The sequence below is a fragment of the Scomber scombrus genome, chromosome 8, assembly GCF_963691925.1.
Source record: "Scomber scombrus chromosome 8, fScoSco1.1, whole genome shotgun sequence".
NCBI lineage: Eukaryota > Metazoa > Chordata > Actinopteri > Scombriformes > Scombridae > Scomber > Scomber scombrus.
The window spans coordinates 24,935,460-25,223,817 of NC_084977.1; the positions used below are offsets into that span (position 1 = coordinate 24,935,460).

Genomic DNA, 288,358 nt, shown 5'->3' on the forward strand with positions numbered 1-288,358 from the left:
AACATTTCTGCATACTGCTTTTTTCAGAAAAACACCCAACCACCATCTGACTGACACACATAGTGTCAGGTTTTTCAAAGCTCCAGGCAATCAACCTGAATACAGAAACAGAGTCCATAGAGAGGCTGTAACAACCTCTACTGGTTCTTGGACATGTGGCCTTGTTATTGTTAAAGGTCTGCCTGACTATGTTTGGCCTCTATGTTCAGGATGATTGGTCTGAGAGCTCTGATTTTAAACACTTGTCCATGTAACACATGCAATAATGTGCAATGAAGCAGTGTGCTAAAGTGTTAATCTCTAGAACTTGAAATAAAAGTGTTGCATCAGATCTATAAATTCACAGCTTCCCCCTGCTTTTTATGAGTTTTATTAAAACCACAGAGAATAGGTTAAGCACCAACTACTGTTTACTCTTTAGTAATGGCAATACATTTTTGTTCTTATTGAGTTAAATTACTTTGCATAATGCAGTAAATTATATACAGACATCTCTGCTAGTGCAGATTGAAGTGATACACATGCAATTCGCAGATATTTTTCCTTAAATATGATAAAACTGCTAATGAGAAATTAAATACAAATGAATGACTTTAGGACTAACATTTGTATGTTTTACTTTAAGACAGTTTAAGTGTTTTTAAAAACTAACAGAAACATAAAACTAACATATAAACCTCTGGCATTGGTGTAAGCCCTTTAAAATTGAAGATCATATTCAAACATTGTGAAGGCTTCTTTTTTACATTCTTTTATTGTAACTGGGAGAAAATCTGTAAGTGAAAACAATATAAATTTCTCTGTCAAGAAACTACAGTAGATTGCGACGCACTTTCTCTACAGAGCAGAGTGTATAACCCACAAACCATAACCCTTTGATCCACCACAAGTCCTTCAATTGTCGTGAATCTTCAGCGAAACCAGAGTTTCCACTTCTCTAATGCTCAGGGATATGACAGCGCAGTACACTGGCAGGGCTGAATCTTCAATGAAGAGCAACAGGAACCCTGGAACAATGGATAGGCCAAAGAGCGCCCATATCCTCAGCCAGCTCTGCCTGCCGGCTCATCTATCAAACCCCCAGTGAACTGTCACTCCTCCCAACTCTCCAAGGACTACACACATCCCCTGTCTCCTGTTACTTTTTCAGTCTACAGCATTTTACCCTCTTACTTCTTTTTCTCCTTCCTTTTACTGCAACTTGTCTTTTTCTCTGGAGAGTAGAGGAACATAGAAAGACATATAATAAATACAACAAGGAGGGTACTGGTGTCATCTTTATGTACTTTCAATGGAACACATCAAATGTTTGTTTGGCTGATGCCAAAATCACCTCTGTCTCTGGGACCTTATTCATCCCAGTGTTTCAGGCATACTTCCACTGTGTGAATTAGATGCTATGCTCAAGAAAAATAAAACTCGGATAGTAGTCCTGCAAAAACACATGAAAAAACATCTATGTTATGACAAGAGTTTACCACTCTAATGTTAATGCATGTCAGCAAACAGCCCATGAAGGCTTGTTCACAATCTTTGATTATAGTCTGAGTTGAATAGTGAACATTTCCAGTATACCTGGTGTGTTTTATGACCCTGGCACTTAATGAAATCTGTCAACCCAATACTCAGAAAGCTGTGTTCACTGGTACCTCCGTAGTGAGTGAAACTGCAGAATCATTCCCTATTCATTACTGTAATTTTCTACCTCATTTATTAGGTTATAAGTTATTCTCCCAAAAACTGCCACCTTACCTAGTTCTAAGATCCATCCCTGAAATAATGGCCCTTCTACAGCTTTCTACTTCCTAATTATTATCTGTTTACCAATAAGAGCTGTGGGTTGAAGATTTCCACAAGGACAGAACTCATAATATAACCCTGCGTTTTCTGTGATGTAGTCATGGACTCTAGTCCAAAAGGTCTGTACCCTTGAGCATGACCACAGGGTATGGACTAAGCTGCCAAAACCGATTTTTAGCTAAACTGAACTGCTCAAAAAGATCTTCAACTGATTTAAAGACCAGAAGAGAGACTTAAGTATGGGTTGATTTGGAACATACAAGACAGATTCCCTCCACACCCCCTCTAAGTGAGAGATGATAGGTCAGTTTGGGCATTTTGGCAGATAAATATACTAGTGGGGGAAAGGAGTCTTATACTGACTGTTGTATAACATGAATGAGCTCTTTCAGGAGCAAGTGCTCTGTGTGAGTGGTGCCTGAGGCTAAACGTGTAATACAAAAATTGCAGATTTGGGAGGCCCAAACCACTTTTTTAAAAAAAAATACTGGCTTTTGTAGTTTACCTACATGTAGTCTTGGCCTTTTGCCATTCCAGAAAAAAAAGACTAGTCTGTGTTGAATTGTGTAATTATCAGAATATCTCGAATAAAACAGTTTTAGGATGTTCACCTTATGTATTTCCAAAAATAAACCCTGGTTATGCCAGCTAACCATTCATTGTGTTTTATTTTGTTACATTTGCACTCCAATACTACTTTTTCATCTTTTCTCTTTTAATACTGATACTTACCAGATCATCTGGCACAGAGTGCACACAGTGATTTGTGGATTCTTTCCTAATTGAAGGTCTAAGGGTGTTGGATCCTGTGCAGACAAACTTGTAGTTTTGGGCTATATAAAACTTGACTTGCCCATATTAGACATAAGTCTAATGCATATTTTAGGTTGATGTGGAGAACTCTGACATTTTAAAAAGCTATATGATTTGCACATCATATTCAAATGGCAGAAACATCATCTATACATAGATTTAGCTTTACCTCATAAAAATAGATACATCTTTCCATCTTTTTAACTCTGTGGTTACCACAATGTGTATATGTTCTTACAGCAATGTTTTTATGTCGATTAGCCTGGTAATGATAATATTTTTACAGCTCATTGATCAAACCTACTAAAAGTAGGCAGTTAGCACTATGGCAAACGCTCCTCTAGCTTGCAGATTCAAAAACAAGTTGATTTACTGTAAGTAAGTCAAAAGTGTGTGAAAGGTGTAGGTAAGTGATGATAGTGACAAAATCAAAGCACCTGCAATTTGAAGGGACTGAAATTGGGATACTTTAGTGTAAATTTACAAATCTTTATGTTTTCCTCAAATGATAATGAAATACTTTAAAGATTTGTGTTTACTCGGTAAAAAAGAATGCAGCTTCCAGGTTTCTTAGATGCAACAGAGACGGAAACAAAATAAAGTATCAACACTAGGTTGGACAGTTTTTATAAATTTAATATATCAATATATAGAGATATTTATCAACAGCTTGATTTCATAGAAACGTGAGTGTGACCATTTTGGCATACAGTACAGATATTCCATGTAAGTACAGAAGATGCTAAGTTTTAACCCCCCCCTCCCTCAACAACCCACCAGTTCACCCCCCCGCCTTCCCGCAGACACATAACACAAAAAAGAGAAAGAAAGAGTAAAGTATACAGGAGCACAAAACAAGGCACCAATAAATTAAAATGATAACCCCTCTTCTTTTTTCTTTAAAAAAAACAAAACACACGATAACAAAACTATTCAACAGAATTAGATACAGTATGAACACTAAAAATCTGCAATGCTGTTAAAAAGCAAAAACACAAATGAATGGAAGAGACAGGAGAGAAAAGTAAAATAAAAACACTTTGGCAGATTATTAATTTTTAGTTACAATCAAGTAGTAAAGAAATCCAGTGCTCTTGTGTACAAATAAATTCATATATAGTCTACACTCCTTTTTACCCCAGAGGCTTATGTACATCTTTTTTACAGATACATTTAAAACATTATCAAAAAGTTTTTGCTGTATGAAAACGTATTTACAAGTCATGATTCAAAACCATTGGACTGTACCATTGGACCACCCCCCCCCCCCTTTTTTCTCCCCTCCTAAGAACATTATCTCTTTACACAGTGCAGAAGGCTTCTTGAAAAGTTTTGTGCAACAAACAGCGTAAAAAAATGCCTGTCGTATGGCTGTGGAATGGACAGAGCTCCGAATGGTTTTTGAGATTTCCTTGTAGACAATAACACATCAGCAGCATTTTGAGAAAATGCAGGTAGACAGTTTTGCAAACCAAACTGGAGCCATTAGTGTCAGTGATGATGTTTGCAATGTTTGCCCACCTCACTCTCCCTGTTGAAGTGAATATTGTTCAAACCTGCGACAGAACTGTTATTATCAAAATGTTGCCCCTGTATATCATCAACCCAACCCATAGAAAGATTTACATACACAGATTTCTTCTTCCCCCAAACCTTCATTTTACACTGACTGGTAGAAAAATGTAGGCGACTGAACACTGCCCTTCAAGTAATCAAACATCAAGTAGATCAAATATGAAACTGGGAATGGTTTGTCAAGGAGAAAAAGAGAGTGACAACTACAACTCACTTACAGACTCACAGTCCAAAAAACCACATGATAATAAGAGGAACCAGTTGGTGAAGGAAAGTCACTGGGTCAACAAGAGCTAAATGCCAGCCAAGTAGAGTCAATGAGGGTTCCTTTCACAGTCCAAAACTGTAGCCGGGGGGGCAGCTTCTCTTGGCTGAGCATGCCTGTTCGCCTGTTCGCTGGTTCACGGTCGGGAGAAGTTTTTTTTTTTCCAGCTCTGGGGTTTTTCTTATTTCTTATTTGTGGGGTTCCAGGTAATTTCCTCCAGCGTTCTTTTCTTTTTTCTTTTTCGTTTTTCCAGTGTGTGTCTGTCTACCCAAAGACTGAAAGCCCTTGCCAAAGGAAAGATGTTGATGGTTAAGATGAAGATGGGATGGCAAAAGAAACGAAAATGGACTGAGAAAGCAAAGCTGACTTTGCCCTTTAAACAAAAATTCAGTAGTATAATAAGCAAAGAAAGACTTCAAGCCTCATAAGTAGCGTTGCTTTTGTTACACTGCATAAGTAAAGCAGTGGAGAGATGTGAGCGATATTAGAGAGCCTTCAGTGCATCCTGTTTAAAGCAGTGTGGATCAGATTTTACGATTGGGAACACAAACTAGAAGAGTGCAGAGAGGAAGGAAAGTTGCAACAGCAACAGCATGAATCAGGAATTCTATAATTATGGCATACAATTATTTTGGATTATGGGTTATTACGGCTGTTAGGATTTGCTATGATCAGCTGACACCATAATATATTTCCCATTAAATACATCAAAAAGAGCTTTGTTATGGATGGAATTCAGTTTGACCTGTTGTCAAAGTAATGTACACATTACTGTACACATTTCAATTTGTTAGGAATATCCCAGTAGTTAGTGTTAGTAACTGTGTACAATATATAATGTTGCACATGTTCTCCAATGCACTAACTACTAGGTTAACACTGACAAGTCTTCAAGTAAAAACTAACAAAAAATCGAACTGGAGACACACATACCTATACAACATAGTACCTGTATTAAAATAAATGAATAATTAGACACCAACACTCATACAGTGCATTAATATTCATCTTCAGCATGGTGGCAGAGTTCTCAAAATTATACTTATTAAATTGTACTAGATATAATTGCAGCTTGTTGTTTATTGGGATTACCGATTCTGAAACTATGATGAAGCTGACCTCAAAGCATTGATTGGCTCCTGTGTGATCCCCGTAAATATGGAACAAAACTCAGTAGTTGTCCAGAAAAGCATTCGGTCACAGCATGTCCTTTACTACCACAACAATTACTACGTATGATGAATGACTTTCGGGACTTTCTCAGTGTCCTTCTGTGGAGACGGCTGTTCTCAAGGTGGCCACAAAGTGGACCAGCCAATCTGTCTTCATACCATCGCAATGATAACTTTTCTACAGTGCCACGCTCAGTCACCTCAATAAATAAGCAATTTATTCTCCTAACTGCAAACCGTCAGTATGGGACTCCACTACACCTGAAGCAAACATGGACATAAAGAACAGTGTATGGTGTAGAGCCGACGCGAACCAGGGCTAAATTCACAAAGATATCGGACCAAATGAAAATGTGAGCAATAATAATTCCCATGACCGACATACTTTCTAATGATATTAAAGCCATTTATATCCATTTAAACTGTTCCATACATGTGCATCCTAAATCCTGCCTAAAAACCACTGAAGAAACCAAGCAAACCAGTCCAGGATCATGCTGAGCTGAGTCACAGTCTCCCCTACCGTATAATACATTTCATTTTGATTCATCAGTGCAAGGTTAAGATGAAGGGAGATGGCATCCCCCTTGTGCTCAATCCTCATTCGTTAGGTAGACATAGGGGAGTGCAGTGCCGGGGAAAATGCTGGAGAGGACTACAATTTACCTGTCAAGCGTAATGCTTGTCAAATACAGTGTATACAAATCACCCACTGTGCATCATAAACTGGGAAGAGAAGGGTACTGTTCTTCTGAGGATGATGAGGGAAGGGAGTGTCAGAAAACAGCGAGACAACATCAGCAGAAATCTGGAAGAATAAATTACCCGGCATTCATCTTCTGAGTAGGGACCTGTTCGCATATGTTTTAGTCTCAATCCTGGCACACATATCCTGCCTACCATTGTCTTGGTCTGTTTTGTCTCTCTTCCTCCCCTGCGGTTACCTGAGCATTTAAACTGAGCCAACCTCTCCAAGACACAGTGAGAGGCAACAGTGATAACTATCAGTAATCAGCTGTGTTTTGATTGTGTAACAAATTGTCTGTATTGTTGTGTGAATACATTCGCTGAGTCAAATTGGAAGACTTTCATGTTTGCTTTATACTGTAAGCTTTTTTGCTTGCTATTCAGTCATATGTATGGTTTATGAAAAGAACGAAGCTGAAATGCGACCCTTCTCATATTTATCATTCTAAGAATGGAAGAATGGCATTGTATGTGTAATTCAGCCAAGCAAAAACAGCCCTATACCTTATATAATGCACCATGAGCTTATCCACTTTGAAGAGACTAAATGACACCCAGAATAGCAGAGTTGTTGTTTTGCCACTACAACTGGCAACAGCTATCATGTTAACTTGTCGTAACGACTTCTAGTAATTCACCATTACGACACATTCGAAGCAATTATTGCGATATTCACTGGGCATAAATTCCATCTGATTCAATGGGCTGGAAGCATGTCTGTGGCAAGCCAATGGAAGATCAGCTCTTTACGCTGGTTTACACATTTCCTCTATACCCAGCTTTCAAATCAAATCAGTGCTTGGCTCAGTCAGTGAAGGCTTAGCGTATTACTCATCTCTTCATACAAAATGGGGCTACTTACAACCACTCTGCAACAGTAGGAATCTCATCTAAAAAACTCACAGCTACACCGTTAAAAGGTGAAGTAAAGACCCACGCCTCTTTACTTCACCAAAAGCAGCGCTGTGCAAACACTGAGTTCGATATTTATGGGGTGCTTTAGATCGAACACTTATTTTTAGGTTTTGAAATTAGTTATGTCTAATCAAAGGAAAAGTGAAGGTTTCAGATCTAGTATTGTAGGTAGTGTTAAGGTTCTTATAGTTAAAAAAAATATAACACAGATAAGACCTCACACTTGGTAGGTGTGTATTACTATGAATCTTCTAATTTATTGATATTTGTTTCTTGTAATCAGGAATCGTTACAGCCTTACAAGCTGCTGGAACTGGCTCTTCATTTCAACATGTACTTCATTTTCTCATACTTCATTTCTACAGTTCAAGGTATGCAAATATACACTTAAATGTATACAGACTCAATGATTAAAGAACATCTCTGACCAGCCAAATAAGTCTTTTAGATTTCTGAAACAATGAAATCTACAAATAAAAACCTCTTCTTCTCTTATATTGGTATATTTTGCTTTTTAATGCTGAATGTGACCTCCACCATTTACAAATCTCATCTCAAGAAGGTGTTTTGGTAACTCTCTAACCTGTATGAAAATGGGGTTTTACCTCTACAATATTAATGGCAGATGGCACAAAACAAACAAAAACACCCTAAGTCCTAACACCCACCCAAAATGAGTGAACAATCCCAAGTTCATTATCGACTGTGCGCATACCTCTGATATCAGGAGAGAGGATTACCCATAATCCTTTGCCTTTTCTGCCCTGCTGCTTTTTGCCTTGAGGCACTACCCTCTGGTGGCACAAATCCTCCCATTCCCCCATTCCCCTCCACATAAAGCCCCCTCCCTTACTCTTTCAACCCGAAATCACCTCCACACATGCAGACAGCCCAATCACTTTTTTCTGTCTCCTTTCCCCTTGGCTATATTTAGCTTTGCCTGCCTATATACAGTATGTCAAGGGGAATCTGAGAGTCTGGGTGTGAAAAAGCATGACATCCCCCCTTTTAAAAAAACACCCGTCTTGTCAACTCAAGATATAAGGGGAACTATGAAGGAAAATGTAGTCCTTGCCAACTGTATCCTTGCAAACTCTGCCTTGATAACTGCACACTGAGAGATGCTGATTTCATATTTACAACAGCAATCGCATACAAATAAATAGTCATAATAGAAGGAATTAAAAACAATGCATGCTGGCTCTTTCACCTTGCACGGTGGCACATTTACAATGTGCACTGAGACAGCTGAATGGAGTTAGTTTGAACAAAATCATTGAGCAGCATTTTACACACCACTACTGCTAGCAGGAGGCAGAGAGAGAGGAGAGGAGTGGAGCAGAGGCTACTAGCACAAGCACTAAAAACTAGCACTAAAATAAGTAGTAGTGGCTAGTAGTGGTAGTAATGTTACTCCAGTGGAGAAAGTAGGAGAGAGAGAGGGGGATTTACAAGATGTACATGTCATCCCTGCTCCTTAAAAAGGGGAGGTAAAATGAGGACTCCTTCTCTTTCTCCTCGGTGCTGTACTGGCCTCATTGTAGTGGTGTGGAGGCTGTGGTGAGAGGAGGGGCCAGGATTGGATTGGGGTGGGTTGTGGAGAGGGGGCAGGCTGCATCCCCCCTCAGGGATAGCCATCATCCTCCAGACTGAGTGCCACGCGCTGCAAACAGCAGATAAAAAAGACTGTTACCACAGTAGGCTGGTAGAGAGACAGAGAGTGAGGGACAGAGAAAGAGAGAAAGAGAGAGAGACAGAGAGAGAGAGAGACAGAGAGAGAGAGAGAGAGATAGAAAACAAGAAAAAGAAACGCAGTGGCATGATAGACGGAGAACAAAGGAACAAAATCAAAAGAAAAGGAGATAGATTCCAGTCTACATGCCACCCAGACCAAAAATTCTTCTGCGCCTTTCTTATTCTCACAGTCTTCACTTCTTCCTGCTTTCCCTGACCTTCTTCCTCTTTTCCACCTCCTCTTTCCCATTTCCCTCTTTGTTCCTTCCCTCCATCTCTGGCTGTTCCTATGTGAGAAATGCAGGATGCTTGCCTACGGCTGCAAATATCTGGCCCACATAATGCCAACCTGATTTCTCTGGCTGTCTGAATTGCCATGCTGCCATAAGACAATGAGAGTAGGAGAGGAGAGAAAAGGAGAGGAGAGGAAAATAAGTTAAAAGATTGAAAGACAATATAAAACAATCAGTACAGAAGCTGATAATAAAACGGGGAGACCAGAGAGAATATCATCCCTCTCTGCAGCTCTTCACTGAGGGTGGTTGTTACTTCGACCTTGAATCTTAATATGACTCAGTCGTGCACCTGTTTCATGTGTGTGTGTGAGTGTGTGTCTCCAGCCTGTCATCATGCCAATGATACCCAGGATTCTTTGCCTCCTTTCTCTACGGAGGGACACAAAGAAATCTGTGTTACCATGCCAACCGATCAAAGCACTAGACTCCCCCCCCCCCCCCCCGCCCCACCCCCATAATCCTTTTTGGCTGCCCTTTCCTTCCTGGCTTGCTCCCCTGTACCTAAAACAACAAATATATTGAATAAATGGCAGAAGCAGCCTGATGACATCCTCTTTGCTGTTTCATTTAAGCACATTTGAGTGCAAATCACAGCTGGCATTGTCGCCCGATTTTTTTTTTTAGAAAACTGAGCTTCAAGCCAAACGGTGATTCTCAAAAATGCATGTACATCAATGGGAACTCTTCCAGTCTGCCACTCATGAAATGTGGAGATACATCATTGCTGCAACTGCACTCGAGTCAGAATATCAGTTAGTAACTCTATTTTGGACCGTCCTTGGCTCTGATTTGTGCTCCCCTTTTTATCTTTTGTGTCTTATTTAAGCTGTAACAGAAAATAAAATTTACAGAAGGGCAAGTCATGATGTTGCTATCCCCTCTAAAAATCCAATTTATTTGCAGAATGTTGTAATCCTGTGCCGTGCTGTCAGTCAGCCTCCTGAGGTGACTACAGAGCGACTGTTCCTCGTCCTCTCAGACATCTCAACACCAAAATCATCTCTGTTCTACAAATAAACAGACGCCACTGCTGAAGACCCCCCATAAAGCTTGCACATACTGCACTGCATAAAGACAGCACTAATTACATAAGCCTTAATGTCCCTCTAATATCTGGGTAACCCTTTTGGCAAAAAAAAAAAAAAAAAAAAAGAAGTCCTAGCTTGAATCCTAGCTTGTGTAAAATACTTGCTGATGTCTATCGACTCGTAAAAAATTTGAACTTTTGCATCAGCTGCTTCTGTAAACCAACAGATGGTATTTGTTTTGTCAGCAAATGGGGCTCTCATGAGAAAATTTGTCCTCCGGTAAGAAAACAAACACTTTCAACAACCAGAAAAACTCACACAATTTTCAAAAAAAAGGGATGGCAGGTTGGCGACAAAGATGCAGTGTGGATAAAATATATGTACTGTATGATTATGGTCAATGAAGGTGAATAAAGTGTGAAAACGAACATGGTGTACTGATGCAGGGCTTATACTGTATGAGTGTATAACTGGTGTTTTCAGTGATAACTGCAAAAATTATGTGGGAGTGTGCATGTGCGGGCCTGTTCTTTCTTTCCACCAGGCGTACATGTACAACAAACGGGCTTTTGCAAATCCCTACGCATCCTCCCATATCCCAAAGATTCTTCTTCCAAAGATTCCTTTCTCTCATTTGCCGCTGGAGAGCATAGGTGCCCCTGAGTACCAGTGAGAGTTGCTGTCTGTAATGCCGCCCCCCAGAGGTAGCGCTATGAATGGCTGACTGTGGCTGCCACTCACTGCTGGGTAGACGTGACCGATGGACTCGCTGTGTCGCCCGATGTGGATTTCGTCGTCGTCGTCCTCCGTGGTTTTGCGGTAAACAGGGTTATCGAAGTTCATGCTCTTGGTGTTCTTGCGCCGCCAGTTGCGCCAAACCAGGTATCCGCCGGTGCAGAGCAATCCGATGACCACTGTGGCAAGGATAGGGACTGCATGTGTTTAACACACACACAACAACAACACACGGCGGGAGCGTTAACACAGCCCAGGGGACACAGAGCGGCGCTTTAAGCACTCACACGCACAAACACAATTCGCACACTTTCTTTCATGTACTGAAGGCTCATAATTTTCTATTTTACTTTTCAAATATATATACCTATATAATCACCAGCACTCCAGTAAGGGAGGTTTGTAGGGTAAAGAAAAGGTGATGGACTCTCCAACTGTGTTAAAATTGTTTTTAAGGTAACCACATTTTGTTGGCATGAAATGATTGAAAGAAGATATATTAAAGTTGCAAAAAATTATTGTAAAGTAAAATTTGAAAATTCCTGTTAAAATTGAACTATATTATCGGTTCAAACTATTTTGTTTAAGATAACTTTAAGCTTTAAAAGCACTTAAACAGCTTGTCTGTGGCTTCTCTTCACATTCTAATACAAACAGAATATTCTGAACTGTGCCTCCCACAAGAAGACCTTGTTTACTTTACCTACATTGCTTTTATTGATGTCTTCTTGCATCAGAAAATGTGCAAATTCTGAATGTATGAGGACATAAAATGTAAACAAAACATGTGTTACCAGGGTTTTACAATGGAGGTGGACTTTCATAGCTAAGACCATCTCTGCTAACATTATGAAAATATTTTTATGAAAAGAAAAAACATCCGCCCTCAGGGAGAAGGAGCAGTGGCACTATACTTCTTTTTCATAGCAAATACCATTTATTTAATGGCTATTGTTTAGGCTGTCATCTAAAAAACTAAATCGATCACAAGATGAGATGAGTCAGGATAGGGGTGGCCACCTCAGTTGTCTAAGTCCCTTTGGGAAACTCTGAGAAACCATCTATTAAAAACCAAAAACAATGAGCCTTCGTACTGAATATGAACATTCATTTTCATTCCCTCTCAGTCTGAATCTTACAGAATGATCAAAAACACACACAAACATGAATGCACATGCACAATCTGCAACAATGAATGCCTGCATGCACTGTCATGCATACACACTATAAACTCCACCTCCAAGGTACATAAATACATGCATGCTCAGAGACTGATGCACATGGGTTTCATTTTTTTCATTCATTATTTTGAATAAAAACGCAACAATGTTTCTTAATGCTCGTCACTATAATATTCTTGTGGCACTTTTGGGCTATGACTTCTAATTTTGCACTAGCCTGGGCTGAAAAATGAAACCTTATCGGCAGACTGCCTGGCACTGGTGTTTTTTGGATGGGAAGGGGAATTGACAGGGGAACACGAAGAGGGAAAGAGATAGAGGGGGCTGAAGCATTTGAGATCTTGAGCCAGTATCCCCTAAGGAAGCCTCATCTAATTGCTCTTTTGTTGGATGGGCACTTGAGATCCCTGTTTGACTGGGCTGGAAACCCCAGATCCTCCTTTGTTCTTCTCTAAATGCTCACTGGTTTAAAAAAACATCAGCTTTCGTCTAATTTAGAAAATTTCACTCCAATTAGAGAGCAGCATAACAGCCCGACTTTGGCTAAATACTGATTATCATTGTTGGGCTGTTTCCCCTTGTGGAGATGTGGGTGGGCGTGGTGCATTAGTCAATGTGAGCAGAGAACTGGGGTGCAGAAATCCGGCCCTTGTAGACCTCCAACAATAATTAATGTTTCAAAGCTGCCAAAAAATGCAGAACGAAGGGATTTACTGCCTCAATGAATGGCAGTAGGACAGAATGAGGGATGGGGGAAGAAGGGTTAATAGTCTCTGGGGTTGTTTTAATGAGCTGATATCTCATTTGTTGAGAATGAAAAGAAAAAAAATTGCTTTACAATGTTTTAAAGCTCCCATCACTTATCGCACTATTCAATATTAGGGATGAAAAAGATCTCAATTAGTGACATATGTTGCTACTATAGGGTCATTTGCACATTCAGCAGATTTCTCAGGTTAGCCATGAAAATATGAAATATTTCCATAAAATGTGTAAAATATGTTTAAATTTTAATCAGAGTTAATAGAATAAGGGTCAATGACGTATAATGATTTAGAACAACTCAATTGTAGAATAATAAAAAACAAGCATATCTAATGCAGTAGTTCAAACATTCAGAAAGTTGTGTAACTGAAGATCCATATTATACATTTGAAATTAAGTGATTTTAGTGGGTTTTTCAAGATTAATTGGCACTGGCCTTAAAAAGAGTCATGTGGTGCGACCATGATTCATCTTGAAATAAATCAATTTACTTAACATGCTTCACATCTTTTTTTTTACAAGTTTTCAGTAATATAAAGTGTTTGGAAACAAAGTATTTGAATTTTTTTTTTAATTTTTGTAAATGATGATCTTTTATTTAGAAAAGATATTTCAAGATGAATCATGGTCGCACCAAATGACTTTTTTTTCAGGCCAGTGCCAATTAATCTTGAAAAACCCCCACTAAAATCACTTTCAAATTGTAATATGAATCTTCAGGTACACAACATTCTGAATGTTTGAACTACTGCATTAGATATGCTTGTTTTTTTATTCTAAAATTGAGTTGTTGAAAATCCTTATACGTCATTGACCCATAAATTAAATTTGGGCTTTGATTGTAAGAGCTTGTATTCTCATTAGGATATATGGTTGTGTGGCGGCCTAATATTAATGATATTTTATAATTATAATTTTTTTGTTTACTGTAAACCAACCATTATTTTATTTCCCAAGTCAGACACTTCTTCTGCTCTAAGCAAACCTAACCATTTTGCCTAACTAATTCCCACTACAGCTATTTAAGATATTTCCTTCTATTCAAAAAATGATTCCAGCAACTGTGTGTAACCCATTCACCCACTCAGTCCACTGGGTCACAGAAATAGGTCGGAGCACTGGATTGATTGCTGTGTGAGCATACTGTATGATCAGACTGGGAACATGAGCTTAATGTTATAACAGCTGGTCAATTTCTAAAGACAAAACATGAATTGAATTTCCCATTTGCTCAAATCTCATTAATAATGGAATAATGTGCACATTACAAAGGCCTGGCCACCGCTGACTGACGAGCTTATTGGATCACAATAGTCTTTTCTCGCCGTAGGCCACGAGGCTATTGTTGAATAATAGCACAGCTCAGTACATTTTATCAATGACTAAACTATTCATTATTTTCTGCTCAAACATCACTGCTGAGGCTTTTGTAAAACTGGAATGTTCAAAAGTCAGAAATAGTTATTATTACTGAATAAAAAATACACTAGTGTTAATCAGTCAGGTGGGAGTACAAACACTCTAAAGGCCAACCACACGCAAGCATGTACATGCACATAAAACCCACATACACACACACACACACACACACACACACAACATGCGGGACCTAAACGACAAGCAGAGACGGAGAAGCAAGGAGGGAAAAGCAGCAAAGACAACAAAGCGAGAAAGTCAAGAGTACTCACCGATAGGAATGACTATCCCCAGAACAGCTACTGTGATGTTGTTACCTATGAGGTAGTGATCACTTGCAGCTAAGATGAATAGAAAGAGAGACAAAAACATAAGTAAAATAAAAAACTAAGTAAAAGGTTCTGTTCCAAAAGACCTTCCCCAAAGATCTTGCTGGGGGAAAAACAGACGTTTTCTGCAGCAGAGAAGCATCAGCCTAGAAAAGCATATTTACATTATATAAGGGCAGAGAATCCATCTGATTTCTTTTTTTTTTTCTCAACTGCATGTGTAAATGAAATGCAGATAAATCATACCATATAAATGCAATGAGATGCTTTTTAATACAAGAGGAGGCAAATGGAATACCAGAAAACAATGCATCAAAATGTGTACTAATACCGTTCAAAATCTAATTTGGATTTAAGAAACAATATATCATCCACAGGAGGTTTAAAACATATTGGATGACCCTTAGGGTGAACTCACTATGGTGAGATGATTTTGCTTCAATTTGTTTTCAGGTCTTTCATATATATGGTGTGCTGTACAGAGTATTTTTTATCAGTCTCCTCTCTCCTTCAACTCTCACTCTCAACAGGTTGGTGAGGAGCTTTGACATTAATGCTGCTTCCCACCCTCCTATTAGCAGCAGGCTAACCATTAGCCAAAGTGTGATCAGATGGCTATAATGAAGTCTAGTGAGGAAGATTAGCAGAAGAGATCACAGTGCTGGCCCTGCATACTGTTCTGCAGGCTCGTAGTAAAAAGAGACTCTGTGTGGGCACGGTTGGGATGTGACGGATGGGACATACAATTAAGACATCAATCATTAAGGGAATAAATTCTCTTCAATAAATGCGCACGCAACAGCCACATAATGTAGAGGCAGAGACATCCATAAAGAGACACAGCAGGTGATCAACTTCAGACCAAGCAGTGAAGCGTCTGAGTCAGCAGAAATAAATCTGGCTTTTCTTAAAGTATGAATGACGTAAAATGGGTCCTAAGGCTCTAAAAAGCGGATTAATAGAATCTTATTAAAGCAGCAGTTATGAAAAGAGCAGTCCTGGAAAGTGAAGGCAGAGAGAGAGAGAGAAAATGAATAAAAAGACCTCTGAAAAAAGTCTCAATTTCATTAATGCTATTATTGCTAGAGGGATTTTAAGTTATGCCTAAATGAAAATGTCATTATTTTTATTTGGCTCCAATATATACCGTACGGCACAAAACGTCCGACAAAAGCAGTAAGTGTAGTATACTTTATACAGTAAATAAACATGGAAGTGGAGAACACGCTTATAAAATGTATGCGGTTTAAATATACATGTATTTTGTATATTAGTATAAGGATTGTCTGTTGTGCTGTCTTTGTAAAAACTACTTGCCATGGATCTATGTTATAAGGCTGCCACTGACGGTTAAGTTCATCATCAATTAACCTGCAGATTATTTTCTTGATCAATGGATTAGTTATTTGGTCTTTAAAATGTCAGGAAATGGTGATCGCTGTTATCCAAAGCCCAAGACGCAATATAAAATGTGTTGTTTTGTTGTGATCAACAGTCCACAACCAAAAGATATCTAGTTTGCTATCACAGAGGACAAAAAAAAAAATCAGAAATCAGAAGCTGGAACATGATAATTAACATTTTTTATCTTTCAAAATCACTTAAAACAATCAATAATTTATCAAAATAGTTGGCGATTAATTTCCTGTCGACCCACTAAACGAGTATTCAACTAATAATCTATGTCATTGCATCTCTAGTATAGTGTCAGTATTCACTGAAGATTTGCTTGGTCCTCTATGTACTAGAAGTTATTTCAAACAATTCTAATTTCCAATTGTTTTACTCTCCGAATGAATAGCCATCAATGCTAATCTCATAGCACTATTTACAGTATACAGTTAACAAACAGCATTTTTTAAAAAGTTCCTACAGTTTTGCTGAAAGATTGCTCAATTATTACTGGCATGAAGAAGAGAAAGTTCAAACTTGTAAGAGCATAGATGCATTTGAGCTTTGTCTACCAGCTGCTGTTTATCTTTTCTTCTTTTTTTCCATCCTCCCTCCACAGTGCCAGCCGCAGTGCAGCACATGTGTAACAGCTGATGCCGGCAAACTTGACAGTGTGCACTGAGTTGAAAATTATAACTCATGGCCTGTGGGTTTGGAAACACGTCTTGTTCATGCCCCATTTTATCATGCGTGTCTGCTCCACCTCTCATCTGGAGCACTTGTGGTGTGGTGAGGAGGCTGACAACTTCTGAGACGAGAGGAAACATGTTCTTGCTTCTTAGTAACTCTGAAAAATCCAAGTCCCCAAAAGTGATGAGACTAGCTGGAGCAGCCTTACGCTCTAATTCCAAGAAAATCACGTTCTCTCTTGCCTCTTTTCCATCCCGTCTTTTCTTATCCTGGTAAATGCTGTTTGTGCTCCCAACAGTGTGTCACTTTTTAACTCCCATCCTCCCTGTTCAAGTGCTTGACTGTCATGTTCCTTTTTGTGCTCTGTTCATTCTTGTTCCTCTGTAGCCTCTTTATCGTCTCTCTTACTCTGCCTCTCTTCTGTAGTTTTACGCCTTGCTCTTTTCCCTTATTCATTTCCCTGCCTTCCGTATGTTGCTAATTTTTCCATTCCCTCCGAGTCTCACACACACCCAACTCTAACTTTCATCATCGTTCCTGTGCATACATTAAGCAAAACGAACCACACATTCACTTTTCTAGAAACTGGGACACTTTCAAGAGTTAGAGGTGAAAAAGGCAACTTATATAGAGGACTTTTGTTATCTATATATCCCGATGAGGAAGAAAGGCACAGTTAAAGGCTAATGAAGATAAGTGTATTTTTAGATGACTCTTGAAGATCTCAATAGTGCGGGAAAATCGGATGGTGGGAGGAAGAGAATTAGTTTTAGGGCAGGGATAGCAAACAAAAATTAAAAGAGAAATCTGAAATCTCTGATTTCTGCAAGAATGCAGCTTATCAATTTTGCTTTGTGTCACTATCCAGGATTCTTCTCTGTTTCCTAATACAATTTCAGTCTTAGCATGGTTTTGTGTTCTGAAAACCATTGTTACTGCTGTTATATGCTACTGTCATTGTTTAGCTGGGCAACATTCTGTAAAGCAGTATTTTTCTGGCGTGTCAGTAAAGCCTGATTGGTGCGAGAGTGAAGAATGCTGCCAGTTTTAGAGAGCGCGAGTGAGCGAAAGAGAGGATGAGAGAGAGACGGAGGGAGAGACAGAGAGAAAAAGACAAAGAGAATGAGAGAGGCTGTCAGAAAGCGAGGATGAGTGATGAGAGGTGGACGGCGAAAATGGAGGGGACTGTCGTTTGTTAGTGCTGACAGCTCTGTTACACACTGCTCATGAGGGACCGACAGCAAGCAGACAGAGATACGCTTGTGAGTGTGTGAGTGTGTGTGACAGAGAATAGCAGAGAGAGAAAAAGGGTGTACAGTACATAAACAGATGGTCACACAGAGAGACGAAGGGGAAGAGATGCTGGATGGAAGAGGGGAATTGATTTAAGTAGAGGTTTTAAACCCCTTGCTGCTTTAATGACAGGTGGTGGCGGCAGTGATGACAGTGGGAAATTTCACACACAGAACAACACACATATTGTACGCTCACTTCACACAAATTCATGTTCATGTTTCTATGCATAAACCCCTTCCTCCTTCCTTACCTCTGTGGGAAAGGTTGGCATTGCTCTCTCTCTGAATGCTGTTGGGGGCTAGTGGGCCCAATAGAGGTGTGTGCGTGGATGTAGACGTCTGCCTGGTGCTGCTGAGGCTGGTCGTCTCTGTACTCGTGGCAGTAGGGATCCGAGGATGTTCGGTGGAGGTGCTCCTGGGGGTCTGAGGACGTTGCGGTGTCGTCAGACGCCTGACCGTGGGTCTGAGTGTGGTAGCAGCAGCAGCAGCAGTAGTAGTGGTGATGATTGTTGTGGGTGGGGTTGTGGTGGTGTCTACAGTTGTGCTAGTTGCTGTAGTGCTTGTTCTAGTGGTTGTGGTGGGGGTTGTCGTGGTGGGGGTGGTGGTGGTAGGGGTGGTGGTGGGAGCGGCCGTCGTCGTGGTTGTTCTGGGTCGAACTGCATAGGAGAAACAGAACAATAAAGAGTTTCTTAACTTCTTGTAGTATTTCTGCTGTGTGCATCAATATACAGCATGTTGTGGTACATTAATGAAAATGATGAAAGAAGTTTCATACAAATCTGGGTGATATGATTAAAATAATTACTGGGAAAAATCTTGATATAATATGGCTAATGAATGTAAAATCATATATATATTGTACTGTAACATAATTAAACTGATGTACAAAGAAATGAGCTGGGTTCCGCTGTTACACATTACATAGATCAAACTCTTCCACTTAATGTTGCTATGCCTGCAATCATTAATTTTCATAATATAATTTTTATCGCTAATAGATTTTCTATCATCATGACTCAATAGCAAACATGGCTAATAAACCTCTGCTTGGTCTCAGCAGGGAAATGTAGATAAACTATCACTTTGACAACAATTTAAAAAAAAGTTATCTTCTAGACAGCTTCAACTCTGCCAACACTGATGATCACTTATTTGTGCATCAATATTGTATAGAGCACAACATACATGCCGTCACTGTCATAACCTTTCTGAATGTCAAGCCTTACTCTAAAATACACAGTTACATAACGCAGACAGTTGGAGAAAAATAATGCAAGAAGTCATTTTTGTCAAACTATATAACTGCTCAGCAGAAATATTTGTCCTGCATTAGGTAGTGCACAAATTCAGTGCATGGGAGTGCACGCTCAACGACCATGTTCTCTCCCATCCTTTCTCAGGGGAATTTTCCAAATGCTGGCCTACATATATCATCATCATCATTTCCCCCCCCCCATTTCCTTGTGTCAGCTCCTTTTTCCTCACATGTGCAAAGATGAGTTGCAAAACAGAGCGGGTATGTTAAGGATAACAACTTAACAAATGTTGCGGCTGTAGAGAAGAGGATAGACATTGGTGAAATAAGGGCAGCAAATAATGGAGGTGTGCCTGGCACACAGGTAAGCCAGGAGAATCCCTGACCCACTTACAGTGTTACTGTAAGGGATAGTATCAAATTCTCTAAATTTGAGTGAGCTTTTGAATCAACCGTAAAATGATACAATAGCTTTTTAACATTTTGTGTTGCTGAAAGTTGAAGTTGAGTACAAATAGATTTTATTGGGATAAAAGCTGCAATAGTTTTATGTTGGTTTTTGAGGTGAATATGAGCATAATAGCTGATTGTGCATAGGAGCAGATTACAGAAAATTCCACTCTTGCAATAATGAAACTTCATATTGGTATTCAATATATACTTACAATTAATAAATAATAAAAGGAATCAGCACTTTTTCACCAAATATTAGACTTGCGGGGAGAGCAGTATGGGAAGATAAAACTCTTAAAACCATTAAAGAAATGAATTAGTCTTAGTGTAGCTGTGGTGAGGGAAGAATCTACATCATATTTGTAATGGGTGACACAAAGGCCAATATTTACATTATCACACCAAACCAAAATGGCAACTCTTCATATTTACTTCAGCCTTTAATGGCACTGGAAATGTTTTTCATAGTCATACATGTATAAGGCTGGAAACCCTCAATATACTGAATAGTTAAAAGCGGAACATTTAAATATAGATATGTATAAATACTTAATAATGAGGTGGAGTCCTTTTGGCAGTGTTGGGAGAGTGAAACTCCACACCAGTTTAATATCTTTGCGGCCTGGCACTCCATCATCAGCCTTTATTCTTTATTGTCATTTCTCAGTATTTACATACATTGAAAATAAATTCGTCCTCTGCACTTGACCCATTCTATACACTAGGAGGAGTGAGCAGCTATAGTGAACATCTGCGTAAGCAACTTAGGTTTCAGTGTCTTACTAAAGGACATGTCGACACATGGACAGGCGGAGCCATGAAATCACCAACCTTGTGGTTAGTGGACGACCCTCTGCCGTCCATGTCACTGTGTCTACAGCGACGTATACTACATGTGACATCCCTCAGCATAATCCCTTTAATTAGCCATCAGGACAGCCGCATTGCTCAGTCATTCTTAGCAGATAGAGTGATGAACTGTTCTGAAAGAGATATGCCATAACCTACTGCTCCAAGGTTTGCAGATGACCACTCATGTAAATAACACTTTGTCATATTAAATTTGAGCCTAGAGAAGGAAAATCCCCCTACAGTGTGCTCATGGACTGTGTGATTTACTGGTTCAGAGTGTGACTGACTTACCTATAGCGCAGCGCCTCATATCTGGTCCCAGCTCCATGCCGTCAGGGCAGGCACAGGTGTACTTGGGAGAGTGGTCTGTGATCTGAGGGGCCTTCAGACAGAGGTACTCACAGCCACCGTTAGGCAGACTTCCCATGTTACAGGTGTCTGGGGCTTGAGGGACACACAGAAATAAAAACGGAGTTGAAATAGTTTGGCGAAAATGTGATTTTCAAATAAAATAAATAATTCATTTGTTTTGCTCCAAATGTCAGGGTGATGAGCGTAGAGGTTTACAAGAAAAAAAGAATATTAAGTATTAAAGATAGAGCCCCAACTGGGGGTCCCGGACAGCATCAAAAGCATCACAGTGAGCTGGCACAGCATGTACATTTTTGTTGAGAAAAACAGCAAAGAATAATCTGAGGCTCTATACAACGGTATAGTACTGGGCTGACATGACATAGCATAACCTCTTAGTGAAGGTTTTGTTGCATTTAAAAAAAAATTGTATACGCTTCAGTGTGTTTTTGCTTATTGTACCTGGTTTTCAATGAGAAAACTCTGGACTAGCAAAATACTGCACCCTAAATTTAAAAACAATGGTCTTGAATATTTTCATGTCAGGGTCAAAACTGCTTGTACTTTTAAAATAGTGAACTGCAAAAACAGTCCTGTTGAGATACCTGTTTCTTCTATGACCTATTTTCAGGTCTAATGAAGAGATGTTTGGGTTAAAACAAGGGGTGTCTAAACTTTCTTTTTAAAAATCTCTACACTCAAATGAAACATTTACTGTACATATAGTTCTCTAATCCAAGACTCCAAAAATATTGCTACTCTTGTCATATGGGGAAGCACCAGAATTAGGTCAGATTGTGGTCGATTCTTCTTCCTCCTGTCTTGTGTGTAGTTTTAGATAGCGGTACATCAGAGGAATCATCTGTCGTCAGGGGGAAGAAGCAACATCACTCGCATACACACAGTAAGATTTTAATAAGCAAGGAATACATTTGTGCTTCATGTACATGATATCAGCATAACCAGTATGTAATATGAACAGCTGTATAATTAAATTTGCCGATGCATCTTCAATTCCTTGTTGTCTATATTAAGAAGTAATGAAACTCTGTGTTTAAACGCATGTTGCTGAAATGCCAAGACACACAGATACAATACATTTAAATCTATGCTGGAGGAAAAAAGGGCAGAAGGTTGAAAGAGGAAAAAGATAGGAGGACAGTGGAGAGGAAAGGAGAGAGAAGGAGGTGGATGGGGAGGCAATAGGAGAAGAAACAAGAGTAGATGAGGACAGTAGAGGAAAATAAATGAAATGATTGGAGAAGTGTGATTGCTCCAGCGCTCCTTCCTGTCCTTCTGTACTCCTTCCCTTTAGATCTAGAAGAAGAACTAAAACAGGGAACCTTGACTTCAAAGCGCAGCTGGATGGGAATAAATAGATATACATATAAATAATAAATAAAGCATAACAAAGAGAGGGTAGAAAGTGACTGTTTTGAGGAACTGTGCCAAAAAATGAAGGCACATTGAACACGGGGTAACAGAAGCAGCTGCATTTAAATGTGTGAATGTGTGTGTTGTGGTAACAGATCATTGAATGATGATCTTTCCATATCGAGTATATTGAGATAATCACTGACGATCAAAATGATATGAAAAGCAAGACTGAAAACAGTGAGTCAGTAGACCTTGCAAAGTGTGTGTATCAAGGTTACATTTTAACTCATATTGTAGTACCACTAATACCCTCACAGGGCAGATAGAGTTCATTCAGTATGTCTTAATTTAGCCTAGTTAGGGCTGGTTGTTTTACGTCTTGCTTTTGTTAGCATTTTAGAGAAAACATGCTTAATTCTGTGATATCTCTTTGAGCAGAACTCTTGACTTATTAATGAGAGAATGCAATTAGTTCCCTCCTGGCACTCAGGCAAGACCGCTTTGAACCCTGAGTGAGGAGAGAAAAAGCAGGAAAACACACTCACACAAGCACATTGCTACAGCTCATTGTCAAACACTAATGTACACACACACAGGTTTGCCTTTGCACACCTGGGACTGCTCCATCCTAGAAAAAAGTAAGAAACACAATATTTGACATGCGCAGCACGCCGATCAACCTAATCACACACATCAGGTTATTTGATTATTGTTTCAGGCAGTTTTAATGTGGCTCATTTGCTCTATACATGGATAAATCCACGGAGTAAAATGTTGAAAGGAATTTTTTTCTTCTGTTTCTGTTGTTTATGGTTCTGTAAATGGACTGAGACTAAGTAAGACTGAAACCAAGTAGATTATATCACATTACTATACATCACTTTACTATACAGTAGTATGAATGTACAGTATCTGTTTGTTTGGGACATAAACATGTGTAAACTGCAAAATAAAAACCCCTCATGGGACAATAAATACCATTTATGCACGGCTGCCGACTGACCAACACTGAGCAAAAGATCCTGCACACCCACACAAGTGTTTCCACTTATTCTGGCTGATTAAACCTCATATGAGATGGATGGTAGCGAAGTTAAGTATTCCCATGTTAATGACTTCTCAGGATTCACATCATCTGACAACTCATGAAGGTTGTATGATCACGGTTGGTGGTGTGAAGGTTTAAAATGCAGAATATTTTAAAATTACATTATATCCCCAAAACTGGGTTTAACCACCTTGGATTTTGGCTGATGTGATGTGCCCTTGGTTTTCTGGCACTTCCATATTATTAGGTGCCGGGTCGAACATATTGGAACTTTCAGAAAAGTCATAATTTTGATAACTCTAATATGTCATGTCTATATGAGGTTTCCAAACTCTGTGCACTCTGTGTAGGACTTTTTCACATCACAGAAGAAAAGCACAGGTGTCAATAATAAAGTTAATGGTGACTTTTCTACTTCAGTTTTAGGGTCCTGATATTGCCTATAATGACCCACTGTCACATAGTCATGGCTTGAGCAGAGCAATTGTTGATGGTTCTGATAACACCTGTGCTTTTCCTACTATGGCAAGTTGAAATGTCTGTTGTAAAAAGGCCTATAAAAATGATGGAGGTATAAGTTGTCTTGCCCTTACAGGTGAAAAAGAGCTAACAGAGAGAGCTGTAAATCAAACACAGCCTTTAAGCCATATAGTCCTGAGAGGATGTCTAATCAGACAAAATAGCACGTGCCTTGGTGAATCAAGGGCCAATGTGGCCTTTAAACAAACAAATATGGATATTTAGAAATAATCTTGATTTCATATATTACTATTTTTTACTGAGGCTTCAGGTTTTGAGCCTTCAATCCTCCACTTTATAAAGCAGTAAAATCTCCACAAGTGTTGGTAATCACACCATAACTGCGATACAATAGTATATCTTCACACTGATTACACACTGATCTTTCTACCCTTGTAATACTCAAAAATTAACCTACCAACAAAAAAGCACCAGAAAATGCTGCCAAATATCAAACTGTTCACTAAAGAACTTCTCCAGCATGTCTTACCTTTGGGCTGCCTCTGTTCATGGAACACCACCAGGTCCAGGGGGTTGTTGAGGTGCTCTGCCACCTTCGCCACATCATGCCCCGTCAGACGGTTGGCGCTGTATATCGCTTCATCCTCCAAGTCTGTCCAATATACACGATCCTGGACAGAAAGACAGAAAAAAGAAAGTTAAAAAAGACACATATATACATGCTGATACTACAAGCTGAACAAAACACTTATTCATATACAATATGCCCCCGAGATCCAGGGCATATCATTTGTAAATATGGTAACAGAAACCATGTAATTCAACTTCCCTGGGAAATATTGCATTATAGATTTTTTGGGGATGAAATTTTGCTGTTTGTCACAGAGTTGGCTGCTCATCCTGTCTATGGTTGTTTGATTAAACCCATATACACTTAAATGTACCTGGTTTTGTTTGTGTGAGGATATTTTGCTACTGTAATTGTCCTTTTTAATTAAAAAGATGATACTTAGTTTCGTGGATGTACAATAAATCTAGAGGATAGATTCATTTTTAGAAGATGTTTTATGCCCGGGGTATCTTTAATTAACGCTTTAATTTGAGAAATGACAGGTTTGAAGGACCCATTTAAAACATTATTTATTGAAGTAAGGTTAAAAGCATTGCATCTTAATCAAGGAGAGGTTTAAATAGACTGAATTACTGATATTATGACAAGTGTGCTGCATTAAAGTCTAGATGAAATGAAAATACGTTTTTAACCCGTTTAGATTACATTTCCAGTCATTGTGCACATATTTTACAACATAGGCCAAAAAATAATTTTCTTTGTATTCTTGCATCAAAATCCAGTCAATTTTTCTTTCTGTAAAACAAAATAAGATGTGTGCTTATATAGGCTTGAACCAACCACTTTCATCCGATAATAACATGACATCCACCCCATCAATCAAACTTTTCAACGTTCAAATCAAATTCCTCCAAACATTATGTCCTGCCTGTCTATCTCGTTTCACTCAGAAATATCTCACAATGTGGAAGTTAGATATTCTCGAATTCCGTTTCATCTGGACTTTAACTGCCTTCCCTGACACTTTCAGCACTCACTACTCAAACCAGCTAACAAATCAATGCTGAGAAAAAATATACTTCTAAATGAGTGCAGAGTTAATGGGCCAGGTCACCATATGGTTACAGATAATGTTTTTTTTTTCTTCAAAAATGTAGGAGTGCATGTCAGGATATGTGGCTGGGTGTGCAATGTGCTTGACTTTACATTCATGCTGACTACAGTCCTGGTGTACATACTGTTTCTCCCATTTATAAAACTTCAATGTGTAAAGTTCAGTGGAGTAAAAAAACAAAACATAATGAAAGTATGTTGTTCCTGTCTCCATTTGTTTCTCCTGTTCACCTAAATACTTCAAGCCCTGCCATGCAAAGTCATTCTCTCATCTCTTCTCTTCCTAACACCTCCTCACATTTCTCTTTAGTGATACTACAGGATGACAGGATACGCTGTGCAAGTGGTTGTGGTACCCAGTCTCCACGGCAACCTAAGCCTGCTCCGTTGACGCAGGCTCACATTAATTAAGCAAAACACAGAGAATGACAGCAACAGAAAAAAACAGACTCTGATATCATACGAAAAGGGTTAAAAAAAGAACAAAGACATAATTCAGAAGGTGAGTGTGAGACGGAGAGATGAAACAAGCCACGATGGATGGCTCATATATGCTGTGTTTGTGTTTACAGTTTATGTTTCTTCTTAAAGGTCAACATCCTTCAGGGGTCCAACCACAGATTTGTCTGCTGTGTGTATTTAAGCAAATATGTGTGGATATCTGTGTGTGGTTCAGGTATGGCTGTAATCCACGCTCTCCATTTGTACTGCAATATCAGGTGGACTTAACCTTTCTCTCACTGTCTCCTTTTTTCATCTGTCACCGAGTCCTCTATCTCTCCATCTCCCCCTCACTCAGGTTCAGATAACCTTTACTCATATGACAGCAGTGCTGGAACAATGAAAGACAAATATCAGCCATGTTGCCGAGACAATACTCAAATCCATCATTCCATCTTTGCCTTTCTGTCTCTGTGGATATATTTTCTCGGCTTCAGTCAGCTTGTTTTTTCTCTTTCAATTTCTCCACTGTCAGTCTCTGCATCTGTCACCTTTTCTCACCTTGAAAGCTACAAACTGCAGCACAGACCAAAGCAGGTCAATATTCTTCATTGTGGGATCAATGTGAATCTTTCATGTGTCAGAGAATAGCCCAGAACGTATACACACAAACACACACAGATGCTCTCCTGAACACATGGCATTGCATCATATCAGCCGGAGCTTTGTCTGAGGTTGTCAAGGTGATGAGAGCACGTCTAAATGGATGTGAAGTCTTTTTAGGGTCAAGGGGAGAACAGCCCTTGATGATTTTGTCATGATTCTGTCCCAGAAGAACTTTCTGACAAATGCTGGGGCCTTTTGACTGACATATTTTCCTGATGAGCTTCGGGTGCTTCCTGCATACTTATGTCAGGCTAGAAAAATACACATGAAAGCTCGTAAAAAGTCAGCCCATTGAACTTTTGAAGGCTTTGATTTGTGTGTGTGTTTGAGTTCTACTGCTTGTTGCATCACCCAAGTTATAAAAAATGTATGCAGGCTTTGTGTTAAATCTGAGTAGGAATCAAATGATGTTAGGATGCATTTTCTGTTAATCTCCACTAAGCTGCAAAGGAGTATTAAAGCTCTTTCACATGCATGGTACACCCACACAGGTGTTTCCAGTTTAGCTGATTATACGTCTTCTCAGGATTGAGAGTGTTTACAGACAGAGCTTGATTGACATGTTCCTCACTCTTCTGTTAAAGCCTCACACTCTATTCTCTACAAATACCTAATTCAACAGCCTTTGACTTAAAATGATCCCAGTGTGAACAATGAATTCAAAGATATACTAATCTTCGCTCCTCACAGTCTATGATGACTTGGCTAAATATTACAGTACTTATTATTATTATTATTATTATAATTATTAACTTATTATCTCCTCCTACCTGTGACTTAATGTCCTTTTTTTGGTGGTTAATGCCAGGAGATCTTGTTGGTCAGAAGTAAAATATGGTCATAATTGACTTCCAAATCCATACTATGTACTAATTCAAAGTAGGGTTAGTATAGGTTAGTAAAGTTTGAGTATGTAGTGGCTTCACTAGAAAAATGACAACATTGAGCATACTCAAAACAGTCAGCATGCATACTAAGAGCTCATTCTAGGCTCAAGTCTTACGCTACATCCTAAATCCATGCAACATACTAATAATATACTTTTTAACAAGTCATCACTGTATTCTGTTTTTGCAGTTACTATCAAATAAAGCCTGCTACGCATCTCATGAATCTAAAACAAAACAAAACCTCCTGCGACACATACTGTATATATCTATATTCTTTTTATTCAGGGAGGTTTCACTGAGAAGAACACCCTGTTCATATTCACACAGTTACATTCACACCTTGAAGCTCCACTGGAGCGGCTGGGATTAAAGGCCTTGCTGAAGGGCAACTTCGTGGTGGTAATGAAGGAGGGGCAATCCCTGCACTTTCCCCATCCAGATTTATCCTGCCAGTCCGGGGATTCAAGCGGCAACCTTCTGGTCACAAGCTCGCTTCTCTTACCCTACCACTGGCCCACAATATAATCTGCAACCTCAAATAACTAGCAAATTTGAAAATTGGAGGAGCTTTCCTGCTTTTCCCTTACGCATTTTTCTTTTTCTTTTCATGAATAGACTGTACACTACGAAGCATGTAATCCCTCTACACGTACAGTTTTCCCCTTGACTGTTTCTGCTGCGTGTTGCATTTTATATTTAGTCTGCATACTGTACAGTCTGGTTTGAGTATACTTCATGTTGTCACTTTTCCAAAGTGAACACATTAAATACTCAAAACCTGCCTAGAGATTAGAAAGCAGACTGATTTGGGACACAGGGACAATTTGATTGATGGCACAATTACTGGATAATTTTCATTGTAACAAAATGGGAAAAAACTATAAATAATGTGGATTTCTTTTATATGTACAACAAAAACAGTATACTATTAAGATAAGTACATAATATATACTGTACGCATCTATGTATGTATGTAGTATGGAATTGGGGCACAGCACATAATTTTACTTTTGTTGCACTTGTTACAGTGAGTATGGGTAAGGTGGAGGTCACACCTGTGTGGGTGTGCAGGGCATTTCAAACCTCCACTTTGGCGCTGAGTTCATGGCAATAGGACAAATCCGTGCCTTAGCATCTTTATTTTCTTTCTTCCTGTCAGTGTTTATTTCCATTGTCTATTTCTTTACCATCACCCTTTCTGATCCTTTTTCCCAAACTCATCTCATCTTCTCCTCTATCCCCTGTAGTCAAACAAAAGAGAATATAAGAAGTAATTCAATGAGAGTGAAGCAAGAGAAAGAGAAAACATTACTCTCTGCATGCCTTCACTATCTACACTTCCTCAGGGCTCGGTGTCATGGCAGGGGGTGGACACAGACTGGAGGGGTTTGTAGCTCTGTGCGTGTGTGTATGTGTGTGTGTTTGTGTTTGTACGAGCATGTGTTTGGTGGTGGCGTGCTCAGACTTTAAAATAGGAGCCCTACATCTTTCCACTGTAGTGTTAAGACAAATCAGTATATTGATGTGAAGATTGTAGATCATTTGCCCATAAAGAATGACTATTTTTCAGGGAAAACACATGAGTGGCTATGTATGCCAGAAATCAAACTATAATAGTTTGTGAGAACATTTGCCAAAACCTTTATCATACCGGTCACATACTGCACATAGTCATCTCTCACATTGTTTAAAAAGCTGCCATAGTTGTACATATGAGCCTGTGTGTGTTATTTTTATGATTATCTTACTTGGCTCCACATATAGCTTCGAGATGTTATGCATTGATGAAAGTAGATTCTGGTTTCAAACTGAGCCCAAAAACTCAGTTTAATACTGAACAGACCTTATATCTAAAGACTGTCAGATTCCTGTCTGCAGACATACAAAGCTGGCAAACCTCACCAAAAATATTTCTTCTAAAATGCATTATATATGATTTTCTATTCTCAGACATTCATCAAGATCTTTATATCAATAAACAACTCCCCATAATCTGGTGTAAAGTATTGTTCTAAAACTGGACTAAACTGGACCTGGTAGGCAGTTTAAAACAGACCCACACCAAGAGTTAAAAATGATTCATTGAAGCTCATTAACCAGCTTTAATTAAACAAAAGGGTTTAGTGTTTCTGTTCATAACTCCAACCAGGCAACTCTGAAGAAACAAACTTCCCCATTATTGGTGTGTTGGGATCAGGACAACACACTGCTGCCCTGCTAAAAGATTTTTAATTTGGTTTGTATCATAACCAGAACAGAACAAAAACCAGGAGAGCTGAGAGCTATTAATCTCCAAGGATGAACTTTCACTGCTGCCTGAAACGTTGGTTTTCTTCCTTTCTTTTACACATACACACATCCTCACACACAGGCACACACACACTCAGCTGGACATGATGAATGTCCCTTCTTCCCTTTGCTTCTCATCATCACAGTATGTGTGCAGCAAAGAGAGAGGAATGGAGAAAGCACTTCCTACTGATCACATATCACCCTCCCCTCCTCCTCCTCGCTCTGCTCTCGTCTGGTTTTCTTTTCCATCTTCCACACCATCTATACTTGATGGGCTATAACAGACTAACTCACTCCTGTCTCAATAAATACACCCAAATTAGTTTCATTGATTGCTGTACTCTACTGTGACTCTACACCCGTCAGTCCTTGAAAAGATAATTCCATCTCTGGGTTTATTCTGCAACTACACTTTTAAAATATCTCCTTCTGTCATTTATTTTCAGTCAGTCTCATTTTAGTCAATCCTCCATGGACTCGTCTCTGGCTGTACTTCTTCAGCTTTTACACTTCTCTGACCACTTACAGACCTTATATTATATCTTATAGTCACTGGGATTACAGGTGTCCCTTAATGACATGTAGTATTTACTAAGCATTAATTAATTTCTGTTATTTTTAGTCAACCATCACTTATTAAAGAAGATAGCCAAAGTCTAGTCAAATGGAAAACTATAAGAGTGTAGAAAAACTAATGTCCCATGCTTAAATTTGGTGCAGAGAAAATCTAAAAATACACAGCCTAGATGGGAATCTATAAACAAGATATGACACCCACGAGGCAGAGATATGTGAGGAAAGATCTATTTTTCTGTGCGTATCTAAGGTACCTTTGGAGGTCAAGTAAGGATGTAGCATCCAGTTTAACAAGTCAACGAGTAAGAAAATAGAAAAATATATGTGTACTGTAATTGATAGGTCATAAATCTTTATTTTCTTTCTCAATATAGTGCTCATTTTCATTCATAATGTTTAAGCATGCTGGTTTGAAATTGATTTTATATGCTTGCCGAAATTGGTTGTATTTATTTGATTAGATTTTTATAAGCCCGATATTTTGTTCAATTATGATACTTTTTATCTAGCTGAACATGGGGTATTTTTAATACATACATTTTATAAGGCAAAAACATTAGTGGTGGCCATGTATATTTCAGCTGCTAAAATGCCAGAATGTGATTGATTGCTTGTGGGATTTTTTAATATTCAAGACGGATGATTCAGTTGCTTAGGAGAACCCTTACTAACAAAGAAAACCACAAATTATTTTTTGGAAGAGCGAGGCAAGAGTGTGTGTTATTTGCTTTTCACAACATGCCAGCATGAACTAAAAGCAGCATAAAAGCAACAGCTACCGTGATGGCAGGAAATCAATCTAAAAATGTCTGTTATGCTCTGCCAAATGGAAAACACGGAAGAAGCACTGTGTGTGAACTATCTGTGGTTAGTGGCTGATAAATAAAAGCATAGTAAGCATAGTCTGGTACAATACAAAAGAGGTTGTACTGTTTTTATAAAACAACAGCATATTAACAGACTTAAAGCTCTCCATTACCAACAATACCTGTGATGGTTGGACTGATACTTTGGCTGTATTGTAATACATCCTCCCATACCTCGAAGACAGTGAGAGCAAAGGGGTGTCCCAAATGGTGATGGGAGGACAGCAACACTTTGCGGTTGTCTCCATTCAGATCCACACTGGACAGCAGGTGCAGCTTGGAGTCCACCCAGTACAGGCGTCTGTTGGACAAGTCTGAGAAGATGGAGGGTGAAAAAAGAGAGAACAAAACCAAGCAGAGAAGGGGGGGAAAAAGGTGCAAGAAGGAGAGGGAGACGAATGGAGAGAGAGAGGTCATTCCAAGAGAAAAGGCCTGGGGTGAAAGGTATATGAATGTAATGGCCCAGTAGCTACACCATCAATCTTCTTTGACATGACGGCTGAGACCCAGCGCTGAGAAAACACAGATGTGATTGTAATATTGCCGGTTGACTTATTGGCTGGGGAAAATATATGTGCCCTTGAACAAATTGATTAGTCTTGCTGGACAACCCAAACTTCAATGTTTTACATTTCTATGTCCAAGTGTTGGTCCTAAATTCTGATTACTTCAGGACGGAGCTATTCCTGTCACCTTGCTATGTGGACATTGTAGTGCTTTAGTAAGCTTAAAAATGTACAGAATCCAATGTATTTGAAAGCAAAGGACAAAATTCAAGTTTGACATTGCTGGTTGTAGTTCAAACATAAAGAAGAATGAGTATTTTATCTTACCCTAACCATTTTACAACATGCATTTCTATAAAGCACCTTTTACATACATTAAATCAAATTACATGAATCAGGGACGTGAAAAACCTACAAAAATGAGGTTTGTAAATTAAATACATTTTTTTGACAATTTTGACTGGTTAAATGCTGCTTTTTATTTTTCCACCACTTTTCACTCCAGGTGAAGCGAGCATACCGGAGTAGAAACATTTTTTTTTCTTGGCCAACATTGGATGAAGTTGAAAGTATAAATGCAGGACCGATTTCAGATTGGCATAATACTGGCAATAATAACACTGTGATTTCTCTTCAATTTGGTCAGAAAGTCCAAAGAGAGAGAGAGAGAGAGAGAAAAAAAAAGAGACAAATCACAGAGTAATCTTCATTTCTAGCTTCACCTCTCCTTACTTAGACAGTCACCTGCTCTGCTTCGCTGCTCCGTATGAAATTAATGACCAAAGGAAAATAATCCGCCTCCTTTCCCACAGCAGTGTAGTGCAGGTCTGGCCAACTCTCTCATTCCCCTTACTCTAAAAAATAATTTGTTTTCATACAGATGTAGTGACACCTCAATTCCACGGAGTGTAGCAACTATGTGCCTCTCTTTCTCCGCAGGCAAGGGCAGCTGAGAGAAATTGGCTGTTGCCGTGGAGGGAGTTGAAAGGGATGATGGGAGGTATCGATGGAACAGAGCGTCTGGCTTATTAATTCGAAGGACCGTATTCGCTGGCTTGATTGATGAGAGCCAGACATAAATTGAGCTATAACAATAAGAGCTACTCAGGGGTTGCAGCACCCACACAGTTTTCTACTCACAACTCATGCTGTTTGTCTCTTTCTGTTTTCTTCTCTCCACATCTGTAGTTGACTCTTTCTTTGTGTTGAATCTACTTCAACTACTTTTTTCTTTCTCCTCAAAAGTAATATCAGCATTATAACTTTGTTTGTAAAACTTCTTTCCCATCCTGTATAACTTTGTCACTTTTTGTTTCCTTACCCAGGGTTATTCCATTGGGCCACTCGATGTGTTCAGACACCAGAATCTGTCGGTCCACTCCATTCATCCCAGCCTTCTCAATTTTGGCCTGACCTCCCCAGTCAGACCAGTACATAAACCTGTGGAAATATTAACCAAAAAGTTACATACAGTGTGAACAGGACCAATTTGGTAAAAAGAAAGAAAGAGCTCCTGTTCTCACTATCTGGCTTATCTGGAGCACAGACAAGCTATAGACTGACTCTACTGTTCGCTTTCTCACAATGTCTAACTCTGTCTGTATATTATTTTCTCTCCAAAATCAAATAGTTTTACTTGTGAAACATGCCTCGAAGACACTGCAGGCAAGTAGACACTGCTGTGTAGAACAACAACTGCTAGAGACACAGACCACTTTCAAACGTGTGCCTGTGTGTGCGCCCATGAGAAACCTGTGAATGCTAGACTTCATTTGCATGTATTTGATGCTAGTCTAGCTTTTTAGAGTTTTGGAAAGAGTCCTTTGGGGAACTCAAGACATCCAAGGCAAAAGGGAAACAGGCATATTGCAGACTGGAGTCATATAACTTGAGTCATGTAATTGTTCAGCTGATAACAGATGGAAGTAGTACTGCAAATTGTTTTGTTGTGGTATAGTTGAAAAGTTTTAAGCCTCTATTTGGACAAAAATAGAGACAACATTTTTTTTACCCTATTCAGAGCATGTTCGGCTTACATCCCTGATACCCTCCCAACTCCCTCTCTCTGTTTCCTACCCCTCCATCATTTGCTGCCCTTTTGCTCCTTTGCCATTTTCCCACTCTCTCATCCATCTGTCCCAAACTCCCAACACTCTCCAAATTTCAACCCTTAACACAATCTCCTCCAACTCACCCTTGGTGTGGATCCACTGCGATGGCCCGCGGCTCGCTCAGCTCAGTGGCTATCAGCACTTTCCTCTTCCGTCCGTCTCCCGTTGCGACAGAGATGCTCTTATTGCCCGAGTCGGTCCAGTAGATGTTCTTGTGAACCCAGTCGACGGCCAGGCCCTCGGGGGAGTGGAGAGAGTCGATGAGTGTCACCTGCTGCGAAGAGTCACTCGCCTTGTTGATGTAAGCACTGGCGGATCGAAAGAAAAAAAAGAGGCGTGTTAGTTAGTTCTACATGCTGAATTCTAATTATGAAATACACAATCATTTAGGAGCAGACAGACAATGGACGACAGGATACGGAATCACAAAAGCTTTACTTGCTGGATTTCTTATTTTGGACGTCTTTTCTTGTGAAGAAAGATTTACGTGTGTGGTGTATGTGTCTCTGACCGAGCTGCAAATGGTGGGGAACAGGTATTCCTTATGGTAGATAATGCCATGTCAGGGGCACCTAAACCTGACACCTCTATAACAACCTCAGCCCTCCCACCAAACAGCCCATCCCAGGGAGAATGAGTCTGTCTCCTTCTATCAGCAGCTTACAATACATCCAACCTCTTTCTCAGTTTTTGTCATTCTACCCCTCTGCGTCTATCTGTCTTTTCAATCTCCTTGCACCTTCCTCTTGCATCCTTCTTGCTTTCTGTCCATTCCCCTCTACCTGTTCGTCTCATTTTTTCTTCCTCCCTGACCTGCTCCACTAGTGACACATTTTCAGGCGAAGCACATTATTTACCTCTTTACATGAAGGCTATTAAACAAGACAATACAAGACATCCTTGTTAAAAGGTCGTAAAAAGCAATGTCCCAATTTATATACCAACGTCACATGTTAGCAAAGCGTACGAAACGAGATGTATGGATGGGAGGAACATCTTAATTTAAAGGAGAAAGCTTGCGTGAAGGATGAGGTAGAGATGAATGAGTCTAGGACTTGGAAGCAGGTGGTGTTGTTAATTGGGTGTGTTACTGTTTGCCACTGCAGACACCTTCATCTACTGGGGACGGGGTCGTTAGCATGCTTCTGTCATGTGATAGATAATCGAAGGCTTCTCTATCGTGTCCCAGGGTTTATAACATGGATCCAACACATGTCTTTCAGTCAGGGGGCAAATTTAAATGTGTTCTGAACTTGGGTAAAATACCTCATGTTGCTCGTACAACAGTGTTATATTAAGGAATTGTAGCTTACAGACAGCACTGTGATGAAAACTGTCATTTCTTTTAACAAATTCAGTCTGAAATATACCACACTGTTACAGCGTGTATTATTTTTATAGCCTCAATTCTGTAATATTCCCTGTCCAATATAATAATAGTTAAAGGGGAACTACATCCTAGTGCTGACATATGCACAAAACATTCCAATCACTCCAATATTTGACTTAACTAATACATACTTTCACACCCTATTGATTTTATTAATTACAGTGGTGCTATTTTTAGTAATAAAAGATTCAGATAGTGAGTGATGAACAGGCTGGAGTGATGAGTGAAGAGAAGGCTGGAATAAGGAATGAGACAGAGACAGATGAGTCCAAGACCACTGAGCAGATTGCATCTTTAATTGGTTGTATTATTGTTTTTTAACAGACATCTCCATCCTGGAAGAAGTTAATAAGTCATCGACCCGTAGCATGCTAATCACTATGAATTAGCCTGAATAACCACACCGTATCAGTGAAGGCCAAGGAGGAAAAATCACTTTTAAATGCGCTTGTATTTTCCATTTGATAAAAAAAGCTCCTTATCAGAGGAAAAACCACTTTGCTGCAAAGTAAAATGCCTTGGTAGGAAGTGTGATAAATCATGTCATTATAATTAACATTAAATATATTTTACCATCTAAAACAACTGCAAACAGTGGAATAAGAACAGTATATGTGAGACGTCAAGTACTAAAGAGGTGCCAGGAATAACCATAATTACTTATAGGTATATATATATACTTTATTGTATTGTAATTTCTACTGTATTTTTGCCTTTTTTAAACTGTATTAATGTACTTTAAATGGCAATGTTGATGCAGTGTCCTGTATTGTCAATTGTCCTGTTTAGTGCTGTTTTTTCTGCGCTGCATGGTGAAACCAAAGATGTGAGTTTTTAAGGCAAAAAAGGGGAGGCATATGCAGGAAATTATAGATAAATATAAAATATAAATATTTAGTACTGAAATAGCAGATATATATCTGAAGTACAACAGAAAAAGCATAACCTCCAAAGTAGATCTATAAATTATACATACATACATTTTTAAGCTTTGAAAATCCAAAAAGCTTATGCAAAAAAAAATGAGCAGCATACATGCATTACAATGAGCCAATGCTAAACTTTCATGCTTTTGACTGTATATATGTATCCACGACATAGAACAACACAGAGTAGATTTAACAATTAAATCCACTTGTTGCTGACTATTTAGGGTGTCTGAGGTGTTTATTTGTTGCTTTGAGAGGGGAGATTACCGTGACAAACAAGTTCATTTGTCCTTTCTCTGAGAGAGTGCATCACTGAGTTTGTGTTGAAATATGTGTATATGAGTGTGTGTGCATGCAGATGAGTAATGGTGGTGATTATTGAGGCAGTGAAATTAGGGAGAGCATATGGCTCAACTGAGATGATAAAAGGCCCCTCCCACTACCTGCCAGCCATCAGGGTTACACACACACACACACACACATTTACAGAGCACCGATCTATCTATCAGTATGTGTACTTGCATGTGTGTGTGTGTATACACGTGTGTGAAGGACAAAAAGCTCCACCTTTTACTGTCAGACAGATGACACAGCCCTCTAGGTATGACACACACATAAACACACGTACAGCCCCCAGGTGTGTCTATCTTGCTACCAGATGGTGTGACAGGTTGAAGCAGACAAGATGGATGGATAGAGGAGAAACAGAATGACAGAACGGATGAAGAACGAGGACAGAGCGTTACCTGAACTTCCAAAGTCCTGGCTCTAGTCTGTAAAGTGGCATTTATGGTGTCTATTTCTATCATCATGATTCAGCAGCGTTCAGTGAAACAGTAATGCAGCGAAAGACATTTATTTGCCCGCTATTTGTGAAGGTTGCAGGTTGAGTTCATGTAACCCAAAAATAAATCTAACTGACTTTGTATCGTAGTCCTAAAATAATACTTAACACTTTTGACTTTTTGTCCAACGTGGACTTTAACATTTTTATCCTCTGCTATGGCAGAGAGATGTGTGTATGCGTGCGTGTGTGTACCTGTATATTTTCTGATGGTATAGATCACACCAGAACATCTTGTTAATGGACACGTCTACATCCAGGGCCACGGCGTTCTTCAGCGTGGGAACCACCTGGGTGTATTCACTCTTCAGCAGGTCAATACGACGGATCTCATGGCGGTTGGTGAACATCAGGTACGGGCTCTTTCCTGTTGGTGTGGGAAAGACAATCATGTCATGATCATATGAGCACTTTTTTTGAAGGATGTTTATTACTTGACACTAGCAAATAGGGACAGAGAGCCCACAAATCTCAGGAGGTGGAGACCCTTGAGGTCCATTGACCTACTATTTTGACCTCAAAAGAGAACATTCATCACCCTCAATGTTGTGTACAAGACAGGACCATCAGCAGTGCTGTCCATCACAAGTGTTTGTGTACATTTGAAACAGAAACTTTTGTGATCTTGACAATTACACACAGATTTGACCAAACATCCCAAACCTGTATTTGAAAGGTTAACCTGTATGTCTAAATCTTTGCTGCTGTGCAAACTGCACCGTTTCTGAGCCTGAGATAGACAAGGTCACACTGACTGGAGGCTTCAGTGCTGCTGGCTAGCTGCATAGTTTGATCCAATTCTGCATCAAGATGTTTTATGAGGTCAAGGAATTGTCTTGACTTCCTGAAATATTTTAAATAATGCTTGAAAAAGAGACATGCAGACCATTAAAACAGTGATGCTGACATGACATCAATCAGTAAATCAGACACACTGTTAGCAACACACTGTTTACTGTTGTTGAAAGATACCATGGGTGATGCTGAGTGTTGATTCTTATTCCCAAGAGAGAACATAATGTGAGCTAATTGAGGTCTTGTTTTGCATTTTTTCTATTTAAGGCCTTGAAGCATGCATTTTTGATGATGTGAGCATAAATAAATCATCTAAATAAACCTTTTAAAAAGGAAAATACATTCCCTACACACACACAGAAAACTTTTTGTGGCAACATAATGCTGTTCACTTAAATATTCACACAATGAATGCTCTACAGGGAATAACACATGCAGTATGTGAGGTGGCCCAAACTAAAAGCATACAAGAGTTAAAAGGGACACATCCATTAGAAAACATTGTCTTTCATTGCATGTGCATCCTGTTGCTGGATAAAGTAATGAAGCACAATGTGCTGGTGGATAAAGTACTAAAACAACTACGTGACATTTTCTATTTTTAGAGCAACGGCATGTCAAGAGTGTGTTTCTGGGTTCTCTTCCTCAGGTGCATATATTACGTGCTGTTCACTGGTACATCAGTTACCTCGGGCACATTTTTCAGCAAGCTGAAGGTGAGCATGACTCAAGCATTTGAATAATTTTCATGCAGTTGACAAGGTCAACTCCATCTTTAGTGCACATGGACGCAAAAAATATCTCAGCATCTGAGCATGTCTATACAATAGAGACACCTAAATGCAAACATACAAGGTGCACACTTTTCTCTTGATACTTGAAGTATTTTTCTGTCCGTCTTTTGCTCTCTTTCATGCATATACCCACCCTTCTCATTTTCAAGCTCCTTTCCTTCATCTTCCCCTCTCCCTCTCCTATCTTTCATGTCACTCTCCACTGTCCAGTAAAGCAGAAATACTGAGCATTTATAGAAGACAAAGCTGGGTAACATTGACACAGACGTCATATTCTCACGTAGCTCCGACCATGCCTTGATAGGTTTCCTTGGCCCCGGTCTACTACGGGCTACTGCACAAGGAAAAAATATTACATTTCTACTACTGTTTGAATCAAATCATTTTCCTCTGACTACTAGGTTTGTAGCCATCAATTTCACCTGCTGAGAGGGAGAGAGAGAGAGAGAGAGAGAGAGAGAGAGAGAGAGAGAGAGAGAGAGAGAGAGAGAGAGAGAGAGAGAGAGAGAGAGAGAGAGAGAGAGGCAATGCAAAAAAGAGATAGGTAGAAGCAAATGTGATGGATGGAGGTAGAGCGATGAAGAAATGAAGAGAAAGAGGACGTAATTAGAGGAGGAAGAGAGAAGTAAAGAACATCAATGGATCAAGCAGATGAGAGTAAGTCAGGTGTGTATAGGGAGAGAGAGAGAGGAAAAGTGAGAAAGACAGTAAAACAGGATGAGAGAAGCAAAGAACATTTTAAAGTATGTATAATAAGGTCCGAGATAGATCCAACTTCTCTTTCATCAATCCCCCTGACTCACTTTTTCAAGACAACATCTCTTTTCCCTCATCACTGTTGTCGCAGCAATATGTCCTCCTTAAGGCCAAAAAAAAAAAGAAAAAGAAAAAAAAACGCTGAGTCACTGTTTTCTTTAGACCATGGCACAAGAGATGTCTTCAAAGAGTGCAGTATTATCGCCTCCATAGAACCGACCAGAGCCACAGTCATCTTCCTTAACAAGAACAAGGTCCCCTAGATATATTTTAATCTGTACTGCCAGTTCAGGGCTGCTCTGCCCTGTTAGCTAATTAAGATAATGCGTTGAAAAGATAAATACGTTCTGGGGAAATCCCGTCAGGCACTGCAGAGGCATTGATTTGATTCGCAACAGATGTTTATGTTGTTGAGATATGCAAAGTTAAGTGGAAAAAATCCAACATAAAGACAGACGGAAAGGTCAGAAATAAAGGAATGCATTTCTGCAAGCTAATGGAGATGCTTGGGAGCAGTCAGTATGAATGGACTCCACACTGGCTGAGGTTATTAGGATGATGTTATGTCTGGAAATGGACACATATGTCTAGGTCAGGCATGCTCGTTATGCCACAGAGACCATGCTAAATAATGATGAAAAGATGCTGCAGTAGGAAACAGGAATGCCCAACGTGTGTGAAATGTCAAAAGATCATCCCACTTTCTAGCATTTGTGTGACAAAGCAAGTTATATAAAGCTTCATTATTCCATTGTAAAAGGCCTCCATGAGAAATAGCTGAATTTCCTTGTACTGAATGTGTAACAAAGCTTTCAGTGTGTTATGTTTTTGTGCAACTCCATTATTAAATTATAATCTGTACGAGTCATAGATTCAAAAAAAAAAAAAAAAAAGAAACACAGATGATATATATGTAACTCAAAATGTGTACTCTGAAAAAACAAGTCTGTGGTTCTAGAGTCAGATAGAATAAAATGTTATGGGCTAGTCTATTAAAAGCTTAAAACTGTAAGAAAAACTTTAAGATGAAGTTTGACAGTATTCCACAAAATATTGGGTGCCATGGCAAAATCTTTTGACAATGGGGAAAATCTGACCAGTGCTTTAAACCCCTTTTGAAAAGCGTGTGCTCAAACTGTCAAGTGTGTGGCACAAACTGCTCTTGGCACTGTGGTTAAGCCCGCAGTGCACTGTAGATGAGAGATGGAAACAAGGAACAGAACAAGGGAAGAAAACAAGAGCAAAAAAAAGAAAGCAGGACTTTGTGGTGTGAGGGCAGTTTTGTACATTTCCTGTGCATTGTTGTGACAGTGTGTTCTGCTTGTTCAACCAGTTTGTGTATGTACCTGTAATGTACCTGTACTGTCATAAACATTTATTCAAAGGCTTGTTTCAACTATGTTCCCAATGTTACTCATAAATGCTAAGAATCAAGTTTTCTCCATTCCTGATACATTTTAGGCTATTCATGCAGAGTTTGCATTGTGTTTTTCCAAGTTTATATAGCATAGATGCATACAGAGGCTTGCTAGCAGCGATGTATGTTGATGTGAATGACATTTCAAATCTGCAGAGAAACCATGCAGTTTCTTTTAGCAGCCATGCATATCGTTCATTACCCACATAACAATATGGAAGATATTTGTGTTCGTATGCTCTGGTGTTTCTTCATACCATTGATAGACATGCTGCAATATTATATGTGCATCACATACTCTATAAAATAGATTTTCATTTGTTCAGTCAGCCTCATATGGAATGGATTATCATATGATTAGAATACAGTATGTGCAGCGTTGATATTTGGTGTCTAGGCTTTGTCCTCACCTCTAAGCATAAAAAAACAACCAAAGCAGCAGCACAGCAGATTTGAGTGAGTGATGACTTCCCATCTAAGAGAATGTAGACTCAGATGCTTATGAAATCGTTAGGGTCAAGCTGACTGTTTGAACTAGCTTGAAGGCTTCACTTCATTTCTGGCTTAAGTATGATAACTGTTTTTTTGTGTATCTTATAATAATAGAAACTTTGGACAATGGCAAAAAATTTTCTCAACAAATGTGTATCATTTGTGACATAAAGTTATAACATAACATCACAAAAATAAACCCTCCTTTTTCTATAAAAATGAGGATGGCTGCTGTTTTCCTTCTGGTCTTCTTTTTTCATATTCTATTTCGATATGTGTCTTTCTTTCTCTATCTTGGTCTCAGTTCGGTTTACTTTAACACTGTTTTATTCATAACAAATTACTAAACTAGTCCATAAGTTTCTCAGTAAATGTTGTCTGTGTGCACTGGCTGCTATTCTCTCTCATTCTTTTCCTCTCTCCATGCCTCTCATACATAAACTCCCACACTTCCCCTCTCTCGCTCTCTTACACACAAACAATAATAACTCAAGCTGACGACTCAGTGAGTGGCATCACACCCATAAAGGTGTAAACACAAAAACAATGAATGCAATTAGTGTAGCGCAAGGCTTACTTCAGGAGACTTAATGGACGCTGCCATGCACTAATTCAACACACACACACTCTCACACACACACACACACACACACACACACACACACACACACACACACACACACACACACACACACACACACACACACACACACACACACACACACACACACACACACACACACACACACACACACACACACACACACACACACACACACACACACACACACACACACACACACACACGTCATGCTTCCATCACCCTAACATTAACACAACCCTAAATGTACCTAAACTAACCTAAACCTGTGCTAGGATTAGAATAAAATGCACTTACTGTGTGTTGGAGAAAGCATAAAGCAGATGTTTATACTCATCTTTAACTACTCTCACACTACACTATCTACACACGCTAAACTGGCACCAACGACAGATAACACCAGTAAATGCAGAAAAACATACATTATTTCTATATAGCATGTCTTGCTGTGTGACTCCGAGATAGAGGCACAAATGACAGTGTGGCATTTTGCAGCCTGAACTTCAATATGTGTACACAATGTTGGCACTTGGCACGTGTCACATCTCATCACAGAACATGACATTCCTCCTGGCCAGTCAGTCACAACGGAATTGCATCTGTGCATGAATGTTGATGTGACTTCTCAAAATAACTGAATGTGCATTTGTGTGACAGGAGTCTAAAGTATATATGTATGCTAATGTCCGTGGGTGCGCATGTGTGTGATTGGGCATCCGTGTATGCGTCTAGGAATGAGTTCACGGCCAAATGAAGCTTCATTAAGTCCACATTACCTCAGCTTCAAAAAGCAGGCATATCTGAATTGATGGTCCCATCCCTATTTGTGCTCCTGAATAAATAACCCTCAACACAAACAATGATCCTGTCACGTTATCAGTCTCTCCCCTCGCTTTGTCCCCTTTGGCATGTTATAAATATGTGCCGCAATCAACAGTACGACTGTATCTTTGCATTACTTCATTGAGGAGAGAGATATTCATACAATTCATCCATACATCCACCCGGCTCGTTGCCTCACTAATAAATACTTAAGACAAGGAGTGTTTGCTCTGCCTCACAATAATAAAGATTCACACTGAGAGACATGAAGTGGTGTTTTTTTTTGCCACTTAGCTTAAGAGTGAGGGCCTGCTGCCTGCTTTAAGCTCTCTCATTATCAGACCAGTTCACCCTATAATGACTCAACCTAAGACTGATGACGGTAATCACTAATAACACCCTTTTCTCTTCCTTTTTCCCACAGAAAAGTGAATTTGCTGTGTAACTCAATCAGTTAAAGGTTCCATTCCCGATGTAAATCAAGGTGTAGTCGCAAGGCACCAGCGCAGCTAGAATGAGGGTCTCCCTCAAGAACTTAATAGCACATGTAAACCACGGATAATGCAGTATTTAATGTGTCAGCAGGTACCCCTCTACTCTTTTAAATAGAAATGCAATAGCACTCAAAGCATATTTTAAACACTGTTTGATGATATGAATTTTACTTCATGAAGGTCTGAGGAAGGAAGCATTATTAATGCATCAAAAACAAGTGATCAACAGTGCACAGGATTGTTTGATTTCTTTTCAGCACTATTCAATGTTAAGTGTAAATCAATTCATGACTACATCACAAGCTCCAGTTAGTCAGTGGTGAAACTAATCTGCAGGTGTTCAAATGGTTGTTGACAGACAGCATTTGTTATCAGTAAAGCCAGCTTTAACAGAGTGAGGATAAGGCTCAGCCCATGAGAACAGCCCAAATTCACATGGAGCTTTTTCTTCTGCGAACTAGCAACAGTTTCAACTTTACTCCAGGATTTAGGCACAACAATTTTCAATGACAGTCTTGGCCGGTACTGCTTTGGGGGCAATATTTTATTTTCATTCATAACACTGCTTGCAGTGTTTACTCAAGCCAAGTAAGGGGTACAGACTCAGTCTGTGTCCTTTCGTGAGCGGGCAAACCCCCTCCCACAACATCCTTCCCTTGACACTCTAGGGAGGTACAGGCAGCTGGCTGCAAACTTTTCATTAGTGAGGACTGCAGAAAAAGATGGCAAATATTTATCTTTGCACAGATTGCTGTTCAGGACCTGCATACAAAGCGAGCCTCTCCTTTCACATGGTCCCACAGAGAGAGAGAATAGTGCTGGATGTGACTTGGTAGCTAGGGCTGCTAGAATGGGAGAGTAATTGGTGTGTATATAAGGTCTCAATCTGCTCTTTTTAAGTACATGTGTGCCCATGACTGTGTGTATTTTGGTCTGGACATCAATCAATGACAGTGTGTGTCTTTACCTGTACAAATGGTTAGGAGTGTGTGAGTGTGTGTGTGTGTGTGATAAATGGCTCACCCACGGCCTTGCAGGTCTTAGAGGCAGGGTCCATCTCGTATCCTTCGTAGCACTCGCACTTATAATCTCCTTTGTAGTTGATGCAGATCTGACTGCAGGCATCTGGGTTCTCACATTCATCTATGTCTGTGAAGAGAGACATGGCACAAGGCACAAAGTCATTTTTGTGCATATTCATTATCTAGCATGTTAACAGTCTTTATAAAGAGAATCTTCACTTAATATCCAGTTTCTAAATTGGTTTCATACAGTTTTAACTGAAATCGTTAGGATTTATGTCATAAAGAAGCTTCAGTTTGACATACTTGAATAACTCAAAATAAACTGGTTAAGTGTAAATTTGAACATATCAAACATAGTTAAGTGGAATTTGCATAAGTAGATGAGTAGAACATCATTGATTTTCCATGTAGTAAAAGTATTATTATTTTTTTTTTTATACAACCATTCTATATCCTATATTATACTAAATCAAAAGGGGTTACTAAACCTTTTAATGTCTTTCTGGTGGACTGTTATAATATTGGACCAATCCAATAGTTGTTTGCCAACAAACTCAGCCTGATGAGAAAATCAATACCAATTGTATCTTACTGACAACAGGATTTGGAACGTGTTTAGCCGAGCTTAGCATCAAGAGGCAAAGCAGGGGAAACCGCTTTCTTGGTTCTGTCCAAAGCAAAACTAATTATTCAACAAATTCCAGCAACTTCAAAACAGTGTTATTTATGAACTATATATATATACGTAGAAATATAAAATGTGGCATTTTGGTTTAAGAGATGATTTGATCAGCTCTGCGCAGTACCTCCAGCTACAGTAAGTATCACCATACATGTTCTGAGAGGATAGATGAAATGCATTAATATTCCTGCAACAAGAAGCTTTCGGTATATACAGTATATACTTCCCTCTGGCAGGAGATACAGGACAATTTAGTCACACACACTACAAGACTGAAAAAAAGCTTCTTCACCTAACCTGTTAAACTAATGAACATGGCCTGGTCCCCTCATCCCACTCACCCACACTGGAGTGTGCATGGCTACTGTTTGCACCTTTTTATATTGCCTATTGCACTTTATTGTCCATATAGATGATCAATGTTTTTGTCTTAAATGTATGTCTTAAATTGTTTTCCATTGTCTTAAATGTTCTTATGGCTCAGGAAGTGCCATCTAAATTTCGTTATATTGTTGTCTGACCCTCAATATAATGACAATAAAGCTACTAAAACTAAAAACCAAATGTGTTATAATAGGTGGTGGCATGCTGTAATAATGTTATAACATGTAATTAAAGATAAAAAGAGGTTCCTATCTGATATTTAACAAATCCATCCAACAATGTGGACTACAGTCTTTACAGTTTCTTCAACTTAAAATTGCCCAAATCCATAATGTCCCACTTTACATTTTAACCTCAACATGTAATAAATAAACAAGTGTAAACAAGACTGCTTTGAAATTGTTGTCTTCCGTCCTTTGTGTTAACATAGCCTAAACACATCCCAGAATATTGAATGACGCTGGTAAAAATCTTAAATGAAACCCTTAACCTTGCTGACATGTTCCTTCAATCAGAATATGGCCTAAAGTCAGGTTAGTAGCCATGTGAAAACCAGGTTTCTCACTGAGCTCAAGAGAGCAGAGACAGAAAAGGTTTGACTGGTCCAACCCTGACAACATGTGATTACACATTAGTCTTCTGCATCAAAACATTAGTTTTATTGCATAACTTCTTTTTTTTCTTTACCTCCACAAGTCTTTTTGTCCAAGAGTTTGTACCCAGAGGGACAGTCACACTCATAACCAATTCTCCGGTCCCTGCAGATGTGGGAGCAGCCACCATTGTTGTCTGCACACTCATTCAAGCCTGCAGAGAGAGGGGCAGAAGGAGGAAGGATGAAGGGAGGGATAGGGACAGGAGGGGAGAGAATTAAAGATGAGTTTTTACATTGAGATGAAATATCTTCAGAGAGACACACGGAAATAGTTGGACAGAAAAACAAAACGTCACACAAGGTTAAACGTTTAAGGTGTGTGAATAGTTTTAATCATTCTGCCAGTTGAGATAATTTAGCTCTGTCAAATGGGTTTATGCATCATATTTCCACTCTAAAATGAAAGACGGTGAGCTTCAAAGCAGTAAAAAAGAGAGACGATGGTATGGGTGTGTGCACAGTACATTCATATGGGCTCGCTTGCGTGTGTGTGTGTGTGTGTGTGTGTGTGTGTTCATGGCCCAAAGACAAAAACACCTGGAACTGATCCATTCTCCAACAGGGAGTTTTGGCATGAGCACCAGGTGCCACTCCACTATGATGCCTTTTGTTAGACAGACACATGCTCTTCTGCTCTTCCATGTCCTCTCCATTTCCTCTTTTTTTTTTTTTTTAAAGCACAGATTGGACTCATCCTTCCTTTTTGTATCAGTTTCTGAACCTCCATTTATCCTTTTGTCTTTCAACTGCCCTCCAGGGAATGGGGAGAGATCGCTGCAGAAAGCTAAAGCTGGTACTTCATTACCGGTTTACATTAAAGATTTAAGCTTCAAGGCTACAGGTACCACTGTGAGACTCAGTGAGACAGAAAGAGAGAGAGACAGTGAAACAGCAAGAATAGAAATCGAGCAAGACTGAGAGAGACACACAGAAGGAAGTAAAGACTTTGAGAAATTAGCATGACATTTAACTTAAATTAAAGCTGTAATTTATGGTATAGCCAGTACCAGCTCAGTTTTAACAAAGTATTGAAGGAAAGACTTATTTATCTCATAGGACAGTTACAGAATAAGACACTATTTGGCCAAAAGTGCATTGAAACCCTTTCCACAATGCCCAAGTGCACAATGCCAGGTCCATAAAGAAAAGGCTTTCCGAGTTGGTATGGAGAAACTCTACTGGCCTTGACCTCATTCCCCTCATCACCGGTGGGATGAATTGGAATGCCAGCTTTGAGTTGCCCCTTATCCCCCCAACATCAGTGCCTGACCTCAGTGATGCTCTTGTGTCTAAATAGCAGCAAATCCCTGAAGCCAGGATCCAAATTCAATTGGAATGAGTAGAGGCTTTGGCAGTAGCACTTTTGTGGATGCATTGTTCTTGACATACCCTGCACGCAAAAATGTGTTTTCTCTCATTGTTACAACACTTGGATGATTGAGCTTCACTGATGAGACTGATGCGTGTGTAGAGTTTGACACAACAAGACTGATTTCACATCCATCTGCTGAAGGGCGAGTTTTTTCATTCTTTTTCACTGTCAGATAAATGTGGTAAAATCTTCATCCTCTTGCTCTTAGATCTCACTGTGAGACTTTTTCACTGACGAACCATTTGGAGATTTAGTGGCCAAAGACAGCCTGAGGCAAAATTATGACACTGTCAAAAATTCTAAACCAAATTCTGACAATGGGACTGCTGCTATGACCCTTGTCTACGATATGAAATGACGCAGAATACACTGGCTGGCATGACATTTCATGAATGCACATTTTTAAAATAAAGTTCAGGGGGAAAACTTGTTCCTTATACACTTCATGGCACACAAAAAATAAGATGATGGAAGTCAAACAAATAAGAAATTTGTGTATAGGACTTTGCTGCATTTTCAAAACATATGACGCGAGCTGATGACATGCCTCTACTATCATATACCTTTTCTATTTATATCGTAACACTACAATTTGCCACACATTCAGCGCACAATCTGAAATGCCTCAAATTGATATCGTGCGGTTCGACAGATTGTGACAAAGATTTTATTATAGCCGTCTCGCACAATGTGACATGCGGTTTACTTACAATACTGTTGTTGAAGTCGCACAGTCTAAAGGTGCCTTTACCCAAGTGCGATGTGGAAATTTGATGTCTCCAATGAACTTTTCGATGTCTTGTGTTCGGCAGTTAAACTTTTTAAAAGAAAAACTTGAGAGACTCGAGGGAAAAGATGTAATCTTAAGATTTTTTAACAAGGTAATCAAACTTTTTTGTGAGGAAAAACCATATCAGACAGGAGAGCTCTGTAAAGTCAACTCCTCAGGGATAAAGAAGGCCTGCTTTGGCCTGGCCTTGGTACAAGAACTATTCCCATTCTCTAGGTTGTGGATAATGGTAGTTGTCAGTTATATTTAAAACAAAGGAGGTTTGCCTTGAGACACGCAGTACAGCATGTTTAACATTAATGATATGGTTATAGGGCAATGTCATTACAGTGTATATCCATCTGCCTCAAGATCAAAGCTATAGCTGAAAGGGCAGCACGCTCACATATCATTTGAAACCCACGTGACTGGTTTGAGCTCACTCCACTGCAGAGCGTGGCCCCGTCTGAAGTGCAGTTATCTTGAGTTCTGTAATTTCTACTCAAGGAACTTCTACTTGCACATGCATTCCAGTCAAATTTCACTGATGCAACACAGGTTACTTCAACTGCAATTACAGGAGCTGCATTTACTTGATAGATTTTATTAACAGGTATAATTATCTCATCTCTGTTTGCAGCCAGATTGCATTTCTTGTGATGTGAGATCCGTGACTGAAGCTTGTTAGAGTGAAGCCAGGATCAAAAGGTGGCTGATGGTATGCCACTACTGGTTTGCCGTCATAGAGTCGTATGCAGAAGTGGTATGTTGGTAGAAATATCCATTTACAGCAGTACTTGTCCTAAAACTAACTCATTGGCAGGGGGCGATACTGGTGTGACAGTCTGACAGCAGCCTACCACCTGCTGTTAGGAAGCGGTATGTGCCAGTGGGACACGAGCGGCATACCACTCTGGGGATCAGCAGATGACGCTGAACCACTAGTGGCATAACATCAGCCACTTTTCAATCTCAGCGCTACTGGCTCACTAAATGGTAATTATCTACGGTGTGTGGATAATCCGTCTGGCTCCTTATGGATAATGTAGTCCAGTCACGTTTTCCTGGCTAAGATCGCACTAGAGGGGAGAGTTGCATGGCTCTTTGATCCCAACAAGGCAGTTAAGAAATGTTGTGATTTACCCTGCCTTGATCAAATGAAGCTCCTTTTACTAAGAAGAGTGACCACCCGCATTTCAAGTAGTTAAAGATGCCTGGGAACGAGTGTGTTCATCAGTGCTATTTCACTGCCATGCACATAGCATATGTGCCCGAGGTAGTGAAAGATCTAATAAGTACCTGAGTATGTGTGTGTGTGTGTGTGTGTGTGTGTGTGGGTGTGAAGAGAAACACAGAGACATGATCTTACCACACTCCTTCATAGGTTCATCAGACCAGTCCTTGCAGTCTTTCATATTATCACACACCTTGCTGCTGTCAATACACTCCCCATTCTTACAGCGGAACTTTTTTGGCCCATCACACTTTGTAGCTGTGGAGAAGACAAAACAGCATAACACACGACAAAGTTATAGATTAGGTTTTTATTTAATGTGATGTACTTATATTCTCCCTTCCCGCTAGACACAAACAATTCAGTCCTACAAAGATGCAAATTGCTAACATGAATTGTAGAGCAGTTTGCTTTGGAAGAAGTACACATTTCTATGCAATTCTTCAGTGCATAAAGAGATTTTGGTCTGTAAATTAAATGTGATGTTTTGCAAAGATAGATATTTATATGTATAGGTATACGTAGGTTATTGGTAGTTATGGTTTAAAGTAAGAGATGGTTTGCTGTGATGTGAATTAGCTGTACAATAGACAGAGAAGGCTATATGTAAGACAGCAATATTTAGCATTTTAAATATTTGCAGTGAAATTGGATGTCTGATTTTATTTAAACTTGGATTTCAACAGAGTTGAAAAAAACAGATCATATTATGTTTATATTTGCAAATACAAAAAGTGTGAGTGCTGAAATGCAGAGAATGGTTAAGTTTGTGTTTTTGCTATAAACAAAATCACAAATTTGGAGAGAGTGAAAGCTATTAACAAGATCATTTAGCCGATTCAGTGATTAGAGTTATTGTTACATGTGAGCAGACTCTCTCATATCAGCCATGGTTTATCATTGAAACACACAGAGTAAAAATTGATTTCAGGTTCACAGCTCCACTTCAAAACACTGTCTTCAAGATTAAGTTCAATGCCAGTCAGACTGTCTGATGGTGACCTTGAGCTTTTCATACCATCCACGGTATGACACGATATGACACAGGAAACAAAATAACCACTGAATATTAGAATATGTAAGCTAACTCACTGGACAGATGGGCACAAAATGAGATGCAGTAAAAAATAAAAAAATAAAAGGATGCAGACTCGATACAAAATGTATGCAGGGTAGGGTTTGAAGTACAAGGGAGTCAGTGCAGCTAAGCTCCCCTGAAAGCAATACATATTTTAATAGGGTATGAAAGGGGGGCACATACTGAATCACAGGTGATATTCAGTGTCTGTTAATGGATACTATAACTTAATTAATATAGATTTGTGCAGTTCTTGTCTGTTTTGTTTATGCTGCAATATATGTAGTGTGTAGTTAAATAAAAATGATTGTAGCTTGTTTGTAAATGCAAATTATATTCCCCCTCTTCCCGCACTGACTTGAATACTCTGACAGTGTAACACACACTAACACTCCCATTTTCTTTATTTCTTTCTTTAGCAGAGCAAAACTTACTTTGCACTGCTAAAGTTTAAACAGTTTCTCATGGTGCAGATTTAACTTGTGCAGCCAACTGCAGCCATCTGTACTGCTTTTGATATCCCCTGTGAATTGTAATTTGAAGAGTAAATTGAGTGTAACAAATGACTACAAAATGCATGAGGCCAACAATTTGCAAACAGATATTACATTTGTAAAAGGTTGCATCACCATCTTTCTTAGCAGCAGAATATGGCATATGAGTTAATTGCAACATGCAGATTATGAGCCCAAATTCCACTCCTTGTGGTTGCATGTTGCATGGCTCTTTCCTTCTCGTAATGATTTGACACTTACTGTTGACACAGCCAGCTTCATCACTGTAGTCCGGACAGTCGTGAACTTTATTACACTGTTTGGAGCCATGGATACAGGAACCATCACCGCACTGGAACTCATCAGGTCGACATGTAAGCAGGGCTGGGAGACAAAGCACAAACACGCACTCATTAAAATGTGCTGATATGTTACATTATTATGCCAGAAGCAAGATTGGTTTCATCATTAGGATGAATCAAAGCTAGAGGCTCAACACACAAAGCAAACTTACACATAGCCACAAATGGACAGAGAAAAAAAGAGCCTATATTAGTATATTCAATACATTTAACCCTCAAAAACATTTCTGTACTTATTCATTCATGATTATAATCTTAACTCTGCACAAAACAAACTCAGCCCAACACTTGCATTCTGATACTGTATCTCTTAAGATGTGTATATGTGTACAGTTTGTGTATTCTTCCTTTAATCAGGCCACCTCAGAGGCATTTCAATGCAACAGTAATCAGTCATGTACAACTCTTATCTGCAAGAGGCCCAGATAGAAATGAAAACCAAGCAGGTAGTCATTCACTGTCTTTGGAAAACCCACATCCGGTGATCTATTGAGTATGTGTGTGTTTGCGAGTGTGTATAGGCATTTGTTTGTGCTTGCTCTAACAGTGGAGGGCAGGTTTATTTAACTCATTTGTCTTTTTAACTGGCTGTTTAATTATTCATGTGTTGTGTTTTGGACTCACTCTGCCAAGGGAATGGAGGCAGACATGATCGATGGCTGCGGAGCCCACGAAAATACGTAGCACACAATCACTGTATCAGGAAATATGAAATAAAACAATGCCCCACACCAAGTGAGCACACAGGTAGGTGAGAAGACACATACAAACACGCCAAATTACCAAACCTATGTACACTTATACAGCAACACACGGGGAAGCTGACTCAGACTTCTAAATCTCAAACAAAAACTGAAACAAACATATGCTAATGCTATAACCAGCACAGTGTGAAAGACCTAATCCTGTGCCATCACAAAATGTGCTGATTCTTTCAGCCAAATGATTGGGATCTGAGTCCATCTAATTATGATAAATCCCTGGGATGAATAGTAATAATAATGGATTGCCATCTGCAGAAATTTTGGCAGGAGGGAATGGCAAAAACTAACCAGAGATATGATTTGAACATTTCTCATTTACATTAACCTCCTGTCATCCTTCTCACATTCACTTGTCTCAGCATGTCTGTGAAATAACACAAGATTATTGAGACAGATGTTTCAGATGGGATGAGAGATAATAACCAGGGGACAGTTCTCTGGGAATGAGCAAAGCCCGGTGGAGCAGAGGAGGAGAGAACAAACTGGAGATATGCAATGATTCTCACATTCCTCATTTACATTGAAATGTTGCACCTCCCAAAGCTGCGCGCTCTGCTCTCTCATTTACATTACACAGACATTTCAAACTATTACATCTAGTTTCATACAAACCTCCATCCACCCACTTTGTCTCACACTGTGATAAGCATATTTTCAGACCCAATCAAATGCATATAGTACACAATGTTCCTGTGTCATCATATTTGTGACACTGTGAACAAGGTTATTGAGACGGATGATTCCACTGGCAACCGTAGACCAAGCAAGACCACTTCACTCGATGTTGCTCTATAAGAACTTATTTCGAGGCAATCATGTTACTGAGTTTTCTCTTGTCCACAAAGACCTACTGTGTACTTTTTATTCATGTCACTATTCTCAAATATAAGCCATAATTATAGACCTGAAAAACACATTACAAATGATACCTTTCTCTAGCAAGCTAGCTAGCAATTGATTGCAGCTTTTTAGGATAGATCGGATTTGATAGTGACGTTAAAATGCTAAGCCACTTGTTTGGCTTTAATATTGCCACAAAGAAAAGGTAAACATATCTAGTAAGGCCATAAATTGCTTATTACAGTCATCTTACAATCTTACATTAAGAAAAAGTAAGAATAAAGAGATAAAGACCAGGATAGGCTTCTAAATTAGCAGCTAAAATATGAGCTGTTCTCATGTGTCGTTACAATTCTGGATAAACTGACCAGAGAAGATGAAGTACCAACAAAGTTATAATGACTACTAAGGTAGACAATAATGGGCGACTGGCCTTGAGAAATTGGGCCTTGAGAGCAGCAGCCATTACCGGCAGGTATCAGAGGGTTATTACTGGATACAGCTTGTGTTACAGTCCATATACATTGTAACAGCTGCTTGCGCCTTATGGATGACTTAAAGTCATTACTTTTAAAGGGATTAAGTCAGACGGAAGCACCTTTATGTACTGTACCAACCCCTTATGATGGTGTGATTATTTTAGCTCTAGTATTTGTATGTGTATGTCTGTAATCGTCTTTGTAAGCACAGGTCAGTTCACCATGTATACATGTGTTAAAGTACCTGCACCTACCTTTTGTGAACATTTGTGTGTGTGTGTGTGTGTGTGTGCGTGTGTGCGCGTGCATGGCTGTGTAGTGTGCTTGTATCACGTCGTATGTGCAAGGCTGCTGTCATGTCCCAGAGTGGTGTGTGGGAGTGTGAAGAGGAGACCAGATGGGGGTCTTGCTTGATGAAGGACCTTCACCTCCCACACATGCAAGCACACGCACACTGCACAAGAAACGCATACGGTCACACATGCACTCAGAGGTTCTGCTTTTGCTTTTACAGATCACATGGTTGCATGGCAACATGCTCGTGGATCATCATGATAAAGTTAGCATTGATCTTCCTTCAATCATTTGAAATTAGTCACATAGTCTTTGTGCACAATACACAGCATGTTTGCCTTCAAAGTATAATCCTCTAGTACTGGTGAATAACACATTGTCATTGTTCCGCAACACAACATGCATTATTATAGCCTCCATTAATCTCCCCCATTAAAGACTACAAGTGGTATTATAATTATAAAGAAATTCAGTAAGAAACACAGCCAACAATCAATTTATCCACCTAACAAGCACTGTGTGTGGCTGTTGTGCTGTTGAACAGACACAATATACATAGACAAACCATACAATTGCAATTCAAGGTCAAATTCCTCTATCATGCTGAATGTTGCAAATGTAGTTTATTCTTCTTGGCTAATCAAACTAGCAAAGCCACATCCCTGAGCATGTGGAGTCTGCGCAAAATAGGGCTACTCTCCAGAGATTTAAAATGTAGTCATGGATTTATATCTGAATGAACTACATTGGGCATGTTCATTTTAATGACACAATATGTCATCAGTATTACTTTTATTAGTCTTCCTGATAACATCATTTGGAGTTATGTGGTGCAAAGGCGAAAGATTTTGTTATTGGTTTCATCAGGAGCCTTCTTTATAATAATTTAAAAAGAACAATGACAAAATGATTCAATAAACACTAATACTCTTTCACTATCCACACAGTCATCTATTCATCTTTATACATACATCATTTCCACAGTTTACTTACGGCAGTTTGCTTCATCAGATTTATCCTTGCAGTCGGCGTCTCCATCACATTTCCAGTTCATGTGGACGCACTCGCCGCTCCCGCACTGGAACTCGCCCACCGGGCAGCGAGGTTTCTGGGGCTCAGTCCTCCTGCTGCAGCGTTCCATGGACTCATCTGACTTATCCTTGCAGTCCGGGTCACCGTCGCAGCTCCACAGCGCTGGGATACACTCAGAGTCATTGCAGCGGAACTCGTGCTGGCCGCAGGTGGGAGCCGAGCACTTCTCCTCATCACTGGCATCCCCACAGTCGTCGTCGCCATCACAGACGTAGATTGGTGCCAGACACTTCCCGTTACGGCATTGGAAATCCTTGGATGGACAAGCTTTGGCATCTACAAGTAGAGAGGGACAAGTGGATGAAAAATAGATGATGTTTACAATGTTTCTTTCGTTTAAAACTGGTTCTTTATCATTGTTTTAATTATCGAAGATCTTTGAAAAAATTGAGTGAATTCAATCAAATAATAAAAAAAATAATTCAGCTGTCAAATGACACATACATCCATTTGAACTTTGAAGGAGAAGAAGAAGAAGAAGTAATTTATTGATCCCTGTGGGGAAATTCTCAACTTATCGCTACATAATATATGCAAACTTCACGGGGGAGTAGGAATATATGCAGTAATGCAGTGAGTCTTCCTCTTCATCTCTAGAGATGGAAAGGAAGACAGTTGTGGTGATAAAATTTAGAGTTAATGAGCAGAGGGCAATTCCAGAGCTTCCTCCTTTGCTCTTGGGCTTTTGGTGTCTGGCGAGAGCAAAAGAAAAAGTCTCTTAAAACTCTTTCATGGCATACAACACATTCATTGGAAATCTGATAGAGAACAGCGTAGCAGGTGGAGGAACAAAGAGAAGATATGCAGTAACGGTTAAACTAACAAGGGATTAAGAGCCGGAGTACACACCAAAAAACAAAAACAACAAAAAAACAAACTGGTGAACTTGCCTCATGGGAAAAGCATATATTATGAATAATTCAAGAAAAATAAACATTGTCTCTGGATTCAGCTACAAAGTCTCAACCTTTAAGCAATGCATGCAACAGTTAAAAGCACGGAAGCACAAACTATATTAACATGACACTGGAGCATATTCGGCACAAGGTCGAGAGCATATGCACAGCAGAAGTCCAGTATGCAGAAACAGGTGTGTAATGAGCAGAGTGAGGCCACAACTGCAGGGGCCTGCCGCAGTGCAGAATCCCCCACCAGGAATGTTTGAGTTTATGTGTGTACAGTATTCGCTTGTATGATTGTCTATCCATGTGCTGATTTCTGATGATGTATAATATTTCAGCTCTATATTAGTAACAGTGTATATGTGTACTGTATTTATGCACACTGTGTTTGGTTATCACTGTCAAACTGCGGCTTTCCTCATTGCCATATCCCAGCAGTGACTTTATCTAATCCCAGCCAGGTTGGACAAATTAATTTGAATCATGTATTCAGCAAAAAAAAACCTGTCCTTTGATGTAACCGTCCTCTCTGGGCGACTGACATAACCGCTTAGCTCCCTCTCTCTCTTTTACCTACCCACACAGTGCGCCAAAGGGACTCATTATGATAATAGGCTATTGGATTCCCTGCTAGCTATTACTGCTAGCATGCTAATCATCCCCACTCAGATCTAAGTAATTTAATTAACACGAGCACATAAACAACATCGGCAGCATCCCAGCAGAAGCTCAGGTAGTTTAGGGTCATGTAAGGTGTTACAAACACTCCGGCAAAGTTATAAAGTGATTATTTTGAAAAACTTTCAGTATAAATGGCAACAGGCTTTCTGCTCATGAAAATCATAAATATAGTTTCCTTCACCCAGAGGACAGTAATGTTGTGCTAGTCAGACTTAACACCTTTGTTTTTTAAGCTTTAAAGAGTTTTTCATTAAAACAGAGAGCTTGGTCAGTCAGGTGAGTTAAACAGCAAGGTTGGGATAAGAAGCTTTTCAGTATCGTTCCCAATGGGATGCTGAACTAAAAGAGAGAGTTTTTTCTGAGTAGCTTAATCTCCACTAATGAAACAGTAGCAAGTAGTTCCTTAAAAGGACCAATATGTAATATATTTCCAGTACTACCTCATAAAATGTTCATGATAAGTTATCAGAGATTAAGGGAACATGCCAAGTTGAAATACTGGCTTCTGCTACTATGATATGCAATGCTGCCACCACCGTGTAATGTGGTGTTAAGAGGTCATGGTTATTTCACGTATTTCTGTGAGATCAGGTTGATGCCCAATTTGACACCCCAGGTTACATGATATGAAACAACAGAATGCAAACACAGTGTGCTGCAGCCGTGGAAGCAAGCAAACAGACTGGATCAACTTAGATTCCACCCGACCTAAAAAAACAGCTTGAGCTTTGAGTCCGGGGAGTAGGGAATGGGGGGAGACAAATGTCTCCAGTATTTAGAATTTTGACTGTAGTGCACATTTTAAAGGCTTGCTGTCAGTGTTACATATTTCTTCTTTAATTTGCTTCTCAGGAGGGAAAAAAACAACTTGAAATGTGAAAGCTGTCAGTAATAAAAAGGCATACTTCCACAACATTCAACAAGAGTAAAAAACAGATTGAGATGATATCTCCCTCACCCCATCTCTGGCTCTTTTCAAATGTTTCATAGCTATATAGTGATTGAAATGGAAAAATGGAGCAGAGATAAACAGTTATGGGGGTAAGAAACTACTTTTTTTTTTAAACAATATTTGCGGAGGCCTTACATAAATAGTATTTGTAATGATTTGGCACATTAAAAAGACTTCCTTTTCCAAACAAATATTAAAAATGTTCATTAATATTAAATACGGTCAGTTTGGCCACGTCATTCAGGTTCATTCATGATTTAAAATGATGTCTCTTTTACTTAGGGCCCATTTTTTACATACTTGTGGAGCTGTGAAAGTAATTAGTATTTTCTCTGTGCAGAAATGAGACCATTGTTTAGGCAATCTGTATCTCAATAGTGATACTGCTACTGTTACTGCATGTAACTCAATATTATAAGCACGTCTCATAAACCTTGCTACTTTTGAGAGAGGGTGACGTAGATGATACAACTGACATCAGTCATTATCTGATTTGTTCATGGCAGTTACACTAACAGTGTCATGATTTAGTGATTCTCATCCTCATAATCATCTTCTTCTTTTGACACTGGATTATCATCATAATATATAAACATGCTTGGATTTGTTATTTTCCAAGGTGAACTTTCTAAATCCATACAGAGCACCTATGCGGGCACGTCAGCTGTGTGGTACTTCAATTCCTTGAGCTTATCACCTGGCTGCGTCAAAGCTGACACACGCCAAGAAGACTGGTCGATGAGACAGTGACGAAGGTTTCTCTCTGTTAACACAGGCCAAAACCATTCCTTCGAACCGGAGAGAAGGGGAGATTGGAGAGGAGACAGGTGATTGGGAACACATGGGGTGGTAGATCCATTGACAGATGTGAGAGTAGAAATTGCCTTTCCCACCAAAAGGGACATATTTTCCTGGACAGCAGGCAGGGAGATTTAAAAGCAGATAAGGGCAGTGAGTATAGATGATGAGATGTGTGGGCAAACTTCGATGTGGTGGGATCACAGTGAAGAGTTTAGTTACAATAATCCATAAATTAGAAATGGCATTCAAAATAAAACTAATACAGAATCTTGTTAGAGTAACTTATGCTGGATGTCTCAGAAATCCTACTAAATTCAACCAGTGAAAAATGCCACCCTGTAAAGGATTTAGGAGAGGAAGATTAAAAAAATAAGTAAGAGTTGAGAGAAATCACTTTGCATTACAGAGTAGGACTCTTGACTGTTAATTAAACACATCCATCCAATGGATTATTTTACCAACTACAATGTTAAATAGGTACTCAGTAATCTGTAACTGATTACATCTTGACAGTAACCTTCCCCACCTGTACGTGATTGTGTTTAACTTGGGGTCAAAGCTTTCTATCCATCCATCCCCAGGCCCACCGCTGGACAGCTAATAGATGGAGCAGGGAGATAGGGCACAGCTCATTGACCTTGATCTGAAGGACAATTGAATTATCTTCCAGCGTGCACTAGTCTATTGCATGCAGCTCCACACACACACACACACACACACACACACACACACACACACACACACACACACACACACACACACACACACACACACACACACACACACACACACACACACACACACACACACACACACACACACACACACACACACACACACACACACACACACACACACACACACACACACACAGGAAAATATACAGTGTGTAATCTCAACCAAAACACACTTAAATAGAGGCAAACACTTACAGGTGGATTACAAAAAAACACAATCTGTTTGTACTGAGATATGCATTTAAACACACGTAAGGCTGAGACAGACACACACACACACAGCTCACTTCAACCTTTTTCTATGAGTCACTGGGTTTAATGTTTCTGGAGCGTGGAATCCAATCAGACTCTGGTATAACATGTCAGCCACTGAGCCGTGGTGTGGGACCATGTACACATGTGCACAAGCATACAGACACTCTCGCCCGCACACACACACACGCACACATACACACACACGTCTACAAACCTTAGTTGACCAGGTGTTCTCTCAGAAAAGCAAGCTAAAGATCACAGATCGGCTCTAACAACCAGAAATGGAAATGAAACATTTACTTCACAGCACTGCGTAAAATGCTGCATTTAACCAAGAACAGAAACACACTAGCACAAAAATCTGCTGGAAACAGACAGCAACACCTGAAGGCATTTTAACAGAGAGTAGGCTTAATGGGCCGTACAGTAGACAAGCAACATGTTCATCTACTCTATGGAATATCAATATGCATGCCTTATCTTTCACCAGGAGCATCAATGAAAAGCAAATCTGTGATGAGTCAAGCATGGCTTGTACTGTCAGATACACAAGAGTAATTGCAAACAAATCACCATCTATATTCATGAGGATTGATGTGAGAAAAAATAAAACAAAAAGCAAAAAAACTGTAGGAAAAAAAGTCTATTGAATTATTTAATATTTATTAAAAACCCAACCCAAACATTTCAGAGCCTGTTTTCATCAGGGCTGTGCAGTTTGGGCATCCACTGACTCAAAAAATTAGTTTCAGACTGAGGAGTATCCAATAGTTCTCCTGGTTTGAGGGTAACTAGAAACCATTTATGTTGCATGACCTGTCACTTTGCCCATTCCAATCTCCGATGAAAACCTAACCCCGTGAAGCAGGATCCCCCTAACAAAAACAAAGGCAAAATGTCATGCACTGAGAAAACCCCCCACTATATTCTATCTGTAAAAACAAAATGCCACGTTAGGCAAGACCTTCAACAAACATGCTCTTGTATTATAAAGATACAAAAAGGGACTGAAGCAGATGAGTGGAAGTGATGGTTCACATTTTACCCTATATGTGCAAATTATCATTACTTGTTAGTTTGGTCAGTGGAAGAAAAATCCTACTCAGGCACAGCGACAACTGACAAATTGAAAAGAAATGGTGCAATGCAACACTGTTTCCAAAACAGCAAGCAAGCAAGCTCTGTCCTGCTTTCCACTCTGCTAATTTATGCTTCCTCCAGTCCTTCGTCCTCCAGCTGTGAACTGGAAACCGATCAGCCGCCACCATCATCGAGAACGCTCCAGTTCCTTAAATGCACCTCAGAGGAGACGAGGAGCAAGCAAACAGGAGGCTTCCAGAGGAGCTTATAGCAAAGAAACACGGATGTATCCCTATGCAGATGTTTTTTGTTTATTTTTTCTTCATCTTTTCTGTTTCAAGTGCATCTTGGCTCATCCAGGGACAATATACAGCAGCACTGTTGCAGTATCTCCTAATTTATCATCTTGAGCCTTTAAAGGATGTCAAACATTCAAAGATACGCAACATTTTATTTGAACATTTACAGCTGTTTTTATTGAGCCTTTACGTTTTCTTTCACAAATTAACAGATTTAAATTTTCTTTTTGTGTAATTTCTTAATATTCTAGTAGTCTGTCGTGGCCAGGTGCAGCTATAAATCAGGCACCAGTACTAGTATAGGTGACTTATTTGATAGTTGAAATGCTTCATGCGTCATGATGTCCGGTTTAATTCCCACGAGGGGCTAAGATGCAACGAAGAGAAACGAGTGAAGGAAGCAAGGAGCCATGTTAGAAAAATGGAAAACATCCCTGTTCTCACTATCAATAGCCACTTCACTACCTCCATCCTCACTGGAGATTAAAGGGAAGTGCAATATTTCAAGTAAAAGCAGTGTGGAATTACTTGATACAACCTCTTTTTGGGGGCACCAATGGACAAAATCACAGCGTGTGGTTATGCACATAAATGGCTGAAAAAATTCTAAAATGTAACATCCATTCCTCACATTCTACAGCTTCATGTGCTCAGACACATCTGCATGCACTGAGTCAATGTTTTTAGGACAGCTAGCTAATGTAGCATTTACTATGTATCAGGCACCATTACCCTTGATATCATTAAAACAACAAACCGTCAGAGGCAGAAGAGCGCCAGAGGCGTACACATCCCTACATCTGTGTTAAAATGGCTGTGTGTTGCATACGTCTAGAAATGTTAACCTGAGACTTACTCGGAGTCTTAAACATGAGGGGTTGTGTGCAAGAAAGAAAAGAAGGCAAACAGGGAACTTTTAAATCAAGCTTTCAATGAAACACATTCTGTACGGGCATCGGAGAGGCCTTGAGTTTGTGTGTGTGTGTGTGTGTGTGTGTGTGTGTGTGTGTGTGAGAAAAGTGACAGACAGAGTTTGACATGCACTCCCTCTCCAGGGTTCTCACAAAGTGTTTATCAGTGCTTTGGCTACATTAAACCTTTGAAGCATCAGTATGGGAAGATAGCAACACACACACACACACACACACACACACACACACACACACACACACACACACACACACACACACACACACACACACACACACACACACACACACACACACACACACACACACACACACACACACACACACACACACACACACACACACACACACACACACACACACACACACACACACACACACACACACACACACACACACACAGGCCCTAAGCCCTCAGCTCTTCAACTTGCTGTAACATAAAAGTGATCCCCTTTTCCTAATGGAATAGACAGTGAGAAAAGATGAATTTCAGAATAGATTTATCACTGGCTGGCAAACAGAAGGCAGCTTCAGAAGAAATTCAGTTTCCAACAGCTCGGCCAAATGGGGTTTACCAGGCACAGAGCCGACAGTATACGCTCGTAGCACCACCTTTCCACGTCAGTCATCTCTTTTGGTTGACAGATGTTTAAAGTAGTTTGTAGTTCATTGACATAATACATGATGGTAAATACAGAGTACTCATATTTACACAGTGAATATTTACTATAGCAGCACCTGTAATACCATACCAGCACATTTATATCACTCAAATAACAGCGTAAAGGATTTTCTTTGGTGAAATGTTTAAACTCCTTTTAATGGAACAAAGCCATGTCCTCAGGGATTGAAACTGATGCCTGCTGATGCAACGAATACCTGATTATCTCTGTTTGTCTCTCAAATGTTGCTATAAGTTTGAGCTTGACTTGGTTTACAATAATTTTCACTCTTGCCAGCACTGCAGAAAATGCTTGCCGGAGTAAGAGAGAAAGATTGCAGCAGTATATATAACTACACAGATGAAAGGTGAGCTAGAATTTAGATGCTCAGCTTCTTGAATTCATCAAATATATTGGAGTTAACAATAGACATCGACACAAAATACAGTCAAATGCCTGCTGTCGTGCAGACTGAGCTTATCTTTTTTGCATAAGGGTTTAAATTTAATTTGAATTTATTAAACATCTAAATAAACAAAATAAATAACCAACTGTTCATCCCATCTTTTTCAAAATGAACTCCCATCTTAAATGTTCTAAATAGTTTTTGTATTTGCCAATGCTAGTTAAGCTGTCTTTCCAGGGTAAAAACATGTCAAGCTGAGTGTGAAAAGCCACTGAAAGTAAGACCTCGATGCAGTCTGGCATTACAGCCTGGGGAATCCAAGTGAAATGGCAGTTGAGATGAAGAGAAAAATGGCAGAAAATTCACTGAGAGACTGAAACTCTGTGTGTAACGTGATTGGTATACACCAGGGGAAGGCTTTCTCTTAACCATGTTCATGATGAGTAGGGACTATGGGGATTGCACACACACATATATACACACACACACACACACACACACACACACTTAAAACACATGTCCACATGCACACACACACATACGCAGCCCAACAGGGACGATATACTGAATAGCACAGGATATTTCAATAGCTCAATCACTATGCCATCTGACAGCAGCTTAGACTTCAATATGAACTGCCTCACAAGCAATCACAGTAGAATGAGAGTCTATGCATGTGTGTGTGATGAATGCCCTTGTTTGTCTCTGTATACGTGTGGGTGTGTGTATTGACAAAGCATGCATTGTGGATGCCATTAGTCAAAACATTTCATATTTCATAAGATTTCAGTCATTAAATGTAAAATGTGACATGGCCATAGCTCCATTCTCATGGCTCTGTGTCTTAAATCTTATCAGCACCTCCCCCCTTCTCTTCTCCCCATGCCATGAACACAAACACCTGTCTGGAAAATAATTGGATCTCCTCCGATAATTGTCAAGTAGTGCATCTATGAATACATTAAAAAGAGGTCAGTGTGATTTTGTGTGATGATTACATCTCAACAACAAATATGTAATCCTGCATTTTACCAAGGCTGGTGCATCATAATGACATAATTATGATTTTCTTTCATGTGATCTCTCTTCACAGCTAAAACCTTGTTTCTTTCTCCATATTCCAACGTGGCTTATAGCTACTTAGCAGGCTGGATCTTTACTAGCCATATTTTCCCACACTACTGCCAAGCTCTGTTGCACAAGGTTTAATAGTATGTTATTGGTTCTTTCTAGGGGGAAAAAAAGGATTTCCATGTTAAGATATTTTGACATTTTTAAAAAATATTTTACACATTCAACCTTAGCTCCAATTACTTTAAATAGTGTTCATAATGAATGGGAAGTGAATTCTGGAGTGGGTCTGAATAAAAATAGAAAAAATACTTTGACTGAAATCAGTCAAAGAATGCATGTACAATTTGCACACACACTAGCTGGATAACAACCGTAGCTATCTACAACTAACACCTGTCGATTAATCTGTCACTAGCTAATTCCCTTACAGGAAAGGTAGTACTTTATTTATACTCCTCCTAATACAAAATAATTATGCATAAAAATGTTAATTTGAACATATTTCTAGATATACTGAATGCATGTGATCATACACTTTAATGGGAGGTGATCACTGACAGCTACTGGTTATATAGATACCTGAGAAATGCAAGATTTTCATCTTTACATCATCTTGCTTGGAAATGAATGGGTTTCAGGTCTATACGTTACTGGTCAGGAGTGCAGTAAAGTCGAAAGGTCTTGTGCACTTTTATGTTGTTGCATCCCCAAAGGTTGAAGCAAACTTGTATTTTCACCTTGATCAAGTCTATAGGACACACAGGCTGTCATCTCCATGTGATCCTGACTGTGAGATGCAGGGAGAAGAGCGAGGTTGGGGGTGAGAGAGGAATGAGTAATGAGTTTTTAAAGGTATCGCTGGGGAGAAACGGTGCATTTGAGTCTAAAGCAAGTGCAACTGCCTCTGGGTGCGCAGCAAGCCTGTTTGTGAGCCGGCGCTCCATTACATTACACCTACGCACACAGTGAGAGCAGTCAAAGGAGTATAAATGAAGGAGAACGTAATGGGAAGAAACTCTGAGACAAGAGACTACCATTCTATGTCTATGTAGTCCTCCCTTCTAGTGAAAGTGTTGGTGAAACAAGATAAAAGAGGAAAATCAAACCACTGCAAGCACACACTCTTTACAGCTGTACACCATTTTAACCCACATTATCTACACATCTTTACACATATACATTCTACTGTTATTTTTTTTCCCTTTCAAGCATGTGGACTCATCTTCATCCTCTTTGATCTGTTATCAAATAATGGAATAAAGGCTGCATTTACTGACTGGAGAAGCTATACTTCATAGTGCACAGATGCCCAGGGGAGGGTATGATGTGCAGGTTTACATGTTTATATGTCTGCATAGTTTGCAAAGTTTATATCTCACTTGTGTTCAGTTACAGTGTTTCCTAGATAACAAAGTGCTCAGGTTTATAGACAAACGTGTATCTTCTTTAACAAAATCACTTTTCACGTGCCACTTTATTCACTCCCCTCCTTCTATTTCCTATAAGAATGACACCCACAAACAGTATAGCTCACACACTCAATGTCTCCCTTTCCTCCACCATTCTCTCCCTTTCTATAAAATACCAACTAGCATATCCCTTGTAGGCATCGATCCAGCAGAAGCATGCTGTAATGTTACATAGCAGCACAGGCTGATGTGAAAAGAGCAACAGGTCCCCAGCGGGAGTGTCTCTAACTCCTGTCTTTCCCTCTGTCTGGTTGTGTCCCTGTTACTGTTCAGTTCCCTTTATCCCAGTCTACAGAGTGTGGTAAGTGCCTTTGGAGCAGGCACCGACACTGCAAAAGAAGTAAAGTCAAGCAAAGACAGCGACAGAAAGCTACCCAAAAACATCCCTTTACCAATGCAGTGAATATACACAAGGTAAAAACCTGCTCAAGAGACTAGTCCATTATATATCAGAGCCTGATAGACCATCCCATTCATCCTGACAGTGAATTCAGAGTTTCCAGTTTACCTATAAACCAGAGAACATTAAAAAAACTCAAGCCGGAAAGGATTCAGGCCAAAAATCAAACTTTTTCTTCATCAGACACACCTCAATAATCTGCTGGTCTATGGTCTTAATCTTTTTTATTTTATTTGTTTATGTCATATGCACATAAATCCACATACAGTGCTTTTTTTATGTAAATGGCAGCAACAGTATTGTGTAATACATTAAGAGTATCCTTTGGTTTATTATGTCTGTAGGGAGACACAAATAGACAGATCCACTGTATCCCTGTTCAAGTGCGAGTGGGAGCTGTGTAGGTGCTAGTTAATGTAGTAAGTGTTTCCATTATGGCTTGTATATTAGCATGCTATTAGTAGCTACACAGTCATGATGATTTTCATAGCTCTCCAAGGATCAGAAACAGCCTGTCCGACTGTGATACAGCTAAGCTGCCGCTAACACTGGGTTAGTACACATAGATGAAAGTACTGAAGTAAGAGAGTGGATGCAATGAGAGGGGACGAAAGAAAGAATGAAAAAGAAGAGGACAGAGAACACAGAGAAAAAGACTGACCAATGTTTTTTCTCCCAGGTAGTAATGACACAAACAAGACACATTTAATTATTATTTTGGGGATTCATTCCCTCTCTTGTGGTCAAATTTAATTAACTCAACCTCTTAATTCCAACCCTGCCACTCATCCTTTTTATTCATTCTTATTAATAAGGGTGTGCCATGCATCGGAAGGTATGATTTAGAACCACCTAATCTTACCTGTATCAGTTCTCATTTAATTGTGCGTGAGCTTATTAGGGCTTTAGAAATGTTAACTTCTCCAGTGATCAACAATGAGCAAGCATGGTAATGCCTGCGCTCACTGGATCAGCATCTCAACAACAGGCCACACACATACAGACAAAGGCATGGGTGTGCACACACATTAATTCAATTACACAGTTCAGTTTGTTGAATGTAAAAGTTGAGTGGTGAGCAGGTAAAGAGCACTTCTCAAATGTTGAGTTAATGAGAAAAAAAACAAAATTAGTCTTCAGCAAACAAAAAGAAAAGCTACCCTTCATGAAAACACACGCTTTAGTCAAACGTAAAAAAATATGTTTAACACACACACACACACACACAAACACACACCCTGAAGCATGCAAACACGGCTAGCGGCAGCGCTGTGCCTTAACAAATGCGATTTCACATTAACATAAATTAAAGAATCATAAACTTTCTTCAGAGGCCTCCTCTGAATGTAATGAAGAACCCCTCTTACTGGATCCATGTTTTATTCAACATTTGGATATGCTCAATTAGCAGCCCTAATTAACGTTCGCTGTACTCCAATTGTATAGCTGCCGAGGGAGGGAGGGAAAGAGGGAGAGGAGGGGAGATCAGAGGTGGAGGGAGGTGGTGGTGGTGGGAAGGATGAAATGATGGATTTAAAGGGTGAAGGGGTGACTGCATCAGATTTCAAAAAGGATGCATGTTTGTAGGGGTAAGATGATGAAATAAAAAGGTGGCAATGTGTTCTTGCAGATGGTAAAACACTGCATACACAATTTGTACTCTGCCGAGGGAACAACAAATTCTTCATGAAAACATTTATCAGCATGTCACCATTAAACACATTCCCTACAAAACCTGCATATCTGTTTTTTAAGCAGCTTTTTCTTTTAGAGATCTATGTCTGCCTATTACTGATAACCCTGAACGGTAAGATGTTTTCAAGGAATGTGGGCAATGCTTGAAAGCTAGTCTGGTAGCCCAATTCATACAGTATTTTAAAAGCAACTGCTATCAGATTGATTTGTCATGTAGCTCTGTTTTGTTACATACAACACTCATTACTTGCTTTGTTATACATGTGTCTGTACCATCAAGAATAAATCAATTTGCCAAAAATGATACATGTAGCAACAGCGTGATTAGGCTACATGCTACTGAAACTGGGTGTTGGTCTGATTCATATTTATGCCTCCTCCGTTTTAATAAAGCGCAAAGTGACAGGAGAGAAAGAAGGTAGATTGATATGCCTGATATATCATCTCTTTTATGACATGTTGTGATGGATTTATTCTTTGTCTGTTTTTTCATCTGCAAATATTTGCATTATTATTTCCTTTTGTCTGACTTTCAACATTGTGCATTCTCATTTTGGAAATAAATAAGATGATTTTCCATTGATTTTTGTTGTTTACGATTAAGGCAAATTTAATTTACTTTGAATGAATGGTTTCATTCAAAGCTGTATTGAAAAAAAAAGCCTTTTCAATTTGCTCAGGGTAAAAATAAAAACTCAGAGGTAATACAACTGTTCAAAGTTAGTTGTGCAATTATATGAACTCAGTAAGTGACAAGATTGACATTTCAAGAATCAGCTTTCCTTAAATATCATAAAATAATACATTAGCAGTGTGAGATGTTTCTACAATTTTTTTACAATAGCTGTTTTGCGTTTCTAAAAATGAGTTTCTAATCAATCTTCTATCACATGGTCTGCTGGAATATTTGATCTCCCTAAAGAAACCTTATTACATTTTGGTTTTGTCTGGTATTCCAGGCTACAGACGGGGTCTGTCATTCAGTCAGGCTGTTAGTATGATGTGTATAAATGCTTTATGTATGTGGTATGTATTGTGTGGTAGTCAAAGAAAATAACAAACAACAAAAAACAAACAAAATTCCTTGTCCATTGTGGTTGCATGGGTATTAGTTACGGGTACAACTCAGCAAGACTTGTTATTTTTTTGAGAATTAAAAAAAACGTTTGTTGTGACATGTCTAGACTGAAAATGCACTGATGAAAAGAAAAAGAAGATGAAAGATCCATTATGTGCCTCTTGAAGCAGAATTTAATGTGTGAACTCAGACAGCAGAGGTATTTTTCTGAGCATCAAATGAACTTCTTAATATTCCTCACTATCACCTTCATCTCTAAATGACAGATCAAAAGCAGACCTCTACAGGTTATTATAACGGCATGGCTCCCACAACACATAGACACTCAAACCACATGTGGCAGGGAATCAATTATCGTCAAGACCCCTATGAAATATTTCAGAGATGTATTAACCACTTTATATATCCACTGCAATAAAAGGAAAGAGGTTCTCACAAGTCAGGCAGGCAGGCGATGGAAAGAGTGTATAGTCTCTGATTGCCCTCGGTGTCAATATGCAAAAATGAAAAGAGAATAAAGAAGTGAATGTGCCTGTGATGGGTAAGGGAGATGTGAGAGAGACAAAAAAAACACTCTTGTTTTAGACAGTTTATATTGTACATCAGAGCAACAGAAATAGTATGTGAACAATACACTGGCAGCTTGGGTTACATGACTAAATCAACAGAGGCTGTTGTTTTCATTAGGTCATGGCCACGAACTCCCTAATGTGATCGCTCTGTGTACTAGCAGCCTGCTCTCTAACAACTTACTGACAGGATGGAGATGAATGAACGGGTGGAGAGACACAGAAAGCGAGAGTGTAGAGAGTAGAGAAAATATGAGGAAACATCGGGGGATTAAGACATGTTTCTATCCACCTGTCAAGGAAATTATACCACAGCTTTTGAAATGTGTAAAATTTAAAATAAACTGCGAGTTTCATCTCCTTGCATCATCTGGGTTAAAGCAAATAGTGTAAATAAGCTTTCAGAATGTCATTAAAATTACTAGTAACTTTCAAGAACTGATCAAAATCTGGCAGGCCGTTGATATCCCACAATAAAAAATTCAGTTTTTAGACTTATTTAAATTTTACTTGCTATCCAAAGCAGAAGTTTTTGATCCAAATAAAAATTGTGTCTGTCATGTGTACAACTCAATTTAATCTGTTTTTTTTAATTAAAAAAAAAAAAAATCATAGACCATAAAAATCTCAGAAAAATACAGAATAGGTGCACAAGAGGAAATTATGTGGAAATAAATAATACGTAGAAAGTAGAAAATGATCTTTAACAGTTCAAAATAAGCTTGCAACATGCTTTTAAAACACTCATATGACTGCTGTGATGAGCCTCTGACAGCCAATGTTCACGGTTTAAAAACAATACATTCCAGTGCAAAGCAACAGCTTAATAATAGTATTTAATATACAAATATATTGGGTGTAGATATTTGTTGTTATATTACCATGCTAATCCCAGGGTGTCCAAAGTGATGAAATGGCACTACTCTAAATTAAAATAAATTAAAGTCTGGATATAATTAAATCTAAAGTAGCTACTTCTGCAGTTGGTGAAGCTCATTAAAAATGTCAGTTCTTCTTATCCTACACATCTTTGGTTGTGTACATAAGGGAAAAGAGTATATTACAGCTTGTATAGTTGCAGTGTGCACTTTTTCTGCATAACTTTCAGCATGAGAATTTATAAAAGTTGCAGTGCCTGAGGGACAACGGCCACATTGTAGAAATGGAACAAGATGCATCAGACACATACTGTACACACACAACATTGTATATGTTATGTTGGATTCTCCCCGCTACATCCATTCCTTCCTAACTCTACAATAATATCTTGTAAAAGCAATGACAAGAATGAGTTTGCCTTCAATGCCACAAAAATGTTATCACTATGAAAGTCTGACACCCACATACAGATGTTTAAACAGAAATTCAGAAAAACTCTATGTATAAATTTAAAGTTTTTTTTTTCTCTCTATCTGACAGGACACATGTTTTGTAAAGGGCAAATATTATATGCAATCTATAGTCTTCTGAAAATTGCTGTGTGTGCATGTGTGTTTGAATGTATGTTTGTTGAGGGTTTAAAATCAATAATGCTGTAGGCCAGATGTCTACGCTGATGAAAATCAATGCCTTTTTTTTACTGCTTTGATACCAGCTGTGAGGATGTAGGCTACAGGAGGTGGTGTGACACAGAGACATGAGCGCATCTGTAGAGTGTGATAGAGAGGCAGATGGAGCCTACATGGTTAGTTCACAAACCTCTGTGTATGTAGATTTTTTTTCCAGCCTAAGAAACATGAAAAACATAACAAACAGTCTCATATAAAATTATTGAAACCAAGAAGGAAACACATTTGTGCAAGGTACTTTAAATACGCCTGCTGTTAATGTCTGTGTTTGACAGTGTTCCTAATTCCACCCCGTTTGTTCACTGCAACAATGTGCCTCCTACGAAAAGTATGCCACCAAGCCCTCTGTACACTGTTTATGATGTACTTGACTGAGCTTTGAACTCTGTGTCTTCATTCATAAAAAAACAGAGCCCTACTATTTAAACATACATACAGGATATAGCAAAACTCAAATATAATACACACCTCAACAGATACACTTCTCAAATTACATAAAAGAGTTTTCACTTCCCTCAAAACACTATTGGCCCACCTCTCCCATTCTGCAGAGTGACCTGTTTTTTCCCCTTTTCCAGCTTGTTCAAGCAACAACTAAGAAGAAGGACAAGATTGTGGGAAGGAAAAAACAGTTCATGTTTGACATCTCTAGACACATAACACAGAAAACATATATAAATAAATGACGAGATGAAACATGACTTTTTTTGGCAGCTTTGACGTAGAGTTAAAAATACTCCTGGCTGCATTTTGGACCGGATTTTAACTGAATCTTAAAATATGTGACAACCCAGGTGACAGACTAGAAAATGTAATGAAAACTTCTACACTGCAAAGCTGAAATTCAGTGAAAGTCACGTAACTCCAGTTCTGACTTTCTTTTAGAACTGAAAAAAATAAAAAAAGATGTTGCCAAAAAACATTGCGAGATGCATTTTGTTACTGAGAGAGAGATACTTTAATACCACATTTCTAGAAATATTATCCCATGGGTCCTTTAGCTTTTCAAGTTATTTTTCCTTTTTTTCCTCAGCTTTTCACCTACGACATCAGGATTTTTCTTCCTCTATTCTTCATTTTATTTTTTAACTGTTCACCTCTTCTGTTCCTGTCTGCTTCTCGGAGTTTTCAGAGTATTCAGAGCACAGGTATGTCATTTTTTGTTATATGTACTTAAAAATATGTAACACAGAAAAGGCTTAACACCCTTTCTAAAACTGAATTCAAGTCATTTTAGAAACTGAAGAAGATGGTTCTGAAGCTTCACATCATAAAAGAAAAGAGACGTCCAGTCCTGTTTCGTAAAGATGATAAGAAAATAAATCCTTCTACTCGTATTCTGCATTAATCAAAGAGTGGACACACAGCAAACAAACACCATCAAACGAGAGCCCGGTACTGACAACACTGGATTCACTAACAATCATCGATCCCATTGCAAAACTATTTTCTTCATCACATCTGCTGCCAACAGCTAAAAAAAGATGGAGACATTACCTATCAGCAGTTTATAAATGTCAGAATATTTCTGGCTAATGTTCTTCAGTCTAAATAACAAAAACAAAAATTGTATTGCACTCTGCTGTGAGTGAGTGGATATTTTAAAGCTTTTCAGTGTTGCCCTCACTAAGTGACAGGAAAGGTGAGCTCATATGATGCTCAGAATAGATACTGTTCCATCGTTTTTTCCTGTCAGTTCTTATCTCCCCCGCTCCCCATCCCACCATTCCACCAACCGCCAAAAAAACTTACCTGCGGCACACTGTTCTTCATCTGCCCCATTCTCACAGTCCCTTTCTCCGTCGCATCTCCATGACAACGAAACACATTTGCTGGCAGCTCCTCCGCAGTCAAACTTCTCCGGGGGACAGGTCTGTCGGCCTGTTGTGGGGGGTGGAGACAAGGGGTGGGGAGAGGAAAATTAACAGATGAGAAAGTTGGGTAAATAAATGGATGGCAATGGGGAGCGAAGAAGGAAGACAGGGAGAGTACAATGAGAGAAGAAATGGGGAGGAGGCAAAAGATAGAGAGAGAAGGGACAGCCAGTCAATAAAACAGTTTGATAACTTAGTTATCTTGTTGCTCAAATCGATTCCCCCTCAAAGGCCTGCAATTAAACTAGACGCACAGCGACAGAGGAACAAAGAAGCAGGAACACTCTCAGGCACACACAGAGCAAGGAAAATACACACATACACACAAAGTTAGAATACATGAAACACACAGCCTGGAAAATACACTAAAACCGTGTAAGACATGAAATGTATATACACTGTGTGTACATGTAGCTGTGTACACTGGGACTGCTTACATCTATTATTGACAATCACATGTCAAAAACAGTGAAAAAAACCCATCTCAAGAACCAGAGCCCAAAATGACACTTTCAAATTACTTGATTTGATTGGGTAGCAGTCTAAGTTCCAAAGATATTTATATTACAAAATAAAACAGAGTAAATCAGCACATTTTCATACATGACAAGCTAAGATAATTATTTGATAGTCTGAGTGAAAATCAGTGAAAGCACAGGTTACAGTTTCCCAAACGCACACACACACACATGCACACTGTGTGAGTGAGAAAATGCTCCCTCTACGTAAACGCTCATTACAGTAGAGAAGGCCATTGTTCCTACATGTGTAACCCGTGGGGTTGGTACAGGGAGGAAAAAATACTGCCGCCTAATACATCACATTTACACTGAGTCCCCACAGCAAATCCCTTCTCTTTTGCAGACCGTTACACTTTCTCCTCCTGCCTCCATTCTCTCTCTCTCTCTCCTCTCTCTCTCTCTCTCTCTCTCTCTCTCTCTCTCTCTCTCTCTCAAACACACACACACACACACACACACACACATTCTAACACCATGGGGACTCTAGCCCCAGATTACATTACAGCGCTGTGTCAAACTCAACTCCATCAATTATACATATTTGACCACTAGCATGCTCTCCTGGCAACACGCCTGACTGTTTACTGTATGTATGTGTGTATGTGTGTGTGTGTGTGTGTTGCAGCCACAGATCAATAGTACCTATGGGATTTGCCCATTTCAGTCTCATTCTCTATTTTATTCATTCATAATTCTTTCCTTTCATTTTTATTTTTAACAGTACCGTAATAATCACTGCCATTCAAAGGCTGCCCCTCATGGAGGGATGCTGGAGGTCTCTGCTTTGCAGGTAGTGATCGCCAGGATTTTCTCCAAATGGAAAATCTGGGTTTCACATTCTACGCTACTGAACAAGTGGCTACATGCATTTTATTCTTCTATGGAACTGGGCAGGTTTGAGGTTTGTAACCAGGATTCTTCTCTTTTGTATTTTACTAGTGTTAATCTGCTGGATGACCAATTCCCCATTCCCTGTCTCTCCTCCCTCTGTTCTTTGAATATCAGGCTCTTGTGTGAGCATCTTTTTAATGTGTCTCCCCTAAATGAGATTCTCCTGGCCTTTAAAGAATAAAAGCCTCCTATAACCAAATCCCCTTTAAGAGACTGAACGAGCGAGTGCCATATCAGCACAGCACAGGTTATTACTGCCATGGGTGCTGAATGGACTGTGTGTGCAATAAGTGTGTGTCTGTGTCCATGTACCTGAGTCTTTTGATACACAAAATGCAGCTCTTCTAGTCAATGTGATGGTGTGAATGTGAATACTAATGGGAGGTTTGTTAATGTGAGGAAGGAGGGCAGAGAATTGTCCGATATCTGGCTTACTGTTCAATACATTTTAATGTGCTTTGTGTATTGGAGCAATTGTAGATAGATAAGTCTAATGTTTATCATTATCTACCTATTTGAAGTGTGTAAGACAATGAGTTTGTGTGGGTTCTTTCAGTGTCGTTCTCACTCTAATACAAACCTAGACACAAATACACCCTCCCAGGGGTTCAGTCCACTAAGTGTCTGATTGACAGCTGTGATAAAAATGTGTAATATGTCTGACTGACCATTTTAGTCTCAGGCAGAGTCAGCTGCCAATCAAATCACTGGATACAGAAGAGTAAGAACAACAGAGAGCTCCATTGAAGTTGATTATGACAAAACAAATTAGATGATTTTCACCCACGGGGTAATAATATTCACTAATTTTATTCCTTCTTATTGTATGTTTAAGTTATAATCTGAAGCTATTAAAATGTCTCTTCCATTGCTCTCTATAGGCCTTTGATATAATATAATAGCAATTCCTACCATATGTTCATAAGGTCTATAATGGGTTTTTCTATTTGGTGCTTTTGTCAGCAGAGTATTGCCTGCCTTTCATAGAGAAAATTGGTTTGTGCAAACTAAAGATGCATTTTACTTCGCCTGCAAAGGGAAGAGCGGTTTGTGTGGTATAAACACAAGTGGCAGTGTGTGTAGGTAATTAGTATAATCAACAACAGCCACCAAGTCTTTCCAGACAAAGAAAAAGATGAGGAGAGTAAGTCTCAATTATCTCCTTTCCTACTCGATATAAACTCATTGAAAGAATCTCTGAGAATTTCATTTAAACATTTTATTAGCAATTATTTTCAGCAACATACAAGAAAGCATCATCTAAAATACATTCAGCAAAGTTGTTGCTGTTTGACTTTGCCAGTCAAGGCTGTGATGGTGTTGATTATGAAGTTGTAGTCAAGGTACTTTTTCCTGACTTTTGAAAGTCAGTGCTTAACATAGATTTGCCCTCCCTCCTTGTTCCCCTCTCACTAAATGCTGACAGGTGCATCCTGCAGCAGAGTAGGCACTGAGGAGCATTGATAAACTTATCGACAGTAAGCTGGGGACACATCTGTGACTGCAGAGATATTGCCGACTATGATCATATTGCAGGCCAAGTGCAATATCTGCCTGCCACTCTCACCACAGAAAACTGTGTAAAGGTTGCATCTTGCTAAAAACAAACAGACATGACAAACGGAAATAATGATGATGCGACTTTGTACACATGCATATAGATAGAAGAAGTGTTCATGGAGACAGGCACATGCACACATACTCCAAATGAAACTTCAACTTTTTCGGCTGCCACTCATAGCCGTTTAACTGAATTCACTATTCTCTAGACTTTGTACTGAATGAATATTTCATGAGCTATAAAACTCCCGGGGCACAGAGACAAACACTGGGCTGTTAGCAGCCAGCTAGCACACTTACTGCCAAGGCCTACAGTGAATAACAGCTGAGGAACTGATGCTAGCCATGCTCCAGTGAAGCTGCTTGGTGGTGAGCAATAAGAGCCGCTGGTTGGAAACAGCAGCTCCCAGGTGGGTGTATGCATTATCGAATGAGTGCGAAACCGGGTCAAAACAAGTGTTTGCGGTCAGTGAATATATCCAGGATACATTAAAGTAAAGCAAGCAAACAAACACGCAATTGACCACATGACGAGGTCAGAACCTTTCCTTCAACTTCTATTACTTAAATCCATATAAATCTCAACAGATTCATACAACTCTCTACCCTTTATTTATACTGCAACTGGCTATAATATCCTGTCCACATGTTGAGCATGTGTTTCTCAATGTGACTCTGAGCAAGAGGAAGGGGATATGACGGAATACAAACATTATTTTTTATGGAATTTTAGTTCTGTTAAATAGTCCAGAATGAGCTAGGCAGGTCTGTCTAGTAAATATGTGGCTTATCTGCTATGATTGACCGAGACTTGACTAATGGCTTTATGTTTGTACTCAGTACATTAAACTCTGTTAAAGTAATTGTCTTCAGCTTTTGACACAGCAGCTGATAGTAGGCAACAGTTAATTGTTTCATGCAAACCAGATTCATTAAATGCTAATTTTTTAATGCAATAATAGAAGAAATTGGTGTCCAAAGTATACGTGAACAAGGGTGAATTTGATTGACTACAGAAAATATATCTATGTTATGTGTGTTAGTTTCTTGATATAGAGGAGAAGTCCAAAGATTGTATGGTATAACTTAAAGATAATTTTCCATGTGCAATGCAGTTCAAAATCTTCACAAATCAATATGAATATTCCTGTCTAGATTATATTAATGTGCAACAAATCTGTATGTGTTAGTCAGCATATATTGTTAGGAAAAACTGTATCCTTCAAAATAATTATGTTTTAACAGTCCTGATGTATGTATTTTGGAATTTGTGCAGTGGATTTTAAATAGGTTTTGATGGTCCTGGGGTCAGAAAACTCATTTGGCACATAGGGGACGATGCAGTCTTTTTTAATTCAAACAAGTTCACACTGAGAAGTGGTGTGGACTTCTTATTCTCCTCACGTGGCCTGCCTAAGTGTCTGTTATGAGCAGGGAATAGGGGTGGACTGAGCAAGGCACTGTATGCTAATGAACTTTTGATTAACTACCTTCTTAATTTCCCTCCACAAGGAGGGAGGGGATTGGAGCATTGTAGCGCGGCACCACGTCCACTCTCCAGCTGCCTGCCTAGCATCAAAGCTAGCCTCTCAGGTGATTGATTCAGACGGCTCGCAGCCCTGCAGGCTAATGCTAAGATAATTTATTTATTATGAGGTGTGCTTATGAGGCCGGGAGGTAATATAAGTCATCCTTAAGTTACTGTTTGTCACAGTGAGACACAACGTCAAAACAAAGGCACGTGGGAGGAGCATATGTGATAATATGGCACATGATGAATGGGGTGGAATAGACTTATGGATAATTTACCGTGTGCCAGCACTAAGGATTATAGTAGCATTAATATAAAATGCTTAAAGTTACACTAAATTGCCCCGCACTTCAGACAGCATTGTCCTGATTGATGGAGTACCATGCTTTCACGTCTTTTTATGCAAACAGCATGCCTCATCATATCATAGGAATAATATCAATGCACAAATGTTCTGCACTGCTGTGAATATCATTTGGCTCTGTATATACTCCCAAGCAAATGCATACCATATTGAATGTAATCATAGTTTCATAAAAATATAGATGCACAGGCACTCTTTTTACTGTGTACCATCTGTCAAGTATCTTATTTTCCCCGTGATTAAATATCAATATATGCAACTCTTAACTAACATTATAGTAAGACATGGTATGAATATCATCAATACCATAAATTACATGAAAATGATGTTTGTGATGAACAGTGTACACCTTAAAGTGAAGGTAAAGAGACGTCAAATCAAATTAAGTGAGAGAGAATTAGAACAATGAACTTATTTCTTGCATGTGTTTGACAGACCATCAATTAATTCTGAACAAACAGGGGGTCTATAACAGCTGATCATATGTGAAATAGGATAATTAAACTCAAGTTTAAAATGCAGCCATGAGGTTGCACCATAAATTGGTGAGTGCCTGCTTGAGAACAGTAAACTTTTACTGCTTGGCTACTATGTGCAGTAAAAACAGGACCAAGGCATACCTTGAATCAATACACAGCTATGTCCTGGGCCATCCTGGTGAGTCAGTCAGTCATTCTACAGTGCTCAGTCTGCTTATATAGAGACTGTATAACAAATTCAACCATTTAATTTCCGTTTATTTAAAATATGGTTGTCAACTAATGTTAATGTGTCTCAAGCTTGTGTGTTTATTTTCAGTCTCAGTTGAATGATTGGGGAAAATAATGCATAGAAGACATAAAAAAGACGGAAAGAATGAGGGAATCATGGAGAGCAAGAAAAGGAAATACAGTGAGATATAAGAGGGGGAGGTGGAGTCGGATAATGGTCATAGAATGGAAAATATCAATGTGGGGACAAACCAATCTCAAAAACAGAAAGAGAGGCATTGGGTTGGAATCTTATCAAATGTGGGCTTCTTGTCAACCGAGGACCAACAAATAGAAAACAACGGACATAAAGTCCTAATTTTGATCTCTCACTCAATCACTGCTAAAAACTGAACACTGAAAAACCATGCAAGTTAATGCACAAATTGGGCACTACAAATAGGTCACACTAATTCATTAGTAGTCCACAATGAATACACTGTTCTAATTTAAGAATCTGCAATTTCATTCATATAAGTGGAAAGCTTGTAGTGGGTGCATAATTTCTTTGAGGAATTGCACTGCATGCACTATGAATGAAATGCTGTAACCTTTATAAAAGGAAAGACCGGAGAAGACAAAGGACAGGAGGCAAGGGAGCTTTAAGCTCTCATATGCATCAATGATTCATACAAGACCAGAGATGTATGGATCAGCCAATTATTCAGCTTGTAAGGACTTTGCAAGTCTAATGGTTTGGTCGTTTTCAGTGGATTGTACTGTCATGGTGATGCTCATTAACCTTGGTCTAAGCAGTGGTCTTATTTTCAAATGGTTTGTGTGTATGTGTGTGTATGTGTGTGTTATGTGTATGTATGTGTGTGTGTGTGTGTGTGTGTGTGTGTGTGTGTGTGTGTGTGTGTGTGTGTGTGTGTGTGTGTGTGTGTGTGTGTGTGTGTGTGTGTGTGTGTGTGTGTGTGCATTTTGAATGTGCACCGGGTACAGGGTTAAGACTACGTAGTGGCTCCACACTGGTAGCTATTTTGAGAATCTTGTAATTCTTTGTAAATTGTAATTCTCCTCCATTAACAGCTGCTTAGTCAGCCTCTGGTCCGCCCACATAGAGTTTAAAGAGCAATACAGTCAAAAGGTTATTGATAATATTGGTATGCACATGTGTGTTCTTGTCTGCAGTGATTTGCCTCTATACTGCTGTGCAGAAATATAGTTTGACTGAACAGTACTGAATGTCCACTGTATTTGCCTCTAGATATGTTTACGAAAACCATCATTATTCCTGCACACCAATCTTGAAAAAGGCTTTTCCTCTTTGAACCAGCTTAAGGCATCATCTGACATGAAGCTTGCCCCAGAGGGTTAGTGTGAGCTGTCAAGTTAAGAGAATGGAGAAAACAACATGATATGATAATCCTAACTTCACAGGTCAGTGATAATTCTTTTCGTATATGGTGTTAAATCAATCAACAAAGCGATGCGTCACTCGCAATGTGCAGGAAAATAATTCTTTATCCAGCTTAGACCCGCTTCATGGACATGATTCCTTCACGTGAGTTATTTTGGAGACGGACTCAGTGTGTGTGTGTGTGTGTGTGTGTGTGTGTATGTGTGTGTGTGTAAGCGTGTACAGTAAGCTTAATCAGTGTATACATGAGTTAAAGTGGGTACAGTATGTGTGTTTGCATGTGTATGCGCTGTAAGAGTATGGATGGTTATGTATATTTGTGTATGCATGGCTGAGTGTGTGGGGTTTGGTTGTTTGGAAGCATGGGTACATAATATATGTGTGAATGCATGAGTGTATGAATTTTACATTTCCCTACTGAGAACTAGAGCACAATGTTTTATAGCCATGGGAAATGGGGAAGACTATGGGATGAGAAATGTTCACTGGTTTAATATCTGCAGAATTTGGCAAATATTGAAAGGAATGAAAAATTATTAATATAATTTAACAATCTTGTCTTAGTTTTTTCACTGTAATTTGTCCCAGTTAACTGTAGTAATATCACTGACTGTTGAGACTTCTTTTGAATACATGTTTTTATTTACACTGTAAGATGGATGGTGCATGAAGCCACCATCATCAAAATATTGTCATTCATTTGAAATTGTTTCATTCAAAAAGCACAATGTTTAAGGAGGAGACAGTACCTCATTTGCCACGTTAACTATTAAAACTTTGAATTTTCAGGGATATGTCCACATAAAAAAACACACATTTGTGTGTTTTGACTCTTTAAGTTTGTATTAGTTAGTCAACCCTTTGGCACTGAATATAAATCAGGGTGAGTTTGGACTTGGAGGCCAAGGCCGACCCACTAAATCTTGCTTTGAATGTTGCAGTATCGCCAACACAAACCCCCCCTCGTCCTTCAGATGTGAAATCCAATTTAGGGAAAGGGCGTATGTGGTTAATATCAGATTACATTTTAAATGAAGGTTAGTGTTGATTAGTGGCTTTCATTGGAACGCTGATCTCCAATTATTGCGGCCCTGATGTAAGGAGAGGGGGGAATATGCTGGAGAGAAAAAGACCAAAGTCAAGGGAAATGAGAGAAAAAAATGATCAAGAAGAGCAGGTGCAGAGAAAGGAGAAAAAAGTGGGATGGCAACAAAACAAGGAGAGGCAAATAAAAGCCAAGCATAACATCAGAAAGAAAAGCAGGAGAGTCAGATGTCACAAATTGGAAGTAGATACAGATGTTCAGAGATAGCAAACATACACATTGCATAAAAATTGCAAGTTTTATTCAAATCAAAAATAAAATCAAATGTGAATCAGTGAATGTTGCAATCAACTACATTTGGGAATATATTAATGAGTATGTGAGGGATTGCATATTTGACTGAACTCCAGTAACTATTACATTTGCACTGGCAGGGATGTTTTTGTGTCCTGCACAAGTTGGCGTTTGCATTTTCTTTGTACTAATACATTCATTTCAGTTAGCCAACTCTAGTGGAAGAAATAAGTATGTGAAAGTAGAATATGCACAGAATTAATGTTTTTGGCGTCTCTTTACACACTGAATGCGCCATGGCTTCTTTGCCTCAGCGACGGCAACCAAGGCCCATGGGTACGGGGATAGAGATGACAGTCACGTGCAACAAGGTGCCCTGTCTGATGTCAACTGCCAACATTGTGGTTACATACACTCTTGACAACCCAGCTCTTTTAATTCCTTCTTTTTTGGGCTTTCTGAGTGGAGGCATTTAACAGTGAGCGGCAGCATGACAGGGATGTTTTGTCAACTAATAAAATAAGTAGAAGTAGGTACTTCATCATTTAGGCTTCCACCAGTCTTTATCACGTCATTTACAATACACCAACTTTACATATTTTGACTTTGTTTTGCGATTTCTTGTTATTTTATGTGCAAGGTGAAAATGTTCATAAAAGCAGGTGGATGGAAATGTACCTAGAGACAGTTTATATCACTGAGATTTCTCCTGCGTCTCTTAGCTGGAACAATAATTTTTTAGGGGGTCTGAAGTACATGCTGCGAAGTTGAGTTAGAGAGCTCTCTCTCTCTCTCTCTCTCTCTCTCTCTCTCTCTCTCTCTCTCTCTCTCTCTCGTCTCTCTCTCTCTCTCTCTCTCTCTCTCTCTCTCTCTCTCTCTCTCTCTCTCTCTCTCTCTCTCTCTCTCTCTCTCTCTCTCTCTCTCTCTCTCTCTCTCTCTCTCTCTCTCTCTCTCCTCTCTCTCTCTCTCTCTCTCTCTCTCTCTCTCTCTCTCTCTCTCTCAAGGCGGGGTGAAGGAGGGTTGTTAAATGTGGAACCATTAGCACGGTCTAGACTGTGGCTTTGTCAGTGCCGTGGGGGGAAGAAATAAAGCGCAACACCAGCGCTCTCATAGGAAATTGCCACTTTCTTCCAACAGGCCCCTCTTAATGGTTGTTTAGTAAACGACACTTTGGGCATTAAAAATGCCGCCGGTGGCTAGTGCCACATCTCAACTAATGAGAGATTGCACGAGAGGCAGGCAGACAAAAGAAAGGAGAGGGAGAAAGAGAGACAAAACACTATTTCGGGATGCACAGAGAGTGGGGCTGAACTTGACAGGCGAACTGAGCTTATTTCCTCGGTGGCAGTGTATTCAAAGACGGGGTCGGGGCACAAAGCCAGGGGTGTGAAGATTAAAACAGGCAGCCGAATTATGTGGAGAGCACAGTTGACTTCTGAAGGCTTCTGAATGGACTTTTCTAATATTTTAAGACAGCTACTGGCTGTGTAAAGTTGGCTTTCAAAGTCAGCACAATATAAAACGGGCTAAATTACATTATATGCTTTAACAAGTTTAGTGGCTGACAAAATATCAGAATTTTGATTGAGTGTGGCAAAATCATTTCCTGCACAATTAATTTGAGTCACAGGAAACCCACAGAGAATGTCTGAAAACAACTCTACAGTGTGTTTGTATGCCTGAATACTGCTACCTGCTGTGGACAATTGGGTGTCATTTTGTGCAATTCATGTGTGTTTTTTTACAAGAAATGGTTTTATATTTTACAAACAAAAACATATGATCATTTGTGTTGGATCAATGCTAAGATTACTTGCTATTCATGTGCTTTTGTCACAGGGAAAGTTTCTTCATCTTCTTCTGTCCTTGTTTTTGCTTGCAAGTCATATGATTAATCTCTCTTTTGGGCACACAGACATTTTATTTCATGTCATTCCAGTCCTGCAATTAACCACTTGACATTTTGACTTGTCAAACTGAACTTTCAAGTCCACCTTCACTCAATAATGTGTTAGATTATTGTTACTTTACTGTAATGTTTTAACTTCACTAACAAACTCACTTTTAATCTGAATATAAGATGTTTACTTACAAGCGTTATTTGTTGGATGCCAGTGGTAGTTGTTCATTATCCAACTAACACTAGTGTGATGGAAACATGAAGCCTCCAGTGCACATACACTGATAACGAACTCCTCAGTAAAGTAGCAGACATCTTGTGTCAAACAACAGTTAAACATCTGAAATGAAAAATCTTGGTGTATTTATAGAATCTGGAATTGTTAGTTCTTCATCTGTTGTCTTTTTATTACTTCCTGCCTGTTGTAAGTCGCTGAGTTTGTTTGCATATCTGACTGTTTTCTTGTTGCTATCTTTAAAGCTTGCCTTTTGGCCAAGTAAAGACATTTTGTTACACCTTTTCTGTCTCCCAAATCAGCTTTTGGGTACCAGATCTGAGAAGATAAAAAAAAAAACATGAGACAAACATAAAAGCAATCTTTTGCTGAAAACCCAGTCTGGAGTTTTTCAGCCGATCGTGAATAAATTTAGAAGGAATATGATACGAAGATGCAACTTCTATCATGCACGGTTCTTTACAAATACAACCAAAGCACAAGCAAAAGCAAAAGCAAAAGCAATCCCATCAGGCCGTTCCAGCTCTACAAGAATCCCTTTGAGAGCAAAAACATATTGACCACCAATCAATCGTAATCAGCCAAGAGCGAGGGTCACTAATTGAACGGAAGAATGGAATTGATGAAAAAAACACATAGTGGTTGCTGCAGTGTAGGTGGTTTTCACAGTTTGATTGCCGTGTACAGTGTAAACAAGGAGGCAAGTTTGCTGTAAACAGCTGTTTCAACTTCACATAACCACAACATGGGGGCCAAATAATCTGGTATCAGAAAAAAATCAATCTGAAACTGATCTGAAAACATTGGCTCTGAGGTTTCCCCACTCTCAATCTGCTTCACTGCTTGTTTCATAGAAGGGCCTGTGAGATTTGAAGTTGATCAATTAAATATTAATTCAATAAATATTTTATTGAAAAGAGAATGTTATAAGCAGAACATGTAAATTAATAGTTTATTTTCCAGTAATCAAGGCAATATTTAATTAAAAGAAATCAACTGAAAAAAGTCTACCCACCTGAAAGTGTTTAATTAAACTTAGCACTTACACTATGAGATGTCTCTGTGTAACTTATGGGAGTTACATCAATATTGACCAATTACAGGCTCTGATAAACAACAATCTACCTATGTTTTCTTTAAAAAATGTATATTTCTCACAGGGCTGCCTAAGTTTAGTTTTCTGGGATTCATAAATGCTAAATGCTTACTGTGTAGTAGCTAAAATTCGATGCATCTAGGGGCATTTCTTGTTGTCTGTATTATGGTTAGGGGACTATTGTGTGTCTTCCCTTAAGGGATCAATACACTTAAACTTATTACTGGTATAAATCAAGGTAAAGACATTCCTGGATAATGAGATGCCACAAAATACAGCAAGATAAGCATAATGCACAAGAGGGCCTGAGATGATGACCTTACAGAAGTGTGAAGTGTGAGTGAAAGAGAGATAGAAAGAAAGACAGAGCGATGACCTTTACTGTTTGTCTTTTTAGGTGACATTAAAATCACTGACAGTATTGCATCTTAAATAATTTATGAGCCAGATTTCATATGCAAACACATACACATGATTCTGTCACTTCAACTTACATCCGTTGAGGTAGACACTGTCAATGTAGACTGGCCTCACTAGAAAAATGACAGCATTGGTTGTTTGCTCATATGCTTCAAACTATGTTTACATATTCCTGACCAGAAACGTCTTGCATTTATGTGACTGTTTCCTCTCTCAGTAGCAAAAAGCTAGTCTGTCAATGTTATACTGTGACAAAATGTCTTAGGGTTAGGTCAGGGCACATGGCTGGATGAACAAAGCATGTAAGTTTGACACTAAAGCCTGTCTCCTGCCAACACTCTTTTAATCCTGGCAATATTTTTTTCTCTAACCATAACCAAGTAAAAGTAAAGTACATTCCTGACCCTGGGAATAGCATCTTTAAAAAACAATCCCAACTCAAGGTCTGCTGTTGTGTTGTTAAACAGGATCTATCGTGCTTTTTGTGATTTACTGTTATTTATAAACTATTATGATGTCGGATGTCTATATTAAACATGCTCAGAGTTCGACAACATGAGGTGAACATATGTGAAATGATTCAACCCGTTCCAAATGCTTTATTTTGCTAAATGAACTCTACTTCCTCCTCGTGATGACATCAGATTGTTTGTGCATGCCCACAGATGGCTAGCCTTTGTTGCTTAGGTTGTTCCATGCTTTGTTCACGTTAGGATTAGGGTTAGGGTTGCTCACATATCTGGCAGCTTCTGGCCAATCAGAACAGAGAGGGCTCATGAGGAGGGAGGCCTTAAAGAGACAGGCGCTAAAATACCCTGTTTCAGACAGAAGCTGAACTGAAGGCTGCATAAAGGGCCACCAGGGACATAAAGTGGTAAAAAGGCTATGGAATAAATCATCATGAGCTCACATGTAAACAGACCCATCTCCATGACAAATGAACTCCCTCTGCTGATGAAGACAGTTTAAAAAAGGCAGCACATGGTCCTTGAGTTGGCATTGTTTCGTCAAATTGAACAAAGTACTTTTATTGACTAAAATGAATCAAATCTTAACCCCAGAGTAATTTTTGGACCATAATATTTTTAAGGTATTGACATACAGTTCAACCTATTTTGCTGTTTAGCTAAGGGGATTTGTTGTTCCACACACAGTAAATACTTCTGTATGAATTCTGCTGGCCCTATGAGACTTGTCATTCCAGTGTGCAGACATGAAACAGCTGCACATTCTTTATATATGCGTCCTTGTACTGTTGACATGTACTACCTGAATAAAGTGTCCTTTTTCCAAACTGATTTAACACAACCTTCAAAGATAAATGTGTCATTCAAACCTCAAGTGAACTATAGTTCACTGCATAAAAAATACACTGGAAGAGAAATTTAAATTATATGCAGTCACAGTTTCAACCAATCATATAAAAGAAGTGGTAACTCAGAGCCTTGAGTTTGATGTCAGCAACACAAAGCCAGTTACCTTGATTCAACATGGCTCTCAGTGGCTGAGCCAGTAACTCTCAACGTGAGCTGACAATCACAGGAAATCATCGATTTTGGACTTACGTTTTTTTTCTCTTTTAAATCTTAATCCACCCGCTGATAGCAATGACGATTGAAACTGTTCATCCCTGCAAACTGAAAAACTGTTACATGCTATTTGATCATTTTTGACAATTTTAAATCACACCAAACTGTCTAATGGATCAAAACGATTGATTAAAACTAAAGAAAATCAGCACATACAGTACCAGTCAAACATTTGGACATTCCCATTCCCTTAAATGAGAGTGTGTGTCCAAACCTTTGACTGGTACTGAATATTAGATATTAAAGTTGTGTGTGTGTGTGTGTGTGTGTGTGTGTGTGTGTGTGTGTAGTGGCCAGTGAGTGACGTTCAATTTAGGGCAACAGAAATTTTCCATCAAAAGAACACACAGTAAGAGACAAATTAAACTATTCTGACTCTGAAGAGGGAAATCAGAGTGACCTCAGAATACTCACTCATACACTTCAAGTCTCACTCATACACACACACACAAAATCACACATACACTCACACTCAAATTCATACCTGAGAGTATGTCTAGTTCCGTTTATGACTTTCTTGTGAACATCTGTTTGAATATGTGTGTATTAGTCGGCTGTCAGGTGTGTGTGTCTTTTGATGGTGGGGTCACTAGTTTTCTATATGAGAAAGAAAGGTAGAGTGATAGTGACAGAGGGAGAGACAGAGAGACAGAGAGAGAGAGAGGGAGAGAGGTAGAGGGAGAGGCCACCTGGGAAATTACTCCTGCCGCTGCCTCAAGCATGAAATTGAAGCGGTCCGACACTGCAACTCACTGAATCCTTCCCGTTCATATTCCAAAATAATTAACTAGCACAACCTCCTGCCTCTGTGCTATAATATGCTGACCTTCCTATTGTCTCAGCCACACACACAAGGCAAAACCCACCTCACTACACAGAAGCAGGTGGAACTGATGACAGGAAAGACAAAGGGTGATAGAGGGGGAGGTAGGGAAGTTCAAGTTTCAACCGAAGGGCAGCTAGTGTTAGACTGATATATTGGGAGAGTATTGAATAGTTAAACATCCAATACATATGCAGTGCACTGCCAGAGTATTCAGATTCTTCTGTAACTCAATTAATATATTTTTTCACATTTTAATTTTCATACATGACTTTTTTGTTAAAACACTCAGAGTGTTATCCTGCCTACTGATAAATAAATGCATATATAAATAATAGTGTGCAATTCATACATGTGTATACTTTAACAACTAAGGGAAATAATTACTAAGCCTGTTGCAGATTACTATTAGGGGAGCAACATTTTCAGCATCCTTTTTCAGTTTAGCAGAATATAAATCTAAAGATGTAAATGGGCACAATTGCATCTGATTTGCATAAATTGTCACTAAATATGAACTGATGCCGGACTGGTTTGACACATGTTTTGTATGCTTTAAAAGTAATGGAGAAAGAAAGTGTTTTCTGCAGCTAAACGTAACCATTGGTTAAAGACACATTTATAATTACAGGTGTGCATTAATCCCGCAAGAGGAAATATTAGTTAATTATTTATTATGATGAAATATTTTGTGAAAAGTTAGACCAGTAGGTGGCACTAGATATAATGTCAGATAAACATAAAAATAATTTGGATTGATCCTCCGGGGATTATCAATGTCTTTACACAATTTCAAGGCAATCCATTCATTGGTTGTTGAGATATTTTAGTCTGGACCATAGCGATGTAAGGTACTGACTGACTCACCAACTGGCCGGTTGACATTGCTATCTTAAGAGCCAAACATGTTACATAATATATCTTGTCTTGTAATCTTTAAAGTAAGTAATGTCCATTCAGAAAGAGCAGTGTTTATCAGCCTCGTGTCAGTTATATTACACATGCACAATACATTCCATTGTCCTGCTGTCTATGCATTGCTATGTATTTTGTGACTGCGGCTGTGCACCACTGCATTGACTTGTCAGTTATGTATTATTTCTACTATGTATTGTATTGTCATGTATTGCTTGACTGCAGCTCTGTGTACCACTTTTGCCCAAGACAAATTGCCCTCGGGAGATGAAAGATTATGTTATCTTATCTTATCTATCTTAACAACTAGTTTTTAAACTATTGATTTCATGTTTTAGCATATAGTCAAAAAGCAATAACTGCCATCAGTGATATCCTCATAAAGAACATCCTCCAATGTAGCCTTCCTTCTCCCTACATAAACCCACAGGTATAAAGCAGTTTGGCTCCTCCTGTTTGCCTAAGCAGAAGCAAGACAAAAAGCAGTTGTCCTTCAGCTGTATCCATTTTCAATCTCTTTCTTTTACCACATAAAGAAAATGAAATGATATCAGAAGGGACTCGATATGAGCGCTACAGATCATTTCTACAAAAAGTGGGGGAAAAGTCATGCTGTGATGAGAGGCTTTGACGGTCTGTGTCTTTAGATGAATGAGTTTCATCAGATGGAATGAAATCAGTAAGAATTAAAGTTTGAAATCATGACAGTTTTAATCTCCTACAGTGTTGGATAAATGTGTTATAAATCTAATCAGATAATCAGTAAAATAAAAAAGTAGTTAACATACCAGCATTTACTGGGGCTTATTACTATATTTAATATCAACTGAAACATCGACTCTGTCTTTGTACTTTAACAACAATGTTTTTAATTTAAGAAGGTGCTGAGGGCAGGATGCTGCACTGATCACAGACAGAGTTTAGTCTTTGGAATTTTAAAATGTTAACATCAATGATTTCAATACTGACCCTCACATCAAAGAACCCAACGCTCCTTTTTCCTTCTGAGTAAATTAAAATAAAACTGCTTTGATAATAGCAGAGCCAAGGGGAATACTAAGACTGCTGTTTTCTCAGTTTTATCTCACTATGCTACAGTACTCTACCGTGATGTGTGACTTGAGATTACGCCACTCCTAAAGTTATCAAAATTCTCATTTCTTTTTCTTCTATTATGTTTCACAATGAGTTTAGAGGCTTTCCAGTACCGCCGAGTATGAAAAGTGCCTGAGTAGACTCATGATGATTAGATTACTTTCCTTGATGATACAAGACGTTTATGTTATGAATATAAAATACCCTCCAAATAAATAGAAAGCTTAAGAACTCTTGAACAGTTTTCTCTCTATATCTGAAGTTTTGAAGCATCTCTTGGACTCACAGGGGACTGTAGAAAGAGTGTTACATGTTGGTTCAATATGTGACTGAGTGAGGTTGGCTGTAGAGGACAGATATGCAGCAGCAGAGCTAAAAGAGTGTGCACACATAAAGATGAAGTATAAATAATGCTTGAGAGAGTCTACACAGTTCCTCTAATCAGCACTGATTGTCAAACTGCAGGATCTTGCTGATGCCACTCAGAATAAATGGATACTGACTTAGTAATGCCTAGACAACGGAGAATCTAGGCTTTGATGTCTGGTACAAGGGATCCCCACAGCAAAGCTTATTATGTAAGTTAAAGATGGCCAACTGTAGTAAATGATGAGTCATTGTACTGCAAACGTGATTAATTGTGCTTGATTATTTGAGATTTTGGTGTCAGGTACAATTCCCTAGATTACTGACAATCATTCAGCAATGACTCAACAATGGTCTAATTTTATGAGGGTGCTTAAGAAATGTTATTGAATATTAATGTGGTTCACAAGTTCTTCTGGTGAACAACAAGATTATATGTGAATCTGATCCTTTATGATGTGGATCAGGAGGTTTATTGTTCTGGAGGGTATAAGCAGATAAAAAATGGATACAATTGCTGCATGTGTAATCTGTTTCTGGAGTGTCCCATTAATCTTACAGAATCTGATTTCATATTTTAGCTATGATCACACCTACTTATATAACACTTCCAAATAACTTTTTTTTATTTTAAATTACTGTCGGGTTGCATGGCTGTGTTTGTTTACTGATTTTGTAACAATTGATCCCAAATCTTTAATGTAATTTAGACAAGTTCCTGCACTAAAAAGGACCTCAGACTGATTACAGTGATTTAATTGAAGTAACATGATCAGTGACATATTTGAGACTCTTTCAAGAGTACAAAGTATAAAGTATATCACATCCAGTCAAATATTCAGTTATGTGTCCTTGGCGTGTTAAATTTAATAAATGAATGTCTCTGAACTAGTCATTTTATAGCACTTCTAACACTTCTCATAATGCAACTGCAATGACTACTAAGGGATTATGTGTTGCACTTCACATTGGTGCAGAACATAGTGTACCGATATGCAGTTTTTCATGCATCAACCACCACTCGTCTGATTGAGCATTTTCTCCAGAATCCCGTCAACACCCAGATTCATTTTCAGATGTGTAATTACAGACCACTCCTGAGGAGCAAGTGTGTGTGTGTGTGTGTGTGTATATGTATGTGTATGTGATGTCAGAGGTGTCATTGGAGGTCCATAGTTAATCAGCAGTCGACCAGAGGTCTCAGGGATCAGCCCATTGATCCCCTCTCAGGGAAATCAATTCAATCAAAGGCATTACTTAAACTGAACTCAGATCAGAAAAGTGGAGGACATACAGCACGAAAGAACGAGAGGATAGAAAAGAGGATGTGATACAATACGGTAGGCTGGTCGAGAGAGGATCAGAGGGTGTAAGGACACAGCAAAGGACAGAGAGACAGGACAAAGACGAGTGTAAAATAGAAGAGGTGGCTTGATTAGATTGAATGAGAAGATAAGGTGGTGGTGACAGCTCGGGTTGGTAATGTGGCGATACACAGACTGGTAACAATTAAAGGAAAAATCTGATTAAATGGTGGGAGAAACAATAAAAGCAGATACTTCCAAATCATTTTCAAATAGTAATGATCCACAGATTTGTAAAGGGTATTCCAAAGCACGTTTAAAATCATTGTGAGCCATCTCTAAACATCAGATGATAGAGATTTTTAGTCGTCTATAATTTTTTGACACCATTAAAACCTAGGGTTGGGTACCAAATTCGATATCAGAGTATCAGAGCTGTGTTAAGTTACTGCTGATGAAAACGTTTCCTGCTTCTGCTTCAAATTAAAAGCTCTCCACTGACAAACTATCAGTAGGCTTTAATTGTAAAGAACTTATATACAATGAAATGTGTTTATCACTGAGTTAGTGGAGCTTTGTTAGCGGCGCTACTTTTCACTTTCTCTCTTTTATGCCTACTGGCATATAGGGCAGCAACAAAGGGTCTTCACTTATGTCAGTTTAGGGTGAGCTTGTGTATGGTACCCCATGTGTGTGTCAGGGTTTCCAGTTCCCTCTCCAATGTGCAATGCCAGGTTTCTTTAGGTCTTCCTTTTGGTGTCTTGTGATGTCATCCTTTTCCCTTTACATAATGTGTCCAATCCATCTCCACCGCTTTCTCATGATGGTGGTGTTAATGCTCTCTTGATTATTCCAAACGAGTAGTTGTTCATTGGAGATGGTGTTAGGCCAGAAGACACGTAGGAATTTTCTGAGGCTTCTTTTGTGAAATGTTGACAGCTTGGAGAGGTCGCTTTGTCATTCTCCAGCACTCTGAGCCGTACAGGGAGTAGAAAAAAAAACACTTCTTTGGTACGATTTTAGCTTGGTGTTAGCAGTGCAACTCTTCAATAAAAACACGTCAACACGACAAGATCGGGAAATATTTGAAGCTATGTGTTCAGCAGATCAGTTAGAAATACTGCAGAGAGGAACAGTACATGCAGAAACAGTCACAGTGAGATGTTTGATGAAGAGCTGCAGACGACAGGCTCTTGTCTTTGCATTTTCAGCAAACAACACATCTCTAGCAGATAGCCTTAATAACTTGTTATCTATAATCTTGTTTATTATTAATGTATTGTTTATTTTAGCTTACACAACAAAATGTTATAAATAAATAACAACGTTAAAATTGAGAAGTTTGGACTTATTTTAATACAGCAGCAGCAGATCAAATTTAAGCAGTACCCAACCCTACTAAGGTAGTTATCGTTTAAATATCTCTTCATATCAATATTGGATTCATAAGATGTTTGCAACAGACTGATGATGACTGATAACTTGATTTTTCTGGAACTGACATGAGCAGTGTGTAGAATTTAGTGGCATATAGCAGAACGGACTTGGCAGAAATTGAAAATAATATTCATATGTTTTTATCAGTGTATAGTCACCTGAAAATAGAAAATCATTGTGTTTTTGTTAGCTTAGAATGAGCCCTTACATCTAAATTAGGAGAGCCACTGTAGGTTCTACTACACGCTTGCTGGGGGAGAAGGAGGGAATATTCAGTTAGATGCCTCTAAATCATACAAACTGGTCCTTAAAAATGGTCAAAAATACACACTCTAGTGATTTAATTTGATATTTGGACACATTCTGTTGCATGCACACAGACACATGCACACCCAGCTGTGAGGATCAATCTGGCTAAGAAAGTTAAGCTCTCACAGCGTCTGACCTTGATTAGACATAATGAGACTTAACCACAAGTCCACTAATCTGATGAAATGACTCACAGATTCACCTTGTGATGAATACTAAATGCAAGCACTGACTAGCTGTATACACACATTATGAGGTTACACACACTCATACCCTTTATAGGCATGTGCACATACACACACACCCTTGGCTTATCCCAATAGGACTTATTACTTTGAGAATCTTCAAGAGTCTCTTTGATCACCTCTTTGAAAATCATCTTAATGACTATTGCAAATAGGAGATGGCCTGTAGTTACAACCATATGGAAAGTTGTGTGATAAGACAGAGGCGTAAAAACTGACCTCTTGTAATCCAGCTCTTATCTTCAGAGAAAATATTGGCTATGTATGAGATTAATATGTGAACCCCTGTGAAATGCCAGTGAATTTCATGGTATATCAGCATTCAACTCCTGCTGGCTCAGAGGCTGATAAGTGTCAGCTCAACTGCTGAAGTTTATATATAACCATAAAACTCTTGCTGAGTCTTAAGAAAGCTCCCAACATATACAGTACTAACCTGGTCACTGCATTTAAGCTGTTCAAACAGAGTAGCAGACTATGTCAAAAACGCACAGGGGCTCTTTGATGTTTGGAGTAAGAGGCTTAAAAAATCAATACCATCATTGATCACAACCTTTATTTTTCATCTTTTTGTTCTATCTTGATACAAAATTAAATCTTTACTGACTATTTTCTGTCAAATCATCATTTTTTCAATTGAGGGCACGTCACTCTAAAAGGTGCATGACTGCACACAACAACTGTACACTGCACCACACACATTCAACAGCTATTTTCACTTTTTTGTCAAAATAAATCCAGGAGTAACCCAGCCATGTTTCACTCAATTCCAAAAAGGCACCCAGACTGTGCCACCATACAATGAGCCATCTGAATGAAGGCCCTGTTTTTTTCTGACACACTGCTGTTTCTGGTCTGAATATAGCCATCAAACAAGCTTAGTCTTTGGAGTTAGAGGGGCTGCTTCAAAATGGCAAAGCTACCTGGTACAGAGAGGGTTATGACAGCTTTGATATGGATCAAATAGGTGGATACTTTCAGCACTTCAATGATATTTGTGGCACAGTACCTCCAAAACCAGAAACTCTAAAAGTACCTCTTAGAAAACTCACCCAAGCCTTACCTGAAGACACCCAAACTAAGATTATGATTTACATTGAATAGCATATTAAGTTATGACTTGGCTCCTCCATAAATCCTGGTGTATTGGTTCTGACCATTTACCACACCTATTCTATATAGCGAGTAGCTTTTGTGAGGAATGTCACATAGGGACATGGGTGAGTAATGAACAGGATAGAAACTAAAGCAGCAGGAAGATCTCAGCTCAGATTAATAATGATGAATGAAGTCTGTTATGATATAGAAAACAAAGTTTCAGGGTTTAACTTGTAATGAATACTGTAAACATCACTGAATGTCAAAATAAAGGTAAAATGAACTGGTCTCAACCTCTGCACCTACTGTAAGAGATGTGACCGCGCTTTCACACTTACTTTTACTTATTTTTAGAAACGTGAAATGAAAATAGTTTAAAAGCTTGTGAAGCTATTGTGTAGCTTCGTGTCAGAATTTAATTTCACCTCTACAATACATTTCCAAAAGCCAGTTGATGACAATCCAACACAAACATATCTCAAAGCATTTTAAAGTCCTGGCATAATCACAGTCTCTTACTTCTTTTCTTTCTGCGGTTCATCTGTCCAGCTCAAACTCATCACACCCCTTTGCGGTCCAGTTATCAACCTGTGAATGCAGGGTTACCTCTGACTGGCTGCTGATTAAAAACCCTGTAATCACTGTGGCTGTGTTCCATTTTCCATAATTGTGGCAGGGAGCGACCTCAACACCTGCCAACCTTTTTAAAAAAGAGTGTAACAGGTGAAGGCTGTTTACAGACTGTTTTCTATTTTTCATGATTACACTAGTGTATGTTGAGTACATAGGCCTCAACAACAGTTGAGTAGACAGTGCTAGACAAATGAAAATTACTGTCACATGCATTCTTATATAGAGTGGCATGGCCGTTTTCTCAGTACAGTAGTTAATTTTTTTCCAAAGATTTTTAAAAGATTTTTAACAGATTTTAGGATGACGACTTAAGTCAGAATCACAACACAGAAGTTTTTGATATGAACTAAACATGTAAATTACAGTAAATCTTTCGGTATGTGAGAGAGACAGATTCAAGGTTCAGAAATGATTTCCAATTCTTACTCTTCTTAGTGTGCTGTATCAAAACAGAGTGAATGAAGCAAAACATCTTGTCTATTCATCCATTTACTGTGGTCATGTATAGAGGTCTTGTGTCTGATAGTGCAGATAGTGTGAACAAAGAAAAACATCTTGTCTATTCGTCCATTTACGGAAACCATGTATGGAGGTCCTGCGTCTGATGGTGTAGCCAAGAAAAAAAAGCAACCAAAAAAAAAAGCAACTGAGAGCAATTTTCTGAGGCAATGTGCAAGAAAGAGAAGGTTGGCACAGTGGCTGGAGCAAAGGAAAATGTGATACACTCAGACCGACCGACCTTGAGAGTACCTTATGCTGAAGGAAAGGGTGTGTATGCGTTGGTATAACACTGTGTTTGTGTGTGTGTGGAAGTAAACTGGTTTAAACACAAATTATATGACTTTAGAAATGAAAAAAAAACCCACAAAAACCCACTATGACGTCTTGCTTATGAGTGCATGTGTTTTGGAAATTGTGCTTTCATCTCATGTAGACTTTCATTTCATTAAATACACACATGCAAACATATGCACATACACACACATGCGCTTACAGCTGTTATTGCATTTGAGTAAGTAAAATGTGGGTGTGTGTTAATGGCCGTCCCTCTGTTTGTGTTTACTTGTTTGCCTTTGGCGTTGTTTCTTTTCATGTGTGGCTGTGTTCGTATGTCTGTCAGTGGGTCTGGTTAGCTACTTACTGCAGATTGCATCAGCCTCGTCTGAACCGTCTGCACACTCTGGCTCTCCATCACAGCGCCACCTAGCTGGAACACACTGTCCATTCTTACAGGCAAAGTCTGTGGTCGCACACGTCTTCTTTGCTGTGGAGACAGAGGAAACATACACCATTAGGTCTCAAAGAAAATTAAAGCAGTAATCTAAAGCTGATAGTACATTATATTCTAAAAGTATACCACCATCTATTCAACGTGACTGACAAGTGATCTCTGGGATATGCAGTGCGAAAACTTTATAGCAGTAAGCACTACAGAAGCATATCAAAAAAGTTTGATAATATACTTAACACAAAGTAATAATGATAGGCAATTAAAATTTAAGTTAAGTAAAGAGTGATTCTTGAGCACCAGCTTCAAAATAATTTTCCAATCCAATTTTAATTTATCCATTACCAAGCAATGTTTACCGTTACACAGCAGATTATTGGCTGGAGTCTTGGAAATATGACAGCAACCATGAAGTACTAAGCATTTGATGAGATAGACTTTGTTGGTGTCTGTTCCTTGAAGTGGACTCAGTGTATCAGGGCAAGTCAGGTGAACTTTGGACATTTCTTAACCTCGCTGATTTTCCCAACTGTGTGTGAATGTGTGTGTTTTCTTTTGTGTGCATTGGGTGTATGCAACATTTTTTGAAAATGTAAAGAACTCAGCATGACTAAAAACAACTCTCCTACTGAATCCAGTTTGTTACATAATTTGAGTATTTTAGATAGGCAAACTTGCTCATGAAAAGACCCATTAAACCCTGCATTATAATAAATGGTACTGTACAGTATATTGTACTTGCACCTGATGAGTGCAAGTTAAGTACGTTTGTTGCTGGCTGCAACCCGAAACAACACCCATGATGAAACTAGTGAGAGGGAACTTAAAAAGTAAAATGTCAGAATGGAAAAAACAGAACCATAAGCTAAAATACACTATAAATCTCCCTAGAGCTGAGAGGAGCTGGTCAGCTCCAATCATGTTGCAGTGAAAAGAGTATGTCACATATGAGCAGAGCTGCACCCCTAATGGTATCTTAACTGGCCCAAAGGTTTTGTTCCATTTTATCCATCCCATGATCCACCTTCAGGGTCCAGTTGAGTCTTTGCAGAACCGACTCTGGCTCTGTGTTTTCTGATTACCTATGGACTCCACAGGTTTTGTGCCGTCACTTTCTCCAAGCAAGGGGAAAATTGAAGCACTTGAGTCTGTCACGGGGAGAGGCTAATAAATCCCTCTCCTTGACAGCAAGAGCCACTGAACAAGAGAAAGCACTCGCTTGGCGTGTTAGCGATGCCTTGCCTGGCCATGATGAAATATACAGGGGCTGACAAATGGCAAAGAAATATGTGTGTGGTTGTGCTTGTGTTGCGGTATTGTTTTCTGATGAGCAAAGAGACTAACTGTGACTGCTACTGTTCCATTTTACTTCACATGGGTCTGGTGTTAAACACCATCACTGACCCTTACTTTAAAGCAGTTGAAAATCACTACATTCTAGTATGGACAATCATTTCAAGGCTCCAGTACTTTATTGCCATTTCAACACACACATACACACACACAGAACAATAACTCCACTCACATACAATGATCACCTTAGGACATAAAAGCAATTTAAGTATTAGTAATAATAATACATAATTAAAACAACACTCCCAAGGGGAGTCTATCAGTACCACGACCAGCTATGATGTATACCGTTGTACTCTTACAGTGTGTCACAGACCGGAATAAGCAGGCAACACATTAATGATTTAAGAGTTAAGGGTACACACAGCCTTGGGGTAGGTGCTGTTGCAAAACCTGGCTGTCTTAGTTTGATACTTCCAAGTCTTTTTGAAGAAGGGAGAGGAAGTTAAAAAGATGGTTGGTAGGGTAAGAAGAATCTTGGAGAATACTGTATGAATGTAAGAAAAATTGTAATTTTACCTACTAAAACTTTGAAGCTGTCTGAAATATTGTATTATCCATCTTTTACTTCACTCACTTAAGAGGTTTTAGATTTTTGGAGCACATGGGTCTTTTGTGGTCTCCGTGTTGACACCAAAATAATTTCCAGTGTCATGAAACCAATGAAAATACATATAATCGACACTTGTGCATTTTGGGAAAAAGGCATATTTTCTTTCTTGTCAAGAATTAAATGAGCAGATTGATACGACTCTCACTTGTATTGTAGATGTGCAGTTATTTCCTGCAGATGTTACCTTTGCTTAGCATTAAAAACTAGCTAGGTGGAAAAGCTTGCTTGCTAGCACCTCTATATCTCCCTTACAAATTACATATAATTTGTTCAATCTGAAATAAAACAAAAAACAGCAAGTTGTGGCTTCATGGGTATTTTGTGCTTGACTATTTCTGGGCTGGGAGAAGTGATTAAGCGAGCTGTAGCTTCATATTGAGTGTACAGACATGAGAATGATATTGATTCTCTTACCTAACTCAGCAAGAAAGCAAATACACATATTTTGTAAAATGTCATACCGTATCTTGAAATGTTATACTTGTTATAAGTATAGAAATATTTTTGTACTGTCCAGCTACAGAATAAATCCTGTATTGTTAGTGCCATAAAATTTGCTTTTACAAGAAACCCACCTCAGAAGAACTACTGTGAATCAGTGCACTCATTTGAACTATGGAAGTATTTAAAGAATTACACAAACCATGGCAGTGTATACACAGTATTATTCTACTTGGCAAGGGAGAAGCTAGCCAGCTTATTAGCTTGATGTTTATGTGTGTAGCCTTGGATGTCCTATGGTGTGTGGTAAAAGGCAGAGTAATGACTGATGGTGCAAGTGGGAGCCATAATAATGATGTACGTGGCAGAGAAACTCACAGCATCTCAGCCGTGGGGACTAAGGCTCCATTTATGTATATCTAGATTTATTTATGTGGATGATATGGTATGGCAGCTTGAAGAAAAGATAGAGACAACCACACATTCACATACTCACCAGCACAGAGTATTGATTGTAAGTAAAGAGAAAAAAGGGAAAGGGAGTTTTAAAGACATGAGAGAGATGGAATTGAAGAAGGTGTAGGCCTAGAATAAATGAAAAATGTGGCTCTGGGGATTAAGGAGCAGTCAGGGCCAGAGACAAAGGTAAATAGAAAGAGAAGAGAGAACAGAGTATAGAACAGAAACAAAAGACAAACGGGAAAGAGGCTGTCGAGGTGGGGTCTAGTGTAATGGCATTGGTCTTCACAAAGGACTGAATAAATCCTTTTCCTACCTACCCGCATGTTAGCATAAATCCCATCTTTTCCTGTCCACACTCCCCTTTTTTTCATTTTTCACTCCTCCCTGTCTCTGCTAACAGAGCCAGCTGTAGCCACACACAGAATACATACTTGGAAGTTTTATTCATAGCTCTAGTATACAATTAAGCTTTGTAAGGCATCCACAAATAAGGGCTTTTCCCTCCACCTTCATATCATGAATAACAACAATAGTGATCTCATTCTCCCAGAAAGCAGCCTGTTTAATTCAGCCAGGGATGCAAAATGGTGCTGGTAACAACATATCACACTCTAAAGGATTAATTAAAATGCATAAACCAGCAAATAAGCCTATTCATTCTTGTCCTTTAACTCTTCTTATCTTTTTATTAGGACAAAAAGAAAAATAATACAATTCACCTTGGCCCCTTCTTGTTCTGAGAGACCAAAGACAATGATTGGCAGTCTTTCCTCAGTGAGCTAAAAAAATATGCTTTTAATTAACCTCAGCATGAAATATGTCACCCGCACACTTATTCAAGAGTGTGTAAGAATGTACAAAAACGCGAAACAATGGAAAAACCTTACCATTTCAACAATCCAGACTAAGTGTACGCCAACACTTTTTAAATTAACCCCTCAAATAAGGGCAAGGGCAGACAAGTTATGAAGTGAAGACTTCACTTACTGAAAATTACATCGACACAATAAGTAAAAATATTAGCATTTTAGTAAAATACATTATTTTCCGACTTGAAATCTGAGAATTACATTTAGAGACTGCCATCATTGGGAGTTTTGAATACGGAATGAATAGTGATTGGTGCAAGAAAATCTTCCTTCAGATGAGTATCAGGTCACAACTATGGAAAGAGAGCTTTCATATAATAAAAAAGACCTCAAATAACCAATTTTTTCACCTGCAACAGTCACATAAACTTACACCAGGCATAAAAACCACCATACACTCTCAAAACAACATTTAAGAGAGAAAGAGAAGAGCAACACTGCATGCTAATTTCACATATTCCTCTATATGGTGGACAAATATATAAATTGTATAATAATAATAATAATAGGTGGACATTCACACATGCAACATTCACATTAAGACAACTGTGTAAAAATATCTGTGCCAAAATAAAAAAACTTCTCAAGAGTTGCTGATGCACACAAACAGCCGCTTACATTTACATTCTGATGCACCAAGACCTGTCATATATGAATTTCATCCATATGGAACAGCCTAAACCTGCCTTATGAGGTGTGAGAGTGAATGTGTGTGAGTGAAAAACTACACACAACCGCACACACATACATAGACACACCTTTACCTACCGACCACCTTTCCTCTTGGAATCAAAGCAACACATTATGTTCTTTTAGTCTCCTTTCCCCAGATAGAAAAAGTGATTAATATTTATGTGAAATAGAAGACTGACCAGAGACTTACCAAAGTTATTTCCTCCACATTCCTGAGTCATCGCTAATTTTGTGCACTTTTAAATTGCACCGTCAGATTCTCATATCTTACATTCACTTACTTAGCCAGGGATTTCATAGGTTTATATTTTCCTGAATGTTTTTCAATGAGACTGCATATACTGTCATTTTCAGTATGTGAACACTGACAGATTCTAAGAATAATGCAATGTGGCATTTTTTGTTGAAACTTATGGGTGAATATACTTGCTTTACTCATTGAATGATGATAATTTTATACGTTGGATATGATTATGTCACCTGCTGGACACATATTAGGAAGTACTCCACGGTGCTAAGGAATCCTCTGCTTTAAGGTTTCTGCTGGATGAGGTGCTTATTTGTGCCATGGCACAGAACTTAATTTGTCTGGTACTTTTTTTTTTAAATCACAAGATTACAAAGTGCTTTAACAATAAAACATCTCTGGAGCAATAATACAAGGAAGCAATAGAGAAATAAGCTGTAACTTGATCCTGCTACAATCTAAGATTAAGGATTTAATTTTAGGCTGACATATTTGACCAAACCTGTGCAGAAAATATATTATATTCATATAAGTTAAACTTTACTGTAGCTGTGCTTACAAAACATCAATACAATATCATGTCTGTCAGATTTGGCTATGTGCAAATTTAGAGTGAGGGACTATGAGTCAGAGTCTTTTTTAGGAAGTTTCTGATACAGTGCCATAAGAATCAGAATTGGTTTGTTATGTTATGTATGACACTAAGAAAGTGAAATGTAAACATTTGGAGGATCAGTCCTGTGATTTTCTATTTGATTATCATACCTACAGAAGGGTCAGGCAAGGCCAAACCATTACAGTAAAGTCATTTCCTTTATAGTGATACATGGGAGTGACCAAGTGGCCAGCGCCAAAAGACACGTTCAGCATTACACTTCAAAAGGTGTTAGCGCTGTCCACCTTTTCTGTAGACAATATTGTGTTCATCTTCCTCTGACATTCAGCCTAATGTCATACTCTGGAGAGGCCCCTGATAAATGAGTGACTAAGCTGACCTACAGATATTCATATAGCCTCATTCACACACAACGCACACACATACACACACACTGGACACCTCTTAGGATTCTTTGCCACATCCTCATGACGACATCATTTTAGATGCTGTGAATTGACCTGAGAACAGGTGAAGGTCAGCTCCTTTCCTCCAAGTCGTTCAATTTACAGACTCCATTACATGCACACAGTGAAAGGGAAATGGAAATAAAACATTGAACAGCACAATAATAGCTGTGTGACACTGTGTCGCCTCTAATTAGGATCTGTGGACTGTAGTCCCTGAAATGTTGATTAGCTTCAATAACAAAGGTTTGAAACAGACATCTGGTGCAGCAATGAAAATTATTTACCATCCTTTTGTCAGGCTGTGACACACCTTCATTTATAAATGCAAATAAACAGAGAAAGCCTCTTGGTTCACTAGCATTTGCTCTGGCAAAAGCCACACTCAAATATACTTTTCATTTGGATGGTATGAATTATGAAAATTCAGATGCAATACAAAGTGAATTTTCATCTTGCTGTATTTGAAGAGATTTTCCAATAGAAAAATGTCCCCATATTTACAGAAGAGGTTTGCTGTAACTATAGACACAGGCTGTTTGTGTTGAGTGTACAGCATCATGTGAGCAAGTGCCTCTCATACTGAAAATGATCATCAGTGTGTTGTCATGTTTCCACAACATAAGAGGAACTTCCTCCAGGCCTTTTTCTCATGTATGTACTATGTAGATGTTGCTGTATCTTTGTAGCTCTAACCCTAAACCCGAGCAAGCCAAATCTGACCCTACTTCTACCCAAACACAACCGTAGGAATCACACTAAGACAGGTAAATACAGCAAGCCAGACAAAAAAAAACATATTTTTTTCTGCTTCATCACACAAATCAGGATAAAAAAGATGAAGAAAGAAAAGTCCAACCTGACCTTCCAAGACTTCAGTTCACACAAAATTTGGAGAACTGCCGGAGTAAAGACTGCAGTAACTGTGTCACACTGTTCAGGTATTCCATTACCTACAGTACATCCTGACGTGTGTGTGTGTGTGTGTGTGTGTGTGTGTGTGTGTGTGTGTGTGTGTGTGTGTGTGTCTTGAGCTATTAGTATGTAACAAAAGTGTCTGTTTGAATAACCCAACCAACCAAATTTAGGTGACAGAATTAGACCTTCAGCAATGAGTGTTTAAATTATTTCTGCAGTTCACCTCTGCAGTGCAAAGATGAAAAGCAGGTTAACACTGAACAAAGACTGTCTGGGTAAACTGATGATTATGAAAATTAACTTGGCTGTGCCTCAGTCTTTTTCAGTGGGAGTTATCTTCTTGGTTTTTGAAGAGATTCTTATTTACTTTCCTCATTATTGTGAGTATTATGTGAAACTCAATAAACCTAAGACGCTACATTTAAAACTTGTTTTGTTTCTTTAATTTAAAAATAAATAAAAAGCTGCTTGATTTTAAAAGGAGAAGGGGTTGTCTGAGTGCAAATCTGGAAACTGTGACTGCATGCTCTGCATATCTTTATCAAGTTCAAAACTAACTGCATAAAGTACAGTACATCTCTGGTTGTAAACAAGTCTGTAGAGGAGCCAGAGAAAAGCAAAAGAGGGAAAGGAGAAAAATGAGAGACTGAAAAAAGAGAGAGTGTTGTGAGTTTGAGTTTGGAAGAAAGAGGAGAAGAAATAGATAATCCTCCAACTTGTTGTGATCGGCTAAAGGGCTAAAGAACGGAGCGTGTCAGTGGAGAGAAAGAGGCCGTTAATCAGTGAGCAGAGGTTGAACCACAACCACGAGGGAGTTGCGTACACTAAAGAAATGTACCCAGTAGGCACCTATGTGTGTGTTAGCAAGAGACAAATAGAGGGATGGAATAAAGTAGACAAGTATAATATTGGTCTTGTTAGGAGATTAAAGGCCTGTCTAGTTTTCCAGTAATGAGGGGGAAACAGAGAGATATTGTGGAGAATGGACCAGATTACAACAGCAGCACAGTGAAGCTGCGAACTGTAATGTAATGGACAGCAGGGAGGGGATTGGATGTAACATTTTGAATGCCATCTGCATCAGGCAAGAGACAGAAAAATAATCAACTCATGAATCCACCTATGGATTGATTGCAATAAAAGGGCAACACAAATGGCAGCTTAAGTTTCATTATTGTCAATACAAAGTTTTTAAGACTGTTCAAAGCCAAATTATGCAAATTTTAACTTAAATCTGTGACTAGAGTCATTCTGAAGCATATATGTTCACAAGCATCACAGGTGAATAAGACTTTCAAACTGAGGTGTAGGTGAAGAATTTAAGAAACTGATTTTGCATTAGTTTTTTTTGCATGCATGCTCACAGCTGTGTGTGTACCCGGTTGTGAGTCTGATGTACACACTACAAAGCCTGGAGATGTGAAGGGAACTCATGGACCGGCAATCCAGACAGCTGGCTAGATCAAATACACTACATATTATGCTCCTCACGGCACATCAAATACCACCTACCGGTTCAAAGAAGCTTGTTACTATTTCATGATCTCTGTTGGACACAGGAAAGGCGAGAGCCGAGCCTCGGAAAGACGTGGTCTCAAGATATTTGAGACAAAAACACAAGTGGATCAATAACAGGGTGCAACAAAAGTGGGTAGAAGTTGGAGTGCAGACACCTGAGCGACAGCTGCTTCACACGGTGAAGGAGGATTCCACCTGAAATTTAATGTGGCCAAGATGAAAGAGATGGCAGCAAACTTGGGGAAAACTGGGATCCTGTCAAATTATATATGTTAAAATGTTGTTTTTAAAGTAGCTCATATCTTTGATTTCTCTCTGTTCTAGTGAATTTCATATGTTGTGGTGGTTGGTGAAATGATAGCAGGAGGAGCAAACAGACATGAATTAATAACAGAGTCTGGCCTTGTCCATACTATATCCATACTGACTATGTGCAGTTTTGAATCTTAACTTTGCTATACACATTATGCCCTATAAAGTATACTGTGTGCATATCATTATCAGTCCTATTTATTATAAACCTTTTTCATGCTGCCCTTTAATTATTTTACCATTTATATTTTATACTGTTTATTCAATACCTCATGTTATTACATTATATGCCTTAGAGCCACACTGAATATTTTGAAGTCATATATTGAATATATACCCTAGATATTCAACCCTTGATATTGCAGAATAAATAATTGTATATTGTGACTGTTAACAACTCTTAATATAACTGCAATATGCCTCATACTAACCTGTACACTGTATATTATGTATTAAAGTTTTGCTTCGATTCTATATTTGATCCAGATATTCTGCATATACAGTATACATAGCTTGTACATTACCAGCATACAGTTTGCTTTCTGTTCTTTATTTTTATTGCACATTCTCAAGTGTTGTAAGGACACAATTTCTCTCGGAAGAATAAAGTAGTCCTTCAACAGTGAAATCCTTCACTTTCTAACCTCTTGAAGAAGTCTTTGGCAAGCAGGTGCAGCCGTGCTTTAGAGAAATAAATAGCTTCCTTTAATTTGACAAATGATAAAGAAGTATGCAAAAACAAAGTGGAATGTAGCAAACATATCACGCAGCAGTCATATCCTGAGGATTTCGAAAGGGGGCCAACTCCAAAATGCAAAATAGTATCAAGGCAACTGAAATCCTTTGTGGAAAGAATGCCTGTCAGCTCGTACTCATACACAACTCCTTTTACAGAGGTTAATCTGTTTCTTGTGTGTGTCTATGCATGCCCATGGATCTGTTTTTATACCTTTGCTTAAGTCTGCATCTGTTTACTCATTTTAAGAGAACAGATTGCAAATATGAAGAGCCTGACTCATTTTGCTGTGATGGGGATTAACATTAAGAGAAGTTAATGAGAGAGGCTGTTGTGCAGAGTAATGATAAGTTTTGAATTATTTTACTATGAACTTTTAAGTCACTGTGGAAACAGAATTACCTAATTGCATAACATAAACACATACTACATGCACAGTACCTGCACAAGAAAACACACAGGCCTATATACTTCAGACACCCTGTACATCCTGGAGCCTGTTCTCTCTGTGCTCACACTGGCAAGAATCATTAAAGGCACACCCTCGGAGTCAACCACATTTGCATGACACCTTGGCTAAATATTAGCTCTCTAAAATGACTGCTTAGTTCATATTTGTCCTGCTGGATATTTTCTCCTTCCATTACGCATTTCACATGTGAATCCAATTGTCAACATGATCATTTTTTGAGAGATGTGACTGCTGCTAGGTCTCAATTTAAAGATGTATTTTTAAACGGAGATTTGTACATCAAACATACAATACAAAAGGTTCTCTGAAATCAAAAGATAAGTTTGTGTCTGACTGAAAAAAAAAAAGTTTTGATTTTCTCTTACTGAGTTTTTTTCCTTTTGGATCGACAGCATATTTTTGCTTTGGTGTACAACCGTAAAAGAGTTCTGTTTACAAATGTAGTTATACAATAGTATAATCCTATAATATGAGCAAATACAATTGTGTTGAAATTTGTTATTTGTCATCCAACACACCCACAGTGCTCTAAAATCAACATGTTAGGATACGTTACTGTCATAAGCCACTGTCTTCTGTCTGTATAATGCATTTAGTGTACATAAGTGTCTGTAACACTTCAAATCTTTCCGCTTATTGCTTCTAGGTATTATGAAGTCCAGAATTAACAGTCCTATAGTTTGACACAATGTGTCTTAAGGGCTGTGTAGTGTACTGTATATTACATTTGTCAGAGAAGCTGATGCAGCTTTGTCTGTTACCAGTGATCTGGTCAGTTGGCTTACTCTCCATTATTGTGACTAGCTGAGGAGAAAAATCACTGTGGGCATGTTATACCATTGTCCTCTTGGCTCTGTGTTGTTCCCAGGACCCTGGATTTTAACTCCCAGGACAACAGCGTCTGCATCACCCACATGCCAAAGCCTAAGGCCTCCCAAATCCTGTCACATCCAGGGTCCCCGATCCTCGCTCCCTCCTTACATAAGCAGGGCATTACAGCTCTGCAAAGCAGCTTAGAAGTGGAGGGGAACAAGCATGACAATAAAAGAAAAAAAGAGAGGAAGGAAGAAGACAGATACGGGACCACACTGATGATTAAAGAATCAGAAACAAATCAAATATGGGAGGAAACTACATGTAAGGAGATTAAATGTAACAGCCTCTTTCTTTGTTTCCTCTTTTATGTATAATCTATCTTTCAATCTCTTCTGTTTCTTTTGTTTGTTTTGTAACATTATGTTTCCTCCTCTCTGTATCAAAGTTAACTCTTCTGTTCATCAGTAAAATATAAACAAAGTAAAAATTCCTATCACAGAAACTCACATAGCTGCTAAAGCTTAAAGACGGGCCAATCATCCACTGTGATCAGGCTTCAGAAATTCCTCAAATTAAATTAAATTGATTGCCCCTCTGCCCCTTCTAAGTAGTTACTCCTTAGTTCTTCACTTTCTTTCTTTCTCCTCTTGTAACCTTCTTTGTTCGGACACAGCGTGCCTAGAGGGCTCTTAGCTAGCTCTCGATACAAACAAACGTGAGTGTATTTGTTGTTGTGAGGGTGATCTTGTCAAAGAGATCAGAGAACAGTCGTTTTGTACGCCGCTCAGTGCTAGTTTCAGAGCCTGCTAATTAACTAGCTGCACAAAAGGGGCCATTGTGAGAGCACATGGCGAGCAAGAAACAAACAGGGCCAGGCTTGTTTTTGTTTTTACAACATGAAGCCTATCAGTCCCCCAAACGATGGCATCAGACGGCAAAATGATCCAAGCAGCACTGCAGTCATGTAACATGCACATTTCCATTTTAAAAAGTGTCACTTTTTGCACTTTTTCTACCCACTTATAACAGTGAAACTTTTCAAGAAAACTATACTTTGATGTCAAGACAGTGGTGCTTTTTTACAAGTGGTTCGACAACAGAAGGTCAAAAACCAGCCAGCCAGCACGTTGATTAATTAAGAAGTAAAAGTAAAGAGCAGAAACATCACACTGCTTAGTAATATAAAGAAGGAGACAATAACTTAATATAGTTTCGGCACATTTTAAATTTTCTGTTGTATTAGAGTTTATTAAGTTCTATTATTTGGTATCAAATGAACAATTACTAATGATTATTTTCGTTATCAATTCATCTGGCCATCAGTTGTCTATTAAATAATTTAATCTTTTGGTTTCTAACATGGTTGAAAATAGTGAAATTGTCTAAAGCCAACAGTGGAGTGTAAAATCCACAGATGCTCAGTTTACTACCAACTATGACAAAGAAAAGCAGCAAATCTTTACAATAAAGAAGCTGAAAACAACTGTTTGGCATTTTTGCTCGAAAAAATGGGTTAATCCTTTATCAAAGTAGTTACCCTTTGTCTCCAGATTGTAATGATTAAAGATTGCAAAATAATATTTTGCATTTACCCAAACAAAACATGTGGGAATTGCAACTTGGGATTTAAAATTCCATTTTTGTACCAACAACGTTGCCAGAGGTCATCACAGTGAAGACCAATTTATTTGTGTTACAGAAGACCGGCCAGCACCGACAAAAGAGGTTGCAAAAGGCACATGAGGTGTGTGTGGGTGGGGGTATTTTAATAGGTGTGTGCTAATTTATGTGTGTGATGGTATTCTTTTCCAAGATGTCTGGAGATTCTATGAGGTCATATCCTTGTGCTTCAATACCTCTCATTAGAAGTGACATATGAGAAACCCACTGTCCCAGCACTGTCTACCCACACTACCACATACACACACACACACACTACAAATCCCCCTAACAACAGGCCATCTGGGTCACATCCGGCTCTCAGACTTGACCTGCATTGATTTTTTTAAACACTGAGACACTGATACCAGCACTGCTACTCACAGACATACTAATACACACACTCGCACACACAAACACAGACACACACTTCATCCCTTCCCCCATGTCCCATCCCGTCACTCCAATCTCATCAGACTATCAGAGGCTCACTTTCCAAGACAGGGTCATCGTTTTAATATCAGCTATCAATCCTTTAGCCCGCTCCGCCTCACACACATAAAACCTGCAGTACACGGGTTGTGCATTCACCGAGGTGCTGTCAATGCTGTTTGAATGATGTGGTCATAGCTGTGTGTTAAATTCATATTGTAGAATTATAAATATCATTTGATATTATTTGACAGAACTAATTGTGTTGCAAATAAATGATTACAAAGCATAAACAGATGAATACATCTACAAGTCCCTTTTCCTTTCATTACTTGATTTACACTGGTTGTTTAAACTTAAAAAGGAACAAAGGTAAAATATTGATATCATGTAATTATGTTGGTAAATAAATAAATAAATATTTAATTAAAATGATGATGTACAGTAAACAAGACAGGTCTCCAGTCTTAATGTAAAGTCTGACCTGCAAGTTATATGGCTCGTTTTTATATATGAACAAACATACAAACACAAATGGACTGTCCCCAATGGCCCCACTGGTGACAGTCCATTAAAAGCTATCCAACATCCTAACACGCACACACATGTGTGCACGTCTGTTCACACATACCTACAGACACATATAATATAAATGTCCCACTGGGGCCATAAAACATGCGTGATGATTGGGGGGAGGGGATATACAATACAGTACTATATGAAACCTCATGCCGCCCCCTTTATGGCTAGCCAAATGTACAATCACAGACATACATACATGTTTTGCAGCACACTGCACAAAGAGATGAAGATAATGAATCCAGCTTCTCAAAAATCATAAATGTGTGCTGAGGACCAACAGCTTATGTTCATTTTAACCATCTTCCAACCAACATAACATAAAAGGACTACAGTCTGGGGTCCCTGGATCGCCTAAGAATAAACTCCTGTTAGAAACCATCATCATAGCAAGATGTTAATGTATTTCTTATCAAAACATTAATTAATGAATTAATGTCATGAGGGAAAAAAGCTGATTATTATTGTTTAGTAAACGTATAGTTAATTAGCATATTGTGTAAAATGAAAATATATAATACAAATGGCTGCTTTTATCCCATTTGAACAATTTTTTTTTTTAAATGACTGACAGAGTCCCTCTACTCCCCCTGATAGTGTGTGATATTTTAAATTAGGACCCTTGGCAAACATACACTCAATAAACAGTTGCATCTATTAAAACTGGAGTCACTGGCGTCCCCCAGGACCCCAATACATTGGTATTTCTACAAAGCACTAATTAAAACAGAAACAGAAAACAATGGTATGAAGTCATTAGAAACAAATTGATTGACAAAATCATGAAAAATTGGAATAACAGAATAAAGCACCTGTGAGATACGACAAAAAGCATATCTCTAGGGTCTGGATTAAGGATTAAGGTAAAAACAATTATTTCATTGTTAGCTCTTTTTCATGAATTCTTAATTGCTAAATGATTATCACACATTCTAAACCATAAGCGCTTAGAAATGCGGGTGGCAGTAGCACTCAAGTGGCAAAATAAAAATTCATAAACTATGTTCTGTAATTACTCTTCTAGCGAGTAACTGACTGACAAGCGGAAACAGGCGAGGTTTCAGTGGCCCCCTCCCAAAACAAAAAGAAAAGGCCTTTTTTTACTAGCAAACAACGTTCCCGCTGGCTGTATGAATCGATGCTCGCTGTGAGTCTCGTAATTCCCCTCTCCCTGCCCTGCACTTCCACCATCGCCATTCAAGTCCCAAACCGCACACATGCCGTGCACTGCTGGTCGGTCCACATGACAAATTACTACTGGGCTTATTATCAAAAATCAGCACTCGCCAGAGGGAGTGGTTGGGTAGAGGGGGAGAGGAGGAGGGGTGCGGCGGGGAATCCAACAAAGCCTGCTGAGCATCCGCAGACAAAAGAGGGAAACATTTCTCCCGCTGCTGATAAGAAAAAAGAATTAATTTCAATTACAAATGGCCAGTAGGCGATTTGAGGGGGGATGAGGTGGAATGCCATCCCCCTTGATAGCAAAATGACCAAAATGCATCCCCCCTTTTTACCCTACCATACTTACTCTCCATCCCCTAATAGCAGACAGAGTACAGGGGCAAAAGGGTTGTCTAGTTGACTACGTTAGTCTAGTCTGCCTGACTCATTGATCCTTTATCTGACTGAGGTTTGTGCAAGTTAAAATCTATGGCCCCAACCATGGCTCAGAAATATCATTAGCCTAACTGTGCTGTGCATTGATAAATACATGGCACTGTCTGTGGTGCTGAAATAGTAGATGCTTTTGTAATTGGGTATTTTTCCACCCTTCTCCCAGTTTTGTCCTGGATCTATAATATCCTCTATAACTGTACACTATAATACTCAGCTCTACACTAGATTGAAGCAACTGGGCCATCTCCCGTGTTAAAAATGAACACCTGCTGCAAATGGCTGCTGCTTTAAAGCAACAAAGAGCCCTGCAAAGGTCACTAGGAGTAAGAGCATGTGTGTGTCTGTGTGTATTTACTTTTACAGCAGTGCAGTTTGTGCATTCGTATTTGTTCTTTTTTTTTTGGTTCAAAAGAGGATCGAAGAGAAGGAAGCTAATATTTGCCAAGGCGAAAAAACGCAAAAAAAAAAAATCCCAACCTGCTGCTTTGCATTGCTTAGTTTCCAGAAGCGATAGCGGAATGTGATTATTTTTTGTGACAAACTGACCCCGCCTCTCCGTGTTCTGCTGCGCTCTCAGCAAAACAAAACACTGTACACAGCCTCCCATCTTTTGTCTTTCCTGCCACGCTCATTCGTTCTACGTTCCTTATCTGCTCCTCTCCTCCACCCCTTCCCTTCTGCTTGTGTCGCACACTCACTCGCTCCCTCCTTCCATCCTTTCCTCCCACCCCTTCTCCCTTTGGCAAACAGCCAGCTGTCCCTTCCTTTGTCTGCTTTGTTTGTGATCACTGATTAGAAAAATAAATAAAAAAACACCTATTGGATGAAAGGATCGTGGCTTGAGTTCAGAGTGAATAAAAAACACCCACTGGGAGGATCCTCAATGCAACAAAAGCATCTGAATTTGAGGAAGCAATAGAATCATTATAGATACATATTGTGTGTGTGTGTGTGTGTGTGTGTGTGTGTGTGTGTGTGTGTGTGTGTGTGTGTGTGTGTGTGTGTGTGTGTGTGTGTGTGTGTGTGTGTGTGTGTGTGTGTGTGTATACATGCATGTGTTAGAAATGGCAATAAAGATTAGAAGTCACAGGAAAAGAGAATGATTTTCTTTGTGCATGTCTGTATACTTGCTTTGGCTTGTTGATTACTCTCATTTGCACCGTTCTAATATGACCTTAACATTATAAATCACTTTGTTAAACACTTGTGGGGCTTGTTTAGTGTTCCTTAAGGGAAACATTAAGGGAAGAAAATGGATAACTCGAGATTGCATATTCTGTTGGGTAAAGTGACCACTAATCAAAGCAATGGAAAGTCAATAACAAAGATACCTAAAGCTTATAAAGATGTCTACTCAGTGCCTCAAATGGGCTTTAAGGATAATACTTTATGTAAAAGTAATTTCATTTTGTTGTTCACGACCTTGGAACGCAAAGCAGAACCAATCGATCATGGGAGATGACACCACTTCTTTTATGAGTAACAAAAGTCAACATGACATTTCCACAACAGTTACTAATACCGGAGATTCCTCTTTAGAGCTTCACCACTGGTGTCTCAAGCAGGTTTACACTGTCAAAGTAATCATGTTTTCCCGGCTAATCCCTTTAAGGCCAACATGTCCCATCATCATCGACTGCATGAATGAAATTACACAATGACTAAGCTCTTTTCATTGGCCCACAAAGCAGCTTGATTTGGGAACATTAGGAGCAAAGGGAAAAAAGGGAACCATTTGATACAGCCTTTGTTGCAGCTTATGAATCATCATACCCTGTTAGCCGGCCAAATGAGTTCATTTGTCGGGTATAGTCTCATGACATCACAACTTTGAATAGAGGGGCTGCTGGGAGTGGCCTGTGGCACCTAATTTCATAATAGAGTATATTGGGATTTGACTTTCATATCTCAAGATTACCATATGATACACTTCTTCAGAGTGACAAACCCTGTGATGGGATGGAGTATTAGTACGACGTTAAAGGTTTTACGTCACTAAATTTCAAAGTCAGACTTGCTGCCAATTTTTCAACCACAGTACTGCAATAAAAAGATCCACTTAACCCCAAAATGATTGACCTCAGGCAGCCTTATAATAAGAGAGGCATCTGTAAACTGATGGACACCTCAAAAGATAATTGTAAGAAACACAGTACCCAGTTTGCATGTGTCCATGGTATAAACTGGTAAGTTGATGCCACACCACCAAAGTTAGGAGCCAAAGCTAGCATATTTCCCATACTGTAGGTAAGTGACAACTATTAGTAACTATTGGCAAGACAAACACAAAGAGAGAATCAGTGGATGTTTATAAAATGTTAGTGAATGCATAATGTTGTTGTTTACTATGCTATTAACAACCACCATTAGGTAGTTACTTCTACTCCAGAATTTGCTCAGGTTTTGGAGAAACTTACTGTGGAGAGCACATGGCAGGTAGTTTAGGGGAGGTGGGAATTTGTCATTTCCAGTATTTACACAGATCTGTGTATTTATTGTGTTTACAAAGCTTCTCAGCAATCAGCCAGTTTATTATGTTCAAAGAGCTAGATACTAATAGATTGTCTGATATCTGCGGGCATCTGCTGAGTCAACTCAGACATTAAAAAAATATTTATCAAGGGGGATTTAAAAAGTGTTTTTCTTTTGATGTTTTCAACAATGCTTCAAATATATGAATCCAGGAAATACAAAGAATTAAACTTAAAACAGGAGCACCAAATCATCTGCAAACAGTTTAACAAAACAAATGAAAGAGGATGCAGCTGTAGATGAGCATGTTTGGGACAGGAATGAACTAAAGTTACCTCTCACTGTGTGGTTCTTTTTAATCATCGTGGGTATCGGGGGCACGTTTGTGGAATAACCACTCTTCCACTTCCTTCTTCTGCATGTTTCCCAGTCACCTAGGTGTATCCACGGATACCCCGGGCCACCAGAATACAAATACAACCCAGACACTTGCCTCTCAGCCCCATTACCACACACATACACACACATACACACAAATCCCTAACCACCCTGTCTTCTCTCCTTTTCCACTGTCTCCCCCACCATCCCCCTTCATTAACTGTTTCCCTGTTTCAACAGACAGTCACAGGGGACTGTTTGTTAGGTTTTAATATATGGGACAGTGGGGCCCTTTCTTTCATTTGCTCTTCAAAGATTATGCAGAATTTACAAACCGGACTGCATTTAGTACATTTGAGCTAACAAGGGGTGGTAGCTATTCTACCTTTTGCTTGCTCCTCCCACCCATTGAGGTGAAGATTAATGAAGTTTTTCTGCATGTCTACACAATTTGACTTGGTTTATTCTACATTGGTGTGTGTTTCCACCTGTCTGTATGATTTTCAATATGTGCCTGTGTTTGTGTGCTGCAGGTGGGGGGTGCCTTTGGATCGCTTTGAAAAAACCCAGGAAGGGTCGATGAAAGGGCCCCTAGCAGGTGCTCTTGGCCACACAATACAATGGTGGAATAGCCGCTGGCTGAAGCAGACGAAAAGTGATGCCAGGAGGGCGGAGGGTGAAGGGCAGAGGGTGGGTGCCGGTTGGTGATGGGGTGGGCAGGTTTTGGAGCCTGCAGTGTGCGGGCACGGCTTTTTGGTGGCAGTGAACAAAGCCGACCTCTTCATAGCCATCCAGAGATGCAAATTGCTCTTCATCAAAGTTTCACACTCGGCTTACACCGAACAAAATAGAAACGCTGGCTCCTTGGCTAGAACTGTCAGTACACCCCCGTCCTCTGTCCTCTTTCACCGTTTGTAACTGGCAGTTCTTAGATGAACAGCAAGGTGAGCGCACTCATTCACCCACATACTACACAGTCACATTTTCACACATACTAGGCATGTGCATCCACGGTAACACTCTCACCCACTCCTGCAGGCCCAGCTTTCTTTCCACTGGCTGTTTTTTGATCCACTATCCCACAGGGAAGCTTGCGATGAGCCCTGCTTCAAATTAGGCTGGGCAACAGCCATCAAAGACATCCCTGCCGGAGGGGTATTTAGACCTGATCAGCTTCATCCCAGAGGCCCCTATCAGGTAAGGCAGAGGAGTGTGTCTGTGTCTACGTGTGGGAAAGAGAGACAAAGAAAAAAAAAAGTGGTTTTGTGCCCAGGTGTGTGTATATGTGTACAAAGGATGCCTTTAATATTTCCGGTGCCGCTTCCCTTACTCTCATCATTTTTCCTCCTTTCTTTATTCCTTTTTTTCTCTCATCCTCTCATTTTGCCGTCAGCTACAGAAAGGGGAAGATGGTCTAAACTCTCTGGCTTAGTGCGATAACAGCAGAGCTTTAACCTTATACAGGACTGTCTTTCAATATTACGGTAAAGTCTGGATGCTTTTTAAAAACCGCAGGCTGAGCAAACAGGTCAAACATACCACATTAGCATTTCTGGAAAGTATTCCTGGATGGTGATGATGTTTTCTAATTCTTCATTGTGTGTTTGTGCAAGTATGTGTGTGTTCAGTACAGCTTGTGCCAAGCACTAAGGGGGTTTTGTTTAACCCATTTGACCACCCAAAGCCCCGGTTAGCTTGTAAGCTGATCTAAGCTTTAACCATGGTTTCTTATTAGGGATGATGGTGGAGAAAGTAAATTAAATAACATCCCCCTTGTAGTACAAATTACCATATTTACCATTATTTTAAGCACTGATGGCTAAGGTATTGATGAAAACCCTCCCAGTTTGAATCTATTGATGGTGCAACCAGCCACCATGACGTATTTGACAGCTAAAGCTTGTCCACCCACATGTGAACGAGGAAGCTGTTTTAGAAATGTTAAGTACAGTGGATACACAGAGAGGAGCAAGATGCTCAGGGGCCTGCAAAGAGCCCTGTGGCTCTTCTTGGAAGCTCACGTGTGTGTAACTAATAGACCCTTTCAACCAAATAGTCCCAGGAACTAAGAAGCTCCCGGAACAACAACTTGGGAAATAAAAGTTTCTCCACTCCATTTGGTTTTGTGTTTCTGTTGTTTCACAGAAACGGCAAAGATTAGGCAAATTAGGCAGATAGCAATGATTTGGATTGGGACATCAATTTTGCATGGGATTAGACAAAAACACAGCAAATTGGTTATTTTCCTTTTTGGTAAGTAACTGCGCTGAAATGATGTGCAAAAAAACTAAATATTCAGTTAAGAGTTTCTCCCTGATTTCTATATCTACTTCTCTCCTGTTATAAGTCGCCAACTAGTTCAGGCTCCCTTTTCCTTATTTTTTTTAGACTGTTAGGCCAGTCCATTATGTAACTGTTATGTAAAGTAACAATAAACAAAATTCATGTTCCTAGACACTTGCAGTCTAAATGAATGTTACAGTTGTTAAAAGGCCTGTGAGCTTTAGTGCTGCTGAGTCCAGCCTGTTATTTAGTTCCTAGCTGGAAATAAAGTACCACTTATTGAGGCCCAAATGAACACAAAAGTTCAACTTGGTTGCTCTAGTCTGAAAGAATAATATGCATGAGGTAGGATAGTTACTGATCAAACTACATGTAATATTTTAAAACAATTATTTGCTATCCACTTTAAAGCATTGAAGATTCTTTGGTTTGTCTCTTCACTGTGTTTATAATACAGAAGGTGTAGGGTGAGCTGCGGCTTCAGTCCTACATGCTATAATACACATCTTAACTCTATCTTAGCGTTAAGTGTGGCTCTCACTAGAAAATAAGTAAGAGCAATATGGGACCATCCATTTATCATATGTCTCATGTTATTTTCAACCATCCTTGACTAAATAGATTCTGCATAAAGAGGAGGTCTTGCTGATTAGTATTCTTTAGAGACGGTACGAACAGACAGGCCCGCAATCAGAATGCAAGGAAGTCCTCTCTCAGGCGGTGAAGGAGTGATGGTGAGGGGGACGAGACAGCAGAGGCCTGTCTACCACGTAAACAAAGCTTTAAAGATCACATTTACAATGCGGCACTGTCTTAAACTAAGAAACTGCGAAGAAAAGATAAAGTCCCCCCTTCATTTTCTTTTAAGGTGTGTTTAATATTGTTTTTATGCTTTTGTAGAGTGAACATTTGTTCATGGGCTTCTTTCATGTATGGCCACAACTTAAATAACCTTCTTTTCAACTGAAAGAATAAGTGAAATGTTGCATCTGAACCTGTCAGACAGAACAAAACAGATGGGAGAAAATTGTTTTGACAGTAAGAAGAATGCATATGAAGTCACAAAAAGTGAGCTTTTCAAAAGAGCAAAGGGAAGACAGACACTAGAGAGCTTGTGAGCAGGGGAATAAGGATCAGTACGACTGGTCTACAATGTTCAGAATACTGAGCACACACTACATCAGCGCTGCAACTGCTGATTATTTTCATTACTTACTAATTGGACACATCTTTTCTTTATTAATTGACTAATCAATTAGTGTAGGAAATATAAAGAAATGTGGAACATTTTTCAGAGCCTAAGGTGATTTTTTGTTCAATCAACAGTCCAAAATAGATAATCTTTTTTTATTTTTTTCGTATCACTCACATTTGAGAGGCTAGAATGAATGAATGTACAGCATGTTTGATTGAAAAAAGGCTGAAACAATAGATTCATTATCAAAATAGCTGATGATTACGTTTTCTTCAAATAAATTAATTAATTAATGAGCTAAATTAAGTTTAATCTATGTATTGCATACATTCAGTACACAACAAACAACTAGGAAATTAATTCAAGACCTGAAGCTAATTATTTTTATTATTGAATAATGCTGATTTCTTTCATTTCCTCCCCAAGATTAATCTATTAAGCGTTTTGTAAAGTGCATAACATGTAAAAATCATAAATATGTCTATATTAAAATCCATAAGCCATGAAATTACATATATATACTGATATATATTCAGATTTCCTTTGAAGCAGTACAATCCACACTGACCCAGTTCCATCCAAATAAATTCAGCATTAAATAATCATCAAATACATCTTTCAAAATCTTGAAATATACGTCAACGAAGAACAAGATGCAAACACTTAGCAAACAAATGTTATTTGTTGTATGTTTCATTATTTCATTAAATAACAAAGTGAAAATGTCCAACTGACGACTTCCTCTCATCACTACACTCCTCCATGCTTAATTTTATTTAGCAATAATGGCTCTGATATTCCCAACAGGGTCTCTTTTCACCCCCTCCCCCTCTCTCTTTCTCCTTCTGTCCATCTTCTCTCTCTCTCTGTGCACACTAAAGGACCTCTTTTTGTGGCCCATGTCACTGATATTGCTTGGCTGGGGCCTTTCAGACCTGACGGATAAGGGGCCCATAGGAACTGACTGGGCCCTGATAAAGGTATGGCAGAGGGGGAGTGAGTGTGGGCTCTGGCCTCTTTAGCCCTCCAGAGGAATAATTTACAGCTCTGCCACAGTTGATTTCCCTCACTACAACCAAAGGCACTCAGAGACTGGCCGTGCTGTAGCACCATAGCTCACTGGCAGAGCGCTGAGCATAGCAACATACAGTTACACACACACAAAGGAGCTAAGAGGCAGCAAAGGGTGAAGGCAATGGTTTGAATTATTGAACATTTATCATAAAGAAGGAAAAAAAAAACATTAATGGGAGAGATGGGGGATGTGGCAAAGTGTGAACCAAATGGAAATGTGTGTTTCCAAGGGTATGTACTGTATATCTAGAGCTGTTCCTTTATTAGACAATTGTGCAGCAAACCTTTCTTCTCACACTTCATCACCTGTGTTTATTTTATTTTATTAATACTTTAATTTATGACCAAATACCGTGAAAAACCTGTTTGCACTGTCATTATAGCATGCTGATGTTAGCATTTAGCTGAACGTGCCACTTGCTGTTAGCATAACTGTAGGCTCTTGTTTTTTTACCTTTTGATTATTTTGTTGTTTAACTGTTACTCAATGAAATGTCAGAAAATTGAAAAATACCTAACATAAATCTTCAGTTTATTCTTTTTATCTGATTAATATTGCAAACAAAGTTCCAGCAAATGATAAATACGTGAATTAGCTAGATATCTAAATTGTTAACGTTTTGTCACTTACTATCAATTCATCGATTCACCAGTCCACATGAATTGTGGTCACTGGGTTTCATTCATGTATGGATGTCCATGGTGCCTTTAAGTGAACACACACACACATTCCCACTGGTTACATTAAAAGAAGAGATTGGCTTTGACATCTGCCTCAGTGTGTATTGTCCTGTTCTCATTTGTATGGAGCCTAATATCGCCCTAACCTTTACGCTGCACACTGGTTCAATTGCATCAGCATAAAACTGCTTCAGTGAAAAGCCAATTATCTTCTCAAACGCACTGCAATACTGCTTAGGCACTGCCCACGCCACTGCTGAACGCACAAAACAACCGACATTGCTGGCGAGGCAACAAATTCGGGGCAGAAAATGCAAAGGTGACAGAAGGGAGGAAAATCCAATTGCATCCCTGATCAAAACTCCTCCACATTTTAACAAACTCTTACCGGCATTAAATTATGACCTATAACGGAGAAACTAACGTTTCTATTTTTTCCCAGGGTTATTCAACAGTATCCGGCTGAGTTTGATGACAAAGACAGAGTGAAATGGAGTGGATTCTAGTTTGCTGTAGGTGAGGCGAAGAGGTGACGATGCCTGTTAGGTAACATAAACACTGTCTGGTTGCTGCTTCACCTTTTGTGCATAAACCATAAACCTAAACTTTCAAAAAATTAGTTCTCCATGCAAGTTTTCTATGTATTTTCTTTTATTTTTTACAAAACTAATGCACACAAGCAATGATAAAAAGGTAAAAAGATGAATTCAAAGCACATCTGCACTGCTTGAGAAGGAATACAGAAATGCTTCAGCTTAATTTCTTCTATTTAAGAAGCAGTTCAAAGATGACATTAAGCTGTTATAGTCATTTAAGATGTAATGTGAATACATTAAACATTGTCTCTCTTTCTGTATGTAGACTCGTTCTGCTATATCTAACCCTTCTTCTTGAGCTGAGGGAGTGTGGCTCATTAGGCCTCATTGCTCCCCTGTTCACTTTCAATTACCAAGGCATCACTCATCGGAAAAATTGCAGTGGAAGACTCAGTTTAACATAAAATCACAAGCAAATCTGCAGCGAATAAAGAAAAGTTACAACACGCTCAACTTGTGCAATGCAGTTTTTGGTTTAGAAAACTAACAAGTAAATCTGTTGTGCCGGCAGCCATGAGAGGGAAAAAGCTTGAATGGTTGAAGTTTTGTTCAGAAAGTCATGCTGACACTATGGCAACACAATAGCATTTCAATGGGAGCGAAGATGGCAGCGAGAGAGGAATGACTCTGCCTGTGTGTGCATGTGTTTGTGCGTGCGTGTGCTTGTGCCTGTGTGTTAGAGGGGGTAGAATACAACCCTTTTCTTCACGTCTGTTTACAAGAAAGAAAATAGTTGAGTAGAGGGGAGCAGGGAGACGACTGTTATTACCTTCCTTTGCGCCACCCCTCCATCAATCTATCTTCACACAACACAACCCATGTGAACACACACACACACAGCTTTTTCCCAACTTCAGTGAAGCATGGAACAATCCCCCTTTTCAGGCCCGTTATTCCTGGGAAAAGCTTATGGATCTTAATTGCATTACTGGGAGGCGGCAAAGCAAGGGGGAGCGTCCAAACCTGGTGAAGGCAGAGCGAAAATGGAATTTTGATCTAACAGAAGGGAGACTAATCCCTTGCTGACACTCCGAAAGTGATCGCTCCCTTTCTTCCTCCTTTACTCATTCAATAACTCTCTTCACTCTCACAAGCTGAATTTCCATCACACTACCACTGCGCAAATTATACCAAATTAAGACAGTTAGATGTAAAGAGGAAATTTGATCAAATTGCTTCCATGCTGACATGTTTATGCCCTGAAGTAGAAAATCTTTCAGTCGGTAAAGAAATGATGTGATAAATGGAGATGGAAATGCACTTGATAAATTATTAATGAGTGGGAAGGCAAGGTCAGAGCAATGAATGGTTTAATTTCATTATGTATAACAATTCAAAATAGTCTTTATGCTCCGTAACATCTTGTCTGCATCACAACCTCCCAGAAAGGTTCAGCTTGCAGTTGTTCCTATGTTAAAGGTATCCAATGTAAGGCCATTTGTAGTTGCATTAAAATATTGCACTTAATATAGATTTTCTTGTAATATTTATAGGCATTTGTTTATTTTCACTTGAAATAATGAGAACATAATATATAACATAAATAAATAAACCAGCCTATAAAACTAATAAACTTGAACGATCAACTCTCAACTTCAGTTCAATCCAATCACAAACCTTGTTAAAGATTTGCACTCAAAATTGCTGTTTAATCCTTAACTCAGAGGAAAAAATGTTCAAGTGTGATTGCTCTTAACTGTGTGTCTGAGCTTTCACTGTCATATATCTTTAAAAAAAAAAAAAAAGTTTCATCTTGTTACATCTTGTCCTGTCAAAGTGCCAGAGACAATTTGCCCACATGCTGAAGCAACTTATTCAAACATGACATCTAAACAGAAAAGTGCCACTACAAACGCAGAAAAGTCTGAATGTGTGAAAGTAGCTTTTGTTTGAACATCTTTGACTCCTTTTACTGACAAAGAAAACACTCGATGCCACTGCTCATACTATCAAAAGGATTGCTCTAATTAAAAAGAGCAGGATGAAAGTTAGATCTGTTGCCTGCGGTGATATGCAATGCAAGAGGTGAACATAAGAAAGGAAGATGGCACAGTGACGGGTCGGTTGAGAAAAGGCGATGCGAACAATGAGAGAAGAGTGAGAAAAAAGGATGTGGAGGGTTGAACTGTGAACTCCTCTCTTTTTTCCTAAACACAGGGCGGCCATTGTTCGGACCAAAAGCCTTTAAGTCAGTGTCTCAGCCCCCCTCATCCCTCCCTCCCAGCACAAGATGACAACTATAGGCTTGAACTCTTAGATTAATGTTGTACCCCTTTCTGTCCCTAACATGGACCCTGGACTTTATAACGGCCTCCTCCCCATCATTTAGACTAGACACACACATACACACACAACCCCCAACAACTCTTTGGCAGGAAAGCACAAACAAGGCGTAAAAGATGGAGCTTCAAATGCTGGACAAGCAGCGACTGGGCAGTAATGGCCGATGCTGAACAAAAGCAGCCAGCAGAACAAGTGTAGGAGCCCTGACGGCACCTCCTGAAGGCATCTGTATTCTTTGGTGTTGAAGTGGTCTTCTTTTCAGATCGCTGCCTCTAAAACGGTGGTTCTGAATTCAAAACAGTAAACAGGCCAGTTTGTGTATTTTCACAAAGTAGATATGCTTCCACAAAACACACAGTTGTAGTGATTAATCATGGCACACAGTTGTAGTGATTAATCATGGACATTTCCTGATCAGTATTTCAAAGTTTTTCAAGGTTTACATCCAGATTAAGTGGAGCATAAGAAAGTTTGAGCATGACAGTTTGTGGGGGCTTAAACTCGAGCATAAGAGAAGGATTAGTAGGAGAGAAAGGTGGGACTTCACAGTAGTGATGAGCGCAGCAAAAAATCAAAAGTTCTTTGTGAAAAGGTTAGGAGGTCCCTTCAGATAAGGAAAGATCCAATTATCTACTGATCAGATGTGAACAGCGACAGGGCAATTTGCACGGCGGGAGGAAAAGATAATGAATCTCTCCATCCATGCAGGGGCTTTTCTCTTCTTTCTGCTGATCTCAACCATTGGTATAGAGGGGGAACGATAAGGGAAGAGAGAGAGGATGAGAGAGTGAAGGAGGGAGGAAAAAAGTTGAATGAGAGCAAGTCAGAGTTAGTGAAGTAGATCAGACATGAACACCAATTCCAGATAACGCTGGTGGGAGTGCAAATATATTCTTCTGAAGTCCTGAATGATATAAAATATTGAAAGGCTTCTCATATTGAATTGAAGAAAATTAAAAAATGAACAAGGAGAAAGTGAAGTGACCAACCTGTCTATCAATTTATTCTGACCCACAACTTTTAAGGGGAAAAAAGTGAAAGAGAGAACTCAGAGTGGACAGCCATTTGGTTGAAACTTTCTTTAGTTGTGCGACAGGTATTAATGATGCTGTGTTCTTGCCTCTAATGGCAAACACAGAGATAAGCTCTGTTCTTATGCAGTGCTGCGAGACAAATGGTCTCATTACTACTGACTGAAACCAGGGAGAGTAGTTTAACTGAAGAAGACGACAACAACAACTATTCTGTTGGGCACCGTAAAGAAAAAAAGAATCTCTCCCTCTTTGCCTTTTGTACAAAAAAAAGGAAATAAAGAGACTGGATGAGTCATGGTAACGGACAAGATTCAACTAAAGGGATTGAAAAAAAAAATTTCATAGCACTTCCCAATGAGAGAAAACAGCAGCAATTTGTTACAAGTCTAATTCACTGCAGACACACACAAGTTGTTTTTGTCTTTTCTGGATTCTAACGATTGAAGACATCTTGTTCTTGTATCTCCCTACTGTATATTTATCTTCCAATATACTCAGTCTTTGTGTGTATGTTAACATATGAAGCAGTTTTGGATGGAATATTGACTGCTGGCTAAGTGCTTTAGATGGCTTGGTGTGGCTGCTTGAATTGCTTGTTTTGCTTTGTAAATATGTTGCAATTAAATCAATCTAGGAGCAAACCAAGAGGGAGCAATATCTGCTGAGAAGTGCGGATGCATGACAGCATAGAGGAAATGTATGCTTCATGTGTGTTCAATTGCACATACAGTACACAGACAAAATACACAGTAAACAGAAGCTAAGAGACAAAGCAAACATGCTAACCTCATTGCAAACACTCAAGAGATAAACACATGCTTAGCACTATGGATATATACACATTCATGTGGAAAATTGATTTAAAAGAAGAGATAGAACTGTTCATAAGCTGTCTCAATATGTGATGCCGCCTCGACGCTGTAAGCAATATTCCAAGAGACTGACATCTTGTACAAAATTTGACATTTTGACTCATTGCGAAGAAAAAAGAGAACATATTCACTAGATTGGTTCCGTCACAAAGATGATAGCTTAAACATCAGTGATTCGATGCAAGGAGGATTGTTTCAGTTCAAGCTGCCCTGAAAATTACTGAGTTAAACTCCTGTCAAACTGCTGTCAACTAGGCTATAATATTCCTCCAAGGGTGACAGGGAAGGTTGCTGACACTGACACAATGTCTCATCACTTGGAGAGTTTGGCAGTTGAAGAGAGACACACAGATTATGTTGCTGGGGAGTAACAGTCATCAAAAGATGCTTCTGTTTCATGGGTTGCACAACTTTGTTTTCTTCCAGTATGAGTTCAAAAAATGTTGAACCTGTAAATAATTGCTGGCTGGATACAGAACTTTAAACCTATGATCTCTTCTCTCCTCTTTTGGACACTTTGGGGCAGCACAAAAAGCTGTGAACATAAAATTGCATATAACCGAGCATATATGGTAAAGGCTTGTTTCTAGCCTATCCAATTAGTGGGAATGCCCTTTGCTATGTCGTAATCCATATCGTAAAATGGCCAGGACTGCTGAAAAGATGAAAGTCAAAGCTTTACGATCACTGCAATCACGAAAGTTCCTTGAGCAGTCATACTGCAAAACTACAAAAACTTTGGTCTGATGGGTTCAGTTATATGGGAGATTATCTGTGGACAGATATATAAAAAAACACACACAGACCAAACACATCATCACACACTTCAAGCTTATGCCTGGCCGAGTTAATAACTTTTGGCTGAGTTTGCTTTACCAGCACAAACTTTTTTATCAGCCATCATTTAGACTGCATGATGAAAGATTCTGCTCAATTTCCAAATGTTTTTGATGTCCACCATAAATCTTTCATGTAGTTGCTGGTTAGATGAAAGCATCTTTCTCTTCAATGATTTAGACGTGTGAGCCAATCAGTATCACAGAGCTGAAACAAAGACATCGAGGTTAATTCAGCTTGTGTTGTGATTGACCTCACCATCAGGATAGCTGCCACTTGGGGGAGAAAAAACTACTTATTTTGTCACTGATTCCAATTTCCTGCCATGCTTTGTGAGTTTAGCACATGTGTCTCAAGTGATTTCAGACACATCGTCTGGCTATACAATCATGTGAAAGAGGAGTATGAATAACAATTCAAGTATCCAATGAGGATTTGTTAAGCCTCTGAAATCCACTTGGCTGGTAATAAAGATTGTGTTACCATGTAAACTGTTTAATGTGCCACTAAACACACTTTTAGTTGTTTTTTTGGGAGGAAACCACTAAGAATTTCCGATTATATATATTTCCTGTTCTTGTGATGCTTAAAATGCGCTTATCACTTTGGACGAAGGTTTCTGCTAAATGAATGAGGCAATGTCATGTAGAATCATCATCATCCCACCCATAAACAAAACAAATGAGTGCATCAGTCATTTAAAACATGACCTTTAAAAGCTCACTACAAGAGCTTATAATCTTGTAAACAAGATATACCCAGCATCTACATCTAAAGCTTGCTGGTGTAGAATGACAGGCTTATAGTAAAAGACATTGACATTTAGCTTCTTTCTTACTGCTAGCCCTTTTGAAAGCCAAATTCACATAAAACCCTGTGAAACCTAAATCAATCAGACCTCCAAAATGTTCCAAAGCTGCTGTTAATTACACAAAGACTGATGCACCGTGGATGATCATCCTCAGGCAAAAAAGACTGGGAAGCCCAGGGGAGTTAATCAGGTCAGAGGGAGACGCATGGCATAAACTGGTATGGCACCACAGCCTGTTATTCTGCAAGAGCAACAGGAAGCGTCTGGCACCACATGGACAATGGCTGCACAGATCTCTACAGAGGCCGAGACCGTATCAGTTTGGTCAAAATGCAAACACCTTCAGGGGTTGGAAGGATTTTTAATATGTAAATGAAGCAAATAGAACAATAGCCCAAACAGACCCTGACATATTTTTCTATGAAAAGAGTATATCAAAAACTGGACATTTTCATAGATGTTCATTTCAATGCATGTTTTCATTCTTGTTAAAAACAACCCGCCCTCTCAAAAGCACACTGCATTGCCTTTACAGACCTTGGATAGTCAGAAAAGTGCCAAACTGTCTCCAAATGTTAGAGTCAATCTTTGATTAAGCTTTGGAAGTCATTCAATTCACAGTCAACTGCCATCACTATAAACCCTTGAAGGCTGACAGCTGGCCCTTTGATGTCAAAACATGCCCTTTGGCAAATATGTGGGGAACCCTGCTAAATTATCTACAATTTATTTTTTGTATTTTCCATGCACTTTCATCTTCCTCAAAAAAGACAAGCAAGGTGAGGATGATATGTTCAAAGATCTCATGCTGATGCTCTGATGTGATGTTTGATTGATTGAGATTTGGCTTCAAAAGAATTTCTACCCTTAGCTAAAACAGTGTTTTTTATCATTTCATATGGGGATCCAACAGAATCATTTATTACATTTCAACAGAGAATGTCAAACATGCCCCTCGTCAATCAGCACTCAACAATGAAAAAAAACAGCAGATATAAAATCACAGACAGGTTTAAGCCTGTTTGCTTTGAGAAACAGGTGGAGAAGAGACAACAATGCATACTATAAATTGATTTCTTTGGACAAAGCAATCCTGTGATTTTATTTAAATACTTTTTTTGAAGGGAGAAAAATCAATCACACAGTGTGGAAACAATAGAGCTCAATATCTCACTGGCTACACTGTCAGATCAGCAGAAATCTCATGAACCCTCAGCTCAGAGAACATTTTCACAGTAGGGAGAGATATGGTCTCTTGTGCCTTTATTCTGCCTACCAGCCTCTTAAGGAGATCAAAGGCTCCCTTGTTGTAAAACTTATGCAAACAAAGCTTTTTTATTACGCTAATCATGTCCTACTACTGCTTAGCTAAAACCATCCTCTTTAACTGCTTAATATCCCCATCTCATTACAGCATACAGTATTTCCTGTATTGGAGACAGGCAGCTTACGGAGCTCAGCTGTATTGATCCGTCTTAGTGATGGTTAGACATGCCTGTGCTGAGAACAGGCAAAGGGGAAGAGCAGCGAGGCATTCACTCAGAGTGAGATGTGGCTTTCTTTCTTGGCCTGGTAATGATAGCAGAGAAATCTCATTTCACGATTCGCTGCCATGTTTGCAAAACCACATCGGTGAAGGCACATCCCGAACAATGCTCTAAGGAGACTCTGGTGCTAGGTTTAACCTGTCTGGGTCCAGGAACACAAGAGATGAGAGAGTTAACAAAATGAAAACCCGAAGGGCAAGGGTAAGGGTTAGTGAGAGGTCCGGGACAAACGTTGACAGCATCTGTTTCTTTGGTTGCTAATGGCTTATTGATTGAAGTGGCGCTTTCCTTCATGAAAATCCTCCCCGTCCACATGGATGAAGCAAAGTGAGATCAGCTCACTCAACCTGAGAAGCGGTTGTTCTTTCTACTTAATCTTGTCGGACAACAATAACAGTTCCCTTAATCACTTTTTTTCATTTTCTTTTAGCTTCTTAGAATGACAAACAAACTCACACCAAACCAAAAGAGGAAGAGAAAACATTTCCTCAGACCTCATTATTCTTGTCCTGACTTTTGTTTTTGTCTTTTTCTTTCTCCAAGAGGAAAAATTCAAATGCAATATACAGCATTCAGTCCCGCAAGATGTCAGCAAACAACTATTTGCTATGTAAAGATTAATGGAGTAATGGCGTCCTGAGCAGAGAATGAAGTCACACTCCCTCTGTGTGTATATGTTGTAATCCAAACCTGTCACAAGCCTTGTTTTGGTCTGAGGGTGCTGGTGCTGTAGTACATCATGGGGCTGAATGCACCTTTACCAGTGTCACTACTCACATTTAACATAGAAAAACTGGTGAAGCTGCTACAGTAAAGGAACATCAACAGAAGAAATCTCCATAAGTGACCAACTATATCTACATGAGTGCCAGAATAACATTTTGTAAAAATTTCAAATTTCAGAGGAAATGATCACTGAATGGTTGTCAATACATAATATCCTGTAAACAATCAATAAAACCTTTGTTTTGAAACATGTAACTGTTCAATAATGGGTTTTTGTGAATTATTTCTGCATTTATAGGGACCATATCCTTCACTTTCCATTTACCATTGAATAGGTGAGTGGGATTCCTAGCCATAAGGAATTTATTTGCAAATGATAGATTACATGTTTCAGTTGCTTTCTCAATTTCTGAAAAATGAAATGATATAGTTTGTAATGTTATGTATAAAAGACACTTAAACAGACAGTTTCAACTTTCCTTCAAAAGTGTTGTTCGACACTTGTCAAACCCTGGAGTTAGATCTCATTATCATTTAAATCCATGTTATAATGAGCACGCAGTATGTGCATTAACCTGCTCAGACATCATGACACTCCAGCAGTAATACCCTTCCTCTGCGGGGATTTAATAGCTACTGTTAAGTGTCCCGTCCTTTGTTGCTCTGTGTGCTTTGTTCGCCCGTGGAGTGACATGAGTATGAGTTCACCAGAAGAAAAATCATTCCTGAAAGGTACCTTGGCGGTTGATTCTTACACTATAAAATAGTAAACTGTGTCAATGTTCATAAGTTAAGTGCTATCTCAAAGTATGCCATCACATTTATGTCACATCTTAGCCTTGTGTTGCGCAGGAAACATTTCCAGTCACACTGAAACAAAACAGTGTGCATGAATATTATTTCACTTTATTCTTAGCAACAGATTGGGTTCCTTTCTGTTTTTGTCTCAATCAGCAAACAATTTTTGCTACAGCAACAGCTCAAACTCACAGCTCTGAATCGTGTGCTCATAAAAGTTTGTGTGGAAATAAGTATGAAGGTTAAAAATCTCCATATGCTCAGAGTATGGAAATCTGTTGGGGCAGCAGCAAGTTAGCATTCTGTGCCTCCATCCTACATACTGCACATGAAGCATCGCACACATACACACATGAACACACACTTTGAATTTGGCCAGTTACAATGGGATTCCTGAAGGCTTCAATTTGCACAGTGTGCTAAGCCAGGAACCAGACTCAGGAGTCCAATCTGTGCGCGAGCAGATTTACAGAGGAGAGAGGTTATTAGGGGGCATGACTGTGTGTGTGCATAAGTGTGCGTGCATGTATGTGTGTGGTGCCTTCTGTTCCTGCCAGTACCAGGCAGAGGATGGATGGAGGCCCACCATAACAGCTTCTCCTCCCTCTAGTGTGTATGTGCATGTATTTGTGTGTGTGTTTGGGGGGGGTATGCGTTAGCTTCCACCTCCTCTTCCCCCTCCTCTGTTCAAATATCGTGTCCCTTTCCATCTTTCGCCATTTAATATGCATCATTCTACTGTCTGATGACTATTTCCATCTAGGTTACAGAGATCATCGCTGATCTGAAAGGCAATTTCAACCCTATTTACAACTGGCACTACAATCTAACTGCAGATTAGACATTTGATCTTTTTCTAGAGGGAATATAAGGACACAAAACTTGTGCCAAGGCACTAGGTACATTTAGATGTAAGGCATGTGTCACCAGCACCCTAAACTATTATCTAATGAATATTTTTAATTGACGAATCACAATGCTTACTACTGGCAAACACGTATCATTTAACTTGCAGAACTGTCAGTGTAAGAGTGGTAACTGTGACTACCAAAGTGAGATGCTTACAATTTTCCAAAATTACACAGGCTCCACTGTCACCTGAATCTAACATCGCAGAGCAGTTAGAAAATAAATTGTATCTATATTACACTTCAGCAAGATTAAACGCGCTGAAGAGCCTTTTAGAAAATTGCCTCTCTCCCATCTCCTGAGCCACAATGCAATGATGCAATACATTTTTAAAGAACTCTTTTAGAAAGACATCCATAGTTGCCTCTACCTGTCTTTGCCTATGACACTGAGGGTATCAAGAGGCAATTTCAGATCAGTCAGAAATAAAGAACATCACTCCTTTATACCTGTGCACAATCAAATTTCATCCTGGTTTACAGCCCTTGAGAAAGTCTCTTTCTATAATACATATATTATCTGTACAAGAGTATAAAAAAAAAAAAAAAAAAAAAAAAAAAGGAAAATTTTGAAAGAATCTTCAAAAGTTGCGTGTTACCTACTTTGTTTCCTTAAAAACATTAATATCATACTAAGTACACATTTGGAAAAACATAAATCCAGGCTCTTGAGTGTGAAATTACTTTCAAGAATGTGAAATATCTGTATTTCCTTCCCTTGGTGTCCTAAACTCTCTGAAGGAATACATTTTTAAACTTGAAATTCAGCAGCCTGAATCCCCTATGACAGGAGTTACACTAAATAAAAGGTTTGAAAAAGTCCTTGAAGATCTCTGTAACCAAGGACTAATCTTTCTCCATCCATGTGCCTTGTTAGAAGATGCCCAATGTTCCTTCCAATCCCTCATTCACTTCTCAACCATGTCTAAAGTGAATGGTAATCTCTTTACATATCTGATGGGATGAGCTCAAGGTTGAAGTCCAATTATTTCTGGGATGAAGAGATTAGGAGTGTAATGCAAATCCTTTTTCCAATCCTGTGACAAGGTACATTATAGGATAATTCTTCTATTATTTCCCCTAATGCCATATTTAGATGGTTCTTGAGCTAGACAGCACTCTTGATATGACTGAGTGCGATCGAGGTTCATCCACAGATGTGTACATACATATGAAAATATGTATGTAAGGGTTAATCATGGGTTTGTCATTACACAAACTTGTCAGGGCTGTATATGTAAAAAAAAAACAAAAAAAAAAAAAAGTAGTGACACACTGCAGCCAGCAGCAACCCATATTAAGGTCAGAGCAGCTGTGTGGTATATTAGAATAAGATAAAGTGATTTTTTTTGTTGCATGAGTGTGTTTGAATACACATGCTTCTAAATGTGTGTGCATGTAGGCAGCCGTTAGTAGGCCACTAGGTCCCTCAGGACTAGTTGGAGTCATCGTCATCATCATCCCTCTTTTAATGAAAACACAACCTGGTTAAGATATAGAAGAACTTGCAATGGCTAAATCAGGCCGTTTACAGCTTAGTCATTAGTCTGGTTTCTGCTACGGGTCCTAACAGAGCTAGTCAACATTTAATCATGAGCTCGAGTCGCACCACAATTGATTTGTCAAACACAAATTCCTAAAATAAAACATTTTTTTTATATTTACAGAGAGAAAGAGGGGGACAGAAGGAGAGTGAGAGACACAGTGGAAAGGGAGCCAGCAAAAGAGACAGACAGGCAGAGAAGCCTTTGAACTCTGCATGCTCAGGAGGCTGACAGCAGGGGAGTGAACTGCTCTGACCTTGCATTGGCATTGTGGTGCCCATCAGCAGAGATCAGTGTCAGTGTATACAGTTTGTGTGTCTGTGTGTCTACCTACAGTCAACGGTCAACTACACAAAAGCCTCCTCACTTACGCTTTGTGCAGCGAGACATTCTGTGCCACCACACTGCCAGCTGTATCCTTCACAAGCATTCACTTCTAAAGATTCTTTTTAAACTGCTGTTATCAATATTTCTATACTAACAATGGATGAAATGACTATGTATAATGTGAAAGGGGATGCACACAGTGATGAAACGAAACAGAATTACCACCCAACACTGCAGGTCCCCTCAACTCTATAAAGCATTTTAGTGTCTTTCAGCTTCTTATTTTGATTCACGGCATCAACAAACATCATGCAAGTTTTAAAAAATATCTTTATTGCGATGTTTAACTATAAAGAACAATTAAAACAACTTGGAGATTGATGCTGTGCCTGCTGCCTTGTTTTGTTTTGTTTTTTTCCACACCCCTTTTGCTTGGTCTATACATCCATCTTATCTCCTAGGTTACCTGTCTCCCAGACCTCATTTATAATGTTAATGTGGAAAGATCTTGACAATCAAATATGCACAAAAAATGGCATAGGAGTGTAAAAACTCTAAGAAACCCATAACCATTCTACATTTGTGTTACATATGGATGCAATTATAGTAAAAAATAAATGATTCCTCTTTTTTATGGGAACCCCCTGAGACCTCCTTAGGGACTCCTGGGTGTCCCGAACCCCACTTTGAGAACCACTGACATACACATCTCACTCGCAGGTAGAAATAAACAAAGACAACATTATCTGGCAGGGAAACGGATGAGCCGTCAGCATGCTTTATGGGTGGGTGAAGAAATGAGCAGGGACAGCGATATGTGCTGGCTTTTCATAAAAGTCTCAGAGGAGAAGTGAAAGGAAAAGAAGATGAGTGGGTGGATGAGGGGAAAGGAGAGGAAAAAAACTTGAGATGGGGCAAGAGAAATGATTAGAGAGACAATACAAAAGGGAGGGGAACGTGGGGAGGTGAGGTGGGAAATGAAGAGAGACAGGTGGTATATAGCAGGTATCCTAGCAAAACCAATTTGTATTGTATCAAGATCCGTGGGTGATAACGTCTCCTCATTTCCCTTCTGCCAGATTTTTACTGTACACGACACTGTCTCACTTCCTCCTCTACAAAGCCCTGAACGGAGAACAAAAGATGAGCGGAGAAAGGAGACAAGCAAAGAGATTGCTCTGATCTCCTATCCTCTGATTCCTCTGGCAAGATTACAGCTAATAACAAGAAAACGTGTCAGAATTGGGAGCCAAGAATAGCTGCACCAAAGTCTGGAATAAAATAAAAAAACACAAGTAAATGATGGTAACTGTGCATGTACCAGCATCCATCATGAACCAAGTCAGGTGTGCAAATGCCAGTTTTCATGCATGAAAAAAGTAGGATCACTACACATAGAGATTAAAAGCACACGTACATACTATCTGGCCAGGGAACATTGTTAAAACATGATAAGTAACACATCAAACTTTAATTGCCACTGTTTGAAAATTAGGTCACTGGAGCAGCAAGTCTTGAATAAATATGGCAAGGGTAAATAGAGTAGTAGGGAAATAAAGAAAAGAGGAATAAAGCCAATGAGACTGGTACAATATGAACATACTTTACTTACTAACTTATGTCAACACTGTAACATGTATAAGCCTAGTGACTCAAAAATGAATATAAGTAGTAGGAAAATACAGTAATGCCATAAAATGTGCGTACTGATTTACACACACAACCACATTCAGACAGACACGCACACACACACACACACACACACACACACACACACACAGACAATGACAGTCCCTGCATTTCCAAGTAAGCATCCTCAGTGTTTTTGCCTCTGCCTAAGGGCACTTTACTTTACTCTAGTGGAAATGAAAGTGCATAAACACATTGCTCATTACAACACGGGGCGTCTGGTAAAAATATCCCAGTGTTATGCAAGGAGGGAGTGCTCAAGGCATGAGCACAAGACTTTCCCGTATGCTAATTCAACATCATTAAATATCATCAATAATACATTTACCTGGAGTAGATATTACAATGAATTTCATAACTTCGGCGTAAAGTGGGGATAAATAATGTATATGTATGATGTGCTGCCATGGTCTTTTATTGGTAGGGACATAAATGACACCGGGTAGAGAGTAACCTAAAAAGTAAAATAAAACAAAACGGGCATAATTACTTGTTTTGTGCCTTGTCTGTTTCCAAATATGGTAATGTTTTCACAGTGTGATGTACATTTATGTATAATGACATGGATCTCCACGGAAACAGTCTTAATTCACCGTTATGATAATACAAGGAAAACTGCATATGCAAATTGGACTGCAGGGATCATAATTCTAAAGTGTAAAACATTCAATTTATGTTTCTGAGTGTGTGTGCGTGTGGGTAAGCCTCTACATTTATTTATACAGTATGCAGACATTATTCAAGATTTCTATATTCATGATTCATCCCAAAATTGTTACAAAACACAATTTTAGACATATTTCATGCACCAATGATAATAAGTTTATAATATGTGTGTTGAGGTTGAATCATCCTGTCAGAATCTAGGTTGGTATCATGACTTGCTAGCAGTACATGACTTAGGTAATAAACACATCAATCAAATTAAGTTCCAGTTCCATGGATAATGATATGGAGCAAGTACCTTACATGCCTTGATATCGTGGTAATTTGAAAATAGCTGAATTAATATGACATTTAAAAAGGTATTATTTTTAGTATAGAAAGGAAAGGAAATAAATGTACAAAATTAAAACAAATCATCAAAATAAATGTAGCAGAGGCCGAGATAGATTTTGGTCTTGATAACGTTTCAAGCTTCATAAAACTTTGGATTCTATATTTTTGTTAATGCAACTCAATAATGTGTTTCATTAAACCATTTGTGCCTTGTAAATAAACCCCATGCCCCACATCCACACAATTGGTGGGCATTGGTGGGAATGCGTGTCACAAGGAGGAAGTAGAGGTAATATTGCAAACGGAGCCTTCAGACACTTGTAGAGCATTTTGACATACATTCACAAAAGCATGATATATCCCCTTTAAGAATCCCTTTGTAGAATAAAAGCCCATTTTCAGGAAGTTCAATAGACAAAATTACAGCTTCCTTCACGTCTAAGACAATAATAAACCTTTAAGACATAGCTGCACCATGCACTTCATTGTTTAATGCATTAACTTTACATGACCATTAAATACTCATTTGAGTCCTTTTGATTTAAACTAAAGCTAAAAAAAAAAAAAAAAACTCCTTTTACTTACTGAAAATGGAAGTTGAGAATAGAGGGCAGATTCCAAATGGGCAAATCAATACTGGGGGGCTTTTCTACTGTTCCGGAGGCTTGTACCACAGAGGTAAAGAGTCGCAGGGATCAGCCCCATATGTAACTGCCTGTCAGTGCCATGCCTCTATATCATACCGCTACACTATGGCTGGGTCGTGGTAATCCTGTTTTTATTAAAGGAAAATATGAAAGGAAACCGCCTGAAACAGGTCTAAGCCCTTCTGACAGCAAAGGATTTCATTACTACAGCTCACGGTGTGTATGTGTGTGTGTGTGTGTGTATACGTGTGTGTGAGTGTAAGAGCTATGCTACTAATATTTATCAGGTGCCTTAATTGTGGAAAAAGTCATTTTTAACCAGCTCAAATCCAAATATCAACCCATACCTTCCTTCCAGATATTTCTCTTCCTTTTTCACCATCATAAAAAGCTATTTTTAAAATCACTCCTGCCTAGCACAACGCCAAAGGTCACAACAAAGGTTCTCTGCAGCTGTTCCCTGGCCTTCTGTGGCTAAATTGAGTATCGCACTTCTTCCTGTATTTCTCAGAACTTGCTTAGCATTGCTTTGATCTTTTCAGGAATCCTACCACCACCCACGCTCATTCCCGAAGTGTGCAAGTGGGAGTGAGATTAAAGCCGCAGTGTGGGACTGTGGGTTCTTGGTGACTGCTCATGTATGAGTTAGTAGGTGAAACAGTTTCAGCTGATCAGTGTAATATATATGTTGTTATGCTGCACATTGACTGTCACTGAGGCCTGATATTACACAAAAAAAATGTTCTTTTTATTTGTTAACTAACCATGCTGAAGTGATCCGGTTGCCTGGGCTTAAAAACAGTGCATGCATTGGCTAGATGTGCATACAAAAATGCCCAAATGCACACAAAAAGCATGCTGTTTTACCTACATACTTTTCCACTGAGTGACAAACATTAAAAGGAGACCACAGGTGTGCTGGGGAGATGTAAGCGTACTTTGTCTGGCAGGTCATCCTGTGTGCTACAGTGTGTGGTTTCAGCGGTGCAGGGAGGTCTTTGCGTTTCATTTGCTGCCATTCATCTCTTCATCCCTGGCAAACTGGTATTGGGGTCACTGCCTTCATAAGCCTTCATTCCCAGTTAAAACGAGGAAGAAGGAGGGGGAGGAAGAGAGAGGAGAGAAAAGTAGAGAGAGACAGAACATAATGAGAAAGCAAGAAAGACATTCAGAGAAGAGAGAAAGAAAGAAACCCTCCACCGTCCCCGTGTGCCAGAGTCATTATGGTCTGCCTATTGACCAGCAAGACTGCCCACCACTTCAGCTGCTCTTGCGCTGTTTACAGATCCTTGTCTTGTAAGGCCTGGGAAAAGCCACCACAGAGGAAGAATTTCTAGCCGAAGCAGATAAAAGCGTGTTACCAAAAAGTTGACTTCAAAAATAACACTCAGACAATCCTGCCAATTTTTACTCCATCAAGTAACAGGGTTTCATAGGTGCCAGCAGAGGAAGAAGAGGCCAGCACATTCAGTACATAGTGATGAAAATGCAGCATATAAAGAAGGTTGGATGATGATTAAAAATTCAGTCTAAAATTGTGCACCTAAAAACAGCTGTCATCAGTTAAAGAGTAGTGAAGCAAGAAAGCCTCGCTGTCACCAGAAAAGGGGATCAGGTTGAGGTGTATGTGGGTGAGAGAAGGAATGATAATTTCATCAACTCCCACTGAAGCAGAAAAGACTGACAGAAGTCTGCCATGTTTAAATGTCAGAGCCAACAGGTAAGTTAAGCATGTGGTTGAAACCTTACATGACCCGCACATCTACTTTTGTGGGGTGAGTGTTTATGCCTTGACTGACTTAGATTAGACACGAAGAGGAGCATTTTGGAAGGTAAGTGCTGTAAAGAGTGCAACCTACACCAGATTCAATTGTAGGTGTAGAATACTTTTTATGTCTGATGCTTTTCCACCAGTCCATTTGAGTAAGTAGTGACACTGGTATCGTCCATCATCTCATACTAACCCACTTATCCTGCATATGGTGAGAGACAAAAACACCCTGTCTGTGGTCGGTAAACCACGGGACTAAGATCTATAAACTGAAAAACACATGGAAACTCCAAACAGAAAGCTCCCAGGAGGCCAGGTCAAGTTTGAAACTATAGGACTCTTTGGCTGCGAGGTGACACTGAGCCACTGTGCCATTCATATGGTTGCTAAAAATATAATAATGAATGGTGGGATTAGAGACAACATGTTAGGGGATACCTCTGAACCAGTGCTGAATAAGGAAGTCCAGCCTTATTAATTGGATACTGAAAGAAGGAACCTTGAGCGGAAGGATGTTATTTGCGCCATTCATGCCATTCACGTATTCGGGAGGGCTAAAAATGTTCAACTTGAGCGAAAACTTTGCATTGCATTGTATTGCAGGGCTTTGTAAAGTGTTGTATGAGGACGACTGAAGGGACAGAGCTGCTGCTTGCTGACTGACAGCTCATGAGTTCCGGAGAGCTCCGGAGGAGAGAGCTGGAGCTTCTGGAGAAATAACATCCGGAGTCAAATCAGATTCTGCTCTGATCCAGAGCCATTTACCAGGGGGCTCCGTGTTTATTTTTTAACTTCTGGGATTAAAAAGTGGATTTTTCGTCACTCTCACTTCTCAACTGTCTGCAGCAGCAAGTCTCGGAGCTGTCATACCTCCACTGTCAGGCGCTGTAATGTAATTAGTCTCTCTTTGTCCACGTTGACTGCTGACTGAAGGGGAAATGTACTTGAATGTACTTCATAGACATACAGAGAGGAGAGGGAAAAAAGAAAAGAGACTGGAGGGAAATAACAGAAAGAACCAAAGTTCCTGTTGACTTTCAGCCAGAGGCTTAACTGAACACAAACACACAAACACACACACAAGCACACACACATCCCCAGACACAGTCGGTGCCTGCCGTTGCTCGCTAGCTTACGGCTCATGTACAGTAATGTATTCTGGCTGTTTGGGGTGAATAAACACAAATGATCCCCATGGTCAAACTCACACGAGTAATGCAAGGCAAAAATTCGCTTTGAGTTTGCTGTGAACACAGCATAAGACAAATTGTTTAAATTCGGCTTTTCATATATTACCCATATAACAAAACATGCACAGATTATTAAGATCTTGTATCGTTTGGCGATAATATTCAGCAATTTACTATCAGCTCGCACATAAAATTTGTATTCATAAGAGATTTAGCATTAGATTTGAGTTACTGGACCAAAATAAAATGAATCTAAGAATTGCATATAAACCTGAGTTTCAAGACTTTTATGCATCAGAAGCAGGACCAGGGCCAAGAGATTTGTCCCTGAGTCCTTCCCATCCAATAAACAGTTTTAGGCATGGACCTTCACTGTGTCTGGACTATGACTAAAGCCTCCTCTTCATGGCCACACAGCAGGAGAAAAAAATATGCAAATATTTTAATACAGCCGCTCAGCGAATAAATGAATCCATGCATGGATGAGCGCAGACTGACACCCTGAATATCATCGCATCAGATAGCATGGGCTAAGTGACATACTCTCGTTGAAATATACAGACACTGTTGGGTGTGTGCAATAATAGAGACTGAAAGGCCAGTTAAGGTGCATCGTTCATCATTATTACCGCAACATCTCGTCCAGCTCCATCTCAGAGAGATAGCTCTCTTTAACACGTTTCCAAAGAGCTATTCTTACAAGGTGGTAATGTGCAGACACCCAATAAGTGCTGCTATTTAGCAGCCAGGAGCACTTTTGTCACATCTATAAACACATTGATATTACTCCCAAAATGTTCACAGACTGCCAACAGAAAGGTAGAAGCCAGTTTAGAAAAAATGTTGCCACTTTACAGACCCAGAAATTATGCATCTGTGGGGTAATGCTCGCATTGCACGGAACCAATTAACTACATTAGGGTCACTGAACTTCCTTCTATGGATGAAATCATAATGTATGTCAGAATATTAAAAATACATGGGATCTATACATTAAGTGTATCTTTAATTGAATAGCTTACGCTGTCCTCATTCTTGGTGCCGACACAAATCAACAGCTACTCACAGAAGAACAGATCATATACTTTGAAGTGGCTAGTTTAATGGGAAAAAAGGTCTTAAATAATAGTGCAAAGTACCATATAAAATTCACACTGCAATGTTGTGACATCAGAGTTGTACAATGTTTACTACATCTGTGGCAGTATACTGCTGGTGATGCAGGTGTGCATGTATTTTGAGGCTTTCCTCTCATGATGCTTAAAAGTATATCTGCAATTTAAAAAAGGTACACTTCACCGATTTTACACATCAAAATCTGTTTACAAGTCACAGGGAGTCTGTGAAAACAAGTTGTATAATGCCTTTTGTGTTTTGTCAAGTCAAAGAAAACAGCCTCACTGATGTCACCGGGGTTATCTCAGCTTGGCTTGGAGACTACAAGTCTTTGACAAAAAAAGCTTTACAAACTGGAGGAGTGGAGTTTGAAAGATGTGGTTGTTTACTGGGCAGGGAAGGTCTAATGAGGAGATTCAATCAAGTTGTGTTATGGGAAGCATAAAATCGAGTGTTTTTTGGAGTTTTACAATTATTATAATGAACATAAAGTATATTACTCACAGACAAATGAAAAAAACACGATTAAAACTTTTACCAACTTTTAAAATAACTGATTTCTTCTCACACTTTGGACCATTTGAGGAAATGCACGACCAATTCCAATTGGACCAACAATCTGTCACTGCACTGAACATGGAAGCACAGTACCTTCCAACAATAGCAGTTGAATTTCCCCGTAGAGCTTTTTGGACAATCGCGATAATTAGACTCATGCTTTCACTTTGCCTGCAGTGGGGAGCCGAACAATTCAATTGATCCCTTTTCATAATTAATTGCCGCTGAACAAAGGAACACTTAGCCAACAAATGGCAGTAATCCACAGGAGACAATACAGGAAACAGTATGGCCTCAAGGTATGGGAGTGTGTGTCTGTGTGTGGGCTTGAAGCACATCTTAAACAGAGCAGTGAGATGTTACTTACACACCGATCACTTAATTCACCAGACTGATTACCTGCTTCTACTCAGCCGATTCAAAACCAAAAGAGGAATAAAATATCAAAATTTCTTCCATCACAAAGACATTTGCTGAAAGTACTGTCATTGATACAATATTAAATGTGGAATATTAAAACATATGTTTTTTTTTATTCATCTGATGAAAACAGAGTATGTGGAAAAGATGGAGGAGGGAGAAGACAAATCTGAGACCAACATGAGAAGATGAGGAGAAGGAAAATGAAGCTGCAGATAAAGAACGAGGTCTGATGTGCACCCAAACCCTAGAGGGCAGAGAGGGAAGACCGGATGACACAAGGGCAAAGAGGCCAGGAGGTGGGCTCTCACATTGGATCTGTGGGGCAACGATGGCAGCTCTTGCAATTCAACTAATACCGAGACTGTGGATGCCTTACAGTTTCAAGATGCAAAACCCAAGCCTGAAGCAGTGAATCTATCTAACCCCCCACCCTTCGCTCAGTCTCCAGGCATCAAGGAGAAAGTGGGTGAGAGGTAGGATGGAGAAAAGCAACACGGCAACGAGACAGAGATCATTTACACCTCATCACCCTCTTGTCCCTTCTCTCTCATTCTGTCACTCCCCCTCTTCTCCATACACCCTCCCTCTCTACAAGCTTGGTGATAAGTCATTATGGCAGACCACACTTGGGTAATTGGGGCAAGGAAAGGAGAGGAATCAAAGCGAAAGGAGGGATGGCACTGTGACCTGCATTTCTTTCCATCTCTTGTAACCCATTAGCTACAGTAAGCTTTTAACTGGCTGCTGTAATTGCTGCACTTATATTTAGATTTCATAAATGCAGACATTTCGTATCATAATCACTGTTATCCTGCCAGTGTTGCATCCTCAGGGGGCTTGGATTCTCAGTTTGTAAACTATGAGAACTGACAGCATACAAATGCTTGCCATTGTGGGGTGCCATTAACGCATTACATTTCGGATGCGTTTTCACACTTCAAGTCCCACATTTTAGGCATTTTCTGTACTAGATATTGGAGATTTCACTCCAAAATGTTATTGGCCAGATTTACAACTCATTACTTACTTTTACGCCTCATTTGTGATGCACTCTGCGCCCGTTGACAATGTCTGCCAAGAATGCTGCATCCATAAAACTGCTAATTTTTGGACATAAACCTGCATTCATTCATTTGTTGGCCACTTAAAGTTGACTATTTACAGATCTAGCAGTTACAAAGCAACATCTGCATTTATTTGTTTCTTTGTTTGTTTGTGTCCACTTGATTATAATTCCAATATTCAATGTAGATATCAGCAATTAATTAGTTGAGTGTAATGCTACCATTACACTCACACAAACACACATTAAAATAAAAAGTTGGAATAAACTAGAATTATCATTTGAAATACTGGTCTCTAATATGTTGCCTGATATCAATCAAGCAGAGAGAAAGAAAGAGAGAAGGGATGAAAGAGAACGAGGAGCGAAAAAAAGCACAGGGCATGTGACCACTCCAGGGCATCTACACACACTTACACCTACCCACACACACACGCACCTACTGTAACAAAGGCTATCATGCATAAAGCCTCGCTCACCACTATGGCCTCTGGCTTCCGAGGATCATCGATGTCATTCCTAAATCGCCTGAGGAGTCTTTGCCTCAAGGAAAAAAGGGAAGTCTCAGGTTCAACAGACCAGAAAGACGTGCACTACATCTACTATGTTATTAATTTAAGTCTGGTTTTAAAAAAACAAGTGTACTGTTAACATCAGACATTATCAGATCACAACAAGCGTGAAGGGTAGATGATGAAAATTGTGCTACTTAGATTTGGTTTTATTTTAAACAACATACATTTACCATCTGGCATTTTGGGAAAATGCATTTGTTTGCTGTCTCCTATGATAGTCTTGATGTCATATATTTTTTGCATTTTTTTGTGTTTAGTGTCTAGTGTGTCTAGTTATTGTTCAGGTAATGTGCTCATTGAGATTAAATTGATATTGATCTTTTCATTGGATAGTAGGCAATAGGGCAAATAACTTTATTTCCTGAAATGCTGGAATGTCAATTTTGAATATTATCTTGAGATTAAAAAAGGATATGTATTGGACTGATTGCAATTTTTTTAGAGCCGAGTGGCCAATTGCAAAACAGAAGGTGGTGGTTTTCTTTGCTGTATAATTAAGAAACATTGTAGACATTTCGACACAGGATGACTCAACCTGATTTTCAGAATTACACCAAACTTGTTTAAATCCTCATTTTACATCCTCCTCAAATTCAGTGTGTTTTCAACTTTGTTAGTCAAGCTAAACCCTTCTCACAAAAAGCTTGAATAGTGACTCGGTCCTCTGATGTTCACACTTTGTAATAAAAAAGTGCACTATTTTGTAGATCTGCTCATGCAGTTTTTGGAAGAATAACAAGAAAAAGATGCTTTGAATCTCTTGAGACATTTTCCACCTTCACGATGCATACTTCCCATTTTCTCTGTCAAATTCTGAGCCGTGAAATTTTTTCCTCACATTTAATTAATGCAGATTTATTACACATGCATGCATGCAGGCAGACTGTCTCACGCATAGATATACACTCTTGGGGGAATGAAAATGCTTAAAAACACGATATATCCCTCTCCACCACCCCATCCCACCCCAACACACACACACACGTACATGCATATCATCCCGGCTTAATCTAATCCATTAGTCATATTAAGCAGATGCAGTAGTTTGTATGGACCAGACATCTCTATCTAAAAGCAGCAGATGTTGAGTTCCCCAACCAAAACTGAAACCCAAACACATATTATTACATTATTACATATTATTTATCATTATGACTCTACTTACTGTAGATGGTTGGAATATCAGCATAACATCTTATTAGAAATCCTCCTACACTGCAGCTCTGTGTGTGTGTTAAGAGTGTTTCAGCAGCCAGCTGAGTGGCTGTGGTGGGCATTGGGCCTGAGACAGCTGGTGTAATGACATTTTCACAGCGAGCAACAGGACAGCGTGTTATTTTCTTCCACGGATGGTGAGCCCACAGATTTAGAAAGGCTCGAACAGGCATTCCCATTCAAATCAATATTCTCAACAGAGGTCATTTGGCTGGCACACTCAAAATGAGATGGAGGAAAAGAGGGGATTATCAGTGTGTTATAAAACTGAGTATCAGCAAAGTGTTTGAGACTTATGTTTAACGTGCTATTGGGGAAGTTTCGTTTCACTTTGTTTTATTTCAGTGACCCTCCCAGGGGTATATGGGCTCAAACGTTCCAGCTTTATCTAACAGAGTTTACTTGTCCCCTCGCTAAATAATCCCATTTCATCATTTCATCGACACTCAAGTTTTGGTTCTACAACACTGACTTAAAAATGTATCTTATAGCAGATACAACTCCAACAGGGAGTGTCGTTTCTACTGATTTTAGCTACATGATTGTAGCACATGCAGCTCCCGTGGTGTTGTTGCCATGGATGAGCACCCTGAGATTTAGCATCCTACTGTTTCCACCACAAGCAAGATCATATGTGCACCTGGGTCACATTTCAGACTCGCAGGGCCCAGTGAATTCAGCACAGTCTGATGCAAGCACAGGTAATATATTCACACATATTCGATGTAATACAAAAACCACTGCCAGAGAAGATGAGGGGCATGGCTGGCCAAATGGGTACTAAATAATAATAAGGCAGCTGCACTTGTGGTCTCTCTGTATAAATTGATTCCATGCCAAGCAGGGACAAGCAGAGTCAAGACAATAAAATACCTATCAGGCTAAATTCATAACAATGTATCATATCAACAGCACTCACTGGATCAGTGAGCTGGATAGATATGATGGATATGCACTATCTTCAATTTGAGTCCAGTTTGAGACCTTTGCACCCATCCTCCCTATCTATTACATGTGCAAATAGATATAGATATATGAATAGGAGCGGAAAGTATTTTCAGATTATAGTCATTTATATGATAAACAGATCGATCAAAACCTCTACAGCAACCACAGAACATTCGTCAGCCAAATTACCACAAAACATCTTTATCGGCTGGATGTGGCTGAACAGCGCAATGCTTCAAACAGCTCTGCAGGGTTTGCAATGTCCACTGGAAATAACTATCAAATACATTATTCCATTTATTAGTGTAGTCATTTAAGAAAAATAATACCAGAGCTCAAGTGATGTCTTCAAGCTGCTTATTTTGATTGACCAACAGCCAAAAATGTGTTGAATTTACACTAATTATAATTTTAGACAAAATTGTCACAGATTATTTTTTGTGTACTTCAACTAATCATCTTACCAACCACCAACTGTTTCAGCTCTATGGCTTCTATACACAGATGTACTTTTAACCTTTTGCTGTAGAAAGCATTTTCTTGCTTTTGTTGTTGTGAACAGAGGCTGGAGAAATCAAAGTGCATAATTGTTGATTTTGAACAGTAAAACTTAATGTCTCCATTTAAATATAACAATTATTTTACCGTCACTCATCTAGTGCTATCTCGTGCAGTTAAATCAATAATCTACTCTTCGTGTACATGCTCTATAGGGAACATTCATTGATACCTTTGTTACAATGGACACACAGATGTGACAGAATAATAGTCTCCTTTGAACCAGACTCATTATCTAACTCAATAGCACCTACGCTGTAACATTCCAACAATATTCATACAGAAGCCAAGTGTTCACTTACTCTCACATGTGAAACAAATTTTAAGATGAAAAACTTGTCACAAAGAAAAAATGTCTGCAGGCACTTCTGAGCACAGAAAAGAATAGAAAAGTTATATTCACATTCCTGTGGTGTAGCCTGTGTTTTGGTCAGTTATCCATGAAGCAGTTCTAGGGCAGTCTTGTAATGTTCAAAGTGACTTTAATAGATTTAAAGTCTCCGTTCCACTTGTTGCCTTTCTGTCGCTGAGTAGGTTTTTGTCGTAAAAGGTTTCTTTCATCCGTCTTTGTGCAAAAGTTAAAACATGTTCCTGGAGTTTAGTTTAAGGCGAAGCAAAATGTGGCTCTTTTACTGTGTTAGTTACTAAAATTCAAAGCTTCATGTGAGTTGTTAAAGTAGATTCCAAACATCACTGACAAAGTGCAGTTCACACAGTGGATTGGCATTAAAGGTACTGAGTAAAATCTTTTCTTAGTAGCTTTACCACACACCGATGAAACACATCTCAACCACATACAGTGAAAATGATGGGTTACACTTCAGTTGACCTGTCGCATCGATTCTCTCAGGTGTTATGAGCTGACAATGAAGACTATAAGTGTATTCTTCATAGTATTTGTACTTACTGAGACAGTGGTAACTGTCACCAAAAAGCAAGAGGGATGTGGGATCGAAACCAATGGCCCAATGGCCAGCTGGAGATCCCCATGTTCTTCCTTTGCCTGAGTGGGTTCTCTCCAGGTACTCTGGCTTCCTCCCATATACCAAAAACATGCAGGTTAGGTTAATAGGTAACTCTAAATTGCCTGTAGGTGTGAATGTGAGTGTGAATGGTTGTCTGTCTGTTAGCCCCGTCATTGACTGGCAACCTGTCCAGTCCTGGCCTGTTGCTCCCTCTCCCCCAGTGTCACCTGAGACTGGCTACAGCTCCCCCCTGACCCCCTAGAGAAGAGAAAATTAATGAATATACTGATTTTATCACTCACAAATGCAACAGCATGTTTTTTCAAGGATGTAGCTTTCTAGGCCAGCATCAGCATCCGTCTACTTTTGGGGAAAAACTTCCAAGTTATAAAATCAAGATTTTTTTTTATTTATTTAAAAAAAAAAAAATGTTCTTTTTCATCTGTTCACTGCAGACATTTTAAGTACTTCAAAGCTTCAAGGCCAAGTCATAACAGCAATGACCCAAGAAGGGGAAGGAAGTGGCAAAATAAAGAGCTTCAAAGAGAGACACTTCTCTTTTTTTATCATGGTGTTAAGCAGAAAGATGCTGACATTTTCACTTGACACAAAAGGCTTGTCTGTCTGTCACACACACAAAGATACTGACTCCCCTCTTTGCCTGTTACTTTCTCCTTAGGGAGAGCTCCATTGACATCCCTGTAGCATCATTAGCAGCCTCTAAGGAAACACAAAGGTCTGGCTTGCCTGTGTGCATGCATGCGGATGCATGTATCACCACCTGTGTGTAATGGCGCATTTCTGTCTCCTGTCTTTCTCTCAGTTCCTGAAGCTTACATTTTACCTGCTGATATCTGTTTTCCCTATATGTAAAAGGAGAAATTCTCACTTCACATTCTTCTCCAGTGATCTTAGAAAACTGCGGTTGAAACAAAAAAGGGAAGTATATAAAAAGTCAATAGGCCAGTTGGTTTCAATGGAACAGAAGTGCTTTTTATATAAAGGTCACCTTCAGAGGCAAAGTAACTACATCTATTATTAACTGTTTTAACACCTCACTTTATAACAGGTAGTATTTAATTAAGATGTTCACATATCACTGTAATATCACTTTCCCCCAAATAATGCCTATTCATTGAACTATTGTGATCAACTACTTACAGATGGCACAACCTGTATTTTAAATGTCATTTTCTTTCAAATGAGAGTAATGTTGTTGCATGGATATTGAATTATTTAATTACTGAATATGAATTTGGGGTGGATCCCCAAGCTCCAAGTCCTCGCTCCATTCATCAAGGATAAGAATAATTGGATTTTGGTCAGGCAGAGGACAAATATGAGCCAACCAGAGAGAGCCTGGGTGTTTAGCCATGCAGAAGAGGTAGAGGAGCTCACACTGTGACCTTGACTGATCACCTCCTCACAGGAGCGGCACAGGCTGCTTCTGCAGGAGTCGGCACTGCAGAGCATGCAGTTACGAGACTTGAAAGTATGTATTTAGGAGTCAAATTTGTGTTAGCTGCTTATCAGTGAAACTTATTTTATGTTTTAAAAACATTCTTAATTTTAGCAATCCTCAGCACAGTCTGTTCTTGACTGATCACATCCTCTGGTGGAGAAGGCCTGTTTCAGAGGAGTCAGCACTACAGAGCAGTGGCAAGTAAATAACAAGGAATAGAGTAGCAACAGCCTGAATCGGAGGTAGAATTTACATGATGCAAATGGTGATAAGGGCTGCACCCTAAATATATTATATTTGCTAAGCCTAAGAAAATTTACAACATGAAAGATGGGCCAATTCATGCAAGAAAATGTATCATGACATAGGATTCCCCAATATCAATAATGACGATAAAATATATTACAAGGAACACATGAAATCAAAAATGAAAGATAGCAAATTTACACTTAATGCATTTTGATCTCCCTGATATTGAGTGGTGGCCTCTGTTTGCCCTACTTGCAGGTTAATTGTCTCATAACTTCGGTTAGATTTAATAAGGGCAACCGATAACAGGTAATTGCGTTTATCTATTTACCTCATCAGTCTGTGTCATGGAAAATGTAATCTTTTGTACATATGAATTATACAAATAAACAGAAAGTCATTGGCATGTTCTTTGTCTTACACATTAACACACACACACACACATTACACACGAACTCTTCAGCATCAGAATCCATCATCATTACACTGCATTGTCTTGGAATTGCAATAGAAAGGACCAAGCATGCGTGTGTAACCTTTCTGCTGCGCCCTGAAGGGCTACATATAATAAGAAGCATCATAAATCGACAGCTATTGTACTACAATTGAGTGCGTAAGGAGAATGGTGTATGGCAGTAAAAGAAAAAAAGAAACAGAGATGAGGATGGCCCCCACCTTGGGGTTAAAGGATAAAAAAGTTGCTGAGTGTTATGTCAGATGTTATAATAGGTCAGAATGTATTAACTGGATGAGTGGATCATCAAAAGGTAAGTGGCAGTGAAGGGATATGGTGCCATGTGCATTAGAGGGGCAAACGGCAATGAACCACACACAGAAATCTCACAGCAATATTCTTTCAGAAGTTCCTTACCAAGTCCCACAGGACAGGAAAAAAATCTTAAAGGATTTGCCTAAAATGAGGCAATCCTCCAACAAAACAGCTTTCATTAGACAACCATCTCATCACAATGATCATCATCATCGTCAGCAGCTAGGTCAACTCTTTCCCTTCCATGATTTAGAGATCATCTCTGTCTCTCTAATCAAAAGTTGCCTGGATGTTTGAATATTACTCAACCTAAACCCTGCACTGACTCACTGACTGACATGCCAGGATTAGTGAGTGAGAGAGCGAGAGAGCAAGAGAGCGAGAGCGAGAGCGAGAGAGAGAGAGAGGGACCCCACATAGAACATCTGACACCCCATGATTAGAGTGTGTGCGTGTCCTAATCTCTAAAGACTGATACCCCATGATTACACACGGGGGGATGTAAAGTATTGTGTGTGCCTGTCCGGGTGTGTATGTGTTGGGGTTGGGGCAGTGGGGTGAAGATTAACAATCATCATTAACACAACACATGTCCATTAATCCTCATCATAAAGCCTGCTATTATTACACTGAAAAGTTCAGCTGTTTGTCAGTTCCTGGGCTGCCTGAGCTGCTACACTCTGGCTAAACTGCAGGAAATGCACTGTGTTCTGCATATAAATTTTGATGCACATTTGATGTGGATGAAAAGCAAAATGACTCACACAGCCTTTTCAGTCTCATTCAAGTCACTATCATTTAAGAGGACATACAAAGACTTGAGCTGAGACCTTGGACAGCTATTGAACTATTGAGTCATTTGGTAACTTCAGCAGAACGTCACAGCATTCATAAACCAATAATGTTATGTAATGTTTATTTAATGTGATTTCTAAGTGACTGTGCTGGCATGTTACTACCCACACGATCAGTCTTAGTGGAAAAAACACTAAGACGTATTCGTGATGATTAATGACTCAATGCATTGATTTTATTTGCTTGTTGTGTTGTACTCAGCCAATGCAATATATGTACATCAAACATACTAACACACATTCAAGTAACACACAGTGCTAACATGATCAGTCAATTGATCAATTAGTCAATCTAAGGGGAAAATGTACCAAGCCATTTGTCAAGCTTAAATGCCAACCATTTGTTGATTCCAGCTATGAACTTGTGATGGCCATTTTTCACTGTATTTTGACATTTTAAAGCTGTAATCATAGATATTTATGGCCACTTGAGGGCAGCAAACAAACTGTAAACCTGTTGTGAATGAGTTAGCAAACTGGTGCCTATTTATACATCCAGCAGACAGAAGGCAACATTAGTATTTATTTGGAGTTGTCTGGCCAAGTCCATTATGCCCTTTCCAAGTAGCTCTGTTTTGGTCTCCACCAACTCCTGAGGTTAATATCTCGCTTTTAACTGCTAATTACACCACTAATACTCACTAGCTAGTCGTTAACTTATTCTGTCTGCCATTTTGTGCTTAGAAGGTAGTCTACAGAGTGATATTTTTTAGGCTTTTTCACTAAAAAAAGTGCTAATGAGAATGTGTGAGTAAACCAAAATGGCGATTTACAGGCGATAAAACTAAAACAGTGAGCTGAAAGACACCAAATCACTCTGTAGAGCTGATGGGACCTGCAGAATCGTTTAATTAATCTTTTTTTTTTTTTTTTTAAAAGGTACAAGTCCTCCCAAATCCTCCAGCAAAAGAAATTTAGATGAATTTGACTTTCTTTAAAGCACACTTGTCACTCACCTCATCAGAGCTAGGACAAGGAAGAATATGAAAAACACTCAAAGCACACTTTATCCAGCAAAAGCAAGGCAAAAATCAAGCTGAGTGGCTTAGTGGGCTAAATGTTTGATATAAAACAGTCCTCCAACTTCAGTGCGTCAATTACATCATTGGCTGTCCTGATATTATACCATGCACACAAGATTGAATTCATCACCATGAAAAACTAACCGTATATGTGGACAATTCAGACTAAATATATTTGAAATGATTCATAATCTCAAAAACTCCAGCTGTGCATTGATAGCTATGCACACAAAGGCTGAACATAAAATATGTTATTCAGTTGGTGCCCTTCACTCTGCCACAATCACTTTTTTCTTACATTTCTATACTCTACCTATGCACTTCTATACATTTACTGTACATTCTTCTGTCTATTATCCAGCACTGCCTCTTTCTTCTGTCCTTTGCTGTCCTCTCTCATAGTGTCACCTCGTCTACTTTGATTTGATTTTCTTCTCCTACCATGTTCATGTCCCTCGCCCTTCTCATCTGCCCTTACATAACTATAGTTCCCTTTCAAAGCAATGTCCTGTGACCTAAACCTGCACACGGTGAGCAGAAAATATCTTTGTTGGAAACATGACTGTACGCTGCCTTCAACTGCTAATCGAAAGCTCAAACTTGCAAGTTTTATATAGATATAACAATAAAACATTATTCTGAAATATAATAGTTTTTTGGTGCTGCTACAGCAACAAAGTGAAGAAGAGAACATGCAACAGCTTCTGATTAATATAAATTACGATATACATGTTGCTACCATGTGGAGTTAGCATCTATGCTCTCCATTCTTACGAGTACCAAACCAAATTGTACTTTTGTAACATGGTCAGACACATTTCAAAACACCTCAAAATTACAGCAGAACAAGAGATTTATTTTATTCCATGCATCCTCCTCCTTGTCAAAACCTAGTACCTACATTATCCAAAATGTAACCTGACCTCCGACAGTGCAGCTGGAGATTCAGCTGTGTAATGTTAGTAGCAGCTAATATAGCCTCGAGTTCCTTGCCTCAAGCAGAGTCGAGCTACAAGTCTGTTTATATCTGGTCTGGTTTTTATGTCTAGCTCCATGGTACCAAATTTTTAGCATTTCCAAATTTGTAATTTTTAGCCCCACTCTATGCTAACTGTCACTTTAGGCAATTTATCACACTTCGCACAGCTCCTCTCGGAGGCACAAAGACTTTAGACAACCTATTTCACATATGCAACAGTACTCACCAAGACCTTTAAACAGATTTTGATGTACGATTGGCGCAGTTAAACCTTAGCGTCATACATTAGGGAAAGTTTTATGATGCATACCTTGCTATTTTTATCTTTCTCTATAGTAAACTTGTTCATAAATATTCAACTTACAAATGCAACATTTCTAATAGCGCTTAAGGCAGCATTTTCTTACAAATCCAGAGTTCCTGTGCACATATACATGTTCAAAAGACTCATGGAGATGTATCAGCACCAGGGGCTAAAAGTGGCTACAAGCCACCCACTGACACACCAAGAGTTAAGAGTGCATGCAACTTATAATATACAGTATTACATACCTCCAGCAAATATTAACCTGGAGATCTCAGTGTATGAATCCAAGTGTGTTTAACTGTAGATCGACAGTAATAATCTGATCTTAGCATTAATGCATGACAGTTATGAGGAATTTTATACTGCCAAGAGCATGTAAAGGGATACATGAAGATGCCTTCAAGGTACACCTTGACATTTTCAATGTAAGCCTGTTGAATTTGTGCCAGTAAGGTTTCACCACACTGGGAAAGACTGAGATTGTCTTAAGTAGTAGAGTAGTAGAGTTATCTTAAGTAACGTCTTGTTAGTGATATGAGTGAAGCAAGCACTAACAGCCACACCGCAACCTTGCATACCTATTCCTCTCTAGGTTTGAGTGCCTCATTGAGTCGGATGGCACACAATGAATCGAATTCCAAAAGGCTGTATCCAGTGTTGAATTAGCATGGAAAGAAGGGCAGCCTTCATTAGGGGCCCTGTGGTTTGTCCGAGCTGATAAGGGCCTAGCCAGGGAGCAGACGAGCGACACGTTGATCTTACACAATGACCACCGTGTGACATGCTGGAGCCCCAACGCAGATTAAGACTTAATGAAAACCAAATCAGACGAGGAAGAGAGAGTGAGGAAAAGACAGTCACGGAGACAGAGAAGTAAAGATAACAGGGGAAGGATGGAGAGGGCAGTCTTTGAGGGAGTCCCATTTGAAGGAGAGACAAAGTTAGATGGGATAAGCAGAACCTTGGAGAAAAGTGCACAAGATGGGGTTTGTGTGTGTAAGTATGTGTTTAAAGAAGTTTAAAGAAGGGGGCACAGCATCCTTTAGGACAGGTGTCCCCAGTATGGTATGCAGTGAACCTGAATTGTGCCCTCAGAGCACCAACACAAGAGGGAAGGAGGCAGATAGGTGGTGATGGTTGGTGGATGGCTGAGCGTGAATACCAAAAATGTGAGTATGTGGAGAAGAAAGTGAGTCAGTGGCCAGCCAGATATCCTTGCTGCAGTACAGAGACAGGTGTGTGTGTGTGTGTGTGTGTGTGTGTGTGTGTGTGTGTGTGTGTGTGTGTGTGTGTGTGTGTGTGTGTGTGTGTGTGTAAACGTATACATGTGCTGTCTTACTGCATGCACATGCACAAATACACAGATCTCTTGTGGTTCACTGGCATGTGTCTTTTCCTTCCTTACTACAACATATGGCAGAGTTTAGATATAATGAATGATATAGATTTGGGGTGGATATATTAAATGATATAGATATAATCTATGTGCAACCTGTGCATCTGTATCCTTATCCTTGGTACTACGACATTTCACTGCAAGATATTCAGTAAAGAAGGTGCATGACACTTCAGGGAGAAACTGATTGGGATATCTTCCTATTTAATGAGGTGATAACCACATAGAACAGGATGAGTGTTTTCTCATCAGCAGTATAATTCAGATTGAATCTTGTTTAGATGGAGGTCACTGGGCTTTTAATAATGGGCTACATGGTCTGCTGGCTTTAGTGTGTGTGCATGTGTCTGTGTGTCTCTGTGCATGTTGAAGGGGCAGAAGGGATTTGTGTGTGTGAGCATGTGTGTAACAGAGAGACAGAGGCAAGGGGGTGCTCGGAATAGTTAATCGATATCTTTACTGATTAATATATTTAGCCATATCAAACCCACTAGGGCTGCCTGATGTATCGCTTCAGCATCGGCATCACGATGTGCACATGTGCAACAGTCACATTTCAGGATGTGCAATGTAAAATAAGGAATATCAATTCAAACACATCATGCCACAGCTTTTGATGTGCTCTGTTTTGGTTGTTCAGCAGAGCACAGAGTGAACTGATCACTGCATACATAGTCTGCGTATCACCTGCCTGTAAACATTCACACAACGTGGCTACTGTCAACGATAACGCTGCCTGGATGGTAGAGGCAGACGTTGATTTATACAAGGCTGCTTTTGAGTGTGTGTATTCCCGTTATCAGCTCATCCTGATGCTGGTTAAAGTTAAACACTTATTGTCAGAGGGTTGATCTGTGCCCAAATGTTAACTAGGCTATTTGTTGGTGAATAAATGCTAGAACTCCCCAAGACCTAAGCCAACTTCCCATGTCTTTCTTGCCACCTGCTGATTAAATTGAAGGGGGTTAGCCCCAAAGCTTGCAAGTGAAGGTAGCATCTTGTGAGCATAAATTAACCAGAAAAGAAAAACACAATATTGCAATGTCACTTTTTTGCAGGACCGTAACTGAGATACTGCATTAGGTCCTCATGGGATGAGACATTGAGGTGGCAAAGGCACACACACACATACATAGGAAGTATAGGCTAAGACTGATTAAAAGGACAAATACTAGAATGCTCAGGGAAATCCTGTCCAATCTGAAACCAATCACACAATTAGAGACAAACCACAACACTAAGCAGCAGCAAACCTCTCCCAGTCACACAAAGAAACAGGATGCAGTTGTATGCGTGCATGCATGTGGATAAAATCTGCTTCTGTGTGCATGATTAGCGTCCATTCTTATGTTTGTGTGAAAAATACCGATTACGTGTGCAAATTAGTTTTTGTTTCTGCTGTATATACAGTATATGTGCGTGCATCTGATGACAGTTGCTGTGCTACTTTCTGTCAATTCAGACAAAGCGGGAGTCTCAGCTGCATGCTCTGTCCTTGCATTGCTTCACTGCATACGCACTCACACAGGGGATAATCAGCCATTTCCCCTACCTCAGCATGACAGTGTGTATGAGTGTGTCTCTGTGTGTGTCTGTGTGTGTCTAACTGGCACTCCCTCACCATGTGACAGATGGGCTCCCACAGTAGCGGTTCACATAAGGGTGGCAGAAAGTCACTTTTGGATGTGATAACCTTCACACCTCCCAAGAATTTTTTGGATTGGAGGGGATTCCTGTTGAGCTGGACAGACTCAAGATCTGTGCAAGTGCATTAGCAGGATGTGCCAGGGTGTTAAAATGCCAAACCAATCCAAATAAGGCTAAAGCTGGCCAATGCAAACCAAGCTTGACACCAAAAGCCTGTGCAGAGAATTCGTTTTTAAAATTATGTAAATTGCTTTTGTAAATATGGCTTCAAACGCATCTGCCAGACCTATAAAGCATAGAACTAACAATGAATGTAAATTTTGAATTGAATTGTAAATTGTGAAGAGAAGGAAAGGGAACCAGATGGCAACCACAGAAGGTAAGGACAGGGCAAATGGACACACTTGTCTGTGCTGTTTCTGTTACCAAGCAGTTGTCTTTGTGAAGATGTTGGGAAAACCAGTCAGAATGTGCTGCACTGTAGAGATCTCCAACCTTGTCTGATATACAGTATGTCACAATGCTGGCTGTGACTTAGAGACACTATTTGCATTATAACTGCTATAAAACAATGCCTCTCTGCAGAGAAAAGGAAAAAGGCTGTATACTTACAATTGAACTAGGCTGTGGCTGTTAATGAATAGCTTTTAATATTTTCATATTATAAAGATGAAAATCTCTAACCCTTCTGCATGTTTCAACTACAGCTAAAGGGTGAGGTTGTTTCACCTCATTGTTCCTGGTGTGCTGTGAAAACATCTTGATGAAATAAGGAGCAATTGCATTGAATGGTTGATCTGATCAACATTTCTTCAAAAGCAGAGCATGGAGAAAGGAAAAAGAAAAAAAGAAATCAGATTTCAGCTTTGACTGAATTCTTTGCTGCCCCTTAAAATAAAACATAAGTGGTCCAGATAAGGAATGGTATTACTGACTGATCAACAAAAATGATGTACAGGTCTTTGCTTAGCCACACAGTTGGATTAACAGATTGTCTTTTCTGTTAAAGTGCCTTTAAAATATATTTTCATGCCTTCGGTCATTTCATTACCACAAAGAGAAGGTCACAATAGTATTAAACAAAAATCAAAAGACAGCCAAGGCTTATGTTGGATCAGCACCTGAAACGTGTGAGCAAGAGATTCAACTCTCTTAAACAGCAGGGGCAGAGCAAACAGTCTGTTTATAATGATAATTAGTATTATATAATAGCTGTATGCTTGATAAAGATTCAGTCTCCTGGGTGATGTAGCCCTGTCTCCATCACTTTACTACAGACTTCAATTAATCCTTCTCCCAGTTTCCTCTTCTGCTCTCTCATCGCCCACTTCTGTTGTTTTTTGCCCCTTCTCTGTAACTCACTTTGGAATTATTTTATTTTTTCTAAATTCTCCATATCCCTGCATTTGTGTACTGTTCCCCTCACTCTCTTCACTGATGCATTCTTTATGCAGGTCATCTCAAATGGCACTCTCATGTAAAAAAAAACTCTCTGCACTTAGGTGTGATTCTCAAGTTGTCCTTACAATAACCTCTTGTACTTTCAGCTGCTTCCACACTTTTTTCATATTCTGCTCTAATTCAACAATAGACTGCATAAAGATGGAGGATGCATCACCACTTATTGCTGCCATGCAAAAGTAAAGCCAACATATCTTGTTTCAGGGAGATGCCACCTTGCTTATGTGATGTCATTTGCTGCCAGAGTATGCACAGTCACAGTGTGGCTAGCTGTCACAGCGATCATTCATGACGTCACACCCGCTTTTTGTATATTGCAAAATAATTAATTAAAAATAAACTTACTGGAAAATAATGAGCACATGAACAAACATCAGCGTGATAAGACCTCAAATGACAGAAACCATCTTCAGGAAATATTTATTTGATGTGCATTTAAATTCTTTAGTTTGGCTCATGTCCCATCCGCTGACATGGAGGGGGTGGGACTTACGACCAATACTGCAGCCAGCCACCAGGAGGCAATGAAGATGTTTTGGCTTTACTTTTGGGGAGCTGTCATGTCGTCCATCTTTATAGAGTTTATGAATTCAATATACTCTGCCTCACGCATTCTCTTTCCGCTTCCCTCTCTCGCCGTCTTTAATCTCTCCCCCTCCGTCTCTCCCTCCTTCTGATGTTATGCCACTGTGCAAACTAGGAGGAGCAGAAGGAGAATGAAGAAATGAATCTGGGTCACAGGAGGCCATGCATCTCAAGTCTCCACTCCGCCACAATAAAAAGGAAATTGATCTGTGGCTCGCCTGCTCTCCCATTCCCTTTAGCCTCGAGCCCAGACGGACACACACACACACACACATACACAGCCAAGTCAGTCCACGGAAACAGTGTTCATCCGCCTCTTGGATCCATCATCCTTTTTCCAAAGTAGCAGGTGCACCCACACGGAGAGCACAAATGCAGCATCATACAAACACACACTGGGACTCTTCCCTTTACACCACCACCGCCCTGAGTGCAAGAGTTTATGTGTGACTGTGTAACTCTGTTTCTCAATTCAAAACCCTGCAGTGGTAAGAAAGCAATTTACTCAAGACTTTACTACAATCGACATTTCTAGATAGTAAACACCTTTTAAAATTCTGTTTGCTTCTCTTTTGCTCGGTCTCTCACCTTGCCATTCATCAGTCTCTGTTGCTGTAAAGTGCCACCAGATACAAGCCAGTGATATAAAGGTAGATAAAGCTCAATATATAGTCTGCAGTCATTATCATCAGTCATCAGTCATCAAAAAGCCTAGATAAAAATTCCTTTACTGATTAATCATTAAGTCTATAAAATGGCAGTAACACTTCGCCAGTTCACTCTTCAAAAGTTCCCTAAGCTCATGATGAGGTCCTCAAATTGCTTATCATATTGGTTAAGTTGGAACCAGCAACTGGAATCAGTTTCTGAATAATTATTGCTGAATAATTAGATATGATCTATTAATCAACTGATACTTCCTGCACATGACAAAATATCTGATTACAGTATCAGGAAGTTGCACAATTTAAAGTTGTACCATAATTTATGTTAAAAAAAGAAGTTGACCAAATTCTCAGATTTGTCTTCAACTACATCCTTACACATGCTGTACTTGAACACAATGGTGCTTTGCTAGTGTCAAATGCTAATATGCTAATGTTTAGCAGTTATGCTGATTGTCACGTTTACTGTCTCAGTTTAGCACGTTACCATGCCAACTTTTTTCAAGTAGCACTAGACACAAAGTGCACAACAAAACATTTGGGTGGATGACGATGAGGGTCGAGGATGTGCAGTTGCCCATTCTGACAGTTTGTCGTCTGTTAGTGAGGAGGTCCATAATCCATACGAAGAGTGAAGCAGCTAATCCGAGGTTGTTTTGTTTGTCAAACAGTTTAATGGAGGATTATAGTCTTGAAAGTATTGAAATTGACATATGTGTTTGGACAGGGCTGCATGAAGTGCGATTAAGACTGCATCATCTGTAGATCTGTTTCCTCGATTAGCAAACTGGTGGTTATCCAGATTAGTGAAGGTGATGCCCTCGAAGTGTGAAAGTACAAGCCTCTCAAAGCACTTCACAACAACTTGTGTTTGGGCAACTGGGCGATAGTCATTAAGGCTTTTAACTGCTGTCGTTTTGGGCACATGGATGATGGTGGATTAAAGACAGGTGGGGACTACAGCCTGTTGTAGGGAGAGGGTACATATGCTGGTGAACACCCCTGCTGGTTGGTCAGCACATGACTTTAGTGTGCAGCTTGATACCCTGTCTGGTTCTGCTGCTTTGGTGATGTCTGTTTTCAATCAGAGTGGAACTCACCAAGTGGAACTATAGGACTAGTAACTTGGACCCCCTTGGGTGGTGGGTCAAAGTGGTGGACTGACCAACCACAGACTGAAACTGCCATATCTAGAGCCATGCTAGCTGAAAGCCATTTATTATCAAGAAAGAGGAAGGATATGAACAGGCGGATGAGAAAATTAAGGATGGAGTAATAATAAGAATTAGAAGTCCAGAGACCCAAACAACAGGTAAATAAATTGTTTAACAAAGCCACAGTGGCCATGGGCATGTGAGAGAGTTAGAGAGGTGGCAGAGAGATGGAGAGAGTATCAGCAGCCATGCAGCAGAAAAGAAAATCTAATCATTTTCTCATTACCATGCTTTCTCGGTTAGTTGGGCTGATTTGGAGAAAACGGATTATGCTCTTCGATCCTTCCCCACGAATCCTGGTCAACTTTCACCGAAGCGTACACCATCCATCGGAACGTTTTATATTACCCCTGGTGCTACCTGCATGTGTGCGCTCCGCTTATTACAAGCTGCGGGACTTCGGTTAATTTAGCTGTCACGGCAAAGAGCCAGTGTTCTCACAATCATCAAAAAACAACCATCGCTCACGGAGGAAGTTGATTACCGATCGCACTGCTCAGTCTGGGGAAAATGAAGACAGTTTGTCAATATAAACATTTTAGCACAGAAAAGCTGTTTCTAGACATATTGTGCAGCAAATTGCAGGTAATTATGCACACATGGGTTCTTTCTATTGGAGCTTTGTTTTCTCAGCTTTAAGACTCAAATAGGTACACAAAGCTAGTCAACACCCTCTTACTCATAGAGTACACACACGTTAACCGTTTACTATTATGTACAGTATGTTGCTAAGAAAAGCTTTCTGGATCAAGGTAGGTTGTATCTGTATCTGTGTGTGTGTGTGTGTGTGTGTTCTTTCCCTTATCTCGCCCCATGTGACTCTCCTTCCCTCATCAATGGCTGCTTTAGTCCATTAGTACAGAAGTCTAGGGTCTGCAGGGTGAACAGGGAATGGTCAGACTCTTCCATTTCGGACCGTGGGGTCACTGGCTTTACAGTCGCTCACAGTTAATGACCATCTCTGGGAACACACTATAATGTACTGACACACACAAACACATACGCACACATACACACAGAAGGCAGGAAACTCTTCATCACTGTGGGACACCTCTGAAGCATATGCAGGCACACACACATAAAAAGACTCATTAACCAACACACCAATCTATAGTATTCTTCATGGTGACACTAACTGTAGGCAGTAAAAATACACACACTTACAGCCGTGTAATGCACAGAAACCCACAAGGATGTAGCATAAAAAGGCTCCCTTTGCCATTTATGCACATAACTTCACAGCCTTTGTCAATTTGAACATTTTTTGTAAATTCAACACACTGATTTTAATAATATGTAAAGATTATAATAGCTGCAATATTAAAAATAATGAATGTCCATTAATGATGCCCCGTTTATTTTGGTGCACAGTATTTAATAACAGGGACTAACATGACATTCAATAATAGGGTTTATAATCTGATCAAAGTTGTTAAACCTGTTTCTTATAAATGTCTCAATGACTCACTCACAACAGAAAGTGACAGTTAAAGGTAGGGAACTTGAGAGCAGTGCTGTAACTAACTAGTGCAATAACCACAATATTGCAGTGTCATGCTGTAATCAAGCCAACCGCATGGCAAGCAATCGCCACAAGCCTGCTATATTCACATTGTCTTCATTTTGTAAGGCTAGGTATTTCTTGTTTTACACATCTGTGTGTGTGTGTGTGTGTGTGTGTATTAAATAATTGGCAGCTCCAGAGGATCATGCCCACCACTTGCAGCGTCTCATGCACTGAGTTCTTGCTCATGGGGCTCCATGGAGCCTCATGAGAGCCTCCCACAGCTAGCATCCAGGCTAACAAGTTAACCTGGCACCAAGTCCTCACAACAGAGCCAGGCTCAGGGTGAGTTGGTGCTGATGCTCAGTAGTTATAAACATGTCTGTATAAATATTTTGTCTCGGTTATATTTTTTAATATCTCCTAGGTCACCAAATGGCTGAGCTGGCTGCCATTTAACCAGTGAGGTAAAATTATTTCCCACCAATAATCTAATCTAAAAAGGTACATGCAGCCAGACTTCATTCATAAATACCAGAGTTAAGAGTACTCTGCTGTGTGCAGCTGTAGGCTTCAGATTGGGAGCACCAGTTGTCTTGCTTTGATTCATTTCATTATAAAAGTATTTTATTTAACTTCAGATAGAAGTGAATGATTCAACCATAGTGTTAAAAAGGAAGCAAAAATCGCAATAAATCATACTATGGAATTGCAATACATATCGAATCGTCACCCAAGTATTAGGCCTACCAAACATATCTCCTGAGAACTTCATACTACAGGATCACTGGCTTGACAGTCCCTCACAACTAATTGCCATCTCTGGGAATACATTATAATATACTCACACACACACACACACACACACACACACACACACACACACACACACACACACACACACAGAATGCAGGAAACTCTTCATCACTGGGACACCAGTATATGCAGGCACACATACACATAGAAAGACTCATTAACCAACACAATCTACAGTCTCTTCATCATGGTGACACTAACTGTAGACAGCAGACATACACACTTACAACAGAAACAGATATGGCAGAAAAAGATTTTTTTTAAAAAGGCTCCCTTAGCCATGTATGCACATAACTTTGCAGCCTTTTTCCAATTTGAGCCCTTTTTTTTTTTTGGTAAATTCAACACTGATTTCAATAACATTGTGACTCTATGAAGCTGATAATAGCTGCAATATTAACTTAATGTATCTCCATTAACAGTACTTTTTGTGCACAGTATTTACTAACAGGAACTAACACTGGGGTTAGGGTTGGTCAAAGCTGTTAAACCCTCTTCCAGTAAATGATGCCTGAATGACTCAGTCAGTACAGTAAGTGTCAGTTGAGGGTAGGGAACATGATAACGCACATAGACATAGAGACGTTACAAAACAAGAACATCCAGGATCTGGATTCACCTGTTTGAAAGCCTGACAAATATACAATATCTCCTTTGAACTTCCTGCTGTATTTTCCAGTCACATCTTTCTTCCTCCTCCTTCCTCTTCCTCCAACCCAAACAAAAATCTTTCTGCACAGAGAGGGTAATAACCAGTGTCTTCCATAGTACTGGTGGTAATGGAATTTCAATGATGGAGGAGGTCAATGTTTTTTTGTGTGTTTTTTAGAACAAACATCTCAAATAACAGAAGCATGACGCTCTCTAAATGCCATTTCATGCAGCTTTAATATACTTTACTTTCTGCACAGCTCCTCTGAGAGACTCCCTTGAGGTGAGCGGGAACATCTGTGCCACAAAATTAAAACGTAAGAAGCAAGCTTGGCTGTAACTCATATCTGCTGTGACGAATTGTTTTTATCATAGCTGATAGAGAGATGGACAGAGAGCCAGACACACAGACAAACAGAGATGGTCTCCCACACACCTACAGGTGGACGTTATTGAGCAACGCAGCCCCATTTATCAGTTTAAAATCAATCAATGGATCGATTTCTATCACTGCACAAATTTTAGATTGAGTCTAGATAGCTGTCTATAAGTGCTGGAGCTGCCAAAAACAAGGGCACACATACACACACATATTTAAAGGCAAACCTATGCAAACAAATGTAAAATAAATCTGTGTGTCTTTAGCTTTCACTCCTTACCCCAAAAGATGCAACGCAATCACAGCGCTTCCACACATGAACAGCTTTACCTCCTCTGCACATTTCTTGCTGTTGATTAAAAAGCATGCACCAGGGAGAGAGGGATGAGACAGAGCATGGTTTAAAATGAAGGGAAAGGAAAGAGAGACAGAGCGAGGGAAGGAAAGCAAAACCAACTTTTGTAGGGAAGTCTTGTGTCTCACTCTCAGATTAAAGAGAGATGCACAAGGTAAATAAAGGACCTAAGCAGCGGACTGCAGCCAGAAATTTAGCCTACCTCCCACACAAGTACATATGCATCCAAACACATGCACAACCGTCTCTTCTACTTCAATCGGTAGAGATTTAAAAAGGCATATCACAAATATAAACACATACATAATGTACTAGACAAACAATGAAACAGTAAATGGAGCAGGTCATGAAACCAACAGCTTTCTCTGAAATACTGACATACATACCGAACAGGAATATTAAGAAATACTCTGGGAAATAGATGGTGTTGTGAAAGCATGAATGAGAGCTCTGCCATGTACAGCATTTGTATTATAAATGTCTGTACAACACAAAAGAAAACAAAACCATGACACACACAAATATAGAGCATGTTGAATACAGATGTAATGCTTGCTACCATATGTGCAGTTAACACAAATAAATTGACCTAGATGTATGTATCATTTGTAGTGTAAAACACACATATATAATCACATCTCTACAGTTATGCTATTTATGAAACACCCACACATTCATACGCACACACACAAGCACAATGCCGTCATCTCTTTTATGGATTTAGGGTGGCAATTAAATGAAACATGAGAGCAAGCAAATGATTAAAGATTTATCTGCCCAAGGTCCCCCCCCCCCCCACACACACACACACCTTCTACTACCATGACCATCTGGGGATACAGGAAGGAAACCATTGATCTCATTAAAAAAAAAACTCTGTACAGATTGCCACTGTAGCCCCCCCGACACACAGACACACACATGCAGAGCTAAATACACACTACACACACACACCTCCAACTGCATGTTGGTGTAATTTACTAAGTGAGGTATAAATGTGCCATTCATTGAAATCAATTAGCAGGGGGTTGATAACTTTGAACACATCTCCACATGCCCTCTTGAGACTTGGTGCTGCTGATGTAATAAATTATATCAACAAAGACTTACAGATGCGCACGCACACACACACATACACAGAGTCAGTCCCTATTGCTTCCTGTAGCAGCATCTTATAGAGTTCACCCATTTTTGCAATATTTACCAACACGATAGAACAAAGGGACAGCCAAAGAAAAAAAAAAAACTTTAAACAGATTGTGAATGAAAGTGGTTGTTAGTATAGCAGGAAAACATCATTTTGCCAAGTGACCCGAGATCAGGTGTTTGTATGACTGCCATTGGCCGACAACAGCCGCTCCTAATTAACATGATAGAATACTGCCAATTGCAGATTTAGCTCTGGCAAGCAATGAAAACACTTCACATACCAAACATACGTATGTACATGTGTTTTTTAAACTATGACCTATACTGATTTGAGAAAAAATAAATCAATAATTTTGATAATAATTTAACCGTTTAGCTCAACTTGATTAAACCAAAAAATACACAAACGCTAATGGTTCCAGCTTCTTAAATGTGACAATGTGCTGAAATTCTTTGCTTAATATGACATAAAAATACATATTTGGGATTTTGATGCAATTCTAAAATATAACCTTGAATATTTTTCTCTTGTTTCAAACTTTTTCTAGACTAAATGATCTTTAGATTAGTCAACAGATTAATTGTTATTAAAAAAAATAATCTTAACACCCAATTGTTGCAATCCTACACAAAACCTGAGAAGGGTACAGTAGTGAATAGTACAATTAAGAGTGCACTAGTAATATTAATAGTGGTGAATTTCCATAGTGAGGAACATTGCAAAAAACAGAAATGACCAAAGATGCATTTTGGAAGAAATCTAGAGGATGATTAAAGTCATAGTTCTTGCAACAGAGTTCAGCTGGTTTCTGATATAGATTATAGTAATCCATATATGAAACCAGCTGTTGTTGATGTGCGAGACTATCTATAATTTTCTTATCTGTCCATGCCGATATCACCAGTCCATCAATCTCCCAATCATGTAAGAAAAGACAATCTATTTTACCCTCATATCACATGCTCGTTTTCATGTATCTGGCCATTTCAGCCTCTGACATACTTAAGTTATCCAACTTTAACTCAGCCTTTCAAGTTTAGAGCATTAAACATCTGTTTGTCTTTCATCTGAAGTCTTTAACAGGTGCAAGCATCTTTTGATTAGAAACGGATCGCTGTGTCTCGAGTGTGCTCAGATGAAAACAGTCATGCTCACGTACAGAAATGCAAACGCACAATTATGCACCAAATGTTTCTTTGCATTACAAAACTTATCCTGAAGGGTGAAATCTTCTCCCGTCTTTGTTTTGTGGCATTTAACAAATTGGATTATGGGTAAATGAAGTCTGGGCCTTTTGACAGGAAGACATTGTGCCATTTCAATATTCATGACTTTCCGAAGAAGCCAGAAGTGAATAGAATTAATCAGGAAAAACTGTGAGGGGTCTTAATTACGGACGGCAACGTGAGACTGTCTCTCCCTCCCTCAGCCCATCGCTGGTAGAACAAAAAGGCAAGTGGCAGTAAAATTGCAATTATTGAGCACTTAAAGTGAGAACTGAGCTCATGCTGAGTTGTGTCAAAGGACAGGGGCAGTTGCCTGAAAAAAATAAAAAAAATAGACAGTCATTTTGTTGGACTATCACAGACACCTTATAGTAAGAATCTATTTATGAATACCATTTTTTGCAGAAACTTACATTAAACTCCTCTTTCCCCGTCATGTTTTGTCTTACACACAGCCACCAGTTCGGGTAACCTCTTGAGTGAAAATGCTGGTGAACCGTGTAAAGATGTGAGATGTGTACAAGTAAGTAAGACTCGTGACCATCTTAGAAAACAACATGCTGCCTGCTTTGATTGCCACTCACCTTCACTCACCTCTCTCATTCACAGTCAGGGGGATCAATACCTTAACACAAAAGAAAAAGGACATCGTCTTTCCCCACAAAATAGCCTTTCACTTTTGCTATTTTGGGGGAGCAGGGGTGGTCCACTCTGACAAAAACTTGTTTATAAAGTCATATTCAAGTGACAATAGACTTCGCACTTCATATAATTTTAATATGATTCCTCAACAGATGGCTAATCAGGAGCCTCTAACATTCAAACACCAGGTAAGTGCTGTGATGCTCCCCTTCAATTCATGTTTCGTTGTAGGATGTGGGAAAAAAGTGCAATGTAAAAAGGTACAAAGAACATCTCCACAGACTGTCAGGATTTAATTAAGCTGTCTGATCATTTATGAAAGCATTATTACGCAGAGCGAAGTGGACCAAAGCAACCTTGTCAGGGCAATGAGAGGTGGAATGCTGCCAATAAAGACAGGAAAAACATCACAGTAGCAACACCACGGGCCAATTACACTAAACTACCGCCTCCTGTCACAACTGGGTCACTGGGTCTCTACGTACATGCAGAGTGGAGTGTGTGTATGTGAACATGTTGTGGAGGGTCTGGTTTGGACGTGTCATAATTTAATTTAAAAAATAACTCACGAAGCATACTTCTATGTTCGACCAGCTTGGACCAACAAATGTTTAAAAAGGTGCTTGGGGATGGAGTAAGAAGGTTAATCAAAAATGTTTTCCTTGTTTTAAATCACATTTTTTTAAAGTTGTTTTCTTTTTACTATGGTGAGATACAGAACATAACTAAACCTGAAAATTTCAAGCTAGAGAAATGTATTTAATTCTTTTTCAGTTTTTCTTTGTAACTAAATGCAGAATTTAAGTGTCAAAATATTTCATATTGGCACAAATATGAAATAGATGTAAATACGCGTTTATGTGAAGGCAGATAAAGTGATAAAAAACAAGAATGCAAACGAGTATGAACATTCTTCCAAAGAGTATTCAACCCAACAGCATAATGTCCTTGTTCTACATTCAAGGACACAGCACTATTCATTATGCTCACACACACACAAAACGGATTGTCAATGCATATGTTTAAGTGCGATTTTTTTTTTGTGTATATGTGTGCGTGAGCGAGAGCGAGAAAGGGAGCCTCTCAGGGTCCATTGAGAAGGCGTCACCCTGCTTCCAAACCTTCAAGCGTTGCTTCCAATGACACATAATAGGGTGTGGGGGTGGAGGGTGCAGAGGAGCAGAGGGCACACAGAGAGGGACACTCGTCATTGGTTAAACAGACTGAACACATGCCAGGAGGCAAAAAAGACAAAACAGACAGAGACCTTGAGGGAGGCGAGGATGGAGGGACAGGACGGAGCAGGAAAGGAGATCTGATGAAAATCTACTTTTCTTAACATCATAACAAGCACAGCAGATAGAAAATCCTTTCTCAAACTAGAATCTGCTGGCTTTTTCTCTACATTTGGCTCATCCGGTCAGCGTTAGCATCTTCAAACTGAGTGTTGAAAGCTTTGCATAGAAGCCAACATCCGCAATAGCTGAAGTACAGTTTGCACGTCATTATGTCCCAAGAGACTCCTGATGCTTCTCCAGCAAGCACAGCACATCAGGGTTTTTTTTTTTTTTTTTTACTTCAAACACACTTTCAATAATTCCCAGATCATTACTCCATGGAAGGAGGAAGGGTATTTTATCGGAAGTTTCAGAGGATAATCAGGAAATGTTTTTTTTCCTGCTCAATCAGCAGTGGGAAAAAAAGGTCCTTAACATTGGTTTCCTCAGTATTTCCTCGTCCTTTAATCTCTCTCCAGCCCCTTCATGTTGACATAGTGCACTGTGGTAATGATGCATGCTGCAGGTAGAAGCGTTACATCAGCGGTGTGTGTATGTATCCGGAAAACACTGGCTGTGTGTGTGTGTGTGTGTGTGTGTGTGAGATATTTTCACACCAGCCTTCTTTCTGATTACTGGTATTACAGAGCAGTAGCTATATCATCAAAGAGTGATTTCCCCCATACCACCTCCACCTCTCCACGCCATCCTGCAACGAATGACAAGCAAAATCCCCTCAAGGTAAAAATACCCGTTCCCGGGATTAGGTGCTGGCAAGGCGGTGTATGAAGGAGATATGTTGTGTGTGTGTGTGTGTGCGCACACGTGTGTAATCTATGTAAACAGCTTCATTCAAAAGACAGGTGTGGGGAAGGGGATGAGGAGCGAAAGAGAGAGTAAGAGTGAGAGTGAGAGAGAGAGATAAGGGCTAGGTTAGGAGAAAATATAAAGCAGAGAAGAAGAAAAAAACTTTTCCTCAACTTCCTTTGTTTGTTGGTTTGTCGTGTGCTACATAGTTACTGACAGAAGCAACTTCAGTCATGGTCCACACATAAATTAACCATAAATGTTTTATGAGAAATTATCCTTGAATTCAAGTTTAATTTTGTTGAAGAAAGCAATGACTTCTCACTATGCAGAGAGATTTAATAGATCCTGATTGGAAACAATGGTGGCTTTAATTCAATATTTCACTGGCTGTGATTATGACATTTACAGTAGATGATTAAAAGCCCTGAATTTCAGCTTCTGAGCTTCCGATTTGTAAAACGGCAGCACAGTCAGTGTTATTACGATTTATTTTTAGCATTTGTATCAGGGAGTGTTTTATTCTGCTTAATGATGCAGATATATAAATTTGACATCTGAGATTATATGTACTTTCCTCCCTTTTTTGACACTTTCAAAGTCTCTTTTTTTATAAATTCTGTCGCTCAGCAGGTGTTGGGAACAAACAAACACAAAGACACAATTTTTTACCAACACACAGGTACACACCAAATTTGCCAGAACCCAAACTCCTGCTTTTACCGAAATGATTTACTGCTTCAGTGGCACGGTGGGTGGAAAATTTCCTGTTTTATTTGACAAGAGGCAGTGAGACACGGTAGGATCTAATGAATCAAACTGAACAAGCCGACAGTTTTCTGGTCGTAGACAGAGACAGAGAGGACAGGAAAGAAAAATGGTAGGCAACACAAAAAGAGAGAAGACGAATAAAAACAGAGAAAGAAACAAATTAAGGAAGAAATGAAACAGAACAGGGGAAAGACTTTGAGTTATCATCATCAGAAAAGTGAGCCAGACTGAACTCCTGAACTTTCATGTAAAACTTCTCATGAAAACTTTTGACATGCGGCACTCAAGGGCTCTATCTCTGCGTCAGCCCAACAGACTGGTATTAGCAGCCATGTTTTATTCATCAGCATTCTTAGTTGTCGTTTCATACACCGCTCCCTGACTACGTATGCCAGGCGACAGAGAGAGAGAGAGAGAGAGAGAGGTGAAAAACAGGATTACAGCAAATGTAAATAATAAAATGGAGGCACATGAAGATATTCGGTTAATCTGTGCCGGGGATTAATGCCATGATACCCTGTCAAACAGGGGGGGGGGGGGGTAACAACAGCACAACAGAACAACACCAGGCACAAAGAGACACACGCGCATGACACTTAGCTAACACATGCAGAAGGGAAAAGGGATTGTAATGTTATCGGAGTTTGACTTTGAACCATAAGTGACTTTGCAGCAGAGCAAAGCAGACAAACAACGTAAGGTAATCTGTAGAGAGCGGACGAGCTAATTCTGACAGAAGACAGAGGGGAGAGGGAGGGAAGGATGAGGGATGAAGAGAAAATGAGAAAAAAAACAAAAGTATTGAATACAAGACAGGAGTATAACTTTTAGAAATAAAAGCATCTTGCTTTCGTCTTTTGTGCACAACGCTTCCGTCAGTCCATTGACGTCTCTCACTAACTCCTACTATCTCTGTTCACTGAATGTCTAACCTTGAATTGTTTATAAGCATCCATTACTTTTCTGCCACATTCATCAGGCCAGAAGCACTTGTGGTATGAACAGAGTCACCCACATTGTTCCACAGGTAAAAGTAGCAGCGATGAACACTGCTTTGTTTATGTGTGTGCATCTGAGAAAGTGAATGTGAGTGTACTGTAGGTGTTATGGGCAGTAGAGCTCAGCAAAAATCAATATTATATCATCATATGAGACTAGATATCATCTTAGATTTTGGTTATTGTAACAGTGATATGGCATAAGTGATGTATTTTCCTGCTTTTAAAAGGGTGCATTACAGTAAAGTGACTTGCCTTTATCCTCTTAGTCATAATATCCACATTACTGGTGATTATTTATCAAAAATCTCATGGTGTAAATATTTAGTGAAAACACCAATATGGCACCACTACAATATTGTTGCAATATCTATACTGAGGTATTTGGTCCTAATTATCATGATATTTGATTTTTTCCATATCACCAAGCTCTAATGTGCAGTTTGACTAATACGTTATCAGTTATTCTCGGTAAAATACTCTATATGAATTATCTAACACTTTTTTAAAAACAGGATTTCAAACTGCAATCACTTCATTAAAGTTTTCACATTTGCTTTTTCGAATTCAAGTTGTAAACACAACACCACCGTATCATTATCAATATATTAAGATGAAATGGTGTCCAGCACACACAGAGCAATATATTTATTTCAGAGTCATGTTTGAGGACAACAAATGAATTTAAGTCCATTCGTTTTTTTGGTCTCCACCCACTTCTGAGGGAAATATCTGGCTCTTTAGCTTCTAATCGCTCCAGTATGTTCACCAGATAATGACTAACTTTTTCTGTCTGCCAGGCAGGAGAGGGTTAATCAGAACCGCTCACTGAAAACAGCAGTTTGCTGCATCTGCAAACAACATTGGTGAAATCAGCGAGAGTGAACCAAAACAAGCCATAAAACCAAAACAATGAGCTGAAAGATGCTAAAATGCTACGTGGAACTGAGAGGGTTATCACTACAAGCACACTGTACACTGATCCACTGTTAATATAAAAGTACTGATTAGAGCAACTTTAAGAAGTGATTAGTATAGTTCAAGCCAGTACTCTCAGCTGTAATTTCTGCTTTTATCAAAAGACAGAAATAAACTTGGCATCATTCAAGCGTACCAACTAATGAGTGGTACATTAAAATATTGCTGGAAGAAAATCGACATTTCAAAGATACTTTGTACTGTTATGTGATGAGTTTGTACCATCCCTCGAGGTAACAATCCAAAACAGAAGCCATAAAAAGCTTGATATTTTAAAAAATGTTATCAATCTGCCAGTTGGCTGATTTGATACTTTCTCAATTTCCTCTATAAAGGAACCCAGCAGTTGGGAGTGAAAGTAAAATCAAAGAAGGTGTTGCAAGAAACAAAAAAAAGGAGAAGTTTTAAGAAAATCTTGTTCTGTTAATAAGAAGAAGCAAGCAGTGGAGGAGATGGACATACAGTAAACAGCCAAAGAAATAGGACAATGTGGCTGTTTTGTATTCTATCAACACACACAAACACAGAGAAATGCATCCTTAGGCAAAGGAAAACTCAGTAATTCCTTCTCTGACACGCTCACTACTCACAGTACAGATTCTCACCCGCTGAGACACTCGCTAATTGGATTAGAAGTATGTAGATGGGCAGTGCACTCTCACTTTCCCCTCTGTCACACACACACACACACCGTCTGCTGCCTCCTCGTAGCTGTGCTGTATTCCATACCCCTGCCCTTCACGTCAAAACAAAGGCATTGCTCCAAAGGCTCAGAGAAAAGGCAAAAGACGGAAAGATCGGGATAACAGATGCAGGAAAAGGAAGTTAGATGAGAGCAATAAATAGCAAGTGGGCAAGAAATGAGCAAGACAGATAAGATAGATGGACAGAGAGAGACATACAGAGAGAGCAAATGCCTCAGGCCAGCACTGACCTCAGCTAAAATTACCCTGCTGCTGTTTTGCACCACTGCACCCAACACCTATTCAGCATACCAGGTATTGTTAGCTGGTAAAGCATGATACAGTATCTGACAAAGGTGATGCCCTGGCTCATTTTGGGCTTGTTATTTGTCAGAATAGTGTGCTGCATGTGATAACATGTCTACTTGATTGTGTTTAATATTGTATCTTTATGGAATACATCATGACACACATAATTCATCAACAAAGCGCAGAAAAATAGAGAAAAGCGTTATCTAAAATAAGAAGCCTGATGTTTATTTGTTTTAATTTATTGGTGTGTGCATGAAGAACTATTATTTATTTTCTTGCTTTTCCTATTGAACAACCAGGAATTTCACAAACTGTAGTCATTACCTACCATGTTCCCTTAATTAGGAGGCAGAGAAAATAGTTCATCATTAAAAGCAGTTTGTTTATTTAATGTGATGATTTACAAAACTCCCACACAGAACTGTCAGCATTGCAGAGCCTCAGCATCTAGCTTCAGGGCTGCCATAAGTTCCCATTTCCTAACTTTGCACAGAATTAGTTTCCCACAGTCATCTAACATACTATAGTGTAACTTTGAGGGTTAGTGTAGGGCAGTGGAGAAACTGATGTACAATGGAAATATTTTAAGTTTTTTCAACTGCAGGCATTCATGGCGCGCTTGCAAAAAACCTGAGGAGTAAAGAGCGTAAAACACACAGCACTCAGAAACTCAAAAGCAGCGAGCAAAAAGCTTCACTCTCATTCAAAACAATTACAAAAATCCACCACAGGCTGCTAAAAAGTGCTCTGTCTGATCAGGGCCTTAGGGTCCTGTTATAGATTTGTTTGCCAAAAATCCACTAAGAGCCTGTCGTCTGCAGCTCTCCATCAAACATCTCACTGTGGCTTTTTCTACTTGTAATGTTCAGCTCTGCACTATTTCTAACTGATCTGCTGAACACATAGCTTCAAATATCTCCAGATTTTGTGTTGACTTGTTTTTATTGAAGAATAGCACCGCTAACGAAGCTCCGCTAACGAAGCTCCACTAACTCAGCGATAAACACATGGAAGCGTTTTCATCGGCAGTAACGTAACACGGCTCTTATACAACTGAATGCAATCAGGAAACATTCAAATAAGGCAAATATCCTAAAGTACAAATAGGAACAGAGCAGAGAAATTTCAGATGCACGTGTGTTGGTGAACTAGGAGGGATTTTTCTAAAAGGCTCATAATCAATCTTATCAATATTTATTTGTATTCGCAATAAACCTGCTCTCAAGGTACCGAAATTTGGAACATATTGATATAACATAAACATTTTTTTAAAAAGATACTCGATAATACCAACATAATTTGGACGGTATCCCTAAAAGTACAGAGTTTGGTCTCCAACCCTAATAGTCAAATTAATTGCTGAGATTTGGGAACTTATTGCTACATCAAAGTCCAGCAAGGCGAGAAACAGGCGCAGTCACACAATCAGACAAGTTGTAAACAAGCCAACAATTTGGCCTGATTATAGAAATGACTTGGGTGAGCCTATCCAAAATGCCTGTAATAATCCTTCATCGCATAGGAAAACTGTCCAAAACTAACAAAATGTGACCCAAGTTGTAATAAACTCAAATGATCATCATTGTTCGTGTCCTATGTGTTGTCATGTGTCCGTAAGATGCTTTCTCTCCACACACAAGATGAAGAACACAAATCCCAAAGTGCCTCAGTCATCACAGAACACAGCAGAGGGTCTTTTTCTCTGGAGACTAGTGCACTGCAGCTGCGTCCACCCCTCACACACATATTAACAAAACACATATATGCGCATGCACACACACAGACACACCATATCCTTAGTCCAATACAGAAAACGTACTGTGTGTGTATATTTACTTATGTTTAGAAATAGTATACCTGTTCAGTGTTAGTGTTGACCCCATTATTCAAATAGTTGTGTGTGTGTTGTCCCTTTCAAAGCAGTGTGTCTCTCATTTTAATCTATGCGAGTGCTGCCTTGCTACTACACACTCATTGTGTGTATTTTTGAGTAAGTGTGTGTTTGGGTATAATTGATTAAGCTACTGGTCCCCTTGACCTCATACTCCCATTAGAAGTCTGACCCCAGCTGTGCTACAGAGAGCAGTGTGTGTGTGTGTATGTGTGTGTGTGTATATATGTCAGCAGGTGACAAAAATGTGTTTTTGTGAGCCTATCAGTACAATGCCTTTTATGCCTGAAGCGCCTCTCTGCAGTCTTATTACGGTGTCGTGTGTGTGTGTGTGTGTGTGTGTGTGTGTGTGTGTGTGTTAGGGTGTGACAGAAAGAGAGAGAGTCTCACACACTCACACACCCACACACACACACACACACACACACAGAGTAGTGGCGTGTAATGTGTTGTGATGTCTCCTCTATGGGAAGCTGGTCTCAGACCGCTGAGGAGACGCTCCCCTTCTTAGACCTGCTCAGACTCATTGTACTGCTGCGACACACACACACACACTACATTTACGCACAATGACTACAACAATAACTCTCTTCCCACCCTATGTATTCTCCTTCCATCCCATCTTTCTTTTGAATGCTGCAAAAAGGGTTTTTTTAGGGTTCATTTTGGGTTCAATTACATAAAATTCATTATCCTATCAGTTATGTTTTAGCGCTGTGTTTATCATCGCTAGTGAAATGTTTTTACAGTGCAGTATGACCAAGGCCATTTGGAGGAGAAGACTCTTTACAGCGACGTTAGAGGGAGAGAACAATTAAAAGCTAAAATGAGATTGAAATATGAGATGATTTTTACAGTGGCACTTTGGATTAGGCATGTTTAAATCCACTTAAATCCACTGTAAAATGATAAGGCCTTTTTTTCTGTACGTTCCTCAAATGAAATATAGGTCAAACAGAGACGTGCAGAGGTGGAGAGATGCCGTTTGTACGCATAGGCTTACATGTGTGCAGCAGTGGTGCGTTCACTACAAAGAGAGCACACACATGCACAAAAACCCCACCACAACCATCACCACCACTTTACCGTCTCCCAGGGCAACAAGAGTGGAATCTACCAAGAGGCATGTTGAGAATGGAGGAGAGGGAAGGAGAGGAGCAGAAGGAGGAGGAGGACGAGGACGAGGACGAGGACGAGGGAATGAAATAAAGGAGAGACAAGGTATAAAAGACAACCCAATCTACCAGGACTTATTCTAATACAGCTGCTAGAGGGGGGATGCTATAGGGTTAACCCCTGCTGTAAGAGGGCTCCGTGTGTGTGTGTGTGTGCAAAGACATGGGTGATCTGACTTTTACTGTTGCAGATACTCACATATATACAAACAGAGTTATATCCGGCCTGGATGTATCTAACATACTCATGTCTGGTGTGTTTAGATGTACATCCTTTCCTAAACAGAGTATAGAGGGATGACATCAACAAAGTAACAACACGACTCATTAATGTAGTGTATAGAGTTGATGTCACACCATGTTTCAACACTCACATTTCCCAAATGATCTGATTAAGTCAACCAATTCCAGTGGTTTACTTTAGACTTTCAAATTACATAAATTCCAAATCAAATGCACCCATGTTGCAAAGAACAAGTGACATCTATTTAGACATTTAACCAGCCAACCAAGTGAGTTTAGATGTCTAGTCCAGTAGTGTACAATTTTTATCTGGTCAAACATAAGAAATTCAATATTTGGGATTGTCCAATCAAGTATTTTTGGCCCTGATCCTGTTCTGAGTCCTATAAATTATACTGAGTCCGATCCAATACTTATATTTACCTGAATACACAGTTGCAGACACTCAATCTACAATCTTAAAATTAGATAATTTACTATGAAATGTATCCAAAAAAATATTTGTGCCACAGATGCTCAATACATAGCAAAAATAAGTACAGACATAGCAGCAGAACTTACGTTATGTTGATTAAATATGTGAAATAGCATATGTAACCTGGTAAATTTGGCACAACTTCTATTTCATGAGCTACATTTGCTCCAAATACTGAAAATCCTGGTTCAAAACCATTGAGTTGATATGCTTTAATTACCGTTATGACATTAATGACAGTTAAACTGGGAGAATGTGACTCCTGAAAAACTGATGCGACACAATTAACGAGAGAGTCAGTCCACTTGCAATTGTACAGTGATGTTAGAGTGGAATTTCCTCACTCAAATTATTTTTGACTGTGCACAGACACTAGCTAATACGGTCAGCACCAGCTAAAAAATTGAAGCAGCTATCTGAATATTTGTACACACGAATGCTATCATTGCATTCATTAATATCAAGGTAAATGTGACAAATTGTCATGACAGATCTCATTATCCAGCCATGACTAGTCACTGTGTATTTTCATTTTGAAAAGACTAATGATAGCCAAAGGCTGCAGGATCGTAGTCTTGGAGGGATGTCAATGTAAGTCATATAAAGCCTTAATTACATGACACCTTTCCGAAGCCTAATGTGCCCTACACCACACCACCAAAAGTGAAGCAAACTTGTTTGTTGGCTTTGCGAAGACCAGCCTATCCCAATTCAACAGCTCCTCCTCTTTCCATTTGCCCCCCTACCCATTCTCCCAAATTATTTTGTTCATATTTTCTCACCAGTTCTGTTCTACACCGTCCTGTTCATTTCAAACAAACCTGCCCCATCTTTTCTCCTCCTCCCTCTCTACCTCAGTTTCCTCCTCCTCCTCTCTGCTGAGCACTGCTGGTGATATTGGGTTTTGGGGAGGGGGCACAGTGGCAGTGCTGGCATCTGCTCGAAGGGCTGGCATGCTGCCAGCCACTGAGCATCACTCCGGCAACCAGAGTCACGCTGTTGGATTTATCTCCAACCAACCTGTCAGCTGATGCTCTTTGTGGGCGTAAGACGAGTGGGCATAGCCTCTTTGGCATTCGCACTGCCAAGGTGCCCACAGGAGATTTAAAAATGGGGGGAGGAAAACCCCTTAGTGGGTGCTACAATGCTGAGGAAGTGAGACGGACAGGTTTTTAGAAAGAAGCACCCAACTTCCAACACAGACTGAGGGTTGGGAGCAGTCAGAACAAGACGGGTAGGAAGGGAAAGAGGCAGCGATGGACGGATAATGCAAAAGAGAGTATAAGGCACAGCAAGGGAGAAAAAAGTGGATAAAGGTAGACAAAGAGCAGAGGAAGAGACTGAGAGAGTGACAGAGAAGCCCAGGAGGAAAGCACAACCACATCTGAAGCAAGGAGGATATATAGCAAAAGAATGAGGAGAGAAGAAAGAGGCACATTTCTGCCACAGACAAAGTGGCTCAGTTGAAAGAACAGTCTGTCATCTTGCGGTTTAAGTACCATTTCCACATTCTCTTTGAGCAACACTTACACCAGACAACAAAGTGAACCACACCTGTCAGAGGGAAGAAGAGTTCATTAAAATCTAATTCCACTTCCATCAAGTATTGCCCACTAAATGTCCAATAATCCCAATCAGTCCCTCCAGTCAATGAGACTCGCTTGTTAAATGTCACAGCGTTCATGCGGGAAACTCCCAAGATATTCAGCGGCCAACACCACAGCGGGCGTGCATGATGAGAGAGTCTTGGGTTTGGTGTGCTGGTGCCCAAGATAAGCGATGAATCAATTGGCCACTAATATAACCATTCAAGCAATTAGTACCATGACAAATTTATAAGCCATGATTACTCGGATGGTTGTCCGTGCAATTTCCTGAACTGAGAGGATTCAGAGGCAGTTCAACCGGTATCGCATGATATTGGTCTTTCATAATATGATATTTGACTCACAATAATAGTATTTGCATTGTGCTATTTTACACCCCAATTACAAAACAGCCTAACCACAGAAACATAGGCGCCCTTGAGAACAGAAAAGCAGCCAGATTTTAAGCAGCCATATCTAAGAGTCACAGTACTGGCATTAGTACGTGCTGCATTACTCAGCAGTGAGATGTCATGACACGTAACACCACATTTTTATCACCCTTTTTCAGATATCTGCAGAGCCATTATGAGCAAACCATTATGAGACAGCATAGCACGGTGAACTGTCTCCCTGATAACAGGAATGACAATATCTCTACACAGCCACAACAAGTTAAAGTTAATAATAACAATATTATGAAATGGCCCCGCTGTGACCCAGTGGGGCCAAAGCTTTCATTGTGCCAAAGGATTTCTTAGGAAGTGAAATGAGTAAGAAATGAGAAATTCCTGTAGCCATGTGACCTGACCAGTGATCCAGGATCAACATGTCCTGCACTGATGTTAGACGGACTAACAACTGAGAGGGAGATTCCAGTTGGCAAGTGAAAGTAGCTTATTCTGAGTATAACTTCATCCACAACATATCAAAACAGCACAATGCAGGCACATATCATCAAATGATACGTAACATCTTATGTGTGTCAACTTCAGAGATCCGTCACACACTGAAATGTTTCGGAGTCCTTGTCCGAGATGAAGACTCGTGTTTGTAACATGCATGACACCCAGGTCCATGTGGCAACAAACACAGGCACCATCAAAAACTGCGAGCTACTTACGACAATTCTCCTCGTCGCTGCTGTCTGAGCAATCATCATCATCATCGCATCTCCACAGGGTTGGGATGCACCTTCCGTTCTTGCACTGAAACTGCCCGTCTTCACACTCCGATTCTGTATGAGTTCCTATAATGTCATAAAAAGAAAAAGACGTCAATAAACAGAATGGGACACTTTTTTATCGAATGAGGATACAGAGCAAAACATAATGTGATTCAAACACTATAAAGTCACTTTTAAATCACAAGTCACAACCATATCCATTCAATTTCCACAAAAGGGGCTTTTGTTAAGACTTTGTCAAGAACAGCTGATTTCAAAACAGAGTTAAACTACAGTCACTATAAGCTGTTTTCACTGTTGTTTTCCTTCACTTTTTCCTGCATATACATCATAGACTGTAATTAGGACAGTTGCCACGTTTCACATATGCTTTAAAACAGATTACATATGACACTGCTGTTATCAAACAAGTCATTATTCCCTGTTTTCATTACTAAGGCTTGTGAACTGAATAATCGCTATGATTTGCTCTGAAATCTTCCACTAGATAGATTTTATTCCACAGGAGTTCATCAGCTTTTCACAAATTTTGCCATGACTACATTTCTCTGTTTTGTCCCTTTAATTGTGATTCATTCTGGTTGGTTTGCTTGTTTGTGTATCAATAGGCTACTTTGGTGCGACCGTGGCTGCTTATAGCTACCACCCTGCTGGCACTTTAACACTGATGAGAAATATTTTAAAGCGTTTATATAGCTGCTGCAACAAAAACACCAAACACAAAGCGCTGATATCAACCTACACATTGTGACCACATCACAACACAACACACTGCCTTTCCTATCAACCTACTGCATTTAGACACGTGTTGGCTTGGCTGCACGGATCTTTTCTTCCGTGTATTGTCACCTCACGTCACCGCGGATCGCAATTTGTCAGGCGGACTAAAGTGGCGATCCAGGTGTGTGTGCAGCTGTATGCACGCTTTGATGACTGAAGTCTTTGTGAGGCACATTAGCCCAGCACTTAGGAGGACGCGGACTACAATGAGAGACAAGTCGTTTCTCTGTGGGCAGCGATCCCCCTCCAAAAAAGCGCTGCTGCCCGTCCGTGATGCGATGCAAATGCACCTCCTCGCCAAAAGACAAGTGTCTTACCTTTAACGCAATGGAGCTCCATGAGCAGCAGATGTAATAGCACAAGCTTCCCGACTTCTGTCCACATCTTTAGATCCTGGGGGGGTCTACAGTTGCGTTCATGCAAGTGAAAAACCACTGAAGGATCTCCAACCTCTCACTCGCTTGTATATGTGCTCCTCTCTCTCTCTCTCTCTCTCTGCTCGTCAGTGTGTGAGTGTGTGTGATCAGCCTGCCTCCCTGCTTTCTCTGCCTCTGCCTCGGCTGCAGTTTGAATCGGTGACGCTTTATGGGCGGGATATCTAATGATGGTGCCTGCGGTTAATGTAGTCGGTTGAAAAAAAGAAAAAAAGTGGCAAGAAAGTCAAAGTCATATCTGCAGATACAGCTGAGTCACGTATAGTTGGCTGTGATTGTACAAAAAAAAAAAAAGAGAGAAAGAGAGGAAGCTGATGAGATTTGCATGCAACTTTGAAGTTTGAGGAAAAGCTCCCTACCCCTCTCATATGTCCATTAAATACAAAGGTGCAACCGCTCCAAAGCTTTTTAAAAAGGTGTTTAGCATTAGTTATAAATTGGCAAGTTAAAAGTTAACGTTTCACTTTTTTTTTTCAAGGCTGTCTTTTAACATGAATTCTGAAATAGGGTTTTCTTGCCTTAATCATTCTTCTTATCCATCTCTTCATAATGCATTTACAATGTAAGTGATGGGGGCCAAAACTACAAGCTTCTTTCTGTGTAAAAAAAACTATTTAAAAGTTTATCTGAAAACTAATATGAAGCTTTAACAGTCCAAATGAAAAAGTATCGTTCATGGTTGCTGTCTTTTTAGTGACAAAGTCCCTCTTTTGGTTAGGCTACTACACATCCTCCACAGCTCAACAGGGACATGCTGTTTGAGGAAATACAAAGAGGACATTTCATGCTTAACACGCTAAATGTGGCAAATCTCCACTTGATATTACAATTCAGACTTCGGAAACCCTTAACATCGTGTGATTGTAAATGTGTTGTCTCTATTAAAAACAGCATAAAACCTAAAGAATACACTTTTCTCTCTGAAAGTTTAATTAAGGATTAATGAATGAAACATAGATTTATAGTTCAAAAGTTAGGTAAAAGAGATTAATTATGAGGGAATACTGTAAAGGGTCAGAATATGAACAGTATGTAACGGTTAAATATTATTTAACCTAGGAACGTAATATATTTTTTCAGAGGAGCACATTTAGTAGCTATGTAGGACTGGAATGAGACGTGGCCTATATGAAAATATATGCAGCTGTTAGGGCTTGGTTATCCATGCAAATGCATTATCTATATGTCAAGTTTCTGTTTCGTTTTATTGTTTTATGCTCCCCTTTCATTCTCTCTGTCTCCCTCTGCCTGTCTCATTAGTCGTGTCATTTAAATGTCACATTAGAAATTGCCTTCCTTAATCCAAACATATGTGTAAACAATAACATTATCACTGCTGCTCTGACACTCCAGCATACCTTGAATCTGTTGCTATGGGAAATGACAAACTATCAGAGAAACATGCAGAGACACCAATGGCTATGTAATACTTTATCTTTTTTGGTCACACTGCCTCAAATAGCACCATATTTATTTGCACTGGAAGGCATTTAATAAAGGTTGCTTTCAGTTCATGTTGTTTTAAACAGTTTAGCCACTACAATAACATTTGTTTAAATGAAAAAAAACAATCTCTGGTTTGTCTTGTTTTTTTGCAATATAGCTCTGACTGATTTCAGTTGTCAAGAAAACATTGTTATTGGTAAGAATAATCATAAAATTGGAGGGAGCCAAGGACCATCATTTAATGAAACATAGTTGTGGGCATATATTGGTCATATCTACAGAGATACCTGCAGGCGGTGTGGTGGCCAAACGTATTGTATGAAGAGCAGAACTTGAATTGAATGAAAAGTGTGTGCATTGAAAGGGAACACCCAGGTCTGTACTGCTGTACTATGCAGGCGGAGCTCAGTTTTGATTTGCTGCAGTTCAGCATGGTTCATGTGCATGAAATGACTTTAACACATGAATAATGAATAAAACTACTGTATAAATAGAGAAAAAATACACAATTGCCTCTTATACATTATTCAATAAAAAAAAGTGTGTGAATGAAACATTAAAGGACTGGCACAGGTACAGAAAATGCTCAAAATAAGGCTTTGCATCATTTCCACATTAACTGCTACCTGTGTTTGTTGTTGCAGGGTTTCCCCTCAAGGGAGAAGTACAACACACAAGGAAAGTCCAATGTTATTGTTACAGTCTTTAAATCACTTTATTCAAGATTCGTATTCAAAAGAGTTGTATTGTGCAAATTTGACTTTGAGAATATGTTGTTTGATGTGGATACTGTACATATTCAGTAAGTGATGGTGTGTCCACTCCTATTCAGTCTGTTACTAATATTTTGCAATATGAACCAGAAATATTAATATGTAAGTAAGTACATAAGTAAGATTTTATTTATATACCCTTTAAAACAACTTTACAAATAAAAAATAAATAATATATGTATTATACTTGAGATAGAAAAATAAATTACAACCCTTTTGCAGGGAAGGCAAGTTGGTAGAGATGGGATTTGGGAAGTTTTTTTAAAGCCTCTTAAAGACTCAGCTGATCAAACAGAGTGGGTGAGATTGATCCACAGGGATGGGACCCTAAAAGTATATTCATCCTTGGATTTGTAGTGAGAGTAGGGTATAAATAAGAGACCTTGGTCGGAAGACCTGGGTTGAGTCAGGATGCAAAAGTTCAGAAATGAATGAACAGGCAAGACCATGTAGGGACTTATAAATGATAATTAGTATCATAAAATCTGTTCTATGCTTTATTTGGCGCCAGCGAAGGGATGCAAGAATTGCTGTGATGTGGGATCAACGGTTGGCAGTCTGGCTGCAGCGTTTTGCATGAGTTGCAGGTGGGACAGGGCTGCTTGACTGAGACAGGAGAAAAGAGCATTGTAGTAGTCAAGGCTTGAACAAATTATTAGGAATTTAGAAATTCTAGATCTCTGATTGTTAGCATTGATTTGATTTTAGGGATGTTCCAGAGTTGGAAAAAGCAGGTTTCAACAAGCTTGTTTATGTATGAGTCAGAGTTCAGAATTTGGTCAAAGATTACAAACATTACTTGATGATGGTTTAACATTGAAAGCCGATACAGGGTTTCACTTCAGAGACAAACTAATTAGGACCTATAAGGAGAAGCTGGAGGAATTGAATGACATCCATTCCTTAATAGTAGCCATGCAGTCATGGAGGGTACCTAGCTGCTTGTCATCAACGTAGCAGTTGTGAGAAATGCAATTGAACTGACTAACCCTGTTGCCTAGAGGTAACATGCAAAGTGAGAGAAGAATTGGACCAAAGATTGAACCCTTCGGGACTCCACAGAGTATACGGGCAGTTAAAGACAGAAAGTTGTCCATGACAACCTGAAGCTTCCTGTCCGAGAGCAGAGCCAGAGATACCCACCCATTTATTTAAACATTCAACAAAGATGGAGTAATCAATAGTACCAAAAGCAGCTGTTAAGTGAAGCAGGATACACAGCCTGAATGAGGATGTTATTTGTCACTCGTTTCTGTACTATGTTAAATTCCAGTCTGGCTTGTCTGGACTTAATTAAAACATTGTGTCCTTCAATGAATTTAAGGAACTGTTTTTGAAGAATTTTGGAGATGAATGGTAGTTTTGAAATGAGTCTGTAGTTAATTGGTTCGGTTGGATGAAGGGCAGGTTTTTTTGTTGTTGTTTTTTTAATAGGTTGGACACACACCATCTTCAAATCATCAGGACAAGTGTCAATGAGTTTGTGCAAAGAGATAGTGGAGGAATCAGACAAGAGAGTAGGACAGTAGAGTGATGAATCAGAGGACACGGTTGCAATGCTAGAATTAGATTGAAAGTTATTGATTTTATCAACAAAAGAAGACAAAACATTTTCACAGTTTACTGGGGAAGAGGCAAATACAGTATGTTGGTAAGGGTTTACAAGCCGGTCAGTGGTTTTAAACAGGAAACTAGGATTGTGTTAATTAGGCCTGCAAAGTAGGCAGCTCTCCTTTCTTTGATATTTTGGTTGAGCATGGAATAGCAATTCTTTCAGACGGAGGAGATAGACCTTTAGTTTGGATTTCTTCCAACTACGCTTCACTCTTCTGAATACCCTTTTCAGATGACAAATGTTGTCATTGATTCAGGGGCAAGAAAACTTACAGAACCCATCCAGCTATTAACCAGGCCCGACCCGCTTAGCTTCCGAGATCAGAAAAAATCGGGTATGCCCAGGGTGGTATGGCTGTAACAGCTGGTGTTACGTTTGAGTTGTGAACAATATGATTCATGTACTGTATGCACAACTACTCTACATGTATGTTGCATCATCTCTCATCCATAAAGCCCAGAGGATTACACCATGTGTGTTGTACCTACAGTGCAGCCCTGCAGTAGGAAGGAGCTCAAGGATGTTCATGAATTAGAGCAGAAGAGTGACAGCAAGTTTTCGGTCCAGACTCAGCAGACAGCTGCCAGCAGCAACGTGCTGAAAAAATCCTGAAAACCCCACCAATATGTAAATGGATAAAAAATCTAGATGCTTGAAGTTACTGGCTTCCTTCATATTGCTGCATTTTTAAAGCAAGTAGTTGGTTTGAGAAGAGAGAGGAGAGAGAGGATACTTATATTGCAAAAGGTGCACCACACTGTTGGAGAGGCTTGGAGACTGCCATGTTTATGCACTATAGCTAGTCAGCTGTTTAGGCTTTAAAGGAGCACCTGAATTTACAATCAAATTTCAATAAAATGTACATGTAGTATAGGGTATTTATATCATAAAGATGTGGAGTAGGAAAACCTTTTGGTGCATCCAGATTTCTGAAAGTAAAAGTCCTATTCATTGTCTGTTTTCTGCAGAGACAATATTTGGTAAATACCATAAGGTTAAAGGGTTTCAGAATAAAGGAGGAGTAAACTGCAGTAGACAGTATCTGGTTCCCTGTCTAAAAAAATATGTCAAAATATGAGGCCAGAAGTCAGTTATGACTCCCAAGCAGCATCTGTGCAAGTGAGATTCAAGCTAAAAAAAAAATTATGCTTGCTGCAAATGGTGACAAAAAGCCAAAGATTATGTTTTATACTAGGTAGGTCAGAATCTTTTCTCCAATTGGTTTATTTTCCATATCATCAGTGCCTGAGGCTCATGGGCATCACTATAGAGAGCAGTCCACCACATGTTAATGACAGAAAAGACACTTTTTCAGATAAGAAGTTCAAATGATTTAAATTGTTGGCATGAACACAAGCCTATATGTAAAATGTTTGGCTCTAGTGTTTCCATGTTGAGGAACATCAAGAATATGAAATGAAACTTTGAAATAGCAAACTACAGTGGTAAAAAAAAAAAAAGAACTTAGGTTGAATCCAAATGTCCACCCTCCGGACTTGCGGACGGAGCCTTTGTGGACTTCAGTCACATGTACCATGATGTGTTCACTGTCATCACATCACGTCTATGCAGGTGCTGGGCCACAAGAGGATAAAATGCGCTCTGAGATGGGACTGAAGACCTCAAGTGTTTCCATGGAGATGAATTGAACTTTTTAACCCTGTTACTCATTTCAAAGTGTTTTTTTTAAACGGCTCTTTATGATTTTGATATGTGTAGATCTGCTCTACAGCGTTCAGTGAGATTTTCCCTTTACATGAACTGCTAAAAACTGCATTAGTGTATATTCATATTAAATCCTCAATTTATGACCTTCACACTGTAGACGCACAAAAAACAACCTTTTCACATCTAGTTTAGCACATAGTAATAATAATAATAATCATAATCGTAGTCATAATAATAAACGCATCCATGTTATGGATTCACTGTGTCAACTTCTACAACAAATATGATAAAAACAAATATCATCAAAAGTAAATATTTTACACAGTCTGTTATTATTATTATTATGACAATTATTATTATGATAGATTTTCTATTATTGATAATAACAACTGCTGTGGATTGTGGGAAATTTCTTTGCAAAGTTTGGTCAAGTCTGCACCTCAAGCACACACTCGAGAAGTCTGCGGAAAGTCCTTTGGAGCCCACCAAGTCCATGAGCCTGCAAGTCTGGACATTAGGATTGAGCCCCACAGATCCATGTGACTCCTCGCACTAACATGAAAACTATTCTCACCAGTTCACTTAATTGCTGTGTCTCTGCTTCCAGAAGTGGAGATATCCATGAATGCAATGCATTTTCCTGAATTTATCAGTCAGGAAAACAGTTCTAAAAACTGAACAAACTGTACAACAGGGGAGACATTGTGCGTGGTCTGCCATTATGTCTGAGGTGCAGCTGAGCAGCAGTGAAATTGCAGTAGCATACTGTCATCGTGTTTCTACACTCACATTCAACTGGTTCTGATTTTTATCCCTTGAGGTCAATACTGAAATTGTGTTCATCTTTCATCCTGCACACACAGCTGGAGCTAACTCTTGCATTCATCTTTGCCGCAGGAGAGTGAGTGAGTCTGACTGAGACCTTCAGACCTTTAAGATGATTACTTTCCTCTTCTGTCCCTTTATATTTCTCTCTCCCTCTCTTTGTTTCTGCCTTTCCTAACTGTCTCTCAGTCTGCTTCTCCTCCTCTCTTTCACCCATCATCCCTCTCTCCCTCCCTTTATCCATCCTCTCTCTCTTTCTGTCTATCTCTGTCCTGAGACAGATAGTGCTGTCGTTAGAAGGCAACAGAGCCGGTGGTCAGCAAAATCTTCTGTCTTTCCCGTGGAGCATCGCTGTATGTGTGTATGTGTGTAGTATATAGTGCTGGGTACAAGACAGGCGAGTCATCTGCTTGCCTCACAGCTTGTGACCTAAAAACAACAACAAGTCCTCCTAATTAAACGACCACATAGATCGTTTGTACCATGCACTCCAGAGCAACCCATCGGACTGTTTCAGAACGACCCATTGGAGCGTAATATACTGCTTTCCAAAACTGTTACAAATAACTGTTAAAAAATAACTAAGTTTAATGGCAAGAAAACACTGTCGTTAAGGTCTGTTTAGATTTAGGCACGAAAACGACTTGGTTAGGGTTAGGAAATAATTATGGTTTGGCTTTAAATAATCACAGGAAATGTGGTTAGTTCTTCCTTAAACTCTTCATGATGGCATCAGCAAACAGCGGGTTATGTTTTATTAAAAAATGTCTCAACTTGTGGTTGAAAACATGACACTTAAGGTTTGAAATGGGAAGTAAACAGCAGTTGAGGCAGGAAGTGTGCAGTGGTCTCCTGGAGCTAAGTCACCTTTTTATCTGGCCATCCACCCAAATCGCCTTCTCCTAATAAGGAAATCATATGAATTGTGTCTGTATGAACTTACTCAAGTCATAATTACTATGGAGGCTAGATGGCATCTGTCACTCAAACGTGACTATAGGTCATTTTTGGCAACTGAATTCATGACCTATAGTGTTGTTTTTCTTGGAAAGACAGGCTCCCCAAAAACCATGAGTGATGTCTGGTCGATAGTTGGCCAGCTGCCTGCTATAGTGAGAGGCGATGGGTGAGATTTGGACATCATTGCATCATCAGACAATATGGCAGCAATGGCAGGGCAGGGAGCTTTCCCCGCTACAAATGATTCACCACTGATTGCTGAATGATTTTAATGTTTAATGCAAATATTTTGACTAAGTTAAGTTTAAGGTGATTTCTCTCTGTTTCTTGAGTTTTGGATTGCTTTCAGTTTAATGGAAAATGAAATCAAAAGCTATATCTCTCAGTTAGTCAGTTTTCTTCTTCTTCTTTTACTTCTTCTTTTTTTTGGTTGGGCTTCACAGAAACAGACACACTGTCTTGATTTTGATAATTATTGTCGCTTTAATGCGAAGAAAATCAAGTTTCATTTCTCATTTTAATAGCTGGAAAAGTGATGATTGGTCAGCAGGTCACAATGCACTGTGGTTAGTTTGTATCATCTGGTTTGCGAGAAAAAATATTATTTAGTGGAAAATGGACAGTGCCAGCTGTAACCAAAAGCGCAGTGGGGAAGCCAATAAATAAATAGAGGAAGAGAAAGAAATGATTGCAATAAAAAAAAAAGTTTCGTGATTAAAGTCGTATTTCCAGTAAGGAGGCTCAGAAATGTCAGTCACATGTATCAGTCTTAACTGTTGTGCTGTCTGCTTGGGTGGTTTTCAGAGAACACTAATATTGCCATCATCTTTGAGCCATACACTGCCTTGAGATGATTTAATCCATTGTATCATTGTCTTGTGATTTGTGAGTGCAGCAATATTTCAGCACTTGGCTTATGAAGTGTAGGCAGACCTGCTCCAAGCTAGTTGACTTATTCAGCTTTTGACCATCAGATGTGTGATTTGACATGTCAGCTTGACTGGAAGCTCAAAATAATGAAGGTGGATTATAATGGCCAGGGTGGGTAACATCGGGTGGGCATTATTTGTGCAGGGAGATGGCGTGTTGGGTCCATGAGTGTCAGTCCCCAGGGGCCCCTGGGTGTACTAATCCAGCCTTGCCTAGAGCCATCTAAACATTTTGCATGATTTAGTGTGTCCTCATCTACTTTTGTTTTAGATTCTAATCACGTTCATCTCAAAACATGTGATTTAATTCTTATCCACATTGGATTTGGGTGGCAAGTCAGTGAAAAAGTTTGGGCCAAACTGCCAGTGTCCACTCAGTGAGAGCAGCCAGACTACAGCTGGTACTGTCAAACCTAGTGTTTCAATCAAATGCTGATGGTTCACCTTCTGTAAAGTCACTGAGGGAAAACAGACACTGGAAGAAGTGCTATACAAAGCACAACACAAACAGAAGTGATGACATTGCAAACTGGCTACCACAGAATGAAGAAGGACTTTGCTGTCAGGGCTGTTTAAGAATGAATTATTATACTGTGTCTTTATTATTATTATTATTATTATTATTATTATTATTATTATTATTATTATTATTATTATTATTATTATTATTATTATTATTATTATTATTATTATTATTATTATTATTATATTGTTTTTTTCTTTACTTTCTGATCAAATAAATCACAAACCATTCTCCAGCTTTATTCTTCAGGATGTAGAAATATTCATTTGGCTGGCCAATTCAGTTTGGGTCCAAACCAATGGTGCCTTTTCGTGCCAAACAGCCTGTAATGGTTCATACATGAGCAGAGTTAAATGAACCTATCTGCCAAAAAGCCTTTACTTTTCTGGTAATGCAATCTCTGCCAGAATATTCTTTGTTTGGGAGTTAGATATTTGCCAAATAAGTGGTAATCATATTCCAACTGTTTATTTATTTTTTGGCTTTCATATCCCCTCACTGTTTTTCCCATGCTGAATGCCATATTAAACCTTAGATAAAGTGATCAGCAGCTGGGTTTTCTTAGGGTTAAAGAAGGGTTGTAGATGCTGTTTGAAATACCTGCACTTAACAGCAACAAATGCCCATGCAGACACAAATGAAAACCTTGTCCTTCACCTGTATGCTGATAACAGTGAAAGGCCATCTCCTCTTGCAGAATAGCGTCCGGATTTAGAGGGACATAATCACACTGACACTGGAACTCATATCTTAACACATAAACCCCCATACATAATTCAAAGGCAGAATTTTTTGCTCATGCTCTAGTAATCTGGTTAAATAATTTGGGATTACATTGCCTCAGCTGCACACCAGTAAGGGGATCAGTGCTCTGCCCATGAAATGCCCTCTGTTGTGTGGCACAAAGGGCATCTCAGTCGCCCATGTATTTGCAGTCTGGATAATCTCCCACTGGCTTTAGCACCAAACGCAGGAATGGTTTCATATCTGGGAGGCTTTGTTAACAGCTAATAGGGCTGTTTACTCCACCCCCCAGGCCGAGCTGTGACTTTGACGCAGACAATTTAATCAGGAGCCATCACACTGTGGTGCAAACATAGGTTGGTTATTGTAGAAAAAAACCTGCAAATTCTTTGGCTTTTTAATTTGCAGCTTCAAAAATGACACTATAAAAAGAAAGGAGTAAACAACAAATTCTGCATGAATGTGGTGTATTTATGAGGTGTATTGAATAAGCCTAACAAATGTGAAAATTGTTGTCAGAATAAGAGAGAATAAGCTTTATTCTCCTCTATATGTGGAGCATCTGAGCCAATTTCACACTCACACTCTTGACTATTTGAATTAAATACGGACAGCTTCCCTTTTCCCTATTGTCTGGCTGCCAGATGCCTCTGCGTGACAAGTTTAGTAGTTCATCAGTATTCCTCCAACATAACCTGCTCCATCGGATCCCAACCTACACATTAGGGTAAAGAGTGAGCAGCATTGCTTATCCAGATTGGCCCTCTCTGGTGGATGGAGATAGGGGGTGTAAAAAGAAGAAAAGTAAGTGAAAGATGGAGGGAGTATAGATAACAGGGGAGAGAGAAAGAGAGAAAAAGGGGGAGCAAGGCAGACAGAGGTGAAGGTGAAAGGAGACAAAGCCACCAGAAAGGGCAGACACAATCTGCCCTCCTCCCTCTGAGTCCTCAATCCTATGATCCCCTGGGAGACAAGAGAGAGCGATGGAAAGATGGTTTGGAGGAAGGTACAAACAGAGGTCAGATCATTAAGCAGTCAAAGGTGAAAGGTCATCACAGGGGGTAGTCCAGAAGTAGTGAACCTGAGAGAGGAGAGGAGAGGAGAGGAGAGGAGAGGAGGGGAGAGGAGAGGAGAGCAAAGGAAAGGAGAAAGGAAGAGAGGAGAGGAGAGGTAATGAGTCAAAAGTTCTCACAGCTTGAGCTGGGTTTCCCAAATGGCCAATTTAAGCCCACATCTCTTAAAGTGCAATACCACTGACGGTGGGATTGCACGGTGGTAAATCCCTAGCTCCAGTAGTCTCTCATTCAAAAAGCATCAACTTCTCTCATGAAATACTAAGTCAACAAACGTTTTCAATGACTCACTATGGTCTTGATCTCTAAATTTAGGCCCTCTAGGGGTTATTTTGGAAATTATTGGAAAGATGAGTGGTAGCTTTGATGTCTACAGTGTGGGCATTGATGCTCCTCGGATCCAGGACTTGTACCAAGTTGGACTATTGTCACATAGTGTTTTGGTTAAAGTGAGTTTAAAGTGAATTGATAACGATACCTGCCATGATAGTTATGTCATGTTAGCATGACATGTTAGTCTGCACCGGTCGATGTTCCTGATAAGCTAGCGTTAGCTTTGGTCGGAGGTAGCAGGGTGTCTTATTTGGAAGGTCCTGGCTCCAAACGGAGAAGATGGTGCAGTAACTCTGGGCTTCAAACTGGCTCCAAAGCAAACCGATGGGTGAGGTCATGTCTTGCTACACCCACACAGTCTATGGCTTACCAAATATTGATTTGAACATCATCATGTCATGTCTAACAGGATTTTAAAACTCCTAATCTTAGAGTTACAGCTGTATGATTATGAAACATGTTCAGAAGAAGAACTCCAGGGTAGAATCCAGCTGACTCAAGATTTACTCAAGTAAACAACCCACAGGCTTTTGCCTGCTTACTAAACTCTTAGATCACCCATGTGAGTAAGTTGTTTTGTTTGTTACTCTTTAGAAATCTGGCGTGACTTTGACATTGACTTGACCAGATTTTTTTTTCATTCTTTCTTTTCTAGGGTGGAATCTTGGGTTTTGAGGACAGGTGGTGTTTTGAAGAATTGTTCTGTCAAAAAAGTAGTCTCATGCTTCATTTTTATTCGTTTTGTGTCTTTCTTATGCTGAGTTTGCTGAGTTTTTGCTGAGTTTGCATCTCATTGCCATTCGTTGTTGTAATATATGTGACTGAGCAGTTGGAATATTCTTTCTTTCTTTAGCTATTTAAATAGAGAAGTTTGGCTGGTGATTACTTTGTGATGGCTACAATACATCCTGTAACAACTATGATTATAACCATATTTCTGCCATATTATAATTAGAATTATTATAACTTATAACTATTACCATTTTTTTAAATGGTGGAATTTGGATTTGGCAACATCTAATTTCTCCATGTATCATAGATCCTGAATTTTCTTTGAGCAAATTTATTGAGCAAACCAAAACACATCAGAGTTACAGCATTCACAATAATTTGTGTATTTTATGAACCTTCATTCAACCATTTTAACTAACAGTGACAACAGAAAAAAGTCAATATTAGCTTGCAGACTCTATATAGGTGTATGACTTCATGTATATGCATAAGTAAGGTCTTATTTGTGTTACACTGAACCTTGCTCAGTCAGCACTGCTGACTCTCACCTCCACTATTTCCCACGGGGCTGAGCATAACAATATCAGTACAAAATTAAAATCTGCTCATCTAAATGCAAATCATAAATGGCATTTCCAATTATTTTCTTAATGCACTGTGTCTAATTTCCATGTACGCACATGAAACTTTGTTGCTTGCCATCTAAATGGGTATCTTAATGTGTAATTTCATACTGCAATTTCAGCTTGTGGTTTTTCTTCCCCTCTAATATTATGGGAAAACTGTCTCTACTGATAATTTGGTAGCTCAAGAATGCTTGATAGCCTTTTTAACATTTCAAAATTGTTGAAATGTCAACATATTTCTGCAAAACATCTCAATCTATTCACCTCACATCCTTAATCTTTGGAAATATCACACTAAGTGAAATACATTCACTTTAAGATTAATAAATACAGTTAAAGTGAAACAGAGCTCACACCTTGGTTAAGAGATAGCTTTGTAGTCACTACTAACTATTTTAAACACATTTGTATACAATATCACACAGAAAACCACGCATAATCATCCACATGTTGATTCTCTCTATGGTACATCTTTGTCGTTTAGGCATAAGAAGGCAGGGGAGATGAACATGCAGCTGAGGTCAGAAGTCATGACACCATGAGTGTACAATGTGTGTTTGCCCACTGAAACACAAGGGACGTCCAATTATTTGCTATTCAGCAGGGATTACACTGAAGAACGGCAACAATGTTAATGAAGTGAGATGGAAAGTAGGCTATAGGGACGACCTGGCTTGTGTTCAGACAAGCATTTAAATGGAATTAAGAACAAGGGGATGAAGACAGAAAATTGAGATCAGGCTTAATCCTTCTGTCCAAGCAGTAAACAGCATCAGGAGGAGAGCAATAAACAACAAGTAATAGTATCTTCTATACAGTAGCATAGGAAAAACAAAACAAAACAAAAATAGCACTAAGAATTAATCTCTGCTCACTTTTAATATCATGTAATTGCAATTGCAATATCCCTTCGTGGAGCTGAAAGTTTTCTATATGAGCTCTGGGCTCTTGAAACCTCTCAGTTGTATATAATTGTATGTTAGGATTTCTTCTTGGTACCACAGTGCTCGGAAGGACCTTTTTTTTTTAAGACCCTATGTTCCAAACCTCAACTTCTGAAGTATCTTTGTGCAAAACCCTTAAAGATCCAGCAGTACTATTTTATGTTTAAGCCTGACCTTTAAAACACAACAAAATCTTTGTATTCTAGTGAGCTGATGTCTGTAATTGCTGTAGACGGATAACATGCAAGCGGGTAAGCGGTAACCAGTAATGGAAAACATCTGAAAAGTCGACCTTTCCAGACCTGATATTCCTGCTTTCGTTTCAGCCCTGAATGATAATAAAGTAGTCTGTGTCAGTCGTGGATGGTTGAGCATAGAAGAATGAGAGAGATGAAGAATGATTAATGTTTAGCTGGACAGAGAAAGGAAATCACAGACGGTCTCTGGTCGAACACACGCCAGAGTGAAAGAGAGAGATGCTGACTCAGCTGGCCATATAAAAGTGAATGATGTCACTTACCAGGGTTTGGCAGGTGTATGTGGATGCATGTGCGTCCCTACGTATGTCTGCATGTGCATGTGCTTTGGTCCATGGGAGCAATGAGCCTGACATGGAGGGTACTAGGGGGATACAGAGGTAGATTGATGGAGGTTGTGTAAGAGTGTGCCGTAAGAACAAGCCATGCATTTGTGATATGGAAAGTGAGGTGGGTGTGTATGTGTGTGGTTGTATGTGTGTTGATGTTGGAGAAAGAGAAAGCAAGAAAAACAGGTAGAAAATCAGTGAAGTACTAGCAACACATTGTGGATGGTTTTCTCCACAGGGGGTTGTGCTATACTCTTGTAGTGATATCGCTCACAAACAACCTCCCTGGGGGATTAAGTGTAAGGACTTACACAGCAAGAATTCTGTTCTTCTGCTGAATCCCTCCTGTGTGCTATGATAGGGGTCAGCTTAGACCACCACGTGCTGCCACCATGGAGCCTAAGCCCAACAAGAGGCGATTAAAATAGGTCAAGTGAAGCTTTGGCAAGATGGCCTTTGTCAACCCTTAAACCCAGTCTGAATACCTCCAAGAAAAGAGATCGGTGGGAACAGGACATTGCAAGAATCCCCTTGTTTTCTGCTGCCAAAAATGCTTCGATCTTGATTTTCCAGATATTGTATGCACATTTTTGATGACAGCATAGTTGGACAGATGACAACCTTAAATGCTCTATTTTAGATATTTTATTTTAGTAGTTGAACTGTCTGTTTTAGTGGCCTTAACACTAGCTAGTCCTTACATTATCAGTAATTTGGAGAGGAAATCAGAGAAAATTAGAGTTGGCTTATTTCACTCAGGAAGTCATCACTCCAGGCTACATAGTACTACAATGCAGAAAAATTCAACTCAAGCATCAAGCTTCCTTTTCCCAGCCCAAACACAAAATACACCCTACAACCAACACCATATGCCCCAGTTTCTTAAACTAATGGTCTGGAGCTAAAAATGGGTCAGAGGCATATTCCTCTTGGGTTGCCCACATGACAATAGAACCATTTGTTTCATTTGATTGGTTCCCAGGATGACTGACTAAATTTCTTTTGGTTTGAAAAATCCCCACCATATGGTGTTTGCATAGTGCAGGGAATCCAAATACACACAAAGTATGGCGAGGCGTATGGAAAGCTGCTACCTGCTTGTGCTTTACATCATAAACAAAAACTTGTGTAATATCATATATTATAATATAATATGAGGCTTGTTCCCTGTAGAAGGACTTGATCTTCAACATCAATCATAGCAGCAGGGGAGGCATATTAATATTTCATCCCAATCTAACAGTAATATAGTAATGAGCTGGAAAAAACAGGGTGAAAATATACAGATAGATTACACTATTTAGCTCAGAGTCTTGTTACAATAGTGATAAAGACAAAAAATATTACAACTTCTTGACACTGTTGGTATTGGTAGTTCCCCTCCATATGAGAGGCTTTTCCCTCCTAACCTCCCTTATCCTCTTAACATTTCACCAGAGGGGGAGGGAGATGGGACACATGATTGGTGGGTGGTACATTTTGTATATGTCTGGACATACAGAAAAATCAAAATGCCAATACATATATTTGTCAAAAAAACCCAGTGGCACAGATCCTTACATGTGCCTTAAAAATATATACTCTAACTTTAAAATCAAGGTTATTCCATCAAAATTCTGTTTGACAAAGTTTATTATCAAATTATTTCAACTCCACACAACACATTGCATGTTCTGTGGCACGGTTGTGATTATGCAGTGGTTTTATTGTGGAACATTTTCAGGCAATCAATATTTTTGTGTGCTTGATTCTGTGCAATCAATACTTTGTTGTGCTGCTTTACACTTTTATGTGTGTTGCCATGTGTACAAGCACCAAAACATAATGAATGTCAGATGGGGGCAGTTCTGAAACATGGTTCTGACACCAGTCGTCCCTTACGACTTCAGGGTAATGCCTCCACTCATCCATCCATCCATCATTCATCCATGAATTAAATCAATAAATGAATCAGACAGTACAACATAGTTCATACATGTGACTACTGCAGAATTAGTAGCTGATATGAACTTAAAACCCAATATTGGAGTAAGAGCATTAAAATGTAATTGCCTTTGGATAAGAATATATATGTTTTTTTTCCATCTAGTCCAAAGATAAAAAGAAATTTACTCACGTATTTACAAGATCCCTAAATTTTGCAGTTTCATAAACTTCTGTGGGGAAAACCCAATAACTTGTTATCACACCAAGCTGTTTGCATTTCCATCAAATTTGCCCCTTTGCAAATTGACTGATGGACTGCAGTACTGTGCCGTGTTGATTTTGTTGATTTATTAATTTATTGTTGATTTTCATCATAATGGACCAGCTCAGTGAGCATTCAGGAAGTGTTTACTGAGATTAATAGAAAGACTGTGACAATTTTAGGGCACCCCAGAATTGCAAATGACAGACAAGGCTGGCCATAAAAGACAGAACAAAGACAGACTCAGTGCAAGAGTTTTTGCCAGTTATCCTGTGAGCAAATGTTGTCTTATCCCTTGTTCTGCAAGTTTTGTGTTCATGCAGTAATTTTGCAATTAATTGCCTTCTCTAACACCAGTTTTATCTCAGTATATTTGCATCATGGATCTTTTTATAGACATGAATGATAGATCAAGCATTATCTCGGTGTAAGCATGAATGAAGGATATAATAGGCATGCAGAACACAGAGATCTCTGACAAGGATGATATTGCTGTGCTGTTAATATTGTGTATAACCTGGAATGTGCTGGGTGTCTTTGTTTCCTTTCTCTCTCTGTGTGTCTCTCACTCTCAGTAATGACTATGATTACAAACCTGCCAGACAACTGTAACGACATCCTCCAAGCTTATCTCATGAAGAACGTCTCGCAGACAGACAGACAGATCATGTGCAGCGGGGCATATAAAAACACATAAACTCTTTCTCTTTCTCTCTCACACACATACATACACACGCTGAGAATGTCTAACACATCATGGTGTTCCTTGTCCTCCTCCAGCTCCTTTTATAACCCTCCTGTTCATGCAGAAGAGGCGCCGCTTCCAAATGATGTCACTCACAGTTCCAGCCAACTCTGCCCATGTCGCCGCTAAATCCCACTTGACAGTGGCTTTGTCTTTAGTTTGGAGCTCCCAACTAAAAAGGAAGCAGTGTGTGTGTTTGTTTGTGTGTGTGTGTGTGTGAGAGAGAGAGTTTAATGGGTGCACAGGGATAGTTTTCTGAAAACATTTCCGACAACTTGTTCTGCTTCGAATTGGAATTTTGTTTCCCTCAAAAGTAAATAATATGCCAGCCAACACAGCTGCTATTTAAATTCATATGAAGGAGCCTGGTAGTAAGTACAGCTCTGCTTGGAACCATTCAGTCCGTCTCCTCCTCAAATCATCTTCAACAAGCCTCTCAAGTGTGATTGTTGACTGCTCTTCTCACCCGGTGGACATTTAAGCAATAACAACATTCTTGTTTTCTTTTTTTCAGCTGTTCAAACAGATTAAGTCATGTGTAACTTGGGTTTATTACAATCCAACATTTGCAGGATTATACCTAACAGAAAGACAGTCGGGGAAGTAGTGTGTGTTCTCATAGGGAAACAATCCTACATGCACTTCAAAATATGAGTAAAGGCATGCATTTTTGTATTTTTGAATTTATTTTGAAGAACCAGTACCATTCCTGCAAAAAGTGAGCATGAAGCCAAGGATGCAGTACACATGATATATCACTTCTGTCCTAATATTTGAGTTCTGCAGCCTTGTTAAGGAAAAATAGGAAAATGTCTATAAATAGCAATATCAGCTGAAAATGGAAACACTTGGTCTACAGCGCAGATGTCAGCTGTGACTACATATGTATGGTATATCTATTGAACATAATGAAAATGACTGAAATGGGGCAATGTTTCCGCTGGTTCAAACAACTGTATTTACTGTATGAGGTGTATATCTGCATGTTGGATAATTGGATGGAGGGGGATGTGGGTTCAGGGCAGAGTTACAGAGAAGTGTAGCATGAAAGTGTGGCAGCTTGGTTCAGTTAGCCAAATAATCAAATAAGGAAAAATCGGTCACAGGGGCTAGAAAAATAAAAGAATTACCAATAATCTGGACAGTCAAGCACTATCACACCATGATAAGGTCCTTGATGGATCTTTTTGCTTGACAATATAGTCATAAAGAAAATATTGTCATTGTGCAGCAATTTTTGAAGGTGAGCTTGTTAAACCCCCTCAATGACAGACTGCAGTAAAGCACTTTTGATCTCTCTCAAAATATACACAGAAATTATACTTGTATTGCATTATAATGTAATGCAATGCAATATCCCTGAAACAAATAATACCTTAAGTCTTAACATTGCTACTTAAGAAGTGTTAGCTGAATTCTGCAACGTGTTTCGAGGCTTCTTGGTTGCGTTATATTGGACCGCATTTTAGTGAATACTACTGTCTCTCCTACTGTGGAGGAGAAAATATGAACTCTTTATTTGCGATGGTGCCTATAAATGTTTGTCTGTTGCATTGTCTTTGTTGTTATGGTTGTTGCCGAGGTTTTTTTTTCGCGCTCTCCTTTTTTGGGATATCAACTCAAACATGGATGTATCGGAAAAGCTGACATTTGGTCTTCAAAAGACAGAGGCTGAACTGAGTGGCTGTGTAAATGGTCAATGAGTTAAATAAGGAGTCTTGTGAACTGTAAATCATGCAAAGATATTCATGTAAAGCCTCAGATGTAAAATATAGACCTGTAAATGTGCATAATACTTTCCCTTTAAGCATAAGCAAGGTAGGCCAACAAACTATTTTCCTCAAAACTTTAAGTCTTTTACTTTTGGCAGATAAAAGGATTTCAGTTGATACAGTTTTATTCTCATTTTATGTTTAAAAGCCAGACCTATTTGATGCAGCTGGCACCTGAGGGACAACCCACCCACAGTATCTCTTCTATCAGTGGTTTTAAATCTTTTTCCTGCTTTCTGTCTTTATACCTCGATGCATCTGTGCCTGTAATGAGACCTCAAAGAAAATAAACAAAAAAACAAGTCAGACGAGGAATCAGTGAAAGTAATATCACAGGATTTCCAGAGTCCTCTGCTTCACGTGTACGATAAAGCAGTATTTAATCTGTCTCTGTCACACTTTGTTTTGGCCTCAACTTGCTTGAACTCTGCCAAATAAAGCCGCATCAACAGATATATGGCCCAGATATAGCTTTAGCTCCATATTACTCAGTGTCCTGCTTTGGTATTTTCATTACGCTGCTATTGCATGAAAACACTCACAAGTTCAGATTTGACCTTTTTTTCAGCATGTTGTGAACAGTAAAGTGGCACATGTGTTTGGGATCTAGAAGTGGAGTTTATTAAATTAAGGCAATATAACCAATTTGTATCATTGATGCTGCAATTTTGGACATACATCTTGACAATATCTCACTAATTTGAATCTAATATCGAGTGAGATTGCCTACTGCATTACAACAACTCCTAAATTAAAAAGTGACACGAGAGGAGGGAAGGAAAGAGGGAAGGATGAGCAATAATGAAAAGAAAGAGAAGATGAGAAGGGAGTAATGGCATGGGGATATGGGACCAATTAAAAAAAGGTGTGTGAATGAAAGGGCTGTTCCTCCATTCTGCCACCTGAACCACCTGCGGTGTGCTGATTGGGGGCCCGCTGAGATACAGGGTCACAAGATGGCATCAAGTTGCCAGGGGCGACCAGGGCACATCCACTAATGAGAAGGACATGAGAGGGGTGTAAAGTGAGAGAAAGGGCAGACAAACAGAGAGACAAATGTCTAAAATATAGCCAAACAACCATGCATTAGAGAATAAGAGAATTGGGAGGTAGAGAGAGATAGACAGTGGCATGGCCTTACCCATCTACTTATAACCTCAGCAGCATTTTGGAGCTTGGTTCCATGGCCCTTTGCTAAAGCCATCTCAGCCCTCCGATGGTGGGAAAGGGGAAACTGTGAAGTGTGGACTGGAGTCAGAGACCAAGAGGGGCTTAAATTCACCACAAAAGCATGTAGCTGTACAATTGCTATGCAACTGTTCTTCTCCATCAAACACATTATCAATCTACCTCTTAAATCATTTGTATTGTAGTGGTTCACTAATAGTCTATTTCACATTTAAACATTTAATTCTCACTCTACCTCTCTGTTTTTCTCTTGGGGGGAGGGGGTGTCGGTAGGAGGCTAAAGACCGGCTCTCATCTCTTCCATACTGATGGGGATGAACGATGGGATTTAGCACTGAGCCAAGGCACTGATCCAGGCCTCCACCCTCATGCCCTCTCTCCCTAGCCCCAATCCCACCACTACACCATCGTAACATCAGCCCCAGAATTGGAGCTTAATAAAGTGACATCGGATTCAATCTATTTTTACTCATATTTGGCTTCAGTTTCTGTGGTGGATCATGTCCGGTGGTGGAATGAGGTGAAAGGAGGAAATTGAGAATTACATCTAAACTTGGAAACACAGCTGCATGCTATAACTTACAACTTCTGTTAATAGTTTAGAATTTTCTTATTTCAGACGTTGGTCAGACAGTAGTTATATAATCTACCATGCATGTTAAAGCTGTCTTTTTTAAATGAAAAAGTAATCTAAATCAAGTTAACTTTTGGTTTTTTCCCGTTGTGTTTGACAGTGATGGATTTAAGCCCACTGTGTGAGAACCTACTTCACATACTGGATAATGGTTTTTAATTTGTATCAATTGCTACAGCTGAGGGTATTATTGACTTCTCCTACATTTCCAAAATTTTGACAAGAAGGAGAAATTGCACTAGTGATAAAACTGCTTGAGGGATTTAGGGTGGAAGACCATAATAACCACAAGTGCGGACAGAAAGAAAATAACAGTGATTAATTGCCCGCAGCGCAGTTCTTCTGGTTTGGCTGATTGTTTTTTTTGTATTATTTCTTTCTGACAAATTGACTGGAAACTAATCTTGCTTTGCTGAGACAATCTGCTGTTGAATCTTGTATTTGCTGCCTTTTGAGGTTTTGTACCAGAGGCCAAAACTGAGATGCATATTCTGAAAATGGCTCACTTGTTACATTGTCTTTGAAGCTAAGTCTGAGATGTCCTTGCCAGATGGTTTAAAATGACCTCGATGACAAAGTGGATGATCAAATGCACAGCAAAGTGCAATCAGAGTCAGATTAGTTTAGTTGATCAAAGAACATCAAAGTCCTGTCACTGTGCTCTTGCAACCTAAAATATGCAGTCATACTACTAATTTGCATGAGCAAATTTTTATTTAAAGCAACACTATTTCAACCAGATTACATTTTCATCAATATAATGTTGAAAAGTTTTAAACTGGCCATATTTGCACATATGTCCAATGTGTTTCTTCCAAAAAAAGATCTTAAATTTCTAATTTCTACACTTCTCAGTGTGTTCTCAATGGAAACTATGTCTCCTAGCAACTACGTTACTATATTGTTTTACCATTTAATCAGTGTTGGTAAATGTAAATGCTGCATGGAGACCAGATCTTGTATTCTGAGTCCTGCATGATTTTAGGTTTAGCAACAAAAGCACTTTGGCACTCTGTTAAAATTATCGAAATATTGTGATTTCACATTTTAAGTTATTGAGAACCATGAGCCTAAACATAATCATAAAAGGGCCAATTTCCTGGACAGGGATTAAGTAATGCTCTCCTTTCTGGTCTGCAGAAGAATACAATAAATGAGCTACAATTGATTCTGCCACAGTAGTGCTGACTAAGAGCACACACTACACCTATTTTAAAGTCTTTACACTGGTTAGTTTTCATATTGATTTTACAATTCTTTTATTGGTTTATGACACATTACATGGCCTTCCACCAGACTACTGCTCAGAAAAGCTTTTGGTGTATGACCCAGGAAGGCCCCTCAGATCCTCCAGTTCTTCTCTGTTTGCTGTTTCACAAACCAGAACAGAAACCTTTGTTCATGCTGCTTTCAGCCGTTCCGCTCCGAGCAGCTAAAACAGCCTTCCAGAGGATCTGAGAGGAGCCGAAAATATAGCTATTTTTGAACATAAACCAAAAAGATTTTTGTGTGGGATTCATGCAGTGATACATTATTTTATGATTTTATTATTTATACATATATATTTTTATTTATCATCATTATTTATTTTATTCTATTTTGTTTCATCAATATTTTAGAGTTGATCATTATGATTTATTTGATTCTATTTTATTCTTAATAATAACATCATTAACATTACATTTACATTAACATTTATTACCTTGCTCATCTATTTATTTTGTATAGTATTTCACAGTTTAATTTTTTTGTTATTTTTATTGCTGGTATAGTCTTTTACTATGTATATTTTATTAACTTAACTTCCCAACTTTTATTGTTGTCTTATTCAATTAACCTTTTCTGCTTTTTTAATTACTATGGTGTGCATTAGTCTATAAATCAATTTTAAAAATCCTCCGATTTGTCACTAGCTCGTAAAGCACATGCAAATGTATTTTTATTTGTTTGAAAGCTGCTATGCATGAAAAGAGGTCATAATATTTAGGAAGAAGTGGTGTGAGAGCAACAAAACAGAAAGAATAGTTGATCAATGGTTAAAAGCTCGCTGAGAAAGGAGACGGAAAAGAAAGAAAAAGATGAGTAGGTATGTTCAGTCATTTCCGTGACCAAAATGCAGAAAAACTCCCAATTATGCCTGAATAGCAGACAGAAGGAACGTGTGAGGGTGTGAGATAGAGAAAGTGAGAGTTTGGGGAAAGAAAAGGAAAGATAAAAATAAAATTTGAGCAATAAATAAATTTAAGCGGCAGACAGATGGATAGTGGGACAGAGATTGGGACAGAGTGATAGAATAGATAATTTTGTATTCTACCAAACCCACAGGGAAGAAGTTTCATCAGGAAAACAAGTTTTCAAGGAAACAATTACTCCGCAAGCAAACAGCTGCAGTCTAAAGGTTATCTTATTATAATGATTGAATTCTTTTTTCTTCCTGCCTACTAAAATCTAGATAGAGCAGCACAAATTAGTTCCTTTTCTTCCCTTTTCATTCTGTCCATGCTACTTGATGGCAGGATGAAAAGAGATGGACTGAGAAATTGCCAGGAGGAAATTTCTCAAACGCGATGAATTTTGATGATATCCAGTATTCATGTGAAAATAAGGTCTTAGAGGAAAAGGAACCAAACCACTGCCAAATCGTCCGATGCCTTGCCAAAAACTTGCATTCAAATGTCAACTTTACAACCGTTTTGAAAAGATTGATTTTCTTATGGATGATGATAGATGATCTCCCTGACCTTTTATAACATTTTGAATAAATTGGTTTTTTTTAAGGAATATGAAACACACCTGAACACAAAAGGAACAATTTAAAACATATTTGAAAAATCTGGACACTATTCTTGACTTGCTCTTGATGTGGAAGCATAACAACATACACATTAAATCCAAGAAAGGGGGATGCAAAATATAGGTTTATCTCAGTCTCTGACATACAGAGACCATGCTGCATTGTATGCAACACCGTCCAGTTGCATATAGTCTTCAATGCAAAGAGGGTGGGGAAGCTCAGGTGATGGGAATGAGGTGATTGCAGGGCAAAGGGTGGCAGGATCTTTAATGACAGAAGAGTGAGTGATAAAGCAGATGAACAGAGAGAATAAACAGTCCTAAGCAGATGATCCCGTGACAGGCACACACACCCCCTGAAAAAATGCACGTGTTAATTATGGAGCTTTAGAGGTACTGGTGAGCAGATTTTGTGACATCTGGAGTGACGCTAGCTGTTGTCCCTGTTTCCAGTCTTTGTGCTAAGTTAACAGACTGCAGTTTCATATTAACTGGACTGATATGAGAGTCAACCTTCTTATCTAACTCTCAGCAAGAAAGTCAATAATTATATGTCCAAAAATGTCAAACCTGATTATGCCTTGTGCCCATTCTATAAGCAAACATTGTGGGTTAGGGTTTAGGAAATACTGCAGACACTCCTGATTAGAGTGATCTTAGCCAGACTTATATGAAAAAACTAATCAGAAAATGAGTTTGACTTCGCAGATGAGAAGGCAAAATGACTTCTAACAGTTTACGCGTATGTTCAAGAATAAACAAACATTTTATCACACATGCCGACATTGCAAACATGTCTTTGCACATACAGAGACACACACCTGCCCACATCGACCATCTGTCAATGTCTTATCCTTCCCTCCCATGTGTTTCATTGCAGACTGAGGCCCAGATATAATCCATGGCTCAAAATCTCTGTGGAGAATAAAGATTAAGTTGACAAACCTACATAATAGTCTGTTGTTAAAAAGAATTCACTTTCAGCAATCTTGTGTTTCTTGGATGGTTGATTTATATTTGAGAACATGAATAAAAGTAATCAATGAATGAATGCTATCAAGAAACCTCAACATCCAAATAGATTAGGCAAGATATAAACTGTACTGTTTTAATGTTATACTCACAAAAACATTCATAAATATGGGAAATATGCTTGAACTTCCTGCCAAGAGTTAGATGAGAAGATCAATACCACTCCTCAATATGTTAAATATTAAGGTACAGCCACCAGCCAATAGTTTAGCTTAGCATAAATAGTGAAAGCAGGGGGGAAACAGCTAGCCTGACTCTCTCCAAAGCTTAAAATAAGGATAAAACCAAGTGAAGCTAATTGGCTGCTGGCTGTAGCTTTATATTTTGCATATAAATATAAGAATGGTATTCTAATTTAAAAGAAAACAAGGAAACAAATCAGCGAATTTCCTAAAATGTGGAGCAGATCAATAACAGGAGATGGATTTGTGAAATGGTCATGCAATAAATATAAAACAGAAACGTATGAATACTCTAAAATAATACATACAATATATAATGTAATAAAAGGGAGGGAGTGAGAGAGACAGAGTGACAGAGTCAAAAAGAAAACACTGAGTGTGACCTTGATACGAATAAAGGAGAGTGGAGGAAAAAGGTGGATCTAGGACTGAAATAAAAATGACATACCAGAGGGAATTGAAAAGGGAGCTTAGAGAACACAAGCCTGGGAGACGCTGTAATTGGACAAGGTGCTGGTCATGGAGAGAAACAGAGAGAACTATACTGACATAGTGACAACCAGGTGCAGGGATTTACTGACAGACATGTGAAAGCACAGGTGAGCTCACACACACCGATGCCACCAGTGCACTGACAAAAATATTACAGAGGGTGCAGGGGATGCAGTACTTTGACATGTGAAGTCTATTGTAAAGAAAGTCTTCCCTAAACTGAGGCTCAAAAATAACATATGCCACTCTGAGTCACAGTTTCCCCTGTAGAAAGTTACAGCTTTCATTTCCTTCTCTCTGTTCTGTTATCTGCATTTAGCCACCATCTCTTTGGAATTTCATATAGATCTGTACAGTTGTTTTCCTCTGTCACACGCATCATCATTGCATATGCATTTTGTCCTTTTGCTTTTTGGGAACACATTTTCCATTTCAAACTTAAAGTCAAGTTCTGCAAAGCTTTGATGTGTGTCATGGCTGAATGATTGTTTCAGAGCTGTAAGGACCCATTGTGACTTCTACACACTCTCCTGGAATCACTCAGACAAGGACAAGTATGTGCATATAAACACTGACCTCTTCTGCTAAATTTTGTTTTTGTCTTTTTCCAGCCATTTTGTCATCTTACAATTTGTTCTGGAAGATAGATAAAATGTCCCACCTCTGCTGTCCTCTGAGAGATTTTTTTTTCTGGCTCATTTTCACTTACATGCTCAAACACACACAAACAAAAACACACCTAGGAGTAACATGGGCACACCAATATATACAGCCTATTACAAACCCACACCAATATACATGGACACATACACACTGGAGGCCTCATTAGCAGTACAGACATGCCACAAACCAGCTGCTTTAACTCTTCTATAAATGATCCTCAGCCTGTTTGCCCATGGTGTCCAGAAACCTGAAAGAGAGTGCACATGTTTATTTAATGTAAAGTGAAAGTAAAATTTTTGCACATTATCCTTATATTCAATAATGCAAATCACTCGCTTTAAAAGCTATAAACCAGAGACAAGGGTAAGTTTACAACGTCGTAACTGGTAGACTAAGGCAGTAACTTATGTGTTGTATTTACACATATTTCCATTGTGAATAAACCATTAGTTATACGATAAAATAATGAACTGTTGTTATAAATGTGACTGATAAGTATTGTGAATATAATGATTTGTTAGTATTGAGTTTCTTAAGTGTTATCCTAAATTCATATTTGCAAAGAGCCTACACTATGGGTGGGGGTAATTATAACTTATTTCATAGTGGCCCAGGAGTTCAGGCACTGACTATGCAACTAACTGCAAACGTGAATTCAGAAGTTTCAAACATTGAATTGGTCCCATATAAAAGCTGGAAGGAAAACGGAAATGTGATGAGTTAAAACTCTAAGATAATAATGTAGAATAGAAAGAAGCACTGCTATTGAGTTATCTGCTCATGAAACGTTTTTTGTGAGTGTGTAGGACCATGAATGTGTGTGGTTAATAGGAGGAGAAAAGGGTGAAAGCACCAAGAGTATAGAGAGATCCTAGTGGTTGTGGGAAGATGCAATAATTGCTTTTTATCACTCAGCAATGCGGTGAACAGACTGTAATCCATCCGCCGCGGTTGCTGGCCTGTTAACAGATAAAATGCAATTTACTGGCTTCACACACCATGGCAAACTAACACAAAGCAGCCCAACAAAGTTGGACAAAACCCAAATCAGCTTAGCTTGATAAACACAACCAGATACAAACTAGGAACAACAATACTTTTTTTTTATTATCAGTAGCAAAAACTGGTCTTTTAACTTTGCTGCAACAGCAATAAAGATTAAAATAACACATACTTTAGTAACGTATCTCTGTGCACACTTAAGCCTCTCAATCATATCAGTTAAGGAAGCAAGTGAGAGTGTTTCAGTCTGTCTTTCAAGTCCAGCTTGATTCGTTGGCATGATGACAGGGCCGTCTTCTCACTCTTGTGGCAGCTGATCCTCGGCAAGGTTGCAAAAGAAGAGCAAACTTGGCTCAGTTGAAGAAAAGTGGTTATCTTTCTTCTTTCTTTTCTGCAGGAAAGGGTGAGAGCGCTGGGTTGCACAGTGGTCTTCTTGTTCAGATCTAATAATGTGCTCAATTGAACACAAAGAAAATCTCTAATCGTCCAGTGCGGCCCAGTTAGAGGTAACGTACATACGGGGGTACTTCCTATGGTAGCAGTAGCCACAGCTGGAGGCATGGTTTTGGAAGTGTCTCAGGTGTTTATACCCTTGGTGACATTACGGTCGAGGAGTGGGACCCTTTGTGTGTTCCAATGGGCCTCGTCCAATGGGAGAATTCGAATCTGCTGGATTTCACACCCACACTTGGATGTGAGTCGAGCAAGCATGGTGGGAGTCAAAGTCTGTTTTGGACTCTGTTTGTTTGCTTTAGTGCCATTTCTTTGTTATTTGGCTGAAGAGGTCCCTGTCAGGCATCAGTCAGGGTTCATGACTGCATACACATATGAGGACCAACAACAAGATTGCAAGTTGATGGAGAGGCCAAGGGCAAAACACAGTCATCTAGGATTTTAAGAGATACGTGATTACTATTGGATGCTAGCAATTCAAATTCTGTTTGTGTTTCTTGTTTCCATATATCTCATCCATAAACATGAAAGAAAAGCAAGGTCATGGGCAGAGCAAGCGGACAGATTTTTTTCCATCGGGCATGTTAGTATCACAGCAAGTCAAAATGGGCTGTAGGTCCACTGGTGGAACTCAGTGCTAAAAACCAGTTGACTACCATCTTGATCAATACCCAAGCTGAAGAAAAGCATGAGTGCTAGTATAGTTTTCGGGGGCTGTATTGCCTTTTTCAAAATAACCACGTTATGCATTCACTGTGCGAGAGTGATTTGGCCTCTAACACAATAATGAATTAAGATACAGGAATTGCATCAACGGACAGCTGGGAAACCAGCTCTACATACAGTACATGCTTTGCTCCAATCCAATGCTAATCAAAAAATAAACAAATATGTTTATTTTGTTAACAGTTATTTCTTCTATAGGTGAAAGCTAAGAAACTGAAGATTAAAGCACAAAAAAACTAAAAATCTTCCACTATAATTTCATACACTGCTTAGCATCTGCCATGGGACATGTCTGTGAAGTTGACAAGAGCGTGCCACACTTGCTCAACTCCCTGTAGACAGCTGCTGCAGCAGTACTCAGACAGTCCATCAGTTTGCGGACACTGACCACATCTCTCAGCCCCATGTGACTCCTCAGTGTCAGTGTTACAGACCCATGGGTGGGCTGCGAGTCAGTTTAAAAGCTGGATCGATCTAGTCACACTTTAGAGATGGGCAATATGGAGGTGGCTGAGCACTCTAACCTTTTAACCCTGCCATAACATAATGAAAGCGTACAAGTCATGAGAGGAGAAAGGGATAGAGAAGAGAGTGGGAAAGACACAAAGGAACAGTGTATGAAAGGCCTGATGTGAAGGAATGACAGGTAGCAGATGGATAAAGAAGACCTTAGCCCTCCACTCATCTGCCAGCACTAATGATCCCCCCATCCATCACTCAGCTGATGCACAGATATAATGTGGAGATGTTGACGCCCCTCAGAGATGAATGATAGAAGAATGACAGAATAGCAGTACGAGAAGTCGAGATAGATAGATAGATAGATAGATAGATAGATAGATAGATAGATAGATAGATAGATAGATAGATAGATAGATAGATAGATAGATAGATAGATAGATAGATAGATAGATAGATAGATAGATAGATAGATAGATAGATAGATGAAAACATAAAAACAATATTATATGAGGCATCTAAACATGCATGTTCTCCAGAGCTCTATTCCTGTCATCAAGGTACTTGAAAACCCCAAATTGAGGTTTTAATCATACCCCCATCTTGACAGGAAGAAAAGCAGGTGGCAACCCAAGTGATTTCTGAGGAGTACTCACAGGCATCCTGGATTCATGGAATAGAGATCTTAATTCGTATTATAGTAAATCAACACTGAAGAGGCTGACTGTGCTTAATTAAGGAGTCTGTGTTGGGGAAAAAAACATTAATTGACATCCTCCAGAGTGTTTTGTCTGTCTCTCAGTAGAGACTAATCAACATAAACTGCAGAAAACCAAGTCAACAGCTGCCAGAATATTACAATAGTTCATTCACAACTGTTCATGGCTTCCTACTAATGAGGGAACATTAATGGATGAAAATGTGCACAATTTCAACTTTGAATTAGCACACAGTCTCTGTGTGCAAACAAAAAGTGCTAAGAATAATTTAAGCGTCTTGCATGGGAAATGAAGAGAGAAAAAAGAAAATTCCTGTTAGACAGAGCAATGTAGCACAGACAGATAGAAACAGAGCAAGAATGTGAAAGACCAGTATTTGGATTATTTCAGTGCTGTGGAAGACTGATTCATATTTCTTCCCTTTAGCGTTAATGCGTCCACCCAGTCACAATAGGTGACTGTCAGCAGAAAACCCTTGGATTAGCCATCCATTCTGATTTTTCGCAAATCTCTCCCTGGGCCCTAAAGGAGAGATGGCTGGTGGAAAAGGCCGTGACATTGTGACTGGGTCAGTTTGTGCTGAAGCTGCAGTAACTACACACTAAAACCTTATTTATAGACTAGAATGGGGTTTTGAAAATGGGTCACTGCTGGTCTTTTCCAGTTGGTTATAGTGACTTAATGAAGTTGATTTTGTATTTATTTGCTATTTTCAGTTAGTAGTGAAGTTTTCTATTAAACTTCATTTTTAACGATGGTAGAGATTGCAGGAATTGTCAAAAGCAATAACCCTGGCTTGAGGCTGAAGCAAATGTAGAAGTACCTCAAAATTCAATGCAACTTACAGCCACTAAATACTGCCTCAGAAAAATCCCTGAATCCAAATGACTTCCACTCAAACAGTGTCAACTTCTCTCTAGGTAATACAATTTAATAAAAATTGAAGACTTATGGTAGGCTGTGATGTTTCATGTGTTGATTGACACCTGTGATTGACAGTTTGCTTACCAAGTTCGACATGCAGTTCTATGGTATTTGTGGTTAAGGAGTTTCATTAAAAAGACCATCACAGCATGTCATGCAATATTTTGGAAAGCACAACAAAATAGCTAATGTTAGCTGAAGTGTGTGTTTCCATTAAGCTGTCATTTGCTACGATCTGAGGTAGGGAGTGTGTTTACTGAGGGTGAAAGGCAACAACCCTTGCTTCTTATTTGGAACGCCCTGGCTCCAGAGCTGCTATCTACAAGCAGCCAACTCTGAGCTTAAAATTAGCTACGGAAATCAGTGGGTGATGTCACCTTTCTACATCCATCTTTATATACAGCCTGTGGTCAAGGGGCCTTTAGGTATCCTTTAACTCTTAGTTGTTTCTTGTCTCTGTATTGTGAAATTATTTTTACTGTAGACAGTGTATGTGATGGTGAGCCACTATTTCCACCAGTAACGAGAGCCATTAATGAGATGATTCAGGGGACTGCATATGTACTATATGGTGCATTTAGTACATCCATTAATTCAGTTTTGCAGCACATAATAGATCCAAATATATGTATATATATATATATATATATATATATATATATATATATATATATATATATATATATATATATATATATATATATATATATATATATATATATATATATATATATATATATATATATATATATATATATATATATATATATATATATATATTTAAAAGCCTTACATTTGAGACAATAACACTTGATTGTCAGACTAGACTCATTTGCTGTGCATGCAGGGGAGAGGACTGACCCTGTGACTCCATGGCCATCTTATTGAAGCATCATCTCACTTCACATTCAATATGATTACACAGTAATTTCACAAATTATGACAGCTCTGTGCACAGACCTTCCATCTAAAAACCTCAAGTGCCCCTGCAATTTGAATGTCCAAATTGTACTTTGTTTTCATACACTATAACTACTAATATCATTGTTACAGTATGTTATCTTACAGGGATTCTTTGGCAGGTACTGTGTTATCACACTTCACAAATTAACCACATGAACTTACTCCATAGACAACTGTCAGTGAATTTGCAATTACAATTTAAAAGTGAATTGCTTTATAATAATCTCAAAGGTACATATTGCAGAATGACCTAAAAAGAAAGTTAGAACAAGCAATTCTGCATCAGTGATTTAGAAAAGATTTATGTCTCCTCATCTCTATTTATCTCTGTGAAAGGTTGGGACAATTGTCAGTGGGGGTTATGAAGGCAGCAGGGTAGCCATACTGTTTTTACAAGAATAATCCCCCCAGAAGATTACACAGCAGTTTGACAGATAATTTTAACAGGAGAGGGATTACATGTTGAAACAAACCCTATCAGTTTGCATTGTAAAAAGCTGGCTTGATCTCAAAGGACAGAGGAAAAATTAATTTCAAATGACCTGTTTGGTTTACAGCTGTGTGCACACCACAAAGCTGCAGTAGCAGGGGATTGGGGGTCGTGGATGGAGACCCCTGGGCAGTAAACATCTGTAGGATACTGCGTGCTTTAGTTTGACTGAGAAATGTGGATCAAATGGTATGCATCATAGGCCAGCAGAATGATAGTATGCATGCACTTTGCTTAGAGATACATACACAAACACATCGGCTCTCTAACCAAGTCATATGCATTTATGAGACTGTCTGCATACATTTGGATATGCAGTTCAAATGGTGACATCATAAAAAAAGAAAAGCTAAACACATGCACATACATAACTATACACAATCACACACAAGCTCACGTGCAACTCTGTGTAGTCACACACACTGACTCACTGACACACTCATGCATTGGAGCTAGACTCCCAACACCCACAGTACTAAAGCTACAGGCCAAATGTGTTTAGTGACTCCTTTTACTCAGACACCTTTCCGCGTGATATGGCGGCTAATGCGATATAATTAAGACGGCATCGTGCAGACACATTTTCAGGGCTGACACACAACTAGAGGGCACAAGTTACTTTATTCCAAGTGCAGAGAGAGGCTGAGGGAGCTGAGATTAAAAATGGATGCAAAAGCAGCTAGGAATATGTTGTCGATGCAAATCAGCAATGGAAGTGGGCATGAGTGTTGAGGGAAAAGTAATGTATGGGAGCCTGAGTGCCTGCTTCAAAGAAAGTACAATGTCATAGTTAAATACTCTCAAAATTCAGCATTTATGAGGTTTTTGCTTTTAGGGGTTGTAGAAACCTCATAACTTCAAACTTCCAATTATTGCTTTTATTTGAAATATCAATTAGTTGACTAAATAAAAATGACTAAACTACTCTATAATATTTGTTGAGCAGGCATAATCTTTATATTTTGTAAATGCAGACACATTAGTGGCAATAATTTATTTTTTTGCAGTTTAATATAGCCCACTTATGTTGCTTTTAATGTAAAACTCTCCTTTTCAGTACCATGAAGAATAAGATGCAGTGCTGCACAGAGAGAGATATGAGTGTGTGTGCAAGTGCCCAAATGGGGATAAATATAAACCTGTGTAATACTGCTGTTGTCTCGCCTTCGCACTCCAACCAAACCCTCTCATCTGAGTTGGGAACATATTGAGGTACTCGGGACCTTCCTCATTACCCAGATCAGACTGCATGGTAAAGCAGGATTCCAAAAATAACTTGGAAAGTTCATCTCAGTTCAATAGTGATGTGTTTATTTTAAACATGCATGATGGTGTTTTGGAGTGGTAACTCATGAATGCTTATATTTTCATCTGTCTTCCACTTCTTACAGAGATTTGACCTTTAAGGGAATATAACTGAATTGAAATTTTGAAATACAACGCAATCCTTGGCGACTTCACATTCAAAGACATGGAGTCATCAAATGAAAGGTTCAGATTCCTACACAAGGTGCACACATAATGGCTCTTTTATTTTGTTTTTTCAAAATAATACTCAATACTGTTTTTCTGACATCACAGTAAAACAGTGTTGTAGATACATTGCCAAATTTAGCATGGAAATATTAAATGTGGTCTTTTAAAATGTGTTTGCATGTATTCCAATGAGGATAAACACCACATTCAAAAATATTATAGATTAAATCTATCACAATCTAAATCTAAACTGCTGATTTGTACTTGAACTTAAAATCTTTTGGCTTATGTTTGGAAATGGGACATAAATCATGATCTTGTGGTTAATATACATGCATTCTACACTCAACCATCCATTTCAACCACCTAACTGCAACTCCATCACAAAGTTATGCGACTTACACCTTTGCTATTATGAATGTACTGTCATTATACTGTCATTAAGTGTAAGAGGTCACCTGTCATTCACATACTGCAGGTCGTTCTAGGCTTTTGAACACATTACCAATGCTGTTATTTTTCAGTTGATGACAGTCACTGATTCAGCTCTGATTCAGCTTCAGGTTGCGCTATGGAGCCTGTTATTCAGACAGGACAGCAATGGAAAATAGCGGAACCATACTGCACATACTGATATACACCATGTGTTGTACATAATGTCTCTTCATCTTCATCCTCCTTGATTGAACAGGAGTTACAAGGTACATGCATGGCTATTGATAGTTGATAGTAAGGGTGAAGATTATAGTATGTTATTGGGATAAAAATTTATTCTCCAAATCTATTTTTTTTTAGCATTACTGACTTCAAAACTGGAAAAGAAACATCCCAAACTAAGTTTGCATAAGTCACAAAGTCAGTTAGTTATTTGTTAGTCAGTGGCCTAACTCCAGGCTATGGCTTAGATGAAAGCACTGGATGTTGCATGTACTGTCATGCATTAAATGACAACATATGTTAATTCTACAAAATTGTTATTCCTCCTTCAAGGTTTGGGTATGCAGATGGTCACTATCTCCAAAAGCAAGAGATGGGAACTCGTCTTTTATTTCTCCACTCATTCATCCCTCAATCAAGTCTCCATTTCATATACATTCCTGTAACCACATAACCTTCTCTTACATAAAGTATCTCTTAACTCTATTGTTTCCTTACATCCCTCTGTTTTTCTAGATCTAGTTTTTCATGTTAGTTGCATCACCATCCTCCATTCCCTCTTTCCTTGACATCATCTCCATTCATTCAGTCCCATTTGTTTGTTTTTTGTCTTTCTACGTTTTCAATCATTCTCCAAATGTTTGTCTTAACCCTTATCATCCAAATCCACAACCATCAGTCTATCTCCTCTATCCCCATGTCATTCTACCCCCTCCCCACCTGCATCTGTTATCCCACATAGCCCTATTATCATTTCAAAAAGGGACTGTGGGCTCTTGCTCGGAGCAGCCCTTCCTTGAAACAACAACAGGATTTTAAATCAGATTCCTCATGAACAATCAACAAGGGGCTGGCTAGTTCATCATGACAGATGCAACAGTAAAGGACACATCTGTAACACAGACAGGACAGCTTGGAGCATCATATGACAGTGCCAGCAAGAGATCAAACACTCTCCGGTGAGACCAACAGTCTATCAACTCCATATTTGAGGAGAAGAGATGTGTCACTTTCAGGGCCAGTCTTTATTTATTTATTTTTATTTTTTTTTTGAGCAGAAGATGTAGTAAGAATGGGTGCTCAAAATGACATACTGCAGCAACAACTCTCAGTCTAATGTCATTTTTATTTTTCAAAATCAATGTTATCATCATGTTTTAACCTGTTCTCAAAACACCATTGTGGTTATCTTAAAGTCAGGCTCTACTGCACTAAAAATGTTAAACTAGTCATCAAATCTAAGTTCATCCACATACGTTTTCTCACTGCCTGATAAGGACTTTATGGGTGTGTATAGCCCTAGGTGACCTTTCATTATTGCTAACGTAACTCTAACTCTGCCTGGCTTTACCCTCTGCAAAGGCCAATCTGCGTACAAATGAAACCACCTGTGAATGCCTGTGAGATTTAAATTAGTTTTAATCATATTCAAGAGAGAGAAAGAGTTAAGGACAAGCCCTGCTTGGGGCTTCACATAAGATCCCACAAGTTCATGTGTGACATGCCCTTATTCTGCCAGAGCGTGTCTTGCCACATAAATGTTAAACATGGTCATCAATATCCTCCTGGCTTTATTAAAGGATAGATGTAATTGAGGTCTGTTGAGGCGTTTTTCCTGGCAGAATAGGCGGCACACAGACACACATCATGATGTGAAATAGAGTAGCACACAAAACTTTCACACACACATGCAATAGACAAAAACAGAATGAATATACATTGATGACCCCCTGTCTGTCTGATGGCTGCTCAAAAGACACTGTCCTCCACAGGAATTATCCCTCTTTTCCATTGGGACCAAAGGAGCTAGTGTGATGTTTTCACAGAGCCATAAAGGAGAATAAAAACGTTGGGCTGCATTGATAAGTCAACAAAATATTGGACATTAACGTGACACACAAGTTTATGTTTTTCCTGCTGTACTGACAGCCAGCGTTGGTTTCCTTTAACCATGACCACTATAACTCCCAAAATTCTTTTTGTAACCATGGTAAGAACTGTTTTTTTTTAAACTTACAGTCAGTAATGGTTTCTTGCTATTTTTACCATGATCATTCTCTAACCTTAACCAACTATTTATTTCTGTAAACATTATAATGAAATATGACAACATCTTAACCAAAAACTATGATCTAAATAAACTTTGATTACTGCATTGTCACATCACTAAACAGATTTATTTTTTCTGAAAATGATTTGTGAAGGTTTTGGAAGGAAATGAAACAATCTCATTGTACTGATAGTGGTGTCAGATCAAAACATGCCAATGTGTCATTGTAGAGGGCATGGACAATTAAAATCTGATGTTGTTTAATTGCCTTGTTGGCTAAAAGTATGACAGTGCTCCCCAGGATAAAAGAAATGCATTAACAAGGAAGGACAAGGCATGAGAAATTTATGCACACAGCCAAATCTCATAAGATACATTTGTATCCAACTATTCTGTTTCAGTGACTTATGTTCAATGGCAGTGTTGAACGGCAAAAGAAAAAGCTGATAAGTTCACTTTGGTAAACAGCCATAAGCATTTGCCATCAACATTTAGCATCCAGGACCTCATCTCATACTCGTATTATAGTGCTGTGTTGACATTTAGATTTTTTATCCTTGACCACTATCCTACTTGAGCCACCACAATGGGATTTATTTTCAAATATGTGCAATACAAATATGTTCTGTCTGTTACATTGATGAAAGAGGTTAATTTGAGCAACACCATAATTCCAAGAAAATATATTTTCCTAAATGTCTGCATGTTTGTAGGATAAACTAAATACATGTGTCTGTATTTATATATCTCTCTTTCACACACATATGCAGATGCACACATATACCGTCCATACTCTGTATACACATATTCACCCAAGCCAACACATTTGGCTTCTTTACGTTATGTGACCCCCTTTTCCCAGTAAATGATGGTGTTGATCTTGACAGAATGAGTGTGTGACTGACATATGTAGTTGGGCCCTGAGGTTAGTATGATGACCTTGTCCCTTGTCACATCTTTGTTGTCCCCTGCAGCTTGCTGTTTGTGTGGGTTTGTGTGTTCACATATGTGAAATGCCCCAGTGTCCTTCTGCTGGGAATATTACGCCCCTCAGTTTGCTTCGGAGACACTCTGTAAAGTGTTCAGAGACATTGCCAGCATGCTATGACAGCAGACAGAATTGTAGTTTATATAAGAATGTATAAATATTTTTAGATTTATTTTTTATATTGACTCCCTAACAATAGGCAAAGGCTTGTGGGGAAAAAAGACCATGTGCACACTGCTGGGCAGGTACAGGTCGATGAGTAAACAAGATTGCGATCTTTGCATGTCACATCAGAGTGACAGCCACAAAGGACGCGTCGGCTGCGTCCGCACTCGTCAACGAGTGACATTTAACTGAGCCGCAGACAGATTGGGGTGATCCATAACGTCACACATGCCGCACCTTTTGCAACCAATTACATAAACATGCAAACACACACACTTTCTCTGCCCTCCAATGCCTCTTTTCACCCAACACTTCCACTCTTCTCATCCTCAGTGCCTTTCTTTTGTTCTCTCACCTCCCATGATATGATGCATCCTCCCTTTTTTTCCTTTTGTCACTCTTTTTTTCCTTTCTATTCATCCCACTAGATCTATCTTTGAGGTGCAACGGTAGGTGTGCCAACTTCCAAGCTCTCCCTCCCCATTGTTTGCTCATTTGTTCTCTACAGTGGTGCAAGATGACAAATATGTTTCATCTAAAAATACCTTAACAGTGAAATGTCCAGATACATATCAGCAGAATCTCACTCTGGTTGTTACTGTAAGATGAAGAAACAATAGTGTCTCCACTAAACAAATGAACACAAAAAAATTCTTTTTTAGATGAACTCTAGAGTTGATTCCCATGGATATATGTGTTTTAATGGCAAGCGTCTTCTTTCCATCATTAACACCTATTTATTTTAAAATGTTGGACCAGGTGGATGGCACTATTTACAATATACCCTTGCTAAATTTTGAAAGGTGATAATGAATATCTTTATAAATTCTACATTAATTTCCTTCTTACCCAAGTGCGGACAAATAATGACTATTATTTTCCTTCTCCACTGACGAACAAGATAGGGCTGCGCCTTAAATCGCTTTCCTTTTGTCATTGCTTTAAACACCTTGTAGGTAAACTTTTCAGTTGAGCTCAGTTCAGCAGAGCTGGAGATGAACACAATTGGATGAAGAAATATCTCCTTATATGCAGATAATACCTCTTTATATCTCAGATCGTGTGGGCTCAATTTTCCCAGATTTCTCTGTTAATATCTGTTAATTGTTTTTTCTACAAAAATGTGTTTTATGTACCTGAAAAAAAGAGATCAGTATGCAAAAATTTGAGGCTGTTTGCAAAGCTATAGGCAGGATTTGGTGGCCAATATTCATATCAGCTGATTCCACTAGGCCAAGAAAAATCCTCCTTGTTGAAAAGCTTGCAGTGTCCTTACTACCTGCTCTCCCTGCAGTAGAAATGCTGACATATAAAATGTTATTTTCTTAAAATCTGGGTACAGTGTAGGAAAAAAATGGGTTTTTATAAATGCTTGTGTTGATAGAGTCAAAAGATAGTTTGGATCTATTACTGGAAGATTGTGCTTTTAAAATTTGAAAAATGAATCTCTTTAGAGATCTATTGAGTGTTCCCTTTATGAACCCAGTTAAAGCAGAAGTATAATATTGTTAACACCCAACACTCTTCTCTGAAGAGTCTTCAGACTTTTATGGATTATAAACAGACCTCAAATTAATCTGGCACAGGTTCCTCACCCACCAATCAATGTTATTTTGGACACATTATTACTGTAGACTCACTTTCATAGGGTGCTGTAACTCAAATAAAATATCTGCAGGTCTCTGTTGTCCTTTGTCATCTGTTATTAAATGCCACAGGGACGAAGATTAGCTTAAACTGGATTATGATAAAGTACATATCATGACTAAGCCCATTGTGTTACACATAGCAAAATCAAACGGGGCCCTTTTCTACAGTATATGGACTTGCTTTCTACACTTGTCATTTCATATAAAACTACCTAGTAAACAATGTGTAGATGAATTGTATTCATAGGCTATGAGTGAGACAAGGGCTCTCATTCATGCCACTCCCTGACACATACAGATCTTCTCACACACAGATCATTAGATAGTTGGAATGATCAGAGATCAAATAAACACTCAGTACAGTCTAATGATACTAATGAGGTTATTTCTTTGTGAGCTCTTTGTGACACCAGAGAACTATACATTATAAATAAGCAGCACTAAAATGCTGCTTGACCTGACTTATCACCAAAAGTGTCTAGTCAGTCTTTAACTTCATATTTACAGCTTTTAGTTAATTTGTCAGTGTGAACACAAACCAGACCAAATATAAAAGGCAACATTGAATCATTTTTTCACTGGTTTCGCACCAAATTAACCAAACTACAGGTGTGACAGCAGAACGTTTTCAAAATGGGTTTGGGACTTGATCTCCACTGACAACAATGTTTAAAGTAAAAGTGAATAAGTCTTTCGCAGTTTAAATGAAATGCTATTGCCTGATTGCCAGAAGGCTGATTGTATTAAAGTGGAAAGATGAAACACCATCCTGCTACACTCACTGGATAAGAAATCTAATACTGTTTGTGCATTTAGATAAAATCAGATTTACTCTGAAGGGCTCAGCTGACAGATTTGATAAAATCTGACAACCATTCATCACCCATGTCAAGAATCTTAGCTTGGATGACATACTCTGAGTGCTGTTTTGCTGTGAACGTTGCTGAGTGTTGCAAAACACTACAACAGAATCTATATAATGGATCAAATAGACATTCATGATAACGACAATGTGCAACATGGGATCAGATTTGTTTCATGTTATCTTTCACACTATCTTGTTTCTCATTCTCCTTTCCTAAGACAAGCACAGCTATACAGTATGTCCTACACAATGAGCAGCTTCATAGAGATTCTAGATAAACAATGGCTAGTGGAGACCACTGTCATCCACATGATAAAATGAAATCCATTGTAATTAAAAAAGGATCCATTTATCTTTTGATGTATGCCAGCAGCAGCAAAGACATCAACAACTGCAATGTTGAGTTATCTCAAAGAAATCAAATCCTGAAAGCCATGTTGTTTCTGTGAAGCCAACTCAAACAGAAAGGATGCACTGTACTTTCCTATATACAGTGTTAATCTGTCAAACACAAATGAGCATTTAAATAAAGTTTTACATCCAAAAAGGACAGATTATAGTTGACAGATGTAGCTTTTTATCAGCATACAGCAGGAAAGGTGGGGTGCTGCTCATCAGAGGAGACATACCCAGCTATTTTTTTCAGACGCTGTGTGTCTCTTGTTGTTTATCTGTGTGTGTACATCTATCTTTTTTTTTGTTAGCGTAAAAGTCCTGGTGAGTTCCACTGAGATTAGGGATTGGCAACTTTTTAGACAAGTAATATAATTTCATCTGAGCAGTTTAAGTGTACAGCTCCCTATGAACACAATGTGGATAACGTGGTGGCATTAAAACTGTAAAAAGTAATAAAAGTAGAGTGATCAGAGAGTCTCATCTCTATGTAATAGAAATACCAACATTGGTGATTGGTCATCACAAGACAGATCTGTGCAAACAAATAACTTTTATCTTCTACAATTTATTATGTAATAATATAGCATCTTCCTAAATTACATTATGTAATTTGTGTTAGGATTTCAACCGCGGGTTTAACGTGGAGTAGTTTTGTGGCTAACAGTTAGCATACACCCTGTTTTCCGCCACTGCTATTTTTTTATTATTTTTAAAATTATATTTAAATGAAATATTTGAATACCCTTTAAAGTAATTATATCTACAGTAGCATTTTTTAAAAGGCTCTAATGCACTTGGTAGAATCATTTACTTACATACTTGTTAAGCACTGAGATTATTTTGGCTTTCAAACAGGGTTACATCTGCTTTAAAATGTTTTTTTAGTAGTGAAACATTAATACATTTACATTATGTACAGTATCTTTCATCCAAGTCCGATTAACAAAGCACAGTTTACAGGACTGTTAGATTCTTAAAAAAACAAACAAACAAACAAAAAACCAGTCCAAGTTGCAGATTTGGGGAATGGACAAGAAAATATGAAAAGAGAGACACAAAAGTGACAGCTTTCATGAAATAACTCAGTCCACGATTACGTCAGGATGGCTTCACATACTGCAGGGCTGCTTAAGATCAGTGTAGTGTTAGATTTCTTAAACATCAATTAAATTAGAGCGAATTAATCGTTTAATAGACATTAGAATCACCGCAAGACAAATATGCACCGGGTCGAATGTTAAGGTTTTAGTCTGACACCATTGATTCCATTCAACATTAAAATCTGCACACCAATAGCTGCACACTGCATCTATACTCTTTAATTCCGCCACTGCTATTAAGTGGAGATGATAATGTTACTTGGTTGAAGATAGGATTCTGAGGTGGTTGCACAACATGAGAGCAACGGGTGTTATTTGTCGCTGCCCAAATTAACAGTGCATACAAGTACTCAGTTGAGCAGCATAACAAACAAGTGGAGGAACACAGTTACATGCTCAGTCGGATTATCAACTGTGTAGAAAATGCGAACCAGCACTGTAGGGCCCCGATGAATTGACGGACTCTGAATCCAGGAATATTCAGAGGGGATTTCGAGACTGAGTGCATGTGATACAGTCATCACAGGTAGGAAAGAGGTTCTCACCCAGTGACCACATGATAGTCTGATTTGCTCGCTCTTCTAACAATTTGTCCTGTCAATTCCTACATCTGAGCTTGACTGTGCTGTGAAACTATGGCCTGTGGGAAACAAGGAAAAGTTGACGTCTGAACTGATCACTCTGTGCTGCCACACTGAGCATCATACTTATGATAGGCTCATTTCTTTTGAACTTAGTTGTGTCGGCTTGTGACACTGGAATTGGAATATGGCACTGTTAATGCAGGTTTGTGACAGTGGTAATGTTGTTTGTATAATTTCTCTCTCTCTCTCTCTCTCTCTCTCTCTCTCTCTCTGTCTCTCTCTCTCTCTCTCTCTCTCTCTCTCTCTCTCTCTCTCTCTCTCTCTCTCTCTCTCTCTCTCTCTCTCTCTCTCTCTCTCTCTCTCTCTCTCTCTTCTTCCTGTGTATGTATACAGACCTGCTACTGCTAGAGGCAAGTCACCCCATTAAAAGTGTTTTGTGGAGCCATACATGGATCCATGATGTGTTAAAAAACGCCTCACTAGCAAGAGCACTGTAGTTTTCCTGGATTGTAGCTATCTTTTGAAGTGGTTGTAGCCCCACCAGTTTTTTACATAAAACACGCCACTGCATACCAAGAAATCTGTGTTTCACCATCTCCCATGCTAGTCTGTAACAGAACAAGGGTTTCACACATATGTTACACATTGATATGAATATGAAGGAGATAGGGAGTGAGACTCATAACAAACTAGAAATAAAGAGAAAGGCACTCAGGGCAGAATATATATGATCCTCATTTGAAATGACATGACCACCACCGCTGTCTGATAGGATTGATTTTCTCTATCTCATTTTATTTCTCCATCTGCTCTGGCACTGCCCTCTCAGATATGTACGCGCCAGTGCTGCGGGTCAGTCTCCAACCTCAATGAGTCCTAAATCGGCTTACGCTTTGGAACTGCAGTTCACAATCCAGTGTTTCTCTGTCCATGTCAGGCATCAGGGAGTTCACTCTCTCGTTCCCATTCTTTGTCTTGCATATTCAAAATCAGGCACTCTTTACTGGCAGGACAAAACACAATGTTGCCAAAGCTTTTCTAATTAGCATTTGTGATAAGAATTGTACAAACAGTATTACATATTACAATGTAAAAGATATTGGCAGGTCAACCTTATTGGATCAGTTTATCCAAACCAAAACAAATATTTTATCTCTTTATTACTTTGGCGGTATTTAACCATGTAGAAGGTTTAATTTAAGATGGTTTTATATCAGCAGAAAGTATGTCCAAGAGAAACCGCTGACAGCTTACTTACTATGTATATATAGATATATGTACATTCTATCTGAGCCTTAAATCAAAATTAAAATCTGTCTCTCAGAGAAGACTGTTAGACACCTGACTGAATAGGTGTGTTTTTGCAACATTGTCTACTAGACATTATGTGTGTTTACTATGGACTTGCAACAGCAAATATGTTTTGCTGGAAACATTAGGGTGTCTGCATTATGTTTTCTATCAACATAACGACAAAATGTTGTTTGTTAACCAAATTGGAAAAGGTTGATTTTTTTCCCCCTACAACATCTGCTTGTAGCAAGTAAAGCATGATTAAAGTTTTTATTGGTTTTGCTTAGGCACTCATAGCATTTTCTTAAACTCAGGAGTTAACAGTTAAAGTTAACGGTCTCTGGTGTTAACAAAATTTCTTAGATGCAAGGTGACTTTTTTGGTTGTACTAAAGCTGTTAAACTTCTTTTGGAATAGATTTCTCTGCATAATCAAACTAAATCCACAGCTTACCATCATCACATGTCCAAGTGAGTGTGACAGTGGAATGATATGGCAGGGTGCAAACTTCGACATAGGGTATTGGGCCTGGAACTGCATATCAGCCCAAATGTTTGCTCTTGCTGCGGAGGGATTTGACTTAAACGCCTGAGGAGATTCAGCAGATTTGATAGAAGAGGGAATTTAAGCACACTGGCTTTGGAGGGAAATTCGTGCTGCCTATCCCCCAGAAGGCACTGCTACAGGGAGAGAATGGAGGATGGGGTGGATTAAGATGTTTTGCAAAATCAAAGGGTGAAAAGGGTTCAAATATCTTATTTTTATAGCAATGCTCAGTGATATTATGAGACCATTTACACGTCAAATACACTGGTGAGTGGAGCCAGTTACTCACATAGAAGAGGTACTTCTCATTCTCTCTGTGTGACTTTTATCCAGATTAATACCAGTTATGTTAATTATGATTTTCTACTTGGGAACAGTGGCCAGGCCTGACTCATTGTATCTCAATCCATGCTTGGGGTGCAGCTGTATGCAATATGCTCCATTGTTATGAAGACAGACGAGGGTGACAGTGGCTGCAGACCACAGCATATTGTTTCTCTGATTAAGATGTTTTCTCATAATAGCACACTCCCAACAAACTACTTTGGGCAAAGCTATAACAATCCACGATAAGTCATGCTAAGTGAATTAATAGGCTAAGAACAGGATTTGAACTTGTGAGATTGCACTGATAAAATCCAGTGTTCTGTAGGCAGGGCTTATCATTGATAGTGTGTTCATTGCAGAGAAGGAAGACAGAGTCTTAAAGCCAGAGATTGTTTTCTGTCTTTTTCTGCTCCTCCGGTGTTCCCTCCAATATATTCTCCACCTCTCCTCCTTTTCTTTTTTCCCATTTGTAGAATCTGATAAATCAGCCATGTACTTATACATGTTGTGATTAATAATTTATTTGTTTATATAATATTAAACCGTGGGATGCTATAAGGAAACATCACTTATGCATGATGCTTAACTTTCTTAGCCCTGCGTGAATATTTAGGTCTGTAGAAGCCTGCAGTCACATGCTGTATATGCTATTGCAATGGACATGCACACAATATATAAAATGTATGTTACACAAGGGTCTACCCTCACTGAAAACTGAATGTAAATAGGAAGGACAAAACATTAGGGACACTCACTCGAACACAATTTTATTCAACTCCATCACAAACTGGAGCCTACAGAATGCACCATAAAGTTGAACAAACATCTCTCCAAAACATTTGCAACAAAAACTTGATCCATCAACCATCATGAAGTTTTAATTAATGCATGGCTGAAGTATTAGACTACATTTATTTATGTTGTTACTGATGAAAGTTTTATTGTAATATTGTTGCTGTCATATTGTTTTTTAAGGGTTAAAGTAACAATCTCAAACATCTCAGTTTTGTTCTCTTTGGTGGGACCTATGGCAATGATTTACATGTGTGTTTTAAGACCTAATTTCCAACAGTGTCATCTGTGTTACATCGATCATTTGGTAGTTGGCAACACTAGCAGAGAACAAAATAACACCCCAAAAAGAGTACACAGCTTTACACACAAGTGAGTTGAAGCCAAGTGAGTCTGTTGCATTAGCTCCATCTACCCTCTCTGGCAGACTAACCACTGCTGAGTGATGGAGAACGTGTCACTAACTGTGCGCCGCTTGGGATTTTTCCTGGGAATGTCACCACTGGCATCCAGTTTGTAATACTGCAAATGCAATTGCTGTCATCAGTGGGCCACAATTTCAGTCACAGTTGTGTTACCTCATTTGGCAATAGTGACTTAACAGAAATGTATTTAAATGAAAATCTTTTAGATTATTACTTTAAAGGTTCCCTGTAGAGTTTTTTCTTGTACATTAAAAAAACATGTTAACATTCAGTTTCACTAAAACTCAAACAAATTGTGTGTCCACGTTGTCCACATCCACTGGCCACTTAAGATCAGTGGAATAGTGGCATTACCCACAGGTGTGTATATGCGCATCCTCATGCCTGTGCAAATAACAAATAAAACAGGGACCCACTCAAGGAAAACTTCCATACTGCCACTAGTGGTCAAAAATGCCACAGGGTACCTTTTAAGATCTTAATGAGAGATTTTTAAAGAGGGACCAGACTGTACTGATTCAGGTTTGCTCACACTTTAAAATGCCCAGTTTAACCGATTTAACACAAGGTATGTTGTATAAAAAGCTGTTGTGCAAACATTCTGCTCTTGGGGGTTTGCTTGTTTGCTATATTGGTTGCAAGCGTTTTGGAACTTGATCCATACTAGAAACAAAACATCAGGGTTCTAATTTTACAATTCTTTATTTAAACCACCTCTTGTGAATCTCCCAACTTCATGGAAGTGCATTATTAATCACTGGAGTGCTACTTTAAGATTTTTTTTTGCCCACTACATCACAATTATTGGCTGTTTCCTACAAACTTAATTCATCCTGTTTAGTAGCTGTTTCATAAGGGAGTGAGAAGAAGAGTTGGAAAACAAAAGAGAGAGCAAGAGAGAAAAAGAATGACTCAGAGGTAGACCAAAAGAGAGAGGATGTGTGTGTGTGTGTGTGTGTGTGTGTGTGTGTGTGTGTGTGTGTGTGTGTGTGTGTGTGTGTGTGTGTGTGTAGGGGGGAAGGGGGGGCACAAACACAGGGAGAGAGGGACAGAGACAAATAGAGAGAGATGTGATTAAATGTCTGAGAGCCAGGAGGGTATATCCATTTCACTTGTCACCAGACAGTCATTCGGTTCCAGCCAATGAGAAACCAACACATGCTAATTGCCAGTTAGGGAGCCTGTCAGTCATCTGGAAATGCCGCCTGAACCTCATTTGCATAATTTCCCATATATCCTGGCAGCCGGCACTGGAAAACACTCAAGGCCAAAGTCGAGGTTGAGTTTTTGTTGTCACATTTGACTTCATTGGACAGCGATTACTCTCCCATCCCAATTTCCCTGTTTGAAATATTCTCATCTTCTTGTGTCCATGTGCCTTGTTTGCGTTTGTGCCTGCATGAGTGAATATGCATGTGTGTGTGTCAAAGTGTATACACCCCAGTGACTAGTGGCTGGTAATTGAGAGGAGGGGGCTAATAACAGCGGTGTCAGACAGGCCTGAGTGAACTCCATTATTAGTGGCTTGTTATACTGGCTAAATACAGGGCAAAACACGCTCACTCACTCACACACATCGTGTTCTATGTTGTTGTTGTAGTGGAAAAAAGGAAGTGAGGGAAAGATAAAGGACAACAGTGAGGAAACAAAGGCAAAAGCATATGGTGTTTGCATATGTTTGAATTATGAGACTGCTGTCGTCAGAGTCTACGGCAGCCGCCTGCAGATGCAAATGTGCCCTATGCCAATTTTTGTATCTGTCAACTGCAACAAAAGCATTACTCCCCATAGCTCCCTGTCTGTCTATCAAATAATGTCACCTCATTCTTCCCTCATGACCTCCAAACTGCAAAATCATCGTCACCCCCCATAATAACAAATGTTCATTTAGACATACAACAATGGTTTACTGTGATGGGTGTACCCTCCTAACATGAAGTAGAATGAACCAATCTAAATCTAAATGGACTTTGGGGATGAGAAAGAGCCATAAGCCCATTCAATGCTAACTGGTCAGATGAAGATTTTTGTCTCTCCCTTCAGGCCTCCAGCCAAATTAGCATTTAAAACTGCTACACGCACAAACACAAATACAGTACACACATAAAGCAGCCATGTGCCAATTTTTCAAATGTAGAAAATGTACAGCACCCTCTATGATAATTGTACTCAAGCAATTAACATTTTGGACAGTAAGCTGATAAGATCATGCCACTGCCATGTTTTTAAGAAACTAAATATGTTTTTGATCATTTTATTAAATTTGTTCATCCTAAATTCATCTATAAATACCTAAATAACAAGGTTTCTAAGGTGCACAGTGACCTGGAAGTACTCTCAGGGTTTCAGGCTCAGAAACACAAGGTGCATCTACTGGGAATTTAGATCATCATTTTAAACTCGAATGGAAACAGTTTTTAAAGAGCAACCAGTCCTATAGTCATGGGTGATCTGGCACATGTCATTTTATTATACTTTTATTGCATCATTCTAAATTGATTGTGTTTTGTGCTCTTTTGTATATATTGTTGTGTTTTGTATACTTGTATTTTATTTCCATGTGTATTTCATTGTTGAGTTTTGTTTTCTTTAGAGACCAATGCAAACTAGCTTGAGCTATAAATGCTGTAGTATGTGGCATTAGTTCATGTTATATCCTTGTCCCTATACAAATACTCATAAAATAAATGCCCATAATTAAGTATATTTAGATTATTGTTTTTATACTAAACAATTAATAGATATGACCTTTTTCACAGCATGGTTCAGCATGGCTACTGGCCTGACAATGGTGACTCTAGCTGTTGTGGCCCAGTCATATTTTCTGGCAGTGCTGTAACCAATATGTCTTATTTGAGCACATATAGTCAATATTTGTTATATGTTAATAATAGTTTTAATATTTCTTTTACAAAAAGTACAAGTATTTTGGTTAATATTAAGTATTTTCATTATAAGCTTATTTGTCATTTAATACTTTGAAATGTGTGTATTTAAAACATGCTTGGTGCACCATTTCTTAACAAGAGATTACTGCCTAAAGTAGGGAGGCAGATGTTTTTACCTCTTACCCTTTGACACATAATATATTTAGCTACATGTTGGTTTCATTATGCTTTCCTTGTGTTCTGTCGCTCTGACTCTTTTGTGTGCTCTGCCAGTAGTGAGCCTCACCTTAATGCTCATAACCCCGCCAACCACTTGCTGCACCTACAGAACCGAACAGTAAACACCCAAAGCAGTTATAGACATCAAAAGCTACTGAAAACAGGAGATAAGGTATAAACACTTTTAGGGCTTAGGGCTGACATTGTGATGAATTACCCCTCCTCTGATGTCACAGGTGTCTTGCTGTTGAGAGCAGCAAGTTTACGGAGCTGGAGCAGAATTGATATTTCTGCTGTAATCCACTTTATTAGCAAAGGGGGCGGCTGTGGCTCAGGAGGTAGAGCGCTCATCCACCAATTGGAAGATTGGTGGTTTGATTCCCGGCTCCTCCAATCCACATGTCGTTGTGTCTTTGAGCAAGACACTTAACCCCAAATTGCTCCAGTTGCTGTGCCAATGGTATGAATGGTTAGTTTCCCTCTGATAAGCAGGTTAGCACCCTGCGTGGTAGCCCCTGTCATCAGTGTATGAATGTGTGTGAATGGGTGAATGAGACGTAGTGTAAAAGCACAACGTCATAACAACTAGAAAAGCGCTATATAAGTACAGTCCATTTACCATTTACCAAAGAAAATGCTTGAAATAACAGACCTAATCATAGAGAGACACAGACTGATCATGTATGTGGTGTACCTTTTTTTTAATAGTATTTAAGTTTGTTTTGTTGGTTTTTTGCCTAACAGTACCTGTCCTCTTTGTACTGTATCTCAGTTTGATTGGGAGTGTGTTCATATTTAATTCTGACAAACAGCATCATAATTATAATAAATAACTATGAACTATATCTTTTCACTCAGGTAAAACAGTGGGAGAAACTCACAACTGTTGCCACCAAAAACAGTATAAATATGTAAAATATAACAGTCAAACTACACTGAAGCTCCTGTCGGAACTACAGCCATTACAGGGCAACTACTGCTGTGATATAGCAGAGACGGCACGCTGGTAATAAATATCCCAGGGAATATCACATCTCAAAGTAAGGGAGTCAGGACTTTGTTTCATAGATCACAGTTGGTGGCAATCTCACGATCAGCAATGAAATAATAGGTTTCTGGAAAACAACTCATTTTTCTTTCTTTCTCCAGTAACTCAGTTTAAAAAAATGTCTGTGTTTGACTGTTACAGACTTTTAGTAGTGTTTTCTGTGAGTAATCTGACTCTCTCTCTCTGTGTGTGTGTGTGTGTGTGTGTGTGTGTGTGTGTGTGTGTGTGTTAGATCATGCCTGCAGGGGTACTGTGTGGAACATGACCTGCTGCTGAACTGTAAAATTAGTCACTCTGTACAAACATGCATCCCAGCATGTAGAGTCAGAGATGTGGTACTAGCATGATTTTGTCTTTTATGCATGCAAACCAACTGTCTGTTTGGCAACAAATAATCAAAATCTGCAAAAATATAACACGTAATGTAAAAGACACAGTGGAATTGTGACATGATTTAAAATAAAAAATCCTGATAAAGCCATATTGTTACAATGTAATAACACTTTCTTTCTGCACTATGTGTTGGGGGATAAGAGGAACGCATATGGATGCATATGATTCTGATGGTTTGGACAATTTGGAACTGGTTCTTAACAGGAAGCGGTGCTCTATTCTCATCCCTACACGTAAACATGGGGGACAGCAACAGCAACAAATAGGGTAAATGAAGAGATTACGTTTTAAATGTACTGGACATTCATTGGACTGCAATACAGTATATGCAAATATCAATGTGAACCAACACAAAAAGATTGGTCTGACCTGACAAAAGAATCAGAACTAGCATTACGATCTGATTTTACTGAGCATACAGAGGACTCAGTAAACTAATCTTTCACATTAATCCGATAATTTTACATTAACTAAATTAACAGTATCTAATACTGTACATTCTAAATCTGATTAGAGGGATATATATAATGCCTTTTCACTAATTATTACACCAGCAGATGCAATATTACTCTGACATAATGCTTCTCTTTCTGTCTTCCCCAACCTCCATGCATCTATTTTACCTTCTTTCCTTCTTCTCACCATCTATTCATGCTAATAACCCTTACATATATCCTTCACCATTCCTTCATTCATCCTATCTTGTTGTTCCCTCCTCTCCTAGTTTTTCTAGCAGTATTTATGAGTTGCTGCAGTTCTTGTCTTATCCATATTTCAGCAGCTCCAAGTTGTCCAAGTTATTAGCAGGCCATTAAAGCCTCCTTCTCTAGCAGTTCAACCACCAGCCTCAGCCTCAAACCCCTTCATCTCTACATTCTTATCATTTTCTCTCCCTCTGGATTAACCCTACTCTGCTACTATTTCAGTTTTATAGCTCTTGTCTTATTTTCATTGCCTTTTGTTCTTATTCTTTTTTTCTTTTTTTACATTAAAGATGAAACAGAGATGGGATCAAGTCACAATCGGTTGATCCAATCTCATTGTTGGGGCAACATTAGCTCATAAATACTTTATAATATACGCAACACATTCTCAGCTTTTTGCACACTTTTACACACACACACACACACACACACACACACACACACACACACACACACACACACACACACACACACACACACACACACACACACACACACACACACACACATTGTATTTAAATTGACAAAGCAATATCACAACATAAACTCTACCTGACAACTAAGAGCTAAACGAAAAAATGACATTGCCTTTGTGTTCTCTGGCTCCTTTGCCCATCGGCAATGCCTTGACAATGAGGGCACTTGCTTTACTTTAAAGGGGACATATCACATTTTTTTGACTTTCTGTTATTTATCCACTGTTAGGATTTTGGATGTCTACATTAGACACAGTCAAAGGTCCATGTAAAAATGCTCACTGAAGGTCAAAAGCCAGGTCTGCTCTGAACGCTTTGTTTACAATGTTACAGAATAGTGTTTACAATGCTACAGCCTCTTTGTGATGACGTCAGATTATTCGCACATGCCCACAAACAGCTGTCTGTTCCACAGTTGTTGGTGCTAAGGTTGTTCAATAAATTGCTCACATTGTTCACTCACATATTTCAGATCGGATTCAATCACAGATATGTATGCATGTATTACAGAAGTTTCCTTATAGAGTAAATAATGAAAAAAACAAGTGAAATCTGACAGCTTCCAAGTTCCAACAACAGTGGGCTCATTTGTAGGGGGGGTTCATAATAAGAAAGTGGCTAAAATGGCCCGTTTCAGACAGAGGCTGCATAAAGGGTCACTATAAGATAAATAAGGAGTTTTTAAAACCATAAATTATGCAAATTAATTCCAGTGGAGCCCCAAAATATAAATATAGACTTGGAAATGTGCACGTTTTGATACATGTGTGATACATTTATAGTAATGGTGGCCTTAAACAGTCAGTATTACTATGCATGATAATGGATTACCCTCCTGCACACAAAAATACACGTACATGTGAACTGACATAACCTGTCACTAATAATAGCCATGTCTCTCCTGATGAGGAGTAGTCCACCCCTCCTACTGTGCTCCTGATAAAATAAGCCACATCTATCAACTGTAACATCTCCCTCAACAGAGGTGTAAAACTTTATTTAAATGCTAATGTCTGTTTGACAGATTAGCAGACGTACGAAGGTGCAATATATTCTCTGCTGTTTGAATTGGCTCACAGCAGGAATATTTCACTCAGTAAGGATTCACTCTACAGCAGGATGTGATCTATCCATGCTTGTGGGAGCATTCCATTTAATTCACCCTGTCTCCAAGGGGGTCAGATGTCATGTTCATCTACATAACTGCAGGGTTTCAGTGTCTCAATTGGTTCAAAGCCTGCATTCAAGTCTGTTATCTACATGCACTTGCATGGCTGCACCATCACTTAATTATCAAAAGTCAAATCTGTGAGTCAAGATTTTGCCAAGTTATTCTATATTATAAATAAACACAAATTTAAGTGATGACTCTGTTTCTCCTGGTTAAACAGATGGGAGGAAAAGCCCAGTGGCATTTATGTGCACTGTAGACAAATCTGGGTCGTAGGCAGAAGTACTGTAGACAAGCCACCATTACTGTAGTGGCACCCCATTTTTAAACCTATATACATACAACATTTAGTTTTTGCACTGTACACATAATCGCATAGCTTCTTGTTGACAATACACATCTTGTGTGTAACAACAGCTTTTCCTGCTCAAATTTAGCTTGTATGTGTCTGCTGGGATCTGACAGTTCTGTTCAGCTAATCTGGTAAGAGGTCTTTTTAAAATATCAGCTACCGCACCAAGTATAAATAGCAGAACGCTGGCTAACTGCAGCCTCACTTTGTACCTCTCACACACAGCTGCCTGGTAAGTGAAGGTAGACAGACAATGTACATGAACTGGTGCTTTATTCCTCTTGTGCAACAGTAAACACATCACGAAAACTCTCTCAAAGGGCAGTCAATGTGCTTCTAGTGAAGTGTCAAAGCTCAACTGGCCTCTTACAGAAGCTCTTCAGGTGAGGTGTAACTACCAGCTCTACATCGCAATTACTTCTACACTTATTACCAAATTTCATTATATAATGCATTTCTTCTGATTTCAAGAAAACAGAGTTTAATGAATTAAATCATGAGAGTTTAATCTGCTACTCCACACCCCATCCAGACTGTGAAGGTCGAAAAATTCAACTCTGCAACTGCAGTAATTGCAGCAATGCATGAGATTGCAACACATACATCAGATGCTGGATTTATCTATAGACATCCTATTGAACTTTGTAGATTTGGTTAGGTTAGATCGTGTGAAATATAAAAATGTTGATCTGAAGTAGCTACAAACTGATGAGAAATAAAAAGTGTTTGATCTCAGCTATGACTGAAGCATCCACTTTTAAGGCAGTTTAAGTCTTGAAAGATCGATAAAGCTCATCGCAACTACTTCAAAAATTTTGAAATCATGACGAAATTATTTTTTTTTTCTTCATTTGCCAGAATCGGGATCATCCTGCATTATCACTTCCTCGGTCTGAGCTCAGGGGATTTCAATGCCTTTATACTAGGATCTATCAAAGACTCTAAGCTGCCTGTGTATCCAAGCCAAGTACTCCAGGTAAGGGTTTGACATTTAGGTGGGGCACATTGTGGCTACAAGAGTAAAAACAGTGGTTCACTGGCAGTTTAGCAAGTGCATCATTATTCTTCCATCAGTGTCCTCATTTGATGATCTTGACTTTATCTGCTGCTTTACATATTTGCTTAACGTCCACTATTTTAGTTGAGTTACTTCCATCTTCTGAGATTTACGTATGTGCATTTCATTTAAGGAACATTTACAAATCTGAGCTGGATGCAGGACATTACAATATTTTAGAGATGCTTTCATGGAGGAATTTACCATTTATAGCAAATGTTAGTGCAAAAAGCTCAGATTTTTGAGGTAGCACTCAAAACGCAGTAATAATTAGCCTCCCCTTAAAAAAACACAAACATCAACATTAAATTACATAAGGTGTTGCTGTGACAAACAGTGTTGGCATGAATGGACAGTATAAGCTGAATAATAGAGAGTAGTGACAGGCCATAATGGTCATGATGTACACCTGCATGAATTTGATTGGATATTACTAGCCAGCTGATTGCCACACAGCTGTGAATGAACCAGTGATTGTGTAGCATGAATGTAACAGCTGATGCCAATCAGCTAATGCAGCTATGCTCAGCCTGAGGTCCATGTTTATCCCATCATTGCAAACATTTGTGGTAGGATGTTAACAATTGAACATATCAATTTCTTATTAAAACAGTTTTTAAGAGACACATTTTCTAGACCTGCCAACCAGTTGTCTCAAATAGAACCAGACTAAGGCTGTGTCTCAATTCAGGGGCTGCATCCTTGTAAGGACGCATTTTAAGGGCGGTTACGTCACAGCGCCGCGCCAAGGCCTGTCCCAATTGGAAGACTCCTCAAACGAATGCTCAAACGCAGCCTCAAAATGCGTCCTTGTTTTCCCTGTTTTTGAGGATGCATCGCTACTATCCTTAGCGGCCTTATATATCCCAAGATCCTTTGCGCGCCGCTGTTCAGTCCCATAGATATCTATAGAACATGACGTTCCATATCTATGTGCAGTCCCGCGAAAAGAACAATGGCTGTTATTGTTAATAAATGTTTATGTTTTTATATGGTATTGTTATAAAATAAAAAATATTGTTAATTGTTACACGTTGTCTTTTCCATTTAGTATTTACAATTTAAGTACAGTTTATAACAGGATTAGCAAACGGCATAAAGTGCTACTGTTCAGGAACAACAAGGGATTTAATATTTTCTCTAATATTTTCTTTTATTAGCAAAGGATGAAACTTAACTCTACAAGGGGGCAGTCTTAACATTTAACTATTTACAAAAAATACATCACAAATAACTATTTACAGATTATTATTAGAAAATGATGTACAATTATGAACAAACTATTAACAAAATATGTATTATTAAATACAACACTACTAAAATTCCAAATGATTTACAATAATAATAAAAAAATTAATAAATAATAACAAATTAATAAAATAAAAAATTAAAAAAATAATGTAATAGGCTGAGCAGGAGTCACTGGCAGTGCTGCTGGGCTGGATGGGATGCCACAATAAAGACCCTGGTGTCTTCTGTGGTCAGTGGGACATCATCTGGGCTGGTATTCAGGGTGGTTGGGGGTCTGGTCTCCACTGTCCACTGGGGTTGGTCCGATGGACGATGCCGCGCCCCCCCCCCCCCCCCCCCCTGCTAAGCGAATTATATAAAATGATCTTAACCAAGGTCTTAAACGAACGAAACGAATTATACTAAAAACAATAAAATTCAAAATCATTTAGATTAATATTTAATTAAACACTCAAAAATGTGCTTTGCAAAAGACATTCACGTTTTGCTTCTGCTGCTGCCGTCATCTCCGCTACCAGTTCTGCTTTTATAACACTTAGCTCAGGTGGCTTCATGTGGTCCCCTCGGTATCTTGGGTCAAGCAGTGTTGCTTTGCGCATCATCCACTGGGTGGAAATGATAAATATCCGTTTCCTTTTCTTTTTTTTCTGTAAAAAAAAAAGAAGAAAAAAAAGGTGGAGTATATGAAATATTTGTTATAATAATGAAATTATATGATACTATAATAACTAAAAAATAATAAAATATGTAACATCTCCAACCACCACCACCACCACCTCTTCCTTCTTCTGTTTGTCTTATTCTTATGTTTTTTCTTCTTTCTGCTGTTTGTCTTATACTTCTGTGTGTTTTTTCTTCTGTGTGTGCCTTTCGCGTCTTATGGGCGGGAACAGCTGGTGACGCAACTGGTGACGCAACCAGGAAATGCTTCGAAGGCTAAACCGTCCCATTTCACAACGGTTGATGCATCCTTCTGAGGTTCCTCAGTAGCACGCGATCTTCGAAGACCGCGAGGCCGCGTCCTTACAAGGATGCAGCCCCTGAATTGAGACACAGCCTCTGTTGAACTCCATTCATTAGACAGGCCCCTGCTCTTCTACAGGATTACTTAATTATGTTATAAGACGGATGACATTGCCTGAAAAGTTCATCATTTAAAGCAGCTGTAATTTATATTTTTCATAACAAATGTGTGTAATGTCAGACACATCACTAATATAGAAGTGAAGAACCTGCAGAGAATATAACCTCGACTCTGCAGCTCCCCCCCGGCTTTACAGAGCCTTGAAGTGAGTTTCAGCTCATCATTTAGCTGTCTAGCTGCAACTTTACTGTTTTGTTTCACTCTCACCACTCTTATAGAAATGCTCTCAGATGCAGCAGCCAGCTGTTTCCAGACAATAAGTTCTAAAAACCCACTGTACACTACCTGCTCAGTACCATATGGGAAACGGACACAGTTAGCGATTAGCTGGTGAACATAGTGGAGCATTTAGCAGTTAGAGAGCCAGATATTTCCCTCAGGAGTTGGTAGAATTCAAGAACAGAACTAAAGGACAGAGTAAATATTGGGCTTACATTCACCAAGTTAACAGAAACACAACTCCAAATGAATAATAATGTTGTTCCAAAGCGGCAGGAAGTAAATAAACAACAGTTTGCAAACAAGTTCAAAATATCATTTACAAGGTGATGATATGATAGTGTTGTGTTCACTACTTGTTTCTGCTCCCCCCCTAGTGGCAAAAAAATGAGTTAATGCAGGTTTAAGACAATTTGATTTAGAACAAATCTGTGTTCAACTTACAGTTCTTGGTTCAGATGTATGGTTTTCTTTTTTTTATTATCAGTTTTTGCAAATCTGGATCAGAAAATCTGGATAAATATTAGCTTAGGCATCTTAGGAATCTTGTAAAACGATCATGCTTCCATCTTGTTTAGCTGCCCCGAGTGGTATTTATGGGAGAGAAGCCGGTGAGGGATTGGACATAACATCTTGATGCTGACCTGCTGGTCAGACTGATTGCTGTGCAGAGGAAGGAGGAATCTGGTGTCATTTTACATCTCTGCAGGTAGTACAACCCCCCCAGTGAAGCTCCTCTTTAGTTACTCTCTCACCTCCATAATATATTCCTTGCAGAGCCCCTTAGAGTAGAGACAGACACAAAACAAAAAACAATGTATTCAGCTTTTTGTTGACATTTGGATCACAGATTGTGCCTTTTAAATAATAAAATAAAGATTAATACCCAAGTGTCAGGATGTTAATTGTTATGCAGAATAGTCACATATTATGGTAAATTCAAATAGAGATTTTTTTGGTTGATGCAGAGTAAACAAAACAACTTTCAGGCAGAAAAAAAGCAAGACTACTGTTGACATGAAAAAAGGGATTACATTTTTTTTTATTTCAGTTAGACTCAAACATCGGGCATAACATCACTTGACAAAGAAAGGGACTCAAGATATGATGTAAAGAGCGTCTGTAGACTGAAAAGTATGAAAGATACATTAAAGCCCCAGATACTCTCTTTATAGTGGGTGTGCATGCAGTGTTGTTTTGGCTCAGTTGACACCTATCACATATTTATTTCTTCATTTCTTTTGAAGTTGGAAGAATTCTAGCTGCTCTGGATGAATCCTCTCTGTAGTTGTCTTCAAAGTAAAGACCTGCAATGTCCAATCCTTTCTGTCTTATATTTATTCAATGTCTTCTCTACCTCTCCTGCTCAAACTCTGGAGCCAGGACAAACTTTGTTTTTCAGCTGTCAAAAGAAAGATGGTGGGGGAGGGGCAGAGTGTAAATTGACAATTTACAGTTTTCATTTCTTCAGTGCCTTCTCTCTGTGTCCCTTCTATCTCTCCCTCTTCGTCTCTATCTCTAACTGACTCTTCCCATACGGAGGATGGTATTGCATCATTATCTGGGGGGGAGGAAGCCATTCAGTCAGAGAAATCGACAATTAGGACCCAATAAAGTGGAAAGGCATATTTCTGTATGCTAATGAGTTTTCAGCAGCCATTGTAGATGCTGATTAGGCTGCACTGTTTTTCAAATATTACTATTATTATTATTGTTATTATTATTATTTATTCCATTTATGTAAAACTCTCTTTATTCTCTCCATCACAGCATTTATCAGGGCCACAGTACGAGGCTAGCGCCTTTGGTGGGCTTTGAAAAAAAAGTGACAGACGAGGAAAGAAAGCTAATTTGATTCATGAGTAGATTTAATGGAAGAAACAGTGAAGCGTGAGAGCATCTATAATGTACCCCCAGCGACTTTTCTCCATACGTTCTCCCCAGCTGTCACACGCAGTCAGCAGAGAGCGGAGACGAGAAGATGCTATACTTTTCAAGCTGAAAAGAAGCAGAGAGGGTAGTCGCAAGTGTAGTGCAGCTTATATTATGGAGAGAAACCCAACCTCTGCCTGCCTCCAACGCACTTCACATGATCAAACATGTGAATGTAAAGAGCAGGCTCACAATTAGCATCCACTCATCTGCACAGCCTCTTCCCACTACCTGCTTTCTTTCTGCTGCTTGTCAAAAGCAATTTAAAGCCAAATGTCAATTAATATTCTATAATTACTATCCAAAGACACTTTCATAAAAGAGGAATATCAAGGCCCTCTGTTGGTGAATAACTGATTTTTTCATGTTTTCAGTAAAGCATGCACAGTCGCAATGATCTTTTATTAGTTTTTGTGTATTTCTGTAGTCCATGCATCCTGCCAGAACAAAATGACATTAGAAGCCATTTAATACAACATTCTGGCGACCACAAACATTTGAGTATAATCTCATATTTTGTCACAGTGATGTGATTTGTATTGCAAAACAGCTGTCAGAGGCCTCTGTGAATCTGCCATGGACCGCATCACCTCCACCGTAAGCAAAAATCCAACAAGTTTCTTGCTAACAACTAACTTATAAGAAGTGCAGAGGAATTGAAATGTGAGAATATGATTCTCTATTCTTTTCAAACCTTGTCATAAATGTATTTGAGTAGTATTTTTATTTGAATATTAAGAATATTTATCTCACCAACTTCAAAGGCACATCTCTTGCAGAAAAAGTGCTAAACAAGCGAGATATATTGAATACTAAACATTATTTTTACTTAGTTGAAACTTATTCAACAGTATTACTGCTCAAGCAGTACTGTCGTTAATAAAATGCTGTATGACTGGAGACTCATTACGCTACAGTAATTACACAGTACAGAGTGCTTCTGCTTTGTGTCTGAAGGGATATTGCTTACCATTCATAAAACCACACCTTTTGTTAGCTAGCCCAAGACAACCTGAAAGACAAAAGAGGCAATAAACTTGCAGAAACGGATCCAATCTGATTCGGGAGGTAGAAGGAGAAACTAAATTGGGAGACTCTTGTTCTCCTGTTATTGCAGCTGGGTACTGTATCTCATCTCTGGGAATAAGGGGTGCCTTTGAATCTCACGCCAGTCAGGAAGACAATGGATCAGAGGTTGTGTGATTGGAAGGAGGAGGAGTATGGCAGGAGTACCCTTCCTCAACCTCCCTCTATTGATGCTCAGATGTTGTCTACAGAAGAAAATGATTGGGGGAAAAGCAGGTAATGACGGTGGAGAAAGAAGAAAAGAGAGATAGAAAGTGATAAAGGGGCGACCATACAGCGGGATGGGCAAGAGATGTTGTACATGGCGCTGCTGTGTCTGCATTATTTAAGCACTCTCATTAATCTGAGCCTGAAGCAGACTAAATCAATAGTCAACATAGAGACACAAAGCATTTGAGGGTGTCTGAATGCTCCCTGTGCAGACTTCAAAAATCATGGTGAGATATAATCACAAAGAGGGGTTAAATTCATTCAGCAGACATAACGAACTGCTGTTTCTGGGTCAGGGATCACCTGTCTTGCATTGATTTGGCCTGAGACCAGACGTGTTAAATAGAACATTGATCATGGCCTGAGAGTTTGTGTGATATGGCACGTCCCCTGATCATTGACACTCTGCACGGCACCTTGTTTGTAGAAAGAAAGTCACCTTAAAGAATGGTCAGTTTTAAACCAAGTATTTTCCTTTCGGACGATTTTAATCTACACTGGGTCATATCTTACAGCCTCATTGGCAGTCATTTATGTTCATGAAATCATGATGAACTTTTACAAACATTCATTTCATTTATATATTTACTTTAAACACAATAGCTAAAACCTACAATATGTATTATTTGATGCAAACAGATGTGTTGTGTTATAAAGGGAGATGCTAAATTGTCTCTGCGATATGACTGTTGTAGCATTACTTCAGAACATTTAAAGAATTAAGCTTAATAAAACAATAAAATAATGCACAAGGATGAACTAAAGATAAAGTTTTTTTGTTAATCAAATATATTCATACAAAATCACCAATCAAACATTTGCCACAACCTATAATTAGTTTAATTGTTGAATTTTCTTTATCCAGCGCTCATTACTGAAGCCTGCCTAATCAACTGCTGGAGGTTTTTTTAGTGGATCATTCTGCTTCACATTCATTTATACATGATTTGAAGATGTGAACTTTAATGGCTGTTGCAGAATGGACAATGGAGTACCAAATTCTGACTGAAAATAAGCAAATATTAGTTTTGTGTACTGGTATTGTACCAGTTTCTTATGAAACATTACTAGTTTAATGTTTGGTTTTCTACATTGCAGTTTGGCTTAGTGACTGATAAAGAAAGATAAGAAAGGTTGCTGTAGTCTCATTCATTCTGAATTTTCTTTCTCTTAAACTCAGCTGTTTTAATGAATAGTCCTCAATACAACAATGACAAAAAGGTTAAAAAAAATAAAGATTTCACTCTTGAGATAGCTTGAAAAAGAAAGAAAAAGCAAACGCAAAGGAAAGCAGAAAAAAGGAGGAATGATAGAGGAAGACAGGACGGGGTGAAATGCAGAGCAGTGGGAGATGTTGAAGCCAACAGCACAAAGTGTCGGCTCAAATGGACCATGAGGGGGCAACTTCTGGCTCCTGGAGGATTTTCTTCAGGTCATCAAGCATCACATCATGGATGCAAATGTAACTATGGTCATGGCTATAACCACAGACAGCCAAAACCCTGAGCTGTTCCTCCCACATACATGACACATCCTAAATCTAAAGTCTAATCTTCATCTGGTCCTTTTCCAGTCTCTCTTTCTGTTTTCAGTCTGCCTTGCTTAAATTCTAGTGCTCCAATGACCGTTACTGTACCAACTGACCTGTGTCTGGATAATTGATGTGAAAACGTATAGCAAACCATACAGAATCCTTTTTATATCCCCATTAAAACACCTGATCTTCATCAAAAGGGTTAAAACTCAGATCATCTCTGGCCTAATGGGTTTTCTCTTTCACTATCTGATTGCGTTTAGTTGTCTCTTTATGTTACATCTGCCCCTGGGACATTATCTGCCATGCCCTCTACCTCCATTTCAGTGTCTCCCTGGCCTGCTGCTACTCTCCTTGTGGCTCTGTCCTTCTCTCTCCTCATGTGCATGTGGATGATTATGTGAGTGGAGACAGGTGAGCTGTAGTCAGGGCAGAGTCACACCAGCTGCACCTCATCTCTGTAATCAAGCCTCTACAAAGACTCAACTCTGCCACCTCTACACAGCTAGATGATAGACTCTGCTACTAGCCACTGTTTCTATTCTTTGAGCTATTTTATTACCAGTTTTGCTGTTCAGCATTTAGTTTTTGTTGCCTGTTGTCCAGTACTCATCTCATCTTCAGTGGTGTAGTGGTGCCTGGAGAAGTGGGTATACACAAATAACAGCCTCTGTTATAAACAGTGACATGTAAGCCTACTCTTGCATATTTAGTTCACCCTAAAATGGCTCAGTAGTATTTAAACATTGTCACTTTTTCTGTTGACTTCAGGGAGTAAGGGTTATTATGAAATTAACATTAGCCACAGTATAGATTTTGCAATTTATATTGGCCCACAGACTATAGGGTGAAACAACTACATAATTACACATTTTGAGTGAAGTATTCCTTATTCCTTTGTCCGGTGTATCTGCACATGAACATTTGACAACTTTTCTCTAACCTTGCGAGTAGTCTTTGGATCAGTCATTTCTTTTTTAAACTGTCTCTTGGAACAGTTGATTTGTAACAGATGGTGTAGGCCAGAGTGTGTCATTATTCAATCAGCCTGTCTATCCCTGTGCTACAGCAAAGACAGACCTTCTGAGGTTTTTGCATTGCACTGTCTAGAATGCATAAAAGAGGCAGCACAGTGACTCTTCACAGTTCCTTGTATACTTTCTAGGATCAAACTTGGAAGTAGGGAGGCTGTTGATGTTAATCATCATGAAGTTTAACGCTGGCTCCATCAGACAGACATTTTTCCCAATTTTCATGAAGCCATTCTTCTATAAAGCCAGCATTAGTTAAACAAGTGAGTAAACCCTCTGCCATGCCATCTGCTCTCTGATTTTCCAGTCCAACAAACTCAATGAATATGAGTTCAGGGCTTTCTTCTTTAATTGAAGCCTTAACTGAAACTGTCATGACAGCTTTGTTACTTAAATAAAGCTTTTTGATGGACTGTTTTACCCATGAGATGCAGTAATGGGCAAATGGTAATGTGGAGCCCTGGTGTTATTAATAGAATTTACAAAGTCCTGCTATTAATGTATAACGTGCTCACTGTGGTTGACGCCTTCATTCAAAGTTGTAGTTGAAGGGGCAGCATCTCTATCACTGTTGGCATCCTGTCTGGTTGGAGTCGGACACAGAGTGGGTGCGTGCACTGAGTTATCGTTAGCTGAGCTGCTGGCTGACTGCACCGATGTAGCATCACAAGGTTGATTGTAATTATTAAAACAAATTTAGAGTAGTTCACAAAGTAGTTCACTTCATCTTTTATTTAATTTTATTAATAAAATATTCAGGCCCTTTTTGTTTGCATTAGTGAAGGCAGGACCTGCTAATTTATAATATTCTCACTTTAATCCTAACAAATGTCACTCCTTATGCCTAAACCTAACCTCCTCATGTCTAAATCTAACCAACCCAACCAATGAATGCAATGAGTTCTAGCCAATCAGAGGCAGAGGCTGTTCTGATGACCAACCAATCAGAGACATTTCAACCATGCATTAGATAAAGCATTCTCCTCCTCCTCACTGTCCTGTCACCAGCTTTGGACAGGTAATGGTCAGGTGCCCAAATGAAAATTTAAACAGGTTTTGCTCGCTGCAATCATTCCTCCTGTACCTGCTGGCCAATAAGAGATCCCTTCCTAATGTGCTGTCATTGTAAGTGAAGGGGGTCAAAATCCAAAGTTCTTGCTTTGTGTAAAAACTTATGTCAAAGCTCTTCTGAATCTAATATGAAGCTTCAGCTATCCAGGTTGGCAACCAATAACTTTAAAAACCTTTGAGGACATCGACTTAATGTGACTAATTTGAATGGCTGACCCCTAATATTTGATTCAAATAAACTCTTAAATAAATTTTTGAAGAAAACACTGTTTAACCAGGCACCTGACAGATTTTCCAGGGACTCTTCTGTTCAACATCTACATCACGCAGGCTCAGTTTATGGAAAACATAATCAGTAGCCAGCTTGAATCGATAATGTTAAAAAACCACAAACCAAGTCAGGAATCTTAGTGTGGTCATGGACACAGACCTGAATTGCAACATCCACATTAAGATGATTACAAAGTCCACCTACTATCACCTAAGAATATATCAAGGATTAAAGGATTGATGTCTCAGCAGGACTTGGAAAAAATTGTCCATGCATTTATCTTCAGTAGACCCGACTACAGTAACGGTGTCTTTACAGGTCTCCCTAAACAATAAATCATACAGCTGAAGTTGATTCAGAACACTGCTGCTCAAGTCCTCACCTAGACCAAGAAAGTGGATCACATCACTCCAGTTCTCAGATCCTTACAATGGTGTCCTGTCTGCTAAAGACTTGATTTCAAAATTCTGCTGTTGGTTTATAAAGCACTGAATGGTTTATGGCCAAAATACATTTCTGATCTGTTGCTACATTGTGAACCATTCAGACCTCTCGGGTTGTCAGGGGCAGTTCTATCTTTTCCCAGAATCAAAACTAAACATGGAGTAGTAGCATTCTGTTTTTATGCTCCGCATATCTGGAACAAACTCCCAGAAAACTACAGACCTTCTGCAATTCTCAGTTATTTAAATTAAGGCTGAAGACCATTGTTTTATAGCTGCATTTTATTAAATCAAATAATTATGATTATTTGATGATGATGATAACTTTTTATTCTTGCATTATGTATGTGTCTTATTCTGTTTTAACTTGTACTTGCTTTTTGTCTTTTTAATTACTGTTTTTATTGTATTTAAGTGTCCCTTTATTGTTTCTTTTTCACTTTGTCTTAATGCTTTTAATGTTTTATGTAAAGCACCTTGAATTGCCTTGTTGCTGAAATGTGCTATAAAAATAAACATGCCTTGCCTTCCCTTAAAAAATATGAACATAACCTCAAATAACAACACTGATACCATGAAAAGCATCTCAGAGTCCAACTTTTTAAAGGAGACAAAAAATCCTGGTCCTGTTTTGTTGGTATGAGGAATCTCTCATAAAGAGTGCAGCCTGAGACATAGATTATATCCTTTTCATCTGGTGCCAAAGTTTCATATTTGTCTAAATATCCTATTGAGACAGGTTAAAGTTGTTGTGATTTTACAATACCAGCAGAGACTCCGCACCCTGGTTCATGTCACTGATCCTCAGACTGATTCTGATGTTGCATAAAGGATCACTCACAATGCATGTACAAAGCATATCTAAAAAGTCCCCAAAAGAACCTGATTGTCTGTAATATGATGGGGTTAGAAGTGAATTTATTTAAGCAGGTTTGTGTTCTATCTTAACAGGCCTGACAAACTCAAATACTCTCTAAGGTGCAGGTGTAACCTCTCTTCAAAAACTGTCAGCTTAATGGTCCCTGCCTTACGCTGATAACTGCCAAGGTGTCTCCCGCACTTTGGAAGTGGGTGGATAGAGGTGCTAAAGCCTTTGTGTAAAGGCACCGTGAAACATAGCCCAGTGTCTTTATATTTCTCTCTTTGAAGTGAATTGACATTCAGCTCAGGGTTTTGTTTAAAAGCGTGCCCTGCCTTCAAATCCCTCTGTTTTCCTTCTTTAAACTTCATTACTTTACATAAAGTTGGAGCAGCCTTCTTGTCCTTGAGTTTTACTTACAGGTTGTCTGCCTTTTGTGTTTTGTTTGACTTCCTTCGCAAGGCGATTGAGGGCGCCAGTCAAAGGGGGAGAAGCAGATAGAGGAGGACACGCTGGCAGGCCGAATGGTGGGAGCCAAGGAGTCTGTCAAACTCCATCTCTGCTACGAAAATGGAAGTAGATGGGCACAACTCTCAGTACAACCGCAGGACATAGAATAGAGTGCAGGAAAAAGGAGGATGTGTGATCGGAATGCCAGAGCAATATGTCACTGCTGATGACAGTCAATTTGTATGGGAGTCAAGGGGCGTTGAGAGGTGCACTCTACTGCCTATCTGCAGGCAGCTGCAGAGCTGATGGCATTAATAACGGGGGTACTTAGCTGTTTTCCATGTATATATACAGTATAACACCATGCCCCACTCATTATGTAGCAAGCAACAGCAATCATTCTCCCGCCAGTGATTTGGAGACTGTTCTTTCCAGAAAAGTGTGAGCATGAAAGTAAAATAAAGTGTTTGAAATTATGTGCTTATGTTTTTGGCATTGTGTTGTTATACTTCTACAGAAAGTATGGAGGAGGAGGTCGTGCAGATGCTTGGAGATCGGATGTGTGACTTTGACTTGGTTACATTCTTTGGTGTGGATTTCACCTGGTTGCTGGTTTGGTTATTCAGTAATATATAGTACATAGTAATATGCCTTGCATTTCATCTGGGATGGTCAGTTTTTGTATGGATTGTACCCATAGACTGTATATAAGAAATTGATTGTACCACTTTGATTACTGTAGGCTCAGCTGGATATGGCTTCTACTTATGTCTTTGATATCTGATCCTTTAACCCTTTATGAATCAGTGAACAGTCAGAAATCTCCTGGCAGGGCACTTCTGGCCAAGGTAAAGACTGGGATCAAGATCAAAGGTGACTGGGCCTTTGCCACCTGAGCCCCAGGACTTTGTGATGTAGTATTCAGATCTTGCATAAAAATAATACATAGGCATAGGCATACTTCTATATGTATTTAAAAACCCTATTTGAAAAATTGCCTTTTTTAAAGGGAAGTTTTTATATAAGACTTTATCTTAGACCCTGACCTTTACACATGTATTTTCTTATTCTCCTTCATATATTTCCGTGCATCAGCTAATTTTACTGATTGTAAATAAGCTCACAGAAAACATTACCTGACAAATACCTTAAATAAAAAGGCAACAGTAAATTGTAGATCAGTTTATCAAACCAATAGGAAAATTGAATTATACGCAATCCAAATCTTGCATACGCTGTGTTAAATCTCAGACAGGATATCTCCCAGGAGAAGAACACCACAATTTAAATGCAATTTAAATACTTTTGGTGCAGTCTTTGGTATGGTTATGTGGATAATGAGTTAATCATCATTAGCCTGAAGCATGAATTTGAAATTGTAATAATTAGTTATCAGGAGCTAAATGTGTAAGTCCTATAGAGGAGAACAACCTGAATTTGTCCTGTCAGGATGTACAGTGATAACTAAAAAGCTCTGAAGGGTTCAGTGGAGGAGAGCAGGATCAGGAGTTTTTCTGGTTTCTCCGTGTTGGACCACATTGTGGAAATCTGACTAAAAAGCAGGTCTGGATAACGCTGGATGATCCTGCAGTGAAGTGCAGTATGTGACTTATCCCTGTTTAACCTTGGCCAATGATTGGATGAAATCAGCCCTGATTGCTACCACCCGAAGGGAATTTTACCCTGGGCGTAATTACACAATTGAACCAGTAGGGAGCACACTTTTCATACCATCTCAGTGGAGTTTGTGGCGCTGTAGTGTTAGAGCTTTTCATGGTAACAGCTCAAGAAAACATCAGCTCTTTTATATAATATAATACACTTCCCAGCAGTGCATTAGCATTAGTGCATGCTGTTGAGGTGGTAAGTAGAGCATAACGCCAACCTCCAATGAAAGTATGCATTATGTACGCTACAAATGACAGTCCAAGGATAAGCACAGTGGCCTGTATTGATAATAAATAATTAGTATTAGTAACGATTAGTACTTTGTTTGCATCAAGCAATAATTTACCTAACATCAGCATCAAATTACATTAATTCAATTATTAAAAGAGGTGAAAATTAAAATGATTCACTCTTAGTAAACCCATGTTAAAAACACTCATCTAAACAACCTTTACTAAGTGGGAATATTTGTGCATTGCAATGGTTTTGATTATTCCGCTTTAAGCCCAGAAATGGCGACACTAGAAACATCAAGAGAGCAATTAAATCGTGGAATTATTTAACGGTACTATGAATAAATATGAGTATGAAGATGACTCTTCTTAGGTAATATGAAAATGTAATTCTCTCTCTCTCTCTCTCTCTCTCTCTCTCTCTCTCTCTCTCTCTCTCTCTCTCTCTCTCTCTCTCTTTCACACACACACACACACACACACACACACACACACACACACACACACACACACACACACACACACACATTTCCCCACTAGCCTCCTTTCCTCAAGGCTCGTGCGTAATTATTCCATATTGTATCAGTCTGGTTAAACACATAGCTCACACATATGCACCCTCACGGGCACATAACCTAATTGTATGTTATAAAGCAAGTCTGGCTCCCCTGGTCTCTCTCTGTACATGGTATTACTATATCATTATAAGGATAACTATTATTACTTGTAACAGTGATTTTCGAATATTGTCATAGATTAATCAAATTAAATGCTTTTGAAATGAGCTCTTTCTGCTAAAATTCCTTTATTAAAAAAAAAAAAAAACATAAATGATAATCTATCGCATAAAATGACGCATTTGGAGATGTGGGTCTGGCAACATCCCAAATCTCTTTGAAAGATGAGAGCAACTGGGAAGGTGGGCAGGGCAGGGCAGGTATAGGGGTTTATAGGGAGAGTTGCTTTTGCCGCAAATGGGCTTCCCCAAATCTTTGCTCATGGGTTCTGCGCCAGGAGCTCGGCATTGTGGCCCGGTCTACTATCCGCTTGTTCTTGGAAACAGCGTCAGAGAGCAGCTGAGAGAGGCTTAACATTTCAAACGTCTGGCGGCAGTCTGCAAAGTTTCCACCCTAAAACACTGTCATGTAGCTGTGGACTGGAGCAGGACACAACACCTCACGACTTGGTGTTCAATAGGTAGGCTATTAGTGTAGTGTGTTGTGAAGTTGTGGCGCACAGCCTCTTTACGCCGGGGATCACAATCCTAATGCGTCGATTAAGTTTCTGTCTAAAGGAAGCTGGTATGTTTCAATTAGCAGAACCAGTTTCAATCCACGTCTGTTATCTTTCAGGTTTATCTTATTTTATCAACGTGTTTAAAATACGTGCGTAAAATAACATGTTATCAGATCTACTTGGGTTTTACATTGACAACATTCTTGCAGAGAATGAATTTTGTTTTTACAATTATTATCGTTTTACCAGTTACTGCCATAACCACGGTTTATTAGTTGTATTTTGAGTGACAATCTTTTTGCATCCTTTGCGTAAAAGTCAGATTACAAGTGAGATTCCGGTACTACTAGTCATAGATGTCCACTCATCTGGAAGGAGGCCTGCAGCTGGAGACCACGTCAAAACTTGATGCACTAAAATCCGAAGAAATAGTTGACGTTACAAATCCTGACGGATGCGCTGTGCAGCGCGGCTGCCCCGGGGACGGAGCAGAGAATAGAGTGTCCCTGCCATCAGAGCGCCAGCAGCAGAAGCCACGCAAGATGACCCGGAGTCCTAAATGTGCCCGCTGTCGGAACCACGGCGTCGTTTCGTGTTTGAAAGGCCACAAACGCTTCTGCCGCTGGAGGGACTGTCGCTGTGCCTGCTGCCTGCTGGTGGTGGAGAGGCAGCGAGTCATGGCAGCGCAGGTCGCACTGAGGAGGCAACAGGCTGCGGAGGTGAGGAGAGCACAGGGGCAGGTCAGTCATAGAAAAATAATAGAGAAATTAACAAGTGGGTGTACCATGACTAGGGGATTATCACTGACTTGTCACTGACATAAAAACTACATAGAATAAAATCACAATGTTGTAGAGTAGAATGTGCCTATGGAAGGAAATATATTAATGGGGGAAAAAGTTAAATACTGAAAGCTTGATGGCTTAAACAAATTTACTGAAAAAAAACCCAACAAAAAAACATTTTACACTTCGGGATATTGAAGGCCTGAATTTGCATAATTATTATCTAACTTTTCAACTCAAGTTAAGTCAAGTGTGACAGAAATCTCACCATCTCATGGAAGCACATTAAGGAAAGTTCACATGTTTTATTCACAAATTAAAATGCAGAACTACAATAAGCTAAAGGGATAGATTTATCGATTTATTTCACTATTCATAAATAATGGGGAAAAATATAGTATTATATATATAATATATATTATTTGAGCAATGTTTGACCAATTAGGACTGCTAAGGATTGGAGTAAACTTATTTGAATTTTTAACTGATGGCAAAATATATTTTTTTAAATGATCAAATATTAAATTTTCCAGTAAGTAGTTGAAATGTGTCATATAAAATATGTATAATTGATTAATTTAATTCAAAATAATTTTATTCAAATAACATAATGACATAAAGAATAAGCGAGGAAATTTAGATGCTTCTGTGCAGAGTGACTTAATTAACAAAAATGCCAATGTTTTTAAATCTTATAATCACAAAGATCTCTATTTTTTCTTACATGACTTATTAATTCCTTCAAATTACTGTTGGGGCATAGTCTCAGTATAATAGTATTATGTTTTAATGTCTAATTCTTGATCTCTTGTCTCTTCCAGGGTAAGAAAGGGGTTAGGTGTGCAGCACCATTGCGGAGGACGGCGTATCAGCGTTACACCAGAGCAGCCGAGCCAAGCATCCTGGCTAAGAGCATCCTGCAGGGTAAAGTTTAATTAACATCTCCTTTCTCGTTAGCCTACTCCTTAACTTCCAGACTGTCATGGAAAGTGCAGTTTTATATTTTTATTCATTTTTCAAATTATACACAAACTTACTCACACATGTATTTAAACCTCTAAAGAAAACAAAAATGAGAGTAATGTGATGTTGAATGTGTTGTGTGGTTTACTTTAATCTTACTATAACCACTCAATTTCTAATCCCAATTGTAATCTAAAGTATTAACCCTAAAATACGTGTTGGGGGACCTGGTTTTGGTTCTCAGATGGATTGTAGTGCTCACAATGTCAAAATAAACAAATATGTCCCCACATGCTGACTGATAAAAGCAGACAACCAAACCTTCACACAAGTGAACTTTGACACATACATATGCATTACATAAAGACATTGTCACTGATAATGCATTTAGAGGGCTTGCTTGGGCTCACGATGCCAGTTCTTATTTTTGGATGTCATTACCCAACACTAGACACCCATAATTTATCTAAACAAACTTGATCACTGTGGCATCACTATTTCACAACAAAAGGCCATTACTGTAATACATAAATTGTATTAATACCCACTGGCTTGCAGTCAAATCGGGCTGGAGGCTTTGTCTTCAATTGTTCCCTGTGCTCTAAGTGGAAGTGAAAATTGCACGGCTAAACAACTGCATAATTAAAATAATAAACAACAAAGCGATAAAACATAAACACAACAATTAATTGATTGGAGCAACTTCATTATTCATAAATAATTCAATAAATGAATATATAACAGCTGTATGCTTTGCTCCCTATGCAGGGCTCAAACCGGTGGTGCCATTGGAGGATAACACCTCCTGTTGGTCAAAGCAGCCACAGCGCGACCCCTTCACATGTCCCTCCATCAGTGCCCGGATGAGGAAGAGGCGAGCCTTTGCTGATAAGGAGCTGGAGAACGTGATGCTGGAGCGGGAGCTGAGGCAGAGAGAGCTGCAGAGTGACCTTTCCTTTTCCTCCTCTGCCCTCATCCCTATGCTTCACCCTCCACCCCAGCCTGTTTCCCCGAGCCTCCATTGCTGCCCGTTCAACAAGGACCCTGCAGGGACATCCAGCTACGTGCCTGTGTATAAATACAAGCCTCTGTATGAGTGTGACTTCCACTTCTATCAGTTTTTACAACTGAAGAACAGGTCCTCCACAGAGGGTGATTATAATGACTTCTTGTTATGCCGAAGTGCAGAACAAAGCAGGGAGGAGGATGATGAGGTGCAGTGTGGCTGGAAAGGGTGTGAGAAGAAAGACCAACCAGAGCTGATACTTCTATCATCACAACAAAGGCTCAAACATCATGACAACACTTTATCAGGTCTGGATCTTGTCAAAGCTTCCTCAAAACCAACAGAAATAATGGACTCAAATGGCTCTTTACCCATTACACGCTCAATTTTTGTATCAGATCAGGGTATCCAGGGCATGCCAGGTGTCAGTGCACCCAGCAGGACTTTTGATCCCTCACTTCTGACAGCTAAAGGCTGGTGCACAGATACTCCTGTTGTCCAGGCAGGTTCTCATGCCGACTCTGTCAAGAGCTCTCATAGTGGCTCAGTCAGGACTCCAGCTGTGAGGCCATTACCTTTCTCTGTGGAGGCTCTGCTGAGGGCCTGACAGGCAAATGGAAAGTGGTGCACAGCACTTTGTTTATGTGTGGACTGAGAATTGATGTGGAGGGTATAAATATAAAAATGGCTAGCTGTATTACAGGTTTTCTTGAGGTCTTGCTGCCATAAAGTGGCAATAGGTGAAATATTTAAAAACAATTTTCAGAACATGAATTAGTGTTTGTATTTTTTATATTTCATGAAAATGTATTTTGCTATACTTTAACTACAATTAAAATATAACAATGAAATATACTGTTTATATGTACTTCATTACTATATTTTCATTTACTTGCCTACACTGAAAATATACAAATATACACTTTGAAAATGTACTACTGTTTTATGCTCCTCTGTCAGCAGTGCACTCAAAATGTACTGAACCTCTCTGCTTTGACCCTCATATCAATCATATTTTATTCTCTTTTCCTGCAGAAGAAATATCCAATGCACACATAAATCAAAATTGATGAAAAAGGCAAGTCCTGTTTGAACTTGTTCCCATTTTTTACTTTATTCTTTGATTTTTAAATCAAAGTATAGATGTGCATGGCTGATCTCTGTGTTCCTCTTGGGCATTAAGGTGTCAAAACAAACCAGGTTTTGCTCAGAAATCTCTCTTAACTCATAGGAAAACCAACAATGAGAGGAACATGAGGTGAAGCAGGTGGTTTGCCAAGAAGACAGTAGATAAAGATTTTCCAAAAATGTTTCTGTAGTAGCACAGAAAGGGCTGACAGTAAAACATTCTTACTCTTATAATTTTGCATCTGTTTGCTCCTTTCTTAACCATGTGAGAAATATGTATACATTATTAATTCTCGTTTCATAAGCTCTATTTTTCTTAAAATTTTGTCAGACTGAAATCTGTCATTCCAATTGTGTCACCTAAAACCCACTGATCATATGGCATACTGTTTAATATTTTATGCAGTATCATTTCATCACACAAGTAGACTGAGTGAAGATGGGAAATATTCACACATAGGGGATGGGAGGGTGCTAGCGTTGCCTAGGCGACATTGTTCTTCATTGTATGCTATGCCTGACGCCGGTGTTTGTTTGAACACGCATTTGATCTATATCCGCTTTCTACTTTTTTTTCTCCTTCTCCGTTTTTTGTTCTGTGCTGTAATCTCACAGAGATGGAGGTCAGATACTTTTGACAACTCTGGACCTTGTGGCGTCAACACAGTGGTGATAGCGCACTGCTCCGTGTCTTTGTTTGGTTGTATCTACCAGCATATCAGAATGCCTTTCTCCCTGTCTTTTCACAGAGAGGGGAGATTTGCACAAAGGCAGATGAGGTTGTGAGCCTGAAAGCCTTGAATATGTGCCATTGTGTTTTATTGTTCACTATCAGAACAGATTTTACAATATTAAAACCTCTTCTTCGCAGAGAGTGCAAATTGCCATTTTCACTATGATGATAAAAAGATAAGCATCAATCACAAAGGGATGATAATGACTTCTGTGAAGAATAACATTGAGGATATAAATCAATTTTCCCCCTGGCAAAGCTAAGGGAAAAGCTCATTTATCTAGTTCTCCCATGTTTCATTCTGGAGTGTCCTTAGACGAGGTGTGTGGCGGCTTAATAGATAGCGACCCCGCTCTGAAATGCCACTCACGTTCCACCGTTCTTGTTAGGACTGTGCCAGGAACAGACAGATTAGCTTTATTGTTCTGTGCTCTTTGGAAAGGTTTGATTCGATCTGCAATCGGCAGTTTATTAACATTTTCCTTTGTGGGCCAGGGGAGGAAAGGAAAGGGAAAGAGGGCATAGGGGGGGTTCTAGGATTAGGGCCAGTGTGCTGATAAAGCAGTTTCAACAGGTTGAAACATGTTTTAGACTTGTAACAGCTTCGTGCTCTCACCCTCAACCCTTCTCCTTCCCTGCCTTCTGCCTTTTGTCGCCCAGCTCTGGCACTCCTGCTGTTCACGCTCTCGTTGTGCCTCATTTCCATTTCATCCGGATTGATTTCAATCGTTTCAGGGTAGAAAAGCTTTGCTTTGGCGTGTCCCTCTTACTCTAATCTTCATATTTTCCTCATACAGACTCTATCAGCTGCAGTAGTGACAGGAAAAATGTAAGAAAATAAAGAAAATAATCAGAGAGAGCTTGGACAAAGAGCAAGCCCAACAAATGATCCAGCTCCTCCAGAACTTTTCAAGTTCACCTCCGCCATGTTATTTCATTCTGAGGTAATTTTTCTTTCCTCCTACAATAACCAAGCATGACAGACTTATTATACATGCTGCCATATGCCTGTTCCTGGCATAGCATGAAAGCCATACTGATATGAATATGAATACATTTTAATTCATAGTGAAAATATTACAGTATTAATAACAGAACACACAACATAAAGAAAATAGTAATACAAGTTTAGATGAAAAAGCTGTCCCTGAGTCGAAAGGCTTTTATGCCTTTTTTAAAAGAGGCTAGGGTCTGTTCTGCCCTCAGATTGTTAGGAAGGCTGTTCCACAAGCGTGGTGCAGCAAGGCAAACGGCTCGATCCCCCATGGTGCAGAGATTGGTACTGGGGGCCCAGAGGAGCAAGCTGCTGGCAGATCTGAGGGTGCGGGTGGAGGTTTGTGGTATAATCAGCTCTTTTAGGTAGGCATGTGCATGTCCGTTGATCCGTATGTGAGTAGCAGTAGCTGGGGGAAATTTGTGCTCATCCATCCTTTATCTCCTTAAGACAGGTGCTGAGGCGTAACATGTCTGCAGAAGGGTTTTGGGCAGTTTTGATGTACTGCTGGGCTTAATCAGCATAGCAATGAAAAGATATCCCATGTCTGTTGATGACACGACCAAGTGGGAGCATGAGGAGGGTAAGTAAGATGGGTCCAAGAACCAATCCTTGCGGAACACCACAGGTGATGTGAAGCGGTCTGTATCCTCGCAGTGAGAATACTCAGACCTACCAGAAAGGTAGGACTGAGGACTGACACCACTTAAATGCAGAGTCTGAAAGTCTAATGGTGTTGTGGAGGTGCGCTAAGAGGATAGTGTCATCCACAGTGTCAAATGCAGCATTCAGGTCAAGGAGAATCAGAAGAAAAGGGGACCCTGCATGAGCAGGGCATTCACAACCCTGAGCAGAGCTGTTTAGTACTGTTTATACAGCTGTATAGTACAGAACTATCAAAATGATCTTTGTTTTCCTATTGCCTTCATTTCCCTCACCACATTGCAGTGTTTACACTAGCTGCATGCAAAGGCAGATGTGCAGGGAAGGGAAGGTAAATTCTCATTCAAGGTGGTTTTTAACAGGACTCCCCCCTTGCTTCAAGACATGACTGAAGTGGACAGACCTCACTGTTTGTCTGGTATGATCTTTGTATCAGTCTTAGCTCTCCTCCTGGACAGATCATCAGCAGCATTTAGTATCAAGGTTCAGTGGAAAGCCTTTGATCCTCCTACCAGCTCTCCTCATTACAGAATGGGAGAGGACTAAAATCATATGTCTTGTTGTGGCAAGGTCATTTCCCTTGGCACTTCTAAGAGTGCTGCAATCTGAATGTAATAGTGTTGTTATGGGTTGTTTGGACAGTCAAAAGAGCACTCAAGATTGATTAGCAAGGCTGCCCTTGACACCCTGAGCTTGAAAAGGTAGAAAGAGCATTCCTGTTAAAAGACATTTTAATAATCATCTGGTTGGTTTGCTAAATACGGCTGCAACTGAACCTGTGTGAAGATGAGTTGGCATAGTGTATAGCGCATAGTGCGAATTTAGCAACTGAGACCAGAACAACTCGTAAAAAAATGTTGACCTAGTATGTTCTTGAGAGAAGTTGATGCTTTTTGAATGGGAATCAATTCGAGCCAAGGACTTTTTTGAGGCAGCATCTAGTGGCCATCGGTGGCATTGTACTTTAAGACACTTTCGCATTGTCATCTTCACGCCATGGTACTTGCTGCTTGTTTTCAACAAAACAGTATGCTGATGTGTGACAATAAAATTGTATTTTATTGTAAATAATCTGTTGCACCATCCAAAGACTGTGTGGCCTACTGTTTTAGTAGTTTGTGTTTTGGTATATTTTTGTATGGTCAACATTTTGGTTTAGTTAAGATCCATTGTGTTTATTGAGTGGACTATATTACCACCTTAGAGCCAACACATATAAATAAAAAATCTAATGATCTCAAGATTCTCAAGATTTAGTCAAAATAATCTGTTATACTACTATCTACAATTCCTAACAAAATTAAAATTACTTAAACACTGTTTTGGCTCTGACTCAGTAAAATGTACAATAATCACAACATTATAGAGACAGAACTGAAGAAGCTGTAAAATTAATTCAGACTCGCTCACCTGAAAACACTGACACACATTCTTCATCTCTTGTTTGCTCATGCACACAATATAAATGATTAAATGTGACTTGTAACCACATCATAATAAACTATATGGGTACATGCTAATAATTTAAAACCAGTTTTCTTCTAGATAAGTGACTTTTTCATTCCATCACATTAAAAGTTAAATTTATTTTTCCCAAGGATATGTGCTTAGATTTACTGCATGGTTTCATTTGTTAGGATTCTTTTTGTTATTAGTACACTCCAGGCAGCGTTCCCTCTATTCATTTCAGCAAAGTATCTGCAACATTGAGTATCAGGGCTCAGGGCAAAGTGTTTGATCTGTCTGCCAACTTGCCACGCACTTTGGATTCTCTCCTGTCCCACCCTGCCCTGCAACAGCCCTGCATGCGCTTTGGTGTCTGGTAGCCAAGCCTGAACCAGAGGGACTGGTGTATGGTTACACTACAGCTGTGAGTGTGTGTGTGTGTGTGTGTGTGTGTGTGTGTGTGTGTGTGTGTGTGTGTGTGTGTGTGTGTGTGTGTGTGTGTGTGTGTGTGTGTGTGTGTGTGTGTGTGTGTGTGTGTGTGTGTGTGTGTGTATTTGAGACATGGGTACATGGGCTTTGATTTGTGGATAAAGGCCAGTAATTAAAGCATCTTCAGTATTGCAGTGACACAGTTAGCACACAGTCATTTCAAAGCTATGCAATCACCCCTTGGGATAAAAGAAAAAGGGATAAATATATATAAAAAAGTAAAAAGATGTCCCTTCACCTCTTCAACCTTAATCAAATGAGTCCATGGTGTTTAACCTTTCAGAGTTTGAAATGCCAACCTTTAATCATAGTGAGCCCCTACAGCCAATGATGTAATTTATTTATATACTAGAAAACAGTGCCAAGAATCATTCATCAAGTTTTGTACAAATTTGACAGCGATATCTCAGAGACATTGGAGTTATATCAATTGACCTTCAGTGATCAAATAAATGTAGTTTTTAAAAAAGTCTGGAATACAGTGTGGAAATAGTTTGTCCCTGCAAGTGTCAGGCCAGTGGTGTTTAAGATATCACCTCAAATATTTCAAGAGGGATGGATGGTCAAACGCACAGACAAACAAACAAGACACAATCAATATATCATATCACCGGACAACCTAGTTAAATCTGTCTGCACTGTACAGATGGGCAATCCAGCCCACTCTGTGCTCTTAGGTCAAGGACAAGGATTTCACAAAAAACAAACAAAACAAAAGCAAAACAAACTCAATAAAAACTTATATTTGTCTGGATGTTTAGAAAAGTATAATGTGCATTTTTAAAGAGGACATTTTCTCTTTTATTTATTAAATAAAAAGTGACAGAAAAAAAGACAGTGAGTGAGTAAGTGAGTGAGTGAGTGAGTGAGTGAGTGAGTGAGTGAGTGAGTGAGTGAGTGAGTGAGTGAGTGAGTGAGTGAGTGAGTGAGTGAGTGAGTGAGTGTTTTCGTATGAGCCTTCATGACACTCACATAAAAGCTTAACATACAGTAAAGTTGTTATAACACTCAAACACACATTGAAGTGTTTGCCCTTTGACACTTAAACTGATGTTTGTCATGTGCAAAATAAATACTAATTCAACTCTTAAGGCTCAGACAAATTTTCAGTCAACATTTACAGCTATTTTGAGGTAGAATCCATCTATCTATCTTCTCCAGCTGTTCCATAAATTCACCATAATGGTCATCGGAGCTAATAGAAACAAGCCTTTAATAGAGCACAAGCGTCTGGTCTGCCCTCTGACAGAGACATTCCTAATTGACTGTAGTTGGGTTCCAGTCTGACCACCACCACCCTTCATTTAACAGAAGAACAAACACACAGGCTCTCGCTTTTAAAAGACAGCTCTGTGTGTAACTGAGCCTGCCGTGGTTGGACTAGAAATTTCACAGCTTTAAAAACATCTTTGAAACAGGCAGGGTAGAGTTCTCTCCTGCACCACCACATTTACCCCCATCCTGTACTATTTGGGTTTTTCCATACACTGTTGTGTGTGTGAGTGTGTGTGTGTGTGTGTGCGTGTGTACATAGTATTTGTGTGCTTGCATGTGTGCAGAGCTGCCCTGTCACTATTCCAGCAGCCTTGGGGACGACCGAGGGTGCCCGCGGCTGCAGCTGTGTGGCGATCCAGTTACCATCACATGGTGCCGCTTGGCTGCTGAAGAACTACCTCTGCAATATTAGAAACCAAAGCAGACCACAAGACCACACTTTCTCTCACCTCTCTCTCACTGGCTCTCCCTCCAGAAAGCATTATAGCATTGAAGAGATATTGATACAACAGTCTGCACCAATCTCGAAATTATGCGAAAAAGTTCAACTGTTGTGCTGTTTATTCAAAATTGTGGGTTGATGATGAGCTTGTCACCTCCTGCTGACTGCCATCTGTTAAACGCTAGTTGAACATGCTCTCTCCATGTCCACTATCCATCCTTTCCCCTCCCTCACTGCTGAGAGGGAGGCACTTTTGCAAATATGTAAAAAAAAAAAACAGAGTCAGGGGAGTAAGGGAGTAGTGCAGTAATCTCTTTCATCAGATATGATTATTTAGCATATAAATACATTGTAATACAGTTTATAAATGTCAGCACTTTCCTCAGAGACATTAAAAGCTTCTAGCTGTGATCAGCTCCACACAGCCTCAGCATAACCTTCACAGCTTTTTACCCCGGCCTCAGAGCTCCCACCTTATAAGCTAAAACCAGCACATGCCAGGCAAGTTCAGAAACTTTATAGACCAGGGGTGGCAGCAATAACATCAATGCAAAAACAGCTCAGACTGCTGGACCATTAAAGCTGTATTTACCCAGCTTGGTTCAGATTTTATTCTATAGAAAATTCTGCAAACCCAAACTTAAACAATTCCCTCAACCACATTCTGACTCCCAGTAATCCAATCCACCCTGATGTTATTCATGTCCTGATCTGTACACCCCCTCGTATGCTAACATATTGGCACCCTCTTACAAGTGATTGATTATCTCTGAGGCTTAGTTCGTAAAAAGGAGAGGATAGTGGATTTTAATGACATATAAAACCATGTTTTGATGTCAGGTTCACAGACCTTTAAGAATAACAGCTGGCACTAGCGGAGGGCTGGGCGGGAGTCACAAGCATTCAAGGAACAGTGTGGGCAAGTTGAGATGGCGTGATAGCGGGAACCCTGGAGCTCGCTATAACCCATAACTGTGATACAACCTGCCAAGATCAGCAGCATGTTTTAAAGTGTTTTACTTTTCCTTTTAGTCAAGCAAGATTATGCTCACACACAAACCCATCAACCATGCCAGGGCCAAAACTAAGAGAATAAAAACATAGAGAGGATAGAGGGATGACAATTTAGTCTAATCGCTTTTACAATGTAAATAGTGTCAGTAAAAAGATGTTATTATACATCTCATGTTTCAGTGGAGCACATGTTACAGCCATTTTTAGAGAACAAAGCTTTATATTTCAGGTTTGTGTTTTGACTGGTGGTTAAATAGATGATATAGATCATAGATAAAATATCTTCTACTTTAACGCACCATTATAAAGAGTAGATGCTAGAATGCAGCTTAAATCCTGGATGATTTTCTGAAATTTTACTGGTTTCCCAAGCGTTTGTAAATTGCCAATTTACAATCACTGTTCAGTTCAATGCCACCGCTGTATTCAATTTACATGTCATTCTAACTCCTTAATTATTGACTGGGTATATCAACTGACTAATTACCAGAGGTGGGCATACTGAGAATACACAGCACAAATAACATATGGGCTGATAGAAGAACAGGCAGAGATTGTTCCTTATACTGTTGACTGCATCGCTGCACTCAGCTACAGTCTATCCAATTTGTATCTCTCTACGCTCCAGTGGATTGCTCACTTTAAACTCACATGATGCTATGAATCACGAATCCAGATTTAATGATCCTTCATCAACAGCGCTTCTAAATCGGGTTCAGAGTAAGGCAAAGCAATTCAAAGATGTAAACAGGTGAAATACAGGATGCGCAGTGAATGCAACCTTTTCATGAATCTTCAAATCCTGGCCTGATTTTTCATTGAAAATTAGATATGCAACAGTAGGATGCTCCACACTGATAAACAAAACCAAAATAAATAATAACAAGATAAATAAATCATAGAATCATTCATCATCACTTAATGCTCATACAGATTGCAGCACTCGAGACTGTCTTCCAAGAAAATGTACACAATGGTTCGTAATGTCAATTGCCCAAAAGTGACCTATATATTGACAGTTGACTGACAGATCTCATATAGCAGCCGTAGTAATTTTGATCCAGAGCAGTGGTGCAGTTCAGATGACGTCTATATATGTTGACAAATTTCCACTTTCCAACTGTGAGTGTCATATTTGCAACCACATGTCTGGACAGTTTTCTTTTTGTTTGTTTTTGTAAAACTACTGTTGTCCCTTAACCTTAACCCTGGGGTTACAATTGTAGCTTAAGGAAAGCAGCAACTTTTTAAAAAATATAATGCAATTATGTAAACATTCATGCATTTTAGATTTCTATGTTTAAAATAGTTTGTGCAATATATATCTAATTATTTAATAAAACAATATGTTGTAACATCTTTGTACATTGTAAATTATGTCTAGGATTTCACAAGATTGAACTATAATATTTTTAATGTAATTTTGGCCATAATTTACAAAATGCTGTATTGAAGAAGACTTGATAATATTGATTGAGACCATAAATAATAATAGATCAAGTGAAAAGTAGAATCATTGTCTCATAGACTTCTTTTCAACTGGACTTCTTTTTGGAGCCAGTGGAATCGCCCCCTGCTGACCATTAGAAAGAATGCAGGTTTAGGGCACTTCCACATTGGCTTCAATTATTAGACTCGGAGCTAGCTGCTTGGTTACAGATCAGTTTTATTTTACAGGCTTGTGCCACAGCCACTGATTTTGAATATTTGATACTTTGTTTTGCCAGTCTTTGCACTGGAAGACTTGATGGGTACATCTTGTTTTGTCTCAGGTGACGTAATGACATCTGTTGAAGGTCAAGTGCTTGTGGGACCTCAGGACTTCGCCAGTGGTTTGGCTTCATCAGTTGCAACTTGCAAGCTACTACGATTTCATTCTGCACTATGCCGAAGATTCCTCATGCACTTGGAATTTATCCAAAGGTAATGTAATAATCTTTAAATTAATATTTTACTTGCTTGTGTTGGCTTGTTCTCTTAACATTCCAGCTTATGTGTCCACTGCTTTTTGCTTGTTGCTACTGGAACTATGCCTAGTTTTTTATCAGTGATTTAAACTAGGGATGCTTGGGTGACTGGCGCTCGTGGTAGCATCCAATCCTTACATTTAGATGAGAGTAATTATCACCGTAACTTTCTGCGTGAAAAAAAGAAGAGTTAAAGGATTAGACTGCGGTTTCGTATAGGCTATTTCTCTTATTGTCAACAAATTTCATGTTTGGATCCAAACCAACAATGAATCAATCCAACTAGACAGGTATTGTGTGTGTATCCAAAGTCTGATATATATTATTCCTCTGTGACAGGGAACTCTGTTGTTGTCCAAAACATATTAAATGTGTGGAGGGCAGCCAACCAGGCTGCCAGTCTATGCCATCTATGGCAGCTGGGTGTTCGACATAGACACACTGATCCAGAGCAACTTGAGAGGTCAGTATTGTGTGTGGCACCTGAATGGTCAGGCCAAGACAGTTCAAAACTTGTCAAGTATCTTCCTTATTTTCTAAGCAAAACTAATAAAATCCAAAAGTGGAGCACTGTGGGAGGGGCCTTGATTAATTTAACGTCAAAGCCATTATGGGAGAGTTAAGATGTTATTCTTATCAACTTAACTGGCACATTGGGAAGGGGGATTTAAATAGACAGAAAGGCATGAGCTTAAATGGCCTGTTTCAGACAGAGGCTGAATGGAAGGGATACATAAAGGGTAAGTATGGCATAAATAAGGATCTTTTTTAACTGTAAATCATGTAAAGCTACTCTAGTGCAGTCCCAGAATAAAAAATAAAAGTGGAAATGAGCATAATAGCCACCTTTAACAGCACTGTCGGATCATAAAACATCATTATTTTGTGACAGTGATTTGTAACGGCTTTTGGAAAACACAGACAAATGATTACTGCCAAGATTAGAAAATGCTCCTATATGTGTCGCTCTGGAGTGCATGGTCAAATTACGCATTTTGTCATTTAATTTGGAGGATTTGTTGCAGCAGTCACATGTAGCCTGTGCTCTAAGCATTTGGTCTTTACAGCCCTAAACTCTGTCAGAGGTTTTACAGACTTACAGACTAAAAGGAAACCTTCTTTCTTCTCTGCTTTCATGTAAGGTACATTTTACCAATGAGTTATTTTCAATTATTTTTATCTAGTTTGTTTGATTTATGTTTCTTCATCATGTGTTTTTTCTCTCTCTTTCTGTTTAAATGTCCTACATATACAGCGTAGTACATATATTTATAATAGTAATATAATTTCAAATAATCATCATTCATATTAAAATGTTTAAGTTGGGGATTATGAGTGTTAAGCTACAGTATTTATGAAATAATGATGGGGGAAATGCAAAGAAGGCTTTTTCTTTTAAGAAACTGAATGGTGTATAAAACATCTGGAAAAGCATGGTTAAAAATCATTTAATGTGACTAAAATAGAACTCAAAATCTCAAATGACAGCATCAAATTAACATTTTTCTTAGAAACAAAATGACTGTTATTCATCATGATGTCTGTTAAAAACGAATTAATTTCTCAATCCACATGAGTAGAATTGCTTCCTGTCTCAGAGTAACAAGATTTTCAGGGCGGACGGGCTGGGAGTGAGGGAGCGTCTATAGAGGAGAAATTGTGGATTTCCATGATCACAGTTCAAGTGAAGTGTTTCAGCATGTGCATGGATAAATGAGCATGAAGGTAACTGTCTTGTTTTTTAGTTTCTCTTAGTTACACACACAGACTTTTACAGCTACAGAAGCGTCTCTCTCCAAGACAATAATTTGGCACCGTGAAAACAGAAGCTCTTTTTAACCAGCCAGCTTCGTGTCAATATTACTCTTTCCCCCTCACTAATCATACACAAGTCTATGTCTCTATTTCCTTCTACACACAGTCTGTTGCCTAACCTAACACACACAAAACACAACAAATGCACACTGCGTCTTTTTTTTCATATTGCCATTAAGCAGAGAGCCTAAATAGTCCGGGTGCCACACACACACACGCTCTCACACACCTGACTGCTACCTTCTCCAGTCAATCCTGCACTCATGCCACTGATGGATTTTTTCCCCAAAATATTTGCTCTGTAACACAAGCTAGTCTGTCTTGTGTTTTCACTTCAAACAAAGCTATTAATCACCTTAATCGCCCTCAATTAACCCCCTACACCAGATGCTCACTCCGCACGTCATACAAGCAACTGCTCGCTCAGTCGCTCATGCAGTCACCTCTGCCAAACAGGTGATGAATCACCACGCAAGGCAATCTCCGCCACAGGCTAATTCACATAATATCACAGCTTCAGATGACAAAAACATTAGCCGGAGGGAAAGAGCCACAGGGAGGGCAACGGAGATCAGTGATATAAAAAGTGTAGAAGTATGTGCACAAGACCTGTGTCTAAGATTGAGTTCTTTAGTGTAATATCTGTTAGCTGTATTTAGGAGACAAGAAATCCCTGGAGCACAGGAACATGAAACACTCAAGTGTTGAGCAAGAAAAGAAAAAGGAGTCCTATTTTTTTCTGTAAATAATAAAACAATAGAATACATTAAGTGTGAATACTACACACACATTACAGAAGTCTCTTTTGCTCTGAAATGGATTTTGCTTCCTGCATAGCTGTATTTAAACTTGATGTGCAAATTTGAGGTTCTCCAAATCACACGGAAGAACTGTTTAAATCAGAGTGAAATTATCACTTTTAGTCACTATATACACTCACTGAGCACTTTATTAGAAACAGATTTGCAATCCAATGCAATCAAAGACAACAGCCCTGCCATAAATTCTACTTTTACAAAGTTTATGTATCAGAGTGCATTATACTGACCACACTAACATGCATGAGAGAGGCATAATATTAGAAACACTTCAATATAATTTACTCCAATAAACCAGCACCAGCAACTATGACCTCAATATTAAATATAACATACAATTATCACCTTTCTGACAATGTCAACAAAAAATGAAAAAAGCTTCTTAAAAGTATTTATTTCATTTATTCCATTTTATTTATTTTATAATTTCCAGTGGCTTCAAAGGCAGTAAGCCAGCTAGAGGGCTGATGTTGTTTTGTCCCATCTGCAAAGCTGTGGACATTAGTAAACTAAACTAATTATCTTCCACTTTTCAAGTGGAAAACAAACTTAAACAACATGATGGGTCCTTCCAAATGTTAAATGTTGAAATTGAGACTGGCATCTTTAACCATTAACAGATGGGCCCCATGTTATGTTGAAAGAGGGGGAAAAATATCTTGAATCAACATGATCCCACAAATTTGTCCAAAAACAGCTTATCCTTATTTGGTAAATGGAAAGATATTGTCCAATACCCATAGTCGTTTATATTTCTTACACAAAAAGTGAGAAAAGTTTAATTTCAATTAGACTTTTCTTAAAAATTGAATGGATCTAAAATAATAATATCTAAATCAGTCTAAAGCCCAATTTGGCCTGCAAATGAGCTGAGGCTAACCAGCTTTATTTAGAGATTAGCAATATTACCCATGGGGTCAGCTTTTATCCTTGTACTGACGATTGCTCATTGGGTTACTCGCACTGGGTTTGCTGCCAAATGTTTGATATTCAAGATGGAGGTATGTTCCTTTGAACACAGCTCATGGCAGTCTTCCGTTATAGCCTTACATGAGCTGGATCACAGCAGATGATGCCAACCATGTTTGTTGACAGCAATGACAAGTGTAGATTTAATCAGAGACACTTGTAGCGTTCATGTCATGATTTCTACATCATAGGGTGTTGTCTTTCTTCGTCAAATACAAAGGGGAATAAAAAGCGGGCAGATGAGTCGTCAGGTCTTATCGTGCTGCAGCAGTTTGGCTCAAGGTCAAAATCTGCTGTTGGCAAATGGTGCTATAATAGACAATGCAGAAGATGACAAGCACTCAAACAGATAATGAGCACCAATTTAGGAAAATCACATTGATTTGAACACAATTTAATCATTCTGATGTTGTCATTATGTGGTGAACGTAAGCCGCTCCTCGACTTCTCCACTTATACATGTATGTCAAGCAGTTTACAGACTTGCTCCATTAGAGTTTAAGAGTTGTTTTAAAAAGAATGGGGACAGCAAAAAACTTCAAATGACACATTATTAAATTAATCATAAACCTGCAGAGGTGAAAGAATAATGCCCCCAAATGAATCACCCGTTCTAAAAATGTTCAGGGCCTAGAAGAAGCTTTGAATCCACTCCCACCTATCCCAGCTGGGATTTGAACCATCTGTCATAACAATCAGACTATAAATACACCAAAATCTGTTGCTAAATTAAAGAACCTAAAAAAAACACAATTCTGACAAAAAACAAGCCCAGTCTCAGTAGGAATTAATTGCATATCGAGTGATTCTGTAGTGCACCATTTATGTCTGATCCAACATTCAGTGCCAGCTGAACAAATGATTCCAACAAACAATTCATGCTGTTTTTTTAATCATGACCACAATATTTTCCTAACCTCAACCAAGTAGTTTTAGTTTTCTTACCTCAACCTTACTATAGTCAAAGTTAGATAATGAAAAATAAAAATGCAGACATTGTTTAAATCCAATCCATGGTTTTGCAGAATCTTGTAATATAATTTTTCTTTATGGTGAGGAGGTTTTTAACTCCTCTGACAATTCAGTCCAACCCAATCTAATTTGTTGTAAATCGCTTCGAGGTGTTTGTATCAACAGACTGATGCCAAATATAATTCTCTATTAAAACATGTTATTGTATTAGCTTTTTTCCTTCTTTTGATATAATTGTGTAAGTCTATTTGGCCTTTTAAAATATGCTCATATTGTCCAACGTGCTCTGAAAGCATGATCTTGGAATGGTTATATACATGTTATTTGGTTTAAGATACTACTCAGAGCTCTATGTACATGTGTGGACAGTTTTAAGCAGTAGATTGAGGTGTTTATGTTTGAAACTAAAAGGACAGAGTCATTTAAGACTGGTGACTGTAGTGAAAACCTAATGGTTAAAGACCCTTAAAAACATTATTTTCTTAATCAACATTTTGCTACAGACACTAATTTTGCAGCTAAAGTTAGAACAAATTTCACACATTTCACACACAATTTCTGTGTTTGTGTTTTATCTGTTCTTCTCTGGTTCAAATTGGGCAGGGCTCTGGAAAAAAATGAATGACATATAGCTTACTTTTGAGTCTTGATCTCTTAGTAATTAATAACAAATGTTTTTTCCCCCTCACTTTAATTTTGATTGTTTATGTAGCTACAATTACTTAATTTCAACAGAGAAATGTTAAATGTTTTTAGGGGCTTTAAGTTATGTGTTGATTTAATTTGTGGGAGTAAAGGAGAGGCTTGTTTCTCTCCCACAGCAAATGTTGTTGAAGTACCCTTAAGAGCTGATTGTAATGATTGTATGTTATGCATTATACAATTTATTTATAATAACATACCTGCAGTATTTTGACTCAAAATATTTCTACAGAAAAACTTAATAGATTGATTATTTTCAGCACAAAACTGAAACCCAGTGAGCAACATGAGAGCAGGTGCTTGGTGGCTGAACTAATGCTAGACCTTTTAAAACACCCAGTTGGGGATATGCACTCCAACAACTACAAATGTGCTACCAAAGTGAGCTGTTGCTTTAATCCAGACGCGCAATTCAGAACTGGATTCAGTCTATGTCCAATTGAAATTGATGTAAATTTAAGGTGGCCTAAATTGGCCTGAAATTACAGTGCGTGGTCACCACTATTTTCTAACAATCCATCAAACTAATGCATTGGCCAGAAAGTGACCTAAAGTCAAACAGAAAAGCTTCAGTCATTGCAGATCAGTAGACAGTGGCCACACTGTTACAGGCAAAGGAAAAGAAACAGAGAGGAGAAACAAAAAGACAGAGAGACAGCAGACTGAGAGCAGTGGAAGGATGTAGTCGCGTGTCTCTCCTGGTTATTACAGAGGGGCACTGAAGGCTTAGAGGCCCCCTGACTATCAGTTATCAATCATCACACGAGAGGGGAAAGCCTTTCCTTCCCTCTGTGAGTTTCCACTTCAAGTAGTTCAGTTCCCGAGCACTAAATCACTGCCCTATGGCAAGTCTCCGACAACCGAATGAGAGTGAATGCTGAATGAATGAACGGCGGGAATTAGGTTGCCGTTAACTCACTGAGCCGACTCACTGACAGACAAATGAGAAAACACAGCGGTGACGGTGCTGACAAATGGGGCTACTTTTCTCTCAGAAAATGAGGGGGTATTACAGTTTGTGGATGGATGAATGACAAAAATAGGACTGACGTTAACAAGTCCTGTTTAACTTTCACAGGGTTCACGCATCACAGAGGTGAATTGGATTTGAGATTATATTACCCCTAAATGTAAGCTTGCACTGTATATCTTTTCAAAGCATGTACCATTTCAGATCATTTTCTTCTTTGAGTCATGACATTTATTACTGACTTATAACAGACTACAATTCTGTGTTTAAATAGTCTTTCTTTCAGAATCAGTTTGGTACATAATAAAGCAAAAACTGTGAGACATTTAAAACAAAAATAGAACCGATATTGTGTAAAAAATGATTCAATCATAGCTGGTATTTTTCATAGGTGTCAGTCTCTATAAAGAGAAGTGTGTGTATGTGTGCTGATATCTGTAAGAGAAAGTGGGTTAGTGAGAGGTAGAGACAGAGGAGGCAGACGTTGTGTAGATAGAGAGAAAAAGAGGCAGCAGACAGACAGATCGAAATAAAGAGAATGGAGACAGCCAGGCTGCTGATTGTCAAGAGTGCGTGTCAGACCCGACGCCTCCACCTCTCCTGCTCTTTCCTCCTACAATCTGTCCATCACCCCCCAGTCTCAGAGACATCACTGTTTGATGCTAGATGCTGCGTTTTTTGTTTTTTCTTTGTTTTTGTTTTTTTGCATGAAACACATTTAAATGCAGAGATAAAGTTTTGCAGCGAGAAGTAATAACTTCTCAAATTCTTTGTGAGCTGGATTTGCTACTTGGTGAGGTGAATGAATATTTTTTATAAGAAATCATTGGGAAATATTATAGGGAAAATTACTGGGGATATGTTTAAGTACTCAGAGCAAGAAGACCGTAAAGATATGTTTCTGAGAGAGAAGCTGTGATTTTGGTCTGGCACAAATGCAGTAAAAGAGGACATTCACCAGATTAGATAATCTTGAATCTCTGCACAATGTAAGTCTCTCTGACACAAAGAAGTGCTTGTTGTTTGTTGCCTGGTGCCTATCTTCCTGTTTGTTTTGTTTACATGAGGCTGATGCTATTTGGCCTATGTGCCCAAATCTGTATTACATCTGTCTCCAGCCTTACACTTAGATTGTAGATTTGTTCAGAGTTGGTGAGGAAGATGAAGGGTAGATTAATTATAGCAATAACCATACAGCACACGATACTGTGCTCAAACACAAGTAATGAAAAAGGATCTTGTGATCTTTTTTCAAGGAACCTTTAGACCAAGGACTTTGCAGAGAGGCAATGCTTTTGAGTCTAATGAAGAAAGACATTTGTAGGAGGAAAACCACAGCAGCAACCAGCTATTACTCAGCGGTGATGCATGAATGCGATTTTGTTTGTTGCATGTCTTGAGCTGTGTCCTGCAAAGCTAGTGTGCCACAAGCATACAAAGTCATGCACACAGACAAATTCAGTAACAACATTGAGTGAACACGCACACACAGACACAGTATGTGTGTCCAGCTGTGTCAACAGGTGCACATTTATTTAGTTGTGTTGTGATATTAGACTGTAAGGCAGGGGGCGGTTACACAGTGACTGTGTGTAAATGTATGTGCACATTTGTGTGCATGTGTGTGTTCAAGTGTGTGTTTTTGGGTCTATATGTATAATGACTGTAATTAATGATCCTGCTCCACTTGCAAAGCATCATGTCGTGTCAACACCTACTGCCATTTAGTCCAAATATAACTGATATAACTAATCACACTTCAGTAGGCCAGCATAATTTATCAACACAGAGTGTGTGTTAAAGTGGTGTGTGAGCAAGAGAGAGTGAGAACGAAATGGTGGATGTGTGACTTTCTGTCTGTAAAAATTACTGTGAGTATCAGTGCATGCATGGGACATAGATTTATAATTGTGTTTGTTAGTGTGTGTGTGTGTGTGTGTGTGTGTGTGTGTGTGTGTGTGTGTGTGTGTGTGTGTGTGTGTGTGTGTGTGTGTGTGTGTGTGTAAGAGTGAGAGAGACACATAGATATAGGACTGAGCTCCCCGACATCTGTCATTTTGGAGCTCGTCACAGCAGCCAGCAGGGGATGGATGATAATCCACGTGGGACAAATTAGGACACTGAAAAGGAAAAAAAAAGAGGATGGAGACAAAGGCTCCCTGATGAAGGCATTTTTGCTGAAATGTGCCAGTGAGCCTCGGTAATAAATAGGTTTTCTTTTTTCTGTAATTCATGGTGCCTGGGAGATCTTTTGGGATTCAATAATGAACATTTACTTTGTTGTTCCTCAGGGAGAAATTTGCTTCAGACACATTACTGCTGCCAGAAATCAATGCAGCCACAAAACAGTACAACACAATGTAAATAATACAATGTAATACAATACACATCACCTGTGACACACAGTTTGAATTATGGGTTTGGTCTTTTTGTGGATAAATTATTGCACAGTGATTTATTTTCTTGTGTGAGATTATGTTTTACAAGTGGAGTTTTTCATTCCTATGCAAACAGAGCGTTTGCTCTTATGTATTGGGGTTGTTTTTGTTAGAAGTGTGAAACTCTACTACTGCATTTTACTGCACTGTTACAGCAATGAAGTTGTCTTGTTTGATATAACACAGTCATGACCCATGAAAACGGTTTTATTTGTGTATTTGTAGACAAGCTGCACACTGTAACCATGTTTATTCATGGCCATGATGTCTGATTTGTGCTTTTGGTTTTACAGCCATCAAGAAAAAAGCTTGAAAAATGAAAAGATGATAATGTTAGTTTGAATGTGTATGCAATTATGTGTTTGTGTCTGGTTGTTTATGGACTAATAGAGTGGCAGAGGTCCTGATACTTTCCACAGCTCAGATTCACTATCTCTGCAACACACACACACACACACACACACACACACACACACACACACACACACACACACACACACACACACACACACACACAGAGACACACACACACACACACACACACACACACACACACACACACACACACACACACACACACACACAGATCCAAGGGGATGTGATGAATGTGCCTCCGTTTTCCAGAGGGACTAGCACAGAAATGTATTCTCCGAGGACACAAACCCAGCAAGCTGTCATATAACTGGCTTCAAGCTGTTACTTGGCAGATAAGAAATTTAAATGTAATGTTTGCATTACAGAAAAAAAAAATTTAATTTAAAAATCCCTCGAACTTGAAAGCCAAACTTTACTATCAAGATTTTCAATCTGCTCTGACTAACAACCAGTGAGTGATATTAGCTGATTTATGCTACAGTATGTGACCGAATAAAAGCCTCCAAGTTTTCAGAAACAAACTACAAGAATACTGCAGTCTGCATGCAAGAGTGTCAAAAAAAGTGTGCGGATATCAGCCAGTGTTTTATTCTGCTGCTGGTGTCAGATGAATCAGATTAAAATGTAATGAGCTAGATTCTAAAATTACACAAATAAGCTACCCAATCTGACAAAGTGTAGCTAAATAAATGTTCAGTACTCCAAGAACACGTGCCTTTGATGCAGACTGACTTCTACTTTCGGATTTCGAAAGATTAATCATTATACATATCTTATATATCAAACTATCTTTTGATTACTAGTATTTTTGTACACATGATCGGGTTCAGCAATACAGTACATGGGTTGATGTGACAACCTTACCAACCTTATCTCCGACAAAATGTTGTTATATGCTACTAATTTGATAGGCCAAATAAGATTAGGAGAAATATAATTGCATTCACTGGCAATGTTTTTTTTTCCACTCCAGGCTTGTGTATTAAGTATGTGTTGTGTAACCTGGTTAATTGTAGGGAAAGTTCAAATTAGATCAGACTCAAATTAATTGCATATGAACATCCTTTTTGGGAGTTGCAGCTTATGGGTATGTCAGTGAAAGTTATAGATTTGTACAAAGAAAGGTGGGAGAAACAATAAAACACTCAAGCAGCAAAGTGAATCCATAGAACTTTCATTTGTCACTCATAAACTTACAACATAAATGGTTCATCTGAGTATGTAAATCAACTTTACAATACCACAGTTGAGTTAAGGACCTTTATGGTATTCAGAGGGTCTATTACATCAGCCTTATGCCCATTTGTTGTACTTAATCAGCCCCTCAGCTGTAATTCATTACCCTTACACCACACAGAAGCCCCAAAAAATGTCTTCAAGCCACACCAGCTACTTCATCCCAACTGCCCGGCTTTACTCACTCTCTCTCGCTCTCTCTCGCTCTCTCTCTTATATATACATACTCACCAGCACATACACATTCTCCCTTGATGTCTCTTTGCATTGTTAAGAGGCCAGTTGTGGCAGAACACATGCCTGGACAAAGGGGGCCTCTCCAGCTGAGTGTGTGAAGCAGAGGTTGGTGTCGGCTGTAACCAGATCTCTGACTTTGGCTGGTGAGGAGTGACAGACAGCAGGATGAACTGGCAGGACTTCTCTCTGTCCAGTGATCCCAGAAAACAAACAATAAAGGGAAGGAAAAGACAAGTGGATGTTTTTCTTTTTGTAACCCTTCTGTTGCAAGTAATGATTGCTATAATTATGTAACCTGTCATTTATAGTTGGTTTATTTAAAAAAAGAAAGAAAATAGTGAAAGCAGGGCTGTAGATCCCTTTGGGAACACAAAAGTCACATCCTCACCACGTCCAATATTCACTTTGCTTGTAGCTCTGTTTTGGTCTGCACCAACGCCTACGATAAATATCTGTAGCTGCTTAGCTGCTGAATGCTCCACAATGTTCACAAGTTGCTAACTTTTTTGACTGCTGCTTGGAGTTACAGGTAGCGTTCACTTGGTTTATCAGAATCTGCTAGCTGCCACTGAGATGGTGCTAATGAGAGCAGTGAGAGTGAACCAAAACATTAAAGTTGTAAGGTTGTAAAACTAAAACAAAGAATTGAAAGACACCAAAAAGGCTTCATAGAGCTGAGGGGAAACTGCAGAGCCCGGTAACAGTTCTGTGGTTCATCACTACAAACAACCCCTTTCACCCTACATTTTTTAATTGGACTATTTATCATGACCTCAGTATTTCTAAAAACTGGGATACAACCCTCAGTGAATTTACACATCACAAGCCCCAGGAGGCCAGTTTGTTCACTGGACAATAATATGAAGCAGAAAAAAGCAGAAAAACTTTAGATGTAAGAAAGTGGTACCTTCAAATGTTTGGCATTTTTGCTTCATGTTTGACTCAACTATTAAATGATTAGCATCTATAGCTAATGGATGGATAATTATCAGTGTTGTTAATTAATTTATCAGCTAATTAATCAACTAAATTCAATTTCAATGTGAGGTAACTGTTTATCTTCATCTGACTTCAGTATCAATCTAAAACTTTATCTCTTCATTATCTCTCTCTCTCACATACAGAATGTGCTGTTAAGGGAACAAATGTTATCAGTTAAAGATGAAGCCTATTATAAGACATGATGTAGCTGGAATGGGACCCTCTGTTGTATGAACCACCTTCACTGTAGCATTTTATTTTTCTGACGCATTACCATATTAGAGACACACACATTAACACCTGCACACACACACAGACTGGCACATTTTAACAGGAGAGCTGTGAAAGGATGGACTGTTGAGACACTGCCAGGTGAAAAGTGTGATGATGGGTTGTTGGCAGCAGCTGCTGGCTGAGCACCAGCTCTCCATGTAAAGCCATGTAAGCTCTCCAGGTGTGTGTATACAGCATGTGTGCCAGTGTGTGAAGCTATATATTGTACAGTCCATGTTCTCCATCTCTGTACTGGAAAGTGCCAGTCAGCAGTTTAGCCGCTGTGGGAGAGCACAGGGGAACGCTTAACCAACAGAATGGCACCCAACCTCTGTCCTCTTCACATGCAGACACACAAATAAACCTGTGCTATCCTACAGTACATGTTATTGAACCCACATGTTATACATCACAATAACATAGCAAATGTCAGCTGAACTGTTTTTTTCTTTAAGTTTACGTTTGAGGGAGCTCGGCTCAGGATGCAGATGAGACAGTTTTTCCTCTCTTTGCAGTTGAGCCAGCATTTTGAAAGCCAGGAGTCATGTGGAAAGGTCTCTGCATCAATCTGGAAGGGCGTGTGAAGATGATAGAAGGAGAGTAATGGCCAATGTGTGGAACTAAAGGCGAGCACGGATCAGCACAAATCAATCTCCAAAAGTCCTGTAGCTCTAAGAAAAGCAAAGACAAAAACAACACTTCAGGAAAAGGGAACAAATCAACAACAAATAAAGCACAAGCAACATTTTACAAATAAACTTAACTTCTAAAAAAAAGTTATATAAGCAAGTCCTCTGGCCTATTTGATCAAATTCTGGGTACCATGAATACACAGCAGATGTTCAAAGACTCACTCTGGGATTTTACAAGAGTCAAACTGTTTTCATCTTTTGTATCCAATATTTCAATGTAAACTTTCAACATCGCTTTACTGAGTTATTGGGGCATGTTCCAGCATTATTGATATAGTTATACCGTGACAATATGAAACATTTGACATATGCATCCATTAAAGTCTTCTTTCTAGTAGTTACGTTGACAGCAGAAAACCAATTGGAATCTGAATGTCCTCAGCTTCTTCATGATGGAAAAGCTTGATTTCGAATAGGCTGCTACACCAATGACCTGCATTGTGAAGGGCTCCAAACACTGTAGTTTTAATGAGCTGTCTGTCTGGGAGTCCGTTTGGATTTAATAAGCTCATCAATCTACATCTGCTCTCCACCAGGCATGTCCACATCAAAATGTGATTCTCATCTTTTATCTTACAACCAGACACTCCGATTGATAAATAGTCAAATTGAAGTCCAGAGAACACACAGTTTACTTTCTTCGTCTATAATTTAGCCTCAAGGCTGTCTTTTTGAAATGTTTCTGAGACAGGTAATGGACAGTGGAATATGAGAGAAATGGGGATAAAGATAGAGGATGACACTGAGAGATGAAGAAGAGTGAAGCAAATGGGCAAAATGAGAGGAATTGCATCAGAGTCACATTCTGGCTGATGTAATGGCTGAAAACTGGCGGTGATGACACCATACCTTTCAGTGGAAGTCTGGTCAACCATCTACTCAGTATGCAGCAGACGATTAATCAGCAGGGTCTGACAGCACCTGTCAGTCTAGTGTCTCAACATTAAAGACATCTCTCCTGCCCCCACTCATACTGTATTAGCACAAAAAAACTTTTCCAGTGAGGCAAGCATTTGAAAAATGTCTCCAGTTTGACTTCATGTGTACTTCACTTTATCACTCCAATACCCAAACTGTGATTTTGCATTTTTTCTTCATCTCTCAACTAGGTAAGCCAAGAATTACAGTGCTTGCAACTATTTTTCAATGCCATTATTTCGAGATGTAAAACACCAATTTTTCGAGATAGCAAAATCATTTATGATGATATTTACCACAGGTGGAGCTCATTCTCATTTATTCGGTCCTGTCTTCTCCTCTCCACGTCTCCCTCACATGGATAGCTCAACTACTTCAGGTGGCTCTTAAGGACATGGGTTCAAATCTGTCTTATGTTGGTTGTTATTCCATCTTTCAACACCACTTTCCTTTTTCTCATTACATGCAATACAATGAAAATGCTTGAAGTGCATTGTTTGGTTTTTCTCCTTTATAAAACATCCCATCATATTGTGACCACGAGTTAATTAACCTGCCATTTGGACTTTGCTAAGATATAATTAATAAAGGTTCTGATATTGATAATGGGTACTGTCTGATGTGACATTTTCAGCTGGAATGTGTTGCTACAGTTGTCAAGACACCATCTATGCATGCTGGTATGGCACTCCTGATCTCGGTTAAACATTTGCCTATAAGTAATAAGAGGAAACAACCTTTTGTTTTCTCATGATAAAGGGGTGATCTTGTTATCTTGAGATAACAAACCTCATTTTAACGAGATATAATAAACATCATTAACATAATAATTAACTCATGATCTCTAGATAACAGTATTAAAAAAAATTGCAAGCACGGCCATACTCAGGGTCCATACTTGACAGACCCGAACTACCATCAATTCTTAAATAGTTGCAAAAAACTGTCAAATATTTACCTCAGTGGGAAAGACTCCTTTATTTGAAAAAAAGGAAAGACACATGCTTTTCTTAAAAATTCCTTCATAACTTTCCAGGGCACAACTTCCATCATTTTACATGACATTTTCACAACTATAATTCAATCAATGCAACAACAGAAATACAGTATTAATTTTAGTTAGTTCCACTTTGCCTTGTTTCTTGATTAATGTTAAAGAAGGTTTTTACAACTAGCAGAACTGTAGACCAATGTTTTTAAGAGCAGGATCCTATTTTGTTTATTATTATAACGCCATAATTATTATTATGACCCCAGTGGGGGAATTCCTAGTGGGGAAATAAATGTAGCTATGCACCAGAGACAGCATGAAAGAGGACAGCTGCTTTCAAAATGTTCTAACAAATTGGCTTCGCAAAAGTTTTATGAGGAAGGATATGTGTCCAACTCAAGGCTACATCATGCATTTTGGTCAGAATGAGTGAATGTAAACATAAACAATGCTTGTTAAGAAGAAGATTCTGCAGGGTACCGGAGGTTACTGTGCATGAAACTCAAAACTTCCTGCACATTTTTATTGGTATGCTTTTCAACCATTATTCGAATATCAGTCTTTTCAGTTTGCACTATTAAAGGCTGAAAATTAGTCAGTGTGCTCCAATCTTTTCTCTCTGATGTTTGAATAGTTGAAAATGTACACTTCAAAGAAGCAGAGGGGTAAATACGTTACACTTGACAAAGTCATAGCGTTATAAATATGCTTTAAGATTAAATACAAATGTTTTACTTAAGAATATCTTTAACTCAAGAATTCAACCTCTCATGTGTCAAGTCTCTCCTAGTCCCTAGCAAATACTGAACCACAGCAGCAACATGACCCCTCTTTTGTCGCTTGGGGTAAAGTGGTAGGCGTTGACAGATCTGACATTTAGCTGGACTGTCAACAGGAGAGAGAAAGAGAGAAGGCTGGAGCAGCAATTTAGTTCTGATTTCTCAGTCTTCGAAAATAACACTGCTCCAAGTGCAGGTGTGTTGTAATCATTCAAACAGAGGAACTATTTTGTAACACACAGTCACGCTTTCCAGTGCAGTTGAAGTAAAGAGATTTTCTTTTAGGAGGAATCAGGAATTCATCAAACTTGTGCTAATGTACAGTACCAGTCAAAAGTGTGGACACACTTTCCCATTCACATCAATGAGAAAGTGCCCAAATGTTTGACTGGTACTGTAGATCAGAGTTTTCCTTTTGCAATAAACAAGCATCATTGACGTCATTGTTCTTGATACATTTGGAACTTACTTTAACTTGCTGTTGCACTTGCATTCATGCTCCTGAGTCCCTGTGAATCCATAAAAGCAGAATGCAGAAACGTAATCTTTTGTGTGACCTTAGCCATCATCACACCTTATTATATATGTGGAGATTCACAGGCAGTGATGGTCAACTACACCTTGAACCTTAAAATACCTGCCAAGTTATATTCGGCCCGTTTTAAGTTTCCTAATTGATGGCTTGTCGTATTTATCAGCTCCACATGTCATGGCTGGTTCAGAGTCTTTGACTGAGACCATGTTGGGAATGATTAAGTGTCCCTCTTCACTTTCACTGTCTCAAATCACTGCCAGATGAAAATCTTATATATCCGAGAAGCCAGCTTTCCACAATTTGTGGAAAATAGATTGTTTTCTGATCGATGACAGAAGAAATCATGTGGTGGATTATCAGTGGGTAAGAATGTGTCAAATGGGCCGATACACCATGACATGCACTGAACACAATTTGAAATTACGATTTCCACATGGCACCAGAACTATCTTTTGAGGTCTTGTTCTGCTGTCTTAAGCTCCTTTTACTCGGGGGGAATGAATGACTGCCAAGCCGTGACAAAGCCAGATCTTTTTCCTAAACAAAGTGGCCACTTTAGCCAGGAATTTGACATGAGTGATAACCCCATCACGCTCTCTCAACAATCACCCTATTCAAGAGATCTGAGCCATGGACACTTGGGTTTGTGTTATTAGCCCCAAAGCTACAGAGGGTTAATGATGCTCACCAGTGAGGCAGTAAACATCATTGAGTGAGAGAGCACTGCTCATCTGAGAGATGGAGATGCCAGCTGAGACTATTGAGCCACCGGTAATATCAGATTGTGTTATCTGACTTGTTGTCCAGATCTCATATATTTGATTCCAGGTTTGTGTGCATTAGTAACACCTAGCTAGTTTCACATCTGTGATATATTAAATCAGGCTGCACCATCAAAACTTGAAAGCAGTTATAGTAAGTAAAGATTAAAGACTTCCATTTAAACATCCATAGCATCATAAGTTGTAGCATAACTTTGTTTTTTTAAAATATCTGCATACATAGATAAATATGTGTGTTTCAGAGCCAGTAGTATTCATGCCATTAAGAATGAGTGTGAATGCTAACATCATTTGGTAATTTAGCATAACATTATTGGATAACTTATTGGATCGGTTAGTATTTTTTAATGTGTATTGTATTATCTTGTGAAATGTAATTTAAAATATTTTACAACAGTATTTTATCACCGGCCAGGTCACCCACAATGTACCAACCATAGTCCATTTTAAATGGGATATATATTAGCAAGCTAACGTTAGTTTTGTCAGTAAGTTCAGTTCGCTCATGACAGTTACACCTGGCAGTTACTTTCTGTAAATATTTACTCATCTCAACAAAAGATGCTTGTGTGGTGCAACCTGTTTTAATTGAGTGATGTTTAAATCTACACATAAGTGGTGCTTACGTTATAACTAGGCAAAGTTTGGGCTTACAAAGAGCAGCTGCAACTGGCTCCAATCATTCAGATGATCCAACCTTCAGCAGCTATTGTGATTAAATCCCAACAAAGTAACACATCCACCTCACACAACAACTATGGTCAAGGTGTTACAGAGCTGATTGGATTGCTTTTCATTTCCAACTTTATATCATGGTTAAAATCTAACGTGCATTTGAAGGGCTTGTTAGTTGTTTCCATTTATAGTGTAAGTCTTAGATTTTACTGCCAACTCTCAACCACCTGCAGTTTATTTATGAGCAAGATAAAGGATTTTGTTCTAATTGTAAGTTCTCATCCCTGTATCCCTTTAACTGGCAACATTCGCTATTGACATCGTCTGAAATAGCAGCCTGTGTATATTGGCCCTAATGCTGTGAAAACCAGTCATTATGCAGATGATTATATGAACAAATACATGGACGAGGATTCATGGCTCATCTCACTTTTGCAGGCTACATTTAGCAATATTGTCCAAATTGTTCCCTCACAAGATGTTTTGAAAAGAGGAGAGAAGAGCTGCCATTAAGGTCTCAATGTGATCTATACTGTTATTTCAAAGTGGCAATGAAAATCAGTGCATTAAAAAATAATGTGAAATCATAAAAAACCCCAAAAGGATTGCTTCATGTTGCGATAAGGCTTTAGTGAGCTGTCAGACCTCTGTGCTGCACAGACAACCAATAAGAACATTATAAAACCTTGAAATTGTTTTTCACTTTCCTAAGGCGAGTCATGTCTCCTGATATGAATTAGCTTGGATGGAATTTTCCAAAACAAATTAAAAGGTTGGATATGCAGGCAAACTCATTTGAACTTACTGAAATTAGACTTTCACTGCTCATGATATATGAGCGGCATATCCTGTCTTCTGCCTCTGTCCAACTTGTAAGAACAACATTGTGTAGAAGTAAACAGAATGCACACAAGTAAGTTCTCCTTTAAAACACATATGTGACACTGAAAAACAGAAACACACAGGTGAAAAAGACTTACAGATAACTAGCTAGAGACACATTAGAAAAACAAATCCAAAGGGGTGGACACAGGGTAGCAGTTACTCTGACAGGCAGCAAGACATTTGCAACAGGTAGTAAATGAGGAAACTAATTACAAGCAGATATCTAATAGGCAAACGGGTGCAAGTAATAGAAATGGATGCCATACGCCAGCTGCTTGGCAACATAGAACATTTTACAATGTGGTGCTGAAAAAGTGATAGCTATTAATGCTGGGAAGTTGATGAGGGAATTAGCAATGGCTAAGCAGGAGGTTGATTGGGTCATGGTGCTGTGAAGCAAAGCACATACCAGCACATTGGAACAAAATGGAAATGAGCAACCTGGATCTGAATGCTTGAAGGCTGGACTTGAGGACTGGACTTGAGATGACTGTTTTCGAGAACACTGAGCTTGGACTGATTGGCACAGGCCACGAGCAAGAAACAGACTTGCACAGAGATCTGAAAGAAACTGGCTAGCACTGCGTTTCGGAAATTGCAGAATGAAAACTAGACATATCACCAGTGGGATCAACTAGGTAAGAATGAATATTAAGTTCTGGCTCTTGCTGTGATGACTTGCGTTTTCATGTAAATGAAATGGTCTTTAAAATGTTGTTTTTATTTATGTACTTAATATTATTCTCTCTACCAGTACCCTTTACTATGTACATCTTGTTAAGTCAAATACAATTAGTTTTTCTTTTCACATTTCTTTATAGCCCTTGCTTTTAAAGGTTAGGGCATTGACACATTTTTCGGTTATGATCTTAAGAAGTAATGTGTACATGTCTGTTGTTATAACATTTTAGATAAATAATGATGTTGATGGGCTTTTTCCCCCAGCTTTTTCAAGTGTTTAATAATTGTCCTTATGTACTACAGATATTTTTAACTTGTCATATAGTAGGAAAAGCACAGGTGTTGGTAATATCATTAATGATGGCTCTATTCTGTTCAAGTGTCCCTGTAATGAATAGAATAGAATTTAGTTGTCAGTAATTGTATTATGTACACCTATGCTTCCTATTGCAACATTATTGTCAAAATGCACACACACCTGCCCACAGACACAGGAGGCCACAGCTGGAGTAGTGATAAAAACAGATGAATTGTTATGAGATTGCTTATCCATGATTGTTTGTATTGTCTGTATGTGTACATATGTACAACCCTGCATGTGTTATGAACTCTTGGGTGATGTTGTCTTCACCACAAGGCCAAACACACACATTACTGAGCTGGGTGATAAGTGAGGCATTGGGGCGGAGAGTGAAAAAAAAAAACAATTTCTTCAGCAAATCGATGGGGTGTTAGTCAGGGTATGCAGGCAATCTCTCACATGCAAAAATGCTCATGTTTCATCTCATACATCCATTCACACTACCTCTCACACACACACACACACACACACACACACACACACACACACACACACACACACACACACACACACACACACACATACAGACACAAATGAAGACACACCAACCCAGGGGTGTCCTGTCTTGCCACCACTTACCCAGCTAACACTGGGCTAATCACTTGCTTATGCTAGCAGGCAAGGGAGAGAAAACCCATCAACCTGACACGCTCACTCCAGGACATCGCTGCTAATGAAGACAAGCTACTGCAGTCGGGTGGCAAATATGAGGAAAAATTAGATTATGTGCCCCTTAAATGCAGCACAAGATAAGCACTGCTGGACACGCCTGACTTTTTAACTCACATTGCAGCCTGGGTGTGGTGTTATATTCATGATTCATCCTGAGTCATGTCATTGGATTTTTGAGCATTTTTAGGGACACATTTAAAGTTCACTTTTTTTAAAAAGTTACTTCATTAATGATTAAAATCCTTGGACTGCGAGTTGGCAATTATCAAGTTGGCCAACAAGCTTAGTGAGTTAGTGTTCATCTGGCAGACATTAGCTGTAGCTACCTGCCAAGATGTGTAGAGACTAACTTACAAGCTGAATTTTATAAAGGTTCATCGAGTATGTAACAACCACTGTATAAATGATTTATGTGTGGCTTAGGGTTGTAGCAAGTGAGCCCACCCAACAGACATCAAAACTTACTGTAAGTCTTCAGATCATATTAACAGAATAATAATTTCAAAAATGACCACCAAAACACTTATTAGCAAATGAGGCCATAATGACTCAAAGAAAAAACTTGTTGACTTAGTATTTCTAGAGAGAAGTTGACTCTTTTTGAATGGGAGTCAGATGGAGTCAGGAATTTTTTGGAGCCAGCATCCAGCGGCCATCAGTGTTTAAGTTACTAAAGCGCTGGCTTCAGCATCAAGCTGTGGTAGTTGTTGCATTTGGTGTACCACCCCATTTTGTCCAGTGCTTTACAAGTTAAGCGAGAGCAAGTGAGTTTAAATTGAGTGATATAAGTTAATATTATTGTATTATTATTATTTCCATGTGAATAAAAGAAATATAATAGATTTTGATTTGTTTGAGTTTTATTTCTCTTTAAGTAATGCAAATGTCTCTATAAAATATAATTCATGTGCTTGCAGAAAAAAATAATTCTATACTTAAAATGTTAAGATTGAAGCCATACCTGTTGAATAAAACAACAACTGCAGGAAATCATTAACAATATAATTATTTCAACTTTCACCACCTCCACTTTGTATTTGAACCAAAAGCAAACACATTGCCTACTCCATTGGGAATTTCACTTCCTTTTTGTTGCAGTAAATATTAAAAAACTGAGGTGAAAAAGCCTCACAGGCATGAAACACTTGTGATCATCAAGTGTTCAGCTCTATCACTGAGCAGCAGTCAACAACCTCGAAACAGCTTTAATGTGGAAATTACTCATTTTCCCCCATGTCATTTCCATTATGTGTGCATATATAATGGAATGCTGAATACACTGTCTGTGTATCTGCTGTGTTTGAGGTACTGACGTTGTGTTATAGCCACCTTCAGCAAGGTCTATGTCCTAATCAGTGCTGCAGTAATCTCTCCTGTGGTCTGTCCCACCTGAGAAAGTCTCCGTCAGTGAGACAAAACAGGAGATTACAGACAAGAGCAATGGTGACATAGAGCTACCATCTGATGGCAAGACATTTTTCCCACGACTACGATGTCTCCAGTGAGCCCCAGACACCTACAAGTCTATCAAAACAAACTGGAAGGGAGAAGTGTGTGTATACAGTATGTATGTGTGTGTTTGTTCATGTACCAGTACATGTGGTCTGCTATCACCTGTTGTTTCCAGCATATGGTGAACAGCCAGAACAGTCACAATGCAAAGGTGTGTGAGTAATGTGTATGTGTGTATGCTCCTGCATAAAGATGCCCCGCTTCTCCAAACATGTGTTGTTTAAAACGAGAGGAGACTCAAAATCCATAATCAGATAAGTAAACACCACAGTCCCTCTACTGGGGTCACAAACAAAAATGATCAGATAAAAAGCTGAGATAAATTATTATCGCAGTACGTGAGGAGACAACGGGCTGAGATGGGTGGTATTCTATCTGCTGTTAGATTAGTGTTCTGGTTGACTGGCAGCCACAGACAGAGCAGACACGGGGGTCCTGAGCCAAACCACAAAACCACTTTCTCACGGTCTTCACTGGAGATCACTGCACAGCTTAATGTGATACTTTGAGTAAAGTTTAAAATCCTTATTGTCTGGTGAGGAACTTTAATTTCAAAAGTGTGTGCAAACCAAATTTTTTTTCCTAATTCTAAGGGTCATATGGCACCATGGTATAATTTGATTGATTTTTATGGTGGAGAAAAGACTGGGACTGGGCATACAAAGTGTGACTTTGACACTGGAGACTGTGGTAAACATTTCCTACCATTACCAAAATCTTTCCTTTAGCCTAATCCAAGTGGTTTCACTGGCAACCCTCTCTTCTCAAAATAACATTTATATACAATATATACAATTTGTTATGTTAAATATATATAGCAGAAAATGTGATCCTGCCTGGATTATGTTCAGCAGTGCTGCACACAAGTCATAGGGATGTGATACTGAAGACTGGGAGGCACCATGCTAAGTCCCACATGTGGTTAGGTAAAGGCAACAGAACCCCCTCGGTTAAAGGATATAGCTGGCAATTTTCTATGTCTTTCTTATTGTCAATACATCTAATGGGCAGAGCCAAACTAACAATGAATGAATCCTACTTACAAGTATTGTGTGCATTTCCAAAGCCTGATATATCTTATTAGTCTGTGCCACAGTTCTCCGTTGTTGCCCATAAACTGTAAAACAAGTCAATGAGCCATAATTTAACACTGTGTGACATGTTCCTTCACCCCATAGAGCACATTACTTTGTTTAGAAATGGCTTTAAATGGATTTAATAAAGTTTTCAGTTTTCAGTTCTCCAGAGAGTAGTTCCTTGTAAGGCAGCCACTGCACAATCTGATTCCATTTACAGAGACTGACAACACGATTGCTGTTTTTAGTGTGTAGTATGGATTTACCCTAAATATATACCATATAATATACACTGTGCCTATCATAATTTTAGGGGTCACCATACACTCCTGTCATTTGCTTATCACTGGTTATACTGGTGTATTTTCAATTAAAGCAGTTATTTAAAATTGAATTCAAGACTGTGTTTATGCAACAGAAAATCAATTTACACTTTCATTAAGTGGTGCTTGATTGAAAATGGTACACCCTCCTTTGAATCTCAGTCACAGACACTCCAGGCAAAGGTCAGCAGCTACAAAAATGGAAAAAAGGTTAAGAACCTCAGCAAACATTTCCTCCTCTTAGAAAATATCAGCAGCTTTCATTAGCCATCATACATGTTAGCAGATTAGATGGAGTGTGACGGGGGAAAGTGTGCACCTCTCGTTTGTGTTATGGTGAGCAATGGTGGAGAAAATGGCTGAATAATACATGACATGGTGTTTTAATTAGCAAGCGCTGGAGGGCACATGGTAATTAAAACAGAGTTGTGTTTGGAAAGGTCAGATTTCAGTTGGTAGTGTGGCATGGAGTGAGCTTGAGAGAGTGCAAGTGGTCGCCAGGGGTAATACAGGATCCTGGGAAAAGGCACGAACACTCAAATTATTAGTCCAATCTTATGTACTTTTCTAAACAGGTCTTTCTTCCATTCATATTTTATGGATGATATGTAAAATTACAAAGGATTTCTGTCATGACAAAAAGCTTTGATAGTGTGATCAAAGTGTTCTTCTGAAATGTAAGCTCATTACGATTGTCTTTGCTCTTGGACTTTTAGCCAAGAGTATCCATATCTACTGCCCTCTGATTTACTATAGAAATCTAAACTGCAAGAATTTCAGTATGTTTGCTCTCTCCAAACCTATTATGAAGATACAAATACTGTTTTATACACACAAATGTGGCGTGAAGCCTTTATCAGAGCATGTGAGTTTTCTGTTTAAAGTGCAAATCATGCAATCAACACTCAAAGCCAAAAAAGGTGGCACACAATCAAAGTGGTCAGTGTCTGTGCAGCTTCATGTTAAATTAGAGTAGCATTTTTTATGTGCTTCAGCCACAGGCTTTCCTCAGCGCACAAGTAGTGTTTAACAGCAAGCCAATCATGGCGGCGACCTAATCCCTAGCAGGTGTGCCACATCCAAATGGAGGTGCAGACTCAAAAGGTAAGTTATGTTTTGATGTGTTGACTGCTGTGATTGTATATTACCTCCTCTACTTTGAGAAAAAATTCATATTCTCTCCCTGGCATGCACACTTGTTGTCTGTTTTGAATCATTCAATCAACAATTAGCAAGAAAATAATGACATAAAATAATCATTACACACTGCAATAATAATTACTGAGTAAAACTGCCTATTACTTTAACTTTGATCCACAACACAAAGACAATATAAAATCTAGAGGAAAAGTAATGAAAAAGAAGGATTATAATCATTAACAACAGGCAACATATAATTCATTATACAATACTCTCTACAGGACATACAGTGTATGGGCCTAGTTTTGACAGTTTTTTGGTGGAGGGCTGGTTGAAGATGCATTTCAACGTGGCTGAAAAAAACATGAAGACATGCTAGTTTTTGAACATAAAATGAAGAGTTTTTAAGTGAGTATGCATTTGCGAAATAGTCTGCAGAGCTTTATTGGGAGTTTGTGTTTGAATGAGAAAAGTATTCAGGAAATTTGAAGGGGTGTAGTCACTGAATTCCTTTTTGTGTGAATGCAATGCAAATGTCATCACAGTTTGGTCAGTAATTGTTGCTGTTGTATTGAATGCATGAAACGTTTTGAAGGTGCATACTCAGTACTGAACCATGCATTTAACCAATCATTTAAAAAACTGTAACCACCCTCTCAAAGGCCGCGTTTACCACACTTAACCTCACATTAGTCAATCATTAATAAGTCCTCCAAGCCATATTAAAACCAAACAATGCTTCCTTCCTACTAACAGTCAGGGGATGATAGAGATTAATCCATCCTTGTTATCACATATTGCACATTACAATATGTAATATGGCATAAAACACCTCCTCTTTAATTATAGATGTTAGGAATGGAAAAGAGTACGCTGAAACCTTGTCATATTTAGCCAACTCACACACCATCTGTAATTGTTTCCCTTGTCTGTGGAGTTTGAACAAACTCACAAACTCGCCTTTAACTATTCCCAGCCTGGGGAACTCTAAAGCTGTCTTGATGATAACACAGTCCGACACTGTGACAGGAGCCAGGGAACAAAGCTTGACACCACAAGCCCTCCCCTCCTCCCATAATACATATTGCTCACTCCTCCTCACACACAAACACAAACACCACAGGGGACTTGTCACCCATCCATGCTGAAGTCTTCCCCCTCCTCAGCCCTTCCAGTCTTGGAATTATTACCTGTTTCTATTATATCTTCCATGTAGGGCCAATAAAGCTTGAAACCAGGTTATGAGAAGCGAACCTAAGAGCTGAACATCTCAACCTTTATTAAGTTGTCTGTTACTGTGAGAGGAAGCATGCACACTAATACACCCAATCACACAGAAGTTCACACGACCGACAAAGACAGGAACAGGGGAGCGTAAAAACAAAATGATTACATCCGGGAAGAACAGATGGGACAGTGTGGAGGGAGGAATGCTGGGGGAGAAGGGGGAAACCGAATGAAAGGGAAATGAAATAAGATATCCTTATGTGAGTAGACAAGTGGTGAGAAGTCAGCAGGCAGCCAGCTATTGTCACTGCAGCCTTGAAAGTGTGCCAGAGCAACCAACCAACCATAAGTACTATTTACAAAATGTGAAAGTACTGTTATTTACGTGTGATCCATGAGACCATAGAGAGCTGGGGAAGTCAAGTGTACCCCAAGACAATGTGAAGAAATGCCACTCCACTGTTTTTACACACACTGCACTGTCATAAGGTCACTTGTCTTCAGGGTAGTTCTTCTTACTCTTTAAAAGTTTCTTGTTAGTGTGAAGTGCTCTAAGCTATTAAATTAAGCGAGCAGACACCGTAGGATTGTGAACATGAAGTGAAAGTGTCAGTGTGTGCAGAATTCAGACTTACAGCAGGCAGTCCTGGTGAGTGAACTGAGAAAATTGCCTCAACTGTCATCTGTCGCCCTTCAACAGAACATATGCAAGCAAAAACAAAAATCACACTGTACTCAGGCCGGCTACATTTTCATGCAGACTGGACATACACATCCATTCATTCAGCGCTCTTCCACTACATTCTGTTGGGTTTGTTTGCCTAGAGCAAATAAACTCAACATGGCACAAAACAGTAGTGGCTTGAGTGAAAGACAGTGTGTATCGGGATGAACAAATGGCTCCCGGGTCCCTGGGAGGCATGCAATGCTCTGAGAGATTACATGCCCAGATTGTCGATGAGAACATTTGTAGTCCATCAGTTCCCAATGTTTGAGTTCAAAGGTTGCATGATTTGTAGAAAATAACACTGAATTTATTACTGAAGACGGCAATTTGTAAGAAAAAAGCAGAACACAGTAAAACAAAGTTAAAGAAATTTATTTAAAATTGAATGTTGCAATAATAATCCTGTTATGACTTTTTAATAGGGTTGACCAAGAATACAGTCTGAATCCCTGATTTGACAAGCAGTTCAAATATAAAATAAGAAGAAAATTAAAGATTCTGAATGAAAAAATATAATTTTGCCTAATACTTTCATTTGTAAGTGATTTGGAAGTATTTTAGTGGAGTTCTAGTCTCCTTTGTGACAATCACTTTAATATTCCAGTTGTGCTGCATTACTATTGAATGGAAGTGAGTGAACTGTTGTTGTAGTTGTTGTAATGATAGGCCATCTTTTTATATTTCAGAGATTTTTTTTTCCAAAGAAAAATCTATTTTCTATTAGCAAAGAGAGCAAAGTGCCCAACTCTTCATAGAATTAGGAGATTAACATATGTAACATACATATAACGATTTGCTGAGCAGGAACCTCCTGGCTGTTCTAAAGGCCACGTTGAGGACTAGATTAAGGGCACCGAGCTTTCAGGGCATCTTGACCTGCCTGAGGAACTCAAACCTGCAAAATAAGTCTTCTTTTATGTCACTCTTGAAAGCTCTTTTTGTACTGTGAGGTGTTCTTCCTATTTAATCAGGAAAACGTGTTCATGTGTGTGGGGTTGCGTATATCTCTGTGTATGTACATATGTACTGTATGTTTATACCATGTGTACTTAAACTGTATGTATTTTGTATTTTATTTTGGTCAGATTTTTGATTTTATTGTTTCATCGGTCCCATATTTGTTACTAGCTGACTTTTACAGTTTTCATTTGATTATTATTTTTCATTTTATTAATTCATTGCCATATGCTTGCCCTTTGTAAAACACTTCGTAATTGCTGATTGTGAAAAGTGTAGATCAACTTTATTATAATTATTGTAACAGCATAGGTAAATGCACTACAAGCAACACACACACACACACACACACACACACACACACACACTATTTCCATCTATAGATAACACAATGACGGAATGTATGTTTTTGTCATGGGTTTCAAACACTTTCTGTAATAAAACATCTAAAAGCAAAAAATCTTATCATATGAGGTCCAGTGGTCTAATTTGTGTCAGTTTAGGGTTCCTTGATGTGGAAAAAGTTGCTATAAATAAGAATAATAGCTCAGGTTTGTATATGAGCACCATGAGGAGCAGCGGTGTCTCTCAATCATGAAACAAAGCTGAGCGCGTTGCACCATCTAGTGGTTGAATCTCGGTACTGCAGCTGGAGGCCGTACTGTTTACTGTTGCTGAGTAACATGCACAGAAATCAAGCGTTAAGTCCTACACCTCGTCGAAGACCTCTTAATTTTAAATCAAGTCTCTCAGTTTCAGTGTTGTTTGTTGTTTTACACCATGGCTGGACGAGAGAAAATCGATGTGGTTCATCAAAACGCGATTCATATCGAGACGATCCGGAAAGAGCAAAGACACCAGAAACTCCACACCGAGTTCAGCATCAATCCATTCAGGAAACGTGAGCTCTTCACCTCTTTGCCTTTATTTAGCCTATAACACAACAGAGAAGTTGCTTGTTTTTATAAAACTAACTTTGAAAAACTAAACAGCAATGTGTGATTTCCAGAAACCATGTTTACATACTCTGGATGATTCAAATCAGTCAGTAGTTTTTAATGGGACTATATTGCTTTGGTCTTTTAAAGGTATAATTTGTGATCGAAATCCATACACAATATAAGACATATACAGCTCTTTTCTAACAAAAAGTGAACATTTGCTTATATAACGATAGATAGCTTAGACATCTTAAATCTCTGTAGGCCTATGCTTTTGAGGCCTTGTGGCACAGGTAGCCTAGGCTATAGGTTGTGTTACATTGCATTTAATCACTATTTTCCTCTCTTTTTCCACAATGTGTCTCCATTGCCGCTTAGTAAATGTCCTGCCTGACAAACCCATGTCCAGGAAACCATCAGAGGTGATTGCAGAAAACTGTAAGTTTACTTTAAAAACTGAAGGGGGATAAAGGCTCGATACCTACTTTTAAGACACAGCATTGTCGACATCTATACATCTAATTTATGTCTTCTTCTCCTTATAATGTTTCACATTGTTTTATTTTTTTTCAATTCGTGAAATATTTCTCTCTACAATTTGGACAGTATATGTAGCCTGATAAATATAAATATACTACTGGTAAATATACTTTTATATATTTATATTGTCAAAATGACACTGATAGAACATTAACCCTGTAAACACGATTCACAAAATCAGTATTTGTTCCTTTACATTTACTGATTTACAAAGGAAAAAAACATTAATTAAAAGAGTAATTGTCAACTGATTTACTATAGCTACCTGTCTCTGCTTAACTGGAATCTGTCCCAGCATGTTATGGGCAGACAGTACACAAACTGGATAGCAGTCCACTCAGTAGTGAATTTAGAGAAAATGATGCAAAAAAGTCACATTTTGCACATCTATTGTTGGCTGCTGGAAGTAAAGCATGTCTGCTCAATCAGTGTTTGAGATGCTTCAAATTTGTACTTGTCAAATCACAGTACTCATGTATTCTAGTGATACAGGTTCATTGATTGGATACTTTTGGTGTGTTACCTCTTTCTCTTTGTGTGTTGCTTTATTGGATTTACATGTGATCTATCTTTGTGTGTCAAATGCATGCTGGGTTAACCATCCTGAGTTGTGATTTAGTCCCTCTATAGTCCTGGATCAGAATGGAGTTGAAGAGAATAAATGTCTATTTGTGCACTTTCCTCTTTTCTAGTGGACTTCATCAATGCTTTCCACGAGGCTCGTCAGGAACCCACCAAGAAATATACAATGCCAATGACTGAGAGTCAGGAAATTGGATGGGTGTCCACCGCACTGGTGAGTTAAACATTTCTTCATCATTAATGATCAAACCGCAAAGTATCAGGATGAGCAGAGAGTATGTTCTTCAGTTGGAGGACCTGAATTCAGATACAAATCCTTCAATCTCTGCTTTTGAATTTTGAATCTGGCCATATCAAACGTGAAGTCTAGAAATTGTTACTTTATGGACTTGGGAGCCAAATCAGTGAGAATATCAAGGATGTTACAAAAAGCCATGTAAGAATAACATGAGAGGAGCTTTCATTTGTTTTTAAGAGTCCCAGGGGTCTTTTCACTGTTGCCTCACAGCCTCCATATTGTTAAATGTATTTTTGCCATAGGACTGTAAACAGGCAATAAATAAATTCACATTACAGCTGGCTAGTCCATAACTGCAAATGATTCAATAGTATAACTGAGACCTTAAACCGCTGTAAATGAGTCTTAAAATTATGTTGAGTTCTACATTCATGGTTATTTCTATTGATTCTATTTCAAAATGTGCATGGTATGACACAAAATGTATTAGTGTTAGATTTTTGACCAAAACCACCTATGTTGTCTTCGCAATGTTTAATATTTTAATGTTTTATATCGGCAGACCCAAACCCAAAAAAGGAAAAACACAAGCATAAGCAGGCGTTTTCTTGTCTTACATATTTCACCGGCCACTTCATTAGGTACACCTACACAATCTAAGTGTTAATATTTTGTCCCCCTCATGTGTGTTAATGGAGTGGACAAAATATTGGGAACACCATACAATACAATCATGTACACCATCACCACTCACTAGGACCTCAATAATAATCATTATATAGAGTATAATTATCACCTTTCTGATGTCAATCAGTTGTATTTGATTGCACTGGTGTACTTAATGAAGTGGCAGTGAGTGTATAATCTTTGAATCCACTTTATCCCCAGATCTTACTCTTACCTGTCCAATCCCCCCCCCCCCAGATACCATCCACCCGCCACGACAAGAGATTCAATTACTACCGATTCAGCACCGACGTCACCAAACACAAGGAATCTGCCCTGCGTGCATCAAGTTAAACCATGAACAATAGATTGGAGATCTCCATAAAGTGAACACCTCTGTTCGGATTTATTTGTTTATCATACAAACATACAATTGTCATCGCCAGAAGCTGCCCTTTCACTATTTCCATCTTTGCAAACCTAAGAAAAACACTTTCAGGGGGAAACATTTGCACAGGTCTACACAAAGCACACTCTGCCATCACGTACTAATCATATTAATGAATGGGAAAGGGCAAAACTGACAGCTGCTCAATATTATAAAATGTCACGTCACATGGGAGAGAATCAATCATGTCAAGAAGCTGAGTTAGAAAAAATAAAACTGAATAACTAAAACTGAGTATATACCAAACTCCACTGAGCACACACTGAGGATTATATGGCAAGGAGGTTGGTGTACATGTAGAGGTGTAATCACAGAACGTGGCTTTAAACCATCTTATCAAATAGGCACATAGACAGTAATGGACACACACAATAAAAACTGACATAATAAAGAAAAAGACAACTTCTTCCCCGTTATATTTTCTCTTTTTTTTCTTTTACGAATCTTGGGGAAATTACATATGGGGTACAATGTTGTATATTGGGTAGCTAGGTAACACAGTCCAGTCTTGGGTTTACCATTTCTGCAACCATGGCCAATCAAAAGACTTCCTCAGCAATATGACAGGACGTCTCTCTCTCTCTCCATTTTTGTGTGTAGCTTGAAGGGGGTAAAAATAGTCCTCCATATCAATCCATACACACTTTATGGAAGGCATATTATTCCAAAAGTGAAAAAGAAGAGTCCACGTTCCTGTCTAGAAGCAAAGTCCAAATTCCAGCCTGTTGATCAGCCTCTGTCTGTTTTTACG

At 39.0% G+C, this 288,358-nt stretch overlaps 4 protein-coding genes across 7 annotated transcripts in view; 2 read left to right on the plus strand and 2 right to left on the minus strand.

Annotated features, from left to right (window-relative positions):
- Positions 1-10,975: 10,975 nt before the first annotated feature.
- On the minus strand, positions 10,976-177,057 carry lrp8 (low density lipoprotein receptor-related protein 8, apolipoprotein e receptor). Its single transcript, XM_062424911.1, has 18 exons — positions 176,991-177,057; positions 175,831-175,956; positions 95,210-95,332; positions 72,164-72,292; positions 54,756-55,130; positions 51,285-51,407; positions 49,587-49,709; positions 46,109-46,228; positions 44,354-44,479; positions 37,355-37,526; positions 34,080-34,304; positions 33,207-33,325; positions 31,554-31,693; positions 24,494-24,635; positions 21,000-21,152; positions 18,400-18,804; positions 14,715-14,783; positions 10,976-11,277 (listed from the first exon to the last, which is right to left on the minus strand). Exons 1-18 carry the CDS (start codon positions 177,055-177,057, stop codon positions 10,976-10,978), a joined length of 3,039 nt encoding a protein of 1,012 aa, XP_062280895.1.
- A 67,211-nt stretch (positions 177,058-244,268) lies between these two features.
- Positions 244,269-248,284, plus strand: dmrt2b (doublesex and mab-3 related transcription factor 2b). Of its 4 annotated transcripts, none has more exons than XM_062424085.1 (4): positions 244,269-244,529; positions 244,887-245,308; positions 246,175-246,277; positions 247,085-248,284. In XM_062424085.1, exons 2-4 carry the CDS (start codon positions 244,925-244,927, stop codon positions 247,927-247,929), a joined length of 1,332 nt encoding a protein of 443 aa, XP_062280069.1. In that variant the 5' UTR covers positions 244,269-244,529; positions 244,887-244,924; the 3' UTR covers positions 247,930-248,284. The 4 variants fall into 4 exon arrangements, with proteins under 4 accessions (XP_062280069.1, XP_062280070.1, XP_062280068.1 ...); XM_062424086.1 differs by having other exon boundaries at positions 244,891-245,308; XM_062424084.1 differs by having other exon boundaries at positions 244,269-245,308.
- A 36,688-nt stretch (positions 248,285-284,972) lies between these two features.
- On the plus strand, positions 284,973-287,513 carry cfap144 (cilia and flagella associated protein 144). Its single transcript, XM_062424712.1, has 4 exons — positions 284,973-285,093; positions 285,512-285,571; positions 286,366-286,469; positions 287,418-287,513. Exons 1-4 carry the CDS (start codon positions 284,973-284,975, stop codon positions 287,511-287,513), a joined length of 381 nt encoding a protein of 126 aa, XP_062280696.1.
- A 28-nt stretch (positions 287,514-287,541) lies between these two features.
- Positions 287,542-288,358, minus strand: part of ebna1bp2 (EBNA1 binding protein 2) — a 5,506-nt gene continuing 4,689 nt past the window's right edge. Inside the window, exon 9 of the mRNA XM_062424150.1 lies at positions 287,542-288,358. This exon is cut by the window's right edge and continues 43 nt beyond it. Coding sequence (XP_062280134.1) covers positions 288,354-288,358 — 5 coding nt within the window. The 3' untranslated portion in view covers positions 287,542-288,353.

Bases quoted from the DNA above. Each gene is read 5' to 3' on its own strand.
- dmrt2b (XM_062424084.1), top strand. From the start codon at position 244,925: ATGTCCACTCATCTGGAAGGAGGCCTGCAGCTGGAGACCACGTCAAAA. The intron at 245,309-246,174 runs GTCAGTCATAGA...TGTCTCTTCCAG, and splicing joins TGAGGAGAGCACAGGGGCAG to GGTAAGAAAGGGGTTAGGTG. The intron at 246,278-247,084 runs GTAAAGTTTAAT...CTCCCTATGCAG, and splicing joins GGCTAAGAGCATCCTGCAGG to GGCTCAAACCGGTGGTGCCA.
- cfap144 (XM_062424712.1), top strand. From the start codon at position 284,973: ATGGCTGGACGAGAGAAAATCGATGTGGTTCATCAAAACGCGATTCAT. The intron at 285,094-285,511 runs GTGAGCTCTTCA...ATTGCCGCTTAG, and splicing joins CATCAATCCATTCAGGAAAC to TAAATGTCCTGCCTGACAAA. The intron at 285,572-286,365 runs GTAAGTTTACTT...CCTCTTTTCTAG, and splicing joins AGAGGTGATTGCAGAAAACT to TGGACTTCATCAATGCTTTC.
- lrp8 (XM_062424911.1), bottom strand. From the start codon at position 177,057: ATGTGGACAGAAGTCGGGAAGCTTGTGCTATTACATCTGCTGCTCATG. The intron at 55,131-72,163 runs GTAAGTTTTTTT...CTCTACTTGTAG, and splicing joins TGAAGAACAGTGTGCCGCAG to ATGCCAAAGCTTGTCCATCC. The intron at 44,480-46,108 runs GTAAAGAAAAAA...CTCTCTTCACAG, and splicing joins GGACAAAAAGACTTGTGGAG to ACATAGATGAATGTGAGAAC.